At 45.7% G+C, this 288,358-nt stretch overlaps 3 protein-coding genes across 12 annotated transcripts; 2 read left to right on the top strand and 1 right to left on the bottom strand.

Annotated features, from left to right (window-relative positions):
- The first annotated feature begins 20,879 nt into the window (after nt 1-20,879).
- On the top strand, nt 20,880-57,515 carry PPP2R2D (protein phosphatase 2 regulatory subunit Bdelta). The gene is made up of 10 exons (XM_083149467.1): nt 20,880-21,138; nt 21,268-21,342; nt 35,497-35,594; nt 45,686-45,851; nt 48,816-48,928; nt 49,950-50,127; nt 51,292-51,456; nt 54,162-54,331; nt 54,428-54,519; nt 55,400-57,515. Exons 1-10 carry the CDS (start codon nt 21,132-21,134, stop codon nt 55,677-55,679), a joined length of 1,344 nt encoding a protein of 447 aa, XP_083005593.1. The 5' UTR covers nt 20,880-21,131; the 3' UTR covers nt 55,680-57,515.
- Nucleotides 57,516-64,137: 6,622 nt separating this feature from the next.
- On the bottom strand, nt 64,138-103,344 carry BNIP3 (BCL2 interacting protein 3). Of its 2 annotated transcripts, none has more exons than XM_083149466.1 (6): nt 103,191-103,344; nt 85,982-86,162; nt 83,802-83,886; nt 80,369-80,475; nt 78,872-79,021; nt 64,138-67,416 (listed from the first exon to the last, which is right to left on the bottom strand). In XM_083149466.1, the coding sequence occupies exons 1-6, from the start codon at nt 103,222-103,224 to the stop codon at nt 67,371-67,373; spliced, it is 603 nt and encodes a 200-aa protein (XP_083005592.1). In that variant the 5' UTR covers nt 103,225-103,344; the 3' UTR covers nt 64,138-67,370. The 2 variants fall into 2 exon arrangements, with proteins under 2 accessions (XP_083005592.1, XP_083005591.1); XM_083149465.1 differs by having other exon boundaries at nt 85,982-86,165; nt 103,191-103,340.
- Nucleotides 103,345-135,138: 31,794 nt separating this feature from the next.
- JAKMIP3 (Janus kinase and microtubule interacting protein 3) lies at nt 135,139-279,317 on the top strand. Of its 9 annotated transcripts, XR_014444631.1 has the most exons (24): nt 135,290-135,574; nt 178,096-178,331; nt 181,625-182,122; nt 218,358-218,573; nt 221,740-221,856; nt 223,059-223,205; nt 223,388-223,519; nt 224,625-224,660; nt 226,864-226,923; nt 228,180-228,305; nt 230,875-231,003; nt 232,447-232,530; nt 237,580-237,642; nt 238,564-238,662; nt 242,498-242,596; nt 242,876-242,935; nt 244,255-244,320; nt 244,400-244,468; nt 244,567-244,644; nt 245,956-246,159; nt 248,794-248,859; nt 250,891-250,953; nt 255,813-256,224; nt 278,661-279,317. XR_014444631.1 is itself a non-coding variant. In XM_083149457.1 (23 exons), exons 2-22 carry the CDS (start codon nt 178,191-178,193, stop codon nt 250,939-250,941), a joined length of 2,541 nt encoding a protein of 846 aa, XP_083005583.1. In that variant the 5' UTR covers nt 135,139-135,265; nt 178,096-178,190; the 3' UTR covers nt 250,942-250,953; nt 255,442-255,625. The 9 variants fall into 9 exon arrangements, 8 of the variants coding, with proteins under 8 accessions (XP_083005583.1, XP_083005586.1, XP_083005585.1 ...); XM_083149457.1 differs by lacking the exons at nt 135,290-135,574; nt 255,813-256,224; nt 278,661-279,317 and adding exons at nt 135,139-135,265; nt 255,442-255,625; XM_083149460.1 differs by lacking the exons at nt 255,813-256,224; nt 278,661-279,317 and adding an exon at nt 255,442-255,625 and having other exon boundaries at nt 221,746-221,856; nt 242,876-242,929.
- The last annotated feature ends 9,041 nt before the right edge of the window (nt 279,318-288,358 follow it).

The following is a 288,358-nucleotide window of genomic DNA, read 5'->3' as shown; positions in this document are numbered from 1 at the left end:
AGGGAGAGAAAGGAGGAAAGACAGGGAGTGAGAGAGGGTGTCAGGGTGTGAAAGAGGGAGAGACAGGGAGTGGGTGATGGTGTCAGCGAGAGCAAGGGGGAAAGACAGAGAGTGAGATAGAGTGTTAGAGTGAGAAAGGGGGAGAGACAGGGAGTAGGAGAGGGTGTCAGGAAGAGAATGGGGTACAGACAGGGAGTGTGAGAGAGACAGGGAGTAAAAGATGGTGTCAGGGAATGGAAGGCATAGAGACAGGAAGTATTAAAGGGTGTTTTGGAGAGAAAAGGGGAGAGACAGGAAGTGTGAAAGGGTGTCAGAGAGAGAAAGGGGAAGAGGCAGGGAGTGAGAGTATGTGCCAGTGAGAGGAAGGGAGAGAGGGAGTAAGAGAGGGTCTCAGGGAGAGAAAGTGGGAGAAACAGGGAGATGGAAAGAAGACGAAGATAAGGAGGGACAAGGAGGGGTGCGAAAGAGGGAGGTCAAGAAGGGAATGAGAGAGGAATGAGAGAGGAGACAAGGGAGGAAGAGGTCCGGGGGGCAAGGACAAGGGGTAATAGGAGGAAGGATGATGATGATGGTGGTAAGAAGAAAGAACAGGGTTGTGACAGCCATCACTGTAATTACACCCCCCCCCCCCTTCAGTACAGATGGGCTGTGTACTTTGCTCTGTCCCTCTCTCTCACCTCAGTAAAAGCAGCGCTTATACCTCTGACAATGGGAGTGCTCCCTCTGCCTGGCGCCAGGTCTCCTGCTCCTTCTAGCCAGTGCTGAGTAACCTGCTCCCTCTGCCCGACGCCAGATCCCCTGCTCCTTCTGGTGGGCACCGGGTCTTAGCAGCACAGTCAATACCAGTGCGACACGATTTTGGGGGGAAAAAAACAATTAAAATGGAGCAGGGAATTGCCTTGGAGACCCCAAGCTGCCAGGCCCCATAGCAGCTGCACCCCCCGTACCCTCTATACCGTGTTTCCCCGATAATAAGACACTGTCTTATTTTTTTCCCTCAAAAAAGACCATAGGTCTTATTTTCGGGGGAGGGCTTATTTTAATAGATGCTCCATGTTACATGCCCCACTGTGCCTTTACAAAATGCCCCACTGCGCCTTTAAAAAATGCCCCACTGCGCCTTTAAGAAATTCCCCACTGCGCCTTTAAGAAATGCCCCACTGCGATCCATAATTTAATGTACCGGTATTTGACATTTTACATGCCCCCACCTGTTTGTTTTATTACCGTTATTTAATGGTATGTTCGTTGATGGCGCTATGTGGTGAGCAGCATCCAGCCAGCCAGTCAGCCGCGTGATGTGCGCGGCGCGATGTGCGCGGCGTGACGTCACGCCGCGCCTACTGCAATGCATCCCTGGGAACGGGAGCTGCGGTGCTGCAGGTGAGTTAGAGGAGGTGAGCGGAGGGCAGCGGAGGTCAGCGGGAGTCAGCGGGGGCTACACATATGGGGTACATAAAATTACATGGGGAAAATGATAGGTCTTAATTTCGGGGGAGGGCTTATTTTGGACCAGCGTCCAAAATCTGGGGTAGGGCTTATTATCGGGGTAGGTCTAATTATCGGGGAAACACGGTAGTTACGTCATTGTTTACAATGTGTTTATAATATAAACAGATCTTTCCGCTGTCATCTGGAAGAAACTGTACCACTTGGCAAAGACATGGCAACGAGACAAGGCACAATCTGTTATTTATCTGATAAAAACAACCTGTTCTATTTATAGACAGAGATTTCAATGCAATATCTGATATTGTAGAAACTATAGTTCTGCATGGCCACAGACGGCTCAAATGTGGTTTCATTCTAAAAAAAACTAAAAACTTTATTACAAATCAAATTTAACATCATTGTAATCAGAACTGCAATAATCAGAGCAGCAATAAATGTTAAATTGCAATAAATTGTGTTATTTCTACTGATTATTTCTTAGTGATTACATTTGCATTGACCTATCAGTCAGAGCCGCAACTGAAAATAGTGTCTTTTTACACTAATCATTTGAATAAAGTTATCTAAATGAACCTCGCTGACAATCACCAAAAAGCAGCCAAGATGGCAGCTGGAGATTATTATTTGGACAAGGTGGGGCTGCTGTAGAGTGGGGCATAAGTGGGGAAAAAGGAGAAGAGACAGGGAGTGACAGAGGGTGTCCGGTAGAGAGACAGGGAGTTAGAGATGTGTCAGGGAGAGAGACAGCTAGTAACAGAGGGTGTCAGGGAGAGAAAGTGGGAGAAACAGGGAGATGGTGTCAGGGAGAGTAAGGGGAAGAGATAGGGAGGGAGAGAGGGTGTCAGGGAGAGAGACAGTGGGCGGTATTCAATGAGGCAGAATCGCCAAGTTTTATGGCGATTCTGTGTTTTTTTCATGTGTGCCGGCGATTTTTTTGAGCTGTATAAGCGAATCACCCTATTCAACGTCTTCTATTCGCCGATGACGACCGGTGAATGAAGCACCAATCGCCAAATGTTATTCTCTACAAATCGCCGTTTTTTGTGTATAGGGATTTTCATGGGGATTCGCCGGTAGTCGACGGGAATCGCCAAAAGTGTATTCAATGAGAAGTTGGCGATTCTTATTTCTTGTTTCATATCGCCGTTCCTCACCGAGTGTCCCTCGTCATCTTTTTGTGGTGAACTTTTATCGGAACATGTGAAATAAATGGTTTTAAGTGTTCAATTTAACTCTGCAAGTGTAATATAATATTATTTGCTGCCCTTGTGTGATGTGATGGTCGTAGAAGTGCTATACAAATATATATTTAATTTTTTCTCGTATTTTTTTTTTCTCCCACAAAGCAATGTTCTTACCCATGGTGCACCTCACTTACCCATGATTCTCCTCCCCACCTCACTCCTTTGTTTGGCGTTTGCGGAGATTACACAGCTTTTGCAGTCTGCTGTATAGGAATCGTTTTTTCAGGGTAATTTGCATTTTTCTTGCATTTCACTGCAATTTCTTACAGTACTGAAGCTGTTTAGGGAAACGCCGGATTGGCTGAGAATCGCCGTTGGGGGCGGCGATTCTCAGCCACGTTGAATAGGGTGACACAGCTAGTCCCGGCGACTCCCTACGCTTGGCGAATCGACGTAAAAAAACGGTGAATGGCTGGCGAATGTAAAATCTGAATCACTGTGACCAACGATTCAGCTCATTGAATACCGCCCAGTGAGTAACAAAAGGAGATGGTGACACACCTGACAGGGAGAGAATGGGGGAGAGACAGGGAGTAGGAAAGGATGTCAGGGAGAGTTAGGGGAAGAGATAAGAAGTGAGAAAGATTATGGTGAGTTTTGGCTGGGTTTGGTGAAGAAGTGAGTCTTGAGAGCCCGTTTGAAGTTTTGTAGTGAAGTGGAGATTCTGAGGGAGAAAGGGAGAGAATTCTGGAGAAAGGGAGCTACGCGTGAAATGTCCTGGAGGTAGGAGTGGGAGGAAGCAATCAGTAGGCAGGAGAGGCGGTGTGCATTGGCAGAGCGAAGAGGATGGGCTGGAGTATAAAGGGAGATAAGGTCAGAGAGGAGTGGGCGAGGGCTTTGTAAGTGAGTGTGAGAAGCTTGAATTGAATTCTAAAAGGGAAGGGGAGCCAGTGAAAGACTTGTAGTAGAGGCAAGGTGGATGTAGTATATTTGGAGGAGATTAGAGTAGTCCAGTCTGGAGATGACCAGAAAAGTGGTGAGAAAGGGTCTGATGGAAAGATGATCAGCACAATCGAAAGCATACACATTTATCGAGTCCCTGTCAACGCCAATATTAGAGGCAGCTGAGATCCGGTGGGCAGCCAAGTTCATACATACTTACCAATGCCGGCAAGGAAGGGAGCAACGGCGGGGGGGGGGGGGGGGGGGGGACAGGAGGGAAAGCAACATTGATAATGAGGACCTCCCTTATCTGAACATGCAGAACAAGGGAAGGGGTTGTTAACAATGCGTGGGAGTCCATTTCTGAGTGATATTGTTCACAAGTGTGTATGGGGGTTTTAGACATGTTAAGTTTCTGAAAGCACTGGGACATTCAAAAAGAGATAGCATACACTCATTCAAAAAGAGACACGAGTGAGGAGAGCGGGGGAGAGGTCAGGAGAGGATTTGAGTATCAATGTGGCCGGGGGCGGGACAGGAGCACACACACCAGCGGCTGTGTGCGCTGACTTCCTTATAGTGGTGACTACTACTATGAGGAAGTCAGCACACAGCCGCCGTTCTGTGGGCGGCCACTCTGAACACACTGTCTGTCTGCTGGGGGTCATCTGGCTCTGCTTCTTCCGGGATACGGTCGGTTGGTCGTCCATAAGATGGTCGACACCGTTAGGTCAACATACTGGAAGGTCGACAGGGTGCTATGTCGACATGGGTTTAGGACGACGGGTCTAGGTCGACATGGGACAAGGTCAACAGGTGTCTAGGTCGTCAACATGGGTTAGGTCAACACTCAAAGGTCGACATGGGTTTTTGGACTGTTTTTTTGAGCCGACATGTGTCGACAGGCGGTATTTCATACCCTACCATCCACTAGGGGGTGGTGGCAGAATAAAATAGTGTGCCGAGCATAGCGAAGCACCGTGCCCGAAGCATTGCGAGCGCAGGCAGCGATGCAAGGGGATGCAGTGCACCTAAAACTGTGTCCATGTCAACTATGTTGACATTCAGGTCAAAAAACAGTAAAAAAAAAACATGACCTTTTGACTGTCGACCTAACCCATGTCAACCTAACGCATGTGTCAACCTATACACCTGTCGACTATGTCCCATGTCAACCTAGATCTGTCGACCTAGAACCCTGTCGATCTCAAGTATGTCTACCTAATGACTGTCTACCAACTTATTTATGGTCGACCCAATGATCACATTCCCTCCTCCCGTGGTGCTGGCTGAGGAGGCGGTAAGTTGGGTGAGGGCAGTAGGGAGGCATATAGCGGGCATGGATGGCACGCTGCTGTCTACTTATGGGAGGAGGGCTGCCATCCAGTAAGGAGGATGAAGTTGCTGCTGAGTATTCTCCATGTCTGGCTGTTGCAGAGGGAGATAGGATGTGCAGGGCTGGCATTACAGAGCACTGCGTATACATTAAGCCTGAGTACAGCAGTAGGGGGTGAGATACAGAGGAAAGTTATAGTCTGCCTCATATACAGCAAGACTCCTATCTATAAAAGGTCCTCTCCTTCTCAAGGGTCCTCAATTCTGCATCCTGATCACACAATTATGTATATAATTATGTTGTTGGACAATTTGTTAGGAGTAGGCGGGACTGGGAAGGGGAGGAGTCAGGACTGGGAAGGGGAGGGGTTGGGACCATACTTGCCTACCCTCCCGGAATGGCCGGGAGGGTCCCGCAAATCGGGTCCCCCTCCCGGTCCCCCGGGAAGGGGGGCAAGTCTCCCGCATTTCCCTACAGCCCTGGCTCCCCCTCTCCCTGCGGTCTAAAAACTATGACTTTCGCGAGTCCGCTGGGAGGGGGCGGGGCTAAATGACGCAATTCGCAGCATTTCACGTAATTTTTTAGCCCCTCCCCCCACCCACAGACACGCAAATTGAGGCTTCAGCCCGTCATGGGGGCGGGGCTTGATGACATCACTCGTGCCCCGCCCCCAAAACGAAGCCTCTACCCGCCCCCTTTAACTCCTCTCCGGGCTTCTCCCGGAAAGGAGTATGCCAAAGTCGGCAAGTATGGTTGGGACTGGAGAGGGGAGGGTCAAAATTAAGCAGTAAACCGTTCCCCCTAGAAGAAAAGTCTAGATCCGCCCAGGGGTGTAGGGAGGCCATCAATCGAACAGGAGGGAGAGCAGCAGTAGGATGGCGCATGGGGGAGAGGGGATGCTGCATAGAGCAGCATGTAACTGCTTTCAATATTGCAGGCCATACCAGGAAAGTGTATTTTTTCTCTATGATCCCGGTGCCGCAAGGCCACCCATTGGGATCGAAGGCAGTTAATACGGTTCGATTTCGATTCCATTTTGCTTATAGAAGCAGAATCGTAAACATGTTCAAATCGAACCATGTATACGCCCCTTTAACCCCTTCCCGACATTTGACGTACATTTACGTCATGGCCGGGATGTACTTCCCGACACATGGCATAAATGTACGTCATGACTTTAAACTGTCACTGCGTCTCGAGACGCAGTGACAGAGGGACGATGTCTGCTGTCCCTGACAGCAGACATGTCCCTGCATGCCCAGGGGGGGCTGCGATGTCGCCCCCCCGTCGGCGATCGCTGTGATTGGCTGTTCAGTGTGAACAGCCAATTACAGCGTTTTCCTGTGTTACCAGCGAATCAGACGCTCGGTAACACAGGTGTCAATCACCGCCGGGCGTCAGGGGGCATGAGGGGGTCATCGGTGACGATGACACCTCACCCCACCTGCCCCCAAGGCTGTGATTGGTCCGTGGGACCCACGGACCAATCACAGCCAAGGCGCGACATTTAAACTAACGGTGACTGCGCTGCAGACGCCATTCCGGTCTGGAATAGCGTGCAGAACGGTCACCGTGCCTGTCTGCCGTGAATACCGACCTGATCCTTGCTAATACTTACCTGATCCTTGCAAATACCTTACCTGATCACTTGATCACTGCTTGTAGCGTGCTGGACGCTTCCTGGATCTGACTTCCTGAGACTTCCTGCTGCTGCTGCAGTGTGATAGAGAGATAGAGAGATAGAGAGAGAGAGATAGAGAGAGATAGAGAGATAGTGACAGAGAGAGCTATATTTTGTGTCTGCTACCCCCCCTTTTTGGGGGTGCAGGGGTTTTTTATATATAAATAACTGTCACTGCTGCTGCTGCAGTGTCATAGTGATAGATAGTGATAGATAGTGAGAGATAGTGATAGATAGTGATAGATAGAGAGATTTGTGTCTGCTACCCCCCCTTTTTGGGGGTGCAGGTTTTTTTTTTATATATATAACTGTCAGTGCTGCTGCTGCAGTGTCATAGTGATAGATAGTGAGAGATAGAGAGATAGAGAGAGATAGTGACAGAGAGTGATAGAGAGTGTATATTTTGTGTCTGCTACCCCCCCTTTTTGGGGGTGCAGGTTTTTTTTTATACATATAACTGTCAGTGCTGCTGCTGCAGTGTGATAGATAGTGATAGATAGTGATAGATAGTGAGAGATAGAGAGAGATAGTGACAGAGAGTGATAGAGAGTGTATATTTTGTGTCTGCTACCCCCGCCTTTTGTGCTGATCACCATATCTGAGGTGATCAGCAACTTTTTGGGGGCGCCGAGGTTTTTTTTTTTATATATACCTGTCAGTTGCTGCCAGTTGCACCAAAGGTTGTGCACCTGCTGCCCCTCACTGGTAATCAGTGTCGCATCACTGATCACCTTTTTTTTTTTTTTGTGGGTGCTGTGTGGTCTTTTTTTAATTTTTTTTTTACACACACTGTGATTTTGTGGGTGTCCTGTGGCCACTGTGCGCTGATCAGTGACGTACATCACTGATCAGCTTTTTCGGCACAGGGTTGATCTATTTTTTTTTTTTTTTTATTATCAAATTCCTGTTGCCTTTGAGCGCTGTTCAGTGACAGACGTTACTGACCAACATCTGTGCTCAATTTTTGGCGCAGGACCTTTTTTTTTTTTAACCCCTTCAATTTTTTTTTTTGGTATAAAGTATTTTTTTTTCTGCACTACATACACATTACACACTACATTCCCCCCAGGTTGAAATAAAGTTTGTACCCCCCCCCCTACACTATACACGTGTTGAAACATTTCACTACCAGTAACACAAAAATAAAAATGGCATCCCAAATGTCCTCCCAAATGTCCTCCCAAATGTCCTCCCAGTCATCCAGGAGAATGTATTCAGTGGAGGAGGCATATGCCATGCTTGCCTCTGACTCTGACACAGCCAGTGATGCAAGCGGGGAATTTGAAGGATTCGTCTTAAGCTCCTCTTCCTCCTCTGGTGATGAGGGACCCCCTCAAAGACGCCCCCGTAGAGCAGCTGAGACCCCCCCCCAACAATTGATCTCGTATGGACCCCACCACCAGACAATTTTGAGCCCCAGGTTCCTGAGTTTTTGGCCATGCCAGGAATCCAATTTGATTCCACAGGTCTCAGAGAAATTGACTTTTTCAAATTATTTTTCTCTGATGATTTTATAAATTTAATGGTGGACCAAACTAATTTATATGCCCAGCAGTTTATTGCTCAAAACCCCACGTCATCATTTGCTAGGTGGACCCCTGTAGATGCAGTAGAGATGATGACGTTTTGGGGTCTGGTGTTTCATATGGGCATAGTAAAAAAGCCAGAAATTAGGCAATATTGGAGTACAGATGTTCTGTACAGTACTCCATTTTACCGTATGGCCATGACCCGGACTCGATTTGAGACAATTCTTAAATTTATACATTACACCGATAATGCACAGTGCCCACCCAGAGATGATCCCACCTTTGACCGGCTATTCAAAGTCAGGCCGGTCATTGATCATTTCAGTGCCAAATTTGAAGAGGTGTACATCCCTGAAAAATTTATTTGTATCGACGAGTCCCTTATACATTTTAAAGGAAGGGTTAAATTCCGCCAGTACCTTCCCAGTAAGAGGGCAAGGTATGGCATAAAAATGTATAAACTGTGTGAAAGCACCTCAGGGTACACCCACAGGTTTAGGGTTTATGAAGGGAAGGATTCAAGAATTGAACCGCCAGAATGCCCCCCCTCCCTCGTAGGTGTTAGTGGGAAAATTGTCTGGGATTTAGTGCACCCCTTCCTGGATAAAGGTTATCACCTCTATGTGAATAACTTTTACACTAGCATCCCCCTGTTTAAGGCCCTTGGTTCAAGAGGTACAGCAGCTTGCGGTACTGTGCGCAAGAACCAAAGAGGCCTCCCAAAAACGCACATTGCCCAAGTAATGAGAAGGGGTGAAAGCAGGGGAATATGCAACGAAAATATGTTGTTGGTCAAATATAAGGACAAGAGGGATGTCCTTATACTGACAACAATTCACGGAGACAGTACCACCTCCGTCCCTGTACGAGGTACCAGTACCCACACCTCAAAACCTAATTGTATCCTGGATTACAATAGGTACATGGGCGGAGTGGATCTTTCAGATCAGGTACTGAAGCCGTACAGTGCCCTGCGGAAAACAAAAATCTGGTACAAGAAGGTGGCCGTGTATATCATCCAGATGGCACTGTATAACGCTTACGTGCTATTCCGTTCTACCGGCCAGAGGGGGACATTTATGCACTTTCAAGAGGAAGTCATAAAGGGCCTAATATTTGGGAACCAGCAGGCAGAGGGCCCCAGTACTTCTAGTACTGGCCCCCGTATTGTACCAGGGCAGCATTTTCCTGATGAAATCCCCTCCACTGGAAAAAAGGGCAGGACACAAAAAAGGTGCAAAGTTTGCTATAAAAAGGGAATAAGAAAGCAAACTATTTTCCAGTGTGACACTTGCCCCGACAAACCCGGCCTATGTATAAAGGAGTGTTTTAAAATATACCACACATCTATGGAATATTAGGTTCATAATTTCACCGTGCTTCGGGGGTCTTGCTAATGCCACATAGCACCCACCATTCATTCCACCAGAATCTGAGCCGCAAAATCCAAAAATCACTCCTTCCCTTCTGAGTCCTGCCATGCACCCAACTGGTATTTTTTGGTCACATGTGAGGCATTGCCGTACTTGGGAGATATTGGGGCACAGATTTTGGGGTGCTTTTTCTCCTTCATTCCTTGTGAAAATGAAAAATTTTGAGCCAGAACTGCATTTTTGTGTAAAAAAATGTAATTTTTCATGTTCACTGCCCAGTTTTATCAAAATTGGTGAAACCCCTGGGGGTTTGAAATGTACACTATACCCCTAGATTAATTCCCTGAGGGGTGTAGTTTGCAAAATGGGGTCACTTGTGGGGGGGTTCCACTGTATTGGTGCTTTGGGGGTCTTGCTAATGCGACATAGCACCCACCATCATTCCACCAGAATTTGTGCTGCAAACTCCAAATATCACTCCTTCCCTTCTGAGTCCTGCCACTTTTTGGTCACACATGAGGCATTGCCGTACTCGGGAGAAATTGGGGCACAGATTTTGGGGTGCTTTGTCTCCTTCATACCTTCTGAAAATGAAAAATTTTGAGCCAGAACTGCATTTTTGTGTAAAAAAATGTAATTTTTCATGTTCACTGCCCACTTGTATCAAAATTGGTGAAACCCCTGGGGGTTTGAAATGTACACTATACCCCTAGATGAATTCCCTGAGGGGTGTACTTTGCAAAATGGGGTGACTTGTGGGGGGGTTCCACTGTATTGGTGCAACATAGCACCCACCATTCATTCCACCAAAATCTGTGCTGCAAAATCCAAAAATCACTCCTTCCCTTCTGAGTCCTGCCATGCACCCAACTGGTATTTTTTGTTCACATGTGAGGCATTGCCGTACTCGGGAGAAATTGGGGCACAGATTTTGGGGTGCTTTTTCTCCTTCATACCTTCTGAAAATGAAAAATTTTGAGCCAGAACTGCATTTTTGTGTAAAAAAATTTAATTTTTCATGTTCACTGCCCACTTGTATCAAAATTGGTGAAACCCCTGGGGGTTTGAAATGTACACTATACCCCTAGATGAATTCCCTGAGGGGTGTAGTTTGCAAAATGGGGTCACTTGTGGGGGGGTTCCACTGTATTGGTGCTTTGGGGGTCTTGCTAATGCGACATAGCACCCACCAAAATTCCACCAGAATCTGAGCTGCAAAATCCAAAAATCACTCCTTCCCTTCTGAGTCCTGCCATGCACCCAACTGGTATTTTTTGGTCACATGTGAGGCATTGCCGTACTCGGGAGAAATTGGGGCACAGATTTTGGGGTGCTTTTTCTCCTTCATACCTTCTGAAAATGAAAAATTTTGAGCCAGAACTGCATTTTTGTGTAAAAAAATGTAATTTTTCATGTTCACTGCCCACTTGTATCAAAATTGGTGAAACCCCTGGGGGTTTGAAATGTACACTATACCCCTAGATGAATTCCCTGAGGGGTGTAGTTTGCAAAATGGGGTCACTTGTGGGGGGGTTCCACTGTATTGGTGCTTTGGGGGTCTTGCTAATGCGACATAGCACCCACCAAAATTCCACCAGAATCTGAGCTGCAAAATCCAAAAATCACTCCTTCCCTTCTGAGTCCTGCCATGCACCCAACTGGTATTTTTTGGTCACATGTGAGGCATTGCCGTACTCGGGAGAAATTGGGGCACAGAGTTTGGGGTGCTTTTTCTCCTTCATACCTTCTGAAAATGAAAAATTTTGAGCCAGAACTGCATTTTTGTGTAAAAAAATGTAATTTTTCATTTTCACTGCCCACTTGTATCAAAATTGGTGAAACCCCTGGGGGTTTGAAATGTACACTATACCCCTAGATGAATTCCCTGAGGGGTGTACTTTGCAAAATGGGGTGACTTGTGGGGGGGTTCCACTGTATTGGTGCAACATAGCACCCACCATTCATTCCACCAAAATCTGTGCTGCAAAATCCCAAAATCACTCCTTCCCTTCTGAGTCCTGCCATGCACCCAACTGGTATTTTTTGTTCACATGTGAGGCATTGCCGTACTCGGGAGAAATTGGGGCACAGATTTTGGGGTGTTTTTTCTCCTTCATACCTTCTGAAAATGAAAAATTTTGAGCCAGAACTGCATTTTTGTGTAAAAAAATGTAATTTTTCATGTTCACTGCCCACTTGTATCAAAATTGGTGAAACCCCTGGGGGTTTGAAATGTACACTATACCCCTAGATGAATTCCCTGAGGGGTGTAGTTTGCAAAATGGGGTCACTTGTGGGGGGGTTCCACTGTATTGGTGCTTTGGGGGTCTTGCTAATGCGACATAGCACCCACCAAAATTCCACCAGAATCTGAGCTGCAAAATCCAAAAATCACTCCTTCCCTTCTGAGTCCTGCCATGCACCCAACTGGTATTTTTTGGTCACATGTGAGGCATTGCCGTACTCGGGAGAAATTGGGGCACAGATTTTGGGGTGCTTTTTCTCCTTCATACCTTCTGAAAATGAAAAATTTTGAGCCAGAACTGCATTTTTGTGTAAAAAAATGTAATTTTTCATGTTCACTGCCCACTTGTATCAAAATTGGTGAAACCCCTGGGGGTTTGAAATGTACACTATACCCCTAGATGAATTCCCTGAGGGGTGTAGTTTGCAAAATGGGGTCACTTGTGGGGGGGTTCCACTGTATTGGTGCTTTGGGGGTCTTGCTAATGCGACATAGCACCCACCAAAATTCCACCAGAATCTGAGCTGCAAAATCCAAAAATCACTCCTTCCCTTCTGAGTCCTGCCATGCACCCAACTGGTATTTTTTGGTCACATGTGAGGCATTGCCGTACTCGGGAGAAATTGGGGCACAGAGTTTGGGGTGCTTTTTCTCCTTCATACCTTCTGAAAATGAAAAATTTTGAGCCAGAACTGCATTTTTGTGTAAAAAAATGTAATTTTTCATTTTCACTGCCCACTTGTATCAAAATTGGTGAAACCCCTGGGGGTTTGAAATGTACACTATACCCCTAGATGAATTCCCTGAGGGGTGTACTTTGCAAAATGGGGTGACTTGTGGGGGGGTTCCACTGTATTGGTGCAACATAGCACCCACCATTCATTCCACCAAAATCTGTGCTGCAAAATCCAAAAATCACTCCTTCCCTTCTGAGTCCTGCCATGCACCCAACTGGTATTTTTTGTTCACATGTGAGGCATTGCCGTACTCGGGAGAAATTGGGGCACAGATTTTGGGGTGTTTTTTCTCCTTCATACCTTCTGAAAATGAAAAATTTTGAGCCAGAACTGCATTTTTGTGTAAAAAAATGTAATTTTTCATGTTCACTGCCCAGTTTTATCAAAATTGGTGAAACCCCTGGGGGTTTGAAATGTACACTATACCCCTAGATGAATTCCCTGAGGGGTGTAGTTTGCAAAATGGGGTCACTTGTGGGGGGGTTCCACTGTATTGGTGCTTTGGGGGTCTTGCTAATGCGACATAGCACCCACCAAAATTCCACCAGAATCTGAGCTGCAAAATCCAAAAATCACTCCTTCCCTTCTGAGTCCTGCCATGCACCCAACTGGTATTTTTTGGTCACATGTGAGGCATTGCCGTACTCGGGAGAAATTGGGGCACAGATTTTGGGGTGCTTTTTCTCCTTCATACCTTCTGAAAATGAAAAATTTTGAGCCAGAACTGCATTTTTGTGTAAAAAAATGTAATTTTTCATTTTCACTGCCCACGTATCAAAATTGGTGAAACCCCTGGGGGTTTGAAATGTACACTATACCCCTAGATGAATTCCCTGAGGGGTGTACTTTGCAAAATGGGGTGACTTGTGGGGGGGTTCCACTGTATTGGTGCAACATAGCACCCACCATTCATTCCACCAAAATCTGTGCTGCAAAATCCAAAAATCACTCCTTCCCTTCTGAGTCCTGCCATGCACCCAACTGGTATTGTTTGTTCACATGTGAGGCATTGCCGTACTCGGGAGAAATTGGGGCACAGATTTTGGGGTGCTTTTTCTCCTTCATACCTTCTGAAAATGAAAAATTTTGAGCCAGAACTGCATTTTTGTGTAAAAAAATGTATTTTTTCATTTTCACTGCCCACTTGTATCAAAATTGGTGAAACCCCTGGGGGTTTGAAATGTACACTATACCCCTAGATGAATTCCCTGAGGGGTGTAGTTTGCAAAATGGGGTCACTTGTGGGGGGGTTCCACTGTATTGGTGCTTGGGGGGTCTTGCTAATGCGACATAGCACCCACCAAAATTCCACCAGAATCTGAGCTGCAAAATCCAAAAATCACTCCTTCCCTTCTGAGTCCTGCCATGCACCCAACTGGTATTTTTTGGTCACATGTGAGGCATTGCGGTACTCGGGAGAAATTGGGGCACAGAGTTTGGGGTGCTTTTTCTCCTTCATACCTTCTGAAAATGAAAAATTTTGAGCCAGAACTGCATTTTTGTGTAAAAAAATGTAATTTTTCATTTTCACTGCCCACTTGTATCAAAATTGGTGAAACCCCTGGGGGTTTGAAATGTACACTATACCCCTAGATGAATTCCCTGAGGGGTGTACTTTGCAAAATGGGGTGACTTGTGGGGGGGTTCCACTGTATTGGTGCAACATAGCACCCACCATTCATTCCACCAAAATCTGTGCTGCAAAATCCAAAAATCACTCCTTCCCTTCTGAGTCCTGCCATGCACCCAACTGGTATTTTTTGTTCACATGTGAGGCATTGCCGTACTCGGGAGAAATTGGGGCACAGATTTTGGGGTGTTTTTTCTCCTTCATACCTTCTGAAAATGAAAAATTTTGAGCCAGAACTGCATTTTTGTGTAAAAAAATGTAATTTTTCATGTTCACTGCCCACTTGTATCAAAATTGGTGAAACCCCTGGGGGTTTGAAATGTACACTATACCCCTAGATGAATTCCCTGAGGGGTGTAGTTTGCAAAATGGGGTCACTTGTGGGGGGGTTCCACTGTATTGGTGCTTTGGGGGTCTTGCTAATGCGACATAGCACCCACCAAAATTCCACCAGAATCTGAGCTGCAAAATCCAAAAATCACTCCTTCCCTTCTGAGTCCTGCCATGCACCCAACTGGTATTTTTTGGTCACATGTGAGGCATTGCCGTACTCGGGAGAAATTGGGGCACAGATTTTGGGGTGCTTTTTCTCCTTCATACCTTCTGAAAATGAAAAATTTTGAGCCAGAACTGCATTTTTGTGTAAAAAAATGTAATTTTTCATGTTCACTGCCCACTTGTATCAAAATTGGTGAAACCCCTGGGGGTTTGAAATGTACACTATACCCCTAGATGAATTCCCTGAGGGGTGTAGTTTGCAAAATGGGGTCACTTGTGGGGGGGTTCCACTGTATTGGTGCTTTGGGGGTCTTGCTAATGCGACATAGCACCCACCAAAATTCCACCAGAATCTGAGCTGCAAAATCCAAAAATCACTCCTTCCCTTCTGAGTCCTGCCATGCACCCAACTGGTATTTTTTGGTCACATGTGAGGCATTGCCGTACTCGGGAGAAATTGGGGCACAGAGTTTGGGGTGCTTTTTCTCCTTCATACCTTCTGAAAATGAAAAATTTTGAGCCAGAACTGCATTTTTGTGTAAAAAAATGTAATTTTTCATTTTCACTGCCCACTTGTATCAAAATTGGTGAAACCCCTGGGGGTTTGAAATGTACACTATACCCCTAGATGAATTCCCTGAGGGGTGTACTTTGCAAAATGGGGTGACTTGTGGGGGGGTTCCACTGTATTGGTGCAACATAGCACCCACCATTCATTCCACCAAAATCTGTGCTGCAAAATCCAAAAATCACTCCTTCCCTTCTGAGTCCTGCCATGCACCCAACTGGTATTTTTTGTTCACATGTGAGGCATTGCCGTACTCGGGAGAAATTGGGGCACAGATTTTGGGGTGTTTTTTCTCCTTCATACCTTCTGAAAATGAAAAATTTTGAGCCAGAACTGCATTTTTGTGTAAAAAAATGTAATTTTTCATGTTCACTGCCCAGTTTTATCAAAATTGGTGAAACCCCTGGGGGTTTGAAATGTACACTATACCCCTAGATGAATTCCCTGAGGGGTGTAGTTTGCAAAATGGGGTCACTTGTGGGGGGGTTCCACTGTATTGGTGCTTTGGGGGTCTTGCTAATGCGACATAGCACCCACCAAAATTCCACCAGAATCTGAGCTGCAAAATCCAAAAATCACTCCTTCCCTTCTGAGTCCTGCCATGCACCCAACTGGTATTTTTTGGTCACATGTGAGGCATTGCCGTACTCGGGAGAAATTGGGGCACAGATTTTGGGGTGCTTTTTCTCCTTCATACCTTCTGAAAATGAAAAATTTTGAGCCAGAACTGCATTTTTGTGTAAAAAAATGTAATTTTTCATTTTCACTGCCCACGTATCAAAATTGGTGAAACCCCTGGGGGTTTGAAATGTACACTATACCCCTAGATGAATTCCCTGAGGGGTGTACTTTGCAAAATGGGGTGACTTGTGGGGGGGTTCCACTGTATTGGTGCAACATAGCACCCACCATTCATTCCACCAAAATCTGTGCTGCAAAATCCAAAAATCACTCCTTCCCTTCTGAGTCCTGCCATGCACCCAACTGGTATTGTTTGTTCACATGTGAGGCATTGCCGTACTCGGGAGAAATTGGGGCACAGATTTTGGGGTGCTTTTTCTCCTTCATACCTTCTGAAAATGAAAAATTTTGAGCCAGAACTGCATTTTTGTGTAAAAAAATGTATTTTTTCATTTTCACTGCCCACTTGTATCAAAATTGGTGAAACCCCTGGGGGTTTGAAATGTACACTATACCCCTAGATGAATTCCCTGAGGGGTGTAGTTTGCAAAATGGGGTCACTTGTGGGGGGGTTCCACTGTATTGGTGCTTGGGGGGTCTTGCTAATGCGACATAGCACCCACCAAAATTCCACCAGAATCTGAGCTGCAAAATCCAAAAATCACTCCTTCCCTTCTGAGTCCTGCCATGCACCCAACTGGTATTTTTTGGTCACATGTGAGGCATTGCGGTACTCGGGAGAAATTGGGGCACAGATTTTGGGGTGCTTTGTCTCCTTCATTCCTTGTGAAAATGAAAAATTTTGAGCCAGAACTGCATTTTTGTGTAAAAAATGTAATTTTTCATTTTCACTGCCCAGTTGTACCACAATTGGTGAAACCCCTGGGGGTTTGAAATGTACACTATACCCCTAGATGAATTCCCTGAGGGGTGTAGTTTGCAAAATGGGGTAACTTGTGGGGGGGTTCCTAAATTTTAGCATCTTATGGTGCCTAGAAACCTACATGGTGCCTAAAAAATAATCTCATAAAAAGGAGGCTCCAAAATCAAGTAGGTGCTCCTTCTATTATGAAGCCTGTGGTTTGGTCAACGTGCACACTAGGGCCACATATAGGATATTTTTGAAAACAAAAGAATTGGGGGAATCAATTTTTAGTCACTTTTCTCTAGTAAAATGTACTGTGTTCCTTAGAAAAATGTATTAAAATTGCAAATCTGCAAAAAAAATGAAATTTTGAAATTTCACCTACACTTTGTTTTAATTCCTGTGAAACACCTAAAGGGTTAACAAACTTCCAAAATGCTGTTTTGAATACTGTGAGGGGTGCAGTTTTTGAAATGGCATCATTTATGGGGGTGTCTCACATACAAGTCCCTCAAAGTCACATCAGAACTGAACTGGTCCCTAAAAAAATCAGTGTTTGAAATTTTCTTGAAAATTTGAGAATTTGCTATTCATATTGTAAGCCTCCTAGTGTCCAAAAAAATTAAAAGGAAGTTGAAATAATGATGGCAACATAAAGTAGACATATGGTCTATGTTAGTTATTAACTATTTTGAGTGGTATAATTATTTGTCTCACAAGCAGAAAATTTAACATTTTGCAAATCGCTAAATTTTCCATTTTTTTCACGACATTTTGGTATTTTTCACAAAAAAACACAGACTGTATCGACCCAAATTTACCACTAATTTGAAGTACAATGTGTCACGAAAAAACAATCTCAAAATCACTGGGATAAGTAAAAGCAAAAAAAAGTTATCCCCACTTAAGTGAGACATGTCAGATTTGAAAAAAATGGCTCTGTCAGGAACGCAAAAACTAGCTCTGTCAGGAAGGGGTTAAATTTGGGTGGTGTGTGTCCACATCTAAATTGCAGTGTAAAAATAAAGCTGTCTAACATTTGAGGGCTACATGCAAAAGCAGCCATTATTTACCCTGCACAGAAAAAAAATGAAATGTAATTGCTCCCCTTGCATTGGCAAGATACAATGTTACTTTTTTTGTGCTATACTTAAAAGCATGTGGAACAAAGTGAGTAAGCAAGATTCTGGTTCTATCATAATATATGCCTGTGGCATAGTAGCAAAACTACAGGTTTGTTCATTCAGTTGAAGGGAAAGTCCCTAAAAAAAGTGAATTCAAGGAAAATGAAACTATCTTACAGGGTTCCTCTATTATACAGGGGTGGGGTACTGGCTGAGAGACTACTGTTTTCTGGAAAGCAAAATGCTCTGATCTAGTAAAAAGTAAATTGCTTACCCACGATGGTTTTTGAGAAAAGTGTGAAAAATAAAAATAATAAAAGTAATTTGCACGTAGGTGCACGGCTGAACCGCCGGAGGTGCAGTGTTGTGTACTTTTCTTTAAACTTTTGCATCTTATTCGGACTGCACAGATGGCCATCCCTAAGGCTACGATAGACGTCGGAGCCCTGCGAAAGTCTCAGAAATCATTCGTAATACTCCTACCATTGAATGATTGTTACACTGGTCACAAGTCATCGCAGCCGCCGCCTAGCCCAGGACTTACTGCAATGACAACAGGCACGTCCTGGCTGGTACTGACGTCCCGTTCACACAGCAATTAACCCTTCTCTTAACTCAGATCGGAATGCCGGGTTGCTGGACCCGGAAAATTGACAAAGGCCTTTTCACATCACACAGAGACCCGGGGCGACCTGGTTTATTTTTGTGATGTGAAAGGGGTATGAGTAAGACAGATCTCAGATGTTTGGTGCTGTATTGGCAATGGGCGTTTCTTTGTGAGTTTATAGAGTTTTCAGTTATTTTACTGTTGGTGTGTCACTATTTTGAATATTATTTAGGCTGCAGTAGTTCTTTCAGGAGCGCTGATTTTGGTTATTAGTACACATTGTGTGGGATGTAATGACACCCGAGTGCGGCGACCGTGCGTGATTCGGGCCAAACTCAGACATTTTTTAAAGGGCCAATCATTTACAAGGCACGGTTTTGCAGTGTAAGTGATTGCCCTTTTAAAAAAAGTCAGAGTTCTGCCGACATCCCACAAGGCCGGTGAACTCGGGCGTCATTACATTTCACCCAATATATTTAGGTACTGAGCCATGAAGAATCCTGGCGGAGTAGCTTGGTGCGCTACTCGATGGCAAGGTCTTATCACGTCATATCACACATACTGGGAGAGGCTGGGAGCCAAAAGGAGGATGCAAGCAGACAGACACCATCGCTGAGGTGTGCCTGTGTGATTTAAATGCCAGGGACGATTTTTAGTCCCAGTCTGGCCCTGATATAGCACCCCCCCTTCCGTGATGGTGAGCTCTTCTATGGCACATAAAAATTGGTGTCGTATGCACAATGTTTTCAGCCTGCGCATACATCAGATTCGCACTGCACATGTGTCCTAATGGTTACTTGTGGATGCAGATCAAAATGATGGAAATTTGGTGGGCATTTCCAGGTGCTAACAGGGGGGTGACTAGCCAGGTGCCTGAGTGGTCATGTTCAGATGAGCTGGTGCAAGTTCCAATGATGCGTCTTAGGAGGTCATTCTGATTGACCCACAAAGCTGCAAATTTTGCAACTTTGCTGGTCATCAAATTGCCGCCCGACTGCAGTCTGCGGCCACACACTCCCGCTCGCACTGATCTGTGCGACCGGACCAGCGACTACATAAGTTGCCACATCTGCTCGCACAGATGGGCTGCACATGTGCATAAGCGTATCTGCGCAGCCCATAAACAATACTCACTGTTGCGAATTCGCAACATTGAGAACAAACCAGAATGGCCTCCTTAATACGCACCGTGGGATAGGTGTGTGCTATATAATTGTAAATGATATCAATAGCATATAATATGCCAGAGGTACAAAATTAATGTGGCAGGGTGGCCCTCGCATGTGCACAGCGGCTTGGACAGAACCGTGCACCATTGACTCCTGAAACCATCGCCAGCGGATGCAAACCATCGATATCCAAAGCCCATCCCCAGAGTACCTGGCACCACTGGAGAACTACACGTTTGCCCATTCCATGGGCCAGATGCCCTAAATTTCTAAAGTGATAAAATGTAGAGTGATAAACTGCTAGCCAATCAGCTCCTAGCTGCCATGTCACAGGCTGTGTTTAAAAAATGTCAGGGAGGAGCTGATTGGTTGGTTGTTTATCACTCTCTATTTCATCACTTTTGAAGCTTAGTGCATCTGGCCCCATACCTGTAGGACAGTCTCGAAGCATGGACTTGATGGTTTGGGACCATCAGGTCCATGGTCCAAGGTTCGGCACAGAAGCAAAAGTGGGAGGAGTTTCACTGTTAAGTCGCCTGTTTTGAGGCAGGGCTTACGGAGCATCCCGATTTCTCAGGTATGAATGTACGCATCGCACTAGTCATGACAGAACCTAAACACGGTGGAAGTGTCCCAACATTGGCGCAAACAACCAGCCGTTGACAGAACGCATCCTTCACTCACCGAGGGGCAAATGTACTAAGATGGGAGTTCTGTTAAAGATGGGATGTTGCCCTTAGCAACCAATCAGATCTTCCTGATTTATTTAGCACCTTCTGGCGCGGTGGGGTCTGTCAGGCCCAGGGCTCCGTCCGGCCCAGGGCTCCGTCTCACTCCGGCTGTGTGTGTCTTGTCTTGCAGGAGCGAGAGGAGGGAACGACTTCCAGTGGGGAACCTTCGGCCCTCCAGCTGTTGTTGAACTACATATCCCAGCATACCCTGCAACAGTTTTAGCTTGGCCAAATAGCAAAACTGTAGCAGGGCTTTCTGAGATGTGTAGTTCAACAACAGCTGGAGGGCCGAAGGTTCCCATCCCTGTTCTAGAAGATCATAGATAGAATCTGATTGGTTGCTATGGGCAACAACATCCCATTTTCATTAGAACTCCCATCTTTACAATATATTTACCCCTGGCTTCCCCGCTCGCCCGGCAGCCCGTGTCGTGTAACCCCATCGGTGCCGCCCAGGGGAGGGCAGGCCGCTGTGTGACAGCGCTGTGCCGCGCCCGGCGGCCGGGGGGTTAAATGACGTCACCAAATCATGCCGACGAGCGCTGTGCGCCATTTTGTAGCCCCATCCCGGAGCAGCCGAAAGCGGCTCCTGAGCACGGCAGCGCCCGGCCCCCTCCTCCTTCCTTCCTCATCGGCAGTAGCAGCAGCGGCCGCCAGCCCGGCTCCACACAGCAGGGGGGGAGGGCAGTGAGTGAGTGTGAAGGGCGAACCCTTCCCGTCCTCCTCCTTCTCCTCAGCGACGCCCGGAGAGGGAGGCCTGGTGCTAGAGGGCAGCAGCCATGGCAGGTACATAACACAGGAGTAGGAGGGAGGGGGGCTGCGGCCTGCTCGGCAGCACGGGGCCTGGGGGTGGCGTGGTGGGGTCTGTCCGGCCCAGGGCTCCCTCTCACCGGCTGTGTGTGTCTTGTCTTGCAGGAGCGGGCGGAGGGAACGACTTCCAGTGGTGCTTCTCCCAGGTGAAAGGTGCCATAGACGAGGATGTGGCGGAAGGTCGGTATAGCCAGTGGGCAGGGAGGGGGGGCTCTGATGAGGGTGGTGGTGGGGGGCACGGGCCTGGCACCCGGTGGGTGAGCCGCGGCTGCAGGCAGCACTCCTGGGGGCCGTGACGTGTATTGCTCTGCGCCCGCTGCTGGGAGGAGGAGGAGGGGGGACAGCAGCAGGGTGATGCTGCCAGGGACCAAGCTCTAATTTCCCCAATGTCCTGAGAGGAGAGAGGGCCTGGTTCTCCCTCCACCATCCATCCTCCAGCTGCTGGGGAACTACACAGCCTATCAGGGCATGCTGGGGTTTGTAGTACCATAGCAGATGGGGTGATGCACTGCGCTTATCCCTGTTCTAGTACTAGGCCTGTCCTTATTCTGCAGTACAGAGAAGGGGTCATTGAGGTGCATGGTTTAGGTGCTCGAACAGTCAAGGTTTTAAGGATATTTAGGCTTAAGCTTGATACACACTGAGCGATATATCATTAATGATATGCACAGTATTGTTAACTATGTATTGCAAACATCGGTCAGTGTGCATGAACAATATCATTAACGACCCCCCCCCCCCCCCTGTCATCTGTACATGCAACTCAATCTGGCAATAACATCTGCATTTACGGAAAGAGAGGAGGGTGCCGTCACTGACCGATATCGTGAACAAAATCGGTCAGTGTGTATGCACTCTCACGTGGCGCTGCCAATATAGTTAACTATATAGGCGGCCATGGGAATCACTAAGTGTGTACCCAGCTTTAATCAAAGATCGTTCAATCAAACTGAGGTGCTAAATAAGTTAATGACCTTTAGACCTGGACTGTTGGGGTGCCTTGAGGATAATTTAGGAACCATTGGTCTATTATATGATAGCACTCCAGCTACTGCATGCTTCCCAGCATGCACAAACAGTAGAATTCTTCTAGGGCATGCTAGTATTTGTAGTTCTGCAGCTGGACTGCCACACTACAGAAGCCCTCCAGGCTAGTCCTTGTCCAGCATCCATACAGGGCAGTGGTCCCCAAAGCACATTATCAGTGCAAGGTTTATTGCAGTAGTAGGCAATATGTGGAACTACACATGCCAGCATGCCCAGTCACAGTTTCAGCCTGCATTAACTGTAAAACAGGCAAGGCATTCTGGGAAGTGTATCTGGAGTGGCACACTTTGCCTACATGTCGTCTATGGTTTTATTGGTGTAGGTTGATGGCCTATTTCAGGTCCAAGTTTAATTATGACTCCATTTTTAGATTGCTAGGAGGGTGGGCATTGCAAGTACCTTGGAAATCTCTGCATGTGTCAGCAATATGATGGCTAATGGGGCCTGCACACGGGGAGATTTTGCTGAGCGGTGCTAGATTGCTTAGTTTGCTGCGATGTACAGTACCAGTGATGTATGTTGGTCGACCTAAAGATGATCAACAGTCATTAGGTTGATACCACTAGGTCGACATACTGCAAGGTCGACAGGGGTCTTGGTCGACGTGGTCAGTGTCGACAGTCAAAAAGTCGACATTGGGTTTTTCACTGGTTTTTGTGCCGACAGGAAGTATTTTATGCCCTACCATCCACTAGGGCGTGGTGGGAGAATGAAATAGTGTACCGAGTGCAGCACATTTAAAACTGTGTCCAGGTCGTGTGTCGACATTCGGTTGAAAAAAAAAAAAACAGTGATAAACCTCATGTTGACATTTTGACTGTTGACCTAGATTGTGTCAACCTAATGACCTGCCGACCTAATGACTGTCGGCCATCTTTAGGTCGACCATACAATCCATACCCCTGTCAGGGCCAGTGTTTTCCTGTGAGCACACTGACCCTGCCCAGCGATCTAACTAGATTTATTCAGCATGCTAGATATTAATCTCTGGGCGATAGCAATGAACAGGGACGCGCACAGCTATCACTCCAACACACGGAGCGATGTAGGGGCATTTTCTAAGCATTCTAGTCAAATAACGCCATATCGCTTAGAAAATGCCCTGAAATCTCCCCGTGTGTAGGACCCATTGTTTCCTTTGTGTGCATACTTAATCCCATTGTTTACTGTTTATGGATGGAGTCAGGCTCTCGTCTTGTAGTTCATTCATAACTTCCAGTATGAAACCAGAGGGTGTCTAGTTGTGTGAGGCACTGATGTCACGTGGGAAATAAGTGGTAGTTTGTTCATGCTGGAAAACCTGCATGGCTTGTATTTGCAAAACAGGGTGCTTTATTGTGCTTTTTTGTGTGTATGTGTGGGTTTAATTGCCTGTTACAGCAGCACCAGACATGCCCACTTGTGCTAGTGTCAAATCTGTTTTATTGGCTTCAGAGGAAGCTAAAATATTCAGAGTGCCGGTTCATTTAAGTATGTGTGTATGGCATAAATACGGATAAACGGCGATCAGAATACAGGCGCCGGCATCTCAAGGAGGGAATCCTGACAAGGGTCAGGTAAGTATGCTTTCCCTCCCCGCTACTGCCTAACACTATCCTCCCCCCACCCTCCTTTCCCTGCTGCATGCTAGTCAGCACTGTTGACTTAACGGCCGGTATGCCGGCTGTTGGTATTCCGCCGTCTATATCCTGATTCTTTGGAAGATCCGGTGCCGGTGTTAAGACGGCAGTCGGTATGCTAATGATAGTGTGCATTCACAATCTATGAACAAAGGCGGCACTCGTCCGGCTGTTTGGTAAGGTAAAAAGTAATATAATCAGCATGTTTGAGGGTTGTACCCCCATCTATAGGGATAGCAGCCCCTGCCAACGGGGGTACAACCTCGAAACCTGACGTAGGGTATGCATTTGGGTTGGGTTTATGTCTACAGCATAATACCGAATACCCACACCCCCCTGTCATATCCCCTCGCAACCATGCGAGGGGATGTATTGGGAAGACACACCCTCTTGCAGGTGCCCGCAGCAGGAGAAATCATTCGATGTTCGCCAGCCATCGGATGATTTCCCCTGCCTTTCGCAAATATAAGTCAGTTGAGACCGCGTTATATTTGCGCCCGCTGGGACAAAGATAGGGCCAGCAGACGCCAGCCACCTGCCCCAGGTAAGCATCGGAATGCCCAGCGGTTTCATGGGGACACATGAAATCGCTGGGCATTCCCATGGCCCCGTCACGCCAACGCCCCCCCCCCCCCCGACTAGCTTGTCCCTCCCTCCCCACTGCGAGCTGCCCGGCGAGTGAGCAACTTGCTGCGGCCGTTCGCAGTTGGGGTTTGCGCATGCGCAGACTCTGTCCATCGGGGCAGAATTGGCCCCTTGGTGTCTACGTAACGAAGTAGACCTGCTGAACCATGTTCCTAGTTTTGTGGTAGTACCAACCTTAAAGATAGGGCGGAGGACAGAGTTCAGTGAGTACGGAAAACCTGTCATTTTCTTAAGCCATTATACTATATTTCTTCCACTATTATAAACTTGTTAAAGTGAGCAAGTCAGTTGATTTTAGTTTTTCGTTTAAAAGGTGGCGTTCTTAATATTAATGTATATAGAATTTTTGGATCCACATTCTCGTTCTTCATTCTGGAAAATATAAGGTTTACAGTATTAGATGTGTCTCTAGAGGCAATTCATTCCTATTGAGGGGTGTGATTCCATTGTTTCACTCCCTTCCTTCTGAAATGACCAGAAGCTATTTAATTGTAATGTGTGATACATTGGGCCAACCTGATTTCCCTGGCAGCACCCAGGGTGGGCTCACGTACGATTAGGCACTTGATGTACCATTTTTTACATGGGTGGGCAGTGCTGAGGAAGCCGGGTTGCAGGATAAAAAAAAAAAAAAAAAAAACTAAAATGAATGGGCAGCTACTGAGAGCTCTCTCAGCCAATCAGCTGCTGCCTATTCATTTGTACGGTTGTTGTTTTTTTATTCTTTTAAATTTGCCCGGCTCTCTGAGCAGTACTGCTCGGTGTGCCGCCTGGCTTTAGGAGTCCCCCTGCATTGGATGCGATACATCGTGGTTGCACATAAGATTTATCGGTACATGTGAGTTATCCGGGCTGCCGATTTGGTCCTTAAGTTTGGTTAACTTAAGGACACCCGACCGACGCGATGCCCACGATTTAGCTCCAAATCGGGGGCATCGCGTCGGTCGTGGCCGTTATAAGGGGCCGCGACGCGATGCCCCCGATTTCCCATAGACAGTAATGTTAAAAGACACGATATCGGGGGCATCGCGTCGGTCGTGGCCGTTATAAGGGGCCGCGACGCGATGCCCACGATTTCCCATAGACAGTAATGTTAAAAGACGCGATGGACCCGATTTCCCATAGACAGCAATGTTAAAATAAAATTACAATGTGAAATTGGCCAATATGTTTTTAAAATAAATGTTTCATGGTCCCCCACCACCGTTAACGCCACCCCGCTATTGACGCCAACCCGAAGCGTGGCGAGCGCAGCGAGCCTGCGAGGGGCGGCGGTACGCGTCCTCCGACCTTTTCATGCCCTACTATCCACTAGGGCGTGGAGTGAGAATAGAATAGTGTGGCGAGCGCAGCGAGCCACCGAGCCCGAAGCGTGGCGAGCGCAGCGGACACAAGTGAAGCCCGCAAGGGCACGCGGATACCTGTGAAGGTGTCCGCGTCCCCTCGCGGGGCTCGCTGCGCTCGCCACGCTTCGGGCTCGGTGGCTCGCTGCGCTCGCCACACTATTCTATTCTCACTCCACGCCCTAGTGGATAGTAGGGCATGAAAAGGTCGGAGGACGCGTACCGCCGCCCCTCGCGGGCTCGCTGCGCTCGCCACGCTTCGGGTTGGCGTCAATAGCGGGGTGGCGTTAACGGTGGTGGGGGGCCATGAAACATTTATTTTAAAAACATATTGGCCAATTTCACATTGTACTTTTATTTTAAAATTGCTGTCTATGGGAAATCGGGTCCATCGCGTCTTTTAACATTACTGTCTATGGGAAATCGTGTCGGAAATCGGGTCCATCGCGTCTTTTAACATTACTGTCTATGGGAAATCGTGGGCATCGCGTCGCGGCTCCTTATAACGGCCACGACCGACGCGATGCCCCCGATTTCGGGCGCGATGAAAAAATCGGCAGCCCGGATAACTCACAAGTACCGATTTATCTTATGTGCAGCACATACGATCTCCAGATCCAAATTGCATGTATATGACATCTGATGCGCAGTTCCATGCGCATCAGATCGGGTGTCATACACATGCGATTTGGGCAGATATCACGGCCCGATCCAACGGGCCCAAATCTCCTAGTGTATGGGGGCCTTATCACTAATTTTATTTGTACCCTCCTAAGGTGTGAGCAGGAATACACATAATGTAGGGCTTTGCGGTTGGGTGCACCTTGCATTTAGCGTGAGAGATGTTGCCAAGTCATACATTTGGGTGCAAGAATAAAGGCCCCCATACGCTACAGTGATTTGGTCCGAAGTCACCCGTTCTCAGCAGATCATGTAGGGAAATCGGACCAAAACTGATGCCTTTAATGTCCCCTTGGGTTCGATGCATGGACACGTGCACATCGGACTTAAGTCTTACCTCTGACTCAGACCCCCGTCCCAGCGATGGAAACAGGGTTCGCATGCGTTAATCACATATGAAGGGACTGCATGCAATCTTCCTGGGCAGCTTGCGGGGGATTGGATGGCCATACGCTGCTGCGATACATTGCAGTATTGAATGGCCACCTTAAATCTGACGCATCCAGCGCAGGACTGGGCGTGCAACCCAGTAAATGGCTCGTGGTCACCTTAGATGGGAAGATTACTGTTGAGCGATGTTTGTTTCATTAAGACAATTTAAAAAAGAAATGTATAAATAACTACGTAGGGTGTGTATTCTTCCAGTCATGCTTAAAGCTGCGTACCCCTTACGTGGACAATGATTCTGACTGACCATTTATGTAAATTGTTCAGTGTGTATGCTCTATCACATTGCTGATACACTTCCGTTGGTTGGTTGTTGCTTCTACTGATCTATTGAATGTGCATTAAGATTTATGTATTTTGAATGACTGTTATACTCCTGGATGTGGCCATTGACAATCTTTTGCAAGATTGCACAGTGTGTACACACTATGGAGCTAATTCAGACCTCAATTCGCAGCCTTGCGGATTATCGTACGACTGCACGTGGATCGTAGTGCGCAAGCCATCTGTGTGATCAAAGCCAGCGAAGGATTGTCATCAGTGGCCTTCGCAACTTGATTGACAGATGACCGGCATTTGTGGATGGAAGATGCAGGCAGGCAGATCCCTGCCGCTGGGAGAGAGGGATGCTGACATCAGCAGCGCTTCTTAGCAGCGCCAAGTAAATCTAGACTTACTAGGGGAATGCAGGGGGGAGTTATTCATTCAATGGTGGCTGATTTGCGAAATCATTTCTCCATATTTGCAAGGCTGCGATCACATTTGCAGCTGTACACGGGGTGGGTTTTGCCTCTGGCTTAAATAATTCTCCTCCCACTGTGAGTTACCTTTGTGCTGAGACACTTAACACATACAGGAGAACACACATCAAGCCTTCCTAAGAGCAGAGACATTTCTGCCTTTCACCTACTGTATCATATTCCAGCATGTACTTGACAAACGCTACCGCAGAGCTGATTTTTCTTTCTTGCTGTGGGCACCTTGATGCTCTCTAGCTGGCTTGATACATTTCCCCAGTTTATTTCTTACACAGATTTAATTTTATTGGAGAACCTGCTGAGCATCAATACGAATGGCCACCCAACAGAGCAATTCAATTGTTGCTCTGCTCACATGAACCTTAGTATTAATGCGACCAGAAGCACTGGGTGCCCAAACCTCAGACTCTGCACCCATTGCTTCTCGCATCTCAGGAGGTTGCGAGCTGATGTCTCCCACTTCTAGGGAGCGCCCAATTGTAGCAACAATTGACTTGCCACCGACCGTTGTATCGCCCTATTTGACTTTTATGTAAACATGTTACATCTGCTTCTAATAACCCAGATTTCAAGAAGACCCCGAAGCTCTTAAGAGTTCTGCACTGAGTCTGCCCGTAACTTAGTTGAGTTCTGGAGTACAGTATTGGAGGTTGTATAATGACATTGTGTGGCACCCAGGTTCCGATTGCAGTCCATTTCTGGCAGTTAGGACACCCTTTGTTTTAGGATTTGGTTTTCTCTTTTTAAAAGAGTTGTTCTAGAGTAGAAATTCCTCTGCAAGCAATGTTCCCCTCTGGCATCTTACTGGCTGCCTCACATGTCATGTACAGGTGATATGTGCTCAGCAGGCCGGTCCATTGGTCCACTAGAAAATATATTAGCGCACCTACTTCTCCCCACCTTGTATACTTGGCCAAGATTACACCTTCCTTTCACACCAGGCTATGATGATTTATTATGGAGGGAAAAGTTCATATACTGAGATGTACCCATAGAACTAGTTACACTAACTTGGTATCCATTGATTTGTTTGTTAGAATTATGGTTCCTGCAAAGAAGGCTAAGATGGGCTCTCCTAGGTTTCATTTTTTTTTTTTTTATTGAAACAAAAAATGCAGATAAGGTTAAATCCACCGAAACACATATTTTGTTTACCAAGCATTTTCAGTTGCCCGGTGTGTACAGGCAGGTGGTGAGCGCTGATGCCCACTCCCGCTCATCTGCTGCTATTACTAAAAGAGTGATGGGGTGGACAGCTTTCCATAACCTCGTGCTGTGGAAAGTCCACTCCCTAGAAACCCGCTCAGTGTATATGCGCTGAGTGTTTTTCAGCCCAGCGATTTTTTTTTTCCCCATCAAAATCGCCCAGTGTATATTGACCTTTAGCGGATCGGTGGAGGGTCCATTTAATGCAGTCAAGAAGACCTTGCCGACATAGCAGGAAAATTTCCTAGCGTCTACAAATAGGTTTCTTCCGACCCATATTCATTTTTCTAACATTAAATTATTAGTCCCAGTTTGACACGGGACACTGTTTCATTGCAGACTGTAGGCTTCATCATGCACAGGTGATACCTCTCCACGTAGTAAGATGCAGATATCACTTTCCTGTCGCAGCAACATAGCGGCTCAAGGTGTGTATCCCCCCCCCCCCCCCCCCCCCTGCACACGCCGTTTCAACTTTGCTGGGTTTTTACAGCGACGTTGAAACGGTGTGTGCGGCCACCACAACATCAAGGCTCACCGCTAAATGCAGCGGGCTCCCTGCATTAGACGTGAACCTCGCTGTTTGGGGGAATCCTCGCCGTCCTCTGACAGCAAGGGTTCCCCCGAAACATTGAATACAATGATCAGCCAGCACGGAGGTTAAATGGCGAGGGTATATTCGGCAATCTCCAATGTCTAACCCCCTCGCCGGCTGCATTAAATACTGCCCAAAGCTGCATTGGGCAGTATTCAATGAGGCTGATTCGCCATGTTTTATGGCAATTTTGTGTTATTTTCGTGCTGTACAGCGCTTTTTTTTTTATTTTATTTTTTTTACTAAAACGGTGAATCACCCTATTCAATGACCAGATGGCGAATACATATCAAGGTTTTTATCGCCATGATTCACCGAGTAGCAATCGCTATCTTTTTATGGTGAAGTGGAATGTGAACTTTTAAAATAAAGTGTTTTGTTTTTTACATTTGGTGTAAAAAAAACAGGAATTTTATTCTGAGGAGGGGCATGCTATTTTTATTCATGTGCTGTAAGCACATGAATATATATTTAATTTAAAAAAAATATATATATATTTTTTTTTTTTACACAGCAGCCAGCAGGGGGCCGGGAGCCGAGCCGCTCATTAGATATTCATATATTCACTGCACCCGGTCATTACATATGCACGATCGGGTGTAGTGAATACCCGGTCCCCTGTTGGCTATCCCGGGGAGCCCACCTCCCCCCCACAAACGTTCTGGGGCAGGCAGAGAGACTTCCATCTCCCTGCCTGCCGCTGTCCTCAGGCTCCCTGCGGCATCGCCGCAGGAGTTAAAATTCACCGGTCAGGGGCAGTGAGCAAGATTTGCTGCACATCGTCAAAATTCTCATTGAATACTGCCAATTATCACTGATGATGTCTCCCGGTATGAACAAGATGCAATAAAGAACACTGTTTAAGAGGGAATGTTATTTCCCACTAATCAGATGATTATAGGAATGTCTGATAAAACAGATGTTCCCAATCCTGTGTATAGAGTAAATGTTCTGATCACCATCTAATTTATTTTTCCATTGCTGGGGGCATCTTCAAACTTTGTTTTGGTTTCTTCAATATATATTTTCTCATCTTTTCCGTAGACGAATTGTAGGCTTTCTCGTTTAAACAAATTTTATGATTATAGTTAAATGATAAATTTCTGCTAACCATAAGTGGAGCGGGCGGTACTCTTGGTTCTTCAGAATAATTATTCATATGTTCCCGAAGACAACGTTTTCAAATACTCACGGTTAGAGTTCTGTGAGCACTGGGTTAAAATATAAAACCGCTTTCTATACTAGATCTTATAATTGGGTTTGTCTGAAAGTGCTTTGTTTGGTCTTATTAAAGTGTGGTGGCGTATTATATTGCCTCTCCTATGATGGTAGTACAATACATAAGGTAACGACCTCTCAATGGCCCTTATTCTGGTCGGTGCGGATATATCCGCGTGCGTTCGGCCCGCCGATGTTTTGTGTCTGCGCATGTGCAGAGGCGTCTCTGCGCATGTGCGAGCGGGGCGTACGGCCAAATCCCGCATGATATGTGAACACTCCGGACAGGGGGTGGAGAGGGGTGTGGAGGGCTATTTGGGCTCATTACCATATGCATACGCCCCGCGTTTCATGGGCGTTCCCACGTGTAGGGGGCGGACATATGACATCGCCGTATGTCAGCTGCCCGCCCAGATCCCTGCTTTTGCACGGAAAAATGTCCGTGTGGTCTGAGGTTGCGGGAGCTGGTGGAGCACTCGGTCCTGCATTCGATGGTCTGCGACCATCGAATGATGGGGGAGGTTCCTTAGATGGAGGAGGCGTATTCATGAAAAATACACGTGCGGTCCGTTCGGCCAGCTTCTTACCGCGTACGGACGGAGTTGGCGATCCGTATGGAAGGCGGGGTTTCGCACGCACGGTCCTGGCCGCATAATCGGATCCGGCCGCACCGATCAGAATAAGGGCCAATGTGTAAATGTATTCAACTCCTACATATACGTATAATAAATGGTATGGCCTTGGTACAACTTTTTTTCCATATAGTCCTCATACTTGTATAAGCATTTGTTCTAATGGTACACCAAGGCATCTATCCCGGAGTAGAAGAAATCTGTGTCAAGTGTTCTATTGAGATGGAAATCACAAGGCATCAGGGCTGTAGGTAGGATGGTCCAGTACCTCCCAATGGTAGTGACGTAACAACTCTCGGAGTTGGGCCTGGCATTATCGTGTAGCAGTTGAAGATGCCGGTTTTCGTCAGCCCAAGCTATTTTTTAACAAGTTGTCCTCTGCAACCTGCTCAGTGTGTCACAATAGCGGTCAGCTTTTCTGGCCATATTACTGCTCATCTTGAAAGTCTGTCCTGCCATTCTCAAAAACAGTGCACCAAACAAGTTGTCAATGACTTTTAGCACCCTTTAGACTTAAGAAAACTGCTCACACTTCAAAACCTCCGTGTTTGACTGTTTCTGCCAACTCCATCATCTTACACTTGATGCTGGGACAGTCTTAACGGCCATGAGGGGAAGCAGTGGTCTACCTGCTCTGGCCTGTTGGAAGTAAGATTGAGCTGGAGACCATTGCACACATGTGATGTCTTGTTACCTTCTGTATTGAACCATCCTTGTATTGTAACTCTCAAGACGCCTTACACCATCTATAGGCCTTGATTAAAATGATCAAAGTTCAGATAGAATATTAAAAAAAAATCATTCTGTATGAATTGTTTTTGTAGTACAGTTTAGTTAATGCAATTTTGATGCGTGCACATCTTTTATCCTTTTTAAATGGTTCAGCGCGATTTCCTGACAGTCTAAAGGCTCGTACACACACTGGGCGACTTTGGGCTGAAAGCAGCTCAGTTTTGTCGTTTGAGCTGCTTTCAGTTTCTAAGCTGCCCGGTGTATACGGGGCAGCGGTGAGTGCTGATGCATGCTCCCGCATCATTGTTGGCTGCCGCTCATCTGCTGTGTGTATATCTGACATATGTATGCAATGAGTGATTTCCAGCCCAGCTTTGGGCATGGTGCCTCGCTGCGCTCAGCACACTATTATATTCTAACTCTATGCCCACTTGGATCGTGACGGAAGGACAAAGCAAAAATGGCGAAAAACTCATGTGGACTTTCTGACCTATTGACATTTTAAATGTCGGGATTTGACAATGGTTGTCGGGATTTCAACTGCATCATGTTAAAAAATGTGCACCAATAGAATGTTATGCTATATAATACAAGGCTGCTCCTCATCTCTATATGAGGAATTTAAGTTTTATGCGTGTCGGCGGCCACTAGACGGCGCCTGACAGCAATTTAATGAATTGCTCCATTCAGGGTCACAGCCGCCGGTGCTGACATTACTGTTCTGATGATCCGTCGTTTTAGCACGATGGGTAACTGGTAAATATTTAATTATCAAATACTTACTTGCATGTGCTGTGCATCCAACACTTAGGGTGAGATTTAATGGGATGAGAGATTCAGAAAGTGAGAGATTTGGTGAGAAATCTCCAGTTTTTTTATAGCGGCAATCCTTTACACTGCAAAACCAGTTTGATTTTGAAGTGTAAATGATTGCCGCTTTAAAAAAACTGGAGATTTCTTACCAAAACTCTCACTTTCTGAATACCTCACCCTTATTGTCCTATCCATACACGGACAGCCCGGCCTCCTCTATCCTTGTAGAGTTCAGTGATTGATGCTTTTTTTTGGGGGGGGCCTGTCGTCTCATTGCGTGTCTGCACAGTACTAAAAGCTATAGAACAGTAAAGGAATGCACCAGCATCCCTGAAAAAATATATTGTGCAGTAGGACTTTTAAAGCTGGGTACACACCTAAAGATCTATCTGTCTGGTGAGAACAAAAACCTGGTAATGTCTAGGAGAAAATGACAATCAACCACTTGTTCCCCAACGCTGGAAATCCGACAATGATGGGTCGTACAAATTGGTTACATTTTGCAGCATTTGGATGCAAATGATTTATTGGATTATTTTGCAAAAACCTAGATGCGTTTCACTTCTCGGAATAAGCTGCGGCATGTAGTAACTCAGCTGTGGTTCATATTTTTCTCTGGGTAGCCCCTTTTTCAAGAGCAAAGGGCAGGGTTATGGTGAAAGGAGAGGAAGCATAGCCGAGTGATTTACACCCAGTCCAGCGACTTTTCGCGAAGGGTGGACAGTGTTCCATAGAAGGCGCTATGGAAAGCCATCCATTCGCTGGCGTGCATCAGTGCTCACCGCTCAAAGTGTGCATGGACCTTTAATGTATTACAGAAATTTCGGCGCTCTACCCCTAAATGAAGAATGAAGCGAGATCTGGGCTTAATCTCAAAAGTGATTTTTATTGTGCAAAAACACAGGTATAGTGGCGAAAAAAGTGGGTGCTTGGCAGTCTGTGCCAATATGATGTATCACTTGAGTTAGGGTTCTTTACTGTCAGGGCTGGACTGTCCCGGTCTCCTGCTGAGAAAAAACCCCCAAGGTTCTCCAGCTCAGCAGGAGACCGGGACAGTCCAGCCCTGACAGTAAAGAACCCTAACTCAAGTGATACATCATATTGGCACAGACTGCCAAGCACCCACTTTTTTCGCCAGTATACCTGTGTTTTTGCACAATAAAAATCACTTTTGAGATTAAGCCCAGATCTCGCTTCATTTAGGGGTAGAGCGCCGAAATTTCTGTATTCATTCTTAACCTTTGCAGGCTGATCACCTGCATATTTACAGCAGCTAACCCCGCACATTCGCACTTAGTGCGCAGTTTCACAAACCCATTCTATCTTTAATGTATTACACCTATAAGTTTACTGTTTGGACAGCAGGTTTTATTCTTATTTATCTCCCCTATACTTCATGAAGCTAATAAGCTGAAATGGGCACAATAAAGGCCGTTACCATGCACAAAGGGAGAACTTGAGTTTAGCAGTAAGGCAGAATATTGTGCGCTAATACAATGCATGTTTGTATAAAGGTGCCCATAAACGGTACAATTGTTAGGTGTGATGAGATGCGCGCTCCCGTGTACTGCACATTTGTAGTTTAATCTGTCTGCATTTCTTGTCATCTGACACTTTTGGTGGTTCTTCTCTTCCCTTGCATCTCACCAGTGCTGTTAGATAATCATACCTTTCCAATAACTAATTGGATGGACATGGGTCAGGCCCCTAGTCTTCAATATTTTACATACAGGTCTTCTTGGGGGTCTGCACATGACCCTGTAAATGACTTTACTGTTGCTGTGGAGATCAGCGCTGCTTCTAGTGGCCTTCTGAGTGCGTATCTCAATCTGTTACATTATTATTGTAGAACATGTTGAATGCTTATAAAACAATGCTGTTACAGGTAATTCCAGTTGATGTTGCGTCACTGGTTTCCCCATGACCTAATCTCACACCCCTGTAGGTTTTTTTTTTTACAAGTTGGGGTTGTGATCCATCGCTTGGAATAAATTTGCCCTCTGAAAGGCAGACACGGCTCTGGTGGTAATGCTGGGGTAAACTGTATTTTGACACGTGTGTGTTTTTGTTTTGTTTGCTTTCTGTCTTCTCCTAGGACCCTATGCTTGGTAAAAAAAAAAAAAATTAATGGCCTTCTAAGCAATGTTCCCTCTAATTTTACGAAGGCTGTGTGCGGCTAAAGATTTTGGCTGTGCAACTTTGGAATTAAATTTACATTTTTGTGCGTCACTTATATATAACTGGAAAATGACGTTCAGCATTTGTGTTAACTTTACTTCAAAATGATATTAAACATTTAAACATTCAAAATACAGTACACAATGGGGGTGAAACACACATTAATTGAGTCCACAACTGCAAAAAGGGACCACTGCTGATTTGTGCGCTCAGTTGTAATGTCTGTGCGCACGCTCGTCAAGGTGTGTGCGCGCGCACGTGCGCACAGCTTAGAGGGAACACTGCTTCTAAGCCTATCCCTGATAAAATCTGAAAATGCACTTACATTTTTTTTAAATAATGTTTTTAATTCAGTGGAATATCTTTTCTTGTTAGAAACCATGTTAAAATGAAAACTTTATTTTTTTTTTTCTCTCTTAGCGGATATTATTTCCACTGTCGAGTTCAACCTTTCTGGTGACTTGTTAGCTACTGGAGACAAAGGAGGAAGAGTGGTTATATTTCAAAGGGAACAAGAGGTTTGTATAATTTTGTTTCTAAAAATGCAACAGTTGGACAATACGTTTTGATAATGCATTGGCGGGTTTCAATTGATTTGTCCTGTCTAAACAGGACTGTTTAGATGCCCAAAGAATTGTCATTCAATTGTTTGGGCGCACATGCATGTCGGGCCCAGAGTTTAGCAGCGTAAAACGGCTAAGCCTAAAGTCCCTTTGCCCACCTTGTTTCTCGCAGCGTCCTTAGGTGCGAGGGGAAAAAATGTGACTTCTGGGTGCCTGAAAAACCGAACGATTGAATTGTTGTCATTGCATGAGTGCTAGTGGCAGCTGCAACAAAAACAATTGCATTCTCCCGCATTTTGTCTAGTATTACATTAATCTATCTTAAAGTACATTAAAACAATTAAGGGATTTATTTTTGTTAAAAATAAAAAAATAACTACATTTGTGTAACTATTCAACCTAAATATACTGTACTGTAATTGGTTGTCTGCAGAGGCCATATTGGTTTCACTTACTGTTCAGTTGTTGTTGTTGCTGCACAATAGACAATGTGCATTATACATCTGTGCTTGAAGGGGGACAAAAGGAAATTAACTGAAGAAAATCTACATAATGCAGTAACATGTAGGAGATTAACGTTCTCAGTGGAGAAAGGTTCTCTGCCAGATCAGACTAAAGTTAATGTTTTGAGCCTTGGGCCCCATAAGCTGTCTGGTAAAAGCCTAAAACTACTCGCTTTCAACCCTATTCAGAACATGAAGTATTGGGGCAGGAACTTCCTGTATAACTAGTACAGTTAAAGTAATACAAAATAAATCAGTACTAGTTTCCTAGCACAGCGCCCATCGCATACCATATGGTATGCGATGGCAGCCGGTGTTATACAATTTTAAATTATATACCATCGCATTGTATGCCATATACAATGGTATATGATTTAAAATTGCATAAGCACCGTAATGGGTGTTTTCAATGTTAAATGTGCCCCATATAAATTGTATAAGCACCGTAATGGGTGCTTACGATGTTAAAAGCACCCCCACGCCACCCGTACTATCAATGCCAACCCAAAGCGGGGCGAGCGCAGCGGTACGTGTCCTCTGACCTTTTCATACCCCCACTATCCACGTCGGCGTGGAGTTTATTTTATATAGTGTGGCGAGCGGACGCAGAATACATGTGAAGTCATGCGCGTCCCCTCGCGGGGCTCGCTGGGTTTCGTGCACACTATATCAAATCAACGCCGACGTGGATAGTGGTGGTATGATAAGGTCGGAGGACGCGTACCGCTGCGCTCGCCATGCTTCGGGTTGGCATTGATAGTGGGGGTGCATTTAACATTGTAAGCACCCATTAGGGTGCTTATACAATTAAAAATCGTATAGGGGCTTATACAATTTAAAATCGCATTGCATGCCATATGCCCGCATGCGATGAGATGCCATACAGCTTAATATCGTGAGCGCCGTGCTAGGAAACGAGTACCAATAAATCTGTCTTCAGAGTGGCCCAGTCACAGGTTTTGGGGGGTATTCAATCCCGGGTCATGAATGTTGATCCATGCCGACAGCCGTGACCCTGGCTCATTTTCGTTTTGCTTGACCGGGATATTGCCGATCAGGATTCAATGTCCCATCTGGCGATCAGTGAAAAGGGCGCGGGTCCGCGTAATTGGCCATGGATTGTCGAGATTCAGCCGTGATCGCGACAATTCACGGCCGTTAACGACAAAACGGTCACGGAATACACGTCAAGTAATCCGCGTCCTTGCGGTGCTTGTTGCGCTCGTCACACTTAATAAAATCTACTCCAAGCCGACGTTGATAGTGGGGGTATGAACAGGTCGGGAGGACGCGGGGCTCGCCACGATAGGTCTGAAATGGAGGCATTTGCCAGTATGTAACATGGAGCACTGGCAAATGCATCCTTTATTGTGCATGAGACGCACTTGCACACCGCACCCCCCTTTGTGCACGAGACGCACATGCAAGATCCCCTCTCTACCGGCGTCTGCCAGTGCAGGGGATCTGGCGGTTACCTGCGCTGTGTGAGAGGCATTCACTAGGCTTGCCGGGGACAGAGCTGCAGCTCACGGGGACAGTACGCTGACTACGCAGTGCTGCCGCAGGGACACTACGCTGGCTGCCATTGGACTACTCTGACAACGTAGCGTAGCCTGCCGCCGTAAAACTACACAAGTACCGAATATTGTTTTTATATTTATGTTGTAGTGTTTTTATATTTATGTTGTAGTGTTTGTACAATTGAATATGGCATTTTTCCCCATGGTTCTATCCCATAGAGAATCAGTCAGTTGTCTTCATGTTTGCTAGTAGTCTCCACTCAACCTCATGGAATTCAGGAAATTTTGCAAAAATAGTCAAATAAGTGCATGGGTCGTATTTTAGTAGTTTGGCGACTGTGCTGTGTGATCTATCCTGCAGCAGCTTCACTGGTGTGGTCCATTTGGCTTGTTAAGATATGAACTAATTACCTAATCTGTATTTTAATTCAGAGATTCATGGAGTTTGTTTTTGTATTGATCTTGGAAGTGCCGTTGTGAATTTATTTTGCTCGAAGTCCATGTAAAAGTTGATGCGTCCAATGTGGATTTTGGTGTGGGAAAGGTTCCACAGTTATGCCGTGTACACACCAGAACGATTTGGCCTCAATTCCACCAATTTCGATACAGTCTCGACCGATTGTATGTAAATTGGCCATGGTATGGCATGCTTTAGATCCATTCCCGATCCAATGCTGGTCGTTTTGCAGATCCTACCTGCTGCAGTCAGGATTTAAAAACGACCCCTTCAACTGGGTACAGATCGTAATCTGATCAGATGCAGATCGTGCGACCATCGTATGGTCGTCTCACGGTCTGCTCATGATCATTCTGGTGTGCACCCTACATTACTGCTCCAAGCTCCTTAGAACATGGCTATAGTGTCTAAAAGCCCATACACACACTAGGCGATTTTAAACTGAAAGCTGCTCAGTTTTGTCAATTGAGCTGCTTTCAGCTCAAAAGCCGCCCAGTCTGTACGGGCCAGCATTGAGCACTGATGCGCACTCCCGCATCATCGGCAGCCACCATGCTCATCTGCTGGTATTCCCAGCAGGTGAGCGATGAGGTGGACGGCTTTCCATAGCGTCCTGCTATGAAAAGCCGTCCACTCCCGGGAAAATCGCTGAGATGGGCGAAAATCTCTGTGTGTACGCACTGAGCAGTTTTTTTCCCCCATAATCGCTGTGTATACACGCTGGGCAAAAACATCAGTATGTATGGACCTTTTAGCGGAGAGGATCAGTGAATGTAGGTAGTATATTTACATTGCGAGGTTGTAGAAGTGTATTGGTTTGTGTTCTGCCTATAGAACGCCTTGAAGAGTTGAAGAATAAGTTGAGCAGGAGGCCTGTTATATTCCTGGTGGTTCGGAGTTGCAGTAGCTGTTTGTCAAAGGTAACCTAAATATGGTGATTCTATTCATAAGTGGGAGTACAATTGCTGCTGTGTCTCTTGGCTGTCGTGACAAGCCCTTGCTTGTCAGGGTCTTTGGTGAGCAAGAAAGGGCGTAGGCACCTAATGTGAAATGTAAGAAGTATTTATTTATTAACAGTTTCTTATATAGCGCACACAGATTCCGCAGCGCTTTACAATTAGGAGCAAAAACACATATCAAATTACAGTACAAGACAGTTTAGGACAAGTACATGGTAAATATGGATAGTTGCATCAGGGGACAGGACACTCAAGCAATCATCAGGGTGGCAGTGGTTTATATATTCTAAGAAAGGCACAAGAGGAGAGAGGGCCCTGCCCGTGAGAGCTTACATTCTAAAAGGGGAGGGTTAGACAGACAGGGGTAACACAGAAGGGAAAGAAGTGGGCATAAACAGTAGGTTAGGATGAGAGATGGTCAGGTTTTATGCTGGAGGGTGGGAAGAGGTCAGCTTAGTCTTTGATATTTTAAGTCTAAAAAAAGCGCTGGGTCATCCAGGAGTAGATAGCAGAGAGGAAGTAGGAGATATGAGTGAGGATGGAAGGAGAGAGATCAGGAAAGGAGCGGTAGATTTTAGTATTATCAGCATAGAGGTGATAGTGGAAGTTAAGTGAGCAAATAAGCTCACCCAGAGAGGACATATAGAGATAGAGAAGAGGACCAAGAATAAAATGATGGAGGACACCTACTATCAATGGAAGAGCAGAAGTGGTGAAGTCATTAGAGGTACAGCTGGGCATTTTCAAAACAGACAGTGCACATACAAGCATTAACAGTGATATTCAAAGTTTTAGCAGTTGCAGAAATGGTGATAAGCTGGATGAACAGTCAGATAGCCAGGAGTAGTATGTTGTGAGTATGAAGTGATCTCACTCAAAGCAGTCCCTTGGTTTTCTGAGTTACTGTAGTTTCTGTTTTTCTGATCACTTTGATATCAAGATGTTAAGTTGGTTGGCAGTTTCTGTCCAGAATAAGTCCAATCTTTAATCTATGTAACTTTTTTTTTTCCTACTTAAAAATCTTCCTACTTTAAAAGCTGACAAAATATCAATAGTCAGCTTTCAATAGTCAGCCAGGCTGTGTCAGCCTAGTATTCTCACTAAATACTAAAAGCTGTTTCTAAGTTAATTGATTAAGACCCCACCCAGCCAGAGCCCCTCTCCCACTAGCAATAAAACGAAGATAAACAAATGTTAAGAGGTTACATACCATCCCAGCCACTAATACATTCAAACTCACTTTAATTCTTAATACAATTGCACAAATACCTATAATAATGCAATATGCAGGCAGAGTGATGGTGACTCAATACTGGCTATGGCATGTAAGGTTAAATACCTATAATAATGCAATATGCAGGCAGAGTGATGGTGACTCAATACTGGCAATGGCATGTAAGGTTAAATACCTATAATAATGCAATATGTACAAATAATGGTGTAATTAAGATCTAACTACTTTCACAGTTACTGTAAAATCCATTAAATTGATGGCTAAAATTGTATGATAAAATACAGAGGATTAAACCTTTTTGAGATAATCCACCCATTTTATTCAGAAATAGTCCAAAAGATGGATAGGAAGGGATGGCATGGGAGAGGGGTTGGTATATAACGGTGGGGGGGGGGTGTAACTTTTTGATTGCACAAGATGCTTGAGTGTGGGAATAGGGAACATGGATTTGCTAAGTAAACGGTGTACCTAAATCACACATATTGGCGCTGTGCGTGCAACGATCCGTACGCATGTGCAGCCATTCCATAATCATCTCGCAAATTCACACAAAGCCACAATGGATGACAAGATGGAAGAAATAGCAGGAGGTGGTCATGGTGGACAGGTTTTGCTTTCCATTATGTTCTGTAAAGCGGTAATAAAGGGAATATGAAGGCGCTGTAAACAATTGGTATTCAGAACTGGTAGCAGACATGACAGGCAGGCAGATCAAATGCTAGATTATTAGTGTTTTATAAGATGTTGAGGCCAGGACTCGTTAACAAATCTTTTTGATGATTGAAAAAAAAAAAATCTACAATTCAGAGGCTCAACGGAAAATAGGCGCAGGTCACATCTATATGACTGTTTGCTGCCGTCCTAATGTCTTATGCTAGGTACACACAACATTCTGCAGCATGGCCCCTCCGTTATTTTTTTTTTTTTTTTATAAGAATAGGTTGAATTCACATTCAATCTATTCAATGTCAAGCCCATGGATCGTCGAACATGGGCGCAGATTGTCGAAAACAGACAGCAGATTTGACTTTTTAGAATTGAAGATCTTTCTGCCTGTTAGAGATATCGTCCAGGATTGAATACCAGCCATAGGGCAGTATTCAATGAGAAAAATTCTCTGTGTTTTATGGAGAATTTTTGCTTTTTTCGCCCTGGACGGAGCATTTTGCTCTCCAAAAGTGAACCACCCTATTCAATGTGAAATATTCGCTGTCTTTCTAAGTGATTTTCGCCATCTCTCTCCGTGTAGAAATTCTCCATCTTTTGATGGAGAGCTGGAATGTGAACTTTTAATCTAAAAGGTTTTTTTTTTTTTAATTTTGGTGTAAAAAAATCAGTTTTTTTTTTTCTGTGAAGGGGCATGTTATTTTTATTCATGTGCTTATAGCACATGAATATATATTTAATTTAAAAAAAAAATATATTTTTTTTAATTAACACAGTGCAGCCAGCAGGGGGCCGGAGCGCTCGAGCCGCTCATTAGATATTCATATATTCACTGCACCCGATGCACGTTCGGGTGCAGTGAATACTGGGTCCCCCGCTGGCTATAGGGGGGGGGGCAGCCTGTGCTGCCTGGGTCCAGGGGAGCCCCCCTACCCTCCACATATGTTCTGGGGCATCCAGGGAGACTTTAATCTCCCTGGATGCCACGTCCCACGGCTCCCTGTCAGCTCCCTGCCGCGGACGCTCGTCCGCTGCAGAGGTTAAGACTCGCCGCGAGTGGCGGCGAGTCTTAAATACGTTGAATAGTGGGAGCAGGAGGCTCCGGAACACGGCGAGTGCATGGCGAGAGAAAAAATCTCTCGCCATGCACAGAGAATTTTCTACATTGAATACTGCCCATAGTGTGTATACACCAGCACAGCGATTCTCAAACTGTGTGCCAAGGCACCCAGAGACATTCACAGGAATGCCTCCGGTTGATGGTCCAGGAGTAAATGCAAATTCAAATCGGTCAGTATAAATAGGCAAAACTGGTGCTCATGACTTCCAATCATAAAGTATGTGGACAAACAGGAGTCCTGTCCCGCACCACATAACTGAACCTGAAAATGACATATGAACACAATTTTTACTTAATTTAATATTGTTTTCTAAATTTCTAATCAAAAACATTTGGCTTAGAGTAACCATGAAAAACATTGATACACTAGGGCAGTGGTTCCCAACCTTTTTTTTTTTTTTATCTTTCATACCCCTTGAGTACCACTTCCTCTCAATTTGAAATACCCACAGACCTTATGAGAGGAAGTGAGTTGTATGCGTGTCCTTCTATTAAGGAGTGTGTGCGGTCAGGAATCTGGTCCCTCTGTGTCTGGCTGCTGGCTGTGTACTGTTTCCAGGGTTCCCGCCAATGCCTGCAGGATTACTGCGGTTGTTTTCTCCGCCTGTGTCAGCGTGGAGCAGATGGTTGCTTATGGTTGAGGGCAACGCCGGTAGCTCCCAGTGGATTGCTGGTTGGGCAAAGGTACAAGGAGATGCTGATGATGCTGCAGACAGAACTGAAAGTGACGCAATGTGGTTCATCCCCACAGCAATGGGAGACTTCTCCAGCCATTGGGATAATTCTTCTTCCGTCATTACCAATATTTTATTTAAGTACCCACAAATGGTCTGCAGGGTACCAGCACAAGTACTCCAGGTCGGGAACCACTGCCTTTATCTGCCAGGATTCAAAAACGTTCGGGCACCACTGCAATAGCATTATTGTTCATACCGTTAATGAAAATTGTCTAATGTGTACCCAACTTACCATAGTGACATGTGCCTATTGCTTACAGCAGCAAAATACATATCCCTGGAATTATATTATAAGCCTAGTCCTGTAAAAAAGTAATTTTGAGCCATGTACCCTACTAATTTGAGGAAAGACCCAAAGTGGTACTCTGCCCACTTGTATACCAGAAGTCATCTGAGTTGGGACTCTATTCTATTTGTATACCAAGTCTGGGTGTGTTTGGTTTTTACCAAAACCAAACCAATCATCTCTAGTAAAAAAAACACTTCTCACCAAGAGATCAATAAATGATCTATAGATTGTACACAAGCAGTTACTGGAAATATACTCTGTTAGCTCATTCATGTACTATAATACCGCAAGTGCCGCTGATGTACAATATGTGCTGGACTTTACGTGGAAAAGACTAATAAAACGGGTTTCAAAATCACAAGCACAACATTGTTTGGCAATTACATGTCCCAAAAACCTGTAATCAATGTCAATTAAGCACATTCCTTATGTAGCAGCCAGGAGAGAGTCAAAACTTTGTCAGATACGATGTCTGGAGGTTATACCGAGAACCCAAATAGATAATAACAGATCTGCTGCTGGTACGCAATCGACAGAAAAAGGTCGACATGCGGCTCTCACATTTCTTCCCCCCCCCCCCCCCCCCCCCCCCCTTCCCCAATAAAAAGTGACTTGTTCACACTTTACCATCCCAGTGGAGGGGGGATTTAATTGTGAGCCGAGCACAGCGTGTGACTGTTCCCGTGTGAGGGGACGCGGGACACTCATACGGTATCCATGTAGACCTTTTAACCAACCAACAGTAGTCGACGTAATGACTTTCGTATTAAAACTTGTCGACCTAACGATCCATACCCCTGCTCCTTAATAGTTTCATCATCAAGTGCGTCAACTCAATCTGGCATTATTATTATAATTCTGTAATCTGCCTACATTTGCTGTAGGCATCTTTTACCCATCTTAAGTATGTAATTTCCTTTGAAATATGAATGACCCCTTTCTAATCAAGTGATCCATTACAGGTTGGTACTTTTGGGAAAATTCAGACCTTAAATATACACTTGTCTGCACCGTTTTCCTTATCCATTTTGCTATTGAGACGTGTGCTTTTATTACACCTTGCTATCAGGCTCACACTGTATCCTACTCGCCCTACAGAGGCCTTCTAATCTACACAACCTTTTCCTCGCATAAACGCTCCGCCACCAATAGGGATTTTTGCCTGAATTGAGCTTTTTTTTCGCATCTTGGCTGTATACAGAATCGCTTGTGCTAGGAACTAGGATCAGTGTGGTACAAGGTTGTAACAGTTCTCCTATTTATGCAGTTTGTAGTCTGAGCAGCACATGGCAGCTGTGTACAGTGCCAGGGTATCTATGCATTGTAACTTTGCTGTGTTAGCATATATTGTGAGTCTGTAGCAAGGATGCACAATGCAGCTTATTAGGAAAGTGGTACGCCACATCTAGCTGATTTTAGGATGGGTATATGTGTATATGTCTGTTAGGGTTATGCTGCCCATACACTTGTGAGATATTGCATGCAATCATTCGATTTCGACCACATCTGACCGATCAATCTAATTGTTGTATGCAGGAGCCATCGCATGTGGTTTTCAAGCGCATGCGATCACTTGAATGCAATTCGTAGGTGGAGGGGCGTAGGGAATGCATTCAGCTGCGTGGGGGTTTAGGAGAGGGGCCTGGAGGGACCGCTGGCAGCGTGGTAGAGGGCAGGCCGAGGGAATTGTTTAATACACTAGGCAGCCAAAACTCTGATACATGGGAGAGTTACATAACGGTGCTCTCACTGGAAATTAGAACAAAACTTTAGAATTCCTTCAAGTATACCCAGTGGTATCTGATGAGAATTATTTCTGGGGATCCCCCGGTACTATTGGCTGTCTAGCAGTGTGATATTCTTACATAATTCAGGAACGGTGACAGCCCTGGGCCATAAGGGTCCATGTATAGGTTACATGCTACATATAAAGAGATGACACGGACACATCTTCTATTTTTCCAAAGCATTTGTTTACTGATGACAATGTATGTTTAAATTGATAATATAGAACAATGATGTCAATATTCCAATGTTCATGCTACTTTTGTTAAACTTATTTGTATCAACTTGTAAATTGTGACTTACGGTGTTTCAATAAAACATGTTTAAAAAAAAAAATACTAGGCAGCCTCTGACTGAGCTCTCTCAGCCAATCAGAGGGCTCCCGCTAGCACTACTTCTTCTAGTGCTACGCTACAATGCTGCCCTCTTCCAGTTCCCGATGTGCCATCTCAAGATTGTGTCATTGGGTGCTGTAAGGGGGCACTTTTTGCACTACAAGATGCTATCGGGTTCGATGGACATCGCACTCCGATGTTGCATCTAATACTTTTGCATAAGTATATGGGTAGCATTAGGATTAGGCTGCAGGGATGCTGGGGATAGCAGGAGGGGGTAACTATATAAGATTCTTGTCTGGACTCCTTTGGGATACCAGAATTTGGAATTGTTACACTGGCATCCCAAACGCATGTAATCCATATGTATCCCGTTTTGAGGTTCCCTCTATATTTCAATAATTGATATTAATGACGTCTGTGCATTCTTTCTCCCCACAGAGTAAGAACCGTCCTCATTCTAGGGGTGAATACAATGTTTACAGCACCTTTCAGAGCCATGAACCTGAATTTGACTACTTAAAAAGTCTAGAAATTGAAGAAAAGATTAACAAAATTAGATGGTTGCCGCAGCAAAACGCTGCCCATTGCTTATTGTCTACCAACGGTAAGTCGGAAACCTATGATGCACGACTCTATAGCTGGGCTTACTGTATCTTCTTTGGCTTATTGTAACAAATGATAATATTCTCCTGTGTCTTGGAAACTTTGGATGAGCCGTCTCCTGACTCTATTCAGGAAATGCAGAACTGGCACCAAAATGCTTTGAATTTTCCTCTAATTCAAAAAAGCCGGTAACTCCCTGTGCAGGACCATGTACCACTTCCCCATCATGTCTGGTCCATGCTGATCACATTGTCATGCAATGCTTCTTGCTGCAGTTTTACAGACAGACTATTGTTCCCATATGATGCTTTCTATGCAATAATTCTTAGAGGTGGATGACTCGCCTGGAGTGGCCTGTCTGAAATATACAGTACGTACAAATATTTTCCATTCTGTGCCTCCGTATCGCCACATGTTGTCAGCCTGTGCCCCATCTCTAAGCAGTGCTGTCCCAAGGTATCGGTTGCCCGTGACCCATTAATGATTCCTTCCCCCTGTGTACATCCTACTGGGAACAATTACCACCTGTTTCTGGCAATTAGAGCACTAAAGGAACCGCCCCACCTGCTGTCCTGTCACTGGAGACAGGCTACGGCGACACTATTACACCCAGAGTCACTTCATGCAGCTCATTGCCTACCTGTCAATGTCCATTTTACTGTGCATCGCCTTGAACTGAGACTTTTACATAAGTAACATCCAGGGGGGAAGCACGAGCAACCTGGTGGAGTAATTCCAGACGCCATACTAATAGCTGAACCTATGGCACCAGTTCTGAGGCAGCGGTGCTAGCCTCTGTGCCATTCCTTACTTACTTAAGGCGTATTTTTTGGAACGGACATTTCCAACCCTAGTCCTCAGGGCATACATACAGAGCAATTTCTGTGCTCTTTTCTAAGCAATCTGACTAGATTGTTTAGAACCGTGTTCTAGAAACCTGTTCCTCAAGTACCCCCAACAGTGCACGTTTTCCAGATCACCCAGCAGGTGCACTCATTATTCAGACACATTTTAAAAGATCTACAGGTGGAGCTAATTTTGTCACTTGTGATTCTGTGTGGAGACCTGGAAAACGTGCACTGCTGGGGGTACTTGAGGACCAGGGTTCGGAACCACTGGTTTAGAACGTAAGCACAGATCTCTCCGCGTGTATACCCCGAGTGATTATCTCCTGCTAACTAAGTCAGGGCATGCAGTCAAAATCTAGTCAAATTGCTTAGCAGGCGACTGCAAATCTCTGCGTGTACAGAATGGGAGATGATCGAGATCTCTCATTCTGAACTATTTCCCGGCCTTTTTTTTTTTTGCTTAAGCAAAATCACTTAGCACAAATCTCTGCATGTGTATGCACTCCCCATGGGAGATCTGGACACCAGGAAATCGCCTACCCTAAATAGCTTGGCAAAATTGCTTGGAGCACATCTATACGTGTGTATGCCCTTTTACAGTGCAGATTTAAGTAATGTCAGGCTTCAGCACAGATGGGTAAATTAAAATACCTGAGGTACTAAAGTCACCTGTGCTTAAGCATGGATATAAATAAAACATGGACTGTTAAGTGGTTGGGAATGCCTGGTCCAGAACATGATACACCACAATGGAATGCCAGAATCATCTACCAATCTTAGGCTGTATATACACCATGTCATATTACATGGCCTCTAAAAAAATTTAGGTTTTTGGACTGGTGAATCGGCAAAGCGGATAGCAAGTAACTTTGGGGCAGATGTATTAAGAGATAAACGTCCAGCCAATCAGCTCCTTACTGACTTTTTTCAAACACAGACTGTAACATGGCAGTTAGCACGTGATTGGCTGGACGTTTATCTTTTTATCACCCTTGGATTTATCTCTTGTTAAAGCATAATACATCTGCCCCACTGTGTCTTTAGCACACCATGTTTGCCATGCAAGGGGTGCAAATGCCTTTCTATTGTTTCTATGCAGGGCGAATACAGTCTGCTTCTGTATGTATCCCACAGATCTTAAGGTGTGTGTACACACGTACAGATTTATCTGTCTGTTCTATCTTGTGGGAACAAAAACCTAAATGCAGGAAAACAGAAAAAATAAATTGTTTATCAGAATGATTTAACCAATTTGTCTGATCACTGTCTGTTTTCAAGCATTTGGGAACATTTTTGTGATTGTCATTTGCTCCCATACATTTCCAGGTTTTTGTTCCCACCAGATAGATCAGACAGAAAAATCTGTACGTGTGTACGCACCTTTAGACCGCTTGATTTTTTTACACAGCAATTTAGATTTCAATTTGAAAACACCCCACCCAAATCTAACTTTCTGCACGTTACATCTGCCCCACCTGCAGTGCAGCATGGTGTTGCCCAGTTGTGTGCTTTGTTAAAGCTGAATCTGGCACTGTATGCTTTAGATCAGTGGTTCCCAACCCTGGTCCTCAAGTACCCCCAGCAGTGCACGTTTTCCAGGTCTCCACACAGAATCACAAGTGACCTAATTAGCTCCACCTGTGGAGCTTTTAAAATGTGTCTGAATAATGAGTGCACCTGCTGGGAGACCTGGAAAACGTGCACTGTTGGGGGTACTTGAGGACCCGGGTTGGGGACTACTGCTTTATATGTGTGGAGAAGGACCCTTAGAATGCAGATAATGGCAGGGGTAAAACACAACATATGGTATTTAATGAGTCTCTGTTATGGAACATTTTTACAACATTGATCTTGTTACAGAATCATTTTTTTTTTTTTTTTTTTTTTGTCTCAGTGTCAAACTTGCTAATAACAAATTTCTCTGCTAATTAAATCTTAGTGCTGCTGAGAAACTGAACTAAAGGATTATATACATAAGACATCATGGCACAGCCAGCGTACTGTAGTAAAATGGAAACGTAAATAGAAGCATTGTACCTAATCCAAGGCAGCGCTGTGTCTGTAATTTGTAGAGTTTACACATTTGCCTTTCGTAACTCCATTGTTTTCTTTTGTAGACAAAACTATAAAGTTGTGGAAAATAAGTGAACGCGATAAAAGAGCCGAAGGTTACAACTTAAAGGACGAGGACGGCAGACTACGCGACCCCTTTAGAATCTCTTCTTTACGGGTATGTAGCATTGCATTGTTTTATAGACCACACGGATAGTGTAGTGATTAGTATTACTGCCTCAGCACTGAGTTTAAGTCCTTAACTGTGTGGAGTTTGTATATTCTCCCCGCACTTGTGTGTGTTTCCTCCCACACAAAAATATACTGATATTGGCTGCAGAAAAAAAAAATAGCCCTTGTATGTACATGGGCAGACTAGATGGGCCAAAGTGCCCCATACATCAGCAATTAATTGTGACAATTTTCAGATATGGAGATGATTGCCACAATTAACTTTAGATGTGTGGGCTCCCCTTTTGGCAATCCCAATCACAATCGCCAATCGATTGCTTAATCAGGTTTTTCAACATGTTTAATAATCTGGTATTATCTGCAGATCTTTTTTATATGTGTGGGCATTCCCAATTCGTCGTCTTCATCTATTTACATTATGAACAGCAATCGATTGGGCAATTTCCGGATATGAAGATGCAATCTTTAGATGGAAAAATCTGCCGATCACTGAAATAAATCTGTAATGTGTGGGCAAAGTCAGATAGATTGTAAAATCCATTTATCTGGCCAAAAAATCCCTGTATCTGGAAATCCATAAATTGTGATTGCTGATGTATGGGGCCCATAAGACTATTGTTCCTTTTTGTGACATCTCCATCATGGTAATCAAATGTTGATTTTATCCAGTGGTGCCGGACGGGGTCCCAACATCGGTATAATGACTGTCGGGATGCCGACTGTCAGACCCCTATACCACACCCTTGTCCAGGAGGTGTTGATTACAGTTTGCAGAACAGTTTCATCCAATGTGTGAAAGCCAATATGGTTCAGTTTAAACGATCAAGCTGATTGGACAGCTGCAGGAACTTCCACAGTCTGTCTGGTTGGTTTTACAGCCATGGGGCAACCAATTGCAAGCGGTTTAATGTGTCATAGGGAGAGATGTTTGGGGCAGTTTCCATGACGGCGCATTTGCTGAATAGGTAATCCGTACGTGTTTCATCTGCTACCTTTCTCATCATCAGGTGCCAATATTGAAACCCATGGACCTTATGGTTGAAGCAAGTCCAAGGAGAATATTTGCAAATGCACATACATATCACATAAACTCTATTTCAGTAAATAGTGATCATGAAACATACCTCTCTGCAGATGACCTGAGAATTAATTTATGGCATTTAGAAATCACCGATAGAAGTTTTAGTATCCTTTTTCTTGTGAAAATAACAAAATTCTAAGGATGTGTCTACCATGTTTTTATGTGATGTTACTTATATGTGGGTGTTTGTTCATTTTGTTTTGTCTTTCTTAAAAACAAAAACACAACCCACAAAGGGCCGTATTCAATGCGGCCGGCGAGGGGGTTAAAGGGCGGGGATCACTGAAAACAAGCGATCCTTGCCGTTTAACCCCGCACTGACCGCTCACACTATTCAACATGCCGGGAAATCCTCTCTGTCAGAGGATGGTGAGGATTCAACTAAACAGCAGGGCTCACAGTTTTAGAGCGAAGGGGATACAGCATGTGCAGGGGACCAGTTGAATACTGACTCTGTGAGCTGTCACAGCTCACAATCAGCACTGCTCACTGTCGCAGTTCGCAAAAAGCAATGAATACACCCCAACGTCTGTGGTTTGTTTTTTTTTTTCCCGATGCAGCTCTTTACCTAACCTGCGGTGTTGGTTAGATACGCTATAGCAGACTGGATCAAGCTGTACCTTTTTATACAGGAATGAAAGAGCCAAAATCTGATGCACTGGTTCCCAACCTCAGTCCTTAAGTACCCCCAACAGTTCACATTTTTCAGGTCACCTGAAAAATGTGACAGTTGGTGATACACAGACTTGGAAAAACTGAACTGTTAGGGGTACTTGAAGATCAGAGTTGGAAACCACAGATCTATTGGATTTCTGATACATTTAACCAATGTTTTCCATACTCCTCCATCAATGACCCCTAACACTTCATGTGTCCAGGAAACTAAAAATGCCTTTTCTATTCAAATAAAGGTACAGTAAGTGATAAATCATCCCACGTAATAGGCTGCTCTGCCCTTAGCAGTTATATCAAAATGATGTGGTTACACGGCCTATAGTAACATGCCTGTAGTGCGCAGAATTTTTGTACCAGCCACCCAAAATTATATCTTATGACACTGTGTTTTTTTATTTCCCTTAATGGGTGAAGCACAATCCTGTAAAGCGACAGGTTTGTGTCCTTACCAGGGCAGAAGGTAACACCTAAAACGTGGTCAGTAATATCCATTGCAGCGGTCTGCGTTGGTGCATCTATGTTGTTGTTGAGTGACGTTCATGACACGTAAAAGGTTCCACTGTAATGTGAAAGACCCTTAACAGCGGTGCCAGACATTGTAGATATTAAGCCTGCTAACATGGAGGAATTGACGGAAGTTATTACAGCTGCTGAATTCCATCCTCATCAATGTAACGTGTTTGTCTACAGCAGTAGCAAAGGAACGATTAGACTCTGTGATATGCGGGACTCAGCGCTCTGCGATAGACATTCAAAATGTAAGCCGAAAATCATCTACAGCAGTGGTTCCCAATCATAGCTCTCAAGGCACCCCAAGAGTCCAGGTTTTAGGGATATCCCTGTTTGTGCGCAAATGTTATGATGTTATCTGTTGCAGTGCCTTGAAGACCTTTTTGTTTTTGTCACAGTTCCCTTTTTGAAAATATATTGATGCTGTGTTTTAAGAATATCTGGTTTCAGGTATTTTTATCTGGTTTCAGAATTTCTCCTGGTACTTATGTTAGTTGGGCGCCCGTTACGTAGTTTGCGTAGTGGTGTATTGAGAATACCAATACACCACTATGCTGGTTACGTAAACTACGTAACTTACGCAAATTACGTAACTGGAGCCCTGCTAATACATAAAGCAGGCATGTCCAAACTATGGCCCTCCAACTGTTGTGAAACTACAAGTCCCATCATGCCTTGTCACTGTTTTGCTATAAGGGAAGGCTAAAACTATGGCAAGGCATGCTGGGATGTGTAGTTTCACAACAGCTGGAGGGCCATGGTTTGGACATGCCTGCCATAAAGGATCATATGCCCACTATCCACGTCATACCGCCAGTGTCCATGGGGGCGTGGAGTTAATTTTAGAAAGTGTGGCGAGCCACCGAGCCCGAAGCGTGGCGAGCACACGCAGATACGCGTCCCCTCGCGGGGCTCGCTGCGCTTGCCACACTTTCTAAATTTAACTCCATGCCCACGTGGACACTGGGGGTATGACGTGGATAGTGGGCATATGATCCTGTTAGTGTGTGTCATTATACTTACCATCCAGATGTCCCCGGCCCCTCCGGGACTCGGATCCCCGCATTGCGGCCGCCATGACACTTGCTGCTTACTACGCTATTAGCGTAGTGCCGCTGGGAGAGCAGGGAAACCATGTGATGCTCCCCCAGCAGCTGCCGGGATCTCCCCCCTCCGCCGCCATTACCCCCTTCCCCGCACCAACGCCAGCCCCCGCCATGCAGCCCTTCACCACCCTGCCCGTAAGTAACACCAGGACGGCCGCCATCTCCCCCCTCCGCCCTTCCGCACCTAATAGCTGGCCGCCCGGCAATAGCTACGCTGACAACCTAGCCAAAGCTACATTGTCAGCATAGTGTAGCCGGGCGCCCGGCCAACATATAAGTACCTTTCTCCTTTTTGTTCAGCACATGGTAATTATTACGGACATATTGGTACCCTGTTCTGATAAAACCTCGGCATTGTCCAGTTCACATGTTCTCAAACTCCGTCCGCACTGTTCATGTTTTCCAGGTCACCTGGCAGGTGCACAGCTGAATTCATTACTCTACACATTTTAAGAGAGACAGGTGGAGATGATTATTTTACTTGTGATTCTGTGTGGAGACCTGCAAAACATGCACTGTGTGGGGTCCTGAGGACCGAGTTTGAGAACCTGTGGTCTATTTTGATATATTTAGAACTAGCTCAATGGTTCCCAAACTTTTATGTGTCGCAACGCCCTAGAGCAGGGGTCCTCAAACTATTTTGCTCTGGGACCCAATCAGACAATAAAAATAATGACAGGACCCCAGCAAGTTACTGTAGAAGGTCATCACATGACATGTGTAGTCAACAGACAGCAGATACATGGCAGCATTGTGGAGGCACAAAATGATGGGAGGAGCCTAATATACCATAACCCATCACATCACGTGTAGACAGCACATACATGGCAGCATTGTGGAGGCACAAAATGATGGGAGGAGTCTGAAGTAACAGACAATTCAAAAGATTTTTCAGACTCCTTGAACCACTAATTAGAAAAGTCATCAGCCTGATGGCCAGCAACATGGAGTCACAACCCCATGCTGAGAAGGTCGGGACCCACAGTTTGAGAACCACTGCCCTAGAGTAAAGGAAACTTTTTAATGGAACCCACTAGGCCATAAGTTTATTTTTGAAAAATGTAGACAATAAATATTAAGTACATATTGTGGGTGGTTTTTGTCATCCTTAGGTTAAGTTATGTGGTGAGCGAAAAGATTTGCTTTTCTTTGTCGAGATATTTTATGACTGGGAGCCCCAAGTACTGGTTATGCCTATTACAATAAATCAATAAATTGACATTTTTCCTGGATCACCGATCCCGGGAGCAATGCCAATCCCAGGAGCAATTTTTCAATCCTGGGATTGAAAAATGCTCAATCCCGGGATTAGCATCCCTAGTTAGCAGGTGTTGTCCCCCCCAATCAAACACACACACACACCGGCCGACCCTCACGTTTACTTACATGGGAGGGCAGGCGGCCGGGAGCAGGGCAAACAGCAGGTGTGCATGGTGCGTCTGGGCGCGTAGCAATGGCAGCAGGAGTGGGCAGGCACCGGACGGTAGCAGCAGCAGCAGCAGAGTGAGCAGTGTGGCCTGTGCAGCATGACCTCGGGCTGTAATGCTGCGCCGGCCAGGTCGGGAACAGCCAGGCAGCATCTGAGCGCTGGCTTAGAGGCTGACCGGCATTAGACTCTGAAGTCCCAGACTTTTGGGGGGCAAATCCCGGGATCCCGCGATTGGCCACCCTAAATCCGAGGCACCCCTACAAGTATGCTGAGGCACCCATTTTGGGAACCATTGAACTATTTATTAAAAAAAAAAAATACACACTTGTGTTTTTTGGTTACATCAGTTTTTTTTCCCCTGTAAGGGGCAAGGGAGCTGTCTGCACACCGGGTCTTTATTTTTCTCCGTATATTTCAGTTTTTGAAGAACCTGAAGATCCTAGCAGCAGGTCGTTTTTCTCTGAAATCATCTCTTCAATATCTGATGTCCAGTTCAGTCATAGTGGTCGCTACATGATGACAAGGGATTACCTGTCTGTCAAAGTGTGGGATCTCAACATGGAGAGTCGGCCAGTAGAAACATATCAGGTTTGTGATACCAATTCTCTAGTACAGTTATTTCTATATATTTTTTTGTTACTTTTTTTTTCTAAACTTTTTATTTTATTTTTTTGCCATCTGCAGGTCCATGAATATCTTCGAAGTAAGCTTTGTTCATTGTATGAAAATGATTGCATCTTTGACAAGTTTGAATGCTGCTGGAATGGATCAGACAGGTGAGGATTACTAGAGGTAGTATGTACTGAGCAAATGCAGGTACTGCTTGGGTTTACGGATCCCACTTTTTAAATGCTGTAACTGAAAAATGCTAATTTCCAGGAACCTGGGATTGACATCACTAATAATTATTATTATTTTTTTAAACACATCCCTTGCCCCCACACTGGCCTGCCCACACATTTACTTGCATGGGCAGACAGCAGCAGTGCCTCTGGGAGCGGCAGGTGGCAGCAGGACTTGTTGTGTTGTTGGCAGCACAGCATGCGGTTGGGAGCAGGGGTGCGGCCTGCACGGAGTGACCTCTAACCGCCACACGCTGGGGTTGTGTACTGCTGGGCAATTATCTAAAAAAAGGTCTTTACATTTTTATTTTCTGTAAAATTCATCTCTGAAGAGCTTTTTCACTTTGCTGAACAAATGAGTGTGCTGTAAGTACAAATGGTCCAGAGGTTGAAATAACAGCAAATTCCTGATTGTAAGCCAGATAGATTTTTCTACCCTTATGTCCAATCCTTTTCAACTCAGATCGTGGCAGTATAACTTACCTGCTAATTCAATTAATGATGGTGGTCAAAGGGGAACCTGGAGAAATGGTCTGTCTCAATTAGAGATTTATCCTCCGCATGTTTTTGCATTTTTTTTTTTATTTTTTTTCAAAACACCATTTTTTAAATTTATTTTTAATGCATTACATTAGTTATTATTGGTTGTGGGTTGTTAGGTCTACACCAACTAGGTCAACATGGAGTTTTGCACTGTCTTTTGACCCGAATGTCAACACAGTTCATGTCACTGTAGGTTTTCGTTTTATTTGTAAGTAGTGCTAATTCTTTGTGGAGGAAAGACTTTATAAATGTGGTTTATGTTTTTATGCAGCGCTATCATGACTGGCTCTTACAACAACTTCTTCAGAATGTTTGACAGAAACACGCGTCGGGATATTACCTTGGAAGCATCTAGGGAGAGCAGCAAGCCTCGTGCCATCTTAAAGCCAAGAAAAGTCTGTACAGGTGGTAAGAGGAAGAAAGACGAGATCAACGTTGACAGCTTAGATTTCAACAAAAAGATTCTACACACTGCATGGCACCCTAAAGAGAATATTATTGCTGTTGCTGCCACCAATAATTTGTATATATTTCAGGACAAAGTTAATTAAAGTTGACTTTTTTTCCCTTTTTTTTTTTTTTTGCCTCCAATTTTTTTTTTTTTTATTATTCTTTTGAGGACAAAGTGTTATTCTTGCATAGTTAAACCTAGTTGTTTATCTGTAAAAGATCAGACTGCGTTGTCCTTCCAGTAAAGAACATGGATACACTTCCCTTTTGTAGAAATATAATGGATTGCTGGCCTGGATTCATTTCACAGCAGTGCTCTTTCTGTCTTCAAAAAAGTGGAAGGCTCAATGCGCACATCCCAAAATGCAAAACCCACTTGAATTGATTGAGGTTGGTGCTCAACATGTATTTAATTCTTAGCCTTTTTTTTTTTTTTTCCATAGACCAAAACAATTCTCGCAGAGGAAAACTAAAATATTACGAATATTTTTTTTTATTTTTTTTCCATACCTTATTTTCTAACTGCTGAACTATATATAAATTGGGTCTTTTTTTAAAAACATGCATTGTGTTTTTGCGTATAACATTCCTCCTCAGGCCTATCTAGGCTTACATACTTTTTACATTTGAGCACTTAGAACCTGGTTCAGGTCAGAAAGGTTTTTACTTTATTTTTTTTTCCCTTCTTCCCGTGTATATTTACTCACTGTCTTCTATAACCACACCTTGTGGAAACCACTTAATAAAAATAAGAAAGTATAAAAAAAAAGTGTTTTTAAATTTGAACTTTATGTATTACGGTTATTTTTTCCTTTTTTATTGCATGTTCCTTGAATATCCCAGGATGAACTAAAAAATTTTTAACATCCGTGTAGTAAAACAACCTTTTAATGGTTTATTAACAACGGCATATATCTTAAATGTGTGATCTGCTGTGGCCAGAGAATGGGAGAAATCCGGTATGCATCTCCCAACGTTTACATAGAGAAAAAAGAGCATACACCTTTTTTACCGTTCTTCCTGTTTAATAAACCGACTGCACTGCGTAGTGATGGTTTTTCTGTTCTACATCGGAGCGCGGAACACACCAGATCAGACACTAAAGAAATTTGTCCATTCCTAATTTTTGTTTTTTCGTAGCGGTTATACTGAAGACAGCATAACGGTTATTCTTGTAACTGGTGGGCCTTGGCAAATGAGAACGAAAATACAGGGATTTTGCACAGTATTATGCAGAATAGTTCCTACATGTAAACAATAATTGTAAAATTATACCTAATGTGCATTACTTTTTATTTATTTTTCTAGATTTTTTTTTTTCTTTATCTTACATCTATCATTCAACCCAAGGATAGATTTAATTTGCGAATGCCAAACTTTTTCTTTTTTTTTTTTCCCCCACTTCCCCCTTTCTTTATTTGCTCTACATAAATTGCCACAATGAACAAATAGGTTTAACTATAAACAGTCACTTCAGACTGGAGTCTGTTTCCTAATGCTAAGTTCTAAATTGCATTTAGTTGTAGGAAACGGACCGGTACAAATTGCAAGAATTTTGTGCCTCCTCGGTGACCAGATGCGTTGACCTATATTGTTTTTTTATGAAATCAATGGTCAATAATGGTAATTTTGACATTAATATGCAAGAACAAAATATGTACCTCATTCTTAATGACAATAGAGTGCCACTCTTCACATTAGGTGTAGGTAAAACTATAAAAATCTGACCTGTAAAAACATATGAAACTGAAAACAAAAATTCCTATATTGTATATTGATTGTGACACTTTTTCCACTATGCTAACTGGTGGAACTTTTTGGGCCATAAAATCTGACCACATTCATGAAATATCAAACAGACCTATACAACAGGATTGTATATACTTGTTCACTTATTTTGACCAAAAAGTTTAATAAATTTTAAATGTTTACCTGAATTTGAATTGTGTACTTTGATAACTTTATGGTATTTTTTTTTTTCCTGACCTCATTTTACACTCCAGAATACATTCTTAAATATTATGGATTGACTGAAAATATTCCGTTGCCGGCTACTTGAATTTTTTGTTTCGTAACTAGCACTGATGGTTTGGTTTGGTGGTCAGGGACTGCCTAAATAAAAAAAATAAAAATTAAAAACTTGCATACATTAAGGAGCTATATATATATGACAGTTCTAATTAAGATTCGGGAGAGTATCCAAACGGAATATACTGTATGTAATATAAAATTGATCATAAAGTCCTAAAGATCTGGTTTGTTATGCATGGAAATGCCTTGGTCCAGACAAGTCAGCGTTTTGCTCCGAAATTGCTGAAAATGACAAACTTTGCTGAAAGGCGTTTGTACTTTATGAAACATTGCAAGCTCTGTTAAGGTATAGAAGCTTTTATGTACTGTATATTTGTGAATATATTAGTAGTAGTTCTATATGGGGTAAGTTGCATTTTTGGCTTTGTAAGTTTATGTAAATTATTATTAAACTTATCTATGCTAAATTATTTTTCAATTTTGTTTTGAGATTTACCAAAATAAACTCCTTTTTTAGCAATAAGAAATCTTACGTTATTTGAGCACTAACCCAGCAGTTTGTTCGCACTACATATCCCTCCTCACCAGCATGTAGTAGTTTGTTGGCTGTTTATAACTTGGGGGCTTGTAGCATTATAATATTTGAAGGAAAATTTAATCCTTTAATGCCCCTGTCCTCCGCTACCAGATATATATATTTTTTGGGGGGGTGGGGACTACTTACTTCAGCCTCGGAGATGCATTATTCCTACACTTTGATGTATTGCTTACCTGGGCACACTAGTTTGTTACCCTGGCTTCTGTGTGTGCATGCCCTCTGGTGGACAATTGGTTCCTCATACTGAACATTACATTTGTGTCAATGGTCGCAGGAACTGCAAAATCAGAGCCTGATCCATTACTGCTGAGGGCCACTTTCTCAAAATAAGCACCCAGCATTACAATAGATTTGTTATCCTGGATTTCTATGAAAGATTCGTTCATTTAGCAGGTATTGTAGAGCCCTCTTGCTGTGGGGTGAAAAACCTTTGATTGCTCTCCAGGATTAAATAGACCAAATGTCCCTCCAGCTGTTGATAAACTACACATCCCAGCATGCCTTAAATCTGTTTCAACGTGGCCACATAGCAAAATTAAGGCACGGTATGCTGGGATGTGCAGTTCTTCTGACGAACATCTTATTGCCCACCCCTAAAATAGACAGACCATAACTGATATTATGCACTGATATTATGCAAAGGGGATTAGTTTCTATGTGAAGGTACATCAGCTAGGGCAATGGTATCTTCTGCAGTGGATAGAAGAACCTACCAGGGCAGTCATCTCACAGCCTAAATATAGTTAGATTGTTCTCCCTTGGCAAATCTGAAATCTGGAAAAAGATTGAGCCGATGTACCTCAAAGACACCCAACTCTCTTGCCCATAGCAGCAGTTAGAGATGAAAGCAGGTTGAAGCATTACAATAGGCAAAACTGTTGTCCTATCACCTAGCTTTTTAGATCAAGACACGACTACAAAATGAGAATCCCACGTTACTATTTCCAAATCAGTCTAGACCAGTGGTAGCCATCTCCAGTCCTCGAGAGCTACCAACAGTGCACATTTTCCATTCGACCTAGCTGCTGCAGAGGTATACTAATTACTCACGGACACATTTGAACAGACCCACAGGTGGAGCTAATTATTTCACTTGCGATTCTGTGAGGAGACCTGGAAATCCTGAACTGTTGGTAGCTCTTGAGGACTGAAGTTTGCTAACCCTGGTCTAGACATATGGGACTTCTAGGATTAGAAGATAGGATTCCAGGATAGAATTTTACATGTATCAAAGGAAATATGTTTGTCTTATACAATACTGCAACATGTCAAGCATCTATAAAACTTAATCCCATTGAAGCTTTTACTTCAGTTCCCTTAGAGCAGGGCAGGTTTTTTTTTTCTTTTAAACTTTTTAAATGTCAATTAAGCCCAGGAGCTTCTCACACAATTCAGGATCTGAAGAGGCTCCATAAATCTGTCAATGCCCAATCAGCATTACGTGGAAGCCGTGATCTCTATCCTAATGTCTATCTCCAAAAAGGATTTCCCCATGTTCATAAGATCTTAAGGCCTTGTCCTTGCATGGCAGTTCAACACCAAAAGGAAAGTTTTTCAGGATTTCATCATGTTCATAAGATCTGAAGGACTGAAAGTTTTACTCTCAAATCCTGCATTCTAGCCTGGCAACAACCTCCTAAGGGATACTAGTAAAATGAATAGTGGAAAGTTAAGTTGTGGCCAAGGTGATTCTGGTTAGTGTTTGGCACATTGTAAAGCATGGGTCTTCAACCTATGGCCCCCCCCAGATGTTGTGAAACTACATGTTCCAACATGCATTGCCACATTTTTTCCTATAAGAGCATGCCAAAACTGTCAGGGCATGCTGGGACATGTAGTTCCACAACATCTGGAGGGCCACAGGTTGAAGACCTGTGTTGTAAAGAGTCATCAACTTAAAATGGTAAGGTAGGGCCTCCAATTGTTGGAGATGTTCTTTTCCACCAATAGGTGGTGTTCCCTGCGGAGAATGGATCGTACATGATCATCCATTGAATCTGACTTTCTGGGATCACCAGCAGATTCTCAAGAAATATCAAGCGCTAACTATTGCAACAAACAGAATTCTAAACACCAGTCATGTCTGTCTGGAGCAGACTGGTAAGCCTTTACCACAACAAACAACAGTGTTGTGGGATAGGACATCACCTCTTGACGAAACAGGAAACATCATAAAGGATAATAAACACATTGTACATAAAGTATATTAAAAACATGAGAATAGTATAGTAAGCATATCAATTTCCTTAATCTACAAATCCATGTTTAAGAAAGGACCCGGTGTATCTTGTATGTACCCAGCAAAGTGATCTGGAAATGTTGGAAAATACAGCGTTTGTGGTATTAGATCTTCAGACAAATGGTAGGGTCGTGATGAAGAGGATGGTCCTAGATCAGTGGTTCCCAACCTGGGGTACTAGTACCCCTGGGGGTACTCTGCAGACCAGTTGGGGGTACTTGAAAATAATATTGGTAATGGTGGAAGATGAAAAAAAGTATTTTGATGGCAGAAGAAGACCCATTGCTATGGAGAAGAACCATGTTGTGTCACATATGGTTCTGTCTTCGGCGTCATCAGCGTCTCATTGTGCTTTTGCCTGACCAGCAATACACTGGGAGCTACCCATGCTGCCCTCAGACATCAGCGATCATCTGCCTGCGCTGACACGGGTGGAAGAAGCAGCGGCATTAATCCTACAGGTGTTAGTGGGAACCTTGGAGACAATACACAACCAGCGGCCAGACAAGAAAGGGCACGATTCCTGTCCGCTACTCCTTAATATAAGGACATGCATAAGGATACGCATACCGCTCACTTCCACTCCACTCATAAGTACTGTCTATATTTTAAATTGAGAGGAGGGGTACTCCTCAATGAAAAGTCTAATCAAGGGGTACGGGAAAGAAAAAAGGTTGGGAACCACTGTCCTAGATTAATATTGGGCATGGCTTTGTAATTTTGTCTCCTACTCTTACTACCAAGAGCGTTCCAGATTGTACTCCTTTTTTTTTTTGGGGGGGGGGGGGGTGCTCTCTAGTTTTTATATACAGTAGGTTGGCATGAAATAAATGTTAAGTGTATAACTACCAGCCAGGATATAGTCTCTTTTATAGGTTTAGGTACAGGGACTAAAGTGAATGAATACATAGGGGTGTATTCAATGCCGTGGGCAAGCAGCGACAATGAGCAGGGCTTCCTGCTCGCTGTCACCACTCGCCCTGTCAGTATTTAACGCACCCACCTCATACGCCACTTCCCCCTCGCTCCGTTTTTTGAGCGAGGGGGAATTGGCATATGCGGCTCCAGAAGCAGCAAGAATTGCGGCTAAAAAAAGCGAGTTTTCTGCATTAGCCGCAGGCCTCGCTGTTTTGGGGGATTTTCGCCGGCGAGGATTTCCCCAGAACGTTGAATAGGGCGAGCGGCTGGCGAGGGGGTTAAACAGGGAGGATCGCTGGTTTTCTGCAATCCTCGCTGTTTAACCCCCTCACCGGCCGTATTGAATACTACCCATAGTCTCTGTCATGCGCTGTGTCTTTTTGAATATTGTGTAGACGGGTGTTTCAGCTAAATTCCGGTAAAATGGTTCAAGACTATCCAGAAATGCTCGCAGTCCATTATACAATTGCAGCGTCTCAATAATATACACATAATTTTCTATGGTTTATTCCGATTGCCTCATCCTCCTTGTGGGCGGGTATATGCAAATTCAGCATGGGGATGACCGAAAACCATGAATGTAAAAATCATTTCATGTGTAGCGCCAATATCGTGACCTTCCAGTGAGAGAAGAATCAATTGTTGGTTTAACCCTGGTACAGATGGTTAGTTAGACCTCTCACAGGGATGTATATATGTGTAACAATGCTATAAAGTATAACTACATTAGTTTATTATATCATATGCCGGTCATGATTTTTTTCTTTTAGTATTTCCAATACATTCTAAACATTTGAAAACTGTAAATAATTTTTGTGCATCTACACACAGCAAGATAAGTACATTTAAAAGTTGTTGTTTTTTTTAAACTAAAGCCGTTCCATTCATTAGCACATTGACAGAACATCAAAAGGGATGTGGTCAGGTTTAGGCACTAGTGGAGGAACCTAGGGTTAGGCTGTGGGGGGAGGGTTAGGGTTAAGCACTATCAGGGAGAATTAGGCTGCTGCAGAGGGGGGGGGGGTATGGTTAGAGTACCTACAGAGCCCCTTTTGGGATAATCCATTGAGGGAAGATGGAATCCATCTATTGACCACAGCATCCTAACCACCAGAATATGGTATGTATTCCCATCACATAGACCAGGGCCTTAAGGTTCCCAAACATAGATAGATTGTGGATCCAATCCGATATCTTTCCAATTTATTTGAAATCCAGAACACCCCTGATCATGGCCACACACAGAACATATGAGTAAATGATCAGAGGGTTTACTCAATTTTTCTGTTTGACCATCAGCAGATGTGTTTGGGGTCTGCCCACTACCGCACCGTGCCACCGCAGTGCCTTCCCACCACTGCTGGCACACCCTGACAGAGCTCGGCGACTTGCAGGAGATTTCAAATGAATAGGGCGGCAGCTGATTGGCTGAGAGAGCCTGCCTGCCGCCAGCCTCTCCATCTGTCAGAAGCGGGGTGACTGAAGGCTCGGCGCGGGGAAGGTGCCAAGATATGGCCACATCATTCATCATGCCCACACATGGAATTATGTAGCCATGAACCTGCAGGAGGTATCGTTCATCTTTTGACCTGCTGAAGGGATCAGCAGGCTCGACAAACGACCCGTAAGTACACGCATCGGGTAGTTATCAATCCCACACATGGTGCGTTTTTAAAGGAATGGTCGTTCCGATCGGTTTACATTTTTATCGTTTACATTTATTTTTTTTATTGTGTGTGGGCACCTTTATTAAGATCTGCAGGTGCAATAGGTACGCCAACAGTCCAAGTTTTATTGATATCCATGCTTGAGAAATTGGTTAAATAACAAGTACTAATTAAGTCACCTTTGCTCAAGCATGGATATCCTTAAAATATAGACGGTTAGTGTGCTTTGAGGAGTGAGGTTGTGAAAGAATACCCCCAGCCCTTGACATATAGCTGTTGTACTTACGGGTCCCAGAATGCCGACACAGTAGTGCTTTTTGGGGATGCTCAAACTATGGCAGGGCATGCTGGGAAGTGTCGTTTTCCAACCGCTTGTAAGCGGCCATGCGGAAATGGTTATTGGGTCGACCACTGTAGGTCTACAGTTACTAGGTTGACACTTGTAATAGTTTGACATGCTTTATGTCAACATGCTCATTGGGTCAACACAATAATTATGTTGACACGGAAAAGGCCGACATGAAAATGGTCGACATGAGATGTCGACAGAAGTCAACAGACACTGTATAAGTGTAACACATGTTGACCTTTTTCATGTCAAACTTTTCCGTGTCGACCTAATGACCATATTGACCTAATGCATGTCGATCTATTTCATGTGTCAACCTAATATAGTGCATACCTCCCAACTGTCCCACTTTACGCAGGAACGTCCCAGTTATTTGGGACGTTCCCGCATCCCGCCCAGGGCCGGCAGTGTCCCACAGTGGGAGGAGGGGCAATTGAGAGCCTCCCCCATCACCCATGAATTAATGCTGTGCGCACGCGCACAGCGTCTATTCCTGCAGCCAGAGGGGCTGGGGGTATAGCCAGCAGCTCACAGAGCTGCTGGGCATGCCCCCACAGCTGCAAAAATGTGGCGTGGCCTCGTGGCAGTGCCTCCTGCTAGGTCATGCCCCCAAAATGTTGGCGTGCGCACTGTCCCTCCTTGCAGGGATTGAATGTTGGGAGGTATGTAGTGGTCCACCTAATCACTGTCCTCCTAATAACCCCATCCCACTTAGGAAGCAGTAGCTGATCGGGGCACTGAAGACGCCGGAACAAAATATTTTGTAACACTATAAATTTTATTTCATCACTTGAACATTCACAGTTTACATCAGAAATGCACAATTGTTCATTGCTGGCAAGTCACAAAGCCATGATTTTAGTTACCAGAATAATGAAGTTAGTAATTCCAGACACTAGACTGAATTGTCCTTTTAGTAGTTAATATAGAATTGCTGCTCCATGTGTTCCGTGTATAACTACACAGTGCACATGAGCAGGGTGTTATATACATTCACAAATAGAAAAGGAAGCGGTTTCAATGCGCAATTATTAAATAAAGCAAGTAAGTTCTGCACACACCTTTACAATGACTTTGATTTGAAAAATAAAATTTAACCTGTTCCCGTGAGAACACTTTCTACACTCATTTACAGCATATATACAGAAGCAGGATATACATTTCCTAGACATTCAGGTGGCAATGGCGAGTTCGGGTCTAGCACCCTCCCGTCTGCTAGTAATTTGGCATTCTTGGAATATATATTGAACAGTGCTGGGGTACTTCCTCAGTGGGTATTTCAATGGCGTATTCCTGATCAGGGTTTGACAATAATCTAGATAGACTTGAAATGCAATCTCTTACAACCAATCAGACCAAGGGGACAATGATGAGAACTGCGCAGTGACGTTCCCTACGGTATCAGTGGTAATGTGCACAGCTGGACATCACCTAAGTAGGTAATTTCCCCTGAACAGTTAAGAGGCAAGGGATGGTATTTTAAGTCAATAACAATAAAGGCAGGGGCTTGTAGAAATAAGCTGATTATTTTTCTCTCTTTACATTTTTCCAAAGAGTTACTCTTACCGCTTTTCAACCAAAATCCCGGGTCACACACAGGATTTTTGAACTGGTATTTTGGCAGGTCTCCGCGCCCATGTCACAGTTTCTACTGCCCTTTTTTCACATGAAACCCAGGAAAGCAGGAGGTACTGGTGGGCACGCGATCAGCAACATGCGGACACTGCCAGCAGGGTGATCTGCGGTGGGCGGGCACCGCTGGCTGGCGGTCAGCAGCTGGCGGGCACATGCAAGAGGTCAGCTGTACACATGCAGGCAGTAGATGGGCAGTGGGAGGCGGCTGTGCAATGGAAAGCCTCCCCTGCCTGGGTCAAGAAAACATTGGTAAGAGCCATTTCCACAGCTCGTTACCAGTGTTTTACCATCTAAAAACCCTGCTTGTGTACCAGGGGAAAAAAAAACTGGGTCTCTTGACCCAGGATTTTTTGTCACCATTTCCACTGGAAAAAATAAATAAACTGAGTTGGTACTCATTCATGTGATTTTTATGCCAGTGGAAAAGGGGTATTATTAGAAAACTCTATCAGCTTAAATACACTATAAATGCCCCTGGGATTTGTTGGACACTAGAGGACCTCTCACATTGCCAGAGTAAAAGATTCAACTAACTTTGCCACATGACCTTTTACTATCTCTCATCAGTGACATCCAATCAGATTTGGTCTTTAATTTCTCTATTGTCTCCCAGAAAATGATAGACAGAATCTGGTTGGTTTTTATGGGCAATAGTAAATGAACCCTATAGTGTAATTATTCCGCATTATAATAGATATAACATGAAATGAAATGATCAAAGACACAAATATCCGCAAAGCAAAACAACAGGAACAATGGGGTATATTCAATGCGGCCGGCAAGGGGGTTTGTATGGCGAGGATGGCCGAAAATAAACCACTCTCGACATTTAACCACCTCACAGGCCACTCGCCGTATTCTATGTTCTGGGGAAATCCTCAGTCCCCCGAGTGGGCGGACTCACAGTGAAGGGGGGTGGTTTGAATACTGAGGGTGGACTATGACGGCTATAGGCACTGCTCGTGGTCTTAGCTTGCCTAAACGGCAATGACTATACCCCAATCTCAATAAAAAATTGTCATTAGCAAACCTTTTTTTTTTTTTTTTTTTTAAATAAGGAACGTTTGAGAATATAGAGAGGACATAGACATTTCCATCTGGCTTGCGGTCTTCTTGTTTCTGGTTGCCGTGCAACCAATCAACTGCTACAGTACCTATCATTTTAGAATGTATTTGATAAATGCTGGCCAGAAGCTGGTTGCTATGAGAAACTTTCCACTCGTCCCCTTCTCCACTCTTTAAACCACTCACCAGGCTAATTTTACAGCTCACCTGTTAATTAGGTACAAGGTTTACGGATAATAAAAGCCCATTAAACAGGTAATTTATTTTTTGTTAATGGTACTTTGACAGGTCAGCGTCGCTGATGGTGTGATAAGCCAACGAGCAATTGTTTTTTCCATTCTTTGGGCAAATTCGTTTTTTTTTCCCTTTTATCTTTACATTCTATTTGCTCCACTAAGACCACCACCTTGATCTGACTTACTGTGCAGCGTCAGGGGCTACTGTGTTTGCATACAGATAAATGGTAAATTTAGCAATTAAAAGGGTCCGTTACATGCCATTATGCTAATACTACGGGTAAAAAAAGACGTAAAAGTACAAGTTTGAACATTAAATAGAAGGAATAAGTATCTTAACAATTTAACAAAGCTGATCATATTCACAAGCTTTCCCATGGTACACACAATGGACTCAGAGGTTGGTGCAGTAGCAACGTTGCAGGCAAGCAGATGATGTTTTCAGTGCATACGTTTCAGTCGCAATGCGCATATGTCCTGATCAATGGTGTCTCCTCGCCAGTCTGGCTGGAGACGGGGCTGGCTAATTTCCTACAAGCTCCCTGGCCCTGCCTTTCCAGTGATTGGAAGCTGACATCACCAGGAGGTGGGACTTTAGTCTGGTGGCAGTGGTAAGCGGAGCTTAAGTCTTGGAGGAGGGGCTTAAGTCCAGCGCCGGGAGAGAACAGTCTGGCTTCAAGGGACTGCATTGGCTGCAGTCCCAATAAGTCAGACTGGGACAATACCCTGGGATCATAAATCAATGTGGTTTGTGGGTGTTTTTGTACGGTCAAGCATTTGGGTGAGAGAAATCTGCAAACACACAGTGAAAGTAGGCACTAGGGATTTATAAAATAAACTGACAATCATCTCTACAGCTACAGTACAGTTCACAGTTAATGGAAACCTACGTATAGCATGCCCACTGATCTGAATAAAATAGGTTATTACCTTAGATATAGAGACTACCATCCCGCACTAAGTAATATCAACTTTGTTACACAACATTCATTTACAGAAGGACCAATTGCCTCTGTCTTTTCATGCCGGACTCCACTGTTGCTGCTTCTCCGTTCTAGAACGTGCCTGTAGAGGTTGTAAGACGCCTTCCAATATATACCCTTCAAAAAGAAAAAGAAATAGAACGACTTCTGAATAATTATGTTTACAAAAGTTATTATAAAAGTTATGAAGACATTTATGGGAGCCTTCTACTCTACCCGGCAGAGGACTACAGATAGGTCTAGGCATGCTTGTCTACTTTTAAAAACTAGTTTCAGGGAGATTATAATTGGTAATATAGATTTACATAGAGGGGGGCGTGTCATGCTCCACCCAAAAGGCATGTCTACATCCATATATGGAGAGATTGTGAAAAAGAGATCATGAACGTGGCACCTAGAAGCGTGGGTGTGCACTGCTATATCTGAGAGGGATCTTTTAAAATGACTTATATCCAAATGTAGATGAGCCCCAAAGCAGTTAGTAAGAGCTACTATAAGTGCTGGGAAATGGTGCTGATGATTCAATGTAATTGTATCTATCTCATTCTTTTTTTCCCAAAAAAATGTAACAGTGTGATGTGGGCTAGGTGACATGAGAGAGATTACTAGACTAATGAGGGAGAGAGGGAGATTGCTGTTGTTTTAGGGAGTCTCCTGCAGAATGCAGGAGGGGAGGTAACTATGATGTAACAGTGTAATGTGGGCTAAGTGACATGGGGGAGATTGCTAGACTTATGAGGGAGAGAGGGAGATTGCTGTTATTTCAGGGAGTCTCCTGCAGAATGCAGGGTCTAGGGGGGGGATCTCTTTATTGGGGGGATTCCCATTCCCCCAGGTACCCTGTCCAGGGCTGAAGCCAGGATACGAATGATACGGCTGGGAGACCTTGTATAGAAAGTGTCTCCTGGCTGTGGCATTACACCGCTGGCTGTTGGAGCCCAGTGCTGGTTCCAGAATTCCAGGGGATCCACAGTCTGTCTTTTTGTCCCCTGCATTTTTGGAACCAGGACCTGTCCCAGAGCCCGGTGCTTGTTCTTAAATATGGGGGTCCCCATCACTTTTCACTCATGAAAAACTCATGTTGACCTTTGACGTCGGGATACTGACTGTCTATATCCCCACTCTTGGAGGCCCATACCACACCCCTCTGCACAGACCTGGGAATAACACAGGTAAATGACAGGGTTGTGGAGCCCATGCCGGTAGCTATCACCCTACCACTAGAGCAGGGTCACTTCTGCAGTGCCGGGAGAGTAACGGGTTTTTCAGCATGTCTGATAGAGGGTTACATGTCCTGCAATGCTGATAACTCACTGATGTCAGCACAACTACTGAGCAGAAATATGCTTGGACTTGTCAGCCAAAGAGATCAGAAGCCCTGTTCCGATCTGCCATATATAGATATAAAGGCATCATTAACTCCAGGTTACGCCCATACGTTTTACTGCACAATCATAAAGGAAACCAATAATAGGTGTATTAGACATTAGTTTGTTACAGCATCAATCCGTGGGAAGTCATTTTCCTTTGTACTATGCAACTTTCCTAAGCTTGTGGTTTTCAGTATACCATCCACATTAAAGGTATTGTATCCATATCAGGTCTCCTCTGGGAAATAACAGGAAGGCAGAAGACTAAAGGGTTCTACTGTCCATTGCACAAACAATACATTATTATAGCCGACATATGCACGAATAAATGTATCCCCCTATGAATAATTCATCATGCAAACACATCACATGCTGTTTGAATGCTCTTAAGGCCCATACACACTGGGCGACTTTGAGCTGAAAGTCCCTCAAAACAGCAGGTTAGAGCGGCTTTCAGCTCAAAGCCGCCCAGTGTGTATGGTCCGGCGATGAGCGGTGAGCACTGCTGCGCGCGCTCCCGCAACATCGCCGGGAAAGCCGTTCATCTGCTGGTTAGCGCTCCCCCCCTCCATTGGCGCTGGGCAGGGGAAAAGCGCTCAGTGTGTATGCACTGAGCGGCTTTCCCCGCAGCGATGATTGACATCATCACTGTCCATAGTCGCCCAGTGTGTATGGACCTTTATTGTGTCCTCCATAGGATATTATGGATGGGCCCTCGACCAATCGATTATTTATATCCAAAGTCAAATGCTTCTGTAATCAACAGGGTAGAACCAAATGGTTTTCCGCCATGAACATACTGTAGCTCCCGTGACACCTGCAAAGCACCATCTCCAGGCTGTGATTGGCCCGTGGTCCATCAGTAAAAGAATAGGGATGACTATCAGTGGATCTTCTTCTCACCAGCACCGGCAGCTCAGGGTCTTTCATTTGCCAATGCTGACGGGGAGAATGGGACGGGCGGCAGCTGCAAGGTGAGCAGGTTACCGCGGCGGAGCCACTGGTGGTTGGTAGAATGGGACTGCAGCATCATTGCTCATGGGTGGATAACGGGACTGTGGCGGCGACACTTTTAAGGCCCCCATACACTAGCCGATTTTGGTCCGACTTCGGCCAGATCAGTCGGATCTGGCCGAAATCGGACCAAAATCGGCTAGTTTTGATGTCCCATCAGATCCGATGCGCGGTCCCGTGCGCATCGGATCTGCGTCGGGTGGTCGGACCTGCTGCACGTCCGACCACCCGACTTGGGACCTAGTGGGGCGGCGTTGCGGTGGAGGGAGCAGGGGGGGCTGGGGACGCTGCGGGGGACACAGGCGGCATAGAGCCGGGCAGGGGGAGCCGGGAGCTGTCAGTACTGAATTTAAAAAAAAAACCATACAATGAATGGGTGGCCTGTGATTGGCTGAGCGCTCTCTCAGCCAGTCAGCAATTGGCTGAGAGAGCGCTCAGCCAATCACAGGCTGCCCATTCATTGTATAGGCTTTTTTTTCTAGCACTGACAGCTCCCGGCTCCCTCTGCCCGGCTCTATGCCGCCTGTGTCCCCCGCAGCGTCCCCAGCCCCCCCTGCTCCCACCAGCAGCCCTGCTCTGTAGCCCCCACCCCCCCCCCCTGCTCCCCGGGTTTTTTACATGTGATAAATCGAGAAGATTTATCACATGTAAAAAATGGCACATCAAGTGCCAATCTAATCAAGCTCCCCCGGGGAGCAGCCGGGGAAGCTCAGGGGGAAGTCGGGGGCGACTTGTCCTAAGGACAAGTCGCCCTAGTGTATGGGGGCCTTTAGAAGGGTGTGCCACTGGCAGGGGGAACATGGGACAATGGTGCTGCTGCCTGCGTCACTACATTTAAAAACAAAATGAAAAAGGTTGCAGGAGAGTTCCTACAAGGCCTTAGGGCTTCCCAAACATCCGGGCCCCATAGCCGATACAACCCCTGCACTATGGATGCCAATCACGGGGCATTTTTTTCAATCCCGGAACTCATGATTGAAAAATGGCCAATCCCGGGATTGACTTCCCTAATGCAAAAACCTGCCCCGACCGCCCGCATATTTACTTACAGGTGCGATGCGGCCGGGTGGATGCAGCCTGGGCGTGTAGATGGGATGATGCATGCTGGGCAGGTGGACGTTGGACGATGGCACAGGGGTCGGGAAGAGGCAAATCATGCAGGCAGCCTTGGTCTCATGGAGGCAGCAGGAGGTGAGCGCGGTGCGCGCAAGACGAGGCGGCTGATGTGTGGCCTGCGCAGTGTGACCTCTGACGTCATCACGCTGCACCAAGCCGCACTGCCCAGGACAGGAGAAGCTGGGCAGCATCTGAGCACCAGCTCAGACGCAGTCTAATCCAGAAATCCCGGTATTGGAAACTCCAATCCCGGGATTGAAATCCCGACGTTTTAGGGGCCAAATCCCTGGATCCTGCCAATCTCGGGATTGGCCTCCCTACCCTGCACCCTCCATAGTTACACCACTACACCCCTATATTACATAACAAACACCCCCCATGCACCTGTATTACATATCTAATTGCATCCCATCAGGACTTTCTTGTAATCTGGTGGGACTGCCATGCTATGGAATCCTATCTTTATGTATCCCTCCTATTATCCCTATAGATTGTAAACTTGCGAGCAGGACCCTCCTACCTCCATGTCGGTTTGTTTCTACCCAGATTATTTTATCACTGTTTCCAATTGTAAAACACACTCCCCCCAGTAGTACATACAGCCCCCACTCCCCCCCCCCCAGTAGTACATACACCCCCACTCCCCCCAGTAGTACATACACCACCACTCCCCCCAGTAGTACATACAGCCCCCACTCCCCCCAGTAGTACATAAAGCCCCCACTCCCCCAGTAGTAGATACAGCCCCCACTCCTATTATATACAGCCCCCACTTCCCCAAGTAGTACATACAGCCCCCCCCCCCCCAGTAGTACATACACCCCCACTCCCCCCAGTAGTACATACACCCCCACTCCTATTATATACAGCCCCCACTCCCCCCAGTAGTACATACAGCCCCCACTCCTATTATATACAGCCCCCACTCCCTCCAGTAGTACATACAGCCCCCACTCCTATTATATACAGCCCCCACTCCCCCCAGTAGTACATACAGCCCCCACTCCTATTATATACAGACCCACACCCCCCAGTACACACAGCCTCCACTCCCCATTATACCCAACCCACACTCCCCCCAGTATTACAGCCCCCACTGACATTATACACAGTCCCCACTCCTATTATACACAGCCCCCACTCACCCAGTAGTATATACAGCCCCCACTCCCCCCAGTAGTACATACAGCCTCCACTCCTATTATATACAGCCAACACTCCCCCCAGTAGTACATACAGCCCCACTCTCCCCAGTAGTATATATTGCCCCCACTTCTATTATATACAGCCCCCACTGCCCCAGTAGTACACACAGCCCCCACTCCCCATTATACGCAGCCCCCACTCCCCATTAGACGCAGCCCCCAATCCCCATTACACACAGCCCCCACTCCCCATTATACGCAGCCCCCACTCCCCCAGAGTACTCACCCGGCAGTGTGGTGGGGAGCAGACAGTTCTCCGCAGGCAGAGACAAGGAGTAGGCTGGTCTGATGCACGCAGCCCTGTGTCAGTGTCCATGTGGTGGGCAGGGCCAGCTTCACTTAAGCAGAGCCCTGGCTGCTGGCTGCTTTGATGTGACTTCATGTCAGCAGGAAGAAACCAGGAGGACTAAGTGGATTTGCGGAGTAGCGGGAGGCTAATGTAAAACTCGGGAGCTTCCCGCTCAATGCGGGAGGGTAGGCAAGCCTGTGTTGAACTCTGAATCAGTCTCTATGTGTGCATCAATTCTGTATCAAAGGAGGTCATTGTATTGTATCACACCTCAATTTCCTATCAACCGCCAACACAATGACATAATATTTTTCACTACTTACCCAGTGGCGTATTTATAATGGATGCAGTGTGTGCGGTGCACAAGGGCCACAAGAGTCCACAGGGGTCCCGCACCACACATGCAGCACTCACTTTTTCTTTAATACTTACCCTCCAGAGTTCCATGACGCTGGCTGCAGTGCTGCCGAAACACCTGGAAAAATGGCAGCTGCTGTGTTTTTCCAGAGATCTAAAAATGTGCAGTAGGGTCCGAGAGTTCTAGTGCTCAGATCCTACAGCGTCGCACTGCTGCCACTACGGAGATCACCGGTAAAATGGCCGCTTAGTCATTTTTCAGATGATCTATTTATGTGCAGTAGGATCTGAGCACTCCTATAGTGCAGTGCTGTAGGAGAGTAGCAGCAGTCCTTAAACTTTTATTTACAAAGTGCCCAACATGGGGAGTGTGGTGTCCTAAACAGGGAACATAATACACGAACGTACAGCAAAGGGTGAGAGAGGGTGAAATGTGAGTTTAGGAATGGTATGTACCACATAGCTAACAGTGTATAAGACTACCCAGCAACATGTATACATGCAGACAGATCAGTCCTGGCAGACAGCTCATATAATACTTCCAGATTTTATTCAAAGTTTCTACAGTCTCTGATAAGATGCCTTATGATCAGGGCCAACTTAACATATGGACACACTGGGCAGCAGCCCAGGGCCCCATGATTCTAGGGGCCTTCGAACAGAGCCAGGCTGGGGCAAGAGAGCTGGTGCCTTTATGGGAGGCAGGCAGAGACTGTTGCCTGGCCGCTCTGATTGGTGAATGGCTGTCAGCATGCAGATTGGTGAATGGCTAGAGCTATCCACGAATCATAGTGCTGACAGTGATTCACTGTAAGCAGGAGGTGAGAAGGCGCAAAACCAAATGGAGGGGTAACTGAAATTTTTTTTTTTTGCGAATTCATTGGGATCAGCTACAGCAGACTGTTTTGCCCTACTTACAAAATATCTCATTAATCCTAATATAAGTAATCTACATTTTATTAACAATAAAGTCCATACTTGCCTACTCTCCCGGGACAAATGAGAGGCTTCTGAAACATCGGGTGGCACGCCGGAAAGATGGGCAAGTCTCACGCATCCCACTCAGCCACTCCAACCCTCCCACCAGCTGCCCACTTACAAAGCACAACTAACGGCCGAGGGGCCCTGACGATGCTATTCATAGTCATTTTAGTCCTGTCCTGTCCCCTGTCCCCACCCACTATACAAATACAATATCTGTTTTCTTAGCACGGGAGGCAGAACCAAGATAATGCCACACCCCTTTCCCCTTTGCGGACGCCACGATCCACTGTGGGCTGATTGGTATGCCACTGTTACTGATATTCTGATATTTCTGCTCAAATGTGGCCACATTAAAGTAAAGCAGCTTTATTCCTGCCAGTATTATGGATTTGTGCAACAACAAAGTAAAGAACAAACACAGCAGATTTGTCCTGGCCGTTTGACAAATTCTTGAAGCAAACAGGAAAGAGAGGGGGGGGGGGGTACGGTGCAAACTGAATTACTACGTTGGCTGAATTCGTCTTACAGGAGGCACCAGGAAAGTTATTTAAAATGAGGAAATATGAGCTCGTAACCATTACATTAATTGGCTCAGCACAAAACAGGGATTATGGTACACATAGAGGGAACTACAAAACTCAATACAGGTTCACCTGCTCCGCAGATAATTACCATATATACTCAAGTATAAGCCTACTTTTTCAGAACATTTTTTATGCTAAAAAAGCCCCCCTCGGCTTATACTCGAGTGAGGGTCCCACTTGAGTCAATGAGTTTTCACTGTTTTTTTTATTGTAAACTTGGATGCCTCGGCTTATATTCGGGTCGACTTATACTCGAGTATATACGGTATATTACAGCGTTAGCTATCGGTTACTTTGAAGAGATTTATTGCATTTCCTACCTCTCAGCAGATAACTGTATACTGTATATTAAATTGCTGAAGGCAGGTGTTCAGTGTGTAACATTCAGGCAATATTGGTTGCCTGTTTTTTACTGTACTCAATACAAAACACTTCTACTCGCATATAAAGCTATTAACCATACTGCACCAGCATATATCGCTTTACTTATCTCAAAATATCTCCCTTTCCGACCACTCCGCTCTGCACAAGATCTGCACAAGATCACTAGCTCCCAATCACTATTACAGGACTTCAGGCTGCCCCCATCCTATGGAATGCCCTTCCACGCACAATATGACTCTCCACTAGCCTCCAAACTTTCAAGCGTTCCCTGAAAACTCACCTCTTCAGGCAAGCCTATCATTTTTAGGCACCACACGCATAACCCTCTGATACTGCTTTCACATTGCAGAAATGGGTAATGACACGGTATTCTTAAATGGGACTTTAAAACGGGTCTGAGCCTTGAGACCTTTCACATTGCAGGTGAAAACCGTTTTAAAAATCATTTAATACCATTCAAACATTCAACCCGTTTAACCCCCAAGGGACACGTTTCAAGCCATTGAAATAGAGCCATTCACAATGCCTAAAAACGGCTTTAAAACGTGTAGGACTCTGCTTTTTAACCGTGTTGAAATACCGGTTAACTTTAACCGGTAAATCAACTTTGGCACTTTCACATTGCAGCCTTAAACGTTTTAAAATGGGAAAAAAACGGCAATATACCGTTTTAAAAGTGCGATGTGAAAGGGGTATGAGGCACTTATAAAGCACAACGGAATCTGCTTCACTATATAATATAAATAAATAAACATAGACACTTCTTTAGCAGGCAGCTTAAATTACGTTATGCAGGCCGTCGGCCTCCTGATTGTAAGTTATGTATCCCGGGGCACGGTTAGACTGCAGGGGGGAGGGGAGTGGGGGTTTATGCTGCAGGGGGAAGGCATTTAGAAGGGGAGTTACGAGTAGGCTGCTGGTAGGGGGTGTTAAGGGTTGGCATATGCACCTAAAAGTGGTTGGGATATTGACCATCAAGATACCGCTGTCTGTGTTCTGACCCCCTGGCCTGGCAAGTGTCGTGATCCCGATACCATCCCATCTGTAGATATATCGGCCACTGGGTGTGCCGCAAGACCGGCTCGATATGTCTGTGAACAACGTCGTACTCAGGCATATTGGAGGTACACACCCGCACACGGGCCTGCGATATATTGGTTGTTTGATGACCAATATATTGCTCAAGGTGTACCCAGCTTCAGTATCACTGTTTCATAATTGTATCGGAACACAACAACATGAGTACTGGATATACAGGTGTGTCCTCATACAGTCTGGCTTCAGTCACGCCAAGCAGCCCCTTTCAGCAAGCTAGGTCCCAAGCGACTCTGCCACGCCAAGCTTACTTCTCTCTCAAAATGAGCATCTTATTCACATCAATAAACCAGCAGGAGTGACAGAGCTACTCTGCTAAATGACAAAGTATACAAAATCTTACAATGCGGTGGTCACAGTGGTTTCTCATGCCAAGTTCCGGGCTTCATGTGTGACTTTGTACCGACATGTTGCATCTCCCCCAATTATGGTGAGCGTGCCAGTAATTTTATATATTTATAAGTCTCTACAGATCTCCGATCATCAATGCCGCCAATCGTCAGAATGGGGAATCCAGGCCGTAGATGGATGGCTTGCAGCAGGACTATTCTCGGATGCCCCCATGTCTCTGTCATTCTGAATACTCCAATTTAAAGACAATCATAGCCAGAAGCTTAATCAATGGGCCCTATTCAGACCTGTGCTGCGACAGCCGCTGTCATGATGTCAGCGCCCCTCCCTCCCAACGTCCATGGAATGCCCAGACACCTCGGGCACGCCCCCAAACAGTGGCCCCCCGTCAATCACACAGTGAGCGGTCAGCAATCACAGGTGTTTGGAGCCTGTGATCACACAGAGGGCTCGCGGATGAGCGTTCCTCCGATGATCACCTGGACTGCAAATTCACAAACAGGGCTGAATTGGGCCCAATGTCATGACTTATGACTGAGCTGATTACATTGAAACGCTCAGTCCCGGCAACATTATACAATAACGATGTGCTACACGTGTGCGTGTTACATACCTAATGCGGGTGTGGTATAGGGTTCCGACAGTTGGGATCCCGACAGTCATTAGCCCGACGTCGCGATCCCGACTGTCCGGACTCAGACAGCATGGCGAGCGCAGTAAAGCCCCTTGCAGGGGCTCGCCACCTATCCTATTCTCCCTCTATGTGGGTCATGGACCCCGACGAGGGAGAATAGCCAGTGGCCGTCGGGAACCCGTCTGTCGGTGTTTTAACAGTTGGGATCCCGACATCGGGTAAATGACTGTGGGGACCCCCGTCCGGCACCCCCTAATGCTGTGCACTAAATCCCCACTGGGGACTGTGTATGGGAGAAACAAAAAAACAAAGATGTATACAAACTAGTTTACATGCCACGACCACTAACACGCCACTATCATATAACATAGTGAGGCTTTAACCCAGTTTCCATAAACACTGTACAGGGAGATCATATCCTATTTCTAATGTTATATTTACTTTACGAGATGTTGTAATTCTAGAACGTGTTGTTTACAGATTATCGTTTGATTGGTGCGTCGTACCCAAGCGGTGAGGATTACACAACCAACTGTACAGATAACAGTGTGTACACAACATATGTGCATGCGTTACAGGAAGTTAAATATTCACTAAATCTGAATCACAGCTTGAGCGTTAAATTACATATATACAGACACATTATACTTAAACATGAACTTTCCGAACCTTACTTGCAAGTGACAATATTTACCTACTGGAACCCACTTGGGACTTACTGCCAATTAATCTGGCGCCATGGCGCCATCAGCTGTCCTGTGACAGTTCTGTTTTCATTTTTGTTATTTTGCTATGAGCCTCAACAGCCAGAACTATCTACAGGTAAAATCATACTTGCCGACTTTTGCTGGCTGCCTTCCGGGAGAGGGCAGCCAGCTCTGTTATGCAGGGGGGCGGGGCCATCGCCGGGAGTTAAAAAGATGCGGATTGGGGCGGAGCCACAGACGGGCTTTCCTGTTGGGGGGCGTGCCGGTATTTCAGGCATTGAACTGTGGGGGGCGGGGTTAAAATGACGCGATCGCGTAATTTTACCCACGGACCCACCCCACCGAGGGGTGGATCGCGGGAGATTGGGGTTTATGCAGGAGTGTTGCCCCCCATGAGCTGATTGGCTGGAGAACAGCTGATCAATCATAATGGAAAATATGCATTTAGTTTTGTATGCAGGAGCAATTATTTGATTTGGTGCAAGTCTTCCTCAGTCCCATTGGGGGTCATTCAGGTGCAGTTGCAACTGAGACCACAGAGCGCTTTTTGTTCCTAGTATGCAGGCCAGCATCAGACTGTCATTGATTGACAGTCTGAGGCCGTTTTGGGGTGGGGTGGGGCGGCAACGGACTCAGTTTGGAAAAACGGAGGTGTGCCATCTCTGTTTAGGGGTGGGAATGACCAGGGATGTTCGTTGCAGGACAGAAATCTTCTGACCTATGTGATGAGAGGCTTATGCGGCACCATGGGTGGTGCAAACCACCTGATGGTGCCTGCTTTGATCCAGTGATGTGTCCTAGGATGCAGCTCAAATCACTAGTGCATATAATAGACATCTCCTGCAGCATTTACAGATGCCCGTCTAGTCGTGCCATGCTATTGTGGAACTCGATAGCGCCAGGCATCTTTTTTGCAACTTTCCCCATTAAATAGAGTCTTATTTGCAAAATAAATCACATAGGATGCACATGCAGCTACTTCTGATTAAAATGATATGCGACTGTATCTGCATCCAAAATGAATTTCTTATACAGATGCAGCGGCGGTCACACAAACTGAATATAGACATGCTGCATATGATTTTAATCAGTATAAAGCTGCTTGTGCATTAAATTCACTTAGTTTTGCAAAATAAGACGCTATTAATGTTAAAAGTCGCAAAAAATTACGCCTGGTGCTAAAGAATCACATGGAGCTCCTGTGTTATGTATAACGTGTCTTATATCGCACGGAGGATAGATGTCTGTGGACACATCTGTACATCCAGCGCTATGCAAGGAAGCAGCAGCAATAGCAGATCGGACCGCGCCTGACTGATCCCCATAGTACTTTAGCAGCAGTTCCTGCTCTAGTCCCGATCCCGTCTCAGTGGTTATTCCGCACACCGTACACAACAACTGCCTGAATTCCTATATTAATCTTACATCATTTTCAGCTGTAACTGAGCAATAGGAACTTGTGTAATGCTGCTTAATACATACCCCAGTCCGATAGCAAGTAGGTGAGAGAGCAGCAATGAGGGCAGGAAAACCTTTAAAAATTCAGCGGAGAAAATTCCACCCTTCTTCATCACGCTGGTGTTCCTCATACTGAGAGCCGCGCTGCGCTTGGGGTGCCTGAAGGCAAATTCCCTTTATGGGAAAGAAAAACAAAATTAAACCTGGGATAAAACAATGAAAAAAGAGAAATTAAGCCCTATGTTATTTACACCAGTCCCTGCTCCTGGCCTTCGCTACGCCCCCTCAATCTCAGCGATCTCTGCTTTATGCCTGGCATGTACAGCCACAGCTAGATTCCTATAACTCTATATATTATACGCCAATGTGACCAGCATTTACTGACTGAGGCTGTCAGTAGTGCAACCACACAGGCCCCTGTCTCATTATGTATGTACTAGCCCTGGTGAGATTACACAATTAACAAAGGTCTGCCAGGACCTAGCCAGGATACGAATGCTGCCAACTGACCTGCGTGCAGTCATAGGTTGTACTGACCTATGTGTGCTACTACATCAGTCAACCTGTCAACTGCTGTCAGTATTCAACAGTACATCCAATGCTAAGAACTATCCAGGGGCATATGTACAAAGCCTTGGAGGAGAGTGGTAAAGTGGCGTGAGATAGAATACCAGCCAATCAGCTCCAAACTGACAAATTTCTGGATGTGTTTAAAATCAGGAGCTGGTTGACTAGTGATTTATCTCTCCCTGCTATATAACTCTCCAAGACTTAGTACATCTTCCCTATTGTGGAACTTGTAATTATTACACTGGAGAGAGATAAAGTACCAAATAAACAATCAGAACTGGGTGAAAAATTATCCCACGGGGATAATCTGATAACCAGCACATTCTGCATGTTAACACCTATTAACCTGTGTTAACGCCCGTTAACATGCTAAATTAACTAGTGTTAACAAGGCTGTCAAGTGAGAATTGGAGTGCAATTGAATAGCCGCAGGCCTCCCTTTTCACCCACGGTAATTGAATCCCCCCCTAAGACTCATATTCTAACAGCACATCTTGCAACTATATTGATAAAGCACCTTATAGCTTTGCGCCTATTAAATATTCAACCAGTGCTACAAAGTTCTATGGGAAGGTTTTTTTTATATATGTACCGAAATCGATAACTTAAATACACTTTTCGCTTTAATTATATATATAGATTGCACATATAATTGCATTGCTCTTGGTTTTAGCTTTCTTTTTATGTGTGCCCGTCGCTCCTTCCCTATAATAATCATCTCATTTCTATATAATTACTGTTCAACCCATCACATACTGCTGAATGTTGGCTTTGGGAATGTGATGGCAATGCCGTACACCGCATGCGACTGGGCAGGAGGCAGTGCAAAAGAGACAGGACCTGTTTGCTAGGCTGTGGTTACACTAAGCCTAGAGAACCGGTCTGAATCAGAACCATTGTCAGAAGTACAATTGTTATTTAATATCTGCCCTGAAATTAATAACATCTTACTTGGGTGGAATATTTTCAGGCCTGCTCGACCAGTCCCAGATCCAGTCTGAATTCTTCTTTAGTAAGTTTTCCAGCTCTTTCCTCCGTTCAATGTAATCCTCTTCTGACTGTGTGATAGAAGGAAGCAGAGGATCAGGGAGATGGTATAAACAGACAGAAGGTGCAGAGTTTGTAGGATACAACAGCAACATCTAACAGCAACATCTAACAGCTGACTTATCTGTCTAGTGCGGGTTACAGCCCCCATACATTGATGCTGGCCACACATCAGACCAACTTTCCTCCAACCATCCAATTAGTTGCTTGGATGGAATATAAATATGGTACTGGATGGGAGCAAAGGACAATCAGAAATTTGCTCACAAACCAAGGAAAATACAAAAACATTCAGTCAAATTGTTTAAATCACACAGGTTCAACTACAGTATCCTGTCTGAGCGACAGTTTTTGGAGAAGAGTAGTTGGATATTTGAATGAAAGTTTTCTGATGTGTGGCCAGCATAAGGCAGTGGTGTTAAACTCATGGCCCTCCAACTGTTGTGAAACTACACGTCCCAGCATGCCATGCCACAGATTTTATACAATGGATTGCTAAAACTGTGGCAGGGCATGCTGGGACGTGTAGTTCCACAACAGCTGGAAGGCCATGAGTTTGACACCAATGGACTTCTCGGAGGCTGGAAGGCGAATGCGCTTTCCGCTGAACTCTCCAGCAACTTCCCGGGCGCCAGGATCGCATATGGTACACCGTGTGCGGTCTTTTTGCATACAATGTATGGTTTGCAATCCCACTCATGACTGTGGGATCCGATAAATCTTTGTGGCAGCCATCTCTGGCTCTGATCCGATGTGCATGGGACTGTGCATCCGAACAGTATCGGAGATAAAATACATACACTTTTCATCTGATTCTGATTTCTCGGACCAAAGCGTCAGAATCTGGAGAATAGTTCCCAAATCGCACTAGTGTATGGTCACCTCCAGATAATGAAGTCGGGTGCTTGATTGTTTGGGTGTGGTATAGAACATCTACCCTGTCTATATATAGTCAATGGTGCGTCGGCATATTGTGGACATGCAATATGTCGACAGGGTCAAAAGGTCGGCAAGTTTTTATTTATTTTTTCGTTTTTGAGCATCATTTTGTATGTGTAATTAAATCTAAGCACAATGAGTGTACACGTGTACCCTTGTGGGCACACTTAGCTCACCACGCTTCAAGCAGGGTGCCTCCTGTACTCACCACAGGTTACTATTCCTGGTCATAGCTTATAGTAAATCAAGCAAAAGTTCAGAAAACATGGGGGACGACGACACTTGGGTCGAACACTTGTGTGTTGATCAATGTTACGTCAACCTTATGTCGCTTTCACCTAGACACGGTCGACCTACATACTGGAACCCGATTGTTTGCTATGGTTTAGCATCATTTACACATAAATTGAAATTCCGATTTTCTTTTTTTACATTATGCAAATAACTGGTGATATATTAATGGGCAGTTGTACATCCATCTATTGGGGCCTTTACACTGGGATATGTGCTGAGCGTTCTGAACAATGCTAGATCGCACAGAACGCTCAGCAAGATCGCTCAGCACACACCGATGTGCCAGCTATGTGTTGCTAAGCAATCTGTCGGCGATTAACTAAATTAATCCTGCATGTTGGATATTAATCACCAGGCGGCAGCAAAGCACGGGGCCAGGGCTGGCACCACCACTAGGCAACTTTAGGCATCTGCCTGGGGCGCCGGCCACTGGACGGCGGCACGAGGGAGCATGATGGACGGAGGTGGAAAACTCCCCCCCCCCCCCCCACGGCCACCGCCGCTCCCCCCCCCGGAGTGACAGTGGTGGTAGGGAGGATGGAGATGAGCAATTCCCTCCCCCCCGTGGAGCCTTTCGGCCATCGCCGCATCTCCCCCCTTCCTGGAGTGACGGAGGGAGCCGAATTCTGGTGAGCAAACCTCCCCTCCCCCCGCTGTAGAGCCTCTACCGCATATCCCCCCTGGAGTGATGCGGCGGCTTCACTCAGCACCCCCACGTGGTGCAGAGCGGCAGCCGAATCACACCCCCCCCCCCCCCGTGGATTAGAGCAGCGGCCAAATCACCCACCCCCCTGTGATGAAGTGATGTAGGGGCATTTTCTAAGCGATCTAGTGAGATTGTTTAGAAGATGCCGTGAAATCGCCCTGTGTGTGGGCCCCATAACTCTGCATTTGGCTGAATTGGAAGTTTTGTAATCAGCTAGGAAATAGTGTGGCCCAGAGGAGTCTGACACAGGAGCTGCAGGCCCGCTCCAAGCGGCTGGTTATTACAATTGGAAACAGGCCAGAGCGCTCACTGACATGCCCAGCTAATGAAGAGCTGGAATCCGTACCCCTCAGTCAGCACAGCCAGCAGGAACCACATACAGAAGTGTCTATTTTGAGACTTGAGGAGAAGCAAGAAGCCGCTTCACTTCCTCCTTGAGAAAATAAATGAAGACTATGTACAGAGAGAGGCAGGTGCAGATTTTATATTATGTACCCCGAGGCAAGATCAGAGAACTGGAGGAGGAGAGAGCACAAACAAAGGAGATGTACTAAGACTTGAAGAGGGATAAAGTGGAGATAGGTGAAGGAGCAGATTTATTAAGCCTGGTGAAGTGAAAATGTGGTGTTAATGCACCAGCCATGCAAGCCCCAACTGCCATTTAACAGCATGGATTTGGAAATGACAGTTGGGGGCTGGCTGGTGCTTTATCGCCTTTAAATTTATCACTTCACCAGGCATAATACACCTGCCCCAATGTACCAGCCAAGCAGTTCCTATCATGTTACAGTTTGAAAAATAACAGTTAGGAGCTGATTGGCTGATACTTTATCTCTAAAGGTGACCATACACGTTACAATTATTGTATACAATATCACATCTCATCGCATCTCGGTTTTGCGATGAGATGAGATCTTGTGCAAAAAGTATGTGTTGCGCATACTTTTTGTACTAGATCTCATCTCATCGCAACACTGAGATGCGATATTGTATACAATAATTGTACCATGTATGGGCCCCTTTAGGCTTAGTACAACTGTGTGAGAAGGGGGTGGGGGTTTGTGAAGCACCAGTTTCCTACAGTTATAACTGGGAATATACACTGTGCATATATAAATATACTTTCAGTCAGGAACCAATCAATTATTAACCCATTGATCCCAATTGTTACTGGCGGCACAGGAAGACTGGTAAAGGGTAATGGCAAGTGTCAGCGGGGATTCAGGTATACATCACAGGGGTATAACCTAGATTTACCAATGGCTATGTTTAGTTTGGCAGAGCATTTACAGTCTAAAATCTGTATACATTATATCAATGCTAACCATTTCCAAGTATTCCTGTATATACAACTAGTAAAATGAAGCAATAATAATATAGTCATACAGTGTAAGTTACCTGGGAACTGCTCTTCTCTTTGCTTCCGTGAGTGTCACTGTCACTCAGTCTCTGAATGCTCTGCGGGGTCTGAGAACGCGGTGGACTGTTAATAGCAAGAGAGAGCCCGAGGGCAAAAGGTTATGACAGGAGCTGGCAAGGTCTACAGAATAAACACATAAGGCGATCAATACCTTCCGGAAGACTTTCTCGTTTTATAGTAAACCAAAAATAAGTATCTTTATAGATCTAGTCTGAAGATAAAATACAAGGTGAACAGCAGATTCTGCCCAATACTGGAAATATCAATAGCCATTCGTTGTAGATGCAATGAGGGGCTCCGTGAATCAGCAGATCCACTGACCGAACGGTTTTTGAATCTACCAATTAGTATAAAACAATCATGTTACCAAGGGGACTGCAAGCCTGGCACTGTTTGACAATCCAGCATTGCCCGAGAATACAGCATAGACAAATCCAGGAGGGTTCCTACTCTGATATAAGTATGGGAAGACTTGCCAAAACTTCTCCAGAAGTAGCATGAAATGAACATCTTGTAGTACATGTACCAGCATTAACTACAAATCACACAAACACAAGCCCTCTTCCCTGGATAGCAGACTTGGGAGCAGTGTGCGATTTTGGACAACTGAAATCACTGAAGACTATATCCTACTTGCCTACAGTGAGTGAAGGTGGCACCTATAAGGGTGGACATGTACTGCTACATCTGAGGGGCGTGTCATAATAACACAACACATTCTAATGTAGATGAGCCCCAGAGCATTAGTAAGATCTACTGTACTTGAAGAAAAGACACTGATGCGTGTCAGGGCTTGTTCATGTATTGTGTTATACAAGTGGTTCCATACAAGTGGCCAAGAGAAACCTTATTTAACAGCATGCAGCTTTAAGTCATACTTGCCTACTTTTGAAAACTAGTTTCCGGGATATTATAGTTGCTAATAGCATTTTGCAAAGCGCCCCATTGAGGGGGCGTGTCATGCTCCACCCAAAGGGTGTGTCTAGTTCCATACATGGAGAGTTTGTGAAAAGAGATTGTGAACGTGGCACCTAGAAGCGTGGGTGTATACTGCTACACAGGGTTGCCTACCCTCTCGGAATGGCCGGGAGGGTTCCGGAAATTGGGTCCCGCTCCCAGCCCCCCGGAAAGGGGGGCAACCCTCCCGCATTGCCCTCCATCACCGGCGTACACCCCCACCTGGCGGGGATCCCCAGATTAAATGACTAGATTGCGGCTTTTTAGCCCCGCCCCCTGCCGTGCAATCCCTGAAATACAGGCATAGCATGGCGTGGGGGGGGGCTAAAATGATGAGATCACTATGGACACGCCCCTAATAGGGCAGGCAGCCATGTGGCTCCGCCCCCGAACCGCCCCTTTTCCCCTCCCGGGTATGACCCCGCCCCCCTGCTTTACTGAGCTGGCTGAGGGCAGCCAAAAAGTCAGCAACTATGCTGCTACATCTGAGAGGAATCCTTTAAAATGACTTATATCCAAATGTAGATGATCCCCAAAGTAGTTAGTAAGAGATACTATACTTGGTAAAGTGCTGGGAAATGGTGCTGATGATTCAATGTAAATGTATCTGTCCCTCATTCCTTTTTGTCCTCAAAAATGTAACAGTGTAATGTGGGCTAGGTGACATGAGGGAGATTGCTAGACTAATGAGGGAGAGAGGGAGATTGCTGCTATGTCAGGGAGTCTCCTGCAGAATGCAGGAGGGTAGGCAATAAACCATGCTTTAAGTCAACATGGTCAAAAGGTCGATACAAGCAAAGTGTCGACTTTGGAAAGGTCGACATGAGCTTTTTTATTTTTGGGGGGTGTCTATGTTGATGTAGGTGTATAATGTGCCACGTTCCCAATGCATGGCTCGCTGCACTCAGTACACTGTTATATTCCCTCTCCGTGTACACTGGGATGGTATGAGTAAAGCCCTTATTTTGAAGAAAAAAATTATTTCAACCTTTTTTTCATGCCGACCTTTGGAATGCTGACATTTTGCTTGTGTCGACCATTTCGATCAATAGCGGTCCACCTTTTGACTGTCAACCTAATGATTGCATCCCAATTCTAACACTTCTTGAACGTCACAGAGCTGCCAAAAACCTTGGTATCTGTGGTAAAATGATCCTAACTCCAGGCCCAGACAGTCTAGTGATCCCAGTGTGATACATACCTATCGCAATGGGAGCTCTCCCTGGAACTACTTCTTCCAGACTCATGCTGGGCGTCCAACAGTATCTTTTCCATATCGCCATTGTAACTGGAGACGGAGGCAGGCACTTGCTCCTGGCCCACGAGTGGAGCCATGATGCCACCATTGCCATTGTTGCTGAAGTGTAGCTCTACCCAGGAACCTGCTGGCCGGAAGAGAGGGGACTGTTAAAGGTGAATATAAAACAAGGCGATTACATTATTCTAAACAATGTACATAAGGAATATAGCTGTATAAACGTACAACAGTCAGTGAAAGCATCAGCCTGCCCACTGTCTACACATGATGGAGAAGCTTAACCAGTATTTATTCATCTATAGTGACATCACTGAGGTAAAATGTGCTTAGTGTGAGCCTACATTCCCCATAAGGTCCCCCTTTTAATTAATTAAATCTTGGAGAGAGTTAAAGTAGAGAAGTTGCTCACAGAATCCGATGTTTAATTTTTTTTAAGCACAGCCTTTTAGAACATAACTGGTTGCTACTGGCAACATCCCCACTTCATCAATCAAGATTTGAAAAATACCACTTTTTACTCTTATTTTGGCATAATGTAACTGAAATTCTCAATTCTTCTTCTAGTTATTATTATTATTATTATTATTATTATTTAATAATACATTTATTATCTAGTGTAGCAAATTCTGTTGGGATTCACAATTTAAAACAGAAATTATAATACAAAACAGACAGTCATAGAGGAAGGAAGGCCCTGCTTGCAAGCTTACAATGTATAGGGAAATACACACAAAGGGCAACCAGAATACGTTCGCACTGGGACTGATGGTGGCGCTGTGCGCATGTGCGTACGCAGGGTATGTGCACCCACGGCAAACAGACTGTACGTGCACCCTGGACAGCGGGTGTGGCGGCTTAGAGGGGCGTCGGACGGTCACATTAGCATATGGGAACGTTCCCATGACAACGCTGGGCATTCTCATGCTAATGAGGCCAAGACGTGGTGCGCGGGGCGGGCAGCTGTCATCACCGGAGGTCAGCTGCCCCCCCCCCCCATTTCCTTCCCAGCATGCATGCATATGTAAGTGACTTGAAAGTCACTTTTATATCCATGCACCTTCCACATCTTTCGATGGTCGGCGCCCATCGAAAGATGTAGGAGGTTCCCGTTGCCCTGCGAATGGATGTCACTGTGTAACATCCATTCACAAGCCCCTGTGAGAGAGTCGCCCTTGTGATTGGGTGGCGCCAGCCAACTATTCGCAAGGTGGGGTTTGGTGGACTCGCAAGGCTACAAATTCACAGCTTTGCGAATCAACCAGAATAACCCCCAAGGGTAGGTGCTACCTATTCCATAATGGTCCACCAGATTAAAAAGGTTCTTGTTGGGTGGTATGATTTGGTCAGCTGTTGTTGGTCAACTATTGGCCTGTGAAGATAATATATGTGAGCATATGTTTCCACTGTAATTGTATAGGAAAGGCTAATGGGCCCCATACATCTACAGATCGATTGTCAGACTGGGCTGGTTGGAACAAAATCATGGTAAATGACCGTTGACCATTTGCTTTGAAATGCTGGAAAACTGCCAAAAACTGTCATTCAGATATTACCAGGTTTTTGCTCCAACCTGCCCAATCTGACAATAGGCTGATCAGGCTGCAGCCTGGAGCGCTGGGTTCTGGAGGGGGCGCTACGCCGGCACAATAGAGGTGGCGGCGGTACTTACTACTGGCAGCCACGGTGGGGAGGAGCCGGGTCTCTACAGATTCCATGCAGCCGCCATGGGATCTGCAAAAACTGCCACCCAAAAATGGCTGATGCCTTCTAGGAGACATCCTGGTCCTGATCACTTAGGGGTATAGGTTCTAAAAATGGTGATGTTACCCATAGCAACCTATCAGGTTCTCTATATCATTTCTCTATTGCATCCTAGAAAACAATAGACAGAATCTCATTGGTTGTTATGAGCAACATCACTTTTTTCCTTTTTTTTTCCCTTTTGTATATCTACCCCTTAGCGTGATCATCACCCCACCCAAGGAGGTTGAAGGGAGTATTCTGGAAGTCAGGAGGAGTGACTAAGCATGATGTATTGTAGAAATATACTTTTAACCCTTTGAGTGCCAACATCTATGAGAGATGTGCAAAATATCCACAAAAAAATGCCAGCGTCGCTCACGATTGTTATATAAAATCAAATACAAAATGTTTTGTTGAAAAAAAAAAAAAGATTATATTTCCTACATAAGGTAAATATTACAGGCCATTATCATGGCAACCAATCAGCTGCTCTGTATAATTTTACATTATGCAAATTATAGATGTTACTTCACTGCCGATTGGTTGCCATGGGCCACTTCTCTCCTGGCTCACATCTCCCCTTTTCACTGCTTCATACATCTGCCCCACTGGTACAGCCCGCACGACGGACGCACACACTATGCGCAAGAAGACGCTATGTGCAATGCAGCAACAAACAGAAACTCCAAAAGGTTATTTAGGTTCAAGTTTCAGGACAAGCATCGCCAGTTTTATTATAAGCCAGTACAATATTTACCTGGAACTGGGAGAACATGGGACGTGTCACCAGCACACATACTTCATGTTATCACTGCCATCTTTCCACTCAGGGTAAGTGTATTGTACTCTGTGTGGAAATCAAATGACGGATAGTCACACGGCATGTGTTTTCACCTCACTCAGGAGGCAAGAGAACAAAAGTTCAGATAAAAATAGCAATACCATATGACCGGTTACTAGAAAGGAGCCGTCACCCCACCACAGATCTAGCAATGTTTAACTCATTAGCTAAATAATACAATTGGAGTGTTTGAATGATCTATTGTTGGAGGCCGCACCGTGTGTGCGTGTTTGTGGCGCTTCGCTGGGGGGGGGGGGGGGGGGTGTGGGGCAACAACTGACGTAAAAGGTTAAACATTCTAAAGGGCTGAGTAATATGTTGTTGCTATATCGTATGTCCAACCTGTCCTTAAGTGACAGTCCAGGTTCTAAGTGGTTGTCCTGGCTGAAAGGTTGCGATGTCATTTGCAATCACCTTATTACACATCACATTGGGCATATCTCCCAACTTAATGATGTGGTGGAAAGGGATGTCTGCGTTGTGAGCAACCATCAAAACATTTTCCATTTGGCAGCATGCAAGTGGATGGACCCTGGGCGCCCGGGGGGGGGTTTAACTGCGAGTATACACAGCCTAGTGAATAGGTCTGATTTAGGCCCTTTCTACAGAACGGGTGCGCAGGTATTTTTCAGAGGCCCCTGTTTTTGGGGAGTGTCCTGATTCGAAATGCGGGGGACCGGCCGATGTCACTTAACGATATCATTATCGTTTGTCCGGTATTTTACAGCGATATCGTAAGTGATATCGTTCGCTAATAATATCGCATAGTGTGTACCTAGATTAAATGCAATGTTAATGCAATGCCACCTGCTTTGGTATTGGGTGTTGGACATATGTTGTTTTTTTTTAAAGCGGCAATCCTTTGCAAAGCAAGAGCCTTTTTTGTCTTGTAAATTATTGGCACTTTAAAAAAAAAAAAAACTAATTGCGTTAGGCCGGCATCCGGCTCTCCGGGATTCTGCGGCATATTTCTCCATTATTCTGAATTGCAGATAGGATACAATTCTCCTCTTTGTGTAGAAATATCCCTTAATTCTAGTAAGTGGAGAAAGATTGTTACATATGGAGAGTGCAGTAGAACTACTGGCCGGGAGACGATCCTAGGTAAACGAATGTTACAATAATAGCTGGTAATAATCTCGCAGTGTCTATGTTGGCACACAGGTTTGTTTATGCCAAAGAAGCACAGCATGTGCCAACTCTAGTATTTCCTTGTTTACGGCATTGCTATTCAGGTAGCAAGCTATTACAATGTAGGAATGTATTGCTTACTAGGAACCAAAAGCATGACATCGGTCCTGGTGGTTATCACAGAACGTGCACCAGTCGCTTCTGTTTCAGTAAATAGCAGAAGTGTTATAATTAGAGACAGGATTATATGCAATATAAAAAGCTTGAAATATGCATGCAAATATGCATGAAAAATACTTAAAATATGCATGAAAAGTGTTACATTATGCTACATTAAATAATAAAAAAAGTCATTTTTAACTTATTTATTTAAAAATCAGCATCCTATTAGTTGCAAATAAACCTCAAAAATAGGCCCACAGCATCTGCAGATGTCTAGTGCTATACAAAGGACTTTTTTTCTTCCAGGCTGCTACAGCAGACTGCGGCGTCCTAGGCTCTTCTGTTATCAATGACACGGACCCTCATCTCCAGCGCAGATGGATCAAATGTCAGCATAGCATGTGAAAGCGGCGCAGTGGAAGGCTTTCTCCCTGCGCCGCATACTCACTGTGACCCGGAGTTTCCTCCGCGCCGCGTGATATCACAATCCTCCCGCCCACCTCCTCTGCTGCAGAACTCTCTCTCTTGGCGCAAAGTCCCAGGCCAGGGGCAGGCAAAGGTTCAGGAGCTTTGGGGCATAACCCCCCCCCCCCCCAACTGACTTTTATTAAAATAGATTGGCAGCCTAGAGCAATGTCCCCAACACTGCGCACATATTGGCCCGGCCTGCACACTCTACCACTACCTGGCCAGCAGGAGGGCAAATCAGTGCTGTGATTTGTGGGTGGAAAGGTGGTGGGTCCTAAAATATGCACCATCACTAGATTTTAGGTAAAATATGCAATAACAAGTGAGAATGGGCAAAATATGCGAATGCATATGCAAATATGCAAATGCATATAATCCTGTCTCTAGTTATAATGTTTCATCTGGAATATGTGATTATATTTATGTTTACATAAAAAGACTAAGGGGGGGGGGGTGTATTCTCGGGGATTCCGACTGTTGGAACGTCCCAACAGTCGGAATCCTGGGCCGTTTTCATTTCATCCGACATTGACTCGACAGTCAGAATTCAATGGTCCGACTGTCGAGTGTCGGAAAGTCCGCGGATCGTCGGAAACCGCTAAAGATTGTAGAAGAGCGGCTGTGAATGTCACAATCTGCATCCGTTTTCAACAAAACAGATCCAACTTTTTAAAAAAGTTGGATCTGACGACCTTTGATGCTGTCATTGAATAGCAGCATGATGTCATCTCCAAGTGCCATCCCCCTTCTATACTGCGGGTTGGCACCGCAATATAAACAGGAAAAATCCCGGATCCGACCTGGATTGGAACCGTGTTACAAATACCGGGTCGGATTCGGGATTTTGGTGTAAAAGAGGTATTAGTAACAATTATAGATCTGTAGCTCTGAAAATTGCAGTTGCATACAAGCATGAATTAGGCCCTTAGTTCATAGTTGTGTTTTCCCTGTGAAACGGTTTGAGTCAATAAAAAACAAAAATATCAAATGTTCCCTGAAAGTGAAAAAAAAAAATTCGGAATTAAGAGGAGACATTCCTATCGTCGATTAAAGAAATGGAAAAGAACAAAATGTGGGTGAGAAGTATTTACAGCTGGTTTCCTAAGATCTCTCACTGACCACAAAAGTAAACAACAATTATACATTATAATGGTACATAGATGACATATAAAAAGGGACACTGCTAGGGACAACAGATTCCAAATAGAAAAAGATTTGTCTATGTCAAGTAGGTCGATATAGGGAAAGGTTGACATGGGTCAAGGTCAACATGGGTCTAAGTCGACATGGCTTTAGGTCAACAGGTCATTAGGTCGACATGGGCAAGGTCGACAGTGAAAAGGTCGACATGGGGTTTTCCACAGTTTTTTTTACCCGAATGTTGACACAGTCGACATGGACACAGGTTAAAGTGCACCGCATCACCTCGCATGCCTCACTGTGCTCGCTATGCTTCAGGCATGGTGCCTCGCTACGCTCTGCACACTATTTTATTTTCCCACCACGTCCTAGTGGATGGTAGGGCATGAAATACCGCCTGTCGGCACATGTCAACTCGCTTGCATATCGGCAGGTGGCAGGGGCGGATTGGCCCACCGGGAAACCGGGCTGTTTCCCGGTGGGCCGGCATATTTTTGCATGGAAGTGGCCGCCCACCCTCCTCAACAGGGCCGGCCGCGGCATCTCCGTGCACTGTTCCCTGATTAAAGATGGCCGCGGCCGGCCTCGCATTGTCCCACATTTAAAATGGCCGCGGGAGGGCTGGTGCGCATGCGCGTGCGCACACAGCCGCTCCCGCGGTCCGGGGAAAGGCTGGCTGGCTGGCTGGCTGCTTTGCCCGGCCCCACGTGTGTTCAGACGCCACAAGAACGTCAGAGGGCTCCTGAAAGGCTGCAAACTTCCGGAGCGGGGCCTGACGTCGGCGTGGAGGTATGCACAAGGGGTAGGGGGAGCGTCGCAAGTGATGTGTTTGCCCCATTGATGCTCAGCTGGAGTCACCAATGGCGCACACTTACATATTGTGGCATGCCCAGAAATTGTGGATTTGGATTTTAAAGTGTCCATGTGTCACCCATCCCCTAAGCTCAGTATGGCAGCATGCAGACACATTTTATCTGTAACAGTGACTGACACTGAATTCTATTGTATTATATAAGGAAGGGAGGTAGATATGAGAACAATTATTATTATTAACTCTAAGTTCAAACTGAAGGTATAAATTACACTATATTTGAATGAAATATACAGCTTGCAAGTAGATAGTGTATATATGTATGTATGTGTGTATATGTGTGTGTGTATATATATATATATATATATATATATATATATATATATATATAAATTTAGTCTGATTTTTTCATTGTAAGGCATCATTCTGTCATACCCCATTCACACCAGAAATGCAGGGACAAACCCGGGAATTCAGTTCCCGGGACAAGCAGGGACATTCCCGGGTTTGGACCCATTCACACCAGAAATGTCCCTGCATTTTCTGGTGTGAGAAGGGGGCGGGAAGGAGGCCGGCAGGAGGTGGGGAGGAGGCGGGCAGTCGGCGGGATGGGAGAATACTCACCCCAGTTGCTGGTCCTCCGCACAGGCCAGGGATCCACACAGGCGGCGGCGCAAATGACGGGACAGGCGGATGAAGATGACGCAGCTCTCCGGCGTCCTCACTGCCGCCGGAGAGCTGCGTCATCATCATCCACCGGCTGTTCCGTCATTTGCGCCCGCCGCCTGCATTTATTCCCGTCGGACAGGACACGGAGGACACGGCAACCCGGGTAAGTATACCCTTTACCTTTCACACCAGCCAGGTCCCAGGGTTGAACCCGGGAACAACCCTGCTACCTAGCTGGGTTGGATTGCCGGCAAATTAGCCCGGTAATTTGTCCCGGGTACCTTTCACACCAGAGGTAGTACCGGGTTGTTCCCGGACTCAACCCGGGAATTTAGGCTGGTGTGAGTGGGGTATTAGTAAACAGTAAATAATCTAATTTCAGTTCATGTGAATGTGAAGATGAAGCAACATACAGTACTGTACTGTATGTTGGTTATGTGGAAAGGTATTCTGTGGGTTTGCACTTATCTGCAGCCTACAGTAGTTCTGTGTTTTCAAAGGCATTGTGCTTTAACTTTTCCATGTATACAGATGACTTTTTCATCTGTATATTACAAAGCTAAATAGCAACAATAATTAAATTATTATTGTTGTTTCTGTTGTTCAGGGGCGGATTGGCCCAGTGGGCCTGCATATTTTAGCGTGGAAGCGGCCGCCCACCCTCCTTAACAGGGCCGCGGCCATCTTTAATCACACAGTGCACAGAGATGCCGCAGCCGGCCTTGCATTGTCCCACATTTAAAATGGCCGCGGGAGGGCTGGTGCGCATGCGCGTGCGCACACAGCTGGTCCAGGGAAAGGCTGGCTGCTCTGCCCGGCCCCACGTGGCTGTTGTGTTTGATTACATCGTTTGAAAAATCCTACGAGTGCCGCTGCCTGTCTCATTTCTTCTCTATCCACTGAACCAGAGGGCACCGGGGTGGTTGCTACGTTGAAGGGAGTGCCGGGCCGCCACACACCTGTACCTATATAATTGGGTGAACAAAAAGAGGCACTCTGGAGGTCTTTATATTGAAACGATTTTTAGTGTAGGAATACCAACGTTTCGGGGTCTGCTAACCGCTTTGTCAAGGTGTATAAAATAAGACAAATCAAACATACCTTATATAACAGTGCTAAGCTCCTGGTACTGGGGCGGGTGGTGTCTGATGTCACTACCGGTGTGATGCGTCATGTGGGGGAAACTCTCCCAGCGTCTTAGGTTGCTGGGCAGCGCTCCCAGCGTCTTGCCAGGCAATGCTCCCAGTGGTTGCCCGGCAACCCAAGATGCCGGGAGCGTCTTGGGTTCACGGTGTGTGGCATATGTATAATGGGCATTATGGTGTGTGGCATATGTATAATGGGCATCACGGTGTGTGTGGCATATGTATAATGGGCATCACGGTGTGAGGCATATGTATAATGAGCATCACGGTGTTTGGCATATGTATATTGGGCATCACGGTGTGTGGTATATGTATAATGGCATCGCGGTGTGTGGCATATGTATAATGGGCATCGCGGTGTGTGGCATATATATAATGGGCATCACGGTGTGCGGCATATGTATAATGGGCATCACGGTGTGCGGCATATGTATAATGGGCATCACGGTGTGTGGCATATGTATAATGGGCATCAGTCTCTCCCCTCCCTGCATCCTCCACCACTTTGTGACTCCCCTCCCTGCATCCTCTGCCACTCTGCATTCCCACTCCTACCCTGCATCCTGGGCCACCATGCCCCATACACTCTGCGTCCTGTGCCACCCTGTGTAAATCCTCACTCCCTTCATTCTCAGCCACTCTGCATCTCTCCTCCCAGCATTCTACGCCACCCTCCATCCCCCCTCCCTCCCTGCATCCTCTTCCACCCTGCCACTCTACTGTGTTGGGAGACCCCCTTTCACCCCCCCCCCCCTGTCTATATCTCCCCAGCCCCACAGGCTGCAGAATAAACGCTGTACGCATGCACCTATTCTGCAGCCTGAGGGGCTGGGGTCATAGCCAGCAGCTCAGAGAGCCACTAGCCATGCCCTCACAGCGGCAAAAATTGGGTGTGGCCTTGTTGAAATAGGCCACACCCCCATATTGATAGGCCACACCCCCAAAAAATCGGCGCGCCTCCGGCGCGCAGCAACACTGCATGGTCCGTTAGGGCTGCTTCAAAATATTTCCCGGGCTGGTTTTAATTCCCAATCCGCCCCTGGCAGGTGGGATTCGGTGAAAAGGTGGCGTGTCTGCTTAAACGGCCATGGATGACGAGGTCCGGCTGCGATCGCGACAAATCACGGCTGTTCTCAGCAAAACGATCTGCGTCTTCAATGCTGTTGGGAAAGACAGCACTGAATAGGCACCCGCCGCTTTTGCCCCCGTCAGAAATAGCAGCGGGATTGAATATCCCCCAAATACACAATTCCGAGTGAAATGAGCAGGAAAAACTGCTCTCACTCAAAGGCCAAAAGAACTAACCAACATTCGGGAAACTTTAATGAAACTTTAGTTTCTCTTGGTTCCCAGAGCAATGTTCTTAAAGCTGTGTACACACGGGGGCGATAGGGGATGAAATCGCTGGAAATATGGTCGCAGGCGACCATATTGCCAGTGATGGGAATGTGCCCCGGCGATAAATCGCCAGGTGCGCGCTCCCGTTTTCTGCCCATTGTAATTGCTGGTTGCAGGAGCTTGCTCCTGCGACCAGCTGATTACCTCTGCGGCACCGCCTGGCACAGGTTCCCTTTCATCAGCGACCATCTCTGGTCGCTGATGAAAAGGAGAAACTGAGCAATATATCTCCCCTGTGTGTACGGGGCTTAAGGGGGAGATGTACTAAGCCTTCCATAGTGTTAAAGTACAGCCAATCAGCTCAAAACTGTCATGTTGCAAGCTGTGTTTGAAAAATCACAGGAGCTTTTTGGTGATATTGTACATCTGCCCTTTGATCTCTTCATTTGAGCCAGAGAGTCAACGAGTTCTTTGGTGGTTTTGTAATGGCCATGAATCAGGGTTGCCGACCCTCCCGCATTTAGCGGGAGTTTCCCGCTTTTTGGTCCTTTCTCCCGGTCTCCCGGGAATACACAGGATTCTCCCGTTTTTTCCCCTGCCTGGGGAAAACCAGTGACTGCGCATGCGCAAGTCACAAAGTGTATAGGCTGGCTGACGTCGCGCGGCTGTCCTAGTATTGCCGGCAGGGCTTCTGTGGGACATAGAGGGTATCGCTGGCTGCAGCAGCAGCACAGCAAGCACGGGGCAGCCTTGGGAGCGGGAGCAGTAGAGAGAGCTGACACGAGCAGCAGAAGGCAGCGCCGCAGAGGAGATGGTGATTGGTGAGTAAGTTAGAGGCTGGCTGCTACGGTGCTGCCTTCTGCTTCTCTCTCTCAGCTCCCCGGCGTCCCCGCTGTTTTATTTAATAACGTTTCTCAGGCTCTGTCTCCCTCGCCCTTCAGACCTTCACGCTGCTGCAGCAGCACAGCTTCATCAAAATTGTTCCTCTCCCCACTGCAATCATACTTCTATCATATTTTAAGCAATAGGGAGGGAGGAGAGGAACAATAATGAGGGTGCAGGAGGAAAGGAAACAATTATTTTTATAAAGCTGCAGCAGCGTGGAGGAAGTAAGCTAAGGGAAGGATTTAAATTTTTAATCGAAATGCAATTTGGTTAGCTCCACCCATGGCCCCGCCCCATTTACGTCACGATCGATGTCCACGCCCCCTACTTTTTGTAACTTGCTGCCTTCTCCCGGAAAAGGCAGAAGAGAAGTCGGCAAGTATGCCATGAATGTTTAAAAGCCGATTTCTCCAAGCACATGTCATATAACTGTTGCTGCCATGCTAATCTAAACACTTAGCTAACTGTAAATCATTAACACCAGCTGGACTCAAAACAGAAAGAAAAATTAGTCTTCTCCTAGGGATTATGTCAACAATAAAAGGGGATACGGTCATATTGTCTACAGCAATGTTTTTCAACCACTGTGCCGTGGCACACTAGTGTGCCTTAAGCTGTTCTCAAGTGTGCCCCCAGATCTAGAGATGCCCAAACCAGTTTACAGCCACCACCAGTTCAAATGTTATTTACTGGTCTCTTCTTTTCATTTAAAGGGCCAATGTATTTTATTTGTGTTACCTGTGGGGACCAGCGTGATTGTTTTTTTATATGGGGGGCAATAGGATTGTTTTTTTCCTGTGGGGGCCAATGTGTTTTGCCCTGTGGGGATCTCATGGTGTGCCTTGGCAATTTTAAAATCTGATTTAGTGTGCCGCAAGGTGAAAAGGTTGAAAATCACTGGTCTACAGCATTTAGGACTACAAGCATTAGGTCTACACCACTAGGTCGACCTGCATTTAGGTCGACATGCATTTAGGTCGACATGACTGAAGGTCGACAGGGTCATTAAGTCGACTTTTATAAGGTCGACAGGGTCATTAGGTCAACATGGGGAAGGTCGACGGGCAAAAGGTCGACATGGGGTCATTTGACTGTTTTATGAGTCGACATGTGCCGACAGGCGGTATTTCATGCCCTACCATCCACTAGGGCATGGTGGGAGAATAAAATAGTGTGCCCCGAAGCATGGCGAGCACAGCGAGCCATGCGAGGGGACGTGGTGCTATGTTGACTGTGTCGATGCTTGAAAAAAATGAATAAAAAAAAAAAACCATGTCGACTTATTCACTGTCGACCTAATGACCCTGTCGACCATATACCTGTCGACCTAATGACCCTGTCGACCTAACCCATGTCGACCTAATGACCCTGTCGACCTAACCCATGTCGACCTTTAGTCAGGTCGACCTAAATGCAAGTCAACCTAATGGTGTAGACCTAATGCTTGTAGACCTAAAAGCAGTCTGACGAATGATCCCATTCCGATAAAAGATGTATTAAATATGTTGGTGAAAAGACAAATATTCTGGGGGTTTTAGTCCAATTTATTAAACAAACAAAAAAAAATCATGCATGGTTTTACCCAGTGGTTCCCAAACTCGGTCCTAAGGACTCCAAACAGGTCATGTTTTCCAGACCACTTATTATGTGCACAGGTGTCAGATAGGCAACTTGGAAATCATGACCTGTTAAGGGGGAATGCAGTCAGATTCCTGGCAGTCGGATCCCCCTCTTGTGGCCTAACCCAAGACATCCCCACTCCCCAACATTATCATAACTACCCAACCCCCGCAGCCTAGCCCTCAAACTAGTTCCCAACCCTAACCCCACTACTTACTGGCGGGATGTGTCAGCATTCTGTACATCAAGATGTCAACTGCTGCCTACATCCCAGCGTATGTTGTACTGCCATAAAGCATGTGAATCCATGTCACCCATCACCTGTAGGATATTGATGTTGGCAGAGAGCTACATGCAGCACCCAACTCCGCCTGCCCCAGCACAATTGCCATTGTCATTTTTCTATTTAAATCAATTGTAGAAGCAACATAGAATTATTTCCTGATTTTCAGGCCTCTACGATTACCAACTGCCAAGTCCCGAATGCAACAGAGAAAGTGGAATACAACCAATGCATACCCTCCAACATGACCCATTCCATTAGGTACAAAATACTCTGTTCCTGGACTTCCCTGCCAGTGGCAGTTACAGAGGTTGGACTCCAGCACAGTCCAAAATTCAAAGAGGGGGGGTCACATTAACTGCCAGTGAGTCCAGGACAGTGATGTTTGGGGTGGCACTGGGTGTGGCTCCCCTTTTTGAATATTGGAGTGTGCTGCAGCCCCAACTATGTAACTGCCACTGGTAAGGAAGTCCAGGAACAGAGCATTTTGTACCTGGAATGGGTCATGTTGGAGGGTATGCCAATGTTCTATCACATTTTCCTATTATCTGGCCTGTTGTACTTGCAGTAGGAGGCTGCAGAACTTACAGGGGTAAGAATGTCAGTGATGCGCTTAATGCGACACTTGCAGCCAAATCTAATGTCAACTGAGGACTTTTCACGAACTGCTGTGTTCAACACTTGGGGCAGCTGTGGTCCTGATTGGTGGAATGGGTTATTGATGAGTGAGGACCTGAAGACCTTTGGTAATAGAATTCTATATTTTAGGGATGGTCCAGACCTCTTTCTAGAGGGAACCGGGTAATTAAGGATCACACGTATGCTCTAATGCTGCCAGAGTTACTGCAATGCACAATAATGTGCTGTCACCATCCTTGTTGATGAGTTCTAGGCAGAGGAAGAACTTTGGGAGGCAATGGAGTCATCTGCCGCCGGGCTCCTGCTCCCAAGGGGGCACCTCTCCTCCCTTGTGAGTTTAAATGAGTTAATTGAAAGCCGGATATCACTTCTGTGGCTGAGTTCTGAAATATATATATGTTTCTGTATGTGTTCTCTCTCTCTCATTATAATATAGATATTTATATAACACATATATATTTCAGAACAGATACTATATATAAGGTTGTGTGTCTCTAAGGGGGGGCACCAATAATGCTTCCGGGCAACTGGGATGAACTTACGCCACTGGTTCTAGGGATGGAAGTGAAGAGTTCTGTCATGTTGCTCTGCTCTCTGCTGTTGTGTAAGATGTATGGGAAAGTCTACAGTGATAGGAAGTGCAAATGTGTGATATTGTTAGTGCAAACACTATAGAAAATGAATGGTGTTTGATACGTTATTCATGCTTATTTACATAACACCACATACTCGTCAGAGCTTTACAACCTGGGAACAAAACACAGTAATAAAACAAGCTTGTAGTAACACACAGACAAAGGTAAGAAGGTACAATACATAGGTGGTAAACAGGACTTCGATCCGTGAAGTTAGATGCAGGGTTGCCTACCCTCCCGGAATCGCCGGGAGGGTCCAGGAAATCGGGTCCCCCTCTCGGGCCCGCGGAAAGAGGGGCAACCCTCCCGCAAAAGTGCCTGGCTCCCACGAACCCCCACCGGCACCCCCGACCCCCCATTGGCGGGGGGGGGGTGTCCGCGGGTCAAATGACGTGAATAGGCCATGCCCCCAACAAATAGCCACCCCTGTGGCTCCACCCCCACCCCTTTTTACAAGTATGGTTAGATGTGCTGCACACTTTTTGTACTAGATCTCATCTCATCGCCAATCCGAGATGCGATGAGATGCGATATTGTATACAATAATTGTAACGTGTATGGGCACCTTTAGATGGAAAGGAGGGTATTACTTTTTTAAGCTACATGGTATCAATAGAGCGAGCACAGGGCCTAGTGATGAACCTTGTGGTTCTCCAACTGATAGAGGAAGCGGGCAGGAGGTGGACGATGAACAAATCACGGATGGATGCACATGGGACATCTGCTTGATACACTAACCCAGACACAAGTAAGAGTGATGCAATGTGAGGCACTTTCATCATCAGATCCCTCGTGTGCTCTGCATCTCATACCAAACAAACAGCCTGCAGTCCTCAAGAGAGGAAGAGTCACTGTTACTGGCTGCAAAATGCCATGAGCAACAGTTGGCAAAATTCTGGGTTAGAAACAATCCCCCCTATCATCTGTCTTCCTACAGGCTCCATTACTGCCCAAAGACGGAATGCTCAGTTCCTGCAGTAATATCCCCAGTTACCCAGGATGGTGCTTATTTTATTTGTGCATAAAACAAGGTTTCAAAATTTGAAACAAAGTTTGTGTCCTATCTCAGGTACTGAATTTAAATGCAGAGCAATAATTTTTTTGCATATATTTAGTGCCAGTCACATATCATCTCCCCAATAGTGCCAGTTACAGATGTCCCCAGTAGTGCCAGTCACATATCATGTCCTCAGTAGTGCCAGTTACACATCATGTCCCCAATAGTGCCAGTTACAGATGTCCCCAGTAGTGCCAACACATATCATGTCCCCAGGTAGTGCCAGTTACAGATGTCCCCAGTAGTGCCAGTTACAGATGTCCCCAGTAGTGCCAGTTACATATCATGTCCCCAATAGTGCCAGTTACAGATGTCCCCAGTAGTGCCAGTTACATATCATGTCCCCAATAGTGCCAGTTACATATCATGTCCCCAGTAGTGCCAGTTACAGATGTCCCCAGTAGTGCCAGTTACATATCATGTCCCCAGTAGTGCCAGTTACATATCATGTCCCCAATAGTGCCAGTTACAGATGTCCCCAGTAGTGCCAGTTACATATCATGTCCCCAATAGTGCCAGTTACAGATGTCCCCAGTAGTGCCAGTTACATATCATGTCCCCAGTAGTGCCAGTTACAGATGTCCCCAGTAGTGCCAGTTACATATCATGTCCCCAATAGTGCCAGTTACAGATGTCCCCAGTAGTGCCAGTTACAGATGTCCCCAGTAGTACCAGTTACATATCATGTCCCCAGTAGTGCTTTGATAAAAAAAAAAAAAATACTCAACCTGTACTACAGAACATGCTAGGTGCATAATAAGAATCTTTTGGCAGTGGAAGAGCTCTGCTCCCAAGAGCTTGCAATCTTATTGATATGCCTATTAATGACTTGCAATGCAGCACTTGTATTCTGTACCTCATGACTCAGCTCCCAGTAAATGAATATTTGCTTAATCTCACACGCAGCTGCCGCCACTGTTTAGCTAACAAGTCCCCATATGGGCAAACAGACACTTGCAGGCATTCTCCAGCCTTTGTAGTTAGGAATAAAATTATAGATAGAAAATAAGTTGTAAAACACAGCCCCGTATAACACGTAGCGCTACCATGTAATTATCCCTCACAGCAGTGATGACAACATTGTTTTCTTATCTATGTTTTACCAAATAACCTCTAAGCAAGATTATTGATAGTAACACAAGTATCACATTATTACTGTATGTGTGATGTTTTTTTTTTTTTTTTTTTAGGCGATACATTGTATAAATGTTATGTAGGGTACACACCAGAACGATTTGGCCTCAATTCCCTCAATTTCAATCCAATTCCGACTGATTGTATGTTGATTGTAGGTAAATTGGGCATGTTTTGGCAGTTTAGATCCGATTAAGATCCGATGCGCTTCCCCGCTGGTCATTTGGTCGTTTTACAGATCCTACCTGCTGCAGGTAGGATCTGTAAAAGATTAATTAATATAGATACGGATCCAGATCAGATTGGGATTTGATGCAGATTGTGTGCTTCAACAGATCGTGCGACCATCGCTCGATCTGCTCGCGATCTTCCAACGTTCAGGATCGTTCTGGTGTGTACCTAGCATTATGGATAATGCCAAGATTATCCATCTGATAATCTCGCACATCAAAAGTGATATATGTTAAGGTTATTTATGTAAGTGATTATGTAAGTGATTATGTAAGTGATTATGTAAGTGATTCTCCCCTCCGCTGATATGTAACCTGGTTCGGGGTGGTATATGTACAGGATATTACTTCCTATTGTGACGTGTGGCGCTGAAATGTTAACCCCTTACTACCTCTATAATATTATTTTCAAGTTTTAAAGAAACCCAAATCCAAGCCCCTATCAGTCATTTTTATTCTGCGGTCCATCGCTCTGAGCTTTAACTGTGACTATTATTATTATTATTATCACCCTTTATATGGCGCCAGAAGGCATCCTCAGCGCCCAATTACAGAGTACAGAACCGAAAAAGAAAAACAGTGACTGAGTTGAATACAATAGAGGGCAAGCACAGATTACACAAATAACCCTTATTGCTTATCCAATGATCCCATTACTTCTAAAGAACACCATTGTCCGGATAATGTTGACATTATCCAATTTGATTTGAAATATGGCCACACACACACACACACACAACAAATCCCTAGAAATGGAAATGATTCTTTCCCATTGCTGCAGGGCTGAGCTGAGCTGGATTCCTTGTATACTTCCAGCGTTTGGGAGTGAATACAGAACATCTGGGTCATTGTCATATTGCTACAGCAATCAGCGGCCAGGGTCCCATTCGGCTACATTTGTATATTTAGTACAGACACGTCACCAACTGCTGATGTCAAGGATAATCCAGGACTGCTGACTGCTATAGAACACACACACTTGGGTTTGCACATGTAAACAAGCCGCTGGGAAAAGCAAAGCTATACTGGTGACATGTGATAGTAAATGCAATATAATCATCTCAGCCAGCAGCACACAGCCAGCAGAGCACTGAGAACCATGCTATGGGAGCCTATGTCTGCATATACAGCAGTAGCTGTGGGGAAGGCAGACATACCCTGTGCTGGCTGATATGGATACAGCATAGGGGAGACATGCATCAGACACCAGAGTGATCTTACCCTGCAGGGGCTCGTCCTGTGCTCTGTGGGACATGGTGCTTTCTGTGCAGCAGCTGCAGCAGCTGTCCTTTCACCACCACCAGCAGCAGCCTTGTTATTGTTATTGCTGGAAGCTCCGAGGATGACGTCACACACGTAGCCGGGCCCTGATTGGCCGGATGCAAATAACTCCCACAGTGGGTCTAGGCTAGGGTAACGTTCCAGTAAATACACTCAGCGGGCTCCCATTGGCCAGCTGGGAGGTTACATTGCTTGTGCACTGGTTGTCTGCCTGCCCAGAGCTGGCTGCCGGCTGCAGTGTCATATAATATAGTAAACAGTAAGAAGAAGAAGAATAATTTTTATTATCATTATTATTATTTATTATAGTAAGTAGTGTTATAATTCATTTGTGGCCATTTGTTATAACTAGATAATAATAATTAATATTATTATTATTATATTTGTATTAGTATTATTACTTTCTTGCACTATATAATGTTATCAATATTTATTATTATTATTATTATTATTATTACTACCATTATTATTATTGTTTTGTTATTATATACTACTAGTGTAGTGGCACATGGGGGGGGGGGGGGGGATTTTTAGGGGCTAATTCAGGTTGGATCGCTATATAGAGAAATCTCAGTGGACTGTGAGCCAAAAGCCACCACCCAGAAGGAGAGAACAAATGTCCCTTGCAAAATGACAAATGCATGGCTAAACGTGGTGCATTCACAAATCCATTCACAAATCCCAGAACATCAGAGTATACTCACCACCTATGCAAATGTGAAGTTTCCACTAACTGTGACTGAGACACACTTGAAATGGTCAGCCCTGATGTCAGAGACTCACCCTAAAAACACCCAGAAAGCGGCGCATTTCTGCCCACAAATGCCGGCTTCCAGTCAGTAACACTGTGGGCGGGATGTATTGATATACATCACCACCCCTCGCCACCCAGCCGCCGCGATGCTACCGCATATGTACTAACATATGCGGCTAGCATCGGGGTGTGGTGACAGAGACCCCGAGGTACCTGTAATGTGGTGTGCGGGGGTCTCTGTCACATCCCGGCGGCTGTCAGTGTCTGCGGCGTCTCCTCCTCCCCCCTGCAGCCGGATCTCCTCCCGGCTGTGGCACCTGCTGGGGGAGGAGATCGATGGAGGACGGGGGGGGGGGTCGCGCGGACGGCGGGTAACGGGCGACGATAGAAGCCCATAGGCTTCTATAGGGTATCGCCACTTAGAGGTGGCGATACCCTGCACGGCGGAGACGGGGCGGATGGGTAATGGTACATAGGAAAATGCGGTAAAACCCCTGTTTTACCGCATTTTACCTTTAGTACATCCCGCCCTGTGACTGGATTGTGATTACATCTACATTTTCAATCGCAATTTGGCCCTACCTGATAATCACTAGATTTGCACATTCTCTTATTAACAATCCATGCTGAATTAGCCTCTTCATTTGCAAAGTAAAAATGTACAGAGCCTGTCCCAGCTAAAAGCTGGAAGCGAGTGATCTCACCATTCTAGAGCTTGGTAGACCTGACAGCATAGCTTCTTTGTGGTCACAAATGGAGGAACCACAACAGAGATTGGAGATATGGTACATCTTAGGCATCCTTAATATTTTAGTACTATTTATTATTAATACTATTTAGTTTCATGCTACATATTATTATCCCTTTGAGTGCCAAGTGAATTTATCAAAACAGGTGTGAAATTTGCCAAGCAGACATTTGTATTCATCATAATGACTTGTAACGTTCACCTTACATAGGAAATATCATCTTTTTTTTACACAGCTTTTGTTATTTGAGTTTAGATAACAAATGTGAGCGACGCTGTTACTTTTAGCAGATATTTTGAACATCTCTGACAGACATGTTGGCACTCAAACCTTTAACCCCTTCCCGACATTTGACTTACATTTACGTCATGGTCGGGATGTACTTCCCGACACATGACGTAAATGTACGTCATGACTTTAAACTGTCACCGCGTCTATAGACGCGGTGACAGAGGGACGATGTCTGCTGTCCCTGACAGCAGACATCTTCCCTCATTGCCCAGGGGGGGCAGCGATGCCCCCCCCCCATCGGCGATCGCTGCAATTGGCTGTTCAAACGTGAACAGCCAAAAGCAGCGTTTACTGTGTTATGTGTCAAAATTTTGACTCTGCTGCCCCCTAGTGTCCAAAAAAATTAAAGGAGGTTGAAATAATGATGTAATAATAAAGTTTAGATATGGTCTATGTTAGTTATTAACTATTTTGAGTGGTATGATTATTTGTCTCACAAGCAGAAAATTTAACATTTTGCAAATTGCAAAATGTTCAATTTTTTTACGACATTTTGGTATTTTTCACAAAAAAAAAAAAACTGTATCGACCAAAATTTACCACTAATTTAAAGTACAATGTGTCACGAGAAAACAATCTCAAAATCACTGGGATAAGTAAAAGCAAAAAAAAGTTATCCCCACTTAAGTGATACCTGTCAGATTTGAAAAAAAGGCCTCTGTCAGGAAGGCAAAAACATGCTGCGTCGGTAAGGGGTTAATACCATTTATTATTATATATTGTGAATACATATTATTATTATTATTAATATTATTATTCATATTCTGAATTATTATTATTATTATTATTATTACTAGTATTGTTATTATTTTTCTTCTTACAGCTTTTGCGCTGAGCTGTGACCGAGGTACTTCAGTGCCGCTTAAACACTGCCTCTTACCTCAAGCATATAAAAACATTCCAGGACACAGGCAGATTAATATTTTACATTGTTTCCAAATATAACCAGTGGTGCAATTCAGGCGGTACGCGGTGGTACGGCGTACCACTATAACACAAACCGCCGGTACGCCGTACCGCTAAGAAAAATCCACGCGCAGCGCTGACTGCGCATGCGCAGGAACACGGGCAGCGCGGACTGCGCATGCGCCGGAATGCGCAATGACTTCATTGCGCCGGCGTGTCCTGCGTGCCGCATCCACGCTTAACATCTTCAGAGGACGTCACCGCGGCCAGACTATTTGGCGCCGGCGGTAATCCTCTGCAGCCTGTCTGTGACGCTGCTGACGCAGCAAACGGGAGGGGGACAGTCGGCGGCCGCCTGAAAAGCATCCTGACTGACTCGTGTGCCGCGCCCGCACTTAGTATTTTAGAGAAGTCTGAGAAGAACTTAAGTAAGTTGAACAGTTTCTTAGTAATCACCCCTGGCTGCCCCCCAGATGTATGTACTGGCCCAGAAGTGTTGTGCAGACAGCGTTGCAGGAATGTTTAATTATTAAACATTTCTGCAACGCTGTCTGCACCACACTTCTGGGCCAGTACATACATCTGGGGGGCAGCCAGGGCTGCTATGCTAGCCTAGTGCCTTAAACTTTAATACGTATATATTTCTGGGCTTACAGTAAGTCACAAAGGCACTAGGCTGGCATAGCAGCCCTGGCTGCCCCCCAGATGTATGTACTGGCCCAGAAGTGTGGTGCAGACAGCGTTGCAGAAATGTTTAATAATTAAACATTTCTGCAACGCTGTCTGCACCACACTTCTGGTTTATAGCATAGCAGATGTTAATTGTAATATCCACAATGGGGTCCGGGATAGACTGGTAGCATGGGTATCCATATACCTTACTGGATGCCCAAGAGGGTGCATTCAGAAAGTAGGTAAATACAGTATGTATATCCCTTATGATGCAGTTTGCTGGTGTGCATTTTATCACTGCACCTTTACAATTGGCATGTCAGCCACCTTGTGTGATGGAGCTGGCTACCGATACGAGTGTGTGCTGTAGGAGTTAGGAAGGCAGCCTCTCTCATCTGGAGCATGCACACACTGTGTGGCGCTGGATAGTCAGAAAAGGGGCTGTAAATTTGGTTATGCATGCCCCCTTTGTCGTGTAGCCACTCCCACTAGCGTCATGACCACGCCCACAACCACGCCCACAACCACGCCCATTTTTCGCCGCGCGCCTTCGGCGCGCAGCACAGTACCACTAAGACATTAATCCTACTTGCACCACTGAATATAACACAGATTCAGCCATTCCCTATTCTCAGGCTATGAGTCAGAAATCGGGATTAAAAAGATTATTGCTCTGGCTCAATGCATGGAAGATCCGTAACAGGGAAGTGAAATATTATCTCCAGTGACACAGACGTCTGCGCAGTTGATAAAGAGGAAAGCCTACAGTACAGTATGTTATTTAAGGGCATAATTACCAAATAATGGAACAGATTTATCAACAAGTGATATTCTTGTTATCACTTGTTACAAATTATAAATATTGTTCCAGCCAATCAGCTCCTAACTGCCATTTGTTTGCTTTTTAAATGACAGGTATAAGCTGATATTTTTAAACACATGACATTTATGAGCTGGATCACTTGTTGATAAATCTGCCCAAATATTTGCAGCAAATTACAATCAAGTCTAAAACACGATAATTGAAAGTATGTCCATTATTATTACTATTATTATTATTATTATTGTTTATTTATATGGTGCCACAAGAGTTCTGCAGCGCCCAAAACTATATGAATTAGCAAAAACAAACAAAAAATTAACAAATTACAGTACTAGGCAATTTAAGACAAGTACATGGTAAATTAAGACAGTTGCATCAGCGCAAAGAACACTTAAGCAATTATTAGGGTGACAGAATTATATATATTGTAAGAAAAGCACATGAGGAGGGAGGGCCCTGCTCGTGAGAGCTTGCATTCTAAAGGGGAGGGGCAGACAGACAGGAGTGACACAGAATCGGTAGAAGTGAGCATAAACTGGTTAGGATGAGAGATGGCTGGGTTTAATGAACAAGTGGGTCTTGAGAGTCTGTGTAAAGTTTTGTAGAGAGGTGGAGAGTCTGATAGGTAGAGGAAGAGAATTCCAGAGATAAGGAGCGCAGTGGCAAAATCTTGGAGGCGGGAATGGGAGGAAGTAACCAGTTTGCAGGAGAGGTGACGTTTTTCGAGTGAAGAGTGTGGGAGGGAGTGTAAAGAGAGACTAGGTCAGATATGTAGGTGGGAGAGGACTGGGTGATGGTTTTGTGAGTGGGAGGAGCTTGAATTGTATTCTGAAAAGAAGGAAAGGAGCCATTGTAAGGCTTGTAAGAGAGAGGAGGTGGACATAGTAAGTTTGGAGGATGAGCTGCGCAGCAGCATTGAGGATAGATTGGAGTGGAGAGAGGTGTTTCTCAGGTGGGCCAGAAAGTAGGAGATTACAGTAGTCCAATCTGGATATGACTATTGACTGGATAGGGCCTTTGTAGCATCCTGGGCAGATGCGGATTAAGCATGGGGCGACAGGGGCGGTTGCCCCAGGGACCCCACACCGGCACTGCTGACAGTGTGGGGCTCCTGTCGCCCCGTGCTCGGGCAGCGGGGTTGAGCAGCGCAGGCAGGCGGCGCAGCGCAGCGCAGGTGGGCAGGGAGTCCCTGCAGCGGGCTTTGCAGTCACCACCGGGGTCCCTGCCTTGGATGGGTAGTCAGCGGAGGGGTCCCTGAGGCGGATGGGAACTAGTAGCCAATACCGCTACTAGTTCCTATATGCTGCAGGGACCCCGGTGCTGACTGCTCAGACTGCTGCAGGGACCCCCTGCCTGCCTGCGCTGCCCAGGTACCAGACTCCCCTGGGGATGTCTTTGGGGGCCTCTATAATTTTGTTGTCCAGGGCCCCCACAGACCTTAATCCGCCCCTGATCCTGGGTGAGATGGGGTCTGATATTTTTGAGGTGGATATTTGGGGGTGTCCTGTGCAGGGGGGATTCTGGGACACCGTGTGTATGCATCATTACAGTATTTAATTTTGGTACCGATCCACTTAAAGGGCATGATTCAGCATAAGTTGTAATATTGTGAATTTTTGCAAAATTTAAACTCCCAACAGTATGGGGGCTGTCCAGCACAGGACAAGGCCACTCCGTCCGCCGTATCCCTCCCCCTGATGCAAACACTCACACATTACTGGCTACCCCCTGGCTGTGCAACCGAGCTTCGAAGCCAAGCGCAGTCTGAAGGTTGCAGTGGCTCCATTTGATGCCCTCTCCCCATCTGAACAGTCCAGACATGCCAGTGTCGCTCCCTGAAAATTCTCCATGGCAGCCCCCACAATGATGGATCACCACCCCGCCAGTCATAGTTTTTTCAATATGACTGCAGTTCTCAGCCTCGTACACGATAGCGCACTAGTGCACGGTGCACATGAACATCCTGATCTGCGGTCTTTGCAGATTCGCCTGGTCTACTGAATTAGCCCGATAGTCAATTCCAAATATTTGTGGTGTCTACAAATGATTGCACTAGGAGGCGCCCTTGTCTTTTTATTTTATTTTATGCCTTGTATTAGATGCAAGTACAAGTTAATTGAGGTCCGGACAATGGGTCTACAGCAAAAAGGTCGACAACCATTAGGTCAACAAACAAGAAGGTCGACAAGCAAAAAGGTTGACATGAAAAAAGGTTGACATGAAAAAAAGGTCGACAATCAAAAAGGTCGATACAAGCATTAGGTCGACAGTGTCTAGGTCAATAGTCAAAAGGTCGACATGGGGGATTTCACTGTTTTTTTTAGCCGACATGTGCCGACAGGTGGTATTTCATGCCCTACCATCCACTAGGGCGTAGTGGGAGAATAAAATAGTGTGCCGAGCATATCGACGCATCGTGCCCATGTCAACGGTGTCGACATTAGGGGGGGGCAAAAACAGTGAAAAAACCCATGTTGACCTTTTGACTGTCGACCTAGACACTGTCGACCTAATGCGTGTGTCGACAGTTTTGCATGGCAACATTTTTGTACGTTGACCTTTTTCATGTCGATGATTTTGCTTGTCGACCTAATGGTTGTCAACCTTTTTGCTGTAGATCCCTTGTCCAACTCACAGTTAATTCACTCTTGGATGATAGCGTGCACAGTGCATTGCAATTACCATAACCCACCCACATTATTCCATTTTAAATTGTGCCCATATTCGCCATGTCCAACTTGTCTACCATTTCCACCTTACAAGTGATCAGCAGGTGGCTTCACTTTATACTAACTACAAGGAAAAGATCTGTTTTGCTAACTGACCACCAAAAAGGAGTGATTTATGTATTGGTAACCAGAGACATTTATTTATGCACTAGATACTGAAGACTAGAAATTAATGGTTGTCAGCCTTCCAACATTATTGGTTAAGTGCATTTATGTACAGAAGCATGCAGAGCTTCACACAACATCAGTAGTTGCTCACTGTCAGCGTCTGATGTCCATCCTTAATCTGGAACATCAGTGGTTTCTAACTATCAGCGTCTGATGTCCATCCTTAATCGGGAACATCAATGGTTGCTAACTATCAGCGTCTGATGTCCATCCTTAATCGGGAACATCAATGGTTGCTAACTATCAGCGTCTGATGTCCATCCTTAATCGGGAACATCAATGGTTGCTAACTATCAGCATCTGATGTCCATCCTTAATCGGGAACATCAATGGTAGCTAACTATGAGCGTCTGATGTCCATCTTTAATCGGGAACATCAATGGTTGCTAACTATCAGCGTCTGATGTCCATCCTTAATCGGGAACATCAATGGTTGCTAACTATCAGCGTCTGATGTCCATCCTTAATCGGAAACATCAGTGGTTGCTAACTATCAGCATCTTATGTCCATCCTTAATCAGGAACATCATGGTTGCTAACTATCAGTGTCTGATGTCCATCCTTAATTGGGAACATCAGTGGTTGCTAACTATCATTATCTGATGTCGATCCTTAATTGGAAACATAAGTGGTTTATAATTATTAGCGTCTGATGTCCATCCTTATTCGGGAACATCAGTGGTTGCTAACTGTCAGCGTCTGATGTCCATCCTTAATCGGGAACATCAGTGGTTGCTAACTGTCAGCGTCTGATGTCCATCCTTAATCGGGAACATAAGTGGTTTATAATTATTAGCGTCTGATGTCCATCCTTAATCGGGAACATCAGTGGTTGCTAACTGTCAGCATCTGATGTCCATCCTTAATCGGGAAAATAAGTGGTTTATAATTATTAGCGTCTGATGTCCATCCTTAATTGGGAACATAAGTGGTTTATAATTATTAGCGTCTGATGTCCATCCTTAATCGGGAACATAAGTGGTTTATAATTATCAGCGTCTGATGTCCATCCTTAATCGGGAACATCAGTGGTTGCTAACTGTCAGCGTCTGATGTCCATCCTTAATCAGGAACATAAGTTTTTGCTAACGATCAGTGTCTGATGTCCATCCTTAATCGGGAACATAAGTAGTTGCTAACTATCAGTGTCTGACATCCATCCTTAATCAGGAACATCAGTGGTTGCTAACTATCAGCGTTTGATGTCCATCCTTAATCTGGAACATCAGTGGTTGCTAACGATCAGCGTCTGATTGAATATTAACTACCAAAAAGGATCTAAATGAAAACCTAAAATAAAATACTGGAGTGAAGCAATATAAAATAATAAAGTTATATAAAACAAATGCAACCAATTTGAATGTTCAGGTTTAATATAAATAAAAGCAAAAATAAATAAATATTATTAGTTATTATTCAAACATGTCAGATATGAAAAAGAGGAGGAATGACAGAAGGTTAATGAGAATAGAGATTTGCAGAAAGGTATAAAGGCCCCCATACATTAGGCCGACTTGTCCTTAGGACAAGTCGGACCCAATTCTCCTGTGAGCCGCCCGGGAGCTACCAATTTGGCACTTGATGAGCCAAATTTGACATGTAATAAATCGCTTGCGATTTATCACATGTCGGGGCACACAGAGGGCGGTGAGGGTCAGGGGGCGGCGGTGATCCTCATCAGGGGGAGCAGTGGGGCGGGCAGCGGGTCTCTGAGCGCTTAGCTGGCGGCGCCGGCGAGTGCTGACCTGGCCGGGTGGTGTGATGATCATAGATATCTGCAGCGCTGCGGGAGTCGGGACGGGACGCGCAGTGGCGGGTATTAGATTTTTAAAATACCTGTCGAATACCTGTCGAATCAGAGAACGGCTAGTCATTTGACAGGTATTTTAAAAATCTAATACCCGCCACTGCGCGTCCAGTCCCGCAGCACTGCTGAATGATCTGTGATCATCACACCGGCCCGGCCAGGTCAGCACTCGCTGGCACCGCCAGCTAAGCGCTCAGGGACCCGCTGGGTGGAGGGAGAAAGGGAGCTGCAAGGAGCAGCAGCAACAGTAGGGAGGAAAAGGGAAGCCTTCCCTCGGCCATTATGGATTTGGGCAAAGTGCCACGGCTGGTCCCCTACCCTGCCAGCCCAGGGGGGGAACGCGGACGGCCCGATTTTAGTGAGTTTTGGGCTGGCCCACCGGGAAATGGCCCGGTTTCCCGGTGGGCCAATCCGCCCCTGGGTTCGTACGACCCACTCACGATCTGGCAGAGCATACGACCCGCTCAGGAACATCTGATGTGATCGCGATCCGATCGCAACCCGCACCCACTTCAATGGTCGTTTCTCAGATCCTACCTGCAGCAGGTAGGATCTGAGAAAAGACCCAACGACCTGCGGGGCCACGCATCGGATCGGGATCGCATCAGAAAAGCAGTGAAATGGCCCAAAACACGGCCAATTTACATACAATCGGTCGAGATTGTATCTGAATTGGCTCATTTTGGGGCAAATCGTCCTGGTGTGTACCCCACATAAGTGTACCGCGCAGAGGCGTAACTATAAATTTTGCTCCCCCCTGCCAAAAATTTTACTGCGCCCCCCCCCCCCCCCTTCCCCCATGGCATTTCGGTAAGGCAAACACATGGAAAAAAATACTTTTTTTTAATAGCACTGGTTTAAAAAAACAAACCTCTTTTATTCAGAAGTTTGTCACTGACTGGGTGGGACGGGCGACTTGTTCCCCTGTTCTTCCCTCTGCTGTTTTCCCGGCTCCTCTGGCTCTCCAGGCTCCAGCGTGTGACGTGATGACGTCACACGCATAGGAGCAATTGAAGCTGAGGCAGGGACCAGCAGACACTGCTGCTTCCCCTGCCTCAGTCTGACACGACTAGGCCACGCCCCCTGCCGCCCACCCCCCTCCCATTGGCTCTCTTGCCCACAGTCATATTTTTTTTTTTAAATGACATCCGGATTCACCATCATGGCCGCGCCCGTGCCGACTGAGCGAGCGCACGGGCAGCGGCGGGCAGCGGCGGGCAGTGGCAGGCGGCCTGGGGCCGGGCAGGTGTGGCACAAGTCAGCACACAGAAGCCGGCAAACTGTGGTCAGTGTGCCGCAGCCGGACACTGACTTGTCCGGCGGCGGCGCCCCCACTATGCTACCGCTACCTGCGCTGCCCCATAAGTATTCTGGACTCTGTCCAGACTCCGTCCAGGACCAGCACACAGCGCCCACGCAGCCCCCGCTCCCCCAAGCAGCAGCGGGGGCTGCCTCACGATATCTCCGCCCCTGGTACCGCGGCCCCTTCGCATGGCTCGCTACACTCGCCATGCTTCAGGCACGGTGCCTCACTACACTCGGCACACTATTTTATCTCCCACATCGCCGTAGGGGTTGGTAGGGCATGAGATACCGCCTGTCGGCTCAAAAAAATGTGAAAGACTCATGTTGACCTTTTGACTGTCGCTAGGCTGCGAACATGCGCAGCCTAGCAAGCTGGTCTGAATCAGGCCCTATGTGACTTCAAATCTATGTATTTGCTATAATTAGACATGTAATCCGCTACTATAAAACGAATCAGCAGTTAAGAAACCAATAACTATCCAATTACACATCTAATTAAGGAAGGAAGAACCTCCCTTTTTCACAATTACCCAATCAAGGGAATCAATTAAGTAATTACTTGCTATACAAATGTGCGCTATGGCATTAGAACCACTTATGAGAGAATCGGGAAGTTATCCTGGAAGGCTGCGCTGTTCTGTTTATTATCCGGGATATGAGGCTTTCCACAGCTGGCCCCATCCGATGTCACCATGATTTATGGCAAATATACCGTCACTTATAAATAATCTATAGTTGGAATGATGCAGAATTTTTGAAAATGTGACAGTTAGTAATGACTACACCTGTGCACCAGCTAGGTGATCTGGGGAATATGACAGTTAGTAATGACTACAGCTGTGCACCAGCCAGGTGATCTGGGGAATGTGACAGTTAGTAATGACTGCAGCTGTGCACCAGCCAGGTGATCTGGGGAATGTGACAGTTAGTAATGACTACAGCTGTGCACCAGCCAGGTGATCTGGGGAATGTGGCAGTTAATAATGACTACAGATGTGCCCCAGCTAGGTGGTCTGGTGAATGTGACAGTCAGTAATGACTACACCTGTTCACCAGCCAGGTGGTCTGGGGAATGTGACAGTCAGTAATGACTACACCTGTGCACTAGCTAGGTGGTCTGGGGAATGTGACAGTTAGTAATGACTACACCTGTGCACCAGCTAGGTGGTCTGGGTAATGTGACAGTTAGTAATGACTACACCTGTGCACTAGCTAGGTGGTCTGGGGAATGTGACAGTTAGTAATGACTACAGCTGTGCACCAGCTAGGTTATTTGGAATATGTGGACAGTTGGTAGATCTCGAGCATCGGTTTGGCCAGCCCTGCCTTAGAGTGTGCTTTATTGAGGGAAGATGTATGCTGTGTTTTTTTTCTTTTTCTTTTCTTTTTTTTTAAACATGTTCTTGTGTTTGAAGTTAAAACAATTCCACCTTGGTCTCATCTGCCCAAAGGAAATTGTTCCATGGGTCTTATTTTCTTGTACACCTAAGCCACATTGAAATTTGTTTTACAAAGAAATGTTGACATTCTGCATGGGCTGGAAGATTGGGAGGGGAGAGATAGGATTGTTCTACGAGAAGGGAGGGATAGGGTTAGGCTGCAGGAGTGGGAGGGTTAGAGTCAGTCTATGGGAGGGGTTAGGATTAGCCAATAGGAGGGGAGTCTTAGAGTTAAACTATGGGGGGGAGGGGTGATGGTCAGTCTATAGGAGGGGTTAGGGTTAGGATACAGGGAGGGGGGAGAGTTAGACTCTAGATCAGCGGTTCTCAAACTGTGGGTCCTGACCCCCAAGTGGGTCCCGACCTTCGCAGTATGGGGTTGCAACTATTCAAAAATCTGTTGAATTGTTTATTTTAGACTCTTCCCATCATGTTATGCCTCCACAATGCTGCCATGCAGGTGCTCTCTGATGACTACACATGTTAAGTAATCTTCTGCAGTAACTTTCTGGGGTCCCGTAATTATTTTTATTGTCTGATGGGGTCCCACAGCAAAATAGTTTGAGGACCCCTGCTCTAGATGAATGTCAATCGACGTTCTGCATCATCAATGTTCCAATGCGGTACAATGCAGTGTTGATGGAAGACTGTGGATCCCTGTACGTATTCGGGTTCTTTGTGATTTATCTGGACGTCCTACAGTGTTTAGGTGAGTTTGCTTAGCCACCCATTCCTAGGACGAGCAGCAAGTAGCACCTGTATGTCAATACAGTCATATCCCTCATTGTAGAATGAATATTCTTCAAAGTATTTGGAAGTGGTTTTATAACTCTTTCCATAAACAACAGTAATCGCGTCTCTAAAAATATATCAGCTGGCTCTTCCTTGGCACGGCCTTACCACGAGCATGCACCAGCACGCAAGGCCACAGGTTGTGATGTCACGAGGGTGCAGCACCGGGCAGGGTCACCTCCTGTGGGGATATATAAGCAGTAAGGCCACAGGTTGTGATGTCAATCAGAGGGTGCAGCACCGGGCAGGGTTACCTCCTGTGGGGATATGTAAGCAGTACGGCCATACTTTGTTTTTCACATTTGAATTAATTTGTTGTTACATAAATGCCTTTTATCGGTTGTTTGTCATAAGATATTATAGTTAGCAAAATGTAGGACTGTGCAGCTGATGTTAAACACATATCGGGGGGGGGGGGGGGGGGTCATATGCTACCATTCGGTCCCCAGCATATTCGTGCCGGGGACTAGTATAATTGCCGTGGTGTTCGTACTGGTAGGGGAGGGGGGGGGGGGCGGGCGGTGGCAGATATCGGCCCTGGGCAGGGGAATGCCCAGTGTTTTATGGGCATCCACATTTAAAAAACGCTAGGCGTTCTGATGACTGCCGGGGGGACAGGCGACTGCTGTCACATGACAAATTCATCCCAGATTATAGGACCAAGGGTGGAGCTAATTTACACTGCCTACCACAACATGCTAAAAAGAACGGGTGTGGTACAGGGGTCCGACAGTAGAGATCCTGACAGTCATTAGCCCGACGTCGGGATCCCGACTGGCCGGACCCAGACAGCATGGTGAGCGCAACTAAGCCCCTTGTGGGCTCGCTGCGCTCACCACACTGCGTGCAAGGTGGACGTGGACCCCCACGAGGGAAAATAGCAGGTGGCCGTCAGGAACCCGGCTGTCTGTGTTTTGACAGTCGGGATCCCGACGTTAGGTAAATGCCTGTCAGGTTCCCCGTCGCCCTGACTTGTTGCATGTTGCATGGTCCCCTGGCGTCACTTCCGCCCGACCGGGATGCAGAGTTTTGCCCGGCCGGGGGACATCTGATAAGGGGACACGCGGGATGCGTCGCCCAGGCGACTTCGGGTGGCGCGCTCTCGGCCACCTGAAAGTAATTCTAATTACTGGGGGCCGGGCACGTGGCGGGGACTGATTGGCCAGAGGACCCCTCTTAAGGGATCTGGCCCAGCTCAGCCCCACCGGAGATATTGCCTTGCACAGAGTGTCATATGCTCTGTTCTGTCCAGTCCAGTTCCCTGCTGTCCAGTCTGGATCTGTCCCGGTCCTGCCAGTCACGGTGCTGTCAGAGTCTAGTCTTGCTTCAGTCTGGGTCCTGTCGAGTGTCTTGTCCTGCTGCAGTCAGGGTCCAGTCATCGTCCAGTTGCTGTCCTGGTCCAGTCACAGTCCAGTCGTGGTCCAATCTCTATCCTATCCTGGTCCTGTCCTGATTCGGTCTAATCTTTGTCTCGTCCTGATCCGGTCTAGTCCTGGTCCCGTCCTGATCTGGTCCTGTCTCGGGCCCATATCGGTCCGGTTGTGGTTCAGTCGTGGTCCAGCTGTGGTTCAGCCGTTGTCCAGCTGCCATCTTGCTGTGATCTGCTTCCAGTCTTGGTCCGGTTCCGGTCCCGTCTTGGTCCAGTCCTTGTCAAGTTCTGATCCGGTTCCGTCTTGGCCAGTGCGGCACCATCCAGTCCTGCCGAGTCACTCCCAGCGTGCACGTTACCATCCTGTGCTGCCGGGGGGTTCAGTCCGGTCACGTAAGTGCTGCAGTGGAGCCTGGTTCCTTACTCTTTGTTTCTGCGGGCAAGCGGCCCTTTATCCTAAGTTATTGTTATTATTGTCCTGGTTCAGCTCTCCGTGATTCGGAGAGACCCACGGCTGTGGGTTCACGCCTGTTTTGGGGTATCGTTACTTTAAGTGTACTGTTTTGTGTTGGTGTGTGTTTTGTTTGGTGGTGCCCTGTTACTACTTTGTCCAGTGCCTGTGACTCGGTCACACTCCCTGGTCCTTGGCCTGGTGCCGTTAGCCAGGGGTTCTGTCCAGTTAGCTCCTGTAGTTAGAACTCCTCTTGGTCCTGTCTCGGGCGGTCGCCGTAGACTTGTCATATTGTAAAACCTGGTTGCATCGGGGTTGGAGCGGGCTTAACTCTCTCCTTTGAACGCGGTGACTACAGGAGAAGCCTAGCAATCCGCAGTTTACGGTCACCTGCCCGAGAAGGCCAATAGAGTCAGTGTAGGGTGCGCCATGGCCATCTTAAACAGCGGTCACGGCTTAGGACTCAGCCCACCACCATCATCAACACGTGCCTGTCACTGTACTCCATTGGTAAGTTCACACCCAGATCCGTAAAATAAGCAGTACTGTATAATCTGCTCGGTTGCTATGGACAACATCCCATCCTCAATAAAACTCCCATCTTAGTAAATTTGCTAGTGTAATACCAAACCATTATTTGTTGCAGCATTCTGACAGTGTCAACATTTCACATTTCATCAATATCAACATCATAACTGTCAACATTTCACATGTGCAAAAGAAAACCGAAGGCTGTTCAAGCAGGAGGTGTCATAAACCACCGAAGGTATCTGAGCTGCTGGCACTTTAAGTAGCAAGTTGTTAGGATCTGACTTTGTAGGGATTAGCCAATCAGGGATTGGGGTGGAGCTGTCTATGCTTAAGGCAGAAGGAAGTTAAGGTGAATTTCCTCTATGATCCAGCTTTCCTAGGAGAAGGTAGTGCTGTATCATTGCTCCCTGTCCGTTCTCCATCTTGTTTTCTCTATTCATCCCTTTTTCTATTTCACTACTTTCTCTCCTAACTTTCTTTCTCTCTCTTTATACAGTGCCCCTCTCTGGTTAGTAGTACTGACTGCCCACGGCCTAAGTCATGCCGCGCCCCAGCCGAGTTGCCTGCCCCCCTCCACGTTACCGCGATGCTGCGGTGGCCTCCCCAGCTGCTGCACCGCCAGCCCCTGGTCCTGCGACCCGCGGGCGGGGTGGTCAGCGGCAGGGTGTACTCGGGCTGCGCGCCCCGTCGCGGTGGCTGATGATGATGTGGCGTCACGGCGCAGCAGCAGAGTACAGTCCGGGGCCTGTCCTGGGGTTTTGAGGCCGGACACTAGCAGCACGGGGGTGGGGCGTCCGTCCGGTATACCGGTGCTGGCTAGGAGGGCACTGCCGGGGCCTGTGGGTCCTGTAGTGGCTCCGCTGGTGGACAACCCTGTGATTTCTCTCCCACTGCCTGCTCCTGATGCGCTGGGCATGTCCCCTCTGCGCAGGGCAAGGGTTCAGTGGCTGGGCAGAGCCAGGCATCTGTTCCAGCGTGTGCGCAGGGTCTCTGTGTCTGTGGTGTCTCCCCTGGCAACGGTAGCACCGGTGGTGTCTTCCCCTCCGGTGTCAACAGACCCGGCTGGGTCTGCAGTGTTTGCTGTGCAGTGCTTAGTGTCCATGCTCAGCCCCTTGATAGGGCAGGCCCCCGGACAAGGGCCTGGAGCGAGCCCTGTGGCTACGTCTCCCGAGTCCTCAGCGCTGAGCCCGTCGGTGGTGTCAGCTCATGTCCTGGAAGCCTTAGGCCTGGCACCCCGGCAGACAGGCCTGCAGTGTCAGCTGGACAGCCCCCACAGTCGGCCAGGGCGTTGGCGGCTCCTCCCCTCCCTGTCTTCACAGCCGCTGTTACCATGACCTCACGGGAGGAAGTTGCTGGGCCCTCGGGAGTTGTCGCAGTGCCGGCTGCAGCAGCAGCTTCAGGTGAGTCTGCGGCTGCGCGGAAGAAGCGCAGGCGTTCTGGCTCATCCACCTCATATGATTCTGAGATAGTCACGTCTGGGGAAGAAGGGGGGCACAGATCTAGACGCAGGCGCAGACGCTCCAGACGGCACCGTCGTCGGTCCCGGTCCTCTAGTGGGAGCTCGGGGTCACCTTTATATCCAAAGGGCGATGTAGTCCACTGTGAGAATACAGCAGTCCTGAGGGGCCTGAGGCGCAGCGTGAGGGACAGAATAAATGACGGAAAATATGTGAGTTTTTTCACTATGACGGCTCAGGCCGAAAGAGATTACCGGGATGCAAAGCGTTACGGTGGCATTGGGGAGGAGGCTTTTTGCACATATCAGAGATGGCAGACTGGTTTATTTATGTTTGCAGCGTGCTATCTGGAGACTAGGCCACAGGAGCACATGAACATGGTGCACTATATACATATGATGCATGCCATGTTCACGACCGAAGGGGGCACCTCCTGGCGGACCTATGATGGAAGCAGTCGGGTTCTGACATCATGAAGTTCGGATGTAAGGATGTAGAGATTTGGATGGGTTTGAAGCGGTCAGCTTCCCCAGTGCCTACGGCAGCCACGGCGGTGCCTGCAGCCCCAGCGGTGCCCGCAGCCCCGGCTACCACTCGCAGGGCTGCTTCGTCCTTTCGAGGGGGCGCCGGGGGGTCCTCGGCGGGGAGGTGTTTTGCCTTTAATGGGGCGGGATGCCCAGCGGGTAATCATTGCAGATTTAAACACCTATGCTCTAAGTGCTGGGGTCCCCATGCAGTTAAGGATTGCCCGAAGCCTAAATCAGGCGGACAGGCTCCCAAGCAGGCTCCCGGGGCCCTCCTCAGTAGGGCTCCCTCGCCTGTGAGGGGAGAACGTATGGCCAGCTGGCTGTACAAATACCCCCTTATGCTGCGACATTTCTCGGCAGTGGCTTCGATAGCGGTTTTCGCCTACCCATAGTGGGGGAGGTGACGTCCGGAATCCCTAGGAATTTGAAGTCTGCCGTTGAAATGCCACAGGTCGTGTTGGAGAAGGGGTCCAAAGAGGTGGCATTGGGTAGGATGGTGGGTCCCTTTCCTTCCCCTCCAATCCCGGGCTTGGTCCTCTCCCCGGTTGGCGTAGTCCCCAAGAAAGAGGCTGGAAAATTTTGCCTCATTCAACACCTGTCTCATCCTCCGGGTCGGTCCGTGAATGATGCAATTCCTGAGGAGTTGTGTCATGTACGGTACCAATCCTTTGAGGAAGCGCTGGCTATAGTGCAAGGGTTCGGGGCAGGAGCATTGTTAGCCAAAGTCGACATCGAGTCAGCCTTCCGACTCCTCCCCTTGCATCCTGAGTCTTTCCGCTTTATGGGGTTTAAGCTTCCATCTGGGATCTATGTCGACAGATGTCTCCCCATGGGCTGTTCAGTGTCATGCGCCTTCTTCGAAGGCTTCAGCAGTTTCTTGCATTGGTACGTCACGCAGAGCTCCGGCGAATTGGGGGTCGCCCATTATTTGGACGACTTCTTGTGCGTCGACCCTGCAGGGTCACCGAGATGCGGGGCTCTGCTTGACAAGATGCAGCAGCTGTTCAACCATTTTGGGGTCCCGATAGCGGTGGACAAGATGGAAGGGCCGGTTTCGTGCCTATCCTTCTTGGGCATCGAGATTGACACAGTAGCTGGTTGCTGCCGCTTGCCCTCTGATAAGCTTGTACGGCTACAGGGGGCAATCGACCAAGCACTATTCCACTTTGCCTGCAGGGTCATCCCGATGGGGAGGGTATTCTGCCGAAAACTTGAACGCTCCTTAGCGGGTAATGTCCGGCCACAGTTCTTTGTCCGTTTAAATGCATAATTGAAGCATGACCTGCAGGTTTGGGAGGTGTTTTTGCGGCAGATTAATGGGGTACTGATTTGGCTTTCGCCCCCCTCGGAACAGCGAAGAGATACAACTGTTCACTGACGCTGTGGGGGTGTGGGTTTCGGGGCCTACCTGCATGGCTCCTGGTGCGCCTTCACCTGGCCCGATGATTGGGTAAGGGAAGGGCTCACCAGGAACATGCTGCTGCTGGAGCTTTTCCCGATAGTGGTGGCCATGGAGCTCTGGGGTGATAGATTGCGGGATGCATGCATCACTTTCTGTTTTGACAACCTGGGAGTGGTGCAGGCCATTAATAAACAAAGCGCGTCCTCAATGCCGGTGGTGCGTTTGCTTGCTCGCTTAGTGCTCCGCTGTCTGCAAGTTAATGTGCATTTTGTGGCTAGACATGTGCCAGGTGTTGACAACTCCCTTGCAGATGCTTTGTCCAGAGGCGAATGGGCAAAGTTTAGATCCCTGGCACCAGGTGCGGACCGGGTGGGTGAACCTTGTCCTAATTATGTTTGGCAGGTCATCAGGCCGGCACGGAGGAACCAGCCATGCGGGCTATTGCTCCTAGGACTTTAAGATGCTATCAGGCCGGCTGGCTTGAATGGGAGCAATTCAGACTGTCCGCTCCTCAGGCAGGTAAGACTCCTTGTGAGGTCATGTTAGCCTTTGTGTGAAGTTTATACTCTGGAGGCCACTCGGTGGCGACTGTCAAACGTTTGTTGGCCGGGGTGTCGTTCTTCTCATTGCTGTACAGGAGGGCGGACCCGGCTAGATCTTTTATTGTTTCTCGAGCCTTAAGGGGCTGGCGGCGGGCCGTACCTGTGGCTCCAGATAGTCGGCGGCCGATTGATATCTCCCTTTTGCCTCCTCTTCTGGGGGCTCTTCGGGACATATGCCGCTAGGACTTTGAAGTCAAACTCTTTCGCTTGGCTTATGCCATGGCTTTCCATGGAGCCTTCACGGTCGGTGAGCTGGTGGCTCCCTCAAGGTCTCGACCTCCTCCACTTCTGAGGGAGGACGTGGTTTTACAGGTTGATTTGGTTTTGTGCCGCTTGCGACGCTCAAAGACTGACCAGGCTGGGAGGGGTCGCTGAATGTCGTTGCGGCCATGCCCAGTGGAAGGGATCTGCCCGGTGGAAATGGCGAATGCCTTTGCACTGGTGCGGCCCGACCTCCCCAGAGCGTGGGTTATGCATCTGGACGGTTCATCGCTGACCAAGTACCAGTTCTGCCATGTCTTGGGGCGGGCGTTGGGCGCTCTTGGCCTCGGTCCGAAGGAGTTAGGTACGCACTAATTTCGGATCGGGGCGGCCACATCTGCTGCTGCGGTGGGCCATTCCGACACGGAGATTCAGTCTCTGGGTCGATGGCGTTCTGCAGCATTCTGATGGAAAATCGATCATTTGCCGATGTATCGATTTCCTTATATATGCATTACCTTATTTGACCTCAGTGTGAAGACCCCTTAGAGCTCCGTGAGAGTGTAACCTTATATGATATGAGCAGTAACGAGGACCACAGATACAAGGTTTAACTCTGATTTAATAATGACAAAAGCAACATATTTATACATAACATACGGCGCTGGTTCAATTACATGATTGGTCAATATTTGGTGCAGAGGTAGGGAAATAACAGCATCTAGGTGGGGTGGCTTATACGTCGCCTTATAGGGGAGTGTGTAGCATTCGTTAGTTATGAGAAATCACAGAATGTACAGTTTCTGAGGAAAGTTACAAAGTACGTGATAGTAAGCGAGTACTGGAAACAGGCCAGAACATAACTTCTTGAGATAAGCAGGAACAGAAACTATAAGACAGAGAAACAAGATGGCTGATTAACCCTTCAATCCCCTCTTAGAATCAATGTCCTTTTTAGACAATTTGATTCTTGTAGATGGCATCTTGTTTGGTACGGTGAACTTTGACATATTCACCATAATCTTCTGGTGAGGGAGGGCTTTTGGCGAGATCAGTGTACATAGCAGGTGTTACATTATCCAGGTACTTGGAACCAATCTTCTTGCATATGGGAAAGACACAATATCCTACTATCATAAGTACAATAATTACAATGAGGATAAATATGCCTATTTGTGTTAGTGCGTGTTTCCAATCATTTAACCATCCAAACCAGCTACTCCAGGGGTCCGTGACACCTGAGTTCTTCTTGAGTTCGATGGATAAATCTTCTAGATGTTTAATAGCTAGGGTAGTTTTCCCATTAGGACCTGTGTTGTCTGGGATATAAGTACAGCATCCATCAACCTTACCTATGTACACACAGGTTCCTCCTTTCTCGGCAAGCATCATATCTAAAGCCATACGATTCTGAAAAGTCATTTGAGAAGTGGCTTCTAACTGTTCAGCAATACCTTTTAAAGCATCTCTAGTATCATTAACAAAGCGCTGCTGATTATAATATATATATAATTTATCCAGTTCACGTTCTTATTGATTGTCACTTGGGGAATTAGAGACTCAAAGCCAGCAGCGACTTCATCTCGAGCCTTAAATTCATCTGGAACTCCCCGAGGGACACCAATAGTATCGATATATATATGTGGATCGAAACTTTCCTTGGGGGCATTTCTCTTAGCTCTAGAGTGTGTGTTTGTGTTGCCTGTGGGAGGAGGTTGAGGAAGGTTGGCTGGGAGGATGTGAATGGGCATGATAATCTTTGCCAGGGCACATTCTCCTTTCCAAGGGCTATTTAATTTTGTCCTCAATTTCATATCTCCACAGATAAAATAGATATCGCCTAATGATTTCTTCATGGTGGGTATGCTGATATTTCTTCGTTCAGCACAATACCCGTCAGGAAATAATTTCAATTGTACAACATTTTGATCAGTACTATTAGAGAAATAACAAGTGTAATTACCGGGGTAAATAGTTATGGTACTACCAGGGTTGGTATTCTTTGTTATAATGGGGTATTCCTTTTTCCATTGTTCACATTTGGCCTCTTCCACTATGGTATCAGTGTATAAACTAAAAAAGCACTTATCCTGATCGGGAGGTATGCGTATGGGTACAGTACCTAAATGGGGTCTGGACTTTCCACATACATAGCAATCAGTTTGATTAACCTTGCGGGCATTATACTTCATCCATTCTAACCAATAGTTTACGTCAGATGATCCAGTCTCTATGGATATAGTGTCTTCGTAAGTGGGGTTGTTAATGGCTAACATTTCATTAAAAGTAGTGACATGTGGTTTAAAGAATGATGGTGGTGTTTTAGGTTTTACAGTGGCTTTGAGGGCGGTGTATTCTGGGTTATCATACATGTCTTTTAAATGGAATCTTCCCCTTGGGCCCCCGCTTTCTCCTGATTGATATTTACCCATGACATATAGTCCGGCATCGCCGGGGGCCGGGTTTTCTAGGTTAATGATAAATTGGCTATTGCAAGTGCCCTTTTTTCGTAGGGACATACGGGTTAGTAAGGATCGACCATGGGACCATTTCTGGAGGCCAACATCGGGGCGATATCCCCAGTCTTGGCTGCTCTCAAAGACAGTGGTATCTGCTCTAGTGTTCCACCCAACAGCCCCCCATGAGTCGCAGGAATCTCCCCAGTGAGTGCTGGTGACACAGATATACACGTGACTTACTGCGTGTGGTGCGTGGTGGACATTACACAGCCATGGCAGCGGTGGTTCTCCCCGACTCCCGCCTTGATTGTTTGAGCAAGGTACAATATCACAATAAGAAAATATAAAAGTAGCGACAGTCGTGCTAGAAGAATTATACCAGAAGGTAAAGCGTCCATCATTTTGGGTTATATCAACTTCAGCCAAACAATTATAAAGAACAAGCCCGAGTAAAGTCACTAGGGCTAAGGTGGGGGGAGTCATATCCTGTAGCGTCGTCCTCGGCTTCAGAATGTTGTACCCCTGATTCCTCGTCACCTCCAGCCGGCAGGTCTTCTCCAGGTTGGAGGTCAGAGTCACTGACTCCCGTTAGTACCTCGTCCTGTTGGAGGTCAGGGCTGTCTGCCCCCGTTATCACCTCTCTCGTCCCGTCTGTGTAATTCTCTGGATCAGCGTCGGGATCAGTGTCGATCTGCGGTGGGAGTGGAATTTTCTTCACTCTGGATGCATGGATCCACGTTGGTCCTTCGTCTGTGAGGACAGCCGTCCTGGTGACTGCGACCACTTCCGTCTCTGGTCCGTAGGTGAAGTCTCCAGGGTGCTTGTTTCTCGGCAGTACCTTCACCACGACCTTGTCTCCAACCCTGAATGGGTGAGTGGGTAACTGTGGATGAGAAGGATTCTTAAAGATAACATTTTGCTCTAACTCATTAAGTTTCTCTATTAGGGATCTAATGTACTCTTCTCTTATTACGTCTAGATCTCCCTCAGTTGTAACCAGTGGTTTCTTTGCCCAGGGTGTGGGAAAAGGCCTACCCATTAGTATTTCGAAGGGGGAGTATCCTAGAGTCTTTTGTGGCGTCATTCTTATTTCAGCCAATACAATGGGGAGGATTTGTTTCCATTTAGCGAATGTACCTCCCGTGGCTTTACGTAATTTGTCTTTGACGGTGCGGTTCATGCGTTCCACGATACCGGAACTTTGAGGGTGATATGGAATGTGAAACTTCCATTCTATTTGTAAAGCTTTGACCAATTCTGCAGTAATTTTGGCCGTAAAGGCTGAGCCTTTATCACTATTGATTTGGAGCGGGCATCCCCATCGCGGAATGATTTCACGCGTGAGTATGCGGGCTACGGTTTTTGCGTCTTCTGACTTTGTGGGGTATGCCTCGGGCCATCGTGAGAACATGTCGACAATGACGAGGGCATATTCCTGTCTGCCTGCATTGTTAATGTGTGTAAAGTCTATTTGCAGGTGAGTGAATGGAGTGGTTGGGTATTCTAAGTGTTGGTGTCTTGCTTTGTCGGGGTTATTTGGGTTGTTTCTGAGACATATTATACACCTACTGATGTATTGTTTAATAAGTTCTTTCACATTTGTGATGTAGAAATCGTTTGAGAGGAGTAGGGTGGTTGTAACTATACTATGGTGTCCCACTCCGTGGTAATGTGCTATGAACAGTGAAGCACTGGTTTGGGGAATGCATGGTTTCCCCTCTTTGCAGATTAATCCAGTCCGTGGATTCTTCTGCAAAATTGGATATGTCCAGTCTGAAAGATCAGAGTTAGAGGCAGCCGCCTGTAATTCTGTGAGTAAATAGGTATCATCTAGTGATGGTGGTGAGATGATAGCAAGAATGAGGTTGTAAGTTTCTGTAGTGGCAGCTCGTTTAGCAGCGGCGTCAGCTAAGGCGTTGCCTCTGCTGATGTCGTCTTTTCCTCCAGTGTGAGCTTTACAATGGAGAATGGCGAGTTGTGATGGCAGGGTAATTGCGTGCAACAGGTCAGTGATGAGTTGGGCATGGGATATGCCTTTTCCATCAGCACCTGTGAATCCTCGGCGTTGCCAGATAATACCATGGTCATGGACAACACCGTAGGCGTATTTGGAGTCCGTGTAGATTGTTACAGGTTTGCCTGAATATAGGTGACATGCTCTGGTGAGTGCAATGAGCTCTGCAGCCTGTGCTGATTGTAAGGGAACTGCCTTTGCCTCAAGAGTGATATCAGGAAGCTTAACCACCGCATAGCCTGCTTGGTATGTGTTGTCATTTGGTCGACTGCAAGAACCGTCGACAAAGATCGTGTCAGCGTTCGGGACAGGTATAGTGTACATGTCTGTTCTGGGCGAAGTTTCTGAGTCAATAGTCAATGCACAATCGTGTTGAGGAGGTGCCTCGTCGTCAGGGCCTCTTAGTCCTAAAAGGGCATTGAGTACGGGGACCGGACCTTCAGAGTTTGTTGCATACTTAATGGTGAGAGAAGGGTTACTAAGTAGGAGTACTTCATAACCACTGAGTCTTTGAGCTGACATGTGTTGTGTGTGTAGGCCATTGAGAATGGAAAGGACGTTATGTGTGGTATGTAACACAGTAGGGTGTCCTAGTGTTAGTGTGGTAGACATCTCAACAACCATTGCACAGGCAGCCAGGGCTCGAAGACAAGCTGGCATTCCTTGCACAGTGACAGGCATTACTTTTGAAAAAAATGCGACAGGGCGCATTTTGCCTCCGTGAAGTTGGGTGAGCACACCCGCCATAGTCGTACATGTGTCCCTTGCAAATAAATGGAATGTTAACAGATAATCCGGGAGGCCGAGCGCGGGACTCTTTACCAACATTTCTCTTAACTTCGCAAATGCAGAAAACATTACATCCGACCATTCTATAACCTTGGGTTTGTCCTTGAGTGTACATTGTCTCAAGATGTTATCATAGTAGGAACAATCAGAAATCCACTGTCTGCAGTAATTTACCATACCCAAGAAAGACAGCATATCCTTCTGGGTAGTTGGGGTGACCAGGCCCAATACAGACTGTATACGTTGTGGACTGATTTTCCTTTCTCCCTTGGAGAGTACAAAACCCAGATAATTGACATTCATTTTGCACCATTGCAGTTTTGCTTTTGACACCTTGTGTCCACATTCTGATAACCAGTTTAACAATGAAATACCATCTAACCGGCTGGCCTCCTCGGTGGTACTACAGAGAAGCAGATCATCTGCATACTGTAGCAGGACAGAACCATGGGGGGGGTGCCAGGGAGCCAATGTGGCTTGGAGGACTATGCTATAGACCACTGGAGAGTCAATATAGCCTTGGGGTAAACGACACCAGGTTAATTGTTTACCCTCAAATGAAAAAGCAAATAGTAATTGGGTCTCTGTGTCTATAGGAATGCTAAAAAATGCGTTTTTCAAATCGATGACACTAAAGTGGGTTGCGTTTGCAGGGATTGCTGAGATGAGTGAGTTTACATCTGGTACTATAGGTGCAATAGGGACAATGAGGTCATTTACTTTTCTCAAGTCCTGTACGAATCTGACAGCACCGTCAGTCTTAGCAACGGGGTTGATGGGTGTCGAGTAAGGTGAGATGACGTATCGGAGTATGCCTTGTTCAAGGAATTCTTGTATCATGGGTCTAAGACCTTCTATCTTCTCAGATGAAAGTGGGTACTGTCTACAGAACACTGGCTGTGTGTCTGGTTTGAGTTTGGCTTTGTAGGGTGTGCATGGTACGAAACCAGTGTCATAAGGGCCAGTGGCCCAAATTCTATCATCAATTTGATCAAGTGAGTTGTCCAGAGTATTTTGTAGTGACACAAAGTGTGGGGAGGTGACTTGGAGCCCACTCCCTTGTGGAGAGGGTGAGATGGAGATGTGGAATTTACTAAACAAGTCACGGCCTAGTAAGTTAACAGGACATTCTGGGATGATCCTGAATTGGTGTATCCCTAAGTGTTTTCCCTTGTCAGAACGTATGATAACTGGGTCAGTCAGGTAAGTGTCTGTGGGTATCCCGTTGATTCCCATTGAAGGAGTAGTCTTTTGCAGTTCACCATCATAGTTAAGAGAACACAAAACACTGGTGGTGGCCCCGCTGTCCACTAGAAAAGACAGTTTTTTATCATCTACATACAATGTGATGAGGGGTGAATCTTCCCAATGAGTAGTGAACTGTGCAAAAGATGGGACACCCTCCTCCGGGCCCCGTCAATGGGTAGGGTCAGACCAGTCCATTCTGAATCGCACATGGTCTTGAACTGGTGTAGAACCTGGTCGGGACAGTCCTTGTTGGGGCCTTTGTGTGTAAGGTTGTTGTGGTTTCTGGGAAGGGAATGGACAGTTCCTAGCCCAGTGTGTGTTTTGGCCACAGTTAAAACAAGTTGTCTGTTTAGGGACTGTGCCAGTGTTATTATAATCCCTGTTATATGGTGGTGTACGGAACGGTTGACCTTGAGGGGGCCTGTGAGGTCTCCTGTGGTTGTTCTGTGGGAGTCCCCTATTTGATCCATTGGGTGGGCCCCTATTGTTGTTCTGGAAGTTGTGAGTAGAAGTGACAGGAGTCTTCTTCATGTCAAAACATCCTGCTGATTCTTTTTCATACAAGTGATCACTAAATTGAGTGATGTTGTCAGAGGTCCAGGTAGAGACACTCTGTTTGACAGTGGTGATAATAGATGGGTGTAAGTTATTAATGAATGTGGAGATGAGGAGTGTATCCATTCCAGGGTCTAAACCAGCCTCCTCAGACCAACATTTCTTGAATCTTTTCCAAAATTCAGTGACCGTCTCAGTTGCCTTGTGTTTACAGGCCACTGCGACGGGCAGGGAAGACTTGGTTTTAAATACTTTTGTCATTTCTGTACTTACTTCTTCCCACATGGTTTTTACGCTGTCTGTATTGTTTAAAGGATAATCCTTAGTGGACATTTTAGCTGGACAGTCGACGATGGTTTTTACGTTTTTCCAATCCCATTTGGAGTTGTGGTCAGTGACGTTGTCAATAATTAATATGATGTCATCATGTGTATAGTTACGGCCTATACAAGCCTTTTTGAGGTATGCTACAGTGCCAGTGGGACTGACATGAGGTTTGGGACAATGTTTAATTATCTTATTTAATTCCTCAAGGTCCATAGCCTTGATGAGGAGTTGGTCTCCTATGGTCATGAAGGGGGCAAGAAAACCGGAGGCAGAGGCCCCGGAGGCAGAATCATCGTCTCCGGAGGTTCTGTTATCAGTTCCTTCCATTTTGGTGATTTTTCTACTGGCCCTACTAATACTACTTAGTGACTGTGGATTTATAATGGAATCATCAGCTGATTTTCTGGTCTTTTGTTGTTGTTTATGTTTAAGCATCTCTGTGGCATCTTTTATTAATTCCTGCAATTCCTCCTCAGTAGGTTCTGTTTTAGGGGTTTCGTCGTCAGTGTCAGATTCTTCTCCTAGTTGTTGGTTTACAGGGGGTATGACGTTATTAACAGGGGGTACTTGTCCTGGAGGTATTGTACCAGACCCCGGTACACCAGGATTGGGGGGTGGTGCACTAGGGTATAGAACCTGGTGACTAATGGCCATCAGGTCAGTATCTGTCAATGAGGGATAGACTGGGCTATAAGGGGGTGGTGATAATATTTTAACAACCTTCTTAATTCTCTTCTCCTCTTTGTCATGTAAAGATTTAGATATGAGTTTTATTTGTCTTTGTTTCTTGGTGATTGTGGTGTCATGCCAGAAGGGGGCAATGGTGAGCCATTGTTCACCTCCTGCAGACATGTATTTCATGTCCCAAGACGGATCAGCATCATACCATGGCCAGGCTTGTTTGTCTCCAAGACACAATCCCTTAACCATTTCCATGTAATAGGGGTAGTTGCCGCCATCTCTGGGAAATGCATCTTCGCTCCCACAATTTTCAGTCCATCCCGCTAGATTATCTATCCATGGGTTGATTAAAAAATAATTAGTGGGTGAGTTACGGGCTACGTAATCTTTACATGTCTCGTTAGGTAGGGGAGGTGGATATGTTACAGTCTTTTTACTTTGTTTTGAACCCATGTTTATTGTGAGTTTGTTTCTGATGTTTCTGTGAAAATAGTTTCCACTTCTTTATCTGTTGTTGGTGACTATAATCTTCACTGAAGTCTAAGAAATATAGTATTTGACTACTTTCGGGTAGTTGGTGAATCTGCTCTATTGATTTGGGACAGATAACTGGATAATTGAAGAGATTAATTGGTATATCCGTCACAAAGAAAGGGTATGGTTGATCAATGTATTTTTGTATAACGTCCGTGCGCAGATGGCAACCTAATACAAGGACCGCCTCTACAACAGTACCGTTAGAAAAGGACGTGAGTGTAGATTTGAACCTTATAAGTTCACTATTGGCAGATACTAATTTCGGCCAATAATCGTCTCTTTCAGGGTTGTGGTACCAAAGCACTATACTACACTGACAATCTTCACAGGTTCCTATTTGTGGGTGTCTAGGATGTGACATATGTGACTATGATATGAGAGCGTGAAAAATTCAAAGTGTGCAGACCAGGGGCGCCGTCACAGAAAGGCAGGTACAACCTGTTGCAGCAGGCTGTGAGGGTTGGTCTTTGTCTGCTCACTTTTCAGAATTATGTATTCACTTTAGACATCTCATATAGTTTTAAATGTATAATGATTTTGTTAGTAGGGACCACAGACTGTCTACGTGACAGTGGATAGAGTCTAGTGGTTCTGATTATGAGAACTGTATATGAAGCCTCACGTTGCGTTACTCCTAAGAAGGAGAGCATAAAGTCCGCAAGTCTGTTGGCATACAGTAATCAAATGGGACAAGTGGTGAGATTAGTGTGCGTGAACTTACCAGCCGCACGGTTTACAAAGAAATACAGATATCACAAGTGTGTATACTTACCAATCACACAAGGATATTGAAATAAGAAAAACTTATACTTCAAACTAAACATAGTAAGGAAATTTGGCCAATGAAATAGTGGGTGTTCAAAATGAGGTTCTATTTGGATAAAGACCCGTGGTCTCTTCGTACTCCAAGTACGGTATCTGATCCTAGATCAGTGTGTACACAAAACAAAGATAGAAGATTTTAACTTCTATGAACTGACATCCGATATCCCCCGGGGATAGAGTCATAGGTTCAGGATCGAGTTTGTCCGTAACCTCACAGCGGTCTCAGAGTAGACTTTTGGAGTCTGCTGACAACCGTGCAGGAATGAACTTCGAATCCCGCGGCCGAGCCCCCATCTGATGGAAAATCGATCATTTGCCGATGTATCGATTTCCTTATATATGCATTACCTTATTTGACCTCAGTGTGAAGACCCCTTAGAGCTCCGTGAGAGTGTAACCTTATATGATATGAGCAGTAACGAGGACCACAGATACAAGGTTTAACTCTGATTTAATAATGACAAAAGCAACATATTTATACATAACATACGGCGCTGGTTCAATTACATGATTGGTCAATATTTGGTGCAGAGGTAGGGAAATAACAGCATCTAGGTGGGGTGGCTTATACGTCGCCTTATAGGGGAGTGTGTAGCATTCGTTAGTTATGAGAAATCACAGAATGTACAGTTTCTGAGGAAAGTTACAAAGTACGTGATAGTAAGCGAGTACTGGAAACAGGCCAGAACATAACTTCTTGAGATAAGCAGGAACAGAAACTATAAGACAGAGAAACAAGATGGCTGATTAACCCTTCACATTCCGCAGATACATTCGGCCTGGTCTATCTGTCCTGCCTGACCATGGCCCACTGGACGCATAAGTACTCGTCTCATTTTAGCGGGAGACTTGAGGTGGTCCACTTTCCCCCCGGGGGCACAATTCGGTTCAATTTCAATTTGATATGGCGTACTTGCTAGTTTATTCCGGGGGTTTTCTGGGCAGTGTGCCTCAAGGTCCAGTCGGCCATGGTCTCTCTCCTCTCTCTTTATCTCTCCCTCTCTCCTTCTTCTATCTCCTCCCCTGGTGTGCCTGTGGCGCGTGGTGATTGCCTTCGCATTCTTGTTAACCTGTCTACTGACATATTGCAGGTTTTCGAGATGCCAAGTCGATTTGGGTGATGGGCCACTCATTCGTGCATTGGGCTTCAAGGTCTCGGGGGCTCTTGGCTGCATGTGTGTGTCCACGGGCCCAGTGGGTCCGATGGATTGGTGTGAGAGGAATGCGTTGGAGTGATTTGCAAAGTCTGCTGTTGCAATCATTGCGGGACTTTGGAGTCCCTGAGATGCTGATACTGCACCTGGGTGGCAACGACCTTGGTCACTGTATGGCCTTAGAGTTGAGGTTGTTGATTATTAGAGATCTGCACATCATTGTGCACATCATTGCACAGGTGCTGCCCAGTTGCCAGTTGGTCTGGTCCTCCATGGTCACCAGGAGGGTTTGGAGGAATGCCAGGTCTGGTCCCTGCTTGGATGGCGCCCACAAGAAGGTGAACGCTGCAGTCCAGCGTTATTTGTTAGCAAATGGCGGGGGCGTCATCCGCCATGATGGCATAGCATTCAAGCGGGACAGCCTGTATAGACCGGACGGGGTCTATTTGAGTCAGGAAGGAATGGCCATCTTCCTTGACGATTTATTCAGTTGGCTTAGTTCTAGTGATGTGCGTTTATAGTGGTGGTGGTGCTGCGGCTTAGGGCCTAGCTGTTGGCGATAAAGAACGGTCTTGTATATTTGAAATCATGTGAGGATAGTGGGGTGCGCTCTCCCGGCATTCAATATGTCGTCAGCACATGCCCCTGGACAGGGGATGGGCTGCACCATCCGGACGGGTGGGTGTGAATGGGAGAGTTTGAACACCAGCGATGTTTGAATGGTGTGTGTGATCTTTACCCCCTCCTTTCTATGACCGTTCTTTAGGGCCGCCTACCACTTAGGCAAAACTTTGACCTACTGCCAATCCCCCCCCCCCAGCTCCCACACTGCTACCAATTTCCAGCCAATAAAGTAAAAGTGTGGAGATGAAGTTCCACATTCACCACATATACTAAGTACAACAAGGATGGATTTTTAAATGTGAATTTTGGACACTAAAAGGAATGGGACCCCAGGAAAATGCAAAAATGCCCACAGTCGCGAGGTCACACCCCATTTCTGCTGTGAGGGCATGGCCAGCTCTCCTTGTCCCTCTCTCACAGTGAATAGACTCTGTGCGCATGTTTTGCAGAGCAGGGAGTTTAGTGAGGACTCCCAACTGTCCCTACATGCGGGACACTGCCGGCTGAGGGTGGGACGTATAACAGTCACAAAAATCATGGGGTATGGATCATTGGGTAGACAGCAATTAGGTCGACACAACTAGGTCGACATTCATTAAGGTCGATAAGCATTAGGTCGACATGCAGGAAGGTCGACACAAGCATTAGGTCGACATTAGGAAGGTTGACAGTCAAACACGTCCACATAGGGTTTTTCATTTAGTTTTGTCCCGAATTTCTACACAGCCGACATGGACACTTAAACATCGCACTGCATCGCTACGCATGGCTCACTGTGCTCACCATTCTTTGGGCACACAGTTTTATTCTCCCACCTTGCCCTAGTGGATGGTAGGCCATGAAATACCGCATGTCGTGTGGACAGGGACATCAGAACGCACCACTGCGTCCCCTTGCATGGCTCGCTACGCTCGGCACACTATTTTATTCTCCCACCACGTCCTAGTGGATGGTAGGTCATGAAATACCGCCTGTCGGCACATATCGGCTCAAAAAAAAAAACCCATGTTGACCATTTGACTGTTGACCTTCCCCATGTCGACCTAATGCTTGTGTCGACCTAATGACCCTGTCCACCAAACCCGTGTTGACCTTCGGGCATGTCGACCTTGAGTCATGTCAACCTTAATGCATGTCGACCTAGTGGTGTCGACCTAATGCTTGTAGACCTAGTGACCGTATCCCAAATCATGACTGTCCTATGAAAATCGGGACAGTTGGGAGTTATGAGGATGACTTCCTCATTGACATCCTTCATTTTGTGATAAGATGACTTGGTGGCACCCCCCAGATCCCCGCACCCTAGGCAGCTGCCTAAAGCTGTATACTGGTAGTGCTGGCTCTTCCTACTTGGTAAAAGAACAGATATGGAAAAGCCGGCATTTCTTTATGACCCGTAATACTCTTCCAAAGGAGTATGCAACATGCTGTCGGGCCGTCCCCATTTCTCCTGGCAATAAAGAGTGGAAGCATAGAAATCAGCCCAGTGGCATTTGCATTGCCCCTTGGTTAGGAATTACCATCGGCCTGTCATGATCAGTTTCCTGGGCATCTCTCCTAATGGCACTCTGCCTTCTGGCTGCACAGAGGACGTGTTGCAGTTTTATACATGCTTTCCTGATGACGTCCTTGCACTGAGATGCTGGCTGCAGTGACTCTGCAATGTCTGATAGGAGGTTGGTGGAAGCGAGCAGTGAGCTCATTCACCCAGGAGGGTGCAGAACTCAGTGCATCACTGGGAAACAGCATCTTCCCTGTCACAATCCATCCCCAGCTTCCACTCAGCTAGGCTGTCCTGATGCTTCACTCTGTGGGAGTGTATCGATGGTGAGAAGCTTTTTTGCAATTTGCTTCCCCCCCCCCTTCCTTTCCTCTTAGCCTGCAGCCTGACACTGCTCTGATTCCTGCTTCAGCATCCCCTGTCTCTACATCATAAGGCTTTGCACATACACCACACAAGGAATGGATTGGTTCACACTGTGGATGTTTTCCAGGGTGGATGATAAAACAGTTTTAGCTGTAACAGGAAGGACCTGGTGATTGTATAATGAGTTGTGCAGAATTCCAAAATTGGCGTCATTCCCAGCAGGTAAAGCAGACAGAGCAGTGAGCGTCTTGATGGATCGTTTCTGTAAGGTTAGTCCTTGCTTTATAATCCTCTGTGCATGCATGTTAATCGCTATCATAGCAGCGAGACCAATGCTGAATGTACAGGTTGCAACATGTACTGTGGGGCCTGTAATGTGTCTTAGATTGGCCGTCTGCAGCTGTGCTGTGCCACCCACCACCCTAATGCTGCAGCGTTCACTCCAAATAAATACATTTATTTAGTATATATTGCAAATACTAAATTACATTTGCAGTGCAATAGTATTTATGAGGCATTGTATTATCATTATTATTATTATTATTATTATTATTATTATTATTATTATTATTATACTACCTTTTGGTGCTTTTTGATGCATATTATTCGTGCTTGCACACCGATGTTTTATAATGTCATTTAGTATGTGTTTGATGCTAGGCCATCTTTGCAACTAATGTCTGTCTGCAAGCGAATCTTCAGTAGGAGCACAGCTGAGATTTACCACTGTGCTGGCAGGCTGCTTCCCTGCTAGTGTAATGCCCTGTTGATGCTTGTATAATGTACACATTGTATAGGAATGCAATCACGGCGTGCATCCTTGATTTGCTGTGAAGGCAGATCTGCTGGCTGGCAGTGGCAGTATCCTGTTTCATCTCTCCTCTGAACTAGCCATAAGAGACAGCTATGTTATAACGCTTGTATAGTCATTTTGTACGTTCTCCATGCAATGGATGATCTGTCCAAGTTGTTTGCCACAAGCAGAACTAAATGCACTGTATCTGCTGACTTTTGGCTTGTATACGTTAAGTGTGACGTGTATATAAAAGGTTTTCCTGAGGATTTGGCGAGCTTGTGTGTTGCTCAGAAAAACTGACCAATTAGCGAATGGCTCTGCAGAGTTTCGCGGCAATCGAGTCTGAATCAGGCCAAGATTTCAGGATTTCCATTATTGTGATTCAGTTTGGAGTTTTTATACCTATTCTAACAAAGTGAATTACTTTTGTTTCCGTCTCAGATCACTAAAAGGGGAAGTTGTATCAAATCCTGGAGGGAGATCAAGTGCATAGAGATAAAGTACCAACCAGTAGCTTCTGGGCGGGATGTTCTCCTCTGTTATCAGGGTTTTTACCTCATTTCCATATGCAATAAAACCCGTATTCCGGGGGCGGCGGTATCGCCAGATTTCGCTTATGAGTTTCTTTTCGCAACCCCCGATGCCCCACACCGATCCCAGTCCACCCGCACTGCCCGAGCCACTCCCCCTCACCTGATGACCAGTGACCTCATCCTCCCTAGCACCGTACTTCCCCTTCCGGGTGCAGGGAGAAGGAGGAGGAGCCGACGGAGTCCGTGCACAATGGTCAGTTCTTAACACAAGAGCTGTCTTCTGTGATAATAATCGTATATCTTTGTGCATATGCGATTATTATCGATGCAGTAGGTGGCAGATGTTAGTGCACCCCCCTAACTGTTATTTTTCAAACCTCAGCCTGTAAAATGGCAGTTACAAGCTGATCGGCTGGTACTATCTCTCACAATGCTTTGATGCATCTCTCCCCCAATAAATGTAATGCAGGGTTGCCGACTTTTGTTATCTCCTCTCCGAGAGAAGCCCGGAGAGGAGACTTTCAGCAAGAGTTCAGGGGCAGAGCTTGAGTGTGACATCATTAAGCGCCGCGCCCATGCTGGTAAATTACCCTGTTTGCCTATCTCAGTGGAGGGGGCGGGGCTAAATGACACGATTATGACACTTTAATCCCGCCCCCTACGGAGATCGGCAAATCAGGTTAGCTAAACGGTTCGGTCAGGGGGGAGGAAGCCACAAACGGGGAGGGGCACGAGCTGGGGTCCCCCAGAATCCGGGAGGGTTGCCCACCTTTCCTGGGGGCCGGGAGGGAGACCCGATTTTCGGGACCCTCCCGGCCATTCCGGGAGGGTAGGCAACCCTGATGTAATGCACTTACCATTTATTATTAGTAATCAATACTAGCTATGGCTTAGCACTGTAGCAGGTCACTTTTGTGCACTGGTCCAGCCATACTGCCCAAAGCACGTGTGATGTCACTTGGGAACAGAAATGGGTTCAGAAAGTTGGGGACAGGGTGTGTTCTGAGTACAATCTGAGCAGCTCTCCAGACCACTACACAAGCTGGGCCCTGATTACAGTTTAGTTAGTCAAAAATGTAAATTTATTTTTGTCAATTACAGCTGCAGTATATGGAAAAGCGCTAAGGGCCAGATGTATCAAGCTTCAAAAAGTGATAAACAACCAGCCAATCAGCTCCTACCTGTCATTTTTCAAACCCAGCCTGTAGCATGACAGTTAGGAGCTGATTCACTGCCTGTTTATCACTCTCCGTTTTATCACTTTTGAAGCTTAGTACATCTGGCCCTAAGTAACCTGTTTATCATAAGGTAACTAATGCATTAATCCCTTTAGAATATATGGTGACATATGGGTCTATTTACTAAACCTTGGATGGAGATAAATTACCAACCAGTTGGCTCCTAACTGCCATGCCACATGTGGTATTTGAAAAATTGCAGCTGCGAGGCGATTGGCTGGTACTTTATCCCTGTCCACTTTATTTCCATCCATAGCTTAGTATATAGATCCCATAGAAACTGAGAATGTGATGGCTTTATCTAGTCTCGTCTAGACTGCCTCCTTTTTACCTTTTGGTGACCTCACCCCTTATTTCTTTGTAAGGATTTCTATGTTAAGTTGCTCTACTGTCTTAGAGTCAGATGTTTCAAGCTTCAAAAAGTGATACAACGGAGAGTGATAAACAGCCAGCCAAACAGCTCCTAACTGCCATGTTATAGGCTGGGTTTGAATTATGACAAGCAAGAGCTGATTGGCTGGTTGTTTATCACTCTCCATTTTATCACTTTTAAAGCTTAGTGCTTCTGGCCCTAAGCCTCTACCACTTCTAATGGGGCTGTTCTACGTATCCACTAACCTGTGACTAGTGTCAGTGCATGTCCTGGTGGTCTAATACTTATTTTCATTTGAAGAATGTTTCCCTACTGGACCTTGTTAAACCCCTTGGTATAAAAAAAACAACTGTGTTGTAATCCAAAATTGACATTTCAGCCGTAGAAGAGGAGTTGATCCCCGAAACATCCATTTTGGATTAAAACACTGGTTTGAACTTTAAAAGTTCTCCGACTGCCGCTTTGATGATTTCGGCTAAATGTGGAGAGGCATCCTCCGAAAGAGGGCACCAGAGAACTTTGGGGTAGATGCAAGGCCGGTGCAAGGCACCAGAGCGCCCCAAGCAAGTCGGGGTGGAGGCGCCCCGGTGTCTGCCTCCCGGGTACCTGTCCTGCGGCGTTGTAAAGCTGGCGGCGGCAGCGGGGGGTCCCTGCAGTCAATAAGAAATAACGAGCGCTATCCGCCGGGCTATGCGGAAGTGCTTCTGTTTTGGAAACACTGGCCGCACGGCGCACGCTGATTGGCTGAATCTCAGCCAATCAGCGTGCGGCCAGTGTTTCCAAAACAGAAGCGCTTCCGCATAGCCCGGCGGATAGCGCTCGTTATTTCTTATTGACTGCAGGGTCCCCCCGCTGCTGCCGCCGCCAGCTTTTACGCACATATACGCCGCAGGACAGGTACCCGGGCGGCAAGGGGGGGCGAAATACCGCCCTCCAGTGGCCGGCGCCCTAGGCAAATGCCTAGCTTTGCCTAGTGGTGGCGCCAGCCCTGGGTAGATGTATGAATCAGTGATAAGGGAGAAGTGAGCCAGAGTAGAAGTGGCCCATGGCAACCAATCAGCTGCTCTGTATAATTTATATTATGGAAATTATAGATGTTACTTCACTGCTGATTGGTTGCCATGGCCCAGTTCTCCTCTGGCTCATGTCTCCTCCCTTAACACTGCTTCATACATCTACCCCTGAATCCTTGTGTATCTAGACCTGAGCACCAGGTCTCCATTCCTGATATGTAAACGAATTGGCTTACCACATTATTTTACTAGGAGAACCCCTAATTATTAAGAAGGCCTGTTCTGTTCATCAGCTCAGATGGTGATAATCAAAGTAAACCAAAAACATATAAAACTATACATATACTATTTTACTCTGGATCACTGTTGTCTGTCAGTAAGATGTTGGTTAACATTCCTTTTCATAATTTTTTTCACAAAATATTACAGATATTATTAAAAAAAAAAAGTAAAAATTTGAATTTTTACATGTGCAGGGCTGGGCAACTAATGATAAATATAACCAGTTTTACACTATGACCTAATTACAGCTGGACAGGTGCATCCCATTGACTGGCCAGCAAGCTGTATTTTCTAGTTGCCATGGTGACAATATTACATATTATTGATAGCAACCAATCAGATTTTGGGCCAGATGCACTAAACTTCAAAAGTGATAACATGGGGCCTTATTCTAGTTCACTCTTTCTGACAAAATCCTTCTTAGATGGACAAAACCATGTGCACTGCAGGTGGGGCAGATGTAACATGTGCAAAGAGAATTAGATTTGGGTGAGTTATATTGTTTCTGTGCAGGGTAAATACTGACTTCTTTATTTTTACACTGCAATATAGATCTCACTTTGAAGAAAAACCCCACCCAAATCTAATTCTCTCTGCACAAGTAACATCTGCCCCCCTGCAGTGCATATGGTTTTGTCCATCTAAGAAGGATTTTGTCAGAAAGAGTGAACTAGAATAAGGCCCTTGGAGAGTGATAAACAGCCATCCAATCAGCTCCTACCTGACATGTCACAGACTGTGTTTGAAAATTGTCAGGCAGGAGCTGATTGGTTGGCTGTTTATCACACTCCATTTTATCACTTTGGAAGCTTAGTGCATCTGGCCCTTTGTCTCATTTTCTAAGATGCAACAGAGAAATGATCAACAGAATCGGAATTGGTTGCTATGGCAACACCACCTTTTTCATTTTTAGAAGTTTTAGTAAATGTACCCTTAGAACAGGGCATAACCAGTTAGGCGCTTCCCATCCCTGATAGGGAAATTTTTAAATCAATATATTACAGTAGAACATTTTTGGTAATTTTGCTATGCATATGCGTAGTTCTGTGTAAACCAATAATATAAAGTGTAAGTAACCTGGCAGCATTCAAAGCTGATGAAGGAGCCCCAGGGGGAGACCTACTGTAACCAACCTCCTAAAAAGACAGATGGAGATGTTGTCACTAGTAACGTAAAAGCTTTATATACCTATAATTTTATGGACTATATTATGTAAATCAGATCTAGATGCTGATTGGTTGATAGGGGCAACTTCTCAGTTTCGTTTGTAGAAGGATATTGTAGGCTAGTGTTGGTAACATAGGGAAATGGTCATGTTTGATCTCCTGAGCAGTATAATGTGGACGAACCAGTTTACACAAACGGATCACGCTAAGCTACAACATCAGGGTTGCCGACTTTCTTATTCTCCTCTTCGGGAGAAGCCCGGAGAGGAGAGATTCAGTAGCCGCTCAGGGGGCGGGGGCTTAAGCGTGACATCACTAAGCCCTGCCCCCATGCTGTTAAACCAGCGAATTCAGGGATCTCAGTGGAGGGGGCGGGGCTAAAATGACGCGATTGTGTCATTTTAGCTCCGCCCCCTCCTCTGAGACCCGAGGATTGCGGCATTTTAATGCCGCAATTCGGGGGACAGTGGGGGTCCCCCCTGAATCTGGGAGGATTGCCCACCCTTCCGGGGGGCCGGGAGGGGGCCCGATTTTCGGGAGACTCCCGGAAATTCCGGGAGGGTCGGCAACCCTGTTGTTGGACCTTGTGATTATTGTATGTGTCCATAAAGACTGCCATTACTTGGGTATAATACTGAAAGCATAAACTGCATAGAGAAATAGCTACACTACTTACTCACCTACTATCCCAGAACTTGCGTGAGACAACATTTTTTAGGGAATCCCCAGCACCCCTTGAAGGGTAAGTACTCCTCCCCCATCCCACCAGCAGACAAGATAAGGAGATAATGTTGTAAATTGCGGGTTAATATTGGGCGGGGGGCCAAAAGTACATGATTTCATGTCATCTTAAAAACCCGAACACTTTGTAAGATAGAAACAATATTAATTATAATGCATGTTTGGTCACTGTTGCACAATCCAGTGTTCAGCGATTTGGGGGCATATGCTGAGGTGGATGCAGAGGCAGAATTTCCACAAGTCAACCTAAACGCCTTCCTCATAAAAATATCCTGGTCATCTAGAGGAGCATTGTGCAACTATCGTGTGATGTCATGAAATCACATGGCCCAGCCCACAAGTCCCTTTGATGTTTTTTTTTTTATGTATTACATTTTTATTGATATAAAACATCAAAAATTAGAAAGAAAAAAATATGGAATAGGGTACAGAACAAAAAAAAGAGAGGGGGGTAGGAAACAATGAAGGAGCACACATATAAGTAAGAAACATACATAACTACAATGCTGTCGGTACAGTAACAATCAATGTAGACACAAAAATCAACAAATGTAATATGCGACAGCTAAAGGTGGACCGGTGTCACTTTCACTTACAATCTAATACATAAACAAGAACTACTGATGTAGAAGACCAATATTCTGTTCACCAAGACCAACGGATTAGTGGGTTCAGAGACCAACGGATTAGTGGGTTGGAAGCAGTGGCGGTTTTTACCTATGGGCTGCAGGGCTGCAGTCCCCTTAGGTAAAATCTGCCACTGTAGTGAAGCCAGATGCAGTCTGTGAGACTGCACTGGCTTCACTGTGACTGGCAGTAACTTCCTATTGGAAGTTCGACCTGCCAGTCACCAATGCAGTACCATTGGGAGGTGTTCCCTCCCTCTGGGATGCCTATCTGTGGGCTGCCATGTGGAATTGCTGATTGCGCATGCGCAGTACCAGTGGCGTAGCTACAGCACCGCAGCCCCCGCGGTCACAGGGAGGCGCTGGGTAAGTGCGGGCGCTGGGGGGCTGCGGTGCTATTATAACCTATGTTCGGTGCGGTGGTCCCGGCTCCCCTGGCTTCATTCTGATGCTATTTCGACGGGCTATCATAAAATGTCCGCCCCCATATAGCAAACAGTTCTATGAAACTGTCTGCTCTATGGGGGCAGCCATTTTGTGATGGTCCGTGTTTAGCATCAGAATGAAGCCAGGAGGGAAGCCAGGACCAGCGCAGCGAATACAGGTAAATATGCGGGGGATGGGGGGAGCATGGGAGGCCGGGGTGGTGGAGGGGGGGGGGGCGTGATTTATTATCGGTGGGGGGGCTCCCAAATTATAGTTACGCCGCTGCGCAGTACCTATATCAGTACTGGTCCTGGTGCCTGTCATTTGTATTGTACAGGCGCTGGGACCATGATTTCTTCTATGGTCAGAGCACAGGCGCCGGGAATCCTGTCTGCAGGGACCGTCGGTGGCAGCGGCGGCAACAGGGATGGGTGTCTGCCTGCATTGCGGTCAGAGGCAGCCCCCCTCCACAGAAAAGGTACGGGCCGCCACTGGTTGGAACCAAGGAAGAATATCGTACACCTGCTGTTTCGCATTCATAGTGACTTTGGACTTTTTGTTCTATTTGAGAGATAGTTGGGATCTGATAGAAACACCAATGCTTTGCAATTAGCGTTTATGATGCGTTTTCTATATGACCCATAATATACCTGTCATTGTGGGGCAGGTCTCCATGGAACAAAACATTAGAAATGAGGGCAAAAAACAATGTCCATGATTTAGAAATATGTACAGTACCCACAATATATGATAAAGAGTGCCCACATTGCCACAATTTCGCCAGCTGAATTTAGAATTGGACCGGCTAATTTTATGCATACTTGCCTACCTGACCCTCTCCATGCGGGAGAAAATGCTCTGTTCCTGGACTTCCCTGGTAATGTATGATTGCCAACTCATGTGGGGAAACACCTTTCTTATCAATTACCTAGCTCCCCACAGGTGCTGGCAATCATACATTACCAGGGAAGTCCAGGAACAGAGCATTTTCTCCCTCATGGAGAGGGTCAGGTAGGCAAGTACGATTTTTTGTAATAAGACTGTAGTAATATAAAGTCGGTGAAGTCATTTATAGAATTGCTTGCTGTTGGGGATGCATTTAGACACTTTAAAACAGGTTTTAAAAATTATACAATGATACAGGGGTTTTTGAAGGGTTATAAGCGCTGCACTTGGGGTTCAGCCAGTCTACGTATGCGGAGAGCTACCCACAGATCTCCTAATTAATACAAGAAGAGGACAGATTTTGATACTAAGACCAGGGCGCTCCCCTTTAAGGACAACCTTCACTAGAAATAATATGTTATACTCCCACAGAGTACATGTATAATGGGTGAATCCGTGACAAAAACTTTCAGGTTCTTAAAAAGTGACTTACATCTTACCTCAAAAGAGAGTCACTTTTTAAGAACCTGAAAGTTTTTGTCACGGATTCACCCATTGTACATATACTCTGTGTTTTATTTACATATACAAACTGTGATCTCTTCAACGCAAATCACGTACTTGGAGAATAAAAAGAAAAGAAAAGAAAAAGACAACACACCCAGAAATGGGAGTATAACATATTATTTCTAGTGAAGGTTGTCCTTAAAGGGGAGCGCCCTGGTCTTAGTATCAAAATCTGTCCTCTTCAGGTTTTAAAAATTATTGGCAATAATCTTCATCAATAGAGTTAGACAAAACATGTTCCCATTTCAATAGAGAAGGAATTTTTTTAAATGTCATGGTTTCATCAAAAAATTGTACCACCAGGTGATACCTCCGCCCTTTGTTGTTCTTTGACAGAAAACAAAATGTTTGGCCACACAACATGGTCTCATCCACTGCATGTGGGCAGTGAGTTTACATTAAAAGTGACACAAGTATTAAGCCTACTTCCAAAGACCTAGCGGCTAATTAAGATTAGTACACAATGCCGATGTTCACGCAGCTGAGTATTTATCGGTAGACTGTGCACGTGCCAATTTACTCTATTGATGCTGAATGCAATCAACAGCAAATATATACTGCTCTGGATTGTTTTAGGAGGGCCCCAAAGCGGTTTGTTGCCTTTTGCTAGGTATCTTTGCCTTGCGCTGAGAGTTGTAATTTAGTGAAATTTTGCAACATTTAAACTCATCCTGAATCAGGCCCAATGACATAAAATGCCAATGCCTGACCTCACCTAACCACACACCTGTCGCTCGCTGCAGTGTGAGCCATTGGCGGATGGCATACGGTTCCCCCAGTGTGCATGCATGTTGGAGTTGGGACAGACATTAGAACATCAGTGGCATAACAATCGAATTTATGAAGTTGCGCCACTGTAGGACATTATTGTATATACGGTATGTATGCATAGAGTTTGGGGCCTTAACAAGAGATAAAGTGGTGAGTGATAAAGTAGCAGTCGATCAGTTTTTAACTGTCATGCTACAGCCTGTGTTTGAGAAATGACAGCTATGAGCTGAATGCTACTTTATAACTCTTTATAACTCTCCACTTTATCACTGGTTAAGGCTTAATACACTTGGCTCTGTATTTCTCATAAGAAATGGACACTGGTACCAGCCCTTGCATACACTAATTGGCTAGATGTGATACAGTAAAGCTGGCCATACATCTACAGATCGATTGTCAGATTGGGCTGGTTGGAACAAACACCTGGTTATATCTGAATGACAGTTTTTGGCAGTTTTCCAGCATTTCAAAGCAAATGGTCAACTGTCATCTGCTCTCATCCATTACCAGGATTTTGTTCCAACCAGCCCAATCTGACAATCGATCTGTAGATGTATGGCCAGCTTAACACGTACATAAATATTGATACTGATTTGTTTAACGTTTATCTGTGGAGTCACTGGTAGAACGGCTGCTCTGGCCCATACCATGCATAAAGTCCCTCTTTTTCCTTCTTCAGTACAGGAAAAGCATTGTCTGATCCCATTCAGTGACATCACTGTTCATTGAATGCATTTGTTTGTAACCCTCATTCCACCAGGGCTGGCTCTACCATCAGGCAGCTGCCTAGGTACCCTGAAATCTGTGGGGCACCCCTGTCTGCATATCACAAAATTAAGGATGATTCTGAGAGATACACCCTTGTTGAACTTAATGCAAACAACAGGTGTTAAATATCTAATGCTTGCCATACACTAGACCAACTTTCAGCCAACATCCTATTAGTTGGTTGTATGGAATAAATATCTGGTACTGGATGAGAGCGAATGTAATTTACTTCCAAAGTCTGGAAACTGCCAAAAACTGTTGCAGATTAGACAGAGGCAAAAGCTTCATACACAGACTCCACTGCATCCGAGTCACAATCAGCTCCTAATATGTAACTCAGACCGGCTGAAGGGAGATTAGAACCGGTGGCAGCAGCTCTTTAGCAACATCGGTCACTGATTATTTACTGGAGTTGTTTATGTATTTATTTATTTTGCAACATTGGTTTCTATTGTTTAAAAAATGGAAAGGCATTAAAAGGGTGTATAAAAAAGCTGGAGACATGGGGGGGCAGGCATAGCATAAGGCAGCTATATATAATGATAATTTATACACTTATGGACAACTCTCCAGTTAGGACATAACATAAGAGGAAGGGACGATGAAGGCTATCTCCCTGGAACAAATCTCCAGACTAGGGATAAGGCATTGGCGTTTCTATAATGGGTGCAGTGTGTGTGGTGCACACATGCCCCTGGGTCCAGGGGGGCCCCACACCACACTCCAGAGTCCTGCTGTGACCTCTCCTCACCAAAGGCACAAATCACTTGAAAAATGGCTGCCATGGCCATTTACAATAGATTTGCGCATGCGCACTAGATATGTCCCTGGAAACAAGGCGCAGGCGCCATGTTCCCGGAGACATGCACATGCGCAGTAGACTCTGGCATAATGCCAAAGACTACTCACTGTCAGAGAAGAGGGAGCAAACAGTAAAGCATGTGGGTCCTCTCCTCTCTTTAAATGTCCCTGGGGTAAGGCCTGGGCATAACATTAAGCACATTTAAAAAAAAACAGTCACAACTGATCTAAGGAACCATCATTATACAGAAGCAGATGGTTGGGGAGGCCTTGTATCATTCTTTAACACATTTGTGCCAGTTATACCAAATAGTCAGGGGGAGAGAAGCATAAGAACAGTTTAGAGTCTCCATCTTTAAACTGTGGCCAAATTTATAAGTGATCCATACAAGAGACAGAGGGGTTTCCAGAGTTGACCAATAGCTGCCAAAGGAGCTGAATCACTGGGCAGCTCCTAAACGTGTGAGGAGCACCTCATACTTGTCCACATCGAGAGAAACATGAACTAGACTAGAAAATATACATTTTGTTTAGTCAGTCAAGCAGGGCAGGGTTTTTAGCAGGTACAACCCGGGTTAAAAGCTGTGAAAAAGGCTCTTAACCAGAATTCTATACACAGGTAAATTCAAAAGCCACTGATTGGTCCTCCCAGGGTGCTGGCTGCTGATATAACACAGTAACATAGTAATTAAGGCTGAAAAAAGACGTTAGTCCATCGAGTTCAACCTATCTGACTTGTAACTACTGACTTGACTAAGTCATATCTATAGGATTCCCTTAGTGGCCAAAAATGTGTCCAGTTTTGATTTAAATTCATTAACAATAGTTGCTGTAAGCACCCTACCGGCAATGAGTTCCAGATTGTTACTGCTCTAATGGTGAAGAATCCTCTTCTTAATTCAGTACGGAATTTCTTTTCCTCGAGCCTCAGTACATGCCCACGTGTCCTATGTATAGGCCTGTTACTGAACAAATCATCTCCCAATTCCATATGATTCCCAGTCCTGTATTTGAACATACTAATCATATCACCTCAACCTCCGTTTCTCCAGTGAAAACATATTCAGCCTGGCTAACCTATCTTTGTATTCTAGTGATTCAAGACCTTTTACTAGCTTAGACGCCCTTCTCTGTACCTTTTCCAATTAATTTATGTCCTTTTTAAGGTGCGGTGCCCAGAACTGAACACTATATTCCAAGTGTGAACTCACCAATGCCTTGTAAAGAGGCACTATCACATTGGCATTCCTTGAATCCATACCCCTTTTAATGCATGTTAGTGTCCGGTTTACTTTTGCTGCTGCACTTGAGCAGTGTGCACTATTACCCAATTTTTCATCTATGATGACCCCCAAGTCGTCCTTCTCTACAGCAGAATTCCCTCTAATAACTCCATTTAGCCTATAAGTAGCTTGTTCATTTTGTTCCCATAATGAATTACTTTACATTTTTCAACATTAAACTGCATTTTCCACCTTTCCAGTTTCTTTAAGTCACTTTGTAGTGTTTCCACATCCTTTACTGAGTTAATTTCCTTACTCAATTCCGTGTCGTCCACAAATATTGCAATTTTACTCACAATGTCATTTTCAATATCATTAATAAATATACTAAATAAGGTGGGTCCCAATATTGATCCTTGCGGGACTCCACTTTGGACCTTACCCCAGCTGGAATGTATACCATTTACCACCACTCTCTGTCCCCTATTGTGCAGCCAGTTTTTAATCCAATTACAAATTTTATCCCCTAACCCTAAATTACCTAGTTTCATTAATAACCTTTTATGAGGCACAGTGTCAAAGCTTTAGTGAAATCAAGCAGTATTACATCAACAGATTACCCTAAGTCCAGCCCCCTACTGACTTCCTCATAGAAGCTAATTAAATTAATTTGACATGATCTATTTTTGATGAACCCATGCTGAGCCTTACTTATCACTTTCTCCTGTTCTAAGAAATTTTGGATGCTATCTCTTATTTTTCCTTCTAATATTTTCCACACAACGAATGTAAGGCTGACTAGTCTATAATTTTCAGGGTTAGTTTTGCTACCTTTCTTCTATATTGGTACTACGTTAGCTATGCGCCAGTCCCTTGGTACCGTCCCCAAGTTGATTGATTCCCCGAATATCAGATATAATGGTACTGCTATGACAGAACTAATTTTTTTTAGTATCCTAGGGTGTATTTCGTCCGGGCCAGGAGATTTGTTACTATTTAGGTTCTGTAATCTATTTTTGACTATTTCCTCACACAAACATACAGTTTGGGAGCATTCAAGAGCCGAGCATTTAATCTGTGGGAGATCTTTTGAAGATTCTTCCCTTGTAAATACTAAAGCAAAAATTCATTGAATAATTCTGCTTTCTCTTTTCATTCTATTACTAGGGTACCCTGCTTATTTTTTAGTGGGCCAACATTTTCCTTCCTTAACCGATACCCATTTATATAACTGTAGAATTTTTCGGGATTAGATTTGCTATCTGCGGCAATTTTACATTCAGGGGTAGATTTATTATTATGTGCATAAGGTTCTTTATGGGAGCAGGTTCGCTTCACCACTTTATCGTGGTGAAGCTCCCCTGCAATTCGCCCAAATGTATGAACAGAGTGGCCTTCGTTATAGGAGTGCGTTATCCCCTGCTGCCGGGGATATGCTGCCTCCCATAGTGTATGTGCGCTGCCGTCCGCCTGTCTTTTTCTCGCAATACGTACCCGGCGCATGTGCAGTTTTCCATGTTAGGCGCCACTTGTTGGTCTCCGGCAGCTTCAAATTAAAACTGCGCATGCACCGGGTAATGTTCACAGGGGATGCTGGGATGCTGTGTACCCGGTGCATGTGCAGTTTTAAACTAAAGCCGGAGACCAACAAGCAGTGCATAACATCACACAGGAGACCCGCTTTGCCAGAAACTTCTGGCGCTATGACTGCAAAGAAGGAGCGCGTGGCCAGGGGGAAACTTCATAAATAAGGTATTAGCCCGGAGCTCTGCAGCAACTAACGCATACACGTTAACCCTCCTGCCCCGCACTGCCGCCGTTAAAGTACCTGCACAGCGGGTTTGATAGATGAGGGGAAGCGCTATCCCCAGCTTTAGCGCACAGGGATAGCGCATATGCCCCACAGCGCCGGTTGATAAATCTACCCCACAGTCTCTAATTTAGCCATCTTGATTGTATTTTTACATTTCTTATTACATTCTTTATATGCAGCAAATGATTTGGGTGTCCCATCTTGTTGAAAGTTTTTAATGCCCTACTTTTTTTTTTTAGCTATTTCAAATTTGACTTTGCTGTTAAGCCACATACTGTAGGTTTCCTTCTGACATTTGTTCTTTTATTCACCTTAGGAATAAATTTATCAGTGCCCTCCAGCACTATTTTTTTAAAGTTTGCCCCCTTCAGTAGTATCCGGACCTCTAAATAATTCCTTCTAGTTTATATACTTTAAGGACTCCTCAAACTTACCAAAACTTGCTTTTCTGAAATTTAATGATCCAATATAACGATCTTTGTAAAAATCTAAATAAAATGTGATCATATTGTGATCACTGTTCCCCAATGTCTCCCTTATGGTTATGTTAGTAACAATGTCCCCATTGTTTCTTATCAAGAGATCCAGGATATTGGGCCTTATTCTGGTCTGTGCGGCCGGAGCCGAATATGCGGCCAGGACCGTGCGTCCTAAACCCCGCCTTCCGTACGGATCGCTCACTCCGTCCGAATGCGGTAAGCCGCTGACCGCACGGAGCACGAGTGGTTTTCTCATGTATACACCTCCTCCATCTCTGGGAACCTCCCCCATCATTCGATGGTCGCATACCATCGAATGCAGGACCGAGTGGTCAGGCAGCTCCCGCAAGCTCAGATCACTCGGGCATTTCTCAGTGCAAAAGCGGGGATCTGGGCGGGCAGCTGACATCCGGCAATGTCATATGTCCGCCCCCTACACGTGCGTCACGGCCGCATTACCATACGTACGCCCAGCGTTTTCATGGGAACGCCCATGAAACGCGGGGCGTATGCATATGTTAATGAGGCCAAACAGCCCTTCACGCCCCTCTCCTCCCCCTGTTCGTAGTGTAAACAATTCATGCGGAATTTGGACGTATGTCCCTTTCGCACATGCGCAGATATGCCTCTGCACATGCGCAGACACAAAACATCGGCGGAACGAACGCACGCGGAAATATCCGCACCAACCAGAATAAGGGCCATTGTTATTGCTGGTCAATAAATTGATACAAATAGTGGTCATTTAGGGCATTCAATAAAACATTTCCTTTAGCGGTACTAGTTGACCTATCCTTCCAATTTATTTCTGGGTAGTTAAAGTCACCCATAATAATAATGTCTCCTAAGCTGGCCACTTTTCTCACCTGTAGCAAGAGGTCTTTTTCCTCCTTATTTATGTTGGGTGGATTATAACATGTTTGGACTATAATTTTTTTTAGCCTCTTTAATATTACCTGCGATTTCTACCCATACCAATTCTACCAAATCCATTGTACTCTTGTTTATGTCTTCCCTTATGTGGGTGTGGTATAGGGTTCCGACAGTCGGGATCCCAACAGTCATTAGTCCGACGTCGGGATCCTGACTGCCCGGACTCAGACAACATGGTAAGCGCAAAAAAAAGCCTCTTGCGGGCTCGCTGCGCTCGCCACGCTGTGTGCACGGTGGCTCGCTATGCTCACCATATATTCTATTCTCCCTCTATGGGGGTCGTGGACCCCCACATGGGAAAATAGCAGTGCCCGTCGGGCAACTGTCTGTCGCCGTTTTGACAGTCGGGATCCCGACATCTGGTAAATGACTGTCGGGATACCGACTGTCGTGACCGCGTCTGGCACCCCCCCTATGTATAGTATTAAGGATGGTTTAACATATAAACAAACCCCTCCTCCCCTTCTACCTAATCTGTTTTTTTCTAAACAGACTATAACCTTCTATGTTAGCCTCTCACTCATGGGATTCATCCCACCAAGTTCCAGTAATACCTATGAGATCAAAATCTTCTTCCAAAACTAGGGTCTCTAGTTCCCCCATTTTACCAGCTAAACTCCTAGCATTCAGATAAAGGCGTTTCAGATCTCGTATTTCCTTTGCCCTTGTCATGTTACCTGTAACAGTGGCAGAAGGTTCCTGAAATGATAAATCCGTATCATGGACAATATTTATACTTTGCTGTGTGTCTCTCATACACTTTTCTTATACCATGTTCCCTTTTTCCTCCCTTCCCCTTGCTTCCTCCACAATGTAGCTGTCTTTGCCCTCTATTCTACACTTATTTATTGGTTCAAGGTTTCTTACTATACCCTCCGCCCCACCCTCCTTGTTTAAAATCTCCTTAAGCCTTCCCACCATTCTACCCCCTAGCACCCCTGCCCCCTCCTCGTTCAGGTGCAATCCGTCACAGCAAAAGAGATGGCGCCTGAGCGAGAAGTCCACTCAGTTTTCTAGGAATTCAAATCCCTCCCTCCTGCACCAATCTTTGAGCCACATGTTAACCTCCCTAATCTCCCTCTGTCTTCCTGGGCTAGCTCGTGGCACAGGCAGTATTTCCGAGACTATTACCTTAGATGTCCTTGCCTTAAGTAAATTGCCTAGATCCCTAAAGTCTTTTTGAGGACATCCCATCTACCACTGACTTTGACATTAGTGCCAACATTCACCAAGACCGCTGGGTCTTCCCCAACCCCTCCCAATAATCTGTCCACCCGGTCCATGATATGACGTACCCGAGCACCCGAGAGATTGCCCTATCAACTTTCCTAATAATTGAATCCCTTACCACCACCATCTGCCTTGGGCCCTTCCTCTCTGAATTACCCTCCCTGCCAGAGGGGGTATTCCTCTGATTGCTAGAGGAACCCTTCCCTGCCAGCTGCCCCAGCTCCTCACTCTAAACCATAGTTTCTGCGTCCATTTGGGCGTATCTACTAGAGTTTGGTAGTTCAGAGCTTGCCTGTCGCTTCCTCCGTCTTCTATTCTTCTTGTAACCATTTTTAATAACATTAACAGGTTTTGCTGGGTTTTTATGCGTTTTACAGGGTTTAGTGTAAACCATTCTTGCCTACCTGACCCTCTCCACGAGGGAGAAAATGTTCTGTTTCTGGAAGTACAGATGGAGCCCTCCTTATTTAAACTGTTAATTGGATTACTGTCCCTATTACAGGGGGACAGACCCGCTATTTGGAGACTCTCCCGCTGTGCCTCTCGTGGGTGGTAATGTCCCGCGGGTGGGGGGCAGTTGGGGGAGCAGGAGATCCCCACTGCAGAGCAGCAGTAATTGCTGAAGAGATGTCGTGCGGCGGCATCTGTTCAGTACCGGGATGACGGAGGGTAGGGAGGGATATAGGGCTGCCCTGCTGCTAGGAGAGCGCTGGGCACACCCCCAAAAATGATGAAATCAGGGTTGTGGTGCTAAGCCACATCCCCTTTCCCCAAAGCCATGCCCACCTGGCTAGTAGCCACACCCACTTCTGGGGATGGCTGCACCTTCGGGGCAGTAGGTCCCGATTTAAGGACTTCAAATGTTGGAAAGACTGATAGTAACACTAGCAGACATGACTACGTCATAAGACGCTAAAGTGGTCACAACTCAGAATCAGCCCTAAAATCCATGATCGCATAAACCCAGGGAGACCTGGACACTTTTGATCCCTTCCCAACTCCCAGCACCCCTGATTTAAATACCCCTGGTATTTACCAACATTTGACTTATGTTTTACAGTCACAGTAAGCAATAAATGAACTATAGGGCTGATTCATATTGGATTGCATAAGCAACAATGCTGGAAACTCGGCAGCCAAACATGAATGAGCACAGAAACAAACAACTCCCCCAAATCTAACTCTCTCTACACATGTAACATCTGCCCCACCTGCAGTGCAGCATGGTTTTGCCCATTTTGGGAACAAATTAGTCCCGCGGTCACGTCTGAATTAGGCCCTTTAAACGCCATTGTCCACGCTCTTCATTTCCATAGTCCATTTGTGTCCTTCGCTGAGTTATTGGTTTTTAAATGAGCAGTTGCAAAATTGTTTTATTGTTATCTTTGATCTTAAATTCGTTACATCTAATTTATTATTTTTATTATCTTTTAAAACCTCAAAAACTGAACAATAATAACCCATGTGAACACACACATAACATAGGAATGAGAGTGGAGGTGACATTGGCACTGCCCTGACCAAATCACCATCTGCTGGCTGCTCCAGACCCTATATAACAGGAACAGCCGAAAGCATTTGGGATTGCGTCCAGGCGTCAGGCCTACAATCCGCCCGGTGACTCAGTGGTGTCAGACGCAGACAGTCTCAGCAGGAGAGCTGCTAAGGGTCAATCTGACATCCAACATATCGTGCAGTTAGCTGACAGATGCATGCTAAGTATCTGGAGTGGACCTATCTCACCATGGAGTTACAACAAATGACTCTGGGCCATTTAGTGACTACTGTACCAAAAGCTGACACATTATTTTAGGATGAGATAACACTAGGAGACAGTCTAACACCGACATTCAAGGGCAAAGTGAGGGCACAGAGCTAGGCAGCGTACTGTATGTACACATACAGAGAGATCTGCTGTCTAATGTGTTCCTGCGGCACCATAACATTGGAATATGAAGAGGCGTGATCGGGCAAATTAATTGTGAGCGTGGCGTGGTTCACATTCCATATGCAGGGAGCATTTGGTGATGCATGCGTTCTGCATGAATGTGTTTGGAGATACTGCTGAACAAATGACATCTTTTATAACCACAACCGGTCAGGTATAGTGACCTGGTTGAAAGACCTGGGGGAAGATGTATCAAACCTACTGAAACAGAGGTGTCATCGTGATCTTCATGTTTTCTAAACCACCTAGCTCGAGTACAGGTGCAGTCATTACTAACTGTCACATTTTCAAACATGTGCTGCATTCATTCCTAACCGACTCATTCTACAGATCCAATGGTGGCCTGGAAAACATGGACTGTTGGTTGATCTCGAGGACTGGTTTGGCCGCCTCGGTTTACATTGGAGCTGCTCCTGACGATTCTATCACCAGCCGACAGAAGGGGGCACGGGCACGAGATGCAAGCGCACCCCATTCTGATGGAGCCTATACAGCAGTGGAATGCTGCTGCCCAGGGGAAATACTCACGTAAATAAAGAATGATAAAACCATATACTGTAATCAATTAGAGATTGCAGGAAACAATCCATTAACATTGCCCGTAAGTAAACAACATTTTTACTTACTTGGGGCCTTATTCAAACCTGGCCACTCATCTGCAAAGTTGCAGAGGACTGCAAGCAGATAGCCGCCACCCAGACAGAAAGACAAGCCACCCTGTGTAAATTTCAGAGTGGATCGCTATTCGCTATTTCCCTGCAAATCCATATTCAATCCACGAATCATTGAATGATTTCACCAGACTTTGCCAATGAGACTCTGACCCTTCCGCACCTCTGCGACAGAGACAGACTTATCGAGGCCGGTGCTGAAATCACAGACCCTCCCTGGAAACGCCTGCATTTTTTATGACACTTCCTGTCAGTCAAATTGTGAGGGGATTGCGATTAGATCTAGATGCTATTCTTTTCTCTTATTTGGCTTTGCACAATCATTTTACGGACTGGGATTTCATACAACAGCGATCATCTATGAATTCCCCACATATCCGCTGATACAAACCGACCAACAAGACCTCCCCTTCCCCAGTCAAGTACAAAATGCTCTGCTCCTGGCCTACCCTCTTAATTTATGATTGCCGTCACATTAACTGATAATTCCATTTTGAATTTCCAGTGGTGGTGATCTGACAGCAATCGATTATCGTAGAAAAAGAAAGAGTTAAAGATCCGCACAGACTCACAATCTGTGTAATTGTTTTAGAACCAACTTCATGAACTACAGGACTTGATGAATTCTGGTAGTTGATTGGTTGGCGGTGCGCCCAGCGTTTAAAATCAATGGTTATATACTGGGTTTTTTTTTTTTAAAGAAAAAAACGCTTTTTGGGCGTACTCCTTTGTTAATGATTTGGTTTTGTAATTTAATACATAACTTTTATTTAGACTTTATTTAAAATAAGGTGGCACAGAAAATTATTTTATATTTTGTATTTTTATATAAAATATTATATATTATATATTAAAAATGTAGTGTGATCCTTGAACTGGTTTATACCTAAATACCTAAAACTAAACCAGTTCAAGGATCACACTACATTTTTAATATATAATATATAATATTTAATATAAAAATACAAAATATAAAAAATTTCTGTGCCACCTTATTTTAAATAAAGTCTAAATAAAAGTTATGTATTAAATTACAAAACCAAATCATTAACAAAGGAGTGCGCCCAAAAAGCGTTTTTTATTTCTTTGTCGGTCTCTTTTTCTGACAAAAAACCCCCAGTATATAGCAATAGATAGGTGTCGCAGAGAGGAATTGCAGACTAAAGGGATATTAGGATACCCCTACAAATGATGTTCTGTGGTTGGTTCTGTTCTTCTCAGCATATTGTGGTAGGCAGTGTAAATTAGCTCCACCCATGGTCCTATTACCTGGGATGATAAATTCAATCTATCATCAAAACCATTCAATCTTTATCTAATAAATTCTAATTCATACAGTGTAACAACAGATGTTTCTTACAGAACAAGGGAGTATCGCTGGCTTACAAAATAAATGGTATAAATACATAGGCCCTTATTCTGGTTCACTCGAAAGGCAAATTCCTTCTCAAATGGACAATCTAATTCTCTCTAATCAATTTACATCTGCCCCACCTGCAGTGCACATGGTTTTGTTCATTTGAGAAGGAATTTGCCTTTTGCGAGTGAACCAGAATAAGGGCCATAGTGTCAAATTAGAAAAAAAAAAGCAACTCTCTCTGCAAGTCACCATTAACCCCTTGAGTGCCAGCATATCGGTGAGATATGTTATATCTGCTAAAAATGCCAGCATCCCTCACATTTGTTATATAAATTCAAATAAAAAATGTGTAAAAGGATTAAATTTCCTATAGAAGTTAAACATTATTAAGTTACTATGATGAATAAAAATGTTTGCTTGGCAATTTTTACGCCCATTTTGACAAATTCACTTGGCCCTCAAAGGGTTATGTGAACAATGGCCGCTGTATCCTGTTCTAGTGTTGAGATTATCCATTTATTTAGATGTTTCCCATTTGCAATAACCCTTTAAATCAAAATATTTGTCAAATCTCTTATAATGAATTCTGAATTTGTTCTACAGATGTATTTATTGCCAGGTAAATTGACCGAACTTCCTACAACTGAAACTACATATTGGTACTACCTGCAGAGGGGGAAAATGCCCTATTATACTCCTAATGGGTTTTTCCGCAGTAATTGCAGACGCCTGACTTCCATGTGCACACAGACAAAAATGGAAATGTCTGGGTAAACAAGGGACACAAAGTGACGCGCTCCCGGGGGCCTGTGACAAAAACAGGAAATGTGTTGACATTACAAAATTGCTAATGGAAATCAGGTTCTTGGAAATAACTAATGCTGAACTTAATGAACTGAGATCAAATGAGGGATACTGAGATGCACCTGTAACCTATTGCTAGGGTTTATGCAAAGTGTTTTCGTGCATATATATATATATATATATATATATATATATATATTGACACTCATCCTCCTTGTAGAGAGATAGAAGTAGAGATAAAGTAGAGAAACAAGTAAGGTGCTTACCTGAAGCCACAGCTCCAAGAGATAAAGAACGCATGCTAAGAATTGTAAAGGCAGCAAGAAAAGATGGGGAGGTGGATGTCATCGTCCACCTAGGCACAAATGACCTGGTTAATGCTGAAGTCATGGCCGTAAAAGATGAATTTAGAAAGTTAGGAACTGCTCTAAAACAGGTGGCAACCACTGTAACTTTTTCAGAAGTATTGCCAGTACACCAAGGGGAAGATAGAACTCTGAGAATTAGAAACTTCAATGTTTGGCTAAGGAATTGGTGCAACGAGGAGAGATTTGGATATTTAGGTCAAAGTCAAGCTACCTGGAAGACAGAGCCTTATATAAAAGTGATGGACTGCACCCATCTTCAAGGGGAACGAGAATATTAAGTGAGAAGTTTGGAAGCTTCATAAGCAACTATTTAAACTAGCAGAGGGGGGCAGTGAACCAAATAAGAATGAAGAAATCTGCTCCCCCAACCTAGAGGTATTGTCTCTGCAGGCAAATGGAACAGAAAGCCTATCCACTGCAACAGAAGATAATGCCGATCAAAACCAAATAGATATAGGCAGAAAGATGAACATAGCTAGCAGCAGGAGAAGCACAAACACAACTTTAAGAGCTATGTGTGCAAATGCTAGGAGCTTAGGAAATAAAATCCCAGAACTAATTGCAATAATGACAAGGGATGAACTGGATATTGTGGCTATTACAGGGACATGGTGCAATGAAAATCATGACTGGGACATAGGTATACCAGGATATACTTTATTTAGGAAGGACAGAATGGGAAAAATTGGAGGAGGGGTTGCAATATATGTGAAAAAATATATAAAGACTACCTTAATACAAAGTATTGAAGAAAAAACGGAGGCCCTTTGGGTGACCATAGAAACAGGGGAGAAGGCGATTCTTCGTATAGGGGTGATCTACAGACCACCAGGTCAGGAAGAGGAACTAGACAAGAGCCTATTGCAGGACATCAATAAAATGGCATTAAAAGGAGAGGTGATAATCATGGGAGACTTTAATCTACCTGATGTAAACTGGGAGCTGCCTGTTGCAAGTTCCACCAGAAGTAGGGACATGCTGAATTCCTTGCAAGGAGCATCCCTCCAGCAATTGGTGAGGGAGCCCACTCGTAAGGACGCAATATTAGACTTAATACTTACAAATGGTGACAAAATATCTGACATAAATGTGGGTGAAAATCTGGGATCCAGTGACCATCAAGCAGTATGGTTTAAAATAAAGTCAGAGACTGACTCATCGCACACAAAAACAAAGGTGTTAGATTTTAGGAAGGCTGATTTTGTAGAGATGGGAAACTCTGTAAGGGATTCTTTGGCAGAGTGGAAGAACTTGGAAGGAGTGCAGGATAAGTGGGAAAAATTAAAAAGTGCAATTCTAAAAGCAACAGAACTTTGTGTCAAAAGAGTTAGGAAAAACACAAGAAAAAGAAAGCCATTGTGGTTTGCAAAAGAAGTAGCAAGTATTGTGAAAGCAAAAAAGTTGGCCTTTAAGAAATTTAAGCAGACGCAGAAGAATGAGGACAAAGAGGTGTATCTTGTTAGACAGAAGGAGGCTAAGAAGGTAATCAGATGTGCAAAAGCACAGGCTGAAGAGAAAATGGCCCAGTCAGTGGGTAAAGGGGGGAAAACTTTTTTTAGGTATATAAGTGAAAGGAGAAAAACAAAAAGTGGAATAATTAGACTGAAGACAGAGAGTGGAAGTTTTCTTGAGGGGGACAATGTAAAAGCAGATAATATTAATAATTATTTCTGCTCAGTATTCACTGCTGAAAGAGAGGGGAAGGGGCCACAGTTAAGTTGCAAGTATAGTCAGAAAACTGAGGGAGAGACAAGTACATTTACAGAGGAGAAGGTCCTCACAGAACTCTCAAAACTGAAAGTGGATAAATCAATGGGGCCAGATGGGATACATCAAAGGATACTAAAAGAGCTTAAAGGGGAGCTGGTAAAACCAATAACAGAATTATTCAACCAGTCACTAGCTACTGGAGTAATCCCAGAGGACTGGAAAACAGCGAATGTAGTCCCACTGCACAAAAGTGGAAGCAAGGAAGAGGTAAGCAACTATCGACCAGTGAGCCTTACATCAGTAGTAGGGAAATTGATGGAAACACTCTTAAAACAAAGAGTTGTAGAATATCTCAAAACCACCAATTTACAGGATCCAAAACAGCATGGGTTTACTGGGGGAAGATCATGTCAAATAAATCTTATTGACTTTTTTGACTGGGTGACTAAAGTAATAGATAAAGGTGGGGCGTAGGTGTAGATGTAGCTTATCTAGACTTTAGTAAAGCTTTTGACACTGTCCCACATCGCAGACTGTTAAATAAACTTGAAAGCTTGGGATTGGATTCTAAGATAGTTGAATGGATAAGAGCGTGGTTGCAGGACAGGAAACAGAGAGTTGTAGTAAACGGAGTACAGTCAAAGGAGTGAAAGGTTACAAGTGGAGTACCCCAGGGATCTGTACTTGGACCGGTGCTTTTTAATATCTTTATTGGTGATATTGCAAATGGAATTGAGGGTAAAATGTGCCTTTTTGCAGATGACACAAAGGTATGCAACAGGGTAGACACACCAGGAGGGGTAAAACAAATGATTGAGAATCTAGGCAGATTAGAGAAATGGTCAAGAGAATGGCAACTGCAGTTTAATGCCAAAAAATGCAAAATCATGCACTTGGGTCTTAGAAATCCAAAGACTCAATATAGTATAAATGGCACTATAATGGAAACTACAGAGGAAGAGAGGGATCTAGGTGTCACTATTTCCGGGGACTTAAAAGCAGGTAGGCAATGTAACAAAGCAATGAAGAATGCAAGTCAGATGCTTGGTTGCATAGGGAGAGGTATCAGCAGTAGAAAGAAAGAAGTAATAATGCCACTGTATAGGTCATTGTTACGACCTCACCTAGAGAATTGTGTTCAGTTCTGGAGGCCATATCTCCAGAAGGATATAAATACATTAGAGACTGCACAAAGAAGAGCAACTAAAATGGTGCATGGCCTACATCACAAAACGTACCAGGAAAGACTAAAAGATCTTAATATGTATACTTTAGAGCAGAGAAGGGAAAAGGGGGACATGATAGAAACTTTCAAATATATCAAGGGCTTTAACAAGGTACAGGTGGGAGACATTCTTCACAGGAAGAGGAGCAACAGAACACGAGGACATGCACTGAAACTAGAGGGAGGAAGATTCAGGGGAAATGTGAGGAAGCATTTTTTCACAGAAAGAGTAGTAGATAAGTGGAATAGCCTCCCAACAGAGGTGGTAGATGCAAATACAGTAGTACAATTTAAACATGCTTGTGATAAGCATATTTATATCCTTACATAAAAATAAGGATCAAATATGGTTTGAGGTAACATGTTTAAAAAAAGGGGCAGACGAGATGGGCCAAGTGGTTCTTATCTGCCGTCAAATTCTATGTTTCTATGTTTCTAAGAACCGGCACTCAGAATAGAAAATCCAACGTGATTTTATTTATAACATGGAAATGGTATATACACACGGCCCGACAGCCATTTCAACTGCTTCTCACAGTTTTCCTCAGGCCCTGAGAAAAACTGTGAGAAGCAGTTGAAACGGCTGTCGGGCCGTGTATATATACCATTTCCATGTTATAAATAAAATCACGTTGGATTTTCTATTCTGAGTGCTGGTTCTTCTATCTCTCTACAAGGGGGGTGAGTGTCAATATATTTATTGCAATACGGATCTGTGCACCATAAGGCCATCTATACACCTTAAACTTCTACAACTGAGTGCTGTCTTTCCATGACATATATATATATATAAGCACGGAGATGGACACTTAGGTGACCCAGCATATGCCGGGTCAGTTAAAGCATTATAGATAGTAAATTATGGACCAAATGTATATTAATAATAATAATAATAAAAAAAAAAATATATATATATACATATAGGGGCGTCAACAGCAGTGTAGACCCCTGGGCATAGCAATGTATTGGGGCCCCTACCGATCCTCCAGCGGTAGGGGTGGGGGAAGCTTTGATGTCTCCCGGGTAGTAGGGGGTATTATATCAACCGCTCAGCATGTAGGGCCTGGATCAGTAATTTCCACTAATTACCCCTTTACTGCACAGATGGTGGAAGATGGGGTGGGAGAAGGGGGCATTGGGCTGAATGAAGAGGCCCTGATACATAACTTCCAGTGTTTTAGAGGATGTTTAATATGCAGAGGAGGGGTGTATAGTGGAGTGGGCTTATTATTCATAATTTTCTGGTGGAAGGACAGCTTGCTTGACTGCAGATATGTCCAGTTCCTGGAAATAGATTTCTTAGGTTTTAATGGAATAAAAAACTAGAGAATCCCACCTACCAAATGGTATTGGAGACTAGGGATGAGAGTTCAGGAGGCAGAGCAATCTGCCAATGAGAATATAAAACTACATACCAGGTGTGTGGAGCTGGAGCAGTAACCAGCTGCTGGAAGGCTGATATCTCTGGTTTTTGGAACAAGTAGAAACAAGCTACTAGTGTCCATCAAAGGGGGAGAGTCCCAGCTTTTGGAATATACCCTCAGAAAAACTCTGTCAGACAGAACCTGAAATATCTGACTGGGAACAGCAATTGGATGGGGACCACTGCTTTGAAGTCATATATCTCCGGTTCCCAAGGGACGATTTTTAAAAATTTTGTACCTGTGGAAATAGGGGACCCTCAGCTTTCAGCCGAGGGTCCTTAGACTCCTTGGGGGGTTTCTGGGTACTCAGAAACCCCCCCTGCCTGCACCACTGATATACAGGTTCAGTCCGGCACTCACTATACAGTGAACATCAAGCGTGGGTGCCTTCCGGTGAAATAGATAACTTCCAGTAACAAAACAAGCAGTGGCACTCCACTGGTTAGACAAATGCAAAGTGTATTAACCAACGTTTTGGGGTATGCAAAAGGTACACCTTGAAAAAGGGGTTTGCATACCCCGAAACGTCAGTTAATACACTTTGCATTTGTTTAACCCGTGGAGTGCCGCTGCTTTTTTTGTTACTGGAAGATATATATATATATATATATATATATATATATACACTAGTAAGCCCACTTGAAGCAAAAGCTAGTCTGATACCTTCGGTGTTTGTGAATGTGTGAGAAAGCAATGTAGTTACACTCTCTGCCAGCAGATGGCAGTGTTCGGAGACTCATGGAAGATTCCATCTGTATATCCATCCGCTAACTCCAATAAATCCATAAGCATGAAAATATATTTTTCACCCCTTTATCCCTGATTGTGTCCGTGAATATAATTCATATACAGATGTAGCGCCACTCATCCAGTGCTGGGGCTCACCAGACCACCCCCACTGGCGAGCGGACGCTACATCTGACTGGGATGTGTGTCCCAGTTTCCTGTCTTCAGAGAGATGATCGGGGTTAGGGGGGGGGGGCAGGGATGGGGGACATCAACGAGGCGGCGGGGACCCGGGGGGAGCTCCGTTTGAAGGGGATGCACGTGCATCTCGTGCACGCGCATCCTCTTCTGGGGGCTTGCGGGGGCTGGTGAATCTTCCGCCAGCCCCTGCCTGATTGAGCATGGCTCCATCTGTAAGTCCAAAATCACACCTGTCCCCAGTGTTATTGAGGTGGCAGCTTTTTCCTCTGGTGCCGATTTGGCGGATCAGCTGTGTAGGTCTTGAAATCAGGAAAGCGGAAATTGCGCCTAATAGAATTTAACATTAGATATAGAGGGCCTGATTCAGAGTTGATTGCTGAATTGCGTTTATTTAATGATTTTTCATGCGTAACTTACGCATTGCGCAGGCGCAAGGGGACATAGCGACTGAAGAAGCATATGGATTGTAATTGCAATCCCCCCGTGATTTGACTGACAGGAAGCCGGCGTTTGGGGGTGGTAACTGGACGTGTCAGAAAAAACTCAGGCATGCCCGGGTGTCAGCGCCGGCCGCGACCAGCCTGTCTCCGCCGCAGATGATCGGTAGGGCCAGACTTATTCACATTTGCACAGACTTGAAAAATCATTTGAAGGTTAGTGAATTGCGTATGGTCAAATGATTTCTCTCCCTTTCAGATTTAAAAGTCAGACTGACTTTTTTTTCCATCATTGTCCGCCAAATATCGCTGGGCTAGATTTTTCAAGCATACATAGCACCCGTGTTCTCTCTATTGACGACTTGGGCAGTGACAGATCACTCAGCACACAGCACTATTGCAGCGCTGTGTGCTGAGTGATCTGTGCTGAGTGATCTGAATGATTCAGTGTCGCTCAGCACAAAGCTCAACTCACCCCTTGTGTACAGGGCACTAGGGTTAAGCTGTGTGTGTGTGTGTGTGTGTGTGTGTGTGTGTGTGTGTGTGTGGTGGGGGGTGTTAGGCTTAGGCTGCATAGAGGGATGGTATACACTTATTGGGGGTAGGGTTAGGCTGTGGGCAGTGGGGTTAGGGTTAGGCCTCTTGGTATAAAGCACTAGCGGGGATGGGTTGGGGTTAGGCTGTGTGTGTATGTGGGGGGGGGGGGGCAGTGGTAGGGATAGGCTGTAAGAGGGATGGACAGGGTAAGTGTTGCTCATTAGATAAGAAAATGACTTTCCTACAAGCCGGTTACAGTGTACTCTTGGATTCAGCAGTAATCTGAGTACTTTAAGCAGGAAGAAAATTAAAAATGTTTTTTTTGGTGTTTAAAACTGTTAGCTATATTATTAGGCAAAAGCATTGGTACTTGTGTACTTTCACGGCTCCCATCGCATACCATCGCATGCCATATGTAGTGGCATGCGATGCGATTTTCCCGTGGTTTTGTGCATTTTTATAAAATCGCATGCGATCGCATGCGATCTGATGCGATGCGATGTCATTTTTCACAGAAATTATGGTCATGAGTTGACATCATGTAAAATGCACCCCAAATGTCATTTTTCACACTGTACCACCCCCACTATCAACGCCAACCCGAAGCGTGGCGAGGGGCGGCGGTACGCGTCCTACGACCTTTTCATACCCCCACTATCCACGTCGGCGTGGAGTTGAGAATAGAAAGTGTGGCGAGCGCAGCGAGCCCCGCGAGGGGACGCGGATACCTTCACAGGTATCCGTGTCCCCTCGCGGGCTTCACAGGTATCCGTGTCCCCTCTCGGGCTTCACAGGTATCCGTGTCCCCTTCGGGCTCGGTGGCTCGCTGCGCTCGCCACACTTTCTATTCTCAACTCCACGCCGACGTGGATAGTGGGGGTATGAAAAGGTCGTAGGACGTGTACCGCCGCCCCTCGCGGGCTTGCTGCGCTCGCCATGCTTCGGGTTGGCGTTGATAGTGGGGTGGTACAGTGTGAAAAATGACATTTGGGGTGCATTTTACATGATGTCAACTCATGTCCATAATTTCTGTGAAAAATGACATTGCATCGCATCAGATCGCATGCGATCTCATGCGATCGCATGCGATTCGATTTTTCCCTGTACGATGCGCATCGCGGGAGCCGTGAAAGTACACAAGTACCAAAGCATTTCTTCCATAGTGAAGGGATAAGACCCCTAACAATCCGGCAGCATTTAGAGAAATAAAATAAATAATATTTTTTGGGAGGAAAAATGAGCTGAATTGACTAGGAAGAGGAATGAGACGCTGTATATACTGTAACTGCTTTAGATCATTGATGTTTCAGCTTAGACCATGCCAGGTGGTTAATGTAGAGTGCAACGTTGTCCGAAAGTTCTAGAGAAGTCAGAACAAAAGACATGGCCCAGACAGCTACCTCGGACTGGTGCAGTAAGAGACTCCTATACCTAGTGACTGATTCTGAGTCGTAAGCAAAGTGGCTGTAGTTGCAGGCGGACAGATTTACTACAACCTTATAATAAGGACAGTTTCCTTTCCAAATGCCCCATTTCACAGAAAGACAGGTTCGGACAAGTTCTGCCCAACTCCGAATAAGACAGACATATGCAAAGTCCTATCTGCACAAACCTGGCGTGTGCGACTCAGAATCAGCCCCCTAATGTAGTCTATGGCTAGTTTCCCAGTGAAAGCTGTACTGCATACACACACATACTAGTGTTTCAGTGTCCCTTCCAGCACTGCTTCTAATAACGCATTCTGGTCATAAACACGGTGCTGTCTAGATTGCTGCACATGTTCCCAGACTGCTAATGTTCTGGGCCACCTCCAGGACCTGGTGCTGCATCTCTCCGACAGAATCACTCCAGGAGTGGGGATAACTAATGTGTTCCACTAATCTTTTTTTACTTCTAATAATGACTCCTGTTATACTGTAGCTTATGCAAATCACATCTCCTATTATTATTTTATTTATAAGGCGCCACAAGTGTTTCGCAGCACCGTACAAAGGTATATTGCTCATAGAAAGTCCATGTGACCAGTGTTTGCCAAACTTTGCCAGTTCTCAGTGCAGCAAGTAGTAGCACCACAGTTGCCTCCCGTCCTGCATTCTGCAGGAGACTCCCTGACATAGCAACAATCTCCCTCTCTCCCTCATTAATCTAGCAATCTCCCTCATGTCACCTAGCCCACATTACACTGTTACATTATAGTTACCCCCCCCCCCCCTGCATTCTGCAGGAGACTCCCTGAAATAGCAGCAATCTCCCTCTCTCCCTCATTAGTCTAGCAATCTCCCCCATGTCACCTATCCCACATTACACTGTTACATCATAGTTGCCTCCCCTCCTGCATTCTGCAGGATACTCCCTGAAATAACAGCAATCTCCCTCTCTCCCTCATTAGTCTAGCAATCTCCCTAATTTCACCTAGCCCACATTACACTGTTACATTTTTTGGGGAAAATGAAATGAAAGATAGATACATTTACATTGAATCATCAGCACCATTTCCCAGCACTTTACCAAGTATAGTATCTCTTACTAACTGCTTTGGGGCTTATCTACTTTTGGATATAAGTAATTTTACAAGATTCCTCACAGATGTAGCAGTACACACCCACGCTTCTAGGTGCCACGTTCACAATCTTTCCATATATGGAACTAGACACCCCCTTTGGGTGGAGCGTGACACACCCCTCAATGGGGCACTGTGCAAAATTCTATTACCAGCTATAATCTCCCTGAAACTAGTTTTCAAAAGTAGGCAAGTATGAGTAGCACTGATAGTGGCTCAGTTACATGCATTGTATAACATAACTACAACCTGGAAGAGGGGAACCTGAAGCAGATACCACACTGCATGTTCTGTTATTGGGAACTCAGCATCCGCTGTCTTGGTCCTTAAAACCTTTCTACAGGCCATTGAATTCTGTCATGAGTATGTGATACAGTATTGTCTGGCCCTGTTTGATCTGGGCTTAGAACATGTCTTCGTAGCCAGGGAACACATAGCTGAGTGCGGCTTGTTTGCAGGATGAAAGGGCCTTAAACCGCCATTCACTTTCTAATTCTAAATAAATGACCATTCTTGAGTCTCTAATGGGTTGTCACGTGATCTGACTGTGTAGAAAGCCGTGATTGTTGTTGTATCAGTGCCTTATGAACAGAAAACATCGTTAGGAGGAAAGGGATAAATTACATTGATTGTTTAAACAGAAGGTCATCAGAGCAACAGGGAGCTGGGTTCACGCTGTAGCTGATGAATAATGGATGTTGGTGAGTAGGGCATGTTTCATGCACAAGGCATCGCACAGAACGTTATAACAGGACGGCTTTGCTTACTGATCACTTGGCCTCTACAATATATTGTGGGTCTGAGTCATGCTTTAGATTCTTCTGGAAATTGTGAACTGTTCCAGAAGTCCCGACCTCTGTAATTCAGTTCAGCTTTTCATAAAATGTTCAATTTCGGTTAGTAGAACAATTTCTGCAGCTCTGGGTTAAACAGGTTAGGAGATGTGTACCCAGCGCAATGTCGGGAGTGACGGACCCGGAGGGGTAGCTGGCATTGGCAAGGAAATACTTACCGATACTGTGCACAACAAGCAATGGTGCCGAGCCGTGAAGGCATTCTTTGGCATGGCTCTCGCTCAGGATATTATCCTGCATGTACAGACGACATCTCTAACAACCAGTGGTGGCTCCAGAGGTGGGGCGGCAGCACAGTCCAAAATTCAAATAGGGGTGCAACACCAACTGCCAGTAAAGGTGCCCATACACAGTGCGATGAACTCCGTGCTTTTAGTACTAGATTGCATAGCATCTAGTACAAAAAGCATACAATGCACTACAGCACCGTACTTTTTGTTTTAGATACAATGCAATCTCGTATTAAAGGTATGGGCTGCACAGACTTTATGTGCTGTGTGATGGGATTCGCACGGGAGCGTGCATCGCATCGCACAGCACCATTGTACCGTGTATGGGCACCTTAAGTCGGGTTGAAATGGCAGTTGGTGGCAGTGGGTGTGGCTGTCCTGTTTGAATTTTGAAGTGTGCTGCAGCCTCTCCTCTAGAGCCTCCCCTTCTACCGACCCACAGGAGCACACATCGTTAATGATATAGTACGTACACACTAGACTATATACACAAAAATATTCATAACAATGGTTATTATAGTGCAATTCGTTGCTTAGCGAGCGAGTAAACACTGCGTGCCGGCACTTCGAACGTCCGCCCCACGCTGCCTCCCAAGGATAAAGTAATCTTAGTTGCACAACCAAACCCGAGCAATGCTGGGTACCTCAGCTAATTGTATATAAGGGACACTATTATGTAGCATAACAAGTATAAGGGGTACTAGTATGTAGCATAATGTGAATAAGGGGCACTACTGAATGAATGTTGGTCATAACGGGAGTAAGGGGCACTATGTGGTGCAATATGAGTCAGAGGCACTACATGTAGTGTAATGTAAATAAGATTGTGCTACTGTAAGACATAATATTCATTGGGGGTACTGTTATGTGACCATGTGAGATCACGGTTTATTTATTGTAGTTATTTAAGTGTTGGAGATAAGGCACAAATGTATACTGTAGTTTGCTGAAAGACCCAGCACTGGCCCTGGAACCACCTAATTTTTGGGGGGAGGGTAGGTATTTGGCAGGGGAAATGAATTCCACCACCTCTTCAGGACCATTATCCATTTTACATACAATAAAACATAGACATTGCAGGTGGAGTAGAACTGATCAGATGGGGAGGACTTTGGTGCAGTTGGTCAGTTTATCAAATGTTGCAACAGTTTACGGTAACATTCCCTGTTTATAAAGTAGACAGGAGACATACCGGAGGGGTAGCGTACCATATTTCCCTTAACATATTCAACATATTTGCACTCCCCAGTGTACTAAATATGCTTGGCTATATGTACTAAGCCATGGAGAGATAAAGTAGACAGAGATAAGGTACCAACCAACCAGTGTGGGGCCCCCTGGACCCAGGGGAACTTGTGTACCACACATCCGCACCCAATATGGATTTGCCTTCGGGTGTAGCTATTTTTATCTTCCGTTGAAGTATATGTGCAACATAATGTATCACTTGTGATATACTCTATAACAGTAGAAAATAAAAAATACTTTAAAATTGTTATTTTTTGCTTAAGGAACAGCTGGCGATTCTATTGCTACATCAGTGGTAACAATACATTGAGCGGATCTGATTTCAGTACCCTGGATAGATCCTGTAATATCGCTCTGTATCTGCCTGTCTCTGGTCTCTGTTGGTCATTCACTGTCTATTTCCATGGCAAGTTTCCAAGTCTCCTGTTACACCTGGACTTTGCCAGTGTCTATTACAATGACAAGAACAATTAAATTACCGAATGAGTTACCAGTAATTATGTTCTTAGTGACTAAGCACAGATTTGGCGGCAATCAGAGCATTGCTAGGCAGCATATCCCAAACAGATCTAGCTGCGCATCCTCAAACCAATGCTGGGATTTACACTGGACATTAGAGGCGATGGCCGATGGAATGGAGACATAAAATACAGCTGCAATCCTCCCTGTGAGCGAGCGGCATTATAAGTGTCAGATGCCTTCCCACTGAAAGACATAAAGGATGATAAAGATCCTGTTCATTGATTTATTTCCTTGCTTCTGCCTCAATCATTAAACTATTTCCCTGCTGTACCTGGAATACTAATAAAGATGTGTTAATTGTAGTGTTTGTCTTAGGACATCATGTATGCCTCTTGCCTATGATGACTTAAGAAAATGGTAGCGGTACAATAATTACCACCGATATTCAGTGATCACTCATGCTTGGGACTGCCATAAAGCTTAGTTTGTCTGAGGACATTACAGTCGGTTGTACACACTTACCCGGTACCTGTACACTCAGGAGATTCTCTATATGCATTGTGACCAGTGGCGGCTCAAGAGGTGGGACTACAGCACAGATAAAAATTCAAATAAGGGAGCCACACCCACTGCCAGTGAGTCAGTTTGAAACGGCAGTGGGTGGAACGGCACAATGGAATATACAAGTAACTTCATTAATAACCTGCTAATTGAAATGTATAAATGTGTTGGCACACTGGTTCACATTGAGATCTCACATTGGGGCAGATGTATTAAGCCTGGAGAAGAGAGAAACTGGAGATAAAGTTGAGATAAAGTGGAAGGAGATAACGCACCAACCAATCAGCTATGTTTGAAATATGACAGTTGGGAGTTGATTGGCTGGTGCGTTATCTCCTTCCACTTTATCTCTACTTTATCTCCAGTTTATCTCTTCTCCAGGCTTAATACATCTGCCCCATAGCTGGGGGCATTGATAATATTTTCTTTCTATTTGCAATGGGAGGTTAATTCCAGGTATTATGGTTCCTTCCCTCGCTCCAAGCACTGAGGTGAAGGATCATATATTCTAAGTAAAGTGCGCTGTAATATGCAGGCGCTGATGTAGCTGTTAACAAATAATTTATGTTGTGTCATATTATATAGATGTGAGATACTGGCATAGGCGGTAGCTAAATAAATAATAGGCTTGCTGACTTGGAGAAAGGTTTGCTGGGTGGAACATTTTACCCCTTTTCCATAAGGCGCCTATTGAATTATTGTGATTGACCTTTACCTTAACATTAACATTTGTTACCCCTAGAAATAACTCACTCGGACACATGACCTGAAATAAATCACACGGACACATGACCTGAAATAACCACACGGACAACCACTGCAAAAGTTTAAAAGGTCAACAGTATTTATTGTTGGTTTGACCCTATTGAAAGGGATGGCCAGGAGAGCGCTTGGAGACCAGCTAAGTCACAAACGTTAACAATGGCGGCGACTACAACGCCCCAACTTGTAACCAGGGCGATGAACCGCCCCCATTGAATTCAAGGCACAGCCCGCACTGTGACGGTCTTACCGCCCCTCCTATTGCATGGTGAGGACAGTTCAAGGAAGTGGCCATCGTCCCCCCTCGGGGGCGGGACTCACCAGCCGTCCTGGCAGAGGGTGGCAATACCGCACAGTGACCTCCTGTACCTCAAACTTGACCGCTGATCGAGAGCGCCCTCCTGCCAATTATAAATTGATATTTGTGGAGCCAAATTGTGTGAAGGCCGAAAGGCCGGGTGATAATTGAAGAAAGCAAGGGAGGGAGGGTGGGAATCCAGACTCAGGCCCTTATTCTGAATCGTGCGGCCGGAGCCGCACACGGTGCTCCGGCCGCACAAACCAAACCCCGCCCACGATACGGATCGCCACGGCCGTCCGTACACGGACGGCTGGCGATCCGCAAGAAAATGGTGGGGCGTACGCCTCCACCATGGAGGGAGCTGCCCCCTGCATTCGATGGTCGGCGACCATCGAAGGCAGGGCCGCACGCCCCACCAGGTCCCGCAAGCTGAGACCACACGGACAATCGTCCGTGTGATAGCTTGTATGGGGCCGGAGAACTGACATCCGGCGACGTCAGCTTTCCGCCCCCATCACTGGCGTCATACCCTCATTAGCATGCATACGCCCCGCGTTTGCATGGGAACGCCCATGAAACGCGGGGCGTATGCATAGGGAAATGAGGGTATGAAGCCCCTCACGCCCCTATACGCCCCCTTTGCGGCGGACGAACTACGTCTGCGGCGAATTGGGCTGCACATGCGCAGATTGACCTCTGCGCATGTGCAGACTGAAAACATCGGCGGTACGGCCGCACGCGGGCCGTACCGCTCGATTCAGAATAGAGGAAGAAGGATCACCTGACTACCTCCTAAATACCCCTGCATAAGCTACCACCCATTCTACACCTGATTGGCTACACCTGCAACACTGTACTCTATGGGGTAAGGAACATTTCAACTAACTTTATCATACCAATCACAAAATTGCAAGGATCTTATATGCCCTCATGCCTATGCAGCCCTCGCTTGATCAAATCCCTGCTTGGTGGGTGGCTGAGAATAACTGTCACATTTACAACAATTACAACACCAAATCTACAGACTGACTCACCTTAACATTCAAATAATCAATTAAATAAATAATGGGGTTTTAGTTCATGAATTGATCAATGCCCCTTTAATACTAATTCAGGTGCTGTGTTTGGGATTGTCTCACCTTTAAAAGCCATAAGGTACTTGGCAGATGAGCTTTAACCCAGGAAAATACACATGTTCATTTTAGCTATGATGTGTAAGCAGGTGCCAGGTTCCCATGAAAACCAGTTGTTAGTGTAGGACTTGCAGTGAAATGGGGTCTCTTGGCGATGGGCTGCAAGCTTAAATGCATTGATCAATTCATGAACTAAAACCCCATTATTTATTTAATTGATTATTTAAGCTGAGTCAGTTTGTTGTAGTGAGTGCTGGGCCCCCTGTGTGTGGTCACAGACCACTGCACCCCAACCTGGGAAGTGGGTGTTGTTTGGAAAATGGGCAAAACCATGTTCACTGCAGGTGGGGCAGATGTAACATGTGCAGAGAGAGTTAAATTAGGGTGGGGTGTGTTGAATCTGAAATCTAAATTGCAGTGTAAAAATATTGCAGACAGTATTTAAATTTTACCCTGCACAGAAACAAAATAACTCACACAAATCTAACTCTCTCTGCATATGTTACATCTGCCCCACCTGCAGTGCACATGGTGTTGCCCATTTTCCAAACAAATTTGTACTGCGATCAGATCTTAATAAAGGCCTGTATGTGCATGCCTCTGTGTGTGTGTGTGTGTGTGTGTGTGTGTGTATGCGTGTGTGTGTCTGTGTATACTGCTTATTTTGCCTCTCTTCATACAAAAACTGTTTCAGGATTATGCCAGAATTTAGGTCACAGTATTATAGTTCTCTCCTGTCCAAGCGGCTGCAGTCTGCTAATCCTGTGAGTGGTTTCCATCAGATTTAGTAGGGTGGATTGTGCTACAAAATGCTAGATTTGCAAAGGGTATGTCATGGGGATGTTACAGGAACCGGATGATTTTGGGTTATTGTGAAGTAAATTGTAGCTTTTTCCTTTCCAGTGCGGGTGGATATAACAGATGGGCAGCGATATAACGTTATATATACTGTAAATAGGAGAATTTTCTGGTCTCATCATCTCATGTACTGTGATTGTACCGCAGAAGCTTTATTATGTGATTCATTTTAAATTGACAGAACATAAAGTGAGAGAACATCCTTTGCATACGAGTACAGTGATTTAGTGATTCTATTCTTCGTTCCTGACTCTTCTGAAATTTCATTATGGAGATGACTAAGCTAGAGGGATAACTTTATCCCGGCTTGAGACGATGCAGTGCCACATTTTATCGGAGGATTGTCTTCGATGGATGGAAATGCAAAAAATTCTTAGCTCTGCTCGTTCAAATGTTCACCTTTTTTTGGACTATGGGGGAGTGCGTCTAGCATTGGAGAGAGATTAAGGCCCTTTTTCAGATCTGACCGCAGTACAAATTTGTTCTCAAAATGGGCAAAACCATGTACGCTGCAGGTGGGGCAGATGTGACATGTGCAGATTTGAATAAGGGCCTAAGTCCCAACCAGTCAACATTGAACTGTTATTTTACAGGCTGCATTTAAAAAATGGCAGTTAGAAGCTGATGGGTTGGTGATTTAACCCTGTGGGTGCCAATGTTGCGAGAGATGCTAAAAATACCAGCGTCACTCACAGCAACTGTTCGTTTTTTGGGGGGCGCAACGTTCAACAAAACTTTTATTAATTGACCAGATCATTTGTCGGCAATAACTAAGGTGAATAATATTCTTCAACTTCAACCCCAGCATTTTAGTGGATATTTTGCACATCTATCACAGAAACATTGTCACTCAAAGGGTTTAGACTAGAATTAAATTAGCCCTGATAATTTTTCTCCTGAAAGAAAAAGGGCTGATAGCATGATTTCCGACTAACGGTCATTACTGGGTCATGCGTCCAAATCAGCTCCCCGGTAAGACCACACCCCTTTTGGCAAGTGTGTGGTCCTGATTACACTGGGTGACACCAACTCTAGTGACGCCACTAATTGGCTGAACTATAGGCATATGTAACGGTGAAAAGTGAATGAAATAACATTGCCAAGTTCTTCACTGGACACTGTTTGATGTGACTGCTGTTTTACAACCGTGTCTGTTACAATGTACATAATAGAAATGAAGTTACACATTACACAATACTTAGAGAAACATTATTATGAGGGGCCATTCAAGTTAAAATTACAGATGTATGAAAAGCTGTATATAATGTATGATGAGCTGGATATGATGTACGACAAGCTGAATATGACATATGATGAGCTGGATGTGATGTATGGCAAACTGGATAGAATTTATGATGAGCTGGATATAATGTATGAAGAGCTGGATATGACATATGATGAGCTGGATATGACATATGACGAGCTGGATATAATGTATGAAGAGCTGGATATGGCATATGATGAGCTGGATATGACATATGATGAGCTGGATATGACATATGATGAGCTGGATATGACATATGACGAGCTGGATATAATGTATGAAGAGCTGGATATGACATATGATGAGCTGGATATGACATATGATGAGCTGGATATGACATATGACGAGCTGGATATAATGTATGAAGAGCTGGATATGGCATATGATGAGCTGGATATGACATATGACAAGCTGGATATGACATATGACGAGCTGGATATGACATATGACGAGCTGGATATGACATATGATGAGCTGGATATGACATATGACATATGATGAGCTGGATATGACATATGATGAGCTGATATGACATATGACGAGCTGGACATAATGTATGAAGAGCTGGATATGGCATATGATGAGCTGGATATGTATGGTAAGCTGGATATAACGTATGACGAGCTGGATATAATCTAGGACTAGCTGGATATGACATATAGCAGGCTGGATATGAAGTATGAGGAGCTGGATATAACCTAGGAATAGCTGGATATAACATATAGCGAGCTGGATATGAAGTATGACGTGCTGGATACGTTATATCCAGCTCATCATTTCTCATCCAGGTCTTCATGTGATATCCAGCTCGCTATATGTCATATCCAGCTCGCCCTACATTATATCCTGCTCATCATATTTCTTGAACTACCCCTCTTTTATTTTGTTCCAGGGATCAGATCATGAACAATTTCATTCTCGAGTAGAAATGTAACTCACCCACTACTTCCACAATGAGATTTCCTGTGTTTGGAAATGATGTGACCTTTCCCGAGCTCAGACTGGAGAAAATCTGTGCGCAGCAATAACCTAGATTTCCATTAATCTGGATATTTCCGCAGATGAAATGTTTTCATATTCATTTTGTATAAGGACATCAATGGTGCATGATTGAAGGGATGTATATATATATATATATATATATATATATATATATATATATATATATATAAAGTATCTTGTACCATTATACTTATCTAGCACCATGTAGCCAAAACATGCATGTAACAGAGTCCCTTATGAACGCAATATTTATTGTGCATCATTACTGCCCTGGGCCTAACTTATCCTTCAGTGAGCTGACCTGGCTGGATGTTGAGGGGTAAATTTACTAAGATGGGAGTAATATTGGGGCAGCACGGATGGTGTAATGGTTATTGCGTTACTGCCTCACAGCGCTGAGGTCATGTAAGCTCCACTGGGGCAGGGCCTGATGTGAATGTTAAACTATACTCTGTAAAGCGCTGCGGAATATGTGTGCGCTATATAAGAAACTGCTAATAAATAAATATTGAAGATGTGACGTTGCCCTTGCCAACCTATCAGATTCCACCTCTTATCTTCTAGAAGGTGCTTAATAAATAAGAAGTAGACTCTGATTGGTTGCTATGGACAACATCCCATCTTCAATAGAACTCCCATCTTACGCCCCCTAGTGTATCAGAATTTTGTTTTATGGCACTCCTAAGGCAAAAGTTTGCAAAAAAATATAATTTTCCATAAATTGTGTTTATGTGTCATGCTTAGGGTCAGTTATATGGTGGGGACAGTGGACATTATTCTGGTCCCATTGCTCCCCCGCGTGTTCGCACGGGAGAGCGATGTTAAGCGTCTGCGCATGTGCATGCGTATTTATGCGTATGTGCAGACTAAGGGTGCAAGCGGGGGTGTGCAGACGCTGGGTTCACACCTAGCACTGCAGACAGGGGGTGTGGGGCAGCGCCGAGTGGTCGCGCCCATGGGAACGCCCAGCATATTATGGGCATTCCCATGAAAATGCTGGGTGTTTCCATGGTAATTCACCCGTGATGCGGGTGCGGTGGGCGGGCAGCTGACGTCAGTTGCCACAAAGAGGTATCTTACATCTGCGAGCACTAGAAAAATCATTTGATGGTTGGCGACCATCGAATGAGTTCGCTCCGGCACCCAATGCTGCAAATAGATGTTTATGCTAAGCATCCATTTGCAGCCATGCCGGGGAACTTGCCAAGTGAGATGGGGGCGGGCGGCCGTGCAGGTGGCGTGTGGAAAAGAATCAGGCCCAGTGTCCACTTCTGTTTGTACACATATTTTATGTTTGGCAGTCCCAGTACTGGTTTTGCTTATTACATTGACCATAAATAATTTGAATTGGTCCTGGGCCAGCACCCCCAGGGCACCCCTGCAAATGCCCTGGAGCACCCCCTGGGTGCCACGGCACACAGTTTGGTAACCACTGTACTAATGACTGAACCTATGTTTCTTGTATATTTGTGTTGCATGAGTGCTCGTAGAGTTTCCTACTTGGGAAGGAAAATGTTTCTGTAGGTCACTTCTAGACAAAAAGATTTACCCCTCTCCTAACTTTAAAATGTAAAATAATTTAGTTGCCAAAGTTTACAGAGTTACACACAGAGGCTTAACTCTGGGAGGCAATGGAGTCATCTGCCGCCGGGCTCCTGCTCCCAAGGGGGCACCTCTCCTCCCCTGCAAGTTTAAAGCAGTTCATTGAAAGACATCAATATTGCTTCTGTGGCTTTCTCCCACTCCTAGCAGGACTATAGACACAACAGTCTATGTTTTTAAAACATAAGATACATAACATGCATGCATACATACATACATATATTTATACAAGGTGCCGTGTGTGTGTGTGTGTGTGTGTGTGTGTGTGTGTGTGTGTGAGAAGGTGGGGGCACCAATATTTATCTTGCCTCCGGGCAACTGGGATGAACTTACGCCACTGGTTACAAATGCCATGGTATACTTGTTAAATGGTTATTTTCTGGCCCTAGTGTTTGTATCATACAGTATTTGTCCTGAGATGTGCCCATGTTTCATTATGCACTTTTAGGGCCATTTCACACGCTCCGGCTCCTGCCGGGCGGCGAAGTCCCACATAGCCAGAAGCCGTGCCCAGTAGTTACTAATGGACACAATTGTGTCCATTCACACGGGACGGCCACGGCCCGGTCGCACGGTTGCAGCCGGTTCCCACCACTGCAAGGGACGGCTGCAGGGCTGTGGCCATCCCCTCCATTCTAAACTGATGTGTGCTGCACGGCTTCCTGGCCGTGCGGATTTTCGCCGTCCGGCAGGAGCCGGAGTGTGTGAAATAGCCCATAGTAGTGTAACTTTACACTTACAGTAAGTGCTATTGCTATGTGGCCCAGACACTTAAAGGACCTTCGTCCTGTGTCCGTCCTGTGCCCAGCTCCCCTGCACCACCTGTGGGATGGGGGGCAGTGTGCTCCTGAAAAGTACAATCCCTCCCACATACCTATATACATCTTCTGTAAACACTTTTCAAAGATGGCAAATTTGTTGAAGATTCCATTGCCTTCATGTCTATATCTTTCACATGGAAGAGGGCGCTGCCGGCAAAGGGGTAGGACCCACTGCAGCAGTGGCGGAGCTGGTGTGTTGATCCCAGGTGCAAAAATATAATTTTGGCCCCTCCACCATCCCAACCCAAATTCACAATATGCAACATGGCAGTGGGTGGCAGGGAGAGGCAGAGGGCGACAGATAAAAACAGTGGATGTCAGGAAGAGGGTGACAGGGGCAGCAGTGGGACCCTTAATCCTCAGGGGCCCCATTGCACTTCACCTGCTAAACCAATGGAAGTTCCACCTCTGCAATGCAGGTACACTGTTGTCTGTTGGTTGCATTGTGTGTGGTGTAGGGAACCCCTTCAGGAGTTCACGCTGCACACCTTTCACTGAAGAGTCACAAGCAGTCATGTATCTATAATGTAATTGAAAGTGGTTGTTGTATATTATAATATGTGGTTTTGATTGTGATGGAAGAAGATAATATTTTCAAATGATGAAGATAAAAGTTAATGCATTCAAGTGATAGGTAGTAAGGATGACCCCCGGTGTAGCCCTAGGCATGGCCAGTGTATCACTATGGCTAGAGGTGTCTCTTTAGAAGCATTGATGGTACACAAGACAAGTTCTTATGGGGGCCCACAAATTTCTATTTACTCCCGTGCACATTGTATGACATAGCTGCTGCTTATTTGCTAGTTGCATGTACATTTCCATATTGCCATAGTTTGAATTTCACTTCCGTATGTTGCATTTTTATCTGTATATGTACTAAAGAGCTGGGAACCATTTGTTCCACCTTTTAAAGAAAGTTTAATAGTAACAGAACCATCTCGATTTATCTAGGTGCCCAGCTGTACCACATCTAAATTAAGGGGTGGCTATATTGTGTTATTATTGCAGAAGATTAATATTATGAAGGTCAATAATGTCACGTCCTCTCTTATTACAGACAAGGAAAATGTAGAAAGAGAACAAGAGCCACTGTGAAGCAGAGAGGTCCCCTCTCTGATCTGGACTGCGCCCTTCCTGCCACTCCACCTCACAATGTCAAAGAAGGGTGCCAGCAGCAGCAGCAGAACCAAGGGAGACAGACTTGATGCACTCGCTTCCTTGCAGGCTGCCAATGAAGACCTGAGGGCAAAACTCACTGATATCCAAATTGAACTTCAACAGGAAAAGAGTAAGGTGGGTATCGTCTGCATTATAAACAAACGGTGCCAGACTGGGTCATGAAGGGCCCACCATAGAATGCAGTGGTAAGGGCTGTGGCTTAGGGTGCTTCGCCATTCACCAGAGGGACCACATAGAGCGACCTGGCCAACCATTGACAGCTCTTTCCACTGGAAAGTGTATGCATGGCTAAGGTCGACACAAGCATTAGCTCGACATTGGGAAGGTCAACATGGATTTTTCAAATTTTTTGAGCCGGCATGTGTCGACAGGTGGTATTGCAAGCCCTTCATCCACTATGGCGTGGAGGGAGAATTTAATAGTGTGCTCAGTGCAGCAACGCACCGAGCCCGAAGCATGGCGAGTGCCGCGGTGCACTTTTTTGGTGTCCATGTTGACTGTGTCGACGTCCAAGAAAAAAAACATGAAACATTCATGTTGACCTAATGCTTTGTGTTGACCTTTTGACCCTTTCGTCCCTAGCCACGTTGACATTTTTAATGTGTAGACCCAAGGCCTGTTGACATCAGTGGTCAACCCAATGCATGTCCACCACGGCATTAGAACATAGCATCATGGATGATTGAGGAACACCAAAAGCTTGATAAATAGACCTCAGTGTTTATTAAACAAGGCTCGGTGAGCAGGATGTAACCCCACCCGCACCGTACTTACTTATATGAGCTCTTCCGGCCGTAGCAATGTCCTGCATACCACCCCTATATTGCCACATCATCAGACATTAACGTTCCTCACCAAAGCTTACTCATGCCGACAGAATGGTTTTTATTAAGCCCTGGCTAGGGATTTCATGTTTATCCTTGGAAGGCAGATGTATTGGAAATAGCAGTAATTCTGCGTGCAGCAGCCCAATGCCTTCCTCAGTGAGTCTATTCATATATCTTATTTTGTACTGTTATTCGTTAATTTCAAAACAGAAAGAAATTTGCAATCCGCTCTAACAGTAATACACAGCAAATCTGTCTGTCTCTAGCAAATAAATGCGTGGGTTCATTTTGCCATAAATGCCTACTTATTTTTCTCCTCTCCGTGAGGAGTCTGAAGGAGAGATGCTACTGGGCACTTCTGGGGGCGGGCTCTGATATCAAGCCCCACCCTCATTTCTGTGAAACACTGTGATTCGAATTTCTGCTGGTAGCGGCTGGGGCTTAAATGATGGGACGGGTTATTCAAAGTATCAGGATTCTCCCACAACTTCTTGAAGAGTATGAACTTCGTTCATATTTTGATCACAACTATTAAGCTTGCAACCTGTTGTCAAGTGACCCCAAATACCCATCAGGTTGGCGCCGGCCTCCAGGTTCCCTTATGATACACTGTATGCGCTGCTTTTGCATGCGATGCATCGTAGGTGCTGCCATTGACTGCCACAGTATCTGATCTCTTGTGGCAACCATCTCTGGGTCAGATCCAATGCACATTGGATTGAATCCTGAGTAACATCTATTCAGCGGCTGGCTTGTGAGACACACCTATATGGGCCTTTTATGCTGCTTTCAGACCGCATAACTGGCTTTGACCCTGTATTTGAAAACGTTTCCAAAAACGGGTCTGCCAGATAAAACCCCTTTCACACCGCAGCTCTTAAACGGTATATTACCGTTTAAGTGCCGATTTTTTGACACTGGCAGACCCGTTTTTGGAAACTTTCCAAATACAGGGTCAAAGCCAGTGCAGCCTTCAGCCCTCCCCTCCGTGCAGGTCCCCCCTCCCCCCCACGCGCGTGTCGACACCCCCCACGCGCATGTCGACGACCCCCCCCCCGCACGTGTCGACGCCCCCCCCACCCCCCGTTTCGACCTACCCCCGTGCAGCCGGTACCTCCGTTGTGGATCCCGGCACTGCAGTTCTGTAGTCGGAAGCACTTATGAAAAAAAGTGTCTTTCAGAAAATGGCTGCCCCATAGGAAAACATGTTTAAAAAACTGTCTTTCATACGGGGGCAGCCATTTTCCAAAAGTCACTTTTCTTATAAGAAAAGTGACTTTTGGAAAATGGCTGCCCCCGTACGAAAGACAGTTTTTTTAAACAGGTTTTCCTATGGGGCAGCCATTTTCTGAAAGACACTTTTTTTCATAAGTGCTTCCGACTACAGAACTGCAGTGCCGGGATCCACAACGGAGGTACCGGCTGCACGGGGGTAGGTCGACACGGGGGGGGGGGGGGGGGGGGCGTCGACACGCGCGGGGGGTGTCGACGCGCGCGCGGGGGGGGCACGGGGCGGCTCCAGTGCTGTGAATATTTAATGAGCGCTCATTAAATATTCACTGTGCTGAATTTAGGACCCAGCTCATTGGCTGGGTCCTAAATACCGTTTCAGAACTCAATTTTGAGCCTAAAATACCGGTTCTGAAACGGGTAGGACCCTGCATTTTAACCGGTTAGAAAAAACTGTATTTTCTAACCGGTTAAGTGGTCCTGCACCTTTCAGACCGCACAGATTACCGTTTTAAAACGGTAAAAAACCGGCAATATACCGTTTACAAAGTGCGGTCTGAAAGGGGCATTACAGTCTTCACTGAAAGAAGCCATGATATCACTGGGAACAATTAGAAAAACATAAAAAACAGAGCTGTTCTCAGGTTTACCCATATTGGCCCTTATTCAGATCTGATCACAGTACAAATTTGTTCTCAAAATGGGAAAAATCATGTGCATTGCAGGTGGGGCAGATGTAACATGTGCAGAGAGAGTTACATTTGGGTGGGGTGTGTTGAAACTGAAATCTAAATTGCAGTGTTAAAAAAAATGCAGCCAGTATTTAACCTGCACAGAAACAAGATAACTCACACAAATCTAACTCTCTCTGCACATATTACATCTGCCCCACCTGCAGTGCACATGGTTTTGCCCATTTTGAGAACAAATTTGTACTGTGTTCAGATCTGAATAAAGGCCATGATAGATAGATAGATAGATAGATAGATAGATAGATAGATAGATAGATAGATAGATAGATAGATAGATAGATAGATCGAGATATAGATAGATTTTATTATTTCGTTTTTTTCTGGTATTTGTTCTGATAATATGTTATTGGATCCTCTGATTTACCACAAAACCCCTTTTTTTTCTCCATAGCATACATGTATTTTGCTGGTTGTAAATACCAAAAGCACTTAGAAATTCTGCTTATTGTTGTGACTAGCAGTCTTTTGTGTTACTTCAATGTTTAAATTCCGCGTTTAGAAAATCTATAGTATTTTTATATCTACATTGCTCCCATTTTCCCCATTATAAAATAACGGTCAGCATTTTTTTGTTTCCTTTTTCTTTCTATACGTCTAGGTCAGCAAACTTGAAAGAGAGAAAAATCAAGAGATCCGCCAAATTCGGGAACACGAACAGCATAAAAATATCGTCCTTGTGACCGAGCTGAAAGCCAAGCTGCATGAGGAGAAAATGAGGGACCTGCAATCCGTCCGGGAGGCCTTGCTCAGGCAGCACGAATCGGACATGATTCGGGTTATTAAAATAAAAGACACTGAGAATCAGAGGCTGCAGGCTGTGGTGAACGCCCTGAGGGATGCCGCTCCTGACAAGGTTAAAACCGTTCTTTACAACGAGGCAAAGGAAGAGGCCAAAAAAAGTTTTGAATTGGAGAAGACCAAAATGCAACAAGAGATTTTTGAGCTAAAAGGAGCCAAAAAACAAGTGGAGGAGACGCTGACTGTGGTCGTCCAGGCCGATAAAATGAAGGCGGCGGAAATCAGGAGTTTGTTCCATTTACATCAAGAGGAGATCTGTAAAATTAAAAGGGAATGTGAGCGAGAAATCCGCAGATTGGTATGTGCTGGAATCTTCTTCTTCCTACAGTGTAATGCAATTCTGTCTATTTGCAGCATAATTTTAACCATTAAGGATTAATGTTGCATGACCAGATTAAAGAGGCCTACACACCGGGCGACTGTGCTGCAAGATTGCTAAAGCACACAGCGCTGCACAGCGATGTGAACACTGGTCCTGACTGGTGATATGACTAGATATATCCAGGGCCAGTGCCAGGCATCGGAGCGCCCCAGGCTGAGGGGGGAGGGGTGATGCGGTTGGAGATGCGGCGGGCGTATAGAAACTTCACGGGGGGGGGGGGGAGAGGGAGCAGCGTGACGTGTCCCGCTCCACGGGGGGGAGGGGGGAGAGAGGGAGCAGAGAATTTCTCCATGGGGGGGGGGGAGAGGGAGCAGCATCTTGCTCCACGGAGGGGGGGGGGGGAGAGAGAGAGGGAGCAGCGTCTGGGGGGGGGAGGGGTTGAGATTCTGCGATGGCCGCAGCAGCTCTCCATGGGGTGGCAGTGGCGGGAGATTCATCACTCCATGGGATGGGGGAGGGGAGAGCAGAGAGGGAGATGCTCACCTTCACCTTCATCCGGGGGCTGCTCCCAAGTGCAGTGGTCGGCGCCCTAGTGGTGGCGCCGGCCCTGGATATATCGATATATTGATGTTAATATCCTGGCGATATAGAACGCACGGCGCCGTGCATCGATATCGCTATGGACCCTACACACAGAGCAATGTAGGGTCATTTTCTAAGCGTTCTCCTACCGTGGTCTCATGCTTCCGGCAACAAGCTATACATAGCCAATCCCACGGATGGCCCAGTTACCACTGTAGTTTTATACAGAACGTTGCTGTCAATCTTGGGTCATGACTTTTAAAATAGTCACTCATTAAAAGGCTAGTTGGGACATTTACAATAAAAATGACAATGCTGGCAGCCTACCGTAATATAAATTGCAACTTTTCTTCATTGTTGTCTTGATTCACTGTGTTATTACGCGGTATATAGTTCCATTGTACATACAGAATAGATTACTTTCTATAGAGCTTGCAGTAATCGTTATACAGAATGAGGTTAACACATATGCTCAGTATAGGTGCAAAATGCTATAAGGTATGTGATATCAGTATGGCATGTGTTGCGAAACGTTTTAAAGTCGGATCTGTTTTGTCAGAAATGGCCGCTGATTGTCAAATTCACATCCGTTTTCTGTCAGTCTGAGGCTGTTTCCGACAACTTACGGACTTTCCAACACTCGACAGTTGGAACATTGAATACCAACTGTCCAATCAGTGTCGGATCTGTTGGGACGTTCCTACATTTGGAATCCCGGATTAAAAAAAAAAAAACATAACCTGTAAGTAAATCTAGTCAGTTAATATTATTATTATTACATTATTATCAAGCAATGTTTACATGTTATGGACAATACAGTATGTGCTCCTTATACTTTACAATTTGAAAATAAATAACTCTTTTTTTATACTTTTACAGGTTTATTAGGTTTTTTTATATTTTTCTGTCATTGTACCTGTTCTTTGAAAGTGATGTGTATGTAAAGGAAAGGAATACTAGATAGATAGAGTTGGACGAATACTAGTTGATCCAATACAAATTCCTAATGACAATCACTTATTTTCCCATAAACATTCTCCTGACAATAGGAAAGATGACGGACACTATGTTGTGAAGCTGCTGTACTGCAGGCGGACTGCTCTACGCTGATATTAGTGAGGACAGGTGGAGTGTCATTACTGACCTTTCCACTATAACAGAGAACGTCTTTATATTCAGCCTGGTCTCCAGGTGTTTGTCTTTTGCATTTACTGATCTTACCAGAGGGAGAACTATAGGAGTCGCACATTTTATGTCTTCCGTATGCCCTCCGCTTTCCAATTAAAGTGGATGGTCCGGGGTTTAATGATGCAATTCACATTGGTTGAGAAAAATGTACCCTTGCCTTCCGCAGTAAAATGATGGTGATTGCAGCTTTTATGGATAAAATTTTGCCGATGGTTACACCCTCTGGGATTTGGGATTGGGTAAAAACCAGAATTGGGGCAGCCTCTGGAACCCTGGCCTATACCAGCTCTCTGCAGCAATCTCAGCCACTGAAAAACTAGAAGAGCTTGTTACCGTCAGTGGGTATTCCGCCCGGGTGGGTGTATGGACAGAGAGAGATTACAGCCTCCCTGTATGGTCTGGACCGTTCCAGTGTTTACCACTTCTCTGGACCATACAGAGAGGCTGTAATCTCACCATCTCCCCAGAGGCGTACCTAGATACTCCTAGGCCCCATAGCAAAAGTTTAAAAGGGCCCCCTATTTAGCAACTGATGGTGATAAATGTATGTAAAACATATTACTTACACAGCAAAGATGGGCCCCCGTCAGCTCTGGGCCCCATAGCAGTTGCACCCTTTGCACCTATGGTAGTTCCGCCCTTGTCCCCAGTGATTGCTGTCACACACCCTTTAGATGAGATCGGACAGGCACGTGCATTACTATTTCCACATTGACTGAGATTGGTGCAGGGAGCTGGTCCAGTTCTGGGATCGGGATTATTATGGTTTTATCTAATCCATACCTCCCAACAGTGGTGATCAGTAGGGTTGGACTCTGCATGTCCAACTGCCGGGGGAACCTAAGGGAAAGGGCCAAGCTTCACTGCACCCCTGTTCCCATCCCTGTGGGGGCATGCTTTTTATATGTCATCCCTCAGATGCCACCCAACACTGTGAAGAGATGCATGCATCTATCACCAGCTGCTATGCAGTACAGTGGTGTGTGCTCCTCCTCACACCACAGGACGCTGCGGCCCGCAAGCGGGACAGAGGTACAGTTCTAGGAAACCAGAACTGTGCAATGTACTTTCACTTTGAGCTGTGACCGTTTTTACTTTCACTTTGATCTGTGACAGTTTTTAGCCCACAAACTCACACACTCCCATCCCCTATCTGCTCCTACCTTCAATGGGCCAGATGTATTAAGCCTTAACAAGAGATAAATGCAAGGGTGATAAGGAGAGATAAACGACCAGCCAATCACCTGCTAACTGCCATGTTACAGGCTGTGTTTGAAAAAAGTCATTAAGGAGCTGATTGGCTGGACGTTTATCTCTCTTTATCAACCTTGCATTTATCTCTTGTTAAGGCTTAATACATCTGCCCCAATATCTGTCTTCACAACTCTCTCCATATCCAACAAGTTTGAAACAGATCAGTGTCCCTGCAAAAATAGCTTTTACTTTCTGTTATATATATATTTTAGAACACAAAAAGGTAATTTAGTCCATCACTAGCGGTACTTCACCTCATAGAGGTGAGGAGTATTAGCCTTTTATATAAATATAGATGTATATGGTTCTTTTCTACTGATCGGTACCTACTAAGCACATTACAGTGTTCTCACAGCAAAGTAATAAAGAATTAGTAGTTTTCTATGCTATTTTGTTACATTAGTGCCTGTCCACGATCACTTTTTCCTCACAATGTGTTACCGCTCCCAGCACAAATCCAGCCGTTCTTCTGTTTTATAATGTAGATCTAGAATGATTGTGATTAAACCGTTTAGATTATGGGGGTTATTCTGGTTATTCGCAAGGCTGCGAATACGCAACCTTGCGAGTCCGCCAGGCGCCACCTGCCAAATGCCAGTCCACCCCCTCGCACGACGTATGGGATGCGAATGGACGTTTAGCATAAACATCCATTCGCAGGCTGTGGGTGAACACCCACATCATTCGATGGTCACCAACCATCGAATGATGTGGAAGGTCAACGGTTATCTAAGGTTACTGTAGATATGCGTGGACATTCAGCAGGAAGTGGGCGGGCAGCTGACATCCGGTGATGTCAGCTGCCCGCCCCCAGCACTCACGTCACTGGCCGATTACCATGGGAACGGCCAGCATTTTCATGGAAACACCCATGAAACGCTGGGCGCAGGGGCAGATTGGCCCTCCGGGAAACCGGGCCATTTCCCGGTGGGCCGGTCCATCTGGCTGGGCCACCGACCGTTTTCGGAACTTACGCTGCCTGCCCAAACCAAGCCTATGGTTGCCATGGTGATCCTAGGCAGTGTCTATGGACGTATAGACCTCCTGCTGCATTTGCAATTTGGCGGATGGGATTTCCAAATCTGCAATTCCATCCATCTCTGAATCAGACCCTAAATATGTCTGGTACAAAGGTTAAAGGTTAAATATCCCAAGAATATTGGGATTTCTATTCAGAAGTCTGAAAAAAAGAAATGAATTCAAACTGAGTCCAGAAAACTACCAGTAAAAGCCTCATTTTAACGATATAAAAAAATGATGCTGCTAAAATAAATATTATGAATAAGTAATGTGCATACACTTAGCAATGCATCAATTCAATGGTGTGACATTATATTCCAGCTTAGCAGCTAACAAGGCCCAAACCATTCATAAAGAACCTCTAACATACAGCTCAATGTTGGGATTTTGTAAAGCTGCTTCTCTGAGATTTATCCCCGCGACTGTGCAATGAGAGGGGACTTTAATACAGTCCCCTGCTCATCTGGTGACAGTGAAGCAGAATTAAGCACAGAGCATTTACAATGAGAAATACGGAGCATAAAAAAAACAGATTAATACATGTTGTGGCTGTAAAATATTGATTTTCAGTTATTATTATAACCAGGGTAGTAGAAACTAAGCCTGGTTGGGCCCAGATACTTTTCAGGGGGCATGGCCTAATCACAGGAGGCGTGGCCATGCACCCTTAAGATAAAATACAGAAAAAAGTACTTTAAGCACCTACAATGGCTACACTGCTGCCCAGCACACAGCAGCATGTGTGGGGTTCAGAAAATCTGTTGTAGCTGCCAGGTAATTGGAGCCCTACTGGGCTCCTCCATCAGTCCTGGGTTCAGGTAATTAGCACTCTCCCCCCCCCCCCCCCCCCCATTCTCTTAGCACCACTGATTATAACAAGCTAAAATAATGAATGAAATACAGCTATAGTGACTTTAGATCCTAGAACAGTATTTGAATAACTCATACCCTCCAACTGTACCGATTTAGCCGGTACAGTACCGTTTTTTAATGGTCTGTACCGGCTAAATCTAACTGTACCGATTGTACCGATTTTTTTGTAGCCAGCCAGCGCCTCTGGGAGTTGTAGTTTTGGAAACTGTCAGCATCCAATCAGAGTGAGGATGCTACAGTGAGCCACTGAAAATGTGATGACTTGACCAATGAGGGCTGTGCTGGGAAGAGTGATGTGAGCTGCAGCCAATGAAGCGGCTATTTGTAGGCTGTGTGGGCGCGTGTGAGACTTGGTGACAGTAGCCGAGTCTCGCACAGTGCACACTGTCTGTGACTGTGCGCCCGCTCTTCCGGGTGTATCGGTCTGTGCTGGCAGATAAGGGACATGGCTGCAGAGCTGGATGAGATGCACATACTAGCGGCTTCCTGGTCGGGTGTGAGGGCCGCCCCGCACCTGATGTGCGGTGACCGGGTCTGGGTGCTGGGGAGTCCTCCCCAGGGTTAGGGCGGCATGGTTAGAATATAAAATAATGCTGAGCAGGGGATACGGGGATGGGGCAGCTGAGCTAGGCAAGGAGCATGTAATAAAAAAAATGCACAGTACACATTCGGAAAGGGGGTGTGAACACGCCCACTTCCCCTGTGACCACGCCTACTTCACGCATGGCCACACCCCCTTCCCGAATGAGTACCGATTCCTGCCCTTCAGATGTTGGAGGGTATGATAACTTTGCAGAAGCGTCTGTTACAGCTGTGTTAGTGCTTTATTAAGTTATAGCTCCTGCTCCTTTGAGCTATGCGGCAGGTCCAGGAGGTACAGTGGGGGCTTAGCCAGATCTAGGAGGCATGGCCACACCCCCTCTGAAAAGCAAATCAATGAAAACCAGTGTGTGTGTGTGTGTGTGTGTGTGTGTGTGCTTCTGCAAAACAACAGATCACGTTATGGAAGAGGGTATTACTGATGGTCATCTGTGTATTAAACATCCATCAAGAGTCACCATTGGTGGTTACGCTTGATACAATGATACCATTTATAAGGTAGTCATCAATGGTTTGAACCACAGACGGTCACCCCTGCTCTATTACTCATCATGGAGTGGACCAATTGGAGGTGATTGCAGAGCTTATCACTTTGCGTTGGGAAGTGGGGATAGGCTTTGTGTCCCGGCAGCAATGAGAGAAATGGGGGGGGGGGGGGGGTTGTGGCATCGATAGTGAAGAACCATTGCATCTCTACCAGAGATAATAAAACCATCTAGCATTGATGGCTACCATTGATGATTGTTAGCCATTGATGATTGATGGTCATCCCTGAGGGGCATTTGTCCTCATCAACAACTGTCCCGGGACTCTTGGACAAGTCTGGGTAAGAAACTAACTCCATCCATGAAACCCTTCCACAAATTGGCCTTCCAGGCTCCATGCAAATCTTACGAGGGGGGTGGGAAGTGGTTCCTTTTTATTGACAGACATTTGTAAACAACTTTACTGTAGTTTGAAGGTACAAAAGTATTTTTGCTTTCTCCACCATGGGGAACAATGAGCTGTACACCCTTGCTCATAGTGTTTATTGGAACTTTTAGGGCTGAGAAGGAAAACATGGTCACTAAAGATGGGTAAACAAAACACAGAGACTATATAAGTCTGAATGATTGTTTCCAGTTAAATTGGAACGACAAATCAGGCATACCGCTAAGTGTGTTCTCCCGATTTGTGGGTGCCCGTGGACGCTAGTGTCACCAGCCCTGCTGCATGGCCAAACGGCGATAATGCTAGCCAGGTTGGTTTCGCCTTCTAAATGATTGCCGCTTCAAAAAAAATATGCGCATTCTCATCTAAAGTCCTGGAAATACAGCAACTCAGACCCTATTACATTTACCCCATTATATTTTTTGATCTTTAACTTACATTGTTCTAATAAAGCAAGATATGTGCAATATATAATTAAAAAGGGATGGGGCGTATAAACCTGTCACATAGCAGCAGAGGATGTTTTGTCATTTATCATTAAATAAATACGAATCATTTTGTAGTACGTGTATGGATAACATCCATGTTCCTTCATCTCCATTCTCATCCATGATTCCTCCATTAGTTCTTTTGAGGACATGACAAATGTTGCAGTTGGAATTTGTCACGTTTTATAGTAACTGTACCGTGCATTCATCTGCTCCGAACCCAGAAGACGATGGATGGCGTGGATCAGAATGAGTCCTGCGATAGAGACCAAGTTAAGTAGCCACAATAGATGTTCTGTGCGTAGAAATGTATATACAGACAGCAAGACTCAGGGTAAACTCTTATTAAGAGTTTTGGTTTTTATTGTTTTACAGATTTCGGAGCAAAAGAAATTGCAAAAATTGGTTGATCAGGGCCGACGGGTGAGACTGATTTTCCATATTACAGAGCTTGCCACTGGATCTATTTAATACGGAGAAAAGAACAATGTTGTAATTCCCAGCACAAACTGTATTTATTTGTTACATAAATGTGTTTTCCAGTCTATCTCAGTCCTTGGCTTTATCAAAGTGACACTCTAAAGGTGACCATACATCTCAGCAGTGTATGGCCATCCGACCCCCACTGAGCGGTCCGGGACCTTCCTGAGCGGCAGGATCGCATGTGGTCCTTTAACATGCCATGTATTGGATGCGACCGCGTCCCCCGCCACCGGTAGGGGGGCCAAGTCGGAGATGGGCAGCAGGTTCGACCTCCACATCAGGTCTGATGCACATGGGCCCGCTCATCGGACCCAAGGAGGACGTCAAACACATACGATTTGAGCCAATTTCTCCGTCGGTATTCGGTGAAATCGCCCCAAATTGGACTAGTGTATGGGCACCTTAAGGGGAAATTCTATTGGGCGGGAGTTCTCTGTAAATAAAATCTTGCACTCAAATTTGGATAACCATGGGTATGTGCACCCGGTAATCACTGTATCGAATCAATAAAAAATTGGCAAAAAAAATACAAATAATGATGCTCACCTCTCTGGTGGTCTCTGCGGATTCCGGTGGTCTCCACTCCTTCTTCACACTTAGAGGGAGATTCTCTAAGCGAAAAATGCGGTAAAAACCCCGTTATCGGGTTTTTACTGCATTTTGGGATGCTGTAAGCATCCCCCGCCGGGTTACCGCGGCGGGGGGCATCGCCAGAAAAATCTGGCGATGCCCCATAGAAGCCAATGGGCTTCTAACGCGAACCCACCACCGCCCCGCGCCGCCCCCCCGCCGCCCCCTCCCCCCTCACCTGTGTCCGGTCAGCACAGAGCTGTGCTGCCTGGACCTGTGACCTCCTCCCTGCACTGATCCTCTTCCGGGTGCAGGGAGGAGGAGAGCCCGGCGCAGCAGCAGCAGCGCCGGGTGTGTAAGGGAGGGGGGAGCCGCCGGGACCTGCTGGGACCCGGCGACTCTCACCGCAAAGGACAGCTCTTAACGCAAGAGCTGTCCTTTGCTATAATTATCGCATATGTTACAACATATGCAATAATTAAATATGCGATGGGCGGCGAAGGGGGGCGGAGATTCTGGGGGAGATTCTCTAAGAATCTCCGCCCCCCTTCGCCGCCCATCGCATATTTAATTATAGCATATGCTGTAACATATGCGATAATTAAGGCAAAGGACAGCTCTTGCGTTAAGAGCTGTCCTTTGCGGTGAGAGTCGCCGGGTCCCAGCAGGTCCCGGCGGCTCTCCCCTCCCTCCCACACCCGGCGCTGCTGCGCCGGGCTCTCCTCCTCCCTGCACCCGGAAGAGGATCAGTGCAGGGAGGAGGTCACAGGTCCGGGCAGCACTGCACTGTGCTGACCGGACACAGGTGAGGGGGGAGGGGGCGATGCGGGGCGGCGGAGGGTTGCGTTAGAAGCCCATTGGCCCCCCGCTGCGATAACCCGGCGGGGGATGCTTACAGCATCCCAAAATGCGGTAAAAACCCCGATAACGGGCAGAATCTCCCCCTCTTAGAGAATCTCCCCCTTACTGAGAAGGGGACAGCTGGGAGGCTTCGGAGGGCTGCTTGGACATCTCCTAGCTGCTGCCTCCAGGAGGGAAGACACACACAGGGAGGTCACAAACAATCATTCACAGACACACAACCACTTTTACACTCTCTGCTGCTGCAAGAGTCCCGTTCCCGATGTTGGATGAGAAGATACTTTGCATTGGAAGGAGAGTCATTACTGACTAATTAAGCTAATTGGAAATTTCCAATTGCTTCGTTCTCAGGGGGTGGGGTGCAGCAAGGGTGCTAGAGCACATTCCGTTGACTTTTCCTAAAATTAATGATTTTAGGGAAGTTCTTGCTCTTTCCATAGAAATCATCACAGTGTCTCATTTTCTCTCCTTTAAATGAATAGCAGAACCCTGTGCCGCAGGTTTGTTTCTATATTTCCTGCTGTTAGCAGTAAGCAGTGTTATCAGCACTGATTGTATCTCAGAGACCTGTGACGTCCACTAGAATGCACAACGAGCACAGCCATAGTGGACCCAACAGAATTGGCACTAAGGTGTGGCCCTGATTACTTGTAGAAAATGCACACTAGTGCCAGTCATTTGGTATTTGTGAGTGTGTGTGGCACCTATTAACAAGCTGTGCCGTCGCTCAGGACCCTGGACACCGCACCGTTCCTGCCCAATAGCACCTTCTTTTGGCTTGCAGGATTCCTAGAACAGCACATTGCAGCCATTACAGCTACCGGCAGACACACTGCAGCCCGTGGAGCTGCAGGAGAGAGCCAGCATCCTGACGTTCGCAATGGCTGTGAATGGATGTTTTACATAAACATCCATTCTCATGCCACTGGGACCTTCCCACATCTTTTGATGGTCTCCAACCATCGAACGATGTGGAAGGTGCCTGCATATGTAAGGTTGCTCTGAGCAACCTTACATATGCGTGTACGCTTGGGGGGAAGTGGGTGGGCAGCTGACATCTGGTGATGTCAGCTGCCCGCCCCCACATGTCCATCACAGACTCATTAGCATGAGAACGCTAAGCATTCTCATGGGAACGCCCATATGCTAATCCCATATGCTAATGGACTGCCCCCCCCCCCCCCCAGCATTCGCAAGGTTGGGTGCATGCATCCGGTGAACATTCTGTTCGCCATGGCCGCATGCACCAAGTACATGCACAGAAATGCACATGCACAAACACAAAACATCGGTCACATGCGATCGCACACGGCCATGCGAACGGAGCTGAATAAGGTCCATAGTCCCTGACAGCCCATCATTGACTCATCAGCTCCAGAAGTGTCTTCCACGTCATGGCTGACATGTGACTGTCAGTCCCTGCTTCCTATGGAGTCATCTGACCGAGCAGAGTTCTGGTGAGTACACAGGCTCTAAACCTAATCCCCGCCCACCCCTACCTCCCCGCCCAGTACCTATGCCTGACCTCCCCACCTACCCCTAATCTCACCCTACTCCTTAACCCTTCCGTCAACACTAATGTCCACTCCCTAACCCTAATGTCAACACTCTAAGAATGTCAGGATTTTGTGGTGTCAACATTATGAATTATGATAATGTTGCTCTAATAACTATGGGGGTGATTCAGTCCGATTCACTAGGCTGTGTGTATTCGCAGTCTAGGGAGCAGGTAAACGCTGCCAGCCTCCCCGCCGAATGTCCGCCTCTCCCTGCTGGACAAATCTGTTCCCTCGCATGCGAGCAGAAGCATTCGCATACACATCCACTTGCATGCGCCCGAATGGCCGAAAATTCATTCATTGGTCGCCCAGCTTTTTCATGGGCACGCCCATAAAACGCTGGGTGGTCTCCTGCAGCCACCCCCTGCCTGTCCCCCAGTGAGTGAATGCCCCGGGGAGTAGGAAACTCGTCAAAGTCGTTCACTCCAGGGGTTTGCATATGCGCATATCCCCACATGCTCTTGCGCGAACCCAGGGGAGCGAATTCGGCCTGCTACGAGCGGGACTGAATCCCCCCCCTACATCTCCTATGAGTAGATAACAATTGACCTTATGCCCACATTTGTTTTTAAGTGTTTTTGAAATTCTTAAACCAGTTTCATGCTGGTTGCAGTAACCGTTGACTTGTCACATTGGCCCTTATTCTGATCGGTGCGGACTTTTCCGAATTGTTTCGGATGGCGTTTTTTAGCCGTCTGCGCATGCGTGGAGAACGCTACGCGCATGTGCCACGCATGGTCTCCGTACTTGTTCTCACTAATACAGTACAGAAATGTGCACCGCAATCATTCGGCCAATATGGGTGTGTTATGGGCGTCATGCGGAATGACACAGGGGCGTACAGTATGTGCCTATGCACATCCTTGCTGGCGGGTCGCCAGAACGTACGCGCTGGCGACCCGCCAGCAGCCTCGCCAGCGAGGAGACTGAGACGCGTGTGCGTCTCACGCGCACGCGCGTCTCAGTCTCCGTCGCTAGCGTGGCGGAAACCCTGTCCGTCTCCGCCTCAGGGAGACGGACGGGGTTAGGGGGGGGTTAGGGGGGATGCGGGCAGGCGGCGGGGACCCCGGGTTACCGCCGGCAAGCCGGCGGGGACCCGGGGAAACGTTTGGAAGCGCCGTCGGAAGGGGGCGCGCGCGCCTCTCGTGCGCGCGCGTCCCCTTCTCACGATCGCCATGGCGCTGGCGGGGGATGGCGGCTGGCGACGCCAGCGCCATCCCCTGCCAAGATGGGAACAGACCCATCTGTAGTTTCAAAGTGGGCTAAACTGGGCGGAAACATGGGCGGACACGGGGGAGTACACACATTTTGGTAGGCGTGCATTCGGACAGCACGCCGAATGCACGCGAGCAAAAAGGGAAGAAATGTGCGGTGTACAAAAGGTTACTCTTGCTTTGCGGACACCACTCGGTCATGCGCTAGGCAATCGGAACGCCTAATCAGGACGAAAGCACCTCAATCAATGTCACCTGAACACAATACAATCACATACTTTACCCATTACTTGTTAATTACACGCTTCTCACTGCTACAATTGGAAGCATTGCAGCTTAAAGGGAACATTACATGCTGCACTTGTCACACACTTTTACACTGCAAATAATCAACACAACTTAATATTAATAATACTAATACACATGGCACTTCTGCATGTATCAATTAATACAGACATTTGGGGGGCCAACATAAAATTTATTAAACAAACTTTGGTACAAATTTCAAAACCATAACAAAACAAATGGTACCATACCAGGACAAAAATGACATAATATATAATAAATAGCCACAGCAGAATCATTGGGAACCCATCAGGGGGCTTCACAACAAAAGTACAGCACCAACACTTCAAGTACAGCACACAGTAATGGTAGCCGAAACAGGGCAACAGGTGAACCAAACATGACATTTGAACCGCGGGCAAAAGTGGTGACCCTGGGCACGGATTTGGACACAGGATGCTGACACACACAGCTCAATGGAAGATTTGGGAAGACATAACGGAGGAGATTAATGGGGACACAAGTTCATTTGCGAGCACGTTTGCCCCTGGCAGGCTCCTTGCCACGTGCAGCAGCTCTTCGGCCTCGTCCACGGCCAGAGTCCGATGGTGGCTCATGTGGAGCACATGCTGGTGAGGGGGTGGATCTTCTTCCCCCTCTGGCAGCAGGGAGTGATGAGGTTGGTAATGCACCCGAAGCGGGTGACATTAGGGCCCTATTGCTGTTAACTAGCTCCACCATAAGTTCATTATGGCAGAGGAGGAGGTCGTTTTGCCGCAGGGCTTGATCAGCCAGCACCTGCAGGCTACCAGCAATAGCTTGGTGGCTGCCAGCCATAGCTTGCTGGCTGGCACTCATAGCCTGCAGGCTCTCAGCAATACTCTGCTGGCTGGTGGTCAAACCCTGCAGCACCTCCTCGGCCCTACGCACCCGCTCGAATGCCGACTCTCCCTGCTGCACAATACTATCCAGCACACGGCCCCACATGGACAATTCAGCCGCAGACAATCCCGGCGGCTGCTGCACGGGCCTGCTACTGGGGCCAGGTGGCACAGACTCCACAACCTCCTCAAGAGAATCTTGACCAAGCGGTGGCGATGCTGTTGAACAAGAAAATTCCAATTACCACACATTCCATGCAAAATTTAAAACATCTACTTATGGCCTGGCAAATAATTACCTTCAAGAGTAGAAGCCATCACTTCCGCTGGGGACTCGCTGTCTATAGTGCTCACCCCCCGGACCTCCTCCACTGCAATACAGCACTGGGCCATCTCTTCCAGGGGGGTGAGCTCCAGCTTGGATGGCATGGGGCCAGCCCCAGAGGTCTGGCTGTGTTGCCACCGCTCGGTCAATTTCTTCTTGAGGTTGCCTTTGAAGTCGTGCCACCTGCAATCAAAGTGTACATATTAATACATGTAACTCCTCATGTTTGCTGTAGCACCCATTGCAATCTGAAACATAATACAACATGTGCCTACTGACACCAAACTTACATTATATTCATTTTTAAAACCAACCCTTAGAAGATACAAAAACAGTCACCCTCCAATAACTATCAATTCAATGTCATGGCCAACATGTCTGTGCCTCCAAGCAACGTGAACACCCATTGCCCAACTCCATCTAATATTGAATGTAAACATTACTGGACTTGTCCTACTCAAATGTTACACACATGTACTTGCCTCTTCTTAACGTGCTCCGTCTGACGAACTTGTGGAGCCACTGCATTAATCTCCGCCGTTATCTCCTCCCAGATCTTCCATCTCCTTGTGTGTGTCAACTTCACCGCTGGACACTCAATTAAATCACGTGCCCGGGTCACCAGGATGTCAAGCTCCCGCGGTTCATATGCCATGTTTCGTGTTGTTGGTTCCCGTGTTGCCCCACTGCGGCCACGGGCACTGCCACGGCCACCGGTTGCTGTACCTGAAGTGCTGGGCTGGCTACTCTGTTGGGAAGCCACCTGCTGTGTTCCCAATGATTCTGCTGAAGCTGAGGATGGCCCAGCTGCTGATTGGCCTGATGTTGATGGGCCATCTGGGACCTCTGGGTTGAGGGGGACATAGGTGGTGTTGGCCTCCATGCGTGCCAAGAGATTCTGCACCACCTGGTCTTCTTCTGACTCTGAGCCTGGCATGTTTGCAACAACTGTTTGCCTTTCTAGGACAACTTTAAATACTATTTCTGTAATTGGCGTTAATCAGCTGCAACCTGCGTTCCGTACGGCCGCGTCCCGTACGCCAGCGTCAACCGTGCGGCGCATACGTCCCGCCCCTTGGTGTTGAAAAATATTTCCCAAAAACATGGAAAACTCAGTAAGTCTGATTTATTTGCTAAATGCAGATTCCAACACCAATGACCAAATACAACTGTGGTCAGACATGCAATGTATATTTGAATGTACTTCTGTACTGTGCACTTGTTTGCTATGTAGTACAACTGACACTACCCATTCCATATGTCAATCCAGTCCACCACTTAGCCACAAGTAATCAGTGCTAGCATCCAAATCACATGTGAAAGCACTCCACATTCAGGTTAGATGCTAGCTACTTTTCATTCCACCTCTGTAGTAGGGGCCAGTAGAAGGTAAGTGTACACATGGCAGCATGTGGAGTTAGGTGTAAGTGTCTAGAGATGCACACTATTTCACCAGTTGCTTAGACCCATGTTTGGTCAATGTTATAGATTAGATATAATGTGTTTCCATCTTATTTTACACTGTTTAGGATGGGTGTGCGATGCAATGGGTTAGCCGTCTGTTCGGGCGCATACACGCTGTTAGTGTACAAATGAACAATAAAGTTAATACCAAATATCACTCTGATCAACCAATGACAGCACATGATTGTTTGACTTGTGCCATTGCTAAGATGGCGGCTTATGGCAGAGCAGCACCCTTTTCTGCAGCCGAGCTGAGGACAATGGTCTCCGTTATGGAGACCAGGCTGGGTCGTGCGGGCCCATTCATAACAAATAGGCAGAAACGCTCTGTCTATGCGGTGGCCCGCCGGCGGATATACGCCCGCACCCATGTGCGGCGGACCATCGCACAGCTTGAGCGGCGGTGGTCCGACCTCCGGCGCAGGGAGCCAGAGAGGCTTCAAGCCATAAGGGCCAGCATTGCTAGATGTGAGTATTTCAACAGTAAATGTGGATTTGTACATGATTGCTTACCTGACATTATTTAATCCACTAAGGTCAGCAGCCTGATCATGAGTTAAACATGGCATACAATATATGAGTGCTACTTCCTGATTGACACCCTGTAATGGTCATAAAATATGTTATTGGGGAGGATTAATGCTTGTGATGCTTACAATGCCCAAATGTCACAGCATACCTGCCATGTTACAGGCTGTGTTTTGTAAAGGCCACTGAGGAGCTGTTTGCATGTACAAGTATCAGTACCTCTAACCTTTGCATTTATAGGTTGATAAGGCTTAATACAAATTACCACTAATTGGCACTTTTTTGATTTTTCCAAAACACAGCACGTGCACGAGCAACGCAGGCCCGGGAGGAGGCAGAGGCGGGCCAGGCCCAGGAGGAGGCAGAGGCGCCCCAGGCCCAGGAGGAGGCGGAGCCAGCGATGGCCGAGGAGGAAGAGACTGATGAAGGGGTGGCAGAGGAAAGTGAGGGAGTGGAGGAGGCTGAGTGGCCAGTGGAGGCAGAGGTGGCAGCCGAGGAGGAGGTCGTGCCGGCCGAGGAGGCCCAGGAAGAGGGGGAGGATGAGGAGGCCTGTGAGGTGGAGCAGGCGGCCGAAAGTGGTATGTATACATAAAGATTCGTTATTCCTTTTGTCATCCACTATTTGATATGTAGCACTGTTGATTCAAATGTGTTTGAAAATACTATAAAGGCAAACAACAAATTGGGTAGCAACAGACACACTTAGGGGTTAGATAGGGTGGCCAAACCATCCCTTTCATCCTGGACACATATTAATGACACAGGTTGTGCAGATGGCTGTCAGGTCGATTTTAAGTGCCACTGAACCTGTGTAGTTAATCTGTATCCTGGAAGATAGTGATGACTTGCTCATGTAAGGGTTACATGTCCCTGCTGCTTGCATACAATCTGTAGCCTCATATAGGTGAGTAGAGTTTACTGGTGATTGATCTGTGTAAACTAGATTCAGTATGGCATAAATGGAGTATGGCCAGGCGTGGCTTAGACTGGAGTAACAAGTGGTGAGTGCCCCTGGGCCCTCCACTAGCTAACCACCCCCTGCGGTCTGCATGTATGTTTTTCACCATAATTGTATGTGTATTTGGTCTTAGTAATGCTTTTGAGCATGGGAGTGGGTTAGTGCTGCAGCTTCCCCTAACTGGCATTCTGACAATGATTTCTGGAGCAGACCATCAGCTGCCAAGCCATGCTTGATTGCACAAATGTACTGAGCATTCCTGAGAGTTGTGTAACTCCCCTGCCATGCTCCATCATATAACCGACACTGAACTTTGTTTGCAGAATTGTGATTGGTGCAGCGCGTGGCATGCTTATCAGAGCTTAGTCATGGGTGGGTTTGGATTGCGAAGGAGCAGTATGACTGTGAGGTGTTCTACAGAGTAAAGGGTAGAGGGCCAAAATCAGGCTTTCCATGTAGTATGTATGCATGTATGTAGAGGTGTATGTCTCATATATATATAGGTAGATATGTGTGTATATATATATATAGTTTTTTATATATATATATATATATATATATATATATACACACACACACCTCTCAGAATGCATGTTTAAAATGTAGGTTTGACTATGTTAAATGTATGCATGAATATCATTAGTCATTTTTCATTTTGAATTTCCTCCACAGATGAGCCTGCCCAAGCAGAGGAGGGTCGCCGTGGGGCCCTCCTTAGAGTCAGAGCCCTGATGAGGGAAATGTTGGTCCTAATGGACGAATTAATTGATGGGGAAATTTGATTTTTTTTTTTTTTTTTTTACCGTCCTGTATAAATAAATCGTTCTTTAAAGTTCAAAGTTGTCAGTGTTTTTTTCTAACATGCTAAAGTATATGTGTAACTTGTTTAAAATGTTTAAAATAAGCAAAATGTACATAGTGTATCTAGATGTATGTTAGGGTCACATGCTGTAAGGGTTAATGTGTGTCATGAATGTAGTAGGAATGTGGTTCAGTATAGATGAGCATTTAATTGATTGAAATTGCTAACAATCCCTTTTTCAGGAGGTTGCCTAATAGCCTAAGTGGGTCATGTGATCGCTGTGTGTACTCAGTACAAAAGTGTTGGATTGTGCGTAAATACTCCGCATCGGGGCGTACGGACAGCTTCCCGTACGTTCTGACGCGGTAAGACCGTGCTTGTGCGGGAAGACCGTGCAAGAATCTGTACGTTTCCACCGCACACGCACGGTTTGTATGTCGTCCGTACACACGCCCTGTTCTTAAAGAGTGAGTCCGTCCGAATGCGGAGGACACGTGGGCGTTTCTACGGACGATGCACGCACGCCGCCGCACAGCGTGGCGTGCGGACCGCACCGAAAGAATTCGGGAATATCCGCACCGATCAGAATAAGGGCCATTATCTGCTGGAGACATAAGTGCTCTCAGTCACACTACCCACCACACAGCAGAAGAATTGACCATCGTTCGTCCAGATTTCATTAGAGGATATCAAGATGTAGTTTACAAATTGTATATAGAGGCATTGAACAAAACGGAAACTCGAAGATTGTTTTCCCTGGGACGTGAAAAAAAGTAAGCTTTTTAGTCGGAGCTTTAAATCATTTATGTAACACTGTTGGAACATTCAGTGTGATGTGCAGAAATCTTCCGGAAATGTTTTCCTCGCTCAGTTATTAAATTGTGTAATGTTGCTCCATTAAAGTTACTTGGGAGAAATAGTAGTTGCCCTGAAATCACCGTAATGTGTCTCCATTGGTAACTTTTATAAAAATGCTAGCGTTGTGCAAACTTTCTGATCTAATGACTGACAGATCAGCCTGTGACAATTGTGCCATAAAACGCACAACTAATTTGTACACATAAAGCCAAAGATTGTAAATGTAAAAACTTGCACAGTGCAGCCATCAATGCGAGTCGAGTCTGCCTGATATTTTAAAGGGGTCATAGTTTATAAAGCAAAACCAACCTGGCTTAGGGATAATGTATTTTGAATGCAATACATCCCCCACTCTGAGAAGAGCTGTCCTTTGCGATGATAAGATATCCGGGAGCGATCCTATTCAATCCTTCTCAGAGAACAAGGTGGGGGGGTCCCACTATCTTTGCACTGGGGAGGGTCTGTTGCAGGGGCGTAACTAGATATTCATAGGCCCCATAGCAAAGGTTTGTAAGGGCCCCCTATTTAGCAACTGATGATGATAATTATATGTAAAACATATAAACTCACCATCGGGTATCCCCCTGGCCCACCCTGTCTGTTGATACACTTAAATACAAAAAACTTACTTAAACCTTATCTAAAACTTAACCTAAAATAAAGACACGACACAAAGTGCTGGCGTTTCAAAACAGAATGTCAAATTTATTTGACAATTAAACTAAGACTATGAATGGTGGCGGCACCAAAGAACGGTCATTATAGGAAAAGTGGGGTTAAAGATCACTTAATCATACATACAACGCTGGATGACCACTCTCCCTGGTCAGCCACCAGGCCTGGTGGTGACGGCCATCCCCCGGGCAGAAGCGTGGCCCAATCGTTGTCGAGGGAGAGTGCACCCCCACTACCTACACACATACAGAGTTCTTAAAGAATGACCGTTCTTTACCTCAGCCAAAGAGGAAGAGAAATAGGGAAGGGTGGGTGGGGCTTCTTGGACAGGGGGTGATCACTCTAAACTCGTGATCATTCCTACCCTGCTTAAACCCTCCCCCTGCTCTGATAGGCCTTGTGCCCATCCTCATTAGCATAGCATGTGACCAACAGCAGAGTGTACCCTGTGAGAACCCTTAGTGGTTTATGTCACCTCAGGCTTATTCAGCCTTCTGTGTTTCTTTACTCAAACAGCAAAGATGGGCCCCCTGCTGCTCTGGGCCCCATTGTAGCTACACCCCTTGCACCTATGGTAGTTACGCCCTTGGTCTGTTGGGTAGGCATACCTCCCAACATGACCCTCCCCAGGAGGGACAGAATGCTCTATTTCTGGACTTTCCTCTTAATTAATGACTGCCATCACGTGTTTTAAACAGGTTAATTGAAAAGAAACGCGTTTCAACATATTCATAAATTAAGAGAGAAGTCTGGAAACAGAGAATTGTGTCCCTCCTGGAGAGGGTCATTTTGGGAGGAATGGGTAGGTCATGGGTTGCTGAAAGATGTAGTTCTCCCAGCTGCTGCCTCCGGGAGATCTCACACATCGAGGGGGGGGTTGGAGTCAACACACACATATATCTTATGGGCCCCATACATCAGCAATCACAATTTATGGATTTTCAGATATAGGGATATTTTGGCCAGATAAATGGATTTTACAATCTATCTGACTTTGCCCACACATTACAGATTTATTTCAGTGATCGGCAGATTTTTCCATCTAAAGATTGCATCTTCATATCTGGAAATTGCCCCAATCGATTGTCATTTCAGCTGTTCATAATGTAAATAGATGAAGAAGAATTGGGAATGCCCACACATATAAAAAAGATCTGCAGATAATACCAGATTATTAAACATGTTTAAAAACCTGATTAAGCAATCGATTGGCGATTTTGATTGGGATTGCCAAAAAGGGGTAGCCCACACATCTAAAATTAATTGTGGCAATCATCTCCATATCTGAAAATTGTCACAATTAATTGCTGATGTATGGGGCCCATTACCCTCCAACATGACCCATTGCATTCGGTACACAATGCTCTGTTCCTGGACTTCCCTCTTAATGTATGAGTGCCGTCACCTGAGTTGAAACACCCTTCTCGTCAATTATCTAGTTCCACACAGGTGATGGCAATCACAAATTAAGAGGGAAGTCCAGGAGCAGAACATTGTGTACCGAATGCATGTTGGAGGGTATGATATATACTCATGCACAGACACAAAAACACACACACACACACACACTTTTACATACACATACACACACACACACACACACACACACACATTACTACACACACATTACTACACTCCAGCTGTTGCAGGAGTCTGGATCCTGATTCTGTAGCAGGAAACACCACTTAATTACAGATTAAGATAATTAGAGACTTTGAATTGCCTAATTAGACCTCAGGTGGGTAGGGTAAGAGAGGTTGCTAGAGTCCTGGTGATTTTTCCTAAAAACTTACTCTGGGGGTGCGTCCTCTATTTGCTCTGTCCTCTAACTGAATAGCAAAACTTCACAGCTTTGGGAAAAATCCAGTGCCACAGGGTTCTTCAATTGAATTCCCCTATAGGGTTGCCTACAGTAAAGTGTTGTTTTCTGGAATGGGAAAAGTGGTCAAAACTGAAAGCGACACTTTATTTTTGTACATTCTGTTTTTATTAAAGGGTTGACAGACAATGACAAGAATACAAACCAACAGGAAATGAATGGCAAATAAAGGGAAAAAACATAGGTCATAATAAAGGCATGTAGTCTTTATAATTATTGGGTTTTTATTCCAGCCATGAAAACCGAATGGGGTGAAATCTTTGGATTTGTATAAAGAGGCGCTTTATAAAGAGGCGCTAAAATAGTCAATCCCTGTAAAACAATCTATGTGGGGGTAGAGTTCCAAAGAAGATGATTCATAGCATGGGCTGGTGGCAGGGTGACAATTTCAAATAGACAGACAGTGGGGTGTGATAGTGATTGAGAAACAAAAAGAGGGTTCAGTGGTTACGAGAAAACCTCGAATATGTAGAGATGGGGCAGTACAGACGGTGTAATGGTTAACATTACTGCCTCACAGCACTGAGGTCATGGGTTCCATTCCCACCATGGCCCTAACTGTGGAGTTTGTATATTCTCCCCGTACTTGAGTGGGTTTCTGCTGGGTACTCCAGTTTCCTCCCACAATCCAAAAATATACTGGTAGGCTAATTGGCTCCCAACTGTCCGCATTTTCAAAATCACCCAGCTGGTGCACAGCTGCAGTCATTGCTAACTGTCACATTCCCCAGATCACCTAGCTGGTGTACAGCTGTAGTCATTACTAACTGTCACATTCCCCAGACCACCTGCTGGTGCACAGCTGTAGTCATTACTAACTGTCACATTCCCCAGATCACCTAGCTGGTGCACAGCTGTAGTCATTACTAACTGTCACATTCCCCAGACCACCTAGGTGGTGCACAGCTGTAGTCATTACTAACTGTCACATTTCCAAACCTGCTACATTCATTCCTACTAAAGATCCACAGGTTGCCTGAAATACATGAACTTTTGGTAGATCTTGACTGAAGACAGATTTCGACACACCTGGTCTGTACCGTCACATTAAAATCTTATATTGTGTTTTCTTTACCACAGTGCAAACAGAACTCGAGTGGGCCTTTGGAAAGATAGATTACCATTCTTGGTCTGATAGGAAGATTCCTTTTTCCCAAGCTTTAGTCCAAGGAGGCATAGAGGAACCTTGGTTGGTGAGCAGTAGTTGATAGACAGCGGAGACTGTGTGGCAGGGGGGATTTTTGCCACTTTTTTCTTTATACTGTATATCCCATCCTCTGCCTTTTAAATGATTGCTACCTTAAAACAAATAGACTTGCCTGAGAGCTGACAATACCGGCAATTTTCAGGCTATAACTTTGAGCCCATAATATCAGAGTGAAAGTAATTGAATGTTTTGGAATATTTGCAGTGTGTTTTATCCCCTGCAAGTAAATTTCACACCGATAGAGAACCAAGTGTAAATATATTTTATTAAACCACCGTAGTCCCCTGTAGAGGCAATGGGCAGCTAAATGGCCTGCGAAGTTCGGAATACCCCTCCCCCACGCGCGCGCGGTTCCATTTCCACTCGCAACCATGCAAAGGAATGTGTTACAGAGACATCCCTGACCCCTTCATGTGCCCGCAGCAATCGTATATGAAAATACCAACCATAGGGGCCAAATTCGGTTGACTAAGAGTGAACCAGAATCGGCCCCTAAGTGCAATGCAGATGTACCATGCAATGCTGGCAGAATTTATGATGTTTATGACACTGCATAGACATCCAGCAATTCCATCCTGAACCGATGTTTCATATATACTCCCCCGACATCAAGGTTCTGATATGATAGATTAAACCCACATAAATCTGCAGATGAGACCGCTCGGACAGCCGCCCAGGCAGCCTGGAAATGGTAGTTTCAGGGAGATTATAGTTGGTAATAGAATTTTGCACAGTGCCCCATTGAGGGGGCGTGTCATGCTCCACCCAAAGGGCATGTCTAGTTCCATATATGGAGAGATTGTGAAAAGAGATGTGAACGTGGCCCCTAGAAGCGTGGGTGTGCACTGCTACATCTGAGAGGAATCTTTACAAATGACATATCCAAATGTAGATGAGCCCCAGAGCAGTTAGTAAGAGCTACTGTACTTGGTAAAGTGCTGGGAAATGGTGCTGAGGATTCAATGTAAATGTATCTGTCTCTCATTCCTTTTTTCCCCAAAAATGTAACAGTGTAATGTGGGCTAGGTGAAATGAGGGAGATTGCTAGACTAATGAGGGAGAGAGGGAGATTGCTGCTGTGTCAGGGAGTCTCCTGCAGAATGCAGGAGGGGAGGTAACTATGATGTAACAGTGTAATGTGGTCTAGGTGACATGAGGGAGATTGCTAGACTAATGAGGGAGAGAGGGAGATTGCTGCTATTTCAGGGAGTCTCCTGCAGAATGCAGGAGGGGAGGCAGCTATGGATTTTAGTAATGAATCAATGGCGGTATTTCTACTGTGAGGTGGGAGTGGGGGATGGAAGGCTTACTAATGACACCTTAACAACTGTTTATAGCAAAGAGTATGTGCAGTATCGCGTCCCAGCCTTCCATATGTACTGTATGTAGTTCTATATATATGTAAATTTCAATCAGACCCACCCCACACAATGATTGCCTTTACTGTGTGCGGGTGACAGGGAATGTGTCACATATTGATGCCAAATTATGTGTAAAGTTGTTTCATTCAGTCAATGCCTGCTGGTAACCATGGGAACAGTAGTTTAAACACATCGTAGTTTTCTCATCGTTTATCCTCAAGCACATTTGGATCATAGTCTTGTCTGTGACAAGTGTTTACAAATCCTCATGAGACATAGTCAAACGCAAAGCGAGGTGGGGAGATGTTTAGTCAAATGCAAAATAAAGGGAGGGGGTGTTCCAGTTGCCCAGAATCCCCCTCCAAGCCAGCAGTTTGCACTGTGATGATAAACTACATCAGCATCATCATGCAGTTTGCATGTATTAAAAGCTAATTTATCATTTTGTTTAGTAAGTATTCCGCCACCACCTACTTCTCTCCCATGCCTTGTGGACCTTCGTCTAGTGTTACTTCCTTCTCTTAGTAGTCATGGTCCACAATAGAATTGGACCCCTGCAGAGGAATCCCTTATTGGCTAGGGACTGCAGCATGGACAGTGTAATGGTTATCATTACTGCCTCACAGCACTGAGGTAATAGGAGTTTGATTCCCACCATAGCCCTAACTGTGCGGAATTTGCAAAAGTCTCCTTTTCCCTACTTTAGACTTCAGCTTACACCCAGGGCTGCCATCAGGAATTTTGGGGGCCGTGACTCATTTCCAGTCTGCCCCCCCCCCCCCATCTTACATGATTTACATAACCCAGCTCCTGCTCCCCCATCTCCTCTTCCACTGAACTGCAGCCCGGAGTTGGCGTCTTCAACTCAGGATGCCGGCGACCAATTAAAATGCAGAACCATGTGGTGAGCCAATCAGAGCTCACGTACCGTCAGCCACTCTGATTGGCTGCCTGTACACGAGCTCTAATTGGCTCAAAAGCCGGTGCAGCATTTTAATTGGACGCCAGCGTCCTGGGTTAAATAAGGCTGCGCTCTGGGACCTGCTTTTGTTCAGTGCACTGGGCGCAGCGCAGTAGAGGCAGTCGGGGGGTTGTGGTGGGCAAAATGAGCTGCCCAGGCCCTTCCATTGGTGGCCCTGCTTACACACTAATCATTCTTTGACTTTGGCTTTAGAATCTCTTGAGGTACCCAGAATGCAATGTTTGCAAATTCCTCATCAAATGGGTCTGCCTGTGTTTTGGCATATGGGTGCTGACTTATACCTGTTCGGATGTGCTGCGAATTCGTAGGATGTCTGATAATTGAAGGACCGTACATGCACATGGGTGCGCATGCACAAGCTGTCCATGCGAAGGCAGTGAGTGAAGGATAGCTGTCGCTTGATGCTTGCAGGGAGAATGACACCCTTTGTGCGTTTGGGGTAATGCCATCTGCGTTTTTTGAGTGTTCCCCAGAAAACACACGCATTCCCCAGCCATCAGGAGGGAGGGCCACTGACGTCATCTGCAGCTTCCTTCTCCCCATGGCCTTTGCAGCACTGAGTGAGTCCTGGCTCTCTCAGCGCTGTGTGCAGGGGGAAATCATTCCACGGATACTTGCTCTCTGAGCTACGAACATTCACAGCTTAGCGAGTAGGTCTGAATCAGGCCCATGGACACAAGCAGTACTTCCAAATGTTCTTAGATGTTTCAGACTTGGGGACGGACGTAATGGCGCCCGAGTTCGGCCTCTGTGCCAGATTGCAGCTGAACTCAGCCATTTTTTTTTTAAAGGGGCAATCACTTATAAGGCAAAACCATGCCTTGTAAATTATTGTCCCTTTAAAAAACATCCAAGTTTTGGTCATACGTCATTAAATCCGGCCTATGGTTTTGTCTTTGACCAGGCTTCAATAGGTGGATATGTTTTTTAGGACACACATATGGAAAGCCTGCATTTGTCAGGCTTGCCTACCCTCCCGGAATTGCCGGAAGGCTCCCGAAAATCGGGTCCCCCTCCCAGCCCCCCGAGAAGGTGGGCAATCCTCCTGCATTGGGCAGGCAGTCCCTGCACACCCCTTCCCTGCTGCACAAAATTACCGGTTTTCGCGGGTCCGCAGGGAGGGGTGGGGCTAAAATTATACAAATCACGTCATTTCACAACATTTTCGCACCCCCCCCAATTTGCGGACCTGCAAAATACCGTATTTGACTGTCATGGGGGCGGGGCTTGATGACGCTTGCCCATCCCACCCCCCTGACATGCTGCTATCGGGTCTCCTCTCCGGGCTTCTCCTGGAGAGGAGAAAAAAAAAGTCAGCAAGTATGGCGTTTGTGTTTGCATTGCAGAGGTTATTGCTGAAGCACGTTGTTGTTACCAGATTATTAATAATTACATTTGCTTGTAACCACATCTGTGTTTTTTTTCCGAAACTCTGATTTCCCGTCATTCATCCTTATATGTTTCCTGTTTCTTACTCCTATTTTAATTAGCACATGCATAACACCTTCCATTTAAGAGTCACTGATAGTGGCTTGGTTAGTAACTGGCATTCCTCTGTTGCTATGGCTAATAGATTATGTTAGGGTGTGGTGCTTAAGCTTTGAAAGCATCCCCCCTTGTGTGCATGCTTTGAGAAAGATTCATGTCAAGCTCATAACAGTTCTTGGCGTTATTACTGGTTTATCTGATGGCCTAAAAGGAATTGTGGGGCAGATTTATTAAGCATGGGGAAGTGATAAAGTGGAAGGTGATAATACAGCAGCCAATCAGCTCCTGTCATATTTCCAACCCAGTCTCTAACTTGAAAGTTAACATCGCTGTCTGCTCGCAGGGTGATTGACACCCTGTGGCTTTTTGTGGGCAGTAACCCAGCCTTCTCTGGGAGTGCCCCAGGAGACGCAGGTGTTCCCTGGCCAATGGGAGGAAGGGCTGCAGACATCTCCTTCTCCCCATGCAATCAGGTCTGATTTTGGCCGCTCAACTCTATGAGGGGAAATACCACCAGTGACCACTTAATGGGCCAAATCACTATTTAACAGAGGGTGAACGCAATTATTGCAGGGACACTGATCTGTTTCAAACTTGCTTGATATGGAAAGAGGGAGCTGTGAGGACAGAGATTGGAGGTAGGAGCAGATAGGGACTGGGGGTGGGGTGGAGAGTTTGTGGGATAAAAACTGTCACAGCTCAAAGTGAAAGTACAGTACATTGCAGAAGCCATAATTTCATCTCAGGGAGAGGACAGCCAGCTAGAAGAAGCAGGGGGTGTGGCCGGCATCTGTAGCGGGGAATGGGGTGGAGTCGGAGGCGGGACTAACCCAATGAGACTCATTTGGGGGCATGGCCATTGCGATCGCATCATTGTGGCTACGCCCCCCCACTGTGAAATGCCGCTATACGATTTTCGTCATCATGACCCCGTACTCGTAGACCCAACCCAAGGGTGTTGAAGGAGGCTGGAGGGAATATGGGGAATTTGCCCACTTCCCGAGGGCCTGGAGAAGGATCAAATTTTCTGGATCCTCCCGGCCATTCCGGGAGGGTAAGCAAGAATGATATTGTGGGGGAAATTTACTAAGATGTGTATTCTACTGCACATGTGTTGCTATGGGCAACCAATCAGAATCTACTTCTTATTTATTTAGCAGCCTCTAGTAGAAATAATCTGATTGTTTCCCATAGCAACATCACATGTGAAGTAGATTACACATCTTAGTAAATTTCCCCCTATACGTTCAAATGTCAGCTTTTAGATTATAATGTTGTAAATTATGTTTTTTTTTCAAAAGTAGTTTTGTATAGATGTGCTTTCCAGTATACAGTGCAATAGGCATCCCAAAAAAAAGCTTAGCTGGATTCCCCCTACCCTGCCAAATTGAGAAGGAAAAGCAAAAAGCAGCCATGTCCACTTTACGTATTTATACGTATTTATGTCCTGTTCTGTAGCACAAGCTATTTTGCATGTGGCACAGTGCAGTGGTGTGCAGTGGGGTTAATAGCTCAGCCGGCACTAGCTAGAAGCAAAGTTACAGTTGCACACCATGGGGTGATTCAATACCATTTACTAAGCAGCGGTCTCCCTGCCGAATCCCCTCCGTATGCGAACACATCCCTGCCTCGCATGCAGCCGAAGGGGAGAGAAAAATCATTCAATGGTCGCCGACCAGTGAATGATATTTTCCCCTTTGAAAATAAAAGTCAGTCTGAACTTTTATTACCTTCAGTGTCCGTCGAAGATGGGGCGGGCGCTGACGTCCGTTGGTCCCCAGTGGGAATACACTGGGGGCCGATCACCGGTGAATCGGGCCCTATGGGTGGGATGTAAGGTATTCTAAATTTGGCGGCCCTGCAGGAGGACAGCCGTTGGGCAAATTTGTTCTCAAAATAGGCAAAACCATGCTGCATTGCAGGTGGGGCAGATGTTACATGTGCAGAGAGAATTAGATTTGGGTTTGGTGTCTTTGAACTGAAAAATCTAAATCGCAGTGTAAAGGTGCCCACACACGAATAGATATTGGGTTCAATTCAATGTCTATCCGATTTCCCTTTGAAATCCCGAACACCCCTGATTATGCCCACACACAGAACAACCAAGTAAATGATCAGAGGGTTAGATGGGTCATTTAATGACCCCCCTAATCCTGCAAACCACATCAGTGTCACATAATTCATCATGCCTATACACTGAACGATGTGGCCAAATCGTGCACAATGGCCGGTTCATCTTTCCGCCGGCTGAAGGGATCGGCAGACTCGATGTATGACCCGTGGGCACTTGCATTGGATTGTTTTCATGCTCACACATGGTAAGTTTTTAAACAATTGGTCGGAAATGGCCATATCATTTAAAAAATCTAACTGTGTGCGGGCACCTTAAGAATAGAGCAGAAAGAAACAAAATAACTCACACAAATCTAACTCTCTCTGCACATGTTACATCTGCCCCACCTGCAGTGCAACGGGTTGGGATCATATAGTCGACCACAGGAATTTTCGAATTTTAAGTTACATTTTAAGAATTGACTTAACAGTGGCATACTTGCCTACCCACCTGGAATGTGTGGGATGCCTCCAAAAATCAGGTGGCGAACCCAATACCCTGGAAAAGCAGGCAAGTCTCTGTGTGCCACCAGGCTGGACCGGCCCAGCACACCACTGGCGATACAGAATCGGGTTCAGTATGATTTCCTGAAAGTCGCGATCCCTCCCATCGGAATGCCAGCAGCAGTGGGCGGGGGCACAAATTTGCTTGCCACAAGGTTCTACTCCCACTCTATGGGGTTGTGGACCCCCATGAGGGAGAATAGACCCTGTGTGCTGGTATTCCAGCTGGCAGTAATGTCGGCAGTCGGGATCTTGGTGTCGGCATCCTGACTGCTGTTATCTCAACTGTTGGCATATTAACTACAACGCCTTTCAGTAGTTACAGTTTTTCATGTAAAAGTCATCAAGTAACATAATATGCAGGTGGAAAACTCAGTAACCCTCTCCCCATGACCTGCCGTTTTATCAGTGATTGACCAATGGTGAACAGAGTTCTATTTTCCATGATTTGGCTTATGGTTCCACAAGACGCAGCACTGGGTTAAGCTGGCCATACATCTACAGATGGATGTCAGATCTGGCTGGTTGGAACGAACACCTGGTAGTATCTAAATGACAGTTTTTGGCAGTTTTCCAGCATTTCAAAGCAAATGTGCAACTGTCATTTACTTTCATCCATTAGCAGGTTTTTGTTCTAACCAGACAATAAATCTGTACATCACTGGGTCTAACTTGTGACATCACTGGATCTAACTTGTGACATCAGGGTCATAATGGAGACTATACTAGAGTACATTAATCAGGGGGGCCTGGTGAAACCCCTTCGAGGGCCACATATATTACCCTGCAACCCAACACTGTGCCGGGTATGGGCCATTAGGTCGACACTGTCTATGTCGACAATCACTAGGTCGACTGCTATTGGTTGGCAGGCATTAGGTCAAGATTCGTTAGATCCACATGGTCAAAAAGTTGACACAAGCAAATGTTGACATGAAAAGGTCAACATGGTAAGGTGTCGTAATGAGTTTCACGGTCTTTGGTGTGTATGTCAACATAGGTTGACATACACCGTATAAGTGTACCGCATCCACTCGCCTGGCTCGCGCTCGCCATGCCCCGGGCACGGCGCCTCGCTGCGCTAGAAATACTATTTTATTATCCCTCCATGCCCACTGTATGAACAAATCGGTTCTAAAAATACTCATGTCGATCTTTATCCATGTCGATATTCCGCCCATGTCGACCTTTTAACCATGTCAACCTAATGCATTTCGACATTTTGCTCTTGTCGACCTAATGACTGTGAACCAGTCAGCGGTGCCCTTCCCCTCTCACCGTGGAAGACTACTAACCCTACACTCATTGCCCTAGTCTGCAGTGACCATTAGGATGGAGCGTCCCATATAATAACCTCCAGCTCACTGGTCCTTGTTCCTGCACAATGTGTTCACCCAGCGAGCGGCAGATCTCCTGTTATCCTGGCACGCTGTTTCTCTGCAGCATATTATATTCTATTTCATTATGTGCAGCTTTAAGCTGCTTAGTACTAAAACTTCACAGAGTGATCCCTGTGTGACCCCAAATCCATTTCATTTGCCTGAAACCGGATTTTATTAATCAGGGGATGCGCTGCATTGTGCGCATTGTCTAAGACCCAGCGCAGTGTCACTGTGATTACATTGATGCTTAATGAATACATTGCTAATAAATACACTGTACACGTTCTATTCCTCTCCGTCTAGTTATTTTCGGCTAATCCTCCTTTTTATACTTTCAAGGGATCAGGATTTTTAGGTTAAATCCTAGAAAGTAAGAAATGAGGGAAAGTATACTAAAGCCCCTAATATGTAAAGTAAGAGGGAAGCGCACAAAGCGATTTGCACTTGTTCACATTGGATTTGTTTCTGGATATAAGAGGAGCAGCTCCTACCTCTTTTGATGAGGGGGGCTGCCGCTGCCTGTGCCGTCTGCAGTAGGAGAAGAGGAGAGTCCCGGATAGTCTGGTGACAGCACCTGCACAGTGGATCTTGCAGGCACCGGGAACAGGGCATACAAATAACTGGCTGTGGGGAATGCACATGCGCAAGACTCTGGCTTCTATGGACTGCATCTGCTGCAGCCCATAGACGTCAGCTGGGGTGTCCGTTAGGCAGGGAGTGGCTTCCTACAGGGAGACAGCTCCCTGTTTATCACAGTCCGGTCTGGCAGTCCCAGAGGGAGGAAACACCTCCCAATGGGACTGCTTGTACTGTGGGTGAGTGCCAGGTACAGTAGCACTTCCAATAGTCACTGCCAGTCACAGTGTAGCCCTTACTTACCGACTTTCTGGCTGCCCAAGTGGGAAAATGCAGCCTCACCATGGGGGGGTTGCTTGGGTGCGTGAATTTGTGATCACATCATTGTGGTCCTGCCCCCTGCTATTCAATGATGTGATTCAGTGCGAATTGCATCATCAACCTCCCTGGACATCCCACTTTCAGAGATGGATGCGTGGAGGTCCGAAGGGTATCACTGGCTTCAGCAGACTTGCTTGTCCTTCCAGTGGGATGGGAGCACCATCTAATTTTCATGAGCCTCTCCACAAAGCTCCTGGGGAGAAGTATTCTGGAACCAGAGGTGTAAACACCAGTGGCTCTATAGTATTGATCAGCCTTACTATAGCGATGGCTGATCACCGCTGTTGTGCACATATGTAACCTCACCTTCTGGAGGGTATCAGCATCAGTGAGTAGTATGTATGGCCACAGCTGCAGGCAGGGGCGTAGCTAAGGGTTCATGGGCCCTGGTGCGAAAGGTCACCTTGGGGCCCCCCTACATACAACAAAATTAAAATCTCGGTCTGTTTATATTTTAATACATCATTGCCAAGGGGGGTTAATGTCCGTTGCCATGGGTTCTTGCTCGTTGCCAAGGGGTTAATATGTGTTGCCAGGGGTTATTGGATGTTGCCAAGTGGTTAAATTTTTTTTATCAGGGGTTAATGCTCGTTGCCAAGGGGGGTTTATTCCCGTTGCCAGGGGTTCTAGCTCGTTGCCAAGGGGTTAATACGTATGTGCCCACCCCAGCCACCCGCCCGTACGCTGCTGTTGCTGCCCCTGCCTTACCCTGCGCAGAGAGAGACAGACGCTAGAGTCATTTTTCACTTCCAGCGTCTCTGACAGGGAGCACAGCTCTGCAGCCGCGTTACCAGGAAGTTCAGAGCTGCGCTTCCTGTCAGACGCTAGAGGTGAATTATGACTTCTAGCGTCTGTCTCTGTGTGCAGGGGAAGGCAGGGGCAGCCGTAGCTGACTGGCTGGTGGCTGGAAACATAGGCGCACCGGCAGCTATTGCAGTGCTGCCGGCAGCCTAGTGAGAGCTGAGATGAGGACTCGGAGCGGAGGTATGACCTCTGAGTAACCAGGCCGGACAGTGGCGGGGGCTGGGCCCCCCTGGCTCAGGGGCCCGGTCGCAGGTGCGACCGCTGCGACCCCTGTAGCTACGCCACTGGCTGCATGTATTTATTATAGGTGGAGATTCTGACACCGCAAAGTGTCGACGTGCTCCATAAGAAAGCCGAGCTGCAGCGGCAGGTGGAGACACATATGGGACAGATCATGGTATGTGGATCAGGTCAACAGTGACAGAAGGTCGACACAAGCTTAAGGTTGACATTTACATGGTCAACACTCAGATTTTTAAGGATATCAATGCTCTCCAGCTGTCTTTATTTCTTATATAGTGCAGCAGATTCCGTTGCGCTTTACAATAGTAGACAGTGATAAAACAAACTGGGTAACAACAGACAGACTTGGGGGTTAGAGGGCCCTGCTGCAAGATTACAATCTATAGGGACGTAGGAGGGAAACACAAGGACAGGCACCAGTAATAGCATAGCAGTCCCACCAAGTTACAGGTCCAGAAGGGAAGCTATATAATACATAAGTGCCTCAGAGGGTTATGCGTGTAGAACTTAAATATGATAAGCTTGCCTGAAGACGTGAGTTTTCAGGGAACGCTTGAAAGTTTGGAGGCTAGTGGACAGTCTTATTAGTAGAGAGACCATCCTGACTGTTGTACTTTGCATACTGGATGAATGTTAGGCATAGTCAGTGATTTGCTGATACCTGGGCTACGCCATGTCACTTAATTACACCATTTTATTGCGGTTGGAATCTGTTGACAATAATGAATTCAACAAATGTTTTGTTAAAGTGTTAATATAAATAAAACCATTCATTGAAAGGCGTTGTACCTAGGGAAGCCAATCCCGGGGCATTTTTTCAATCCCGGGATTCGGGATTGAAAAATGCTCAATCCCGGGATTCCCGGGATTGGCTTTCCTAATAAAAAGACACCCTAGCTGCCCCACATTTACCTTCATTTGAGGGTGCAGCAGGGTTGCCAGGAGTTGTCCATGGTGCGGGCTGGCGTGCTGGCATGCTGGCTGGCTTCGCGCTGGCTGGGCGGGCGGGTAGGCTTGCTGGCTGGGCGGGCGAGTGGGCTTGCTGGGCGGGTTTATAGCTGGCTGGGCGGGCGGGTAGGCTTGCTGGCTGGGCGGGCGAGTGGGCTTGCTGGGCGGGTTCATAGCTGGCTGGGCGGGCGGGTTCATAGCTGGCTGGGCGGGCGGGCTTGCTGGCTGGGCGGGCGGCGCGGCATCACATTGCCGGGCGCGACCTCTGCCTGCGCAGCGTGACCTCTGATCTCGTCACGCTGCGCAGTGCTGCCGGGAGAAGTCGGGCAGCATCTGAGCGATGCTCAGACGCTACCCGGCATTAGACTGCGTTTTGGGGGCCAAATCCCGGGATCCTGCCAATCCCGATCCCGGGATTGGCCACCCTAGTTGTACCATTTTCTTAAAAATTTTAAACCTTAACTAGTGTACACTGCCCAGTTATTATCAGAACATACGCTGAAAATAGAAATAGAATGACTTAATAATATCCAGGGTCCTCGGGGAATTGAAGAAAATGTGACGCTGTATTCTGGTTTTCTACCTGTGTTTAACCATCAAAATGTACAGTACTCCATCACCAGACATGACAATGATTAAAGGAGCAACATTTGTCATCGTCCCCCCCCCCCTCCCCTTTTGCCCACCTCACCACCATCTGCTTTCTAAGAGTTTTTTCCTTCTTAATTGTTGGTTTGAACTGTGATACAGAAAACTGTGGATTGTTGCCAAACTGTAGGTAGGCATCACTGGCAGAATACATATAAGGCCCAATTCATACCTGTTTACCGTGCTGATTCCGAATGGTTTTCTGTCCCTACTGCACTGTGTTCATCAACATGGGGAGCAGCAAGTGCGGAATGGTTCCGCCAATATACAAAGTTATTTTGTTTTATGCTTTTTTTTTCCTCTCAACTCAGAATGAGTTAGACAGAAGGATCAGGAGGGGTTTGGACAAACAATAAAATACTCAGTTTTGATTGTTTTCCCTTCCCTCATTTATTGTCGATCAGCTCCAATGTACATTTATTATCCCTTTATTATTAAGGGATTTATTATCCCATTACCACTGCTGAGTCATTGTCCAATTCACTATGATGAACAGAGGTGGTTTAGGGAGTCACTCATAGATCTGACCGTTAAAATACTTTTTGAAATGGCTCCTGGAACCAGTATGAAGGGAATTGTTCTTCATCTAACTTTTAGGTCTATGCCTGATGGTCACAATACAGACATGGTGGCTTGACCGGTGGTAAATCTGAGCAAAAGCATAAGCTTATGAACATAGACAAAATGACCCACATGTGAGCACACCCCCCCCCCCCCAAAAAAAAAAATATATATATATATATTTTATATATATACAGGTTGAGTATCCCGTTTTCTGATATCCGTTATCCGAATTATTCCAAAAAACATGTTTTTTTCTGGAATAGTTCAAATTTATTCCCCCCCCCCCCGACCCTTTTTTTATACTTACCTAGTCCCCCGGCGTCCGTGGCGGCCCTTCAGCTTCATCTCCGGCGTCTCCAGCGGTCCCAGGAGTGCATTGCGCGAGTTCTCAGGCGCACCGGTGACGTCACCAGTACGCCTGGGAACTCACGGAATGCACTCCTGGGACCGCTGGAGACGTCGTAGATGAAGCTGAAGGCCTGCCGTGGATGCCGGAGGACTCCATGGACCCACCAGGGGACAAGTATGTAAAAAAAAAAAACATTCCAAAAACCGTAAAAATCCCTTATGCGGAATGCTCGTGGTCCCGAGCATTTCGGATAAGGGATACTCAACCTGTGTATATATATCATCAGCAATAATTGTCAAACTACACTGGAAGGTAGATGTATCACACCTATTAGGGGTGATGTATCAACTCTTTGATGACTGAAGCTGATTGGTTGCTTTTGGTAAATTGCTTATAGCAACCAATAGCTTAACTTTCATTTATTTAGCTCAGTCTATAAATTAACAGTTGAAATGTGCTTTGCTACTTAGGACAACATCTAACTTTTGATACAGTACATCTACCCCCCACCCCACCCCCCGCACACACACACACACACACACTTGAGAAATAAAGTGGAGAAGCAACTAATCAGCTCCTGCTTTATTGAAGGTTTGTCAGATCTCCCACTGTCCTTCGAGATCTGCTAGCTTGTCCTGAATGCTGATTGGCTGGACCTTTTCAAATTCCAACGGATCTAGACAGTAATCATCCAGTTTAGCCATCCACCTTATATCCAGACAAGGTCGGAGGAACAGTAAGCTATGCATGTCTTGCAACTCTACTAGAGACCCACCCGTCAACCCATGACCTTTATGATCCATTCCAGTCAGGATTCAGGAGAAGACATACTGTAGCACAGAAACAGCTCTGGTATGTGTGCTCAATGATCCTCTCTGCAGCATTTGACACCGTTGACCATGGGATTCTAATTGACCGCCTGAAAAATTTCTGTGGTCTGGGTGGCACAGTCCTTAGCTGGTTCAAATCATTTCTCGCTGGCAGGTCACAGAGTTTCATCGGGAGTATACTCTTCACCACCAGTGCCGGTGTCTTGTGGTGTCCCACAGGGTTATATACTCTCTCCCATGCTTTTTGCAGTATACATGCTACCACTGGGTGACATAATCAGACGTCATGGCCTGGTCTACCACTGCTATGCAGATGATACACAACTGTACCTGTCCTTTGCTCCAGGCACTGATAACACAATAACAACCTTAAATGGCTGCCTAGCTGAGCTCCAGGAGTGGATGAGTGCCAGTTGGCTGAGAGTGAACCCAGATAAAACATAAGTCCTGATGATAAACCACAGGACCAGATGGCAGCATAGCCAACTGACAGGTCTTATGCTACGGGGCACAGCACTAAAAAACTCTGATCATGTGCGGAATCTTGGTGTGGTCCTGGATAGTGGCCTGACACTTAAACATCAGGTGTCAGCCACAATCAAATCCTAATTCTATCATCTAAGAAATATAGCCAGAATCAAGTACTTAATTCCCTCAGAAGACCTGCCTAAAGTCATACATGCATTTATATCATCACGACTAGACTACTGCAATGCTCTCTACCTGGATCTTCCAGCAAAAGAATTGCACCGCTTGCAGAGGGTACAAAATGCAGCCGCCAGACTATTAACTAACCATCCCCGCTCCTGCCACATAGCTCCCATTCTCTACTCCCTTCACTGGCTACCTGTAAAATGGCGAATAGTTTTCAAGATTGGCTTACTCACTTTCAAGGCCCTACATGACCAGGGCCCAAGGTACCTGCAGCAGCTGCTGATTCCTTACTGTCCTACTCGATTACTACGATCCACTGAAGAAGGACTACTAACAGTACCCAGAATTTCCATGAATTCATCTGGGGGTTGAGCTTTCAACTTTGTTGCTCCAACTCTATGGAACTCTCTTACTTGCACAGGGCGAGAAGCGCACACTGTAGAATCCGTTAAAAATAGACTAAAAACATACCTATTTACTCAAGCATTTTAATGATATCTACTGTTAAGCTTGTTTTGTATTTTGAGCTGTAAAGACAATGGTGAAGCACTTTGAGTCCTATTGGGAGAAAAGTGCTATATAAATATCATTATTATTATTATTATTATTATTATTATTACATAGTAATATGCAGTCTGTGGGCCAGATTCTCTAAGCTTCAAAATGGATAAAATGGAGAGTGATAAACAGCCAGCCAATCAGCGCTCCTGTCTGACATTTTTCAAACACAGTCTGTGACATGGCAGGTAGGAGCTGATTGGCTGGCTGCTTATCACTCTCCCTTTTATCACTTTTGAAGCTTAGAGAATCTGGCCCTATAAGAGGCTTCACAGAACACTAAGACCACCCAGCACAGTCATAAGCGACCCGAAAAGTGACGTTTCTTTTGTTCTCCTTGTAGATGGATGAAATTAAATTTAAAGACAGATCAGTCTACATGCTGGAGAAAGAGTTAGGTGTGCAAGCCGGGCATGCTCAAAGACTGCAACTCCAAAAGGAAGCTTTAGACGAACAACTTATCCAGTTCAAAGAATCTGACCGCCATCTTGGCAGCCCAAAGAGAGAACTTCCTAATGCAAGTGGTGCAGGAGAAGCTTCAGATCATTCTGGGAGCCCTGTAAGAATATTTTACGCTGGCTAAGAATCCATGAAGCTGATAAAGCAGACGTGCCCTTGGTTGCTTACTAGCCATGCCGTTCTCTGTAGTGTAATGGCCTCTTTAAGTCTCACTTAGTTCTCATTTTAACGTTGGACGCAATTTAAAAAAGCAATTCATAAAATTTACTAATTATTTTTGTTTCAAGAATTCTCATGAGTATGTTGTAGTCCGTCATTTTCTATATATTTATTTGTTTATTTCTTTTTTTGTACATGCAAATGTACATAGTATCCAAGTGATCAAAATGAAATCATACATATCTTGGGCCGGATTTAATGACGCCAAAGACTGGCAACCGTGAGAGATCCCGGCCAACCTCGAATTTTTTTTTTTTAAGGGGCAATCACTTACAAGCAAAACCATACCTTGTAAGCAGTGGCGGCTCCAGAGGTGGGGCTGCAGTACAGTTCAAAATTCAAATAGGAGAGACACTCCAACTGCCATTCCAAACTGACTTACTGGCAGTGGGTGTGACTCCCTTATTTGAATTTTGAACTGTGCTGCAGCTCCCCCTCTGGAGCCACCATTGTTTGTAAGGGATTGCCCCTTTAAAAAAAAAAAGTGAGTTTGGCCGTCATCCCACACCGCTGCCGGACTCGGGTGGCAGTACATTCTGCCCCTTATCTTTTTTTAATTTAAGAATGCTTTTTTCCTATCCCTTGTTATTTGCAGAAGGCTGCAAACTATATTAAAAAAATATATAATTTGGCCATAGTTAATTGACAAAAACTTCTTGCCGTAAACAGGAAAAGCAACTGTTACAGATGGCGAACACATTTTATTTAATCTAAGCAATTATTTAATTTAACTGAAAAATCTTTTACGCTAAAACAGGTTACCCTACACAGTGTCGCTTACGCAGGCACATTGATGAGAAATACTATTTCCTGACATTTATGTGATGTGTATTTCTTAACCTGGCCATATATTTATATATATAATTGATGCTACATGCGTGAACAAAACATTGCAGATTAATCCTAATTGCTTTTCTGTAGCTGGAACATGCTTTGAGTGAGACTACTAGGATATATTTACTAAGGAACAGTTTGTCAAAGCCACCAAAAGTCAGTGGTTTTGACCAATCAGTTTAAATCAGCAACAGAAATAAATGCTAAACAAATCTGGTTGATGATCTGAGACTTCGACAAACTGCACGTTAGTAAATATGTACCCTAAGTGCTTATATATTGCTGTCAGTGGATTCCATTTTTAACAGCTGAAAGCTAGAAGAAGATCTATTGATTTGCAGAGAAGTCTCCCATACTTTTGACGCCAGGTGAGGGCCGCAGCACGATACAAAATTCAAAGAGCCACAACCACTGCCACCAACTGCCATTCCAAAATAACTCAATGACAGTTGATGTTGCTCCCCTGTTTGAGTTTTGGAGTGTGCCGCAGCCCCTTCTCTAGAGCAGCCACTGGACAGTTCTGAACTAGATTATGGATTGTGCGATTATGTGCGCAGAGTGGGAGGAGGCTGTGGGTCATTGCCATTGGACTGGGGCATAAAGGGTCCACTGGGGGAATGAAGTGGTAGAAGAACATGATTGTAGGTGTGACCATCTGCCACAAAGGCTTAGATAACCACTAGAAAGTGCATGGTCTTGGCCCCTTGATAAATACTGCTGTGTAATGTGCCAGATTAATACCAGGAATGCACTGTAGAAAATACACCAGGGCCATGTAACATGTATATTTCATAATTCAAGTGCACAATCTGGAACCTGAATTCTAGAGGAGGAGGTGGGCAACAACTGGGGGTTTTCCCTATACACCTGTGGGGCAATCCAGTCATGGGTAGGATCATTACTGCAACAGGAGGCAACTGCTTGCAAGAGATGCCTCCTGCTACATTACCATACAGCACTATCACTGCTGATTCCTTCCAAGCAGCAGCTATAGCCACTACATTGATATCTGTGTTACCCCTCTTGCACACCTCCCAACTGTCCAGAGTTTCAAGGGACAGTCACTTTTTTTTTGGGGGGGGGGGGAATGGCCTGAGTCTCACCCAGGGCCAGAAGTGTACTGCATTGAAGGGAGGCAGTTGAGAGTACCAATACAAAGGGGGCGTGGCCTGCAGCTCACAAAGCGCTGTCCATGGCCCCCAGTGTCAAAACAAGGGCGTGGCACTGTTGTAATGCACACAAAGCCACACCCCCTTTGTATGATGCCACGCCCTTTATTTGGGAGCGCTCTGTCATGCGCTTGAATCCTGATACCCGACCCCATGAAGTTGTGAGGTATACCCTTGTGTGTATGCAGTGTAAAACAAATGTATTCCTGTATTTTTCGCAGATTTCACATTTCTAAAATGTAAATTGTTGTGTCGTCCTTCTCCTAAGTCAATGTTCAAAGTGGAATCCATTATAATTACAGTGGCTCTGTCTCTCAAATCATGCTTATCTTTACTATCTCTTCTAAGCTTTAGTATCATGCGCTTTGCTTATTTATTTCGCTAAATAAGTTTAAATGAAATCGAAGGCACTTTGTTATTTTGGCACTGTCAAGCCGCGGAGTCGCCAGCTGTCATCGTGCTGCTTTATTTTGTTTTCTTTACATCACCGAGCTAAACAACCTGATTATTCGGGTTGTTGACCCAAAGTCTCTCCTGTACCAGTTGTATGATGGAATCAGATACAGTTATAAAGCTGCATTTTGGAGTCGGTCTACCACCGTTGGGATAAAGGGTGTGCCACCGCCTAGCAATATCTAGCAAACGCATAACCAACACCGGTTTTATGATATTCGTGTCTGTTGGGTCCAGTTGTCATTAGAGGCAGCTGTATTTGATCTTAAAATCATTTTGCTGTTGCAGAATAGAAAAGTCTTTGGGTGAGTAACGCGGCAAAGATATGGACATTATTTAAAGCAGAAGAAAGAGTTTCCTTTATAGACATCAGTAACTAATGGTTTAATGTTTTATTTGATGTCTGTGGCTTCTTTGTGCTTTCATCGACCTCCCCTTTCCCCCTAGTGTCCTCATTTTTCATATGCTCCACTTTTACTTTAAAGGTCCGATTCTTGGTGGATGTCAGAGAGTTCTGGGGATTCTCTCGCACTGAATGTGCTTATCAATAGTTTTCAATGTCCAGTTATTTGCAGTGGATCTTTGTTTCAGGAACAGTTGGAAGAAAAGGATGCGCGCCGATTCCAACTAAAAATTGCAGAATTAAGTGCAATTATCCGGAAATTAGAAGACCGCAATGCTTTGCTGTCTGAAGAGAGGAACGAACTGGTATGTATGTTACTGTATTGGGTCTCTGTGTTTAAGTACTTTCACTGACTTGCATAGTATGTAGTCCGTGGTGGAACATGTAGGTGGTGAGTCCAAGTTCACAATATGCAAAACGGCAGTGGGTGACAGGGTGAGGCAGAGGGTGACAGAGAGAGGTAGGGGGAGGTAGAGTGTCACAGGGAAAAACACTGGGTGACAGGAAGAGGGTGACAGGGGCAGCAGTGGGCCCCTTAGTCCTCAGGGCCCGGTGCACTGCACCTGCTGCACAAATGGTAGTTCCGCCTCTGTATCTAGTAATGCATATTGTGATTGAGATATATGGAACTGAAGTGATGGCAACTAAGTTGTCTACTTTCCTGTTGGCCAGGACGGCCTCTAACAATCTTCATGAAACTGCTTATCTTTCCCTTCCTTAGCTCCTTCTATTATTTTATAAATATGTTATAACTAGAATTTGATTGGTTGTACCAGGCCACACCCCCACTTGCCCGATTTCGAAGGCATGATAAATTTCCCCCTTATATTGGGTGTACTGTCGACGTGTTGTACTGTATTGTACAATCCACACCTATACTCATTTGTACGACTTTATGTGTGTTGAGTGTTCAGTGAATTGTCTGTTCATATTACTATATTAAGGGATTGGAGCATGTGGTTTCACCAGTTTTGAAGTGAGTGGACAACATTAATGCCAGAGGTTCCCAAACTGGGTGCTGTCCCATTGGGCACTTGTAGAGGGGCCTCGGGTTGATGGTCCAGAGCCAATTAAAATGATTTTAGGTCAACGTAAATAGGCAAAACCTGTGCTTGTGACTTCCAATCCAATCATAAAATATGTGGACAAACAGATGCAAATCCTGTCCCTCAAAACATAACTGAACCTTAGGAGGGCATATAGTATTAACGCAATAAAAAGTCTAGTAACCACTCCTGTAGTCATTAAGAGAGTTGGGATGGTAACATCAGCACAGAGCATTTTAGGAGATATATGGTCCATTTTATGGGAGACTGGGACCTGTCTACGTGTGTAATTATGGAGCATGCTTTGCTATAATGTGAAGTGAGCAGTGGGAATAAGCACTGCAGGAAGCTGCAGTGTGGGAGATTTGCAGTAGAAAGAGCAGGGTCTCCAGACAGCACAAAGTGACCAAACAACTGCCTATTACTTTCTTTTTAAAAATGACAATCGTTTTATGTTCCAGGTAAAACGTTTAAGAGAAGCAGAGAGTCAATATAAGCCTATCCTGGACAAAAACAAACGGCTCAGTCGGAAGAATGAGGAATTGTCCCATTCATTACGACGTTTGTCCAACAAGTTAAAGTTTTTAACACAAGAAAACATAGAAATGGTGAGTAGTTCATGTACCGTAACACTGGCACGTCACACACTATTCCATATCATTACAGAAAATTCCCTTTCTGCGGATTTTACGTGTTCATCCTAAAAGAGAGAACACAAATGTAATTTTACAAATAAATCATATTTTCATGTATAACGGTTTTGTATTTTATCCAATTTTAACTTATTTAGAGGCAAAAGGTTGGGACCATTAGAAGACCAAGCTCCTTGAATGACCTGGACCGAAGTCGTGACGAGAGAGAAATTGACTTTCTAAGGCTACAAATTAGTGAACAACAAATAATTATTGACGAACTATCCAAGGTAAGCCGGACGATGAACATAGCTCCAGGCTCAGACAAATGTGAGGACACAGATCCTCGAAACCTTTCGTAGTTATGAATTCCGAGCTAATTTACTTGATCATCAGGGTTGTTACCTAATTTGTATTAAATGTAAACGATTCCTGTGAAAGAGCTGATAGCAAAATTAGTTGCACACTCACAATGCCTAGTAAGGTACAGCATATAATTTGGGGTTGCTTAACTATTAAATACAAATACTTTGGTAAAATGACCATTGCACTGAGAAAAATAATTATTTTAGCAAATACAGGGTAAAATTATGTCATATGTTTGCATTGTTGTTCAGCCAAGTCATTGAAGGCTTCTCTAGTATTTCATGGCATTTAAAACACCAGGTGGCGCCGTTCTAATGGTATCAGTAGACTACAGTGTACAGTATTCCAAAGAACATAATTATTGATCGTGCCACTTATATAGTGAATCCTGGGCTAAATGCCCATTGCAACTTAACACACCCTCTGTCAGCAGCATACTACATTGCATTATCCTTATCAGGAAACAGCAGAAACATGGGGGATGGGACATACAGAGGTTTCGGCCGAGCGGGATATGGAGATTGAGCTGATACATTTCATAGAGACATGTATACATTCAGACTTTATGACCATTCCCTTTCCTGTGACTGCTTGTCTGTCACTATAAAGCCCTGTACACATGCATCAATTTTTTTCCGATTTTCAATTAGATTATGCTTATAGAAGCAAAATCGAATCGAATCCTAAACGAAATCGAATGGTTTTTGTGTCACTTTCGATCTGCATTCGATTCGATGCACGCTCCCATTTTCACAAAATCGAACAGAAAAATCTACTGTTCAGCCAAGGAAATATGGAATTCGATCTAGTAAATCGAATGTGTACAATGTACCATGAATGTATATCGAATTCGATATCTAATGCAAAAGTACAGGTCTAATGCCAAATCGAATGGCAAGATCTAATGCCATATCTAATAAAAAATTGAATCTAACATCGAATCAAAAGCAAATCGATGTGTGTACAAGGACACTGTTTTAAATCCATTCTCATCACTTCTAAAAATGAAACCTCATATTTTTCTTTTAGACATTGGAAACTGCCGGTTATGTCAAGAGCGTCATTGTAAGTATCAATGTTATGTGATGTGGGCTTAAAATCTGCACAGTTAAATAGTTTTTTATCTAGATTATGTTAAATTGATATATACCGGAGGTGGGCCAGCTCTTGTCACAGGTAATCAGGTGTTACCCCGTGCCTTCTGTAACAGAATTGATACAAAAGTTTATAGGAAGTGGCCCTTATTCTGGTTCACTCGCAAAGGCAAATTCCTTCCCAAATGGACAAAACCATGTGCACTGCAGGTGGGGCAGATGTAACATGTGCAGAGAGAATTAGATTTGGGTGGGATTTTACTTCAAAGTGAGATCTATATTGCAGTGTAAAAATAAAGCAGACAGTATTTACCCTGCACAGAAACAAAATACCTCACCCAAATCTCTGTACATGTTACATCTGCCCCCCCCCCCCCCCCTGCAGTGCACATGGTTTTGTCCATTTGAGAAGGAATGAGTGAGTGAACCAGAATAAGGGCCTTTCTGCATTGTTGAGTCCTGTTTGAATGCCCGTTTTATAGAAGATGTATACCTGTAACCTCATATTAGTCATTTAGTGATTCGTCTAGAGTAGCTCCTATGACATCTGCTCTGAAGATGACTTTGACAGGTGCTTCCTTTGCAACTTGGGAAAGACTGATCAGATTTCCAGCAGCTGGACAGCTTTCATGTTGTGTTGGTTTGCCAAACACCAGGTAGACAAACAGTTCTATATGTGACCTTAAATAAACTTAGTGACCATCACTGAACTCAGAGCACTAAACATACAAGTCTTCCTGCTGCAGATCACCTGAAGATAATAACTAGTGTAACAGGCTGATTCTGAAACAAATAATACAAATCAAGTAACTGTGTGTCCGGAACAAACCATGTGACAATACAACAAGGGGTGCAAATACATTATTACTTTGGCATGCTCGGTAAATACTGGCTGCTTTGCGTGTAGCCCAGAAATCATACTTGACAAAAATTGGGTGGAGCTCCTGGCCATTTTAGCCCTGCCCCCGCTTTAAAATGCCTGGTTTCTCAGCACTGCCATTTACATTTGCGTTTAGACACACCCCTATCACATCTAAATCGCTGGATACAGATGCCGCCCAGCTGAGTGGGACGCGTGAGCGGGATGCTTGAGCGAGTGAGACGTTCGTGCGTCCCCACCTCCGCCGTCCGCCAGAAACATCACCATGGCAAGCTGGCAGTATGGCTGAGGGCCTCCATCTGTAACTTACATCTGCCCCTCCTGTGCTGTTACATGGCGCTACCCATGTGCAAAGTTACTTGTTTGGTTATTTGCTTTGCCCCTGAGCGCCAACTCTCGGGTACATTTACTAAATGTTGAAAACTGGGGATGTTTTCCATAGCAACCAATCAAATTCTAGCTATCCTTCCTTCTATTGCTTCCTAGAAAATGATAGACAGAATTTGATTGGTTGCTATGGGAAACACCCTCACTTTGGACTTTTAGAAACTTTATTAAATTGATGCCTCAGGGACGCAGGGCCGGTGCAAGGCACCGGAGCGCCCCAGGCGAGGGGGGGGGGCGCCCCGGTGCCTACGGGGGGGGGGGGGGTACCTGCGGCACTGTGTGACCTGGCGGCGGGGTCCCTGCAGTGATGCGCGCAATCCGGCAGCCAGGCGGCGGCGCGGGAAGCGCTGATGGGTTTGAAAACTCGCCACACGCTGATTGGCTGAATCTCAGCCAATCAGCATGCGGAATGTTTTCAAACCCAGCAGCGCTTCCCGCGCCGCCGCCTGGCTGCCGGATAGCGCGCATCACTGCAGGGACCCCGCCGCCAGATCACACAGTGCCGCAGGTACCCGGCACGGACACCCCTGCAGCCTCCATGCCTAGATTTGCCTAGTGGTGGCGCCGGTCCTGCAGGGACGACATTGAGCTTTTGGCTGTCTCCATTTCTCTGTGCCATGCTCTTGCCTTTATTTTCATGCCCTTTTGGGTTTTGGTTTCAGAACAGATCTTCTCCGTAAATAACTAGAATGACCCTTATAATGTACAAAACGCAGAGTCGCAAATATTTGGCCAAAGCTGACGTTCGGTAGTTATTCTTCCTGAAAAATCCTTTGTTCCTTTTTCCATTTAGTTCAGGAATAAAAACATTAATACATCTGAAAGCACCCAGCAAAGAGACTCTTATATTTCTCATGCCAGCCTTACATTGGAAAATGTCTCCTGACTCAATCAATTCTATCCGCAGGACCGAGAAAAGCTTTTAAGATTTAGGAAGCAGCGGAAAAAAATGACAAAACTCCCTAAGGTAAAATCCTTTTCCATTTTTATTGTTGAGAGTTTTGTGTTCAGAACAAATGGTTTGAAACAAATCTTCCGGTCTCTGCTAAGTGCGAGTTCCAAGCACATTGCGTGCAGTGGCGCACCAGATGCTAGTAGTGTATTTTATTCTGTTGTCAACCTTATACATGTGTGACACATGTAACTGTCCAGTCATTTACTTTACTGTATGATGTTGCACAAGGCACCCCAATGGGTTTAAAATGAGATGGGCCACATACCTGCCGTACCCTATTGTAATGCCATAACACCCATATTAGTTACCAGCCCTTCAATATGACGGAACAACATAACAGTAATGTCAGCCGCCTGAAAGGAGCAACACTTGAATTGTTCCATCGGGTGCCCTCTAGTGGCCGCCAGCATGTATAACATTCTACTAAATATATTTATTTGTTTTATTAAAACAGAACAGCTATATAGTAGCAGTTATCATTTTCAAAATCACCTTGTAGCCTCATCTGTAGCAGATGTCCACTTCAGGGCTAGATTAACAATGGAATGAAAGGAGCTACAGCTCCAGGACTCCAGATAAAAAAGGCCCAATATCAATTTAATTTCTAGTTGTATCACATAATTAGGCCATTTCTTTTTAGGGAGACAGTGGGGCTGATATTGTAAAGGTGCTCATACACTAGTAAGATTTATCTTCAGATCTGGCTGGTTGGAACAAAAACATGGTTATGGATGAGTGACAGTTTGGCAGTTTTCCAGCATTTCCAAGCAAATGGTCAACTGTCATTTGCTCTCATCCATAACCAGGATTTTGTTCCAACCAAACAGATCAGAAGATAAATCTGCATGTGTATGGCCACCTTAACACCTACATGGCTCTAGCCACACCAGCACACCATTGACCACACCCACACATTACTGGCCACGCCCACACAGCACTAGTCACACTCTTTCAGTATATACCATTTTGAGGTGTATATGCAAGTGGACTTTTATTCCGGAGCTGCTCCATTCTCTAGATGCATCTTTGCATACTGAATTTAAAGCTGAAAGTATCGGGCAGTCCATACCTTTGCTAGTGATCCATTGCTTACTTAGTACTAAACAGTAGAAATATCTTTACTTACTCCTTTAAAGGATACAGTACCTGTCCACTGTTCATTACAATTCCCATGTAAACTTCCTGGCAATGAAGAAAACTTTCCTTTATGCACAGAAATGGTTTGATACAGTATCATTCAGTCTCCGTTTTGGCTTTCTGCTTTGTAGCCGGTTGTGGAAACATTTTTCGGGTACGACGAAGAAGCATCTCTGGATTCCGATGGTTCTTCAATCTCCTATCAAACGGACCGGACAGACCGCACGCCCTGCACTCCTGATGAGGATGTGGAAGAGGTAAAGTCATGTAATTTAGGGCGAGATGTACTAAGCCTTGAAAAGTGATAACATGGAGAGTGATAAACCACCAAGGAGACCTGGAAAACGTGCACTGATGGGGGTCCTTGTGGACCGAGGTTGAGAACCACTGATCTAGACCACTGGTTCCCAATCTCGACCCTCACGTTATCCCAACAGGTCATGCTTTCAGAATTTCTGTTTGTGGAAGCAGGTGGTATAATTACTGACCCGTTTACCTGATTAAGGTTATCCACATACCATGACCTGCTTGTGAAACACCCCAGCTCTAAGTGAAATTACCTTTACTGTTTATATGTACTGTACATAAGGAAGGAGAGAGAGAGAGAGAGAGAGAGAGAAGAGAGAGAGAGATAATGTATTCTTAAAAAAAACGGTACTCTTTACTTAGAAGGGCGCCCACGATTTTGATCGTGGGCATCGTTAGTAAAAAATCTTGGGCATCTCGGGCATTGAATGCACTAAAAAATCAGGTGCGATCAACCGACGAGATGCCCGAGATTTCCCATAGGGAACAATGTTAAATGTCTCAATTGACCCAATTTTCCTGTTCAATGCCTCAATTGACCCGGTTTTTCCATAGGAAACAATGTTAAATGGGCCACAGAGGCCAAATAGGCACCCTGAAGTGTATAATGGCCACCCGAATTGTTAACGCCACCCCACGATCAACGTCAACCCGATGCGTGGCGAGCGCAGCGAACCCGCGAGGGGCGGCGGTACGCGTCCTACGACCTTTTCATACCCCCACTATCCACGTCGGCGTGGAGTTGAGAATAGAAAGTGTGGCGAGCGCAGCGAGCCACCGAGCCCGAAGCGTGGCGAGCGCAGCGAGCCCCGCGAGGGTACACGGACAGCTGTGAAGCCCGCGAGGGGACGCGGATACCTGTGAAGGTATCCACGTCCCCTCGCGGGGCTCGCTGCGCTCGCCACGCTTCGGGTTGCCGTTGATCGTGGGGTGGCGTTAACAATTCGGGTGGCCATTATTCACTTCAGGGTGCCTATTTGGGCTCTGTGGCCCATTTAAGATTGTTTCCTATGGAAAAATTGGGTCAATTGAGGCATTAAACAGGAAAATCATGTCAATTGAGACATTTAACATTGTTCCCTATGGGAAATCTCGGGCATCTCGTCTGTCGCATCGCACCTGATTTTTTAGTGCATTCAATGCCCGAGATGGCCGAGATGGGCGCCCTTCTAAGTAAAGAGTACCAAAAAAACATTATTAATATTATAAAATCATAAAATTCCACTTATTGTGTCACAAGTACTAAAAAGATCAACCAATGAATTAACTTTATTAGCATTTAGGAGGTTATTCTGGTTGACTCACAACACTGAGAATTTCTCAGCTTTGCAAGTCAACTAAACGCTGAACGCCACCAGCACAATGCCCCCCCCCCCCCCCCTCGCACGAAGAATATCCCTGCATGAATGTGAATGGAAGTTTTGCATAAACATCCATTCACAGCCTTGTGTGCGGGGCTGAAATTATTCGATGGTCACCGACCACCAATGATTTCTAAAGTGTTCGCACATCTAAGTCACTGTCTGGTGACTCAGATTTGCGGTGCCCTTGTACGTGAACTGGGTGGGCAGCTGACATAAAACCAAAGTTCATAAAACCAAAAACGTTGGATTTCCAAGAAGGTTCTTTATTCGACTCTTTATACAGTTCAAACAATGTCCCAACGCGTTTCGTCTAATATAGACTTCATCAGGGGAAATAGTTCAATTTCTTCCAATGAGTATCCAGACGTTTTAAACCTCGTCCTTAGAAGGCTATAGTAAATCTTCCTGAAGCTGGATCTACCAACCGCCCTAATTCTTTAAAGGAATCCCTAGATGGTTTTCCTTAGCGGGGATTGTAGTTGTAATATATCAGCCTTACTCCACGATATGCTGCTGCTGCTGTGCCCACTGCTCACTTGAGACGACCAGCCCGGAGGAGACTGCAGCAGTGTCTATGAGAGAGCAGCTAATGTCTGAGCAGTGAGTCTTACATCCTTTATATACGTATTTTACATTATTATCAAAATTGTTAATAGAGCACCAAATGAAGACTGTTTTACCAAAGGGATAAATGCCCAGTCCCATCAGGCGTATCATTATTCTGATTGGTAGTGGAGATAAGATTGGAGCGCTTTTATGTGCGCCCCCTGGTGTCCAAGGAAGACAAGTGACCATTTAAAATCCTCTTTTATGTAAAATATTGTATCCTGAAGAGTTTAGACTACATACTAATATGTGATGTGTTCTTATGTTGCTGTAGCTCCTAAATCTGAATTTACTGGCGATGCCGAGATTGATGGACACTGCACATCAATCTCGGCCAGCGACGCGCAGGGACGCGCATTGCTGTAGCTATAGCCCCCCCCCCCCACACACACATTGATGTAGGGGCATTTGCTAAGCAACTTTGACAAACTAAGAAAAGTCGCTTAGAAAATGCCTTAATATTGGCATGTGTGTGGGCCGTATAAGAAAGATAATATGGCTGATAAATCTTGTTGTTTAATGATTCACTAACTCACGCTACACACCGTAGGGCATGGCCAAAGAAGAGACTGAGCTGAGGTTCCGCCAGCTGACCATGGAATACCAAGCTCTGCAACGTGCCTATGCGCTGTTACAGGAACAAGTGGGCGGAACCCTCGATGCAGAGCGAGAAGTTAAGGTACAATATAAGGGTTATACATAAGGGTTCTCTATACATGTTATTCATAGAAAAATGAACATAGAGATCTTTATTTATGTGCAACCACTGATCTGTACTACTTGGAGGGCTTTGGCGGCTTTTTTATCATTCAATATAAATATAAGAACTTCTTTTACCTTACCTTTTTGGAGTCCTGCTGTGGCACTACTGCTGCAGCAGAAATCACTCAGAAAATGGCGCAGCGGCCATTTTCCCGGTGATTCACACATGTGCAGTAGAGATTTGTCACTGGAAACTTGGAGAGCATCAAGTCTCTGGAGAACTGCACATGCGGCATAGGTATTACTCACGGGAACATGGCAGAGATGAGGGGGCACACATGGAGGGTACACACAGGACCCCCTGCTCTTTAAAACCACCGCTAAAGGGAGCCATATGAAATGTGCGCCCCCTCGGCATACCATGACTCCAAACATGGATAGTGTGAGGCTTCTCAGCACCCTAGACAAAACTTCCAACCATATTCACTCCCCCAACCCCACACTGCCACCAATACCAACTTTATAGCCCCTCAAACGTGTGGAGGCAGTGTCTAAAGGTGCGTACACATGAGGTGATTTTCGTTATGATTTGACCGATAATGACCATAATTAATGTAATTATCGTGCATATCGTCTAGTGTGTACACACTATAGGGCCAATTCAGACCTTTTCGCAGACCGGCCTCAACCCCGATAGTGGGAGTCTGCGCATGTGCATAGTTGCTTATGTACATCTGCAAACCCCCCGAGCAATTGCCTTTGGGGGTGGTCACAGGGGTCCGCCCAGCGTTTCATGGGCGCGCACACAAACCCGGTGGGCGCATCTTCGTGGGCACGCCCAGTCGGAACTGCACCCAATTCACTGGGAGGCGTTCAAATGAAACGTAAGTCCAGGCTTAATTTTCATAATGAACAGAGAAATAATAATTTGATGGTGAGTAACATCAAATGATTTTTCTTCTGTGCGGGCGCATGCAAGCAGATGTGTAAGCGTACACATCCGCTCGTATCCTTGCACGGGGACTTGTACATGGGGTGGGTGCATTCGGCGACGTATGCAGCCTAGCGTGCAGGTGTGAATTACCCCCTATATTGGTAAAGATGTACTCTCCCATAGCGATGTACTCGGTCATCTGTACATACACAATGGAGGATATCGCTAGTGAGAGCTGCAGCATGGCTCCCGCCCTTCCTCACCGTCGCTTATCACACCCGTCATCAACAAGTCTGTTTGCACTGGCCGGTGCCGGCACACTTGGCGGTTCCCATCAAGCTGCAAGCATCAGGCCCCTGTCTCTCTATGCCCTACAAAGCAACAACCTCCTATCTATGCCATCTGTACCACCGGGCTTACCCTCTTTGTAGCAAATGCAAATAAATGTTCCAGAGTGATGTGTTACTTATGTGTGATTCCCTGCAGACTCGGGAGCAGCTACAAGCGGATATTTTTCGCCATCAGACCAGAATAGAAGATCTAGAGAAAGCGATGTCTGAGCAGGGGCAGGTAGGTGTCATTCTAATGTGCTCTGGTTAACAGGGAGCACACGCACCCTTCTTTCCCACTATGGATTATAATTTATTTATATATGCAAAGTCTATCTAATTTATTCATTTCGCACGCAACCAATAATTGAATGTCCAGATTTATAACCAATGAATATTATTTATAAGTGTAAACTGATGAAACTGTATCATGGATTACAAAATATAACAATACAAGTATATATACATGATAACGATTCTATATTCCAGCATCCTTAAATAAAGCTAACCTCAGTGTTATATAATGTGTATGTGAATTACAGTGCTGGGAGGGGGCGTTGCTATGAAGAAGCAGCCATTTTGTGATACCAAGTCTTTGTGTCCGCCATTTTAGATACCGCCGCATGGCATTCACACATCTTATGGTAACTGTCGGCCATCTTAGATTCCACTACATGGCACACAAAGGAAACCTTAACAAAAGACTAATAACTTCCGCCTGGCAATCACACATGAACTGACTGTATGTTCATAATTTCTTTCCACAACATTTATTCCAAATTACCTCTAGCTTGCATCATACGATACTCTCAATCCTTACAATAACTCGCACATTCAGCAAACACACTTTACCTGCAGCATACACAATTAAATATCATTTAAGCTACAATGTACTTCTCTGTACAGAACACCTAACTGGCACATACAATCTATGGCCTTGCTATATCATACTCACATCCTATGCCGTTACACACACACCATCCGAGCATCATGCTATCAACATTTGTTACATATACGTAGGCTCCATCAGATAGTCTATCCAGACACTCTTACTGGACACCACACAAAGCACTCGCACTCTGTTCTTGCATAGCCTTACACATGCATTCAAACACCAAGAATCCAGACAATAGGGACTACCCTCACAGCACATGTTTCTCAAAGTCACATCCGATTATCTAGATAATCTAGTCAGACAACACACTCCAAAAGCTTTCAGCCCCACACCCATACATGGACACAACAGTGGCTTCCCTGTAGGCCGGAGCCTGCAGAACATGTCCACACATTCTGCCCACACAGTCTCAGCATTCCACCATGCCCAAACCAGTACAATCACTACAGCTTATCCTTACACAAACCAATCTATACAATCTACCGACTGCTGCCTACTACATAGCCACTGTGAACCACAATACAATCCATGAACTACAGGCTAGCTAAATCATTCACACAGATCACCTTCAACTACAGACAGAAGCTTTCTTTGTCCAAACCATCGGTAAACATACTCAGGGCCTATGCATTTAACACCTGAAGACAAACTAAGAATGGAAGTTAACTACTCTTAAACTCTCTAGCATAATCCATATTACATAACCGGGGTCCTAGTACACAATACAATCTGTCCTACAAGTTTATACGTTACTCAAAGCCATGTGTCCAATCTTATCCAATCTTTCTCCAGGACTGTTGCACTGCATCTTGACTGGCTCAGGTTCCAAAAACAACTAACTTAAAACTGTATTTTTGCTTCCCAAGAAAACTTTCTAGGGGGAGGGGTTGATCCTATTGTCTTCCCCTGGTATCACTAGCTTTTGTTTACAGTATCCGATGACTGGCTCAGGTGCTTTCCAGAGAACCATTCATTCACCTCCTTTCATTAGCTTATAGACACGCCCCTCTGATTGCTGTATCCTAATCTAGTGGGAGCTTATGATTTGTAATAACATGTGGGTGCAATATGATATGGAATTCTAATAACTGTCATCTGATAGCTAGTGTAATTTTGCACCTGTAGAGTCCAAACATGACATTTGTGAGATAAAAGATTATTTATCCCTGACTATATTAATTCAGTGGGCATGATTATAATTATGATTATGGAAATTATATGCTGGGAGAAATTAGGCATTGACACCACCTGACCCCATGAGTTGGCCTTTTGTATGACCATACATTAATATTGTGCTGTCAGCTTGCAATTATTATATTTTATTTATAAGGTGGTACTAGTCTATGCGCCGTAACCATCTGGAGAGTATGCGGACAAAGATGGCCGCTGAGTAGGCGAGAGCTGTAAGCGAAGTGTGAGGAGAAGAGGGTTTTGACAACAGGAGGGAAGAGGGCCCTGCTCAGAGGAGCTAACAATCTAGTGGGAACAATTCATTCTTACGGTGTGCTACAGTCATGTACAGTCCATTTTAACTATCAAGTACAAACATTTATAGTACACGCCACTAATTCTGTACACAACATCTCTTCTTCCTTCCAGAGCACTAGCATGTATGCTTTTTGTTGCCTTATTATTCTGACATTAACTGGTTCAGTGATTCACATAGAGGGGAATTCTGGGGTGGGAGCAAAGGAGAACAATATTTTTGCACCCAGAACAAGCCATGTTGCTTTATGTTGATTTATTTTACATGCAGGATAATTGTTTGTAACCCAGAAATACTGGGCAGCTTTATTACACTGCACATGTCCTCCTCACATCTAAATCTCTCTGCACATTTTAAGTTTACCTAGGGATGGCCATTGGTGTGCTGAATGTGCTGGAGGTGGGGCTTTTTGGGTGTGTTGATGGCCAGTATAGCTCCAAGTTTTGGCACAAAATATAGTCAAATAAAAACCATCAGGGGTAGGTACCATCACTGACAAAACTATCTAACATCAGCATTTTACCATTGTTGGTTTGTAACAATGAATGGTCAATGGCAAACCCTACATCTACCCCACCTGCAGTAGAACATGGTTTTACCACTGTATAAAGTGACACTCGTTTTGCCAGGGGCAGTCTGATGCCCCATCCCCACCGCCCTCTTCCCTGGTATTCACTGCAAAGCAAATTACCCTGGTCTTCAACCCTGCTTTATTCCGAGGTCCAAGACTCGGGAATGTCAACCTGGGTTGACCCGTTCACATTAGCAATGGGCCCGTATTGAAATTGCACATTGCAGAGGTCACAATCCTCCTCCCAGTAATTTGCTTGCCAATGAGAATGGGGTGTTCTCCTCAATTCAGAACCAGCTCCCTATTATGTTAAATGACTGTGACAAATTAATTTAAGTAAGTACTGAGGTTTGTTTATTAGAGCTGAATATGAAACTTTTGATCATTTCTTTGACTTCTTACTTTCATTTACCTTGTTCTTCAAGAGTACACTGTTCTTTCATGTATGATGTACATCCCTCAGAATATCATAGCTTCAGATGATTAAACCAGAGAACACGCAGAGATGTGCTTGAATGTACGCACTGATATGGCTATGAAGCCACAGATATCACAAAGATGCGCGGTTCTGATCAAAGCTTTGTAAATGAATCCGCTGTTCTAAGAACTCTGTGTTGTAATACAGGCTCCTTATGTGCACAATAATGGAGGTAATACACAAAGCACACAAAGGGGCTGGGGGGGGGGGGGGGGGGATCTCGTTCAGCAGAATCCGGGGTAGATGCAGACATCTGTATTTTTACCATCACATGTTCATTTAAGAATACAGCTAATAATGGCTTAGCTTAATAAAAAGGTTCCTCTGCACTAAAATACACTATTGTGATACATTATAGATGAATAATGGTACTGTGTAATCTTTGAAATTGCAAATATTTTAAAATAGTAATAAAGCAACGGCGAAGAGAAAAGAGGAAACTATGGGCCTTATTCTAGTTCACTCTTTCTGACAAAATCCTTCTTAGATGGCCAAAACCATGTGCACTGCAGGTGGGGCAGATGTAACTTGTGCAGAGAGAATTAGATTTGGGTGGGGTTTTACTTCAAAGTGAGATCTATATTGCAGTGTAAAAATACTGTTATTGCTTTATGTTTGGTTCTATATTTATTTTCACTTTGGCTGTATACCATATTTGCTGTACTGTATGTTTGTTGTATTCTTTATTTACTTTATGTTTAGTTGTATGTTTGCTTTGTTGTTTGGTTCTATACTTGTTTCCTGTTTGGTTGCATGCTGTGTTTTCTGTATATTTGGTTGTATTCTGTATTATTTTTATTTTAGGTGTATACTGTATTTGCTTTATGTTAGGTATATACTGTATTAGATTTATGTTAGGTGTATACTGCATTTGCTTTATGTTTGGTTGTATACTGTATTAGCTTTAGGTTTGGATGTATACAGCATTTGCTTAATACAGGCATGCCCAAAGTCAGGCCCGGGGGCCAATTGCGGCCCGTGGTGTCATTTCAAGTGGCCCGCAGCCTCCAGCTGGAAGCGGGCAGAGCATCAGATGTGGGAAGCACAGCACAGGACACTAAAGGTGGGGCCCCGGCGAGCGCGCCTTTACCTTGCTGTCTGCAGCAGTGAGGAGGTGCCGGCCACCACAGTTAGATGTGTTTGGATTCCTACCCCTGCTTCTGCAATCGTACATCACCCTACTCCACAATCACAGTGACAGCAGTGTTTGGGGAGGGGGGCAGCAAGGGGGAAGCTTGCTCCCGTAACATGCAGAGTGGCCCCCACACATTTACACTTCACCAAATCTGGCCCTCGTCGCAAAAAGTTTGGACAACCCTGGCTTAATATGAGGTGTAAACTGTATTAGCTTTATGTTTGCTTGTATACTGTATTTGCTTTATGTTAGGTGTATCCTGTATTAGATTTATGTTAGGTGTATACTGTATTTGCTTTACAGTATGTTTGGTTGAATACTGTATTTGCTTTACCCATGGTCATTATTTATTTGCTGTATGTTGGTTTTGTTAAGTAAAGACAAGAAAATAAGAACATCTACAGAAATACCGGTACAGTATAACTGCTTCCTGCAAACAGGCAGCCCGAGAAATCCAGCTTGGGAAAACATACGGATAAAGCCTCACAGCCCCATCTAGAGCATTTTGGCTGTAATGAAAAATCAAAAGACAAAACACAGAATTTGATGGCAGAAAAGAACAACTTGGCCCATCTAGCCTGCCCATGGCAAGCTTGCAGAGAACTGATAGAAGAATTAGAATGGGATAGTCCCACTTATATAGAAGGGAGGATATTGTGTGTCTGAGCAGGGTGCAGTATTTGGCTATACATTGGCATAAAATCAGCACGTCTTCTCTGTTCCAGGACATGAAGTGGATAGAAGAGAAGCAGGCGCTCTACAGACGAAACCAGGAGTTAGTGGATAAAGTAAGAGAGAACCATCAGAGATGGTTTATCTTCAAATGATTTATGATGATTTATATACTTTTCTTTTTTGTAGGAATTATTCCAAAGAATGAAAATGAAAAATGAATTATTTTGTCATTAACCCATTCCCCCACCTGTTGTTTAATATAAGGTTACTAGTAGCCAAGTTAGCGTACAATATGGTTCAATTATTTGACCTGTAAAGTGCTCCAAATGCAACCCTATATAGTGGTTGTGGGAGGTGCAGCAGCCAGGGCGGATTGGAAACTAAAAGTGGCCTTGGGAAATTTTGTGGCCGTGGCCTGACATGGGCAGCAGTAGAGATATAGCATGCTGTGTAGCCATGGCAACATCACTGGATGGCAGAGTCGCTGTACTACATTTATAATAACAGAATGGTTGGGGACAGCGCAGTGTAGTGAGTGCGGTGGTCTGTAATACAGGGCCACATGTCAGTAAATAAAACAGATCTCAGAGGTAGGTGTGCACGCTGGGACTCTTTCCTGTGAGCCCTATGGCCAATCCACCCCTGGCAGAGGCTGTTGGTCCAGCAAAGATGGGGAGTTGCTTGTCCAGCGATGACGGCGATACTGCTCCTGCTCTTCTGAACATTTGCAGGGGCCGGTGCATGCACAGTAACACCCCATTTGGGATTTTAGTTCCATATAGAACATACAGTCCCTGGCATATCCACAGATGATCAGAGCAGGTTCCCCTGGAGGGGTGGACATATTACCACCCCAACTCACACCCCCCACAACTCCTAATTGCACTCTGGTGCACAGAGATTGTGTGTTACTCCCTTGTGTCGCAGCAGTCCTCAGCCGGCTCCAGTATCCTTATATCTGTGCAGCGCACATTCCGTGTATATTATACTACATGCAAATCAATATTAGATTAACCCGTTACTGTCCACTGCAGATTAAACAGATGGAGACAGATGAAGCCAAGCTCAAGCATGATGTCCAAGATGCAAAAGACCAGAATGAACTTCTAGAGTTCAGGATCCTGGAGCTGGAGGTAAGGGCTCCGCGGATTGGTCTGGATGGAATTGCTGTTATGTTTGGTACAATAGGATTTGGTGTATTAGCGAAGGGGACTTCAGTGCATATAACAATGTTGACGATATACAGATGGAGCGCGTGCTGTCTTTGCAGGGGCTGGCAGTGGATTCACCAGCCGCCAGCAGGGGATGCACGCACAGGAGACGCGGCGCTACATCTGTATATCGTTCGCTCAATTGATATATTGCGGGCAAGTCGGCAAGTGTGTACCAGGGATGTGTCTGTCAATGGCATCGGGTCAGCCCTGCGGCAGATATAATAGGACATCGGGCTGTGGCCCTGATTCTGGTTGGCTCGCAACGCAGCGGCAGTTTGCTGCTTTGCGAGCCATGTAATGGCGGCCTGCGAACGCCCGCCCCGCTACTCAACGAATTTCCCTGCAGCAATGCGCGTGGATGTTTTTCATAAACATCCATGCGCAGGCTTGCATGTGGACCCAGAATCATTCGATGGTCACCGACCACCGAATGATTTCTGTAGCGCTCGCTAATCTAATGGAAAAAAGGTGGGTGGAGCGCTATGAGCAATAAGTGGTTAACGATATTTTTAGAACATGAAAAATTTATTCTTTAAAAAATGTTGTTAAATTGTGCTATGCACTTGGTTGGTATATAATAATAATATAAGAAACAACGTTTTGCACAGTAGGTAAATAATTACAAAAATACATTAAAAAGAAAAAATGTACATTGATGAGGAAATAAAAAGTTGTAAAACAAAGGGTCTGATACTTATGGTCAGAAGTCCCGTTTACCCCAGAATGGGGAGACGAAAATGAAGTTGGAGTGATCCTGGAATTATGCCTCAAACTGTAGGATTTTATGGGAGTCCATGAGACCTTGCCGGATTGTTGTTTTCACGCTGGAGGATGTTGTTATAACCCCTGGTGGAGTGTGGGGAGTCCTCAACAATGATGCGGAATTAGTAATCCTCATTGTTGAGGACTCCCCACACTCCACCAGGGGTTATAACAACATCCTCCAGCGTGAAAACAACAATCCGGCAAGGTCTCATGGACTCCCATAAAATCCTACAGTTTGAGGCATAATTCCAGGATCACTCCAACTTCATTTTCGTCTCCCCATTCTGGGGTAAACGGGACTTCTGACCATAAGTATCAGACCCTTTGTTTTACAACTTTTTATTTCCTCATCAATGTACATTTTTTCTTTTTAATGTATTTTTGTAATTATTTACCTACTGTGCAAAACGTTGTTTCTACTATTATTATTATATACCAACCAAGTGCATAGCACAATTTAACAACATTTTTTAAAGAATAAATTTTTCATGTTCTAAAAATATCGTTAACCACTTATTGCTCATAGCGCTCCACCCACCTTTTTTCCATTTGTAAACTGTACCCGGGGACTGACACCCCCAGTAGGAGCAGCTTGTCAAACCATCCCTGTAGGCGCCCTTTTGCTAGAGGCCATTTGGCCAATAGTTAAACTCCCTGCTCGCTAATCTAAGTCACTCTCTGGTGACTTAGATTAGCGGCGCCCTGCTCCGAGAACAGGGCGGGTGGCTGATGTCCGGTAACGTCAGATGCTCAATCCCCGGAAGGTAGGTAGCCGCCCCCGTTCTCATGGGGATGCCCAGCTTTTTTGAGGTACACCCAGGAAATGCAGGGTGCCTCCTGCAGCCACCCCCCCCCCCCCCCAGTGAGAGCGCCTTGGAGACTATGCAAGTCTCTGTGGGCGCCCGCAGTGAATACCTACGCATGCGCATATTCGCTTATGCGTAGATCTTCACCATCGATCGAACTCCCCGTGCGAACAGATGAGTTTGCCAATCAGAATCACCCCCTCTGTGTACTGTACTTATTATGGGGGCAGACGTCACAGCTGGGTGGCCAAATTCAAATCTCCGTCCAGCTTCATGACAGGGACTGATAGGTCAATGTAATGGCATGTCCTTTTCATGCCCTACTATCCACTAGGGCGTGGAGTGAGAATAGAATAGTGTGGCGAGCGAAGCGAGCCACCGAGCCCGAAGCGTGGCGAGCGAAGCGAGCCCCGCGAGGGGACGCGGATACCTTCACAGTTATACGCGTCCCCTCGCGGGCTTCCCAGGTGTCCATGGTGACGCGGACACCTGGGAAGCCCGCGAAGGGACGCGTTTACCTGTGAAGGTATCCGCGGCCCCTCGCGGGGCTCGCTACGCTCGCCACGCTTCGGGCTCGGTGGCTCGCTGCGCTCGCCACACTACTCTATTCTCACTCCACGCCCTAGTGGATAGTAGGGCATGAAAAGGTCGGAGGACGCGTACCGCCGCCCCATTTAAGCATTTTTAGCTGCACACGACGCGACCGACCCGATTTTTCACTGTTTTCAATGCATTTCAATGGAAAAATCGGGGGCATCGCGTCGGTCGCGTCGCAGGCCACTCAAATTACCCCCGATGGCCAAGATATGTGGCCGTGCTAGGAAACAAGTACCTTTTTTTTTTTGTTTCTTTTTAATTTCATTCCATTTCCTTTGCACCTGTCCCTTCAACTTGAAGACAACTTACAAAGAAATCCCCCCATTGTTAGTACCCACCCTGCTGAGTGTGCTAGACTTCTGCAAATTACATTTCAAAGTTCCTCCAGCCCCTGAGTTCACCAGCAGCGTAAGGCATAGTCATCCCTGTAGGAGCAATGAAGGAAACCCCAATCCGTGTCACATAGGGTGTTAGTAAGTGGCCGATCTCAAGGGATTTGCTAGATCCAGTAACCATCATTATTAATATCTGGTATTTTGTACGTAGCCCTGACCACTTGCAAATTATCCAAAGACGCTCAATAAAAATAATACCATTGGTCCATTTGTTTGCATAGGCCCAGCATTGGGTGTCCTAATGGTCAGTTGGCCAATTACACCTACAGAACCCCATCTTTATTCTTGATTATGGCTGCATCAGTTATGATTGGGTGCTGTTTATAGCATACTTGCCTACTTTTGAAAACTAGTTTCAGGGAGATTATAGTTGGTAGCAGAATTTTGCACAGAGCCCCATTGAGGGGGCGTGTCATGCTCCACTTAAAGAGCATGTCTAGTTCCATAAATGGAGAGATTATGAAAAGAGATTGTGAACGTGGCACCTAGAAGCGTGGGTGTGTACTGGTACATCTAAGAGGAATCTTGTAAAATGACTTATCTCCAAATGTAGATGGGCCCCAAAGCAGTTAGTAAGAGCTACTGTACTTGGTAAAGTGCTGGGAAATGGCGCTGATTATTCAATGTAAATGTATCTGTCTCTCATTCCTCCCCCCCCCCCCCCCCCCCCCCCCCAAATGTAACAGTGTAATGTGTGCTAGGTGAGATGAGGGAGATTGCTAGACTAATCAGGGAGATAGGGAGATTGCTGTTATTTCAGGGAGTCTCCTGCAGAATGCAGGAGGGGAGGTAACTATGGTGTAACAGTGTAATGTGGGCTAGGTGAAATGAGGGAGATCGATAGACTAATCCGGGAGAGAGGGAGATTGATGCTATGTCAGAAAGTCTCCTGCAGAATGCAGGAGGGCAGGTAACTATGATGTAAAATTGTAATGTGGGCTAGGTTAGATGAGGGAGATTGCTAGACTAATGAGAAAGAGAGGGAGATTGCTGCTATTTCAGGGAGTCTCCTGCAGAATGCAGGAGGGGAGGTAACTATGATGTAACAGTGTAATGTGGGCTAGGTGACATGAGGGAGATTGCTAGACTAATGAGGGAGAGAGGGAGATTGCTGCTATTTCAGGGAGTCTCCTGCAGAATGCAGGAGGGGAGGCAACTATGGTTCACAGTAAAAAATCTTTCTTCTGCTAGGAGAGAGAACGGCGGTCACCTGCAATGAACTTTCATCACTTCCCCTTTCCAGAAGGGAAGAGCCCCCTGCAGGTTTACTGTGAAGCGGAAGGAGTGACAGTAAGTGCGTCAGCTTTCCTGGAGTAATAATAATAACAATTTTATTTATATAGCGATCTTTCTCCAATAGGACGCAAGGCCCTTAACAGATAGAATGAATATAATACAGTACAGGAACAATGAAGTACAGAAAAGCTTTTTTATAAATTATACTTAAAGGAATTTCAGAAAAGCTTGAGTAAACAGGAAAGTCTTGAGTCTGTATTTGAAAGATTCCAGAGTAATACAGTAATTATGTACTAGTCATTGTACTGATGACTGTGTCCTGATTTATTATAGGACATCATTGTCTGCGAGCTGATGAGGAAATTGGACATTCTAGGGGATAACGCCGTAAGTGTATGTTCATTTTCTAAATTGCGCATCTTCTAGCTGTCTCGTGTCTTCCCGCTGTGTATAGAACTGTTGCATACATGTAAAGGGTCAGCCCCAGCAGGGTCATTGCCCAGACTGGCTACAACCTAATCACTGGCAGGATGGTTGCAGACTACCCACACCTGATTGGTTAAAAACATGAAAGTGATAAAAAAAAAAATGAAAGCGCTGATTTCTGTATATACTGAGAATTGTTCTCTAACGGTACTTATGTACTAATGTACACTCAGCACTGTATACTGTTTCCTCGCAGTGCTCTCAGGTCATGATGTACAATATCCAATCATCCATATAAAACAAAGTGTAAGAGGTATCAAACATTGGAGAGAGAGAGTGTGGAGAGAAACAAAGGGGCCGATTCAGACCCATCTGTTCGATTCCGCTCCCTTCCCTGATGTTTGGGGTTTGCGCATGTGCAAACCCTGGGAGCGAACGGCTTTGGCAAGTTTCACACTAGCCGGGCCATTTGCTCCAGAGGGTGGTGGACAGGGGGCTGGTGAAGGGCAATGCCCATAAAACATTGGAAACGCAGGCGGGTCAATGCCTGCAATGGGGTGGGCAGCTGCCATCACATGACAGTTCACACTTACTTTTATTACCGAACAGGAGAGAAAGTCAGTGACCATCGAATGATTTATTTCCCCTTCGGCCGCACGTGAGGGGATGTGCTCGTGTATGTTAGAGAGGGGATAAAGCATGGGCGGGGGGGACAGGTATTTGGCAGGGTGGTGTAGGAAACACGCTTTGCTTTATTATAATGCTTTTCCCTTAATTTGGTTTTCTTAAAAGACAACTCTGCCCAAAATGGGGAAAAAAAGGTTTTAAGGGGAGTTCCGTGAATTAGCCCTTCGAGGGCCAACATTGCTGTGAGAGATCCTCCAAATAGCTCACAGCAACTGTTCTTGTAGTATAAATAAATACAAATACAGCCGAGTCCATGGATGGAAGTTTAGTTAAATATTGCACCACCAAAAAAAGAACAGTCGCTGTGAGCGGCGCCGGCATTTTTACCGGATATTTTTAGGATCTCTCACAGCAACGTCGGCACTCACAGGGTTAATAAAAAAATAAAATCAATAATGATTCTGCACTCCCCGGCCCTACTGCTCGGCCCTTTTCAAAAAATTCTCTGGGGTAAATTTACTAAGACGGGTGTCCTATTGAAGTTGGGGTGTTCCCCGCAGCAACCAATCAGATATTCTTTAGTTTGAAGCCAGAGTTGTTCTTTAAGAAAATGTTTTTCTCGGCATTACAATAACGGCTGTCATGTACTTTGGGCGCAGAACCTGGCTAATGAAGAGCAGGTGGTGGTAATCCAGGCTAGGACGGTCCTGAATTTGGCAGAGAAGGTAAGTGCGCTGTATAGTGCATGTTCCGTCAGTGTCTTAGGATGGAGTTTATATGTGATTTATACCTTTATCTCTTTAGTGGCTCCAGCAGATAGAGGTGACGGAGTCCGCCCTGCAGCAGAAGATGGTGGACATTGAGAATGAGAAAGTAAGAGTCGCGGCAGAGTGTAGTAGCGGGAGATTATTATGAGGCTGCGGGAAGTATAATTAGATTACGTTGCTCATGATTACCGGTTTCCCACATAGGATCTGTTCACGAGACAGAAGGGTTACTTGGACGAAGAGCTTGACTTCCGGAAAAAATCATTGGATCAGGCTCACAGGGTAATTCCAAATTTAAGGTTACAACTCCATAAGTAAATGTGGGTGTGGTGAGCCAGTGGCAGAACTTGTGGGTTGTGGGCCCAGGTGCAAAAATATAATTTGGGCAGCTCTGCTCCACCCCAAGTTCATAATATGCAATACGGCAGAGGGTACAGGGAGAGGCAGAGGGTGACTGTGAGAGGCAAGGGGTGATAGGGGGAGGCAGTGTGTGGAAAGGAAAAACAGTAGGTGACAGGAAGAGGGTGGCATGGGTAGCAGTGGGCACCATAGTCCTCAGAGGCACTGCACCTGCCTCGCCAAAGGTAGTTTGGCCTCCGTGGTAAGCAATGGGGTATCTATTATGCTTGCGGGGTGACAGGTACAGACTCATGAGGCCAGGGGGAACCCCAAGCCAAACATACTACACCCTGGGCTGTCCAGTTAGACACTGTGGCTACCCTGACTTCCACCAGCTCGGAATATTTAGACCACTGTGAATTACCAGTGGTTGTCATATAATATTCAGAAAATAGGAACCATATATTGTTCAGTGGCAGATTACACTGCACACTAAGCAATTGACTTCCTGTTAAAACAACTTTTGTTTTACAACTGAACGGAGTCCTAAGTTCTCCTAGAGAGTTTGTTCTAGAGTAATACAACTCCCTGCAGCCTATCCCTATCCATCCACTTCAGCAGCCTATCCTGAACACCCACCGCTGGCAGGCTAACCCTAAACCCAGCTTACTACAGCCTAAGCTTCGTACTTACCATTTCAAGTTGATAGCATGTAAAGCGGTCTGGATCCCATCGCCAGTATTCTGATGGTCAGGACTGTGACCATTAGGATGCTGACTACATCCCCATTGCAGCATATGCAGTCATAATACCCACAGAAGCAGTGCTGGCTGAGCTCAGTATTGGTAATTGTGAGGAGATAATAGTAGGGTCAAAGAAGGAAAGCATAAAACTTAGGAGGACCTTGCTCATTAAGGCTTGCAATCTATAAGATAGGGGCAGATAGACAGATTTGCCATTAATGGCCAGTGAAACTTTAGCACATCAATAAATTATAAGTATGAACAGTAGCGGATCTGGGTGTCCCTTGTTGCTTGTCAAAGGAAGGACTTTCGTAGACGCATTGTGATGTCATGCTCTCTGCATTCCCGGGTCACAACATCATTGAGGCTTGTGACGAAGCCCAGAGCTAGGAGATCGGAGTAAAAGGCAAGGCTGGGGTAACTTGCGGAGAGCCGTACATGACTTTGGGGCTTGAATAATAGTGTGTTTGTCATTTTAATACACTGAGGAACATATTTTATTTTTAACAAGCATATCTTGGAGCTGGAGGCCATGTTGTATGACGCCTTACAGCAGGAGACTGGAGCCAAGATGTGCCACATACTTTCGGAAGAAGAGCAGGAGAAGCTGAAGTGCGCGGTGGAGCAGTGGAAGCGTCAGGTGATGAGCGAACTGCGGGAAAGAGACGCCCAAATCCTGCGTGAGCGAATGGAGATCATTCAACATGCACAGCAGGTACAAAACCAAGTAGTGCCAGATGAGTCCGTAATACCTACCACATCTTCCATGCTCTGCTTTCCGGGCTGAGACACGTTCATGTTTTAAAAGCTTGTGACACCTTGATAGGTGAAGATTTCTAAGCAGTAAACGGGTGTGGTATAGCTCACAGACAACGTCAAGAGGTCGACACCGATATGTCGACATGCACTACAGTAGTTAGACATTGACAAATTTTAGACATGCATTAGTTAGACATGTGTCTAACTAATGCATGTCTAACTTTTGTCAATGTCTAATGCATGTCTAACTTTTGTCAGCATAACTAATGCAGGTCTAACTTTTGTCAGCGTAACTAATGCATGTCTAACTTTTGTCAGTGTCTAACTAATGCGTGTCTAACTTTTGTCAGTGTCTAACTAATGCATGTCTAACTTTTGTCAGTGTCTAACTAATGCATGTCTAACTTTTGTCAATGTCTAACTAATACGTATCTAACTTTTGGTGTTGACCTATTGATTTTCTGACGAGACATTGGCCCATTCTGGTCTGTTCGTTCGGTCCCCTTTGGTTGCAAGGGGTTTGATGGTGGGCATATGTGCATGCGCAGCCGCATTTCTGCACATGTGCATACCCCGGGAGCGTGCGGCCACGGCGAACAGACTGTTTGCCACTTGCACGGTCTTAAGATAGTGGGCAGGGGGTGTGGGGCGGTGGCGGATAGGCATGCCCATGGTAACGCCCATCGCTTCATGGGCTTTCCCATGAAAATACTGGGAGTTCCCATGGTAATCACCCGGTGACGTGGGCACCAGGGGCGACCAGCTGACATCACTGGACCTGAGAGTCACTTTAGATATGCGTGCACTCACCACATCATTCGATGGTCGGCAACCATCAAAAGATGTGGGAGTTTCCCTCTGGCGTGCAAATGGATGTTTATTTTAAACATCCATTTGCATGCCGGGCGCACAGCGTGCGTGGTGGGGGTCGACTTGGCATTTGCAGGGCAGCGTCTGGGGGACCAGAATAAGGTAAATTGTCTGTCAGCAGTCTTGAACCCCAGTAACACACGTAGAGATCTGAAGATCATTTGAAGGGGTGGATGTTGATGTTTGCTTATTAATATGTGCTGCTACAGTTGGTCAGTGCTGTTACAGCTGCTACAGTTGGTCAGTGCTGTTACAGCTGCTACAGTTGGTCAGTGCTGTTACAGCTGCTACAGTTGGTCAGTGCTGTTACAGCTGCTACAGTTGGTCACGCCGGTAATCTACATAAGTATAATTGAACAATGTTTGTTTGTGCTCCACGATAACTCTGGAACGCTTGAACTAATCTTCTTCAAACTTTGCACACTACCTTTTCATCTAATCAATTTAAGTTTGGGATTAATCAGATGACTCCTTAAGGGTGTTGTCATAAGGGTCCATGCTATTTCTGTTGTTTTCATGCATTGTGATATGTCGTTGGAAAGCTTATGACTTTCTGAATACAACCAGGGCCTCTGAAATCGCCGCTGGGCCCACAAAATAAAGAGCATGGTGAATGGGAAGGACATGGCCAACAGTAGGGGGCACGGCCAAGTCCCTGTAAAAAAGTGCAGGGGCTGCGGGCTGTGTGCCGGCTGCGTCTCTCCGGGAGAGAGGCTGTGCTGCTGCGGCAGCCTCTGCTCTCTACTCCCACTGCCAGCTCTTTGCAGCGGGGGAGGGGGACACGGAACCTGAGTCCGCGCAAAAATTACCCACTCCTCTCGACGGCACTGAATACAACATAATAAACAGACTCCCTTAAGTGGACCCTTAACCCTTGTGTGGTGGGTTTTCCTAGGGCAGGACAAATCTACCAGGGCAGGTTTGTACTGCACCAGAAGGGTCAGCCGCTACCTTCTGCATCAGCCCCTGCTCCCCTGGGGCTGCTGCTGCTGGATTTGGCTGTTTGTGGCCGCATGGAGAAGTTCAGGACCGCTTGGGGAGGCATGGGAGGGCTTGGGTGTTCTGGCATTCCTAGGTTTGGACGCTCCGAACAAACAAATGGCCAAGTTCGGCCGAACCTCCCCAGGCGGCCCTGATCCTCCCCAAACAGTCTTGATCCTCCCTGAGCGGCGACAGGGAGTATCGGTGATGGGGAGGATCAGCGATGGGGAAGATCGGCAAGAGGGGGGGAATCAGCAACAAGAGGGATGGTGGTGCACCAGCGATTCACCGCTTTAGGCACCACTGGCGCAACCTTTCTTTACAGTGAAGTTTACTCCTGAAGCGCAGCTCAGCCTGAGAAATTTCCGGGCGTACCGCCGCAGGGGTTAAAAGCCTAAAAGGGTCCATTAAATGATAAACGTTTTCACTTTACAAAACTTTTGAGTATTGCATAAGCATAAGCTTTTGCCCGTCCGTTCGACGGGCCTTGAGACTAGTGAGCACATAGATTGTCCCCTACAACATTCTTAAAAGTGTACCATTGAGTCAAAGCAGTGCATACTGAATAATTCCTCAATAACCAGAGTATGCACCTAAAAATACCAAGACGTTTTAAAACAAAAATGTTAGAATAAGTACGTATTGTAAAAAGAACTGTTCTATACTTAGGCCGGGAGAAGGGAATGGAATGCACAAACCATGACCTCATGTCACGGTACTAATGCACTTTGTCTTTCAGAGAATAAAGGAGTTGGAAGAAAGACTAGAATTTCAGAGGAGACAAATAAAAGAACTAGAAGAAAAGGTAACGTTACATCACTGAGGCATGAGATGCTTTGTGTCACGTTGTTGACTTTCATCGGTACTTGTCCTGTGTGTTGCCTTTGTTTTTATTGTGTGTAGATACCCAGCACTTACATCTGTGGATTGTGTAACCATATCATACTCTTGGTATAATATTCATTTTCGGAAATTGGTCCCAAATATTATAATTTCAGCACTAGTAAATGAGGGATCGCTGGGATATAACGTTAATCACGACCCGGGGCAGGGGCGCTAATAGGATGGGTGCCAGATGACTCATGACAGTCGGGATTCTGACAGTCGTTTCTCTGACATCGGAATCCAGCCTGAAAGTCGTAATCCTTACTTACATGGTCTACTTTCCCTTGTGGGAACCCCATAAATGTAGAATAGAGTAGGTGGAGAGCACAGCGAGCCACTGAGCCCACAGCATCGGGAGTGCAGTGAGCCTGCAAGAGGCTTGAATGCACTCTCACCCCTGTCCAACAGTCGGGATTCTGATGTCAGAGAAATGACCATCGGAATCCCAACTGTTGTAGAGTTATACCATACAGATAGAATCCCATTGCTGCAATGTCCTTGAAGAAAAATGATCGATAATGTGATCACTCTACTTTCAGGTTGTTACTGCACATGCGCTGTCATCATATCAGGCATGTGCGAGTGGTGGTGCCCCATGCCCCCCATTTACGGAACTAAATAGATCAGAATTTACCTTTCCAGCGGTCCCATGCCGGCTTCTCTCCACACAGCGACTGTCAGCCAGCACTATGATTGCTGGATATCTCCAGCCAACCACAGCACTCCATCCTGACAGCCATCCACTGTCTGGCTGCACTCAGGAAGACAGGGAGAGGATGCTGCACTGTGGTTGGTGAACAGCTCCAGCCATTCACAAATCAGCATGCTAGTAGCCATTCACTGACTGGCAGATTCCCCCCGTTCCAATCCGTCCCTATTTGAATTCCCTGCCCAGTGTTCCTATATGCAGGGCCGGTGCAAGCCCCCCGCCCGCCCCAGGCAAAACTCCCCCCGCCGCCCTCCCACCCGCCCGGAGAGGGGGGGAGGGTGCGGACAATACTTACTACGGCACGGCGGGGATTGTGGCCGATACTGCGGCGGGCGCCCGCACCCCCCCGGGCGCTGTACCTGCTGCGATGTACAGCTTCCGGGTGCTGCGAGTCCTCTACGTCCTCGCTGAACTCCCCGCAGCAGGGAGCGGGCAGCGTGCGTGGGGGCAGCATTGATTGATGCCGGGCAGGAAGGGATGCTTTCTGGTACCTCGGCTGCTCGGTACCGCCCTCCAGTGGCCAGCGCCCTAGGCAAATGCCTAGTCCTGCCTAGTGGTGGCGCCGGCCCTGCCTATATGTGAAGATGGCCTACATTTTGATTTGTACTGCACTGGTGTTAGGCTACTGTATGTACTGGTTAGGGGCCTGATTCAGACCTGATTGCTGGACTGCGAATCTTTGCAGCCCGGTGACCAGGTAAACGCTGCCCCATCAGAGTTTTCCCCCCGCCTCTGTGCATGGCTGCGAATGCGGGAAAACCATTCACAATCACTCACCATCGAATGGATTTCACCTTATTCGCAACTGTCATGTAAGTCTATAATTACTCAGCGATGCGATGGTCACTTTGAGATGCAGGCCACTGCTGACATTAGCGGCCCTACCTCGCAGTGGCTCGGGGGACCCCCCCCATGTGCATTGCGCATGCCCGGTGTACGATAATCGCTTGGGCTGCAGATCTGCAGCCCAGCCATCGTGTCTGAATCACCGGTAACAATGTATGCAGCGATGGGAGGGCAGATTTACTGTAAGGGGGCAATCTTTTAATTTTTATTTAGGCTGAAAGTTTTGTCTTCTGGTACTGTATGTATATGTGTCACAGTGACTGCATGAGAACACCGTCATATTTACTTACATCCCCATGTTAGTGTTTCACTCTTGTTATTGTTACTGATACTTTCTTTTAAACAAAAATGTGCAAATAACCCTTCTTTTCGTTTTATTCTCCCTTTTTATTTTAGTTTTTATTTTTGTTCTTATTTTTTTCTTTAGCGTTTATATTATGGTCTTAGATCACATGCTGGGTAAGTCTTATATTATCTATATTACTCCAGCATAGTACAATTGTTTAATTACTGTATGGGTCATGTTCTAAGTTGTGCAATATAATGGGTTTTTTTTTCCGCAAGGGGCTTTGTTGCGCTCACCATGCTGTCTGAGTCCGGGCAGTCGGGATCCCGACGTCAGGCTAATGACTGTCGGGATCCCGACTGTCGGAACCCTATACCACACCCTGGTCATTTACAGGCACTAGGTTCTCAATACATATTGTTATTGATACTTTCCTCCCAATCGAGCTTTGTACACTATGGGCCCAATTCTGACCATGATCGCACGGCTGCCAATGTGCAGCGGCCAGCATTCACTTAAGATGCCAAATCATCAGGATTCCTTAATCATATAAATTGTCCTTAATGTGAATTGTGCAGAAATACAGGAAGAGAAGGAATGTCACTTTCGTGGTGCGCCTCCAAATATTATATACAGTAAAAGCAATTTATTTATTATTTATCAGATACGGACCATCGGTAATCGATGGATTCTGTCTGATCAGGTTGATGAGCCCAGGGCTCGATTATGTAGCCTGACATACAGTGGATACATCCAGACCAGTGATGAGGACGGTCCCAGCACGCAAGTATCAGCCCCATGATTGGTCAGCTCATTAAACTAAAGATACTTAAACTGTCTCAGGACACCCGGTGGACTGGCCCTGACTAAGCTGTTCTGCAAAGCGCGCGCCAGCTATTTAGCGGAGTGGGGGCAGAACAGTACCCCGTAGTCTTATAATTGTATGTGTTGAATTACTCTGGCGCTCTTAGGGTAGATAGAGGCCAGTCTTGCACTGTCTTAGAAACAGGGCCGGCAACAGAAATCTTGGGGCCCAGTACATGGACATCTCCGGGCCCCCTCAAAATAAGAAAACCCTCTTCACGTGTTAGATAGACAAATAGATAGATACTCTCTCCCCTCCCCCATGGCACTTACCTGGTTAATTAAAAAGGTGGAGTAGGCATTAAGCAGGTTCTCTGGACCTTTTTCCTGCAAATCTTCTCCTCACATTCCTCCGTTAAGCCCCGCCCCTTTTTCTGTATTCTATATTTCCTGGAGAAGGAAACCCTGGCTTCTCATTGGTGGGGGGCGGCCATCTTTGTGTAGTCTGTAAGGGGGCAGCCATCTTCTTTTAGCTCCTGCTGCATGTGCATGCTCAGCAGCATACAGGAGCAGAGCCATCCTCTGCCTACCCTGGCTTCCGCAGCTAGATGGCAAATATCAGATAACAGGTAACCGGGGGAGGGGAGAGAGAGTGATCGCTCTGCATGTTTGTTGTCTGCTCCGAGCCAGCGGCAGAGCAGACAGCATAATAAAAAAAAAACATTTTTTTTTGTGCCCAATGATCATGGGGCCCCTCCGAGCCTTGGGGCCCAGGTCAGATGTCCCCCTTGACCCCCCCTCTCGCCGGGCCTGCTTAGACACACAGTGTTGTAGTCACACTGTAGGTGCTGATCATTTCACCCCAAACACCTGTACCCTCTGCCACCAGGCTATTTACTATTGTTATATACCATACTGAGGGGGGAAACACTGACCTTATTAGTACATTTTGGCATTGTGTGACAAACCAGCAGTAGCAATTTAGATTTACCTGTGAGACTGCATCTTATACTAAAACTGTGTGACCTGATATTGAATACTGATATCCAGAGTCTCCCGTTAAGTGTAAACTGCAGTTACACCACGAGTTTCATTCACCACTGATCCAGTATTATATTTGTTAGAGGACAGTGCAACATTGTTACCTTGAATGTATCATTAAATGCACACAAACTCTCTTGCAAGCTCACTCAGGGCTGCAACATTGTAGCCAGTTTAGTACAAATTATTTACACTATCTTATGCTGGGTACACACCAGAAAGATTTGGGCTCAATTCCCCCAATTTCAATGCAATTTCGACCGATTGTATATAAAAAAAGCAGAATTGGGCATGTCTTCCATGCGATTCTGATCCAACGTGCGTCACCGCCCGACGTTTGGTCGCTTTGGAGATTTTACCTGCACAAGTAAGGATGTGTCAATTCCCTTCGACTGTGTACAGATTGTGTGCAGATTGTGTGCAGATTGTGTAATCCAACAGATTGTGGGACGATCCTATGATTTCAGGGAAATGGTCGTATGATCATGGTCGTTCTGGTGTGTACCCAGCATAAGAGGGTGTATTGCAACAAGGTCAAGTTCAATAGAAATTAAATAGGGTGCCAGGAGTTTGAAACCTTTATTTAATAAAGCGATGACAATATGCACAGCGTCCTGGGAGCCACCACCAGTGATTTTAACCCTTTGAGTGCCTAGTGAATTTGTCAAAATAGAGGTGAAAATTGGCAAGCAAACATTTGTATTCATCACAATGACCTGTAATATTTACCTTATATAAGAAATAGAATCTTTTTTTTTTACACAACATATATTATTTGAATTGATATATCAAATGTGAGCGACGCCGGCATTTTTTTGCAGATATTTTGCACATCTCTCACAGAGATATTGGCACTCAAAGGGTTAAATCACACACTATTCGATTTCTATTCTCTCTCACATCTCTCTTTTTGTTTTTAATTTTTTCACAGTCTTAATAAAAGTTATATTTTTATTTGAACATTTTGAGGCGCACCACAAAAGTGACATTCTTTCTCTTCCTGTTTTTATATCCGGCCTGGAGCTGATGTCACACACACCCTCCCCTAAAACACTCAGGCCCGCCTAGTGTTTTCCCGGACACTCCCAGCGTTGTCCTTGGCACGCCAGCCTTTTTCTTAGCCCTCCCACTAAACAGCCGGTTTCCACCCCCAGACACCTACTTCCTGTCAATCACTTAGCGAACGACGAGCATATAGAAATTGTTGCAGGACTACGGGCCTTATGCGTGTGCAATGTATCAATAATCAGCTGCTTTGCAAATGTGCAGCCGTACGATCATGCATTAATTGGGCCCTATGTTCAGGAAGACAGAGATTAGCATATGTCGAGGTTTAGGCAATTTAAAGTACACTGATATTTGTCTGGAAAACAAAAAGTATACAGGGTCTTGTTCATTGTCTTCATCATCACCTCTAGAAGGGCTATTAAGGTTGTATATACACTAAGTATGGTTACACTTAAATATCATATAACAAAATGTGAAATCCAAAATATATTTGAAAGTAACAGGGAACAACACATATGAAAGATGGCACTGAAGGAAATAGTGTCCCAGATTCTAAGTCAGACATGCTGTAGGGCCGGATGTATCAAGCTTCAAAAAGTGACAAAATCAGCTCCTAACTGCCATGTCACAGGCTGGGTTTGAAAAATGAGAGATAGGAGCTGATTGGCCCATAAAGAGGTCACAATTCCGGTTACCGCCTGTATTTTGAGGTGGCCGCTTCTAGACAGCTGCACTGTACCCAGCCCTTTACTTCTGAAAAAATATGTAAAAGTACTATTATCTGCATTTGCGCCATTCCCATCGTTAGTGCAGGACCTCCGCAATATCCCAAAACTCTATCAGCATGCCCACGGTAACCTCCACTGTACGCTTCTTGTACGTGCAAGAGCCACATTGCCACCCAGTAACTCCTTTTTAGCCGTAGTTGAGAAGCAGCTAAGATGCAGCCGACCTGGAAAAGCTCAGAAATGTTCTAAGCCAGTGATGGCTAACCTTGACACTCCAGCTGTTGTTGAACTACACATCCCAGCATGCCCTGCATTACTTTAAGCATGGCCAAATAGTAAAACTGTAGCAGGGAATGCTGGGATGTGTAGTTCAACAACAGCTGGAGTGTCAAGGTTAGCCAACACTGTTCTAAGCTGTGATACATCCTCAGATTGCTAAAGATCACAAAATCAATTTGCATTTAAAAAAAATTGCACGTAACTCCTAATCAGTATCAGTGTGCGGAACCCAATTTTTTTTAAATGTTGCTTTTTTGAATAAATAAAAACACAAGTCATATATGAAACGTATTGTCTATTTCATTGTTGCAGGATTTAATAGCTAGGAATGCAAACACGTATATTGCACCAAATAATTGGAAATCCTATTGTTCCATGTGTAATGGGGCCTACACACTGGGTAAATTCTCACTAGATCGCTTAGAAAATGCCCCTACGTCGCTCCATGTGTAGGAACCATAGCGACAGTGATGCGAGGCACTATTGCCCGGCAATTTATATCCTGCATGCTGGATAAATCTATCATCGCTGCCGGGCAGGTCCGATGTTCTCACCAGAGAACACTGGATATGACAGATCGGTCAGCGCTGACACATCGCTGTCTGCTGAGCGATCTTGCTGAGCGTTTTGAGCAATCTAGCACCGCCCAGAATGCTCAGCACATATCCCCCTGTGAAGCCCCTTTACTTTATTATCTGTATTGTTCTTACAATATTGGAGTTTTATTAATAATCTCTCTCCCTCCCTCTCTCTCTCTCTCTCGCTCTGTCTCTCTCTCTACTATTTCGTCTCCGGCTTCAGCTTGCTACAGCATGACATTTTTACTGAATGGACTGAATCACAAATGAGTCACAAAGGACTAAATATATCATAACAAGGCCAAATGTTATTTTTAGGGATGTCCGCTGCAGTGGTGCTCTGCTGGGTTTTTGCAGCAGTCATTATGTTACTGATTTTAAAACAACAGTAAATCGAAGAGAGCTTTGCCCGGTGAACAGTCTCATGATTCAGGACGGATGAATACACTTATTCCCTGCTAAGCAGGCAGTAAATTGCTTCTGTATAGAAGTGCCTACATATCTCACACATGACTCTTATTATATCCACGTTTTATCTCCTCTCCTTCATGTGCACCAACGACGACATCTGGAAACATGATTTGTTGTGAAAAGTGTAAAACACTAATGATCCTATTATTTGGAGTATCTGAAGGGGCAAGAGTTCATGGCAAAAGATCCACAGCTTACAGATCCCTTGACCGCCATGATGTGTTTAACCAGAGTTATATCAGTGCTGAAAAAATATATTTTATAGCAAAATAGTCTATACATACAAATCTTGGTTCCAATGGAGAAAGCACAAACAAAGAACTGGCGATCCTTCGAGGACAATACCAAGTATAAAATCGTGAACAAAACCTGATATATTATTTTGCCTGCAAGAGACGAATGGTACTGTATATGTCAAGTACTGACACATCAACCAATTGGAGCTAATTAAGAACTGAGCAAATCTTACAGTGAAAGTACAACTAAGAAAAAGAACATGTTACAGTTTTTGGGAGACTATTTATCTCTATAGAAGGTAAGGCGTGTTCCGCTATTCCCGATGACTGATTATATGATGATATTACTGCTTTATGAGGTCTTATGCAGAAGTTCATTCTTGACCAATGTTTATAGAACATTCAGTGATTTCAGTTTGGTACATCTGAAAATATTGAATAGCACTTCTCAAAGTGTTGTGCAGGGTTAGCAAAGCAAAAAAAAAAATCACACAACCTGGGAAAAGCATCTTTTAGCGCAGGTGGGGCAGATGTAACATGTGTAGAAAGAGTTAGATTTGGGAGGGGTGGGTTCAAATTGGAATCTAAATTGCTTTGTAAGAATAAAGCAGTCAGTATTTACCATGCACAGAAACAAAATAACTCCCCCAAATCTAACTCTCTCTGCACATGTTACATCTGCCCCAGCATGGTTTTCCCCAGTTGTGTGTTTTTTTGATGTGCTTGCTATGTTGAATCAGGCCCATAAACCACCAAAGCTATAACCATAGGCTGCTATTAATACTAAACATTTATCACGATAGTCTGTCATAATAATTCTATCCACAAGAGGGCAGTATGATCAAAAGGAAAACTTTTACTCAATGGTACATTTGTTATCACCCTTCTACAATTGTAGGCTGCATCATTCTTTATAGACACACACACACATACATATATAACAGTGCGCTGTAAATATAATGTAAATGAATGGTAAGGAACTTATTCTATCTATTGACTTCTAGAAGGTGCTAAGTAAATAAGAAGTAGAATCTGATTTTGTTGCTATGGGCAACATCCCATCTTCAATAGAACTCCCATCTTACTAAATGTACCCCTTAGTGTCTATATTCTCTGCTCTTAGGGACTGATTCAAAGCAGGAAAAACACTGCATGCTGCAAGTCTGCCCCCCTGCTGTGCAAATGTGAGTGGATGTTTACGCTGTATGCGGCGGTGCAGGAGAAAATCATTTGATGGTCTCTAAACCAGTGATGGCTAACCTTGACACTCCAACTGTTGTTGAACTACACATCCCAGCATGCCCTGCATCAGTTTTAGCATGGCTAAATAGTAAAACTGTAGCAGGGCATGCTGGGATGTCAAAAAAAGTGAAGTAGCGCTAATGACAACCAATCTAGTGGATAGTTAATTAATGAATAGGCCTAATGCACCCAGCTGCTGACCATTAGGGACTACCAATCCCCGTGAAGACAAGAACACAGACACAGAAATGCAGCGCTCGGGATTTTTAGGCAAAAGAAATAGCCAGTTCAATGTTTTTTTAAAAAGAACATGTATTGTTTTATAAACACTCAAGAAAGATATATATAAATAAAATTAGAAAAAACACAAAATAAGAAGCAGTTAATATGCACAATTATCAAAAAAATGGATCTCATAAGATGTCTGCAGACAGCTCTTGTCCAGCATTCTCCACGTAGATCAGAAATTGAGCTGTTTATAGAAATTGAACTGTTTATTGCTGATACCCACACGCACCGTATCCATTCTACAGCTGAACATCGGATACTGTGAACCAGATATGCTGGTTCAGGCCATCTGCATTGCACAGATCTCGCCGACAGTTCTTTATTAATGGGATGGTCCCTCTAATTTAAAATTTTATGTGCCTGCGCCCTAAATAGGGGTATAAAGAAGGTTGTGGATACATCGTGTACTTTTTGACCCCAATTGGGGAAACTTCGGATATTTGGAATCTGCCCCACTGAGGGGAAGGTTATTACAGACTGCAAACCCTGAAGGTGTAACACGCAAGTTTAAGCGTTTGAAATCACACCTAGTGTAAAACCCCTGATGAAGTCTTTTTTAAGACGAAATGCGTCGGGTTATTGATATCGTATTTCCGAAAAGGATACAATGTCCAGATGTGGTCTTTGAAACATAAATAAAGCATTCTGGTTTTATGATTATACATTGTATTGGGTTATTGTACTGTATATGACTACAACTGGTGGAAGTTCCATTAGGTGGTAAAAGCGCTCTCTATATTTCTTGTTTTCCATATATATATATATATATATATATATATATATATATATATATATATATATATATATATATACGTATAACCCACCAAAGTAGTGGGAATGAGCGCAAAAACTAAAAACAAAGTACCAACAGCACCCTAGGAATTAGTGGGTTAGGGTTAATTTTGCCATGGATTAGTTCCAACTTGATTTAGTCAACTCTCCAGAGAAAGTAAAAAACAAAAATCTTTTTTCCATGCAGTCAGTCTGTTAATGAGAGATTAGTAAACATGCGCTTCGGCAAACAATGGCATATTCACAGGTGCCCACATAACCGATTCCAGTGGTATAGGGAATATACAAAGAAGCTTCCACAGTTAGTTTTCCTCAAACCTGTGTCCCGATTTATGGGGGATATACCAGGCTCCGTTTGTTTGCAAGTGCAGAGGCAATTCGGCTGGAGGAGGAGGCCGGCCGGCTAGTCCTTAGGAGCAGGGGTCTTTTAAGGATCGACGCGTTTCCCCGCCAACTTATCTCGGCGGCTTCATCAAGGATCAAGTGTCCATGCTGGGATGTGTAGTTCAACAACAGCTGGAGTGTCAAGGTTAGCCATCACGGTACTTGTTTCCTATCTGGGCGCCCACGATTTTAATCGCGGGCATCGGGGGTAAAATCGTGGCCATCGCCCGCGATTTTCCCATAGAGAACAATGTTAAATGCCTCAATTTACCCGCGATGACCGCGATTTACCATAGGAAACAATGTTAAATGGATCAATTTCCCCAAATTATCATAGGGAACAAGGGGAAATGTGGCAAAAACACCCTGAACATAAAAATGTCCCCCCAAAAGTAGTTGACGCCACCCCGCCATCAACGTGAACCCGAAGCGTGGCGAGCGCAGCGAGCCCGCGAGGGGCGGCGGTACGCGTCCTCCGACCTTTTCATGCCCTACTATCCACTAGGGCGTGGAGTGAGAATAGAATAGTGTGGCGAGCGCAGCGAGCCACCGAGCCCGAAGCGTGGCGAGCGCAGCGAGCCCCGCGAGGGGACGCGGATACCTTCACAGGTAAACGCGTCCCTTCACGGGCTTGACACCTGGGAAGCCCGCGAGGGTACGCGTATAACTGTGAAGGTATCCGCGTCCCCTCGCGGGGCTCGCTGCGCTCGCCACGCTTCGGGCTCGGTGGCTCGCTGCGCTCGCCACACTATTCTATTCTCACTCCACGCCCTAGTGGATAGTAGGGCATGAAAAGGTCGGAGGACGCGTACCGCCGCCCCTCGCGGGCTCGCTGCGCTCGCCACGCTTCGGGTTCACGTTGATGGCGGGGTGGCGTCAACTACTTTTGGGGGGACATTTTTATGTTCAGGGGTGTTTTTGCCACATTTCCCATTGTTCCCTATGATAATTTGGGGAAATTGATCCATTTAACATTGTTTCCTATGGTAAATCGCGGTCATCGCGGGTAAATTGAGGCATTTAACATTGTTCTCTATGGGAAAATCGCGGGCATCGCGTCGGTCGCATCGCATGTCATTATAATGACATGCGATGTACCCGCGATGCCCGCGATGGGCGCCCAGATAGGAAACAAGTACCGCCATCACTGGTCTAAACTGGCTGGAAACCAAGCACAATTTCTTTGTCCATGCACAGTTACCATGACAACTCTCCATGCATGGTATATATAATCATTTCATAACTTGCACCACGCTCGAGTGACTGCAGTGCTTTGTACACATGCTCAGAAGTAAAATGCGTATTTTACACAATAAAGCACACTTTGCATCCAACCTAATATAACCCCATGGTATATTAACCTGGGTCATGGACATACAAAGCTCACTGACGCTCATGAAGAGCGAAGGCTAGCCCGTCTGGTCCAATCCCATGGAATAGCCACTGTAGCACACATTGGTGGAAAAGACGGCCCATGCCGATCCTGACCACTGCACCTCCTATGGGGTGTCAGATCCGAACCGTGGTGCAATGGAAGAAGGTGGCCTGGTCTGATGAATCAGTTTTTTTTTTTTACACCAAGCCATGTGTGCTTGGTGTTTACCTGGGGAAGAGGTGCACTATGGGAAGAAGGCAAGCCGGTGGAGGCCATTCGATGCTCTGGCCAATGTTCTTCTTGGAAACCTTGGGTCCTAGCATTCATGTGGATGTTACTTTGACACGTTCCACCTACAGTTGTGTCCTGTGACATCAGTCGTGCCAAGTAGTCACTCTGAACTGTCATCATGGCTCCACCCCCTTCTATACATTGCCTGTTTCAAAGCACCGTACAGGGGGGGGGCGGAGCCACAATGACACAATCGTACTGAACACCCCATCTCTGCACCCGCCACACCCCTTATCCCGGATAAGTGGGGTAACTATGCTTTATCACTCTCCAAAGCTTAGTAGATCAGCCACTAAGTGTATCATACAATTATTATCATTATTATAGTGATTTATATAGCAGCTACATATTAAGCTATTAGCTGTGCTGTGCTTTGAGTGAATACTTACAGCGCTCTGCTAGAGGTGCGGACAAAGGCCCTTATTCTGATCTGTGCGGCCGGAGCCGCATACGTTGCTCCGGGCGCACAAACCAATCCCCGCCTACAATACGGATCGCCACGGCCGTCCGTACGCGGACGGCTGGCGATCCGCATGAAAATGGTGGGGCGTACGCCTCCACCATGGTGGGAGCTGCCCCCTGCATTCGATGGTCGGCGACCATCGAAGGCAGGGCCGCACGCTCCACCAGCTCCCGCAAGCTTAGACCACACGGACAATCGTCCGTGTGAAAGCTTGTATGGGGGCGGAGAGCTGACATCCGGCGATGTCAGCTTTCCGCCCCCATCACTGGCGTCATAGCCTCATTACCATGCATACGCCCCGCGTTTGCATGGGAACGCCCATGAAACGCTGGGCGTATGCATAGGGTAATGAGGCTATTAAGCCCCTCACGCCCCTATACGCCCCCTTTGCGGCGTATACATTTTTTGTGCGGCGATTTCCCCTGCACATGCGCAGAGTGACCTCTGCGCATGTGCAGAGTGAAAACATCGGCGGTACGGCCGCACGCGGGCCGTACCGCCGAGATCAGAATAAGGGCCAATGTGCTGCATTTTTCCTCCGCTGTAAACCTGCCTTGTTGTTCCTCACCCATCCCTGCGAGCCCTGGGAGTTCAGTGTTGTCACTTGGAATGATGTCAGATGCGCCGCTGTCAGGAGCCTTCATCTGGAAACGCTTGTAGCAGAATATTATGCTCATCTGTGACAGGATTCTCTCTGACCTGTTACACAAGTCTCAGTAGCAGGTGAAAGCCAGGGCTTCGTTCTCCAAACGCCTGTAATTGTCCCCCCAGCACAGGCCAGCAGAGAATGGGCTATTCATTATGGAAATGTGGGACTTGTAGTAACGTGGTTCCTAATTAACTGGGCCCACATTCATACAAAGCCAAAATAAAACAATATACGGGACAAAATCATTTCCTAAAAAGAATGTTGTGCATTTCACAGAGCACTAATGGTGCCCATACACTAGGGCGATATTGCATTCAATCCTTCAATTTCATCCCTTATATGTCTCTTGAATTTATTAGAAACATTACCTCCTGCAACAGGTTTTCTAAGCTTTTCAGGTTTATTGTGAGAGGAATATCAGAGGCAAACGAGGGACAGACATATGTCAGTAACTGGGTATATCTTAGGCCTAGTGCTCAGAGTGAAGTTGTCTCTCTCTGGCTGTTCTCCCTAATTACAGACTGATGTCCCATTATTACACTGCTGCAGGCATAGACTGTCACAAAGGCCATTGTTGGTGTCTGGCAGTAACCACCCCCGGCATCTGCCAGCCTTTACTAAATCCCTGACTGCCCAGCAAGAGTGACTATTCACTCTCATACTACTGCTGCGTTACCTGGACACTAGCATATAGGCCTGCTGTATGGGAATACAAGGTTTTTGTTTTAATATTAACATGTGTATTTTATTGACCAGGATAGCCATCACTTGTCGGACCTGGGAATGACAAAATAGCTAAAGCCCCCCACACTCGGCACCCATAGCCTTACACACACATTACCCCATAACCATACACAAATATACTGCCCCCCCCCCCCCCCCCCCACACACACACACACATACACACACTGCCCCAATAGCCTCATCATACATTACCCCATTATCATACACAAATACAGGGGCGGATACAGGAGAAAATGACAGGGGGGCACCATAAAAGGGGAGGGGATGGGTTGGGAGGGTTAGTGGTGCCAGTGTGCACGCTCAGAGAGCGGAGCGAGAGAGGAGGAGCGCAGAGAGAGGGCAGAAATGGGATTAAAAATTAGAGATGTGCGGGCTCGGATTTCCAAGATCCGAGCCTGCACGGACGTCATCAATCCGAGCTCGGTTCCGGGCAGCGCTCGTAGATTCCCGCCTGACTCAGATCCGGGCACGCGGACAAAAGGTCATCGCCCGGCGCCGGATTTCGCGAGGCTTTAAACAGCGGCTCCCGCACCCGCCATCTTCACTCTAGTCTAGGAGCGGGTTGGGAGAGGATGTGTTGGTGCTGCTGCTGGGGCTTGAACTGAAATTGGCGCTGGAGCTGTCTCCCTCAGTGCTGCTGTGTACTCTGTCCTCCTCTCTGCTTAGGGTGGGATCACCCTAGCAAGGAGGACAGTCAGCTGTGTAACAGTGATAACTGATTCTGCTGTGTGTGTGTAACTGTGTACTTGTAGTACTACTGTCTCCTCTGTGCTGGGGCCTACCTCTGGTGCTGTGCTGTACATATAATAATATTATATATATATATATATATATATATATATATATATATATATATATATATATATTGTGGGGTTTTAGCATCAAACGGGTAGGCACAGGTGAGGATTTGGCACAGACTTAGACAGTGACATCACGGCTTGGGTCCAAAACAGGGCTTGCCTGAGTTTTATTGCAGCACTCAGAGCAAGAAACTAACAACAGCCTTTACACTTCAGGCAAAACATAAAACAAAAACCTGCTCGTCTGAGCTCTAACTAAACAGAATAAACGTCCCTCTCTATACCAGGGCCACACTATGTGACACTGGACACACACAGCAGATATAGAGCAAGTAATGCAGTACTTACAGCCTTGTCTCTCTCTAGCAGCAGCTTACTGCCTCCAACACCCAGGGAGAGAGAGAGAGAGCTCTAAGGAGAGGGCTGACTCCTTTTTAAAGAATCAGGTGTTCTCCTGATTACCAGCCCAGGACAGAACACCCTTTGTAAGCCGGAGCTTACCACACAGATTGAAATAGCCTGCAGTCTATATGCCATAAGACAGGATTCTAGGGGAAAAGTACCTGCCGTCTATGACTTTCCCTGCCACTGTCTTACAATATATATAATCCACTGGTGCTGCCTGCTAGTGCCTGCACTGAATAGAGGCTGCCAGTACCTACTCAGTCCACTGGTGCCACTGCCAGTGCTACTGAATATATAATATCATTCTGCTGGTACCTTCCTAGTACTGCCATATCTACCTGTCTTGTGCCTAGTACTGCCGTATCTACCTGTCTGGTGCCTATTACTGCCGTATCTACCTGTCTGGTGCCTAGTACTGCCGTATCTACCTGTCTGGTGCCTAGTACTGCCGTATCTACCTGTCTGGTGCCTAGTACTGCCGTATCTACCGGTCTGGTGCCTAGTACTGCCGTATCTACCTGTCTGGTGCCTAGTACACAGTTCCACAAGTACTCTTTAGCTGGACTAAAGCTGTGGGATACTCCTTGGTGTCCCCATGTATGCACAAGACCCCTATGTAACGTCCTGTGAGTGTCCCAGGGTCTACCAAGCTGGCATGGATGAGTGTAACTAAACTCCCAGAGTCCAGTAGAGCCCTCCCGGGATAACCATCCACCTTTACATGACATATTTGCTGTCCAGTTTCTGACACAGTCTCAGCAGAGAAAACAGAACGTGCATATAAAGAGCTTCGCCAGGTTGTATCACACTCCATTGGCTCAGAAGTAAGGGGGCAATTGGCAGCAATATGCCCAGGTCCATGACAACGCCAACACTGTATGCGGCCCCAGTCTTTTTGCGACCCAGGTTTGGACCCTACTGTCCCTTGGGAACGCCTCTCCACTGTTTGTTCCCCATCTAGGCCACCTCCCTTTACAACATTATTCACCCCTCTAGTAAACGGAACAGTCTTACCAGATGATCCGGCCGCTTTGCTGTTCTTGAGGGTGGAATGTCCAGGAGGCACTTCTTGGAGTAGATTTTCAGTAGCTCTGTACCTCTCAACCAAGTTGACAAGCCCCTCGGCATCATTAGGGTCGCCCTGACCGACCCAGCGCTGAACCTTTGGAGGTAAGGAACAACGATACTTGTCCAGCACGACTCTCTCCACGATCTGCGCTGGTGTAGACTCCTCTGGCTGTAGCCATTTCTTTACCAGGTGGACCAGGTCATACATTTGGGACCGCGCAGGTAACTGTTCAGAAAAAGTCGAGTTATGCACCTTCCGGGCACGCACACTCATGTTTACGCCTAAGCGAGCAAGGATCTCTCCCTTGAGTTTCGCGTAGTCGTTAGCATCCTGCTCACTCAGATCAAAATACGCCTTTTGTGGTTCTCCAGTTAGAAAAGGTGCTACCACACCTGCCCATTGATCCACGGGGTAACTGTTCACGCTCTGCTACACGTTCAAACACCGCAAGAAAGGCCTCTACATCATCCGTGAGAGTCATCTTTTGCAGAGATTTCTGTACTGCAGCCCGTGTGGTTGGAAGCAAGGGTTGGGGTGTTTGCACACTCTGCGCCACACTCTTAGCCACATTCTGTATTTGCTCTTGTAATTGCAGATTAATTTGCTGCTGTTCCTTTAAGGCTAGTCTGTTGGATTCAAGCAGCAAGACATTGGTTTCAGCCTGGGCACGCATGGCCTCCTCATGCACCTTTTGCTGATGTGCGTTGGCCTGCCGCTGCAGCTCATTTGCCTGCACCAAGTGTTTTAAAAGGTCCTCCATTTTAACAGTCTCCTGTTGCAGTGTTACAGCAGCCTTTAGCCAGGACATGCAAGTATCAGTGCACTCCAGACACTCACTTGTGGCTGGTTGCCTTTAGCAACAACTTCCAGCTTGCTGTAGCAAAAGTCCTATAGTTCGATGTATGTCTCTTTAAGTGAGATGCTTGCTTGCATTCTCCACCATATGTGGGGTTTTAGCATCAAACGGGTAGGCACAGGTGAGGATTTGGCACAGACTTAGACAGTGACATCACGGCTTGGGTCCAAAACAGGGCTTGCCTGAGTTTTATTGCAGCACTCAGAGCAAGAAACTAACAACAGCCTTTACACTTCAGGCAAAACATAAAACAAAAACCTGCTCGTCTGAGCTCTAACTAAACAGAATAAACGTCCCTCTCTATACCAGGGCCACACTATGTGACACTGGACACACACAGCAGATATAGAGCAAGTAATGCAGTACTTACAGCCTTGTCTCTCTCTAGCAGCAGCTTACTGCCTCCAACACCCAGGGAGAGAGAGAGAGAGCTCTAAGGAGAGGGCTGACTCCTTTTTAAAGAATCAGGTGTTCTCCTGATAACCAGCCCAGGACAGAACACCCTTTGTAAGCCGGAGCTTACCACACAGATTGAAATAGCCTGCAGTCTATATGCCATAAGACAGGATTCTAGGGGAAAAGTACCTGCCGTCTATGACTTTCCCTGCCACTGTCTTACATACCCTCCCCCTCTGTTCGAACCTGTGGGGTCGGACACTGTCTGCCAACTGGCAGTATGTTCGGGATAGGGCATCGGCATTACCCTGAAGCCTTCCTGCTCTGTGTTCCACTGTAAATTTGAAATTTTGCAAATTGAGAAACCATCTCATGACCCTTGCATTTCTCTCTTTGGCTTGGTACATCCATGTAAGTGGGGAGTGGTCAGTGATTAATCTAAAGGAGCGTCCTAAGAGATAGTACTTTAGGGATTCAAGGGCCCACTTGATTGCTAAGCACTCCCGCTCGACTATACTGTAGTTTCTCTCCGTAGGTGTGAGCTTCCTGCTCAAATATGTTACCGGGTGTTCCTCTCCACCAACTTCTTGGGAGAGGACAGCACCTAGTCCCACATCAGAAGCATCAGTCTGTACGACAAACTCTAAAATCTGGAGTGATCAGGACTGGTTGATTACAAAGGGCCACTTTTAATTCTTGGAATGCCCTTTCAGCCTCTGGGTTCCAGCTGACCATAACTGCCCTACCTCCTTTGGTAAGATCGGTTAGGGGCGCTGCCATGGTTGCAAACTGGGGAATGAACCTACGGTAATACCCCAGAATTCCCAAAAAAGCCCTGACTTGTTTTTTTGTCGAAGGACGAGGCCAGTCTTGGATAGCCTCCACTTTATTTATTTGTGGCTTTATTATACCTCTCCCGATAACATACCCCAGGTCTAACATTTTCTGGACCTCCCCAGATATGGCCTGTCTACGCGCTTCTGGTACTCTATAGGGTTTTAAGCGTACCCGAACTCCAGGTTCGGTGACAATGTCATGTTTTATGGCTGTGGAGCGCCCTGGAAGTTCTGAGAACACATCATAATTCCTTTGTACTAACTCTTTAGTTTCCTGCTTCTGGGATTTGGACAGGGTCTCTGACACCCGCACCTCTGGGCTATCACTAGAGGGGGCACTTACAGCTGTCAGAGTCTTTCTGTCTTTCCAGGGTTTAATTAAGTTCACATGGTACAACTGTTCTGGCTTCCGTTTACCTGGTTGATACACTTTATAATTTACACTTCCCACTTTTTTATCTACCCGATACCGTAGATCCTGGTTAATGGCCATATTTGGGAACTCTTTGTCAGCATTGGGGTATTGGGGCTCACCATTTATGACTTTAGGATTTTCCCTAGCCCTTAATAAGGTGGGATCTCTAAGTTGAGCAGTCCCAAAATTATCACGTGACATCTCTAGCTCAGGCATGTCACACGCTTCTTCCTGCTCCTCAGCTTCACCTGCAAGAACAGCTAGGGGAAAACGGTCAGATTCAATAGTGGTCACCCCTACCGTTTGAACCTCAGTATCCTGATCAAAAGGCTCAGGACTAATCACAGGGCACACATTCTCATTATTAACAGCATTTCTAGTGCAGTGTACATTCTGTTTCCACAAGTCCCAGAACAATGGGAAGTCTCTTCCCAGGATCACACTATGCATCAGGGTCTTTACCACGCCCACTTCATGGGACACAGTTCCACAAGTACTCTTTAGCTGGACTAAAGCTGTGGGATACTCCTTGGTGTCCCCATGTATGCACAAGACCCCTATGTAACGTCCTGTGAGTGTCCCAGGGTCTACCAAGCTGGCATGGATGAGTGTAACTAAACTCCCAGAGTCCAGTAGAGCCCTCCCGGGATAACCATCCACCTTTACATGACATATTTGCTGTCCAGTTTCTGACACAGTCTCAGCAGAGAAAACAGAACGTGCATATAAAGAGCTTCGCCAGGTTGTATCACACTCCATTGGCTCAGAAGTAAGGGGGCAATTGGCAGCAATATGCCCAGGTCCATGACAACGCCAACACTGTATGCGGCCCCAGTCTTTTTGCGACCCAGGTTTGGACCCTACTGTCCCTTGGGAACGCCTCTCCACTGTTTGTTCCCCATCTAGGCCACCTCCCTTTACAACATTATTCACCCCTCTAGTAAACGGAACAGTCTTACCAGATGATCCGGCCGCTTTGCTGTTCTTGAGGGTGGAATGTCCAGGAGGCACTTCTTGGAGTAGATTTTCAGTAGCTCTGTACCTCTCAACCAAGTTGACAAGCCCCTCGGCATCATTAGGGTCGCCCTGACCGACCCAGCGCTGAACCTTTGGAGGTAAGGAACAACGATACTTGTCCAGCACGACTCTCTCCACGATCTGCGCTGGTGTAGACTCCTCTGGCTGTAGCCATTTCTTTACCAGGTGGACCAGGTCATACATTTGGGACCGCGCAGGTAACTGTTCAGAAAAAGTCGAGTTATGCACCTTCCGGGCACGCACACTCATGTTTACGCCTAAGCGAGCAAGGATCTCTCCCTTGAGTTTCGCGTAGTCGTTAGCATCCTGCTCACTCAGATCAAAATACGCCTTTTGTGGTTCTCCAGTTAGAAAAGGTGCTACCACACCTGCCCATTGATCCACGGGGTAACTGTTCACGCTCTGCTACACGTTCAAACACCGCAAGAAAGGCCTCTACATCATCCGTGAGAGTCATCTTTTGCAGAGATTTCTGTACTGCAGCCCGTGTGGTTGGAAGCAAGGGTTGGGGTGTTTGCACACTCTGCGCCACACTCTTAGCCACATTCTGTATTTGCTCTTGTAATTGCAGATTAATTTGCTGCTGTTCCTTTAAGGCTAGTCTGTTGGATTCAAGCAGCAAGACATTGGTTTCAGCCTGGGCACGCATGGCCTCCTCATGCACCTTTTGCTGATGTGCGTTGGCCTGCCGCTGCAGCTCATTTGCCTGCACCAAGTGTTTTAAAAGGTCCTCCATTTTAACAGTCTCCTGTTGCAGTGTTACAGCAGCCTTTAGCCAGGACATGCAAGTATCAGTGCACTCCAGACACTCACTTGTGGCTGGTTGCCTTTAGCAACAACTTCCAGCTTGCTGTAGCAAAAGTCCTATAGTTCGATGTATGTCTCTTTAAGTGAGATGCTTGCTTGCATTCTCCACCATATGTGGGGTTTTAGCATCAAACGGGTAGGCACAGGTGAGGATTTGGCACAGACTTAGACAGTGACATCACGGCTTGGGTCCAAAACAGGGCTTGCCTGAGTTTTATTGCAGCACTCAGAGCAAGAAACTAACAACAGCCTTTACACTTCAGGCAAAACATAAAACAAAAACCTGCTCGTCTGAGCTCTAACTAAACAGAATAAACGTCCCTCTCTATACCAGGGCCACACTATGTGACACTGGACACACACAGCAGATATAGAGCAAGTAATGCAGTACTTACAGCCTTGTCTCTCTCTAGCAGCAGCTTACTGCCTCCAACACCCAGGGAGAGAGAGAGAGAGCTCTAAGGAGAGGGCTGACTCCTTTTTAAAGAATCAGGTGTTCTCCTGATTACCAGCCCAGGACAGAACACCCTTTGTAAGCCGGAGCTTACCACACAGATTGAAATAGCCTGCAGTCTATATGCCATAAGACAGGATTCTAGGGGAAAAGTACCTGCCGTCTATGACTTTCCCTGCCACTGTCTTACAATATATATAATCCACTGGTGCTGCCTGCTAGTGCCTGCACTGAATAGAGGCTGCCAGTACCTACTCAGTCCACTGGTGCCACTGCCAGTGCTACTGAATATATAATATCATTCTGCTGGTACCTTCCTAGTACTGCCATATCTACCTGTCTTGTGCCTAGTACTGCCGTATCTACCTGTCTGGTGCCTATTACTGCCGTATCTACCTGTCTGGTGCCTAGTACTGCCGTATCTACCTGTCTGGTGCCTAGTACTGCCGTATCTACCTGTCTGGTGCCTAGTACTGCCGTATCTACCTGTCTGGTGCCTAGTACTGCCGTATCTACCTGTCTGGTGCCTAGTACGGCCGTATCTACCTGTCTGGTGCCTAGTACTGCCGTATCTACCTGTCTGGTGCCTAGTACTGCCGTATCTACCTGTCTGGTGCCTAGTACTGCCGTATCTCATTCTCTATATATACTACCTGTCTGCTGGTGCCTAGTACTGCCGTATAATACCAGGGGTGCCACCGTGCCACCATCTGTGCCGTATAATTCCTGGGGTAACTCAAGTCTGCCGTATAATTCATGGGGTGTTGCCAAGTGTGCTGTATTAGTCCAGGGGTGATGCTAAGTGTGCCGTGTCAGACCAGGGGTGATGCTAAGTGTTCTGTATCAGTCCAGGGGTGATGCTAAGTGTACCGTATCAGTCCAGGGGTGATGCTAAGTGTTCTGTATCAGTCCAGGGGTGATGCTAATTGTACCGTATCAGTCCAGGGGTGATGCTAAGTGTTCTGTATCAGTCCAGGGGTGCTGCCAAGTGTGCTGTATTAGTCCAGGGGTGATGCTAAGTGTACCGTATCAGTCCAGGGGTGATGCTAAGTGTTCTGTATCAGTCCAGGGGTGATGCTAAGTGTGCTGTATCAGTCCAGGGGTGCTGCCAAGTGCGCTGTATTAGTCCAGGGGTGATGCTAAGTGTACCGTATCAGTCCAGGGGTACTGCCAAGTGTGCTGTATTAGTCCAGGGGTGATGCTAATTGTGCTGTATCAGTCATGGGGTGCTGCCACGTGTGCTGTATCAGTCCAGGGGTGCTGCCAAGTGTGCTGTATCAGTCCAGGGGTGATGGTGTGTGCCGTATCAGTCCAGGGGTGAAGCTAAGTGTGCCATATCAGTCCAGGGGTGCTATTAAATGTGCCGTTTCAGTCCAATGTTTGTGCCGCCTACTTGTGTCACTTATCATAGTCATACAGCTACCTTGGTGCAACCTTTTGGCCTAAAAACAATATTGTGAATTGTTCAGAATAGACTGGAAATGAGTGGAAATGAATGTTATTGAGGTTAATAATAGCGCAGGAGCAAAAAAAAAAAAAAAATCTGCAATTTTAGCAGTTTTTATGCTTTGTAAAAAAAAAATCAGAACCCAAATCCCAAAACGTTTAGGGGGTATTTTGGCAAAACCCATTAGAACCCAAAACCTTAAGGTAATCAGAATCCAAAACCCAAAACGCGAAAAGTGGCCGGTGCACATCCCTATTAAAAATAGGCCCTGGCAGTACACAGGCCCAACTTGGCGTCAAAAGTGAAGGATGTAGTTGTTTGTGCGCCAAAGGGGGTGTGGCCACTCAAAAGGGGGCATGTCCTTGAGTGTAGTGTACAACACCATATACAACTTCTACACATTTTGCAACAAAATACTAGACCCCATTATACTTGCCCCTTACACATGATACCAAACGGATTGAGACCAAATTCACATAATGCCACACGGATTGAGCCAAAATTCACATAATGACACACGGATTGAAACAAAATTCACATAATGACACACGGATTGAGCCAGAATTCACATAATGACACACGGATTGAGACCAAATTCACAATATGCTTCACAAACAAGGACATTGCGCACCAAAGGCGTGCGTCAAACATTTACACCGTAATTCCCATTACAAGTTAAGTCACACACCATAATGTCCATTACGTATTATGCCAAATACCTTAATGCCTATTACAAATTACTATGCTACATACTGTAAGTGCTACTTACCTACATGCTCGTTGCCAGGGGTTCCATGCTTGTTGCCAGGGGTTCTATGCTAGTTGCCAATGCCATGCTTGTACATGCTCATTGTCAAGGGGAAATACATGCTCACAGTAACTAGGGGGCAGCCGCCTCCGGGCAGAAGTGACAGCCATTGACAGCCGGGCAGAGAGCAGGGGGCTGCCCGGCTGTATTCAAAACACTGCACTGCAGGTCCCGGCTATTTGAAAATCTCGTGCTGCCTCGCTGACAGCAGCGCATCACTTCTTCGCTGACAGCCAGGGGTGCCGAGAGAGGGGGGGAGCAGGTACAATTTACCCGGGCCCAGGCCTGTCAGGGGGGCCCTGGTCTGGACACACAGGTTTTTTTTTTATTTGGTGGCAAGTACCCCCAACATGACCCGTTCCATTAGGTACAAAATGAGGTTGCACTCCAGCACAGTCCAAAATTCAAAGAGGGGCAGTCACATCAACTGCCAGTGAGTCCAGGACAGTGATGCTTGGGGTGGCAGTATATGTGACCCCCACTTTTGAATATTGGACTGTGCTGCAGGCTCACATCTGTAATTGCCACTGGCAGGGAAGTCCAGGAACAGAGCATTTTGTACCTAATGAAATGGATCATGTTGGAGGGTATGTGTAAATCCTTTGCAAAGAGCATGTAACCCCTGGCAGAGCATGTAAATCAGGGCAGACAGGTTAATCCCTTGCACAGAATGTTAACCCCTGGCAGAGCATGTTAACCCCTGGTAGAGCATGTTAACTTCTTAATATGCAATGAGCATTACGGTGTGTGGTATAACATGTAATGAGCATTATGGCATGTGGTATAATATGTAATGGGTGTGTGACATGTGTAATAGGTATTACAGTGTAAATTTTTGTACGTGTATCCACCTTGGAAGCAGTGGCGTAACACCGGGTCCGCAGAGTGTGCGGGGATCTCCGTCCGTGGGGGCCCCAGGAAGTTGCTGTACCGGGGCCCAGGATTTCTCTTGGCGGCCCTGCTGACAGCGGCACATCCCTGCCTTGCTGACAGAAGCACATCACTGCCTCACTGACAGCAGGGCATCACTTGACATGATTCCTGTCCCACCAGGTGGCGGCAGAGGCGACTTATCGTTCAATTACCATCGCGAAGCAGGCCAACTGCCCCTTGTACATCACCAAAGTCATGAGCAAGGGAGCTGCTGACGTGATTGCTCAAGCAAAGAGGAAAGGTAGAGAACAATGGACAATTTTACCGGCAGACTTTCCTTCAGCGTCTTGCTCTTTCCTCTGCTCGCTGGAGCGGAACGTCTCATTTTGTGCTTGTTGTAGAATTCATTATTCACTCATAAATCAGAACACCTGTATGTGACCAGCTGACCTGCGGTATGCCGCAACTGAGTAATACCGGCACAGGGGGGGTATGGTCATTAGGCCGACATGCATTGTATCGACCATTGAAGGTCGAAAGGCCATAGGCCGTCACTTGAAATAGGTCGACATGACTAAGGTCAACATGGTTGCAAGATCAACACAAGTATTCAGTCGACAATAGCAAGGGCGATAGTGAAAAGGTCAACATGAGTTTTTCATGTTTTTTTTGTAGACGACGTGCCGACAGGCGGTAGTTCATGCCCTACCATCCACGGGATACATTGGGTCACCAGCAAGTTTTTAGACAGTCATTAGGTCGACACCATTGGGTCCACATGCATTTAGGTCGACATGCAGGAAGGTCGACATGAGTCAAGGTCGACAGGGTCATTAGGTCGACAGGGTCATTAGGTCGACAGAGCCATTAGATCGACATGGGTTGGTCGACAGTCAAAAGGTCGACATGGGGTTTTTCACAGTTTTTTGAGCCGACATGTGCCGACAGGCGGTATTTCATGCCCTACCATCCAATAGGGAGAATAAAATAGTGTGCCGAGCGCAGCAAGACACCGTGCCCGAAGCATTGCGAGTGAAGCGAGGGGATGCGGTGCACTTCAAACTGTGTCCATGTCGGCTGTGTCGACATTCGGCTTAAAAAAACAGTGAAAACCCCATGCAGACATTTTGACTGTCGACCTAGCCCATGTCGACCTAACGCTAGTGTCAACCTAGACCCATGTCGACCTAGACCCATGTCGACATTGACCCATGTCAACCTTAACCCATGTCGACTTTGCTGCATGTTGACTTAGTGGTGTCGACCCAATGCTTGTCGACCTAGTTATTGTCGACTAAACAATCCCAACCGGCTGGGATGTGTAGTTCAACAACAGCTGGAGTGTCAAGGTTAGCCACCGAGGTACTAAATGAAAGCTAGAATCTGATTGGCTGGTATAGTATGTAGTAACACCTTCAAGTCTCCTTGTTAGACGTCTCAGTAAAACACTTAGCAAAAAGTTCACTTCATCTTTGCTGTAAAAATAACTTTTCGAACTGTAATGTATTTAAGCATCAACTGATAACTAAAACAAAGCATATAAATAAATGAAAACAGTAAAAACAAAAGTTTGTGAATCCAGTCCATACATTGCAGATGGATTTATGGTGCCTTCTGCTTTTACATTCTTCAATTCCAGCTTGATGCATGTCCGTGAATTGTATTATAAACGTCGTATTTATATATCCAGTTAGGTGCATAAAAGCCAATGAGTTAAATGTCCTCATTAACATGAGAAAGGCTCGCTCTCTTGTGGAGATGACACACAGCTGCCGCAGAGTTTATAGGTCCAGGCCGGAGACCACCATCTGCCAGCTGTCAGCCACTCGCTTCCTGAGTCTCCATCTCTCATCCAGTGCCATAAATGGTAAAAGACTATAAGGTCTGATCATGGCAGGAGGACCTGATGAACCAGGCTGGACTGTAATTATATAGCGCTGGTGTCATTATAAGGTAAATATTTCTGAGACGCTCGGTCATTGTTATGCAGCCCCACTTGTAGAGTGATACTTGAGCTATACTGTAGCTGAGGAAAGTGCAGCTATTTCCATAAACGTATTGGCTGACATTGCGTAAACATTTTTCTTGGCTTTTATGTTTTACTTAGGTTCGTATGAAATAGATTAGCAGTAAAGAACATGCAAAACTACAGGGCCCCCCATCCCCGGACGGCCATTCCAAACCTTGGGCTTTACCATTAGGTCAAACTGAGTGCAAGTGCTGATTGCATGGATTATGCTTTATATCCAGGCGCCGTGATGTTTTTGTTTGTTTTTTTATTTAAATTATTTTTCTTTTGAAGAGACCGTTCAAGATCTCTGCTGGGGATAATCGTCGTTGTTATTATCACAGATCTCGCCCCAGGATAGAAGCATATTTGACACTCATAATAAATACAGTCTTCTGAGGATTTGCTGCAGTTGGAACTTTTATACATTTCACCCTTAGGGGCTCGATTTATCGCCATCTGCATCCTCGGATGGGATGTGATAATATCGGCCCAATTCACAATGCGATGTTTGATCGCATGTAAGGATGAAGCTCGCGAGAAAGCTCTGTCCTTCGATGCCATTCTTCCTGACATCGCCTCTGCCACCACCATTAACCCTGTCCTCAGGGCCAAAACTAGGATTTCCCGCACCCCAGGAAAACTCCGGGTCTGGGGGTGGGATAGATTAAATAAAAATAGATAGAGTGAGAGAGATGTACTGTATATATTGTATTTAGAAACAAAGGCACTCACAGGTGACTTCAAAATAAAAATATCTTATAAAAAGTACATTTTGGCCCAGAACAGGTTCGGGAACCCAGTTCCTGATGATGTCATATTTAATTAGAGGAGGGAGCAGAGCCGCGCTTAGCCTTGTCGGTGTCGCTGCCTGTCCTGTTCAGTTTGACAGACAGGAGGAGCTGGACAGCTGACAATAGCAGTGTTGCAGAGCAGGGGTAGCGCCGGCTCTGCCCCTCCCCTAACCAGCGACTTGGGCGGGTAACCCCCTCGCCCCCCATAGTTAAGGCCCTGCCCTCCTCATTGCGATGACCTCCAACACACATACTTATCCACTCCTGGGGATCGCTGATCGGACCTCTTGGAGAGTGTTGGTCATTGGCTTCTGAGACCTCTGGTGCTGTAAAGTGAGCTGCCGCTTATCAGTTTACTGCATAGAACAAACAAAATGTCGAAACATGAAAAGGTCAACAGGAGTTTTTCCTGTTTTAAGGTGTCAATAATGACATCTTTGAACATGGACAACCAATTAGTGTAGCACCTGGTGCATTGCTCAGCTACCGCCTACCATACGGATCGCTCCCACCGTCCGAATGCAGCAAGACGTCGACCGAACGGACCACGAGTGGATGTTTCATGCGAACACCTCCCCATCTGTGGAACCTCCCCCATTCTTCGATGGTCGCCAACCATCGAATGATGGACCGAGCGGTCAGGCAGCACCGAGTTCTCCAGACCACTCGGACATTTCTCCGTATGAAAGCAGCGATATGGGCGGCCAGCTAACATCTGGCTATGTCAGCTGTCCGCCCCCCACACGTGCGTCACGGCCGCATTACCATACGTACGCCCAGCGTTTTCATGGGAAAGCTCATGGGTACGCATATGTTAATGAGCCTAAACAGCCCTTCACGCCCCTCTCCACCCCCTGATCGGATGGTTCCGTACAATCATTTTCTGCACGGAACTCACGCCGTGTTCCTATGTGTGAGGCGTTCACACATGCGCAGATACGCCTCCGCACATGCGCAAACACCAACCATCGGCTGTCCGTCCGCATTCGGAGCCATCCGACTCAATCAGAATAAGGGCCTTTGTTTAGCACACTTTATCATTCCCATGTGTACTCCACGTGGATGGAAAAGTATGACTAAGTCCCCAAAAATTGAGAAAAACGCATGTCAACCTTTTCATGTGTCGACCATTTTAATGTTGACCTTTTATTTGAGTTGACCTTTTGTCAATGTCGAAATATCACATGTCAACCTTCTGTCTGTATTGACCTACTGCATGTTGACCTTTTGTCTGTAAAGACCTGCTGTATTGCATGTCGATCTTTTGATGTCAGCCTCTTTGCCATCTATCTAGATACTGTAGACCAGGGGTCTTCAACCTTTAAGACAGCGTGGGCCACCTAAAAAAATCCAGTGAAGCCCGAGGGCCACTAAACTCTACTGCAGTATTTCGGACAGCCCCATAGAATCACAGCTCCCCTATAACGTCAGCACAGTCCTTCATAGATAATTGGCACAGCTGCCCATACTCAGCACTTAACCCCCCCCACACACACATACCCCAATAGTCATCAGCAGCCAATTTGGGTTCCAGTGCAAACAGTAAAATATGTGCCCCCCCCCCCATATATAATTTGATATTGAATAAATTGCACGCGCCGTAGGCGCGCTACCAAAGAGGGGTGTGGCCTTATTATAAGTTGCGTGGTCTAATTATAAAGAGTGTGAACTAGCAGGAAAACAATTATCTGACACCTCTTTTGCAACCTGCATGACCAGACATTGGTTACCGCAGGAATGGTCTTTGTCCTGACACGCTTAAGTTGACTGAAGGCTGCACAGTGACATATAAACATGAAGGCCCACACAGTGAACTAGTATGCCTCACAGATCAAACCCAAACAATGAAAGGCTACTTAAATCAATATACACTGTTACACTGTTTATCCATAATGCCCATTACACATTGTGTATCACACCATAGTGTCCATTAGACATTATGCCACACACCGTAATACCTGTTGTACTTTATGTCATACACCGTAATGCCCATTACACATTATGCCGCACACGTGATGCCCATTACACATTAATCCACACAAAATTATGCCCATTGCACATTATGCCCCACACTAATGCCCATTATGCAACAGACCATAATGCCAGCAGTACTCCTGCTTATAACATATGATGCCCCAGCAGTGCCCCTCACCCAATGCCCCAGCAGTGCCCCCACACAATGCCCCAGAAGTGCCCCTCACACAATGCCTCAGCAGTGCCCCTCACACACAATGCCCCAGCAGTGCCCCTCACACACAATGCCCCCAGTAATGCCCCACACACAATGCCCCCAGTAATGCCTGCAGCTTTGCCAGGTCCCCTGCTCCCGCCAGCTGTACCTCCTCAACCTGCAGCTTTGCCGGGTCACCTGCTTCCACCATCCATACCTCCTCCTGCAGTTTCGCCGGGTCCCCTCCGCCAGCTGTGCCTCCTCCTCCTGCAGTTCCTGCGCCAGGTCCCCTGCTCCCGCCAGCTGCGTTGCCTCCTCCCGCAGCTTCGCCGGATCCCAGCTCCCACCAGACGTGCCTCCTCCTCCCTCAGCCATGCTGGATCCACTCCTCTGCCCTGCCTGCAGCCGATGAAAATCGGGTAGGCGGCACCCGGGGGGACTCCATTACGCTGCCTCCCTCGGCAGCATTTTCTTTTACTTTAAAAAAAAATCCTGTGCATGGCGGGCAGGGGGCCACTGAGATCATCTCCGCGGGCCACTCGTGGCCCGCGGGCCATGGGTTGAAGACCCCTGCTGTAGACCATGGCTTCCCGCCAAGAGTTGTTTTGCAAGATTTTGTGGTCTATTTACTAAGCGCTGGAGAGATAAATTGGATAGAAATAAAAAAAAAAAAAACCCATCAAGCCCCTGACGGTAATTGCCTGTAACATGGCAGCTAGGAGCTGATTGGCTGGTGCTTTAGCACTCTCCAAAGCTTAGTGAATAGACCCCATGTCAGATACTGCAATCCTGTGTACAGTACATACCTGTACTGTACAGCGCAGCTTTGTTTCTTCCAATGTTCTATTTCTCTCCCTTTACTCTATATTCATCCGATGTCAGACAGAAATAAACAGTCTTTCATGAATATGGCTTTTAATGTTCTTGTGCTGCACTTTCAGGGTTCCCTACACAGTCCCTGTTTATAAACATTAGCTTATATTCAGCAATAAAGTGGATTTTTACTAGACTTTAAGACTTGACTTTAAGTCAATTTTATAGTAGTTTATTTTCAAGTGATGTCTTAATATATTATCCAGCCATCGCCTGATGTTTGTGCTAAAAGCATTGTAACTTCCATCTTTTACGACCTTGCCTCCAGCTATAACTGTGTTACATGATTGCTACGGTGCTGTAGGTAAGGTTATTTTTAGTTTGCGGACTGTTTATTGTTGTGAATGGAATTATAATACAGAAGTGCGTGATCTGCTTACAGAGGCGAAAGGGTTGCCATGGTAACTTTGTGCAGATCGTTTCCAAAGTGTAACTTTTGTGTGCTTTGTGTTTTTCAGAAGGAATGCTGGGAGCCTTCATTGAGCTGGAGCGCAAGTTCTAACAACCCAAATACTTCCATCCTATGGAACAAACACCATCACCAGAAACCTGTGTATTTCAGTCTGCCGCAGTGTATTTATTTCCCATTAATATCGATGTATTTTTCTATTTGGAAATATTTTCTATTTGACTATTTTTTAGGATCTCGATCCACTAAATGTCCACCATACTTAACTCAACCACAAATGATTTGCTTTAAAACCATTCTAGGGATCCAAATTGTGTATGGCAGAATATGTGTTAAATATTTATTCCCCTTCTAGAAATATAAATGTAAAATGGGGAGAATTTCCTGGGATTTATCTGCACTCTGGTACGGAACGTCTCATGTGTTGTCATTAGAAGCTCTGACTGGCACTAGTAGGGCTACAATAGTGTTTATGTTACAGCAGGGTTGCCGACTTGCAAAAAATCCTCTCCGGGAGAAGCCCGGAGAGGAATCTTTCATTACGAGTTGGGGGCGGGGCTTAACGGTGACGTCATTAAGCCCCGTCCCCATTACGGCAAATCGCCGAAATAACTGATCTCCATGGAGGGGGCGGGGCTAAAATGACACGATTGTGCCATTTTAGCTCCGCCCCCTCCTCTGAGACCCGCGTATTGCGGAATTTAAATGCCGCGATCGGGGTGGGGGCTCAGTGGGGGGCCGGGGGGGGGACCTGATTTTCTGGAGACTCCCGCAAATTCCAGGAGGGTCGGCAACCCTATGTTACAGTATTAATCAGATTGTGTGATCTGTAACTACACCTCTATGTAGGGTAGGCTACGCAGTCCTAAACATGACACGGACGCAACTAGACCCCCAGGGATACATTGGCTTTGATTTGTCTCATGTAATTAATCAAACACTGTTGCATGACTTTAAAAATCCCCAATATATGCAGGGCTGCAATACATGGCAGTGGGTACTGTGGACTGGAGGCGGTTGTGGTGTCTGGAACTGGAAGGGGCACAGCTAAGTCCTGAAAACCATACATTCCTGAGGTTCATGTTACCACGACTGTGGGCATGCGTGTGGCATAGCAAACGGGGCATGGTAACACCTCCTCTGCACTCTCAGGACACTACACAGGCCTGGGTCAGTGTAACTTGTGCCTGCTCCCCCTTTCACACCCTCCATGCGTCCAGTATTTTGCCGGGACCGGCAGTGCCGTGGTTGAGGGGGGCAGTTGGGAGTCTCGACTGTCACCCGTGAATAGACTCTGTGCGCATGCCCCAGAGTGGCAAAAATGGTGGGCGTGGCCTCGCAGGAGCATCACGAGTATATGCCACGCCCCCTTTCCGCTAGGCCACGTCACCAACATTTTCACGTGTGTGTCCCTCCTCCTGCCTCATCGAAGTTCGGAGGTATGGACACTCTACTAAATATATTAATATTGGGCTATTGGTGGATGATGATATTTTGCAAATCTAAAGACGAGGCTGTCATTTTATTTGGTTCAAGTATAAAGGATGAAAACCAAACAACAGTACCCCATAAAAATACCCTGTATGCCGTATTCCAACTACAAATCACCAAGCCATTGGGTGTTGGTTTATGTTACGTTTATCATTGATCTGTAGCTAAGTAAACTATTGTCCTACATCAGGCTGATCGGAAGGGGAACCCTTATTAAAAAATAATATGTCATGCATAATCTTCTAAATGGTGCTATGTTGCCAAACTCTCGATAATATCAACATAATTAAGTCTTAATTGCCAAAAATAGAGAACTGAGTATGTTTACTAGTTTTTACAGAGCTTTCATGATCAAAGTCTCTCTCCTTGTCACTTTCCTTATCCTGTGCTCCAAGTACAGAAAGATCACTTTGCAGCATCAGGCAGAGTCCTGAGTTTCCTAAATTCTGTCTGTCGTAAGACACCGTCAGTATATTGTCACAGTCTCATTCTGCTGCCTCTCGCGGCTAAGTCAGCTCTGTTGCAGGCTGAGCACTTATTGGGGGGCACTGGGCCCTAAGGGACGTAGATGCTGTTTGTTCTCTAATACCTTGCACCCCTCTATTCTGTGCTTTGGTATTATACACTGCCTTTTATGTATTGTGCTATGGATCATTTATCCGGGTGAGACCGTTGTGAATTTATTCCGGGGACAGGGAGACGCAGCTAGGATGGGCATATGGTTTAAATCTTCAATAAATGTTCGTACACTTAAAAAGATATACAGATGGAACCCCTCTCCGCCATCCCAGCTCGCCATGGCGTTGTTTCTGGTGGGTCGGGGACGTGTGGGCGTCTCAGTCTCACACGCGTCTCAGTCTCAGCTGGGCGTCAGGGAGCAGGGGACATGGCTGCAGGGCTTCCAGGAGCATTTGGCTCATACGCGCCTCGTGTGCTTGCACCCCCTTCCTGGTGCACGGTGGCGGATGGCGATGGCAATAGCATCGCCGGGAGCCACTCTAATGAGAGCCGCTCCATCTGTAGTTATGGATCACATTGCCGGAGCTAGATTCTGGGTACAGTCAGAGGCGTAGCTAGGGTGGAGCCGGTGGAGCACATGCTCCGGGCGCAGACATGTCACCTGGCGCCGGAGCTCTGCCACCGGCTCCCCTGCCCTGCTCCATACCTCCCAACAGTCCCGATTTTATCGGGACAGTCCCGATTGTCAGGGGCTGTCCCGCGGTGTGGGGGGGCTGTTGGGAGGCCCCCCTGTCAGCTGCTAAGCAGCGGGGAATAAACGCTGTGCGCATGCGCACAGCGTCTATTCCCGCAGCCAGGGGACTGGGGGCATGGCTAGAGGCTCACAGAGCCTCTGGGTCATGCCCCCATAGCGGCAAAATGGGGGCGTGGCCTCGCGGAAGAGCCGCGAGTATAGACCACGCCCCCGGAATTAGGCCACGCCCCCGAAAATTTTGACGCGCCTCCGGCGCGCAGGGGCATCGTCCCGCTTCGAGAACTTAGAAAGTTGGGAGGTATGCTGCTCGCCTGCTCCCCAGCCGCCAGGCACCTTCCAGCGTGTCAGTCTGACACTTCCTTTTACAGAGCGGCCGCTCCTCAGTGCAGGGAGGACGGGAGCTCTCTCTAGCCTCTTCCTCCTCACAGCTGTGCCATGCCGTGCAAAGTAGTTATTAACATATCCATTGTTCTGGAAAAATCAGGGCCTATGTACTAAACCATGGAGAAAGCGAAAGTGGGCAGAGATAAGGTACCGGTCAACATGGTCAATTTACTAAGACATTTAAAATGTACTTCTTATTTATTTAGCACCCTCTAGAAGATAATTCATAGAAGCTGATTGGTTGCCCGTAGCAACATCCCATCTTCAATAGAACCTACTCTGCCCCTTCAAACCCAACACTGCCACTAATACCCACTTTCCAGCCCCTCAAGTGAAAGTTTGGGGGTGGCGTCTAAGAAGATCCACAGCCGCCACCTGCATTAAGTACAACAAGGGCGTCTTATTCATTGACATGCTTCATTTTGGGATAGGCAGACTCGGTGGAGCCCCCCAGAACCTGGTGCCCTAGGCAGCTGCCTAATGGTAAAGCCAAACCTGATCATTAGAAGCTGATTGGCTGGTACTTTACCTCCGTCCACTTGATCCCTCGACAAGGCTGGTTCATAGACCCCATTTAAAAAAAATTATAAAATATTTTTTTTTTAAAGCACAGAAAAGCCATTATATAGTTCCACCAAATGTTGAATCCAAAACAGGGGGGGGGGGGGGTGCACTAGTGTTCATTCTAGCACCCGCTATCTTTGAAAACCCATGCAGTTCCTCTTCCCAGCCTGGGGTGTCGCTGTCTGCTGTGGTGTTTCTAGCACAGGTTTGGTTTGCATATCAGTGATGATATACAGACCACACTGTGGTAGAAGCACTACAGCAGACAGCGACACCCCAGGCAGGGAAGAGGAGCTGCATGGGTTTTCAAAGATAGCAGGTGCTAAAATGAACACTACATTGTACAATCATTACTGCATATTATATATATTACTTTTCATATTTAATGAAGTTGTTAGAATATATTTGGACAGTGATGTGTCATACAATCTATGACACCTTACACTCTGGAATGTGTTGCACTGGGGGCGGGGGGGGGGGGTGCCCTGTGCCCCAGATGTGAACCCCAGTGTTAGAGACCTGCTTGATAGAGGTGACCTCAATGTTGGTGGGCAGGTTCATATTTTTGGCCAAGTACGAATGCAACATTCCCTACATGTACCTTACGCTCACACCTCACCTCTCTTATTAAGGTATAAGTATCAGTATTGACCACAGACTCTCTGGTTGAACATGTCTAATGTCTAATGTCCATTGCATGCATCCTTCCATTTAATAGGAATTGGGAATGTATGTTACTAAAACAAGTGCTCGTTTGTAATTCACAAAGGTCCTTATCGGTTACCCTGATAGAATATTGAGAACTTACTGATTTGCATCTATCCAATGTACAGTCCCAGCAACCTCTATGTAGAACCGTCCTGATTCAGTACATAAACCATATCTATCCAATCACTTGAATGAAATGTTTTATTTTCTAGAGACTGACATGCTGCTATAGATGTGACATAAATATGCATGGTTACACACTCATGCTGGCTGCCAATGTCACACACTGCATCATATCAGGCCATACTGCCTGCAACATATACACCTGCAGAACCATAAACATGCATCCGACCAGTAATCTCATAACGTATCTCCTATTGTATAATGTATATACTGTCGTTAAGTGAATGCTCTCATCTTCATTCCCGCACGTTTCCCAAAGAGATGACTGCTTCATTCCTTGTATATACTCCCTTATTGTAGGTTTGCTTCTCCTCCATAATTATCATTTCATTCAGGAACTATGGTCCATTTGTAAGAGCACACCTAGGTGCATATGTACTAAAGTCCGAGTCTGGCGCAGGTGCGGGAGGCCGGGCGATCTTTGATGGTTTTTTAAAGCGACAATCATTTACAAAGCAAAACCAACTTGGTTTTTCCTTATAAATGATTGCCGCTTTAAAGAACTTTAGTTACATACATTTGTAAACATTTTATAAGCCACCAGCCACAGTAATGTATTTCTTCTACCATGGTCCTATGCTACATGATAACAGCACCACTGTGGACATTACATTTATGCATTTCTAAATCTCTCACCCGGATCCCCCCACAGGATCCTCCAATATGGCACCATGAGGATCATCATACCCTCCAGCTACCGATCCCATGTATGCCTCTCAGATCAGTGATACATAGAATAGTAGTTGCTCAATCAATGTATTCACCAATCACAGGTAAGGGGCGGAGCTAATCTAGACAAGAAAATAAATTTCTCCAGCAAAGGAACTGCAAAAGAGACATACATCCCAAGGGCGTAACTACCATAGGTGCAAGGGGTGCAGCTGCTATGGGGCCCAGAACTGAAGGGAACCCATCTTTACTATCTAAGAAATATGTTTTACATACATTTATCAGTTGCTAAATAGGGGCCCCTTACAAACTTTTGCTATGGGGCCTACACATATCTAGTTACACCCCTGATACATCCTACATGGTAAGGGGAATGCAGAGATCTGTTACATATATTTCCTAACCTATGGCTAAATCTGAGATTCCCCTCCAGAGAAAAAAAATAATCAATGTAAACTTCTAAGCAAATGCGGGCAGGTGTCCCCCTCAGCGGCTGGCCCACTCCCCCATTGGGGTCCTCCAACAACCCATGTGTCCCCTAACAAACCAATGTCTCATCATTTTGGATTTTCCATCCTCCAAAGCATTTTGTTTTTACACTGTCTGTTGTTCTGTTATCGAGGGAACCTTGCGTGTCAGTGTTCATCCTCTGTCCCTTGGAACCGCTAGTGCTTTTGTCACATGGGCAAATGATTTTTGTTGCAAGTGACATATTGAGAGACAGGTACAAAATCAGAGGGAATGTAATCATCCAGCACATCAAATACATGACACATACTGTAGGCGGGGATTATTTATTTAGATTCCGTATTGTTATTTATTTCCGTATAGGCTGCCGGCTCTGTTAGCAAATGTTAGGAGTGGAAGTCCTTCACCTGAAAACAGATTTAGGGCCAGATGAACTAAGCTTCGAAAGTGATAAAATGGAGAGTGATAAACAGCCAGCCAATCATCTCCTACCTGCCATGTCACAGACTGTGTTTGAAAAATGTCAGACAGGAGCTGATTGGCTGGCTGTTTATCACTCTCCATTTTATCACTTTTGAAGCTTAGTGCATCTGGCCCTGCTGTACCTTATAATTCTATTGTGTCATTTGCAACATTTTATTGATTGATTATTATTATTATTATTATTATTATTATGAGATTTTGTATGGTGCCATAAGGGTTCTGCAGTAACACACAACAAATTGCAATGTAGAACGCAGTTACAGACACATTTGCAGGTTGCACTGTACGATGTGTATATATGGCAGAGAAGCGGAACGCTGAGGCTGTAGAATTCGGAGGAGCGATGATAGGCTTGTTCTAGGGCATGATAATAAGCAGGCTTGCCAGGCTAGATGCCAGTCTGATTTAGACAGAGGGTATTCCAGAGGCTGTGAGGAATACTGATGGTGAGGGCGGGATGAAGAGATGTGGGGGAGGGGGGCAGTTCATACATGGCCTACATACATGTTATAGCCCTATGATGTCTGCTATCATTCCTCTTACACAAGCAAAAACCCGGCTGCTCTTCTACCCCGGGGGTGCATAGAATGAGGGTTTCTCTGATTATTTGACTCTAATTTGCTTGTGTTAGATCAAATGGACCAAAACTGCTGTGTAAAAATGCCAAAAATGATCAAGCAAAATGGTAAATGCCATTCTGCACCATTCTTCCATAGATTCCGTATGACAGCCACGTGTCATTCTGCACCATTCCTCCATACACTCTGTATGAAAGTCACTTAACATTCTGTATCACTCTCTATATGAGAGTTAGTTACCATCTGCACCATTCCCCCATATATCCTGTGTAAGTGTTACTTATCATTCTGCACCATTCCTCCATACACTCTGTATGAAAGTCACTTAACATTCTGTATCACTCTCTATATGAGAGTTAGTTACCATCTGCACCATTCCCCCATATATCCTGTGTAAGTGTTACTTATCATTCTGCACCATTCCTCCATACACTCTGTATGAAAGTCACTTAACATTCTGTATCACTCTCTATATGAGAGTTAGTTACCATCTGCACCATTCCCCCATATATCCTGTGTAAGTGTTACTTATCATTCTGCACCATTCCTCCATACACTCTGTATGAAAGTCACTTAACATTCTGTATCACTCTCTATATGAGAGTTAGTTACCATCTGCACCATTCTCCCATATATCCTGTGTAAGTGTTACTTATCATTCTGCACCATTCCCCCATATACTCTGCATGAGCATTATCATTCTGCATCATTTCCCCCATACACGCTCTGTGATTTAATGACCATTCTGCACCATTCCCCCATATACTCTGTATGAGATTTACCTTTCTGCATCATTCCCCCATACACGCTCTGTGATTTAATGACCATTCTGCACCATTCCCCCATATACTCTGTATGAGATTTACCTTTCTGCATCATTCCCCCATACACGCTCTGTGATTTAATGACCATTCTGCACCATTCCCCCATATACTCTGTATGAGATTTACCTTTCTGCATCATTCCCCCATACACGCTCTGTGATTTAATTACCATTCTGCATCATTCCCCCATACACTCTGTATACGTTACTTACCATTCTGCTCCATTCCCCCATATACTCTGTATGAGATTTACCATTCTGCATTATTCCCCCATATACTCAGTATGAGTTACTTACCATTCTACACCATTCCCCCATACACTCTGTCTCAGTAACTTACCATTCTGCACCATTCCCCCATACACTCTGTATAAGTTACTTACCATTCTGCACCATCCCTCCATATACTCAGTATTAGATTTACCATTCTGTATCATTCCCCCTTATACTCTGTATGACTTACTTGCCATTTTGCAACAATCCCCCATACACTTTGTATCAGATGCTTACTATTCTGCACTATTCCCCCATACACTCTGTATCAGATGCTTACTATTCTGCACTATTTCCCCATACACTCTGTATCAGATGCTTACTATTCTGCACCATTCCCCCATACACTCTGTATCAGTTACTTACCATCCTGCACCATCCCCCCATACACTCTGTATAAGTTACTTACCATCCTGCACCATCCCCCCATACACTCTGTATCAGTTACTTACCATTCTGCACCATCCCCCCATACACTCTGTATCAGTTACTTACCATCCTGCACCATTCCCCCATACACTCTGTATCAGTTACTTACCATCCTGCCCATTCCCCCATACACTCTGTATCAGTTACTTACCATCCTGCACCATTCCCCCATACACTCTGTATCAGTTACTTACCATTCTGCACCATTCCCCCATACACTCTGTATCAGTTACTTACCATTCTGCACCATCCCCCATACACTCTGTATCAGTTACTTACCATTCTGCACCATTCCCCCATACACTCTGTATCAGTTACTTACCATTCTGCACCATTCCCCCATACACTCTGTATCAGTTACTTACCATTCTGCACCATTCCCCCATACACTCTGTATCAGTTACTTACCATTCTGCACCATTCCCCCATACACTCTGTATCAGTTACTTACCATTCTGCATCATTCCCCCATACACTCTGTATCAGTTACTTACCATTCTGCACCATCCCCCATACACTCTGTATCAGTTACTTACCATCCTGCCCATTCCCCCATACACTCTGTATCAGTTACTTACCATTCTGCACCATTCCCCCATACACTCTGTATCAGTTACTTACCATCCTGCACCATTCCCCCATACACTCTGTATCAGTTACTTACCATCCTGCACCATTCCCCCATACACTCTGTATCAGTTACTTACCATTCTGCACCATTCCCCCATACACTCTGTAACAGTTACTTACCATTCTGCACCATTCCCCCATACACTCTGTATCAGTTACTTACCATTCTGCACCATTCCCCCATACACTCTGTATCAGTTACTTACCATTCTGCACCATTCCCCCATACACTCTGTATCAGTTACTGTACTTACCATTCTGCACTATTCCCCCATACACTCTGTATCAGTTACCATTCTGCACCATTCCCCCATACACTCTGTATCAGTTACTTACCATTCTGCACCATTCCCCCATACACTCTGTATCAGTTACTGTACTTACCATTCTGCACCATTCCCCCATACACTCTGTATCAGTTACTTACCATTCTGCACCATTCCCCCATACACTCTGTATCAGTTACTTACCATTCTGCACCATTCCCCATTCCTTATACTGCACCATCCTAGTTACATACTGAAAGCTGATCATGAATGTTACCTGTTGTGATATATTCTGCATTACATGTAATCCAGTTCCTGCTTGCTTGGGGGTTTATTTACTAAGTCAGAAGTTTTATTGAAGATGGGATGTTGCTATGGGAAACCAATCAGATTCTATTTATTATTGTCTAGATGGTGTAAAATTAATTAAAATGAAGTAAAATCTTTTTGATTGCTATGGGCAATATCACGCCCCCTTTACCTGTGACCACGCCCCCTTTCCGGTCTTCTTTTTTTCTTCTTTTGTTGTACCGATTTCTGACCTTCAGATGTTGGAGGGTATGTAAATAAACTAGATTCTGCATT

This window comes from Crinia signifera, chromosome 6 (genome assembly GCF_055691185.1).
Source record: "Crinia signifera chromosome 6, ASM5569118v1, whole genome shotgun sequence".
In the NCBI taxonomy this organism is placed as follows: Eukaryota; Metazoa; Chordata; class Amphibia; order Anura; family Myobatrachidae; genus Crinia; species Crinia signifera.
Note: the sequence above shows the minus strand (reverse complement) of the source record. Positions and strands in the feature narration are given on the sequence as shown.

Excerpts from the sequence above, each read along its gene's own strand:
- BNIP3 (XM_083149465.1), bottom strand. The coding sequence starts at position 103,224 with ATGTCCCACAGAGCACAGGACGAGCCCCTGCAGG. Across the intron at positions 86,166-103,190 it reads ACAGGACGAGCCCCTGCAGG|CAGGTTCCTGGGTAGAGCTA; the intron begins GTAAGATCACTC and ends TCTTCCGGCCAG. Across the intron at positions 80,476-83,801 it reads AAGAGAAGAGCAGTTCCCAG|TCAGAAGAGGATTACATTGA; the intron begins GTAACTTACACT and ends TCTATCACACAG.
- JAKMIP3 (XM_083149457.1), top strand. The coding sequence starts at position 178,191 with ATGTCAAAGAAGGGTGCCAGCAGCAGCAGCAGAACCAAGGGAGACAGA. Across the intron at positions 232,531-237,579 it reads CGATGTCTGAGCAGGGGCAG|GACATGAAGTGGATAGAAGA; the intron begins GTAGGTGTCATT and ends TCTCTGTTCCAG. Across the intron at positions 242,936-244,254 it reads TAGGGGATAACGCCGTAAGT|AACCTGGCTAATGAAGAGCA; the intron begins GTATGTTCATTT and ends CTTTGGGCGCAG.
- PPP2R2D (XM_083149467.1), top strand. Across the intron at positions 35,595-45,685 it reads TATTTCAAAGGGAACAAGAG|AGTAAGAACCGTCCTCATTC; the intron begins GTTTGTATAATT and ends TTCTCCCCACAG. Across the intron at positions 48,929-49,949 it reads TTAGAATCTCTTCTTTACGG|GTGCCAATATTGAAACCCAT; the intron begins GTATGTAGCATT and ends TCTCATCATCAG.